Source organism: Thamnophis elegans, chromosome Z, assembly GCF_009769535.1.
Source record: "Thamnophis elegans isolate rThaEle1 chromosome Z, rThaEle1.pri, whole genome shotgun sequence".
Classification (NCBI taxonomy): Eukaryota; Metazoa; Chordata; class Lepidosauria; order Squamata; family Colubridae; genus Thamnophis; species Thamnophis elegans.
Genome location: NC_045558.1, coordinates 45869357 through 46157714, shown reverse-complemented (window position 1 = coordinate 46157714; position 288358 = coordinate 45869357). Strand labels below are relative to the sequence as shown.

Below are 288358 nucleotides of genomic sequence, written 5' to 3'. Positions count from 1 at the left end.
GTAGCTATGCTTTAATGCAGGGGTTTCCACTCCCCTGACTGTGACCTTGAGCCATTCAGAACCAGGCAATGGAAGTGGTAGATAAGCTCACATGTTTGCATCCCTACTTGCGCAAGCAGTGGGTGAGCATGAGTGTGTTCCATTTGCACAAGCAATAGGTGCACATGCCTGCAGCTCGCACAAACAGAGCTGCGTGCGTATGCACTTGCCCACACTAATGTGGAATCATCCCCTATAACCCCCCCTCTGCTGGTCTGCAAAGGTGGAAAGGTTGGGGAACTCTGTTAATGGACACATTCAATTGTCCCCTTAACTTTGACTTGAAGGTATCTGGCAAACTGTAGCCAAGGTCACTTCCTTATGGTACAGCCTTCTTTTCATCCTTGGCCCATAGCTGAAATTGCCAAAGCTTGAAATGTTGAGTTCTGAGGTAAAAATGTTTTCCATATACTGTTGGTGCAAAGTCTATAGCAGTGCTTTATTGGGGATGTAGATGATGACTTACAGAGTTTGAAGATGAATTCCCCCAGATCCCAAGCCAATGCTTGTTTTATTGGGCTTTATTTGCTATTAATTACTCAGACAGAACGACCTTGCTACCTTCTAAATGATATTGAACCATAATGTTGGGAATTGTAGCTTATCCATATCTGGAGAACCAAAGAAAGTTCCCCTTGAATTTAAATTCTATGATTTAAAGAGAAATAAACAAAATATCTCATTTTTCAAATGGCTACCTTATCAGTTATAGATCTTACAAAAAGAGCATAAGTTAAATACTGGTAGACAATTAAGAGGAAAGTCAAGAAAATTTTCATGCAGTCAAGAACAGAAGGAACAAATATAAATCAGCCATATATGGTAATGGGATTGAATAAGAAAGGAGAACAATTTGTTACAGGACATAAGCTGCCCATCCCAAATTATTATAACTCTTGGAACTCCCTAAACTCTTCCACATAGTTGCTCATCATCATCAGGGGAGTTTCTCACTATTTTATTGTCTTCAAAACTCCCAGAAAATCCACTTCTTATCCATTCATGATCACTATAAATTGTTGTCTCATTCCCTAATGATCTAAGCAATCTCATAAACAAAAAATGAAGTTTTCACCAAAAGATTGCCTATCTGTAACTGATAGAATACTTACACTAAAAGGAAATAGATACCAGTCAAAAAGCAATCCTTAGAGCAGGGGTCCTTAAACTTTTTAAACAGGGGGACAATTCATGGTCCCTCAGAGTGTTGGAGGCCAGACCAGCTGGGTGGGCATGGCTAGGTGATCGTGTGCTCCATTTTTTTACGTCCTCCACCTCCAGAACCTCCAGACCAAAAAGGGCTGGTTTTTTTTTTTTGCTTCCCAGGGTGTCTGCGTGCCTTGTTTTTCACCTCCTCTACTTCCAGAAGCACTCTGCAGGCCAAAAATATTGGTCTTACCTTCTTGTTCCAGTCCATGGGGCTCATGAAGGTAAGTCCTGCACTCGGCTGAAGGGTGGGGGCCGGCAGGTGGGTGGGTGATGTCGGCGGGACAGCCTCATAGTCCTGCACAGACTGGATTAATGGCTTTCGCAGGCCGTATGTAGCCTGAAGGCCATAGTTTGAGGACCCCTGTTTTAAGGTTTAGCATGGGATAATCATGATATTTTGTTGTATATATGATGTACAATGACAATAAAGGCTATACTATTCAAATACTATATATTTTCCTTCAAATCAAGCTCGATTCCTGGTGTTGTATGGAGTTGTCCACATTGGCAACAGTACTCAAGTTGCTTGCTAATTCTTTGATCTGGGATTTATTTTTTTATTCTCTTTTCTAATCCAAAACCCTGATGTTCCCCAATGGCCCAAAGTTAAGAAAAGAGTATTTGTTTCCTATAATTTTGCAATTTAATAAAACAAAACATTTATGTGTGGCATATTTCCTAAATAATTTACAAAACCAAAGCTTTTAAAGGAGAGAAGGCTTTATTCTTTTATTCTTTATTCCTTTCTTTTATTATTTTCAGACTCAACTTTGAAGAACATATGGCAAATAATGGACTCTGAAGATATAACAGATGCATTTTATACCTTAGTTTTCTCTATAAAAATATTCTCTTCAAATCACTAGAAATTACCATGTACTGAAATTTTTAAGGACTTCAATGGAAAATTACTTATGTTCTGAGTTTCTTGCTCCTTTATTGATATCTTCTCTTGTAATATATAGAAATGTTGAAGTCATTGTGATATAGGAAAAGATAAAGATCTGTGTTTTAATTACTTCATAATTTAGATTTTAGAAATTGTTTCTTAAATGTAAGAGGAATTCAGCATGGGAATCATAGAGTTGGAAAGGGCAATTTAGGTCATCAGATCCAATCCCTGTACAGTGCAGGAATCTAAATTGAAGCATCTCCAGCAGATGGTTGTCTAGTCTCTGCTTGAATACATCTACTGAAGAAATATTCACATCTTTTTTGATAATTGATTCCACTGTCAAACTGCTCATACTGTTAAGAAGTCTTTTTTCTAATGTTGAATATGAATCTGATTCCTAGTAATGTAAATCTATTATTCTGTGCACTCCAGAATGATAGAGATCAACTCTTGACTCTTTTTCTGTGTGATATTCTGTCAGATATTTGAAGGGAACTGTTGTTTTTTCTTCCCCAGCATCCCCCCTCCACTATATCTCTTCTTTTCAAGGCTAAAAATAGCCAGCTCCTGTAGTTCCTCTTCGTAGGATTTGGTTTCTTTTTTTTGTTTTTCATTAAACCCAGTTTTTCTGAATCTTACTTAAAATGTGGTTACTACAGTAGATCTGAACACATTTTTTCATGGTAGATTTTGCTAAAAATAAGATATAAGATGCAACTTTCCCACAATTGATTAAAAATCACTAGAATTAAAATAAGGCAATATTAGTCTAGTAAGAATTTGGGTAGATCTGTCTTCCTTATAGTTATTGCATTGTTTTTTAAGGTGTTTACAGAATTATCACTTCATGATCTGTTTTGATCATTCCTAGACTGATAGTGCTGGTTTGTAGTTTCCAAGATTCTTTCCCCCTCCCCACTTTGAAAAAAGGATACTAATCTAATTCTTCAAGATTTCTCAAATGAACTACATAATAATTCAGTTGCTCCCCTAGCATCTTCCTTTAGAATTGTAGGATGCAATTCATCTAATATTGTAAAGTAAAGTAAAGTATGTACCGTATTTTTCAGAGTATAAGGCGCTCCAAAATATAAGACACACATTAGTTTTTGGGGAGGAAAACAAGAAAAAAAATTCTGCCTCTGCCTACCAGCATCCATCAGTATTCATCTGGCTAGTGTCTTGCAGCAAACAGCAAACAGCATGGTCAGCTTCAGCATGTTATTTCAGCCTGATTCAGCATGAGCAGCTGATTGGCAATTGGATTGACTTCCCGGAATACACCAATCAACTGTTCCAGGCTGTGGGGATCGCCACAGCCATTGCTACCTCCATGCATTGTATTTTTGGCCTCCGTTTGTCACATTTTCGGCCTCTGCACACTCCATTTTAGACCCGTTCCAGGATCCTGGGATCACCACAGCACATTGCCACCGATCGCCACCTCCCCGTGTTGCATTTTTGGCTTCCGCACATCACATTTTTGCCCTCTATGTGTCTTGTTTTTGGCCCATTCCAGGCTTCACCACTGATCCCCGCTGCCTGGAACCAGCCAAAAATACGACACCTAGAGGCCAAAAACAGGGCATGAGGAGGCAGAAAATGTGATGCAGCAATGTGCTGCTGTGATACCTGCAGCCTGGAAAGAGTGGGGGCTGGCAGGTAGGTGGGGCTTCGGCAACATTTGCTGTATAAGATGCACCGACATTTCTACCCACATTTGGGGGGAGGGGGAACTGCATCGTATACTCTGAAAAATACAATAGATCTTATGTGACTATATTGCTAACATTTCAGGCTTCAGTTTTGCTCCCTTACCTTGGACATTACATAATGTCTAGTGCAACATGTAATTTCTTCTTGGATAAAACTGAACAAAAATAGGAACTGGCCAACTTTTGTTTCTTTTTTTATAAAGTTTTTATTTTTAAACAAACATAGACAAACAAGACACATAACATAAAAACATCTTCCATTGTCTTTTTGATCCTAGGCACTGAATATCATTTGGAAAAAGAAGAGATTATTTTTTTCTTATACCACTCTCTTGAGAGAAGCATGGTGTTTCTTTTTATCCATTGTCACTTTGGTAGTTTATTCATCATTTAATTGATTTCAGAAACTTATATCCACCCCTCAAATCATTTTCACAATTCCTATGAAAAAAAGTCCCAGCTTGAAGTTCTTTGCTTATGTATAGCATTCATTTTCCTGAGCATCATATCTTCATAGTACTGCAACAGATTACATTTGGCAAAACAAGGATTCCATCATTGTCTGAGATAAACAGCGAAGGAAAATGCATATTTATGAATAAAATTGCAAAGTACTCTTTATTGCCGGGGTGTCAAACTCATGGCCCGGATGCATCCTGCGCTGGCCACACCCATGTCTGATTTAGCAAAGGGGAAAAAAGTCATGATATGTCATGTGATGATGCCATGACGATATGAGTTTGACACCCCTGTTTTACTGCTTAAAGAAAAGTATGACAAGTCTCTATAATCATCAGGAATTGAACAAATTTCAAAAAAGTATTTATTTTTTAACCATTGGGTACAACTAGAACACCTGTTATATATTCCAAACTTGACACATGGTGGTATATAGTAACTATGTAAATCCACTCTGGCCAAATGTTTTTAAAACTTCGTTAGAAAACCCTATAATGCATCAGAAATTATCAAATATTTCTTAATGGACATTACAGCAACATTGAATGATTTTTCCTGAAAGGAACTCTGTGTTCACTACTTTTTTACAATATGCAGCTACTAAGCAATTTAGATTATATTTTAGAGTACTTTTCACTCAAAGCAAGGTATAAAATACCCTGCATAAGCTGAGTATGCAGATTCTCTACTGCCTAAAAAGGCTTTCCTGCAAATAGCCTGCATTTTCTCAGCTGATACTTGAAAATGATTCAGATTATACCAAAATAACTATGATAAGGTGACCAGATTTTCAGATTGGTAAAGAGGGACACCATTGACGGGGGGGGGGGGGCTTGATTAAAAAAATTATATTTTGTCAAAAGGTCACCCCAGGACACTGAAACCAGCATAAATACGAATCTGTTGCCAAACAAAATTTTGATCACATGACCATGAGGATGCTGCAACGGTCGCTAAGTGTGAAAAATGGTCGCAACGGTCGCTAAGTGTGAAAAATGGTCATTAGTCACTTTTTTCAATGCCATTGTAACTTTGGTCACTAAAGTGATGATGTTTGCTGCATATCAATAGAATAAAAAAGTTGTTACACTCCTACTTGGCAGTTTCAATATACAGCCTCAATTGTTTTAATGTAGGGTCAGTTGTTGCTACTTTTCAATAGATAGATGACAGGTAGGTAGGTAGGTAGGTAGGTAGGTAGGTAGGTAGGTAGGTAGGTAGGTAGATAGGTTTATTCTGAAGATAAAAGTTTATGTACACCAGGAACTTTTGAATGAAAGCTGGGAGAGGAAATTGGACAAATGAAGAGAATAGTATAGTACTCTAAAGGAATAAATGTGCTCTGGCTAATAAATGCACAGAGCAAAGATCTATAAAAATAGAAATGTCAGTATGAAATTACAAGCTATTACCTTATGTATTAATTAAATATATATATCCTGCTTCACCCCCCCCCCCAAACTCAAGGTGGCCTGCATGATGCCATCTCCTCCAAATTTTTATCACCTTCTGAGTTAAGCTAAGTGAAGATAGAGGAATAACCAAAGTCACTACTGTATTGAGTTTCTGTGGTTGAGAATAGAGCAGAGCCTGACTTCCCACATCTGACACCTGCTAGAGGCTGTGAGAGTTTTCTTTCTGAGCAAGAAAATTTTGTGACCAGCCATGTCACAAAATCTATTAATGAAAGGATAAATCCTTATTTGCGAAATAGCCAGAATATTCTCCCAAAATTTAAAAGATTCCTCTTCTGGAATTACAAACAATGTCTAAAAGCGCTCTACCAGAGAGGGAGTATGATCATTAAGGTGGAAGAGTAGAAATACAATAGAGAAATTCATCTTCAAGTTTTCTTTTGCTCTGCTGGGGGATTGGGGCAAGTCATTTTCTGTTAGCTCTACCTACTTCATGAAAGTATTTTGGAAAAATGGGAGAAAGGAGGTGATGCTTTGAGTTCCTAAATGGAAAAAAGGAATATATATCTAAAAAATAAATGTTAAGTCAGATTTTTCCCTGCAAAGTATTCATGAAATAGACCACGTTGAAAAAAAAATTCCAACAAAATTACCCCTAATCAGTTATGGAATAATTAAGGCTTACTCTGAAGTAGTTAAATATATAATAATTATGCTAACTAATAATATAAGATTGTAGGAATTAATATCAGTAGCTTTTCTACTGTCCATAAGCTATTTTCTTAAAATTTAGGTGTAAATGCTCTATACTATTATTTAATGTTGAGATACCAAAAAGATGCACACAAAGACAATACAAACACTTGAAACTACAGGTAGTCCTAGACTCAACAACAGTTCATTTAGTGACTATTTAAAGTTACAACAGCACTGAAAAAAATGACTTATGACAAGTTTTTACACTTCTAAATGTTGCAGCATCTCCATGGTCATGTGATCAAAATCAATGGATGGACGGACCAGGCAGACTTTCTACATTCTTAGCCTACTTTCTCAAAGTTTCTGATAAATCTTCTGTCTTGAAGCTATTATGATTGTTTCATCTAACCCTTAATGGTGAATTAGGGTATTGGTTTGTTTTTTAAAGCACTAATCTTGCTTCCCCTAGCTTCCCTGCCTTCACCCACCACCTGCACTAATCCCCCCCCCCATGCCTCCCCCTCATATCACATTCCTTACCTGGGACTCCAGCCACCTCCCTAAACACTGTCAGTGTTTAAATTCAGATTATTGTACACCAGAAAGTCTGAATTTAAGTTTATCATATGAATAAAAATGAAAATCATTCTTGCACAATAATGAAAGGGGTATATATTTCCTGGGGACAATTTATAAAGTTATTTAAATGAAATAAAGCAAGCAGACTCCTGCCATAGCGCAGCAATAATGCTAGGCATAAGATTAAAGGAAACAAGCTACCCCAGGGGGAAAAATATTCACTCTTGAGCTGCTACAATTCCTGTGGTTCAATCATGTGGCAGAGTTAAACATAAACAAGCCAATAATATTCCAATTTAGCAATGATGGTGCAGTATCCACAAAATTGAGGAAACCTTGAGGATAACACAGGTAGCTTATGTGACAGGAACAGTCAACTTAATTGTGAACGTCTTGGGATCAGCACTTTTTGAAAGCAAATTGTCTCTAGAGACAGCAACCCTCCCTGTATTTATCAGGTGAAACCAGCACTGAAAATAATACAATTGAAAACACTGCTTAGGCTGGAAAGCATCTTTAAAACCAGCAAAAAAAATAAGGCCGCCGTTTTGGCTAAAACCTGTTGATAAACTACTAAGCCATTGCAACGTATTATCCATACGATATTGTGGCTCAGACGAAGGGAACAAATCAGTCAGGAGCCGGTTAAATGTGCGGGGACAATGAAAGGAAACTTGACAAGTGCATTCCTGCGGCCGAGACCATCACTCCGCGCTTCCTTCCCTAGCGGTCCCTAGCGGTGGGTATTTGCAAGTGATGAGCCTCGTGCCGCGCGCCTGTTTCCGAAACTGCTAGAAGATGGGGAGGGTAGCCTGGGTCTTCTCGGGCCAGGATCAGACCTTCCTGGCCGCCTTTGCCGCTGCTGCCGCCGCTGCTGCTTGGCAGGTTCTCCTCAATGATGCCAGACCAAGATTCCTCCATGATCCCCAGGAAGAGGCGGAGAAGCAAAAAGCAGCCACAGCATCCGCAGGCGGAGAGAGGAAAGGAAGCTGCAGCCAAAGGGAGAGACGCTTGCTATGGTCCCCTGCTAGAAGCCGCCAAGGGCTGCATCCACCGCTCGTGGCTTCCAGGCGCCGTTTGGCAACGGGAGGCCAGCAACCACCGCAGCAGCAACATATTCCCTCGGCAAACGCAGACGGAACTCCCCAGAAGCTGGTCTGCGCACACGCACACACACACGGCCCCGCACACTCCCTTCCCTTCCACGGCTGGCTCCCTTCCCTAAATCCCTAAAGGCTCCGCTTCGCGGGAGTCAGTACTGCCCGCCCGCTTTCCTTCCTCTCTGCTGTGCTCCGAGCTCCACCTACCACACAACACTGTGACCTTTCCTCTGACAGAAATGTAGATTTTTAGGGAAGGAAGCACGGAGTGATGGTCTTGGCCGATCGGACCTTCCTGGCCGCCTTTGCCATTTCCAGCCTCGGTGCATGGAGTGCTAAGGGGTGGGGGAGGGGGGAAGAAGAAGAATGAAGCAGCAGCTTCTCGGCTCATAGAAATGCTGCATTCATGGACGGGGAGGAGGAGGAGGTGGAGGAAGAAGAAGAGGAGGAAGCAGTGGCCGAGCCGAGAGGGGACGGGCGCAACCTGGGAGACACAGGGAAACTCCGCAAAGGGGGAGAAGGAGAGGAGGGCCATCTCCTCCCCTCAGCGCCTCCCGATTCCCACCAGTACCGTTACTCACCAGTTAAGCAGCAAGCAAAAGACGAAATGAAATGGAGACTCACGCGGCGTGCTAAGCTAAGCGGACTCCAGCCAATCAGTGAGCTGGCTGGGATGGAAAACTTTAAGCACACCGCGGCGTGCTTAAAGTTTTCCATCCCAGCCAGCTCACTGATTGGCTGGAGTCCAGGCCAATCAGTGAGCGGCAGGCTGGGCTGGCTTAGATTTTTAATGTAGAACGGAGTGAGCTAGCAGCTGATGGGTGGGGGGGCGAGCGAGCTGCGAGTGCCAAAATAAAGCGGGGGTTTTGGAGAACGGCCCGGGACATGGGAAAAATTATGGAAAGGTGTGCCTGTACCACCAGATGCGGGACGTCTGGTCACCTTAAACTATGATCCATTGGATCATTATTTGAGAGAGATTCTCCTATTTAACCATAGAAACAAAATGATTATGAATCCAATCTCCTATCAGATTCCCTATTGAGTTTCCTTGTGGAAAGCTGGCAGTGAGCATTGGAAATCAACTTCCTTCCCTTTCCTTTCCTCCCCCCCTCCTTCCTTGGTGCACAAAAGGATTGAACCTTTTCTCCATTAATTTCCTCCTTGTAAAATTCTCTTGGCAGAGACAGCACAACTGTGGCGCTCAACAGAAGCTGTACAGTGGTGCTGAAATGGCAAAAAAAAATTACTTAATTTCATTCCTTTGGGAGTAATGAGTCCCAGCATTTTCTGTAAGTTAGCCCATTTGAAGGATCCTTGCTGACAAAGTTTTGCCCTATGATGCAGTGTTTCACCTGAGTTAAAGTTATAAAATATCAAGCAGACACAGGCTTTTTATTAGTATATAGATTAACTAGACATCAAGTTAATGGCTGCAGCAAATAACAAGGCAGTTGGCATCATCTTCTTTAGGGAATAACTATTAGAAAGAAAATCCAATTCACTCTAATTTATTAAACTTTCAGGGGTAGGTGGCAAAGTTCTAAAAGGAAGAGAGAAATTAAAGTTCACCCTGGATTTTGTTTATTATATCTGGGGCAGTGGTGGGTTGCCAATTTTGTTACTACCATTTTGGGCACGCTTGTGTGCATGCTCGTGCACTCACACGAAGCTTCTGCACATGCACAGAAACTTCTGTACATGCTCAGAAGTATCTGGGTGGGTGGGCAGAGCCTCCCACTGATGCTACTACCGGTTTGGCCGATCCAGGCCAAACCAGCAGCAACCCACCCCTGATCTGGGGAAGTACACATACAAATTGGCAAATAGCACCATTGCATTTTTCAGCCATAACTCTACAGACACTCCTATGTTATGTATAACAGAAAATGACGAATATAAAACAAATAACTGAATTAATTGCAGATTTTGTTTATCTGGAACCAAACAAGTTAATACTGTATTATTTTCATTTAAATCTCCCCTTACTTTATAATATGGCAGTAATAAAATCTTAAATATTAGCTAATATCCTCTATCCAATCTGAAAAAAATGCATGCTATGATCCATGATGTACCTGCAACAAAGTCTTCAGTAAATTACCACACTATTGTTTTCCAATCTTAAGTGGTTTCCTACTAATGTGTCATTGAAGTAAGTAAATATAAGCACAGACATTATGCATGTGGGGCAGGATAGCCAAATTAATCTGCTATTAAACTGAGATTCAAACCTATTTGTAGTTAATTTCCGTTAATGACCATTCAAAGTTATAATGGCATTGAAAAAATGACTTATGTCAATGGATAAACTAGTTTCACCTAATGACCAAATGTTTTACTTAACAACTGCAGTGATTCAAAACATAACAGAATAATAGAGTTGGAAGAGACCTTGGAGATTTTCTATTCCAAGCCCGTACACAACCCCCTATGCCATTCTGAACAAGTAGCTGCCCAATCTTTTCTTAAAAACTTCCAGGGATGGAGCATCCAGAACATCTGAAGGCAAGCTGTTCCACTGGTCAATTGTTCTAACTGTCAGGATATTTCTCCTTAATTCCAGGTTGATTCTCTCCTTGATTAATTTCCATCCATTGTTTCTTGTCCTGCATTCTGATGCATTGGAAAATAGGTTGATCCCCTCTTCTTTGTAGATAGCCCCTCAAATATTGGAACACTCTTTCTTGTCACCCCTGGCCTTCCTTTTTACTAGATTAGACATACAGATTTCCTGCAATCTTTCTTCATATGTTTTAGGGTCCAGCCCACTAATAATATTTGCTGCTCTCTTCTGCATTCTTTCCAGAGTCTCAACATCTTTTTTATATTGTGGTGACCAAAACTGGATGTAATATTCCAAGTGTGATCTTACCAGGACATTATAAAGATCACACTTCATGTGATCTGGATTCTATCCTTCTGTTAATGATGGCTGCAACACATAGCTGGCTCATATTTAAATTATTGTCCACTAGGGCTCCAAGATCCCTCTTGCAATTACTACTATTGAGCCAGGTATCACCTATTCTATATCTCTACATTTCATTTTTGCTTGTCTAAGTGTAAATTAACTTTACTTTTCTCACCATTGAATTTCATTTTTTGAGATAGGATCTATGTTCAAGTCTGTCAAGATCCTTCTGGCTCTTAAGCCTATCATCTGGAGTGCTGGCTACACTTTAAAAATGGTGGCAAAAAATAATAAAACAGGCAAAACTCACTTAACAATTGCCTTGCTTAACAATGAAAATTTGGGGATCATTTGTGGTCATAAGGACTACCTGTAGTGTCATTTTCCTGATTACCTAGCATAAGTGCCCTATGGAAAACAAGTGTTAAAATTTGGGTTCTGATGCAAACTCTAGTCTTTATGTACAGTATGTTAGCGTTCCAAATATCATGCAGAATTAAATCAGAGTCGAAGGCAAAACTATGCTTTAAGTTCCAATTTAATAAGGCAGGCATGTTGGCATCGTGCTGTGGGGATTCCAACTCTGGAAGTTACATCAGAATCCCACCCAGTTAAAAGTTCATGATCTTGCCCCCACACCCACAGTCCATCACATGGTCCAATCTTCTTCTTCCACGCTGGCATCTACGCCTAACTGCTTCCGGTCAGGTGTAAAGGTTTGGGAGACAAAAGATGACCTTGAGCTTCTGGGAAGGAATTTTTTATTTTGAAAACAACACATTCTACCCTTTGCTAAATCCCCCCCCCTAATAAGAATGTGGCAGGCCAAAGATTCTTAAAGGAACTGCTGCAGGCCTGACAGAGTACTTATTTGTGATTTTGCAATACAAGTAAGAAAAAGCAGTTCTTGCATCACAATATCATAGCACGTTTCATCATATTAACATTGGGTTATGGATCCATTTGGAATGGATCCCTATGTTTCCCAGTTTTTCAAAACAACTCAGTGGGAAACTCCAAATTCATATATTAACTAGAACAATTAACCCTTGTACTGTTTGGCAAACAATATTAATTTTGCAGCTTCTCAAATGTAAAAAATAAATTATATCACTTTAACAATTGATTACACATATGCATACATTTCAGGTTTATATTTAATGTAAATAATCTGGTTGGATTGCTAAATCTTTGTAATGTGGCTCTAAGTGTTCCAGCAAGCATGTATTGGGAGAGCAAATAATCTGTAGAACAGGAGGAGAAAACTAAAATATAGTTTGGTCTAGTCATATATTATCTGTTTGCAATTGTCTAACAAAAGTACATTCTACAATATTTAATATCTGATTAAGGAAAATCCTTGATGTATTACTTCCACTGCACTGTTAAAATATTTTTTTATTATTTTCATTTATTATTATTATTATTATTATTATTATTATTATTATCATCATCATCATCATCATCATTTCTAAGTACTTGTTTTTCAAGTGACTCAACGTATTGATTTCCAGAAGCACTCTATATATTTATTATTATGAGATATTTGTACATAGTTTGCTTTGTGGCTTCACAAGTCTGCTGAGAATAGTTCATTTTAAAAATACAATTCTCTTTATTGGGTCAACATAATCCAACATCAGGCTTTCATGTCTAAAGTGGGACTAAAGTTAAGGAAACAATTGGTCCATTGCTGGGAGAAAGTGGCAAGAAGGTGACAAGCAACAGGGAGAAAGCAGAACTATTTAACTCATGTTTTGCATCTGTCTTTATACAAAGGGATAAAGCAGTCCAACCTATCAAAAACAGCACCACAAAAATCAGATTAGGAACACAAGTTGAAATAGGGAAGAAAATGTAAGTGAGCACCTGTCTGCCCTAGATGAGTTCAAATAACCAGGACTAGATGGATTACACCCCAGGGTTCTGAAGGAACTGGCAGACGAAATCTCAGAACCACTGAACTATATCTTTCAGAGATCCTGGAGCACCGGGGAACTACCAGAGGACTGGAAAAGAGCTAATGTGGTTCCCATCTTCAAAAAAGGGAAAAAAACAGATCCAGGAAACTACAGACCTATCAGCCTAACCTCAATACCAGGAAAGATTCTGGAAAAGATAATCAAGCAACAAATTAGCGAACACCTAGAAGCAAACAAAGTAATAGCCAAAAGCCAACATGGGTGTCAGCACTCAGGCTGCCATCCAGGGGGAACCTGTCCATCACCATGCCCGCTTGGTCATGCTTACATGCCACTAACGCTGCCACGTTGATGCTGCCTCTCTGATGTCGATTGAGCCTGTAGCTGCATGTGGCTCTTCTACTCAGGTGCAACTGCCTATTCTGATGTAACTCTTTTGCTCGGACGCAGATAACCAGGAAATAGGCTATGATGACACTGACTGGGGATGTGGCTGAGTGTGTGGAACATGGTGATTGGTGATGGTGGGTGTGTGTGATCTGGATGGAGTTGGGGGTGGAGCTGGGGGTGGTAATGGTATATATATGGGTGATGGTGTTAACTTGGTTAGAACTGACTTGGATTTGATTAGCTTTGTATCATTGTCATTTAGTGCTGGTTATCATGTAGTATCTTAGATAGAGATAAAAGTTTTTCACCAAACAAATTGAATCTCTGTTTGTATGCAATGTGAACGCCGGAACGTGACAATGGGTTTGTCAAAAACAGATCATGCCAGACTAATCTTATTGCATTCTTTGATAATGTGACAAAATTAGTGGACCAGAGTAATGTTAGCGATATAGTTTACTTGGATTTCAGTAAGGCATTTGATAAGGTAGACCATAACCTACTACTAGATAAAGTAGAAGAATGTGGGTTAGACACCGTCATACCAGATGCATTCGTAACTGGCTGACCAACCGCACTCAACGTGTAGTCATCAATGGAACTGCATCTTTATGGAAGGAAGTATGCAGTGGAGTACCCCAAGGCTCTGTTTTGGGCCCAGTACTCTTCAACATCTTCATCAATGATTTGGATGAGGGAATAAATGGGAAACTCATCAAATTTGCAGATGACCCCAAGCTGGTAGGAATAGCCAACACTCCCGAAGATAGGCTAAAGATTCAGAAGGCTCTTGACAAACTTGAACATTGGGCACTATCTAATAAAATGAAATTCAATGGTGAAGAGAGTAAGGTTCTACATTTAGACAACAAAAACAAAATACACAGGTACAGTATAGGTGGTACCTTGCTCAACAGTAGTAACTGTGAAAGGGATCTTGGAGTCCTAGTGGACAACCATTTAAATATGAGCCAGCAGTGTGCAGCAGCTGCCAAAAAAGCCAACACAGTTCTAGTCTACATAAACAGAAGGATAGAATCAAAATCACGTGAAGTGTTAATACTACTTTATAATGCCTTGGTAAGGCCACACTTGGAATACTGCATTTAGTTTTGGTCACCACAATGTAGAAAAGATGTGGAGACCCTGGAAAGAGTGCAGAGAAGAGCAACAAAGATGATTAGGGAACTGGAGACTAAAACATATGAAGAACGGTTGTAGGAACTGGGTATGTCTAGTATAATAGAAAGAAGGACTAGGGTAGACATGATAGCAGTGTTCCAATATCTCAGAGATTGCCACAAAGAAGAGGGAGTCAAACTATTTTCCAAGGCACCTGAGGGTAGAACAAGAAGCAATGGGTGGAAACTAATCAAGGAGAGAAGCAACTTAGAACTGAGGAGAAATTTCCTGACAGTTAGAACAATTAATCAGTGGAACAGCTTGCCCCCAGAAGTTGTGAATGCCCCAACACTGTAAGTCTTTAAGAAGATGTTGGATAGCCATTTGTCTGAAACAGTATCGGGTTTCCTGCCTAGGCAGGGGGTTGGACTAGAGGACCTCCAAGGTCCCTTCCAACTCTGCTATTGTATTGTATTGTGTAATATTCAGTCTTCAGGTTTCTAGCCTGCTGCCTTAACCACTAAACCAGACTCCTTAAATACCTCCTTGTTTTATGTTGATTATGATGTTTGTTAGCTGAAAATGGGCACCCTTTGAATGTAAAGTTAATAATTCAATCTAAAGAAGAAAATTACTTAAGCCTTGACTCAAGGAAGGAGAACAGACTTAAGAAAAGACTGAATAAATAAAGTGACTTTTAAATTTTTCAATCTTTTTCTCCAGTTTTCTCAGAACCCTGCCCAGAGAAAATGAACTTTCAAAGTCTTTTTAAAAAATATCCTGCAATAGATTAACATCTTTGCTGTTAAGAGTTGGAAATGATAATGCATGGATCATCACCACTTATCCTACAGCATATTGAGTGAAATGATAAATAAGACCATTAAAGAATGGGTATGTGTTAGAAGAAATTATGCGATAGTTGAAAAGTAATTCTACAATTACTGACACCTTAGGGAGTGAAAAGCACCTAAATGAGGGGCAGCCTTGCTAGCCCCTCTCCACAGTTCTAGAGTGATATAGTCTAAAATCACTTCCTGTCTTGACAGGGTGCTGTCCAGTGTTACCCTTTTCATGCTATTCAGAAAGGCAGTTATTGGAAACAATTTGTCAGTGTTCCTGATGAAGGCCCTGGCTTATTTGTTTCAGCAATTGTTAAGTTCACATTTAGCACCCAAACAAAATTGATTATTTGGTTTAGGTTTGACATATTTTGTGAAGGCAGCCAATATGATTTATTTAGCAAGTCCCAAACTGTTTTTTTAATTGTTATTGTTTATTGAAACATGTAATGCTCTGGGCTGATTATAAATGTACACATGACAATGAAAATGGAAACTCATAATATCCCTAAATACTGAAAAACTAAAGCCTGGGCAACCAAACATGCTTTCAGCCACATTCTCAATTGTAACAAGAAGCCTGACTGAAATTTAATTAAAGAAACCAGGGCTTAGCTATTTGCAATCATCCTATCTCCCTTGCCACTATTAATGCTTTGGTATCTAATCTTATAACAATAGTTACTCTTACTGAAACAGGGAAGGGAGAAAAACAACTATATAGCTGGAATCAGAAACTTCTGCTTGCTGTGATTAGTAACATATTAACTCAAATTAGGATTGCTTTTTGGGAGATTTGGTGCTATAGCCTATGAGAAAATTTTATGAAATGTCATAGTGCTTCATAATCACTACATACAATGATTTCTGGGCATCCCACTGTGTAATAACCTCATCTTCAAATGATTGTCAGAAGGCTTTATTATAAATGAAACAGGTTCATCATACTTTTAAAGAGACTGGGTGGAGAGAGAGACAAAACAGTAAGAGAATTATCCTGTATTAGTTGATTATAAGCATGGGAAATAGGCTTCATTTTTTTAGGCCTATCACTCTCTTAAAAACGACTTCACATCATTAAGTTGACTTGTTGTATCTTACGCAGTATGTAAAACAAGGGCTTGGGCACACACAGCAGAAACATTTAATGAGTGTCTTGAAATGCCCGCAGCACAACATCTATTGTCATTCACTTTGTAATTTTTTATTTGGAAAGCACCTTAAATGACAGATAAACGCTCAGCACAACCATAATAAAAATTTAAAATATTGTTTGCAGGGTAAAATCCCATTAATTTAGTTGCCCAAAGGAAAAATGGAAAAGCAAGGAAACAGAAAGCATTGAAACAAAGGAACAGAGTAATATGAGAGAATTTTGCTTGATCTGCACTCATGCCTTTATTACTTAGGAATGAGCCTCATTGGATGGAGGCTCATTTATTCCTGAGATTTATTCCTGAGAAGACTATAGGATTCCACTGCAATTCAGCAATGATAAATTAAATTGGATATGTGCTATTGAATCTAATTATTTCTGGTAAATATGTATATATAGGTGCACTGTATATTGTCAAGCCTGCAGCGGTTCCTTTAAGAATCTTTGGCCTGCCACACTCTTATTAAGGGGGGGGGATTTAGCAAAGGGTAGAATGTGTTGTTTTCAAAATAAAAAATTCCTTCCTAGAAGCTCAAGGTCATCTTTTGTCTCCCAAACCTTTACACCTGACCGGAAGCAGTTAGGCGTAGACGCCAGCGTGGAAGAAGAAGATTGGACCATGTGATGGACTGTGGGTGTGGGGGCAAGATCATGAACTTTTAACTGGGTGGGATTCTGATGTAACTTCCAGAGTCGGAATCCCATAGCACTATGCCAACATGCCTGCTTTATTAAATTGGAACTTTAAGCATAGTTTTGGTTTCGACTCTGATTTAATTTTACATGGTATTTGGAACGCTTACATATATGATACACATAACACATTAAACAATGGGCAAGACACTTTTTCAGGAAGCACTATCATCATTGATCTTGGTAGACATGCATGCATATAAAATAATTTTCAAAAATGATTACAGTTTTATAAGAAACAGCAAGGCACATAAGATTTGCAGAAAATGTCAAGAAAGAAGAAAAATATTGTTAGATTGGCAATATTACTAGACTGCAATTAGGTCAATATAGCACATTTTTCAAGTCCAAAGTTCATTTTGATGTCACTGCTGAATAGTTGAACTGTGTTGAGTATGGATTTAATTTAGTGGGGCTTTTTGCATACATTTTTAAGTCATCCATGTATAGTAGATGGTTTATCTTGCCATGTTGGCTTGAGATTTTATATCCCTGTTTTGTGTTTTGTAGGATTATTGACAGTGGAATTAATGTGATGTATTACTTTAATTAATTTAATCTATTTAATTTATTTAAACTATTCTAATTCTCAGTACAGCTAATCTTCTTCCTCTTCTCCTTTTCCTTCTCTTTCTCCTTCTTCCTCTCCCTCTCCTCCTCTTCCTCTTCTTCTTCTTCTTATTATTATTTAAGAAAAAAGATACTTTTTATCCATCTTTTATCTATAGGCAATTTCTATATGCCTTTGAGAAAGCTGCTGAAAAAGTCTAAGCTGAAAACTCTTTGTTGCGATCTAGTGCTCATTTAATTAAAAATGCTTTAAAAAGAAAAAAAAGTTGATAGCTGATTGTGTCATAGCTGACAAGCAGGCTTTTTAAAAAACTTTTAAAAGCATTTTTAAATTACCGGTTCTCCTTAACCGGTAGTTTAAAACTGCTAATTTTTTAAAAAATTCTGAAACAGCTGTGTGACAATCAGCTATGCCACATGTGTACAGCCTTTTTTTCTTTTTAAAGCATTTTTTTTACTAGCGGTTTGGGTGAACCAGTAACATTTTTTACAATCAGTTCCAGTGAACTGGCCCAAACCGATAGCATTTCACCCCTGGATGGGCCTTCTCCAGAACCATCCTTCAGGCTTTTCATGAGTGCAGCTGTCAGTGCGCTAAATGGATGTATTATTGGATTCAGCCACCTGGGGCAGGTCATCCTCTTCTTCTCTTTCTTTTCATTTGTATCAGCATTCTTCTTCTTCAAAGTGCCCGATGTCTCCAAATGTCAGCCCCCTAAGACAGTCCAGACAAAAGCATAAACCAAGAATACTAACATTGCTTTATTGTAATGTTATAATAACAAAATCTTGAAAGTCTGAAAGACTCTGTCCCTCTTTTTACTCTCCCCAAAACTAGTGAGGGTCCCTTCTGAGATGTTTTTGCAACCCCACCCCCTGGGATTCAGGTTTTGTTTAATAGACAATTGTATAGGCTGTGATGATTTCTCCTGTCTCCCAAAATCATTGTCACATACCTTTACCACAAAAGAAATGAATCTGTTTGGTTATATGTGTTTTGAGTAAGATCTTTGTGTTCATTTGTTCAGTAATTCCGTTTTCCCTTGGGCTATCCACAGTATTTACAGGAATCTTATCCAACACCAATTTTCAAAATAAAATCACAATATATTTGGCCATCACAAGCTCTGTTTTTATTTTTCAAAGTCCAATTTTCACTTCCATAGGGTGGTCCCATCTCTTCCCCACTAAGTCCTACTGCACTGCTGCATCACAGTATTTCTCTTTGAACAAATCCCTTCTATTTACTCTCTTCAAATAATCAAAATTTAGCACCTCTAAAATAATAGTTAAACATTACCAGAAATAACTACTGTCACCAACTCCTAATCAAGAAGTTATTAAACATTCTCCCCAAATAACAGTGCATTATTTTAACTTCGTGAGAGGAATTTTGTAATCTTTCTACTTTCTCCTTAAAATCCCCAAAGAAACTTCTAGCATCTGCTTCCTCATATTGATTCTCTCAAAGTTTTCTTCTTCATCTTTATCAAATACTTCTAACATAGGAACTTCACGAACTCCACTTGTAAATTCAATAAAAAGAAGTAATCCAAAACACTCATCTGATTTCAACAGTTCCAAGAAGGCTCCACACCCATTTGCACTACTCAGTGACCTTAACAACACAGATAATCTTTAGGTGGCCTCAGTGACTCTCTAAAAGGATGCAAATGACCAGCTATCTGCAAGTACTATAAATCCTTTCATTCCACACCATTCAGTCAGAGTTGAAGAAACTTGGATGAGAAGTGAAATGTCTTCAAAGAAAAAAAAGTTGCCGCTTGAAAGAGCACTTTTGAGAAACTCATCTGATACATTATTTATATTTCATTTTCAATTTTTGAGTCATCTTTCATTTGTAAATTCATTATTTTCACCTCCTTCATATAAAGTATGATTCCTAATTTCATTTCTAAATCAGTTTCAGTTTTATGCAACGGAGCTTGCTCCTCTGCAGTTAAAGTAGCCAATTCTAATGAAGAGTTAAATAGTTCAAAAATATGTTGCCATGAAGCAAACATTTTTGGGAGTAGCCACCTGCTGCCCCTAATATCTAATCTTCAAAACATTCAAAAAATGTTTTTAATCAATACAGAGAGTAAACAGGTCTTCTAATGAGAGAGAGATTTTTTCCAACCAACATCTTAAATAAAGTCCATCTGAGCCCCTAATCCTCCCAAAACAGCAATAACCATCCTTTTGCGGTATATTAAAAATATGTATAGTTAAATTGTTTTGTTTCTTTTTGTAAGAGTTTAAATACACTAAACTAGTGATTTCAGTAAAACATGTCAATTTTTTGTCTTTAAAGAAAGGCAAAGAATAAAAGAGAACTACTCCAAAGTGATTAAGGGATGAGGCAGTCAAGCTTAAAGCCCATATCGGTGACATTAATAGCTATAAGCACCATGCAGTCCCATGAAATCCAGCCAACCATAAGCCGACTGCAGAAACATAGTTCCTGGAACCTGCTTTCAACAACAACAACAACAACAACAACACAGCAAAAAAACCATTAACTCCAATGTGATTTTAGTTACCTAGTTCCTGCAATCAGGTGCCTTCTCAGCCACAATATGTTCCTCTTTTTTAGAGGAACATTAGTTCACTGGAAATCTTATTTTTTCCCTCAAGTGTGTTCCTTGGCTTTCATTATTAGGGCTTCCAGATTATTTGTATTTTCCGCTTTGGAGTAACATCAGTACACTAATACTTCTCCCTCCAACTTTAAAATCATGCCCATCTTCTAAACTAACTACTCAATACATTTACTGTTATAGGATGAATAAATAAAGAGAAACTACATAGCCTGTATCCTACTGATAGTCTGAACTGTGATTTCTTGTTTTATTGAGGACAATGAGATATTCTCATTTTCTGTTTTCCTATATCTAGAGCTTCAAAAAGCTGAGCCAATCAACTTGGTGGTCAATGAAGCACATTTTGACCTTTTTTTTTTTTTTTTTGCTATTGGATTTCTCTATTTTTGTATCAACAAAAACAGTATACATATTCAATTTATTTTGTTACCCATTGTTTTCCCTGTTAAAATCAGTATAGTTCATTTTCATGGACTATAATGTGTTTATATATTTAAGATTCCATGCATTTTTTCCTCTAATGTGTCAGATGGCTGTATTGTTCCTTTGTTTTATGTGAGAATCTTTATTTTTCATTCTGAAGATGGTATCAGAAATGGGTCATTTGGTTGCCTGTGTCACGTCAATCACTAATTTAAGGTGGGCAGCATCCAAAATGAGCTGTAAAATTACTGTGACACCTTTAGTAGAAAATCCCATAAAGATCCTTCTCTTCTTGTAATGACAACTTTATTTAAATTGATAAGATATTGAGTATTCATAAAGAAAGATAGGCCTCCAAGAATTTTATTGGATAAACAATCTTTTTTTTAACAAAAGAGATTTTAATTTATAAGATTTTTTAAAATGTCACTGACATTTATTATATTTATGCTTCTGAGGAATGAATACTTAACTGAATATAAATTCTTATGAATTAATATTTTGTAATGATTTGGATCAAGATATAACAAAAAATGTCTTTCATTTCCTGGTCTAAGAACAGCTAGATGTATTTAGGTCCTGCTGCAATGCAGATTGAATTTTGATGCTGAGTCTCATGAATACTTAATGTAATGTAATGAAAGAGTGCTATTCTTAAAAAAATTGTAAGATGTTCTATTGCAAAGTATATTAGTAGAGTCTGAAATAATTACCTCTAAGTCAAGTACTGTACCTTGTAATGGTTATTTTAAGGGATTTCAGTGATTTTATATAAAATGTTATTTGTTAATGCTTACATTGATTACATTTAATCAGAAACCATTGCCGTTATAAAAAAGCTTATGTTGTTATAAATGTTGTTGAAATATGTTTTTGAAATTGGGTTAAATTAAAAACAGTAAGTTGAAATTACTATATTTTATGATTTATGGAATAAAGAGTTGGAATATGTTTGATATATTTCTTTGAGCATAAATTTATAAGATAGCTCAAAGGTGCAATATAAATAATAAATTGTAGATTTTCATCAGCAAATAAGAAATTTGAGGGCATATTAGCCATACTATTTTATTTTATCTATCAATGGATATGATTATTTGGAATAATGTTTGAACACACACATACAATAAGTGAATTTATGGGGAAATTATTTTATATTAAAGATAAAAATGCTATTCTGAAAAATATTCCAAAAGAATAGAATCTGATCAATTCTGAAGAACAATGCTTAAATAAGGCACAGGAATAGTTTATTTGAAAATCAAAAATTAGGCTCTGGGAATAATTAAATGAACTTAACATGGAAAACTAATACTCTAGACATCAAGCACTAGCTTTTAGAAATGTATAGTTTTTTGAATAAAATAATTTTTAAAGAAATCAAAACGTATTATGCTTGATGATATCTCACAAAATAAACAAATTTATATATTTAATTTCATATATTACTATTATATATTTAATAATAATATATATGTATCAATTTAAGTTGTTAATTCCTAGCTTCATTTATTTATTCATGGGTAATATAACAATAGTTACTTAGATTATCTGTTGGAAGATTGTATACTTTTAAGAATTTGTTTTTCTGAATTTTTTATATTTTTAAAAATTTGAATAGAAAAATGTTTCTATTTTATAAATCATTGTGACAGGAAAAAGTTCTGATCATCCTTGATGCAATAAAAATGGATTTGCACTTCTTTATTTAAACTTTCATTTATGAAATCTCTCATTAGCTTGCTTGAACAGAGTTAGGCTACTCAGAGGTGATTAACTAGAGATTCAAACATCAAAACTAGTGCTACATTGGTCTGCTTTAGATTGCCTAGTTATATTGCAGATAAAATTATTCCGTCTGTACAGAAGAGCAAGGAGAATAGATTTCATCATTTTATATTATATGAAAACAGGGTCAAGCTACATATTCCCTAGTAGTCTCTTCATCATACTATACTATGATTTATTTCTTGAGTAAAACACAATTAGATGAGTTCACACAGTGCCCTTGAACCATAAATTATGCTAAGCCAAAAGTCAACCAACCTGCTATCTGAAAAAAAAATGCAGCTTCTTTAAAGTGGTCGTGCCTGTCCCCAAGCAATTTTTCTGATTTGTTTCCAAAGAACACTCCTTATTTATAATTTCTTTTCTTTTTCAGAATTTGAAATTAAATAATCTTAAAAGGTATCTCTCTCTGTCACGTTCTTGCATATTGAATATTATCCAGGCTCATTTTAATTACCAGAGTGACCAACCTGTTTCACTTCTATGTTTAGGTCTAAACTGTGACTGGAAGCAAATCACCACTTCCCCCCCCCCCCCAGAGAGGTGATTGAAGACAGGTCTGAAGTGGCCCCAAGTGGTTCGATCAAAAGATGACTAAATTGAGAGGGTGCACCACCACCTCCTTCAAGTCAGTTGGTACCACTCTTCCCTCAAAAAGTTATCATTCAGATGTTATGCAGTTAACATACACACACTCCAGAGACAGGTGGAACATGGATCCAAATCATGGGTGTCAAAAGTTTTTGCTACTGAGATCCTTTCCATTTCACCAAGCTAAACAAACTAAAAACTTGAAATTAGCATTTCAAGATTGGTCCAAGTAATCTCATCACAATCTATACAATAAATCAGCAGTATGCTATGAAGGATTATATAGGTGATTAGTTGAATTGAATTATTATATAGGTGATAAGTTGAAATGATCTTAACCCCAGAGCCCACTGTAATAGCATTGCCAAAAAGGCATTAAGAGTTGTTAATTTTGTGAAGCTTCTTCTCAGGTAACATTGTATTGCTAACTAGGGCATACAAAACCTTTGCCAGACCAATTCTCAAATACAGCTCAGCTGCCTGGATTCCACACTTTACATTGGACATTAATTCAATTGAGTGGGTCCAGAGGTACTTCACGAGAAGAGTACTCCACTCCTCTATTTACAATAGAATTTCCTATGCCAACAGACTTGAAATTTTGGGCTTGGACAATCTGGAACTGTGTCACCTGTGGTATGATCTAAGCACAGTAAACAAAATTATCTGCTACAATATCTTACCTGTCAACAATTTCTTCAGCTTCAACCTCAATAATACATGGACAAACAATTGATATAAACTCAAGGAAAACTTCTCCAAACTAGATTGCATAAAATATGACAGCAACAGAGTGGTCAACGCCTGGAATGCTCTAACTGACTGCATTGTTACATCCTTTAACCCCCAGTTTCAACCTTAGACTGTCTACCATGGACCTTACTCCATTCCTGAGAGGTCCGTAAAGGGGGCTTGCATAAGCGCACCAGCGTGGCTGACATCCCTGTCCTACTGTCCTCATTTATTTGTATCCATTTCTTTCATTTATATCTGTGTTTATATTTATACCTGCTATCTTGTACATGTTTGACAAACTAATAAATACAAATGCATAGACAGGGAGCCAGTGTAGCTCATGAAGTGTTACTGACTGCCACAATTATTTATGCTACTGTATTCTTGATCATTTGCAGCTTTTAATTTTTGAGTGTAACTGTAGCACATATAGAACATTCTGAAATAGTTCAAATGGAGGTTACCTGAATAAGAGTGATTTTGAGCAGTCCTCTGATAGTTAAACATTCATAGATTTCAGAATCAAATTCAATCTACTATCCAGAAGATCCAGATACATGTAACTACTCTAAATCCTAGAAATAAAACACCCTTTTTACTACAGTCATGCCTCAGCATTAGACTCTTTCAAAATTCATTGAATTCAATATTCAATACATTTTGAAACTTATCCTGGTGCTCGTCTTTCTCCCAGTAGTTGACATGCAAGGAAGAACTTGCTAATGTTGGCTGCTTCATGACTTACTATTTCTTCCAGCTGAAATTGCAAGTCACATGGTAAGTCGCATGGTTTTCTTGGTACCCATCGTTTTTAGTATTTGGCACATCTTCCAGAATGAATTACCAACAAGGACCATGGTACCACTGTATAAAACAACCCAAGCCATTGCCAGTATCTTAATGGAAATATGTGATAATTGACTATGATCCACAAAAGTTGATAGTTTTCTAAATTTTCATTTGACATAAACATGGCTAATAAGATGAAAGCCCAACAATATATCTGAATATATCTGAAACTCTGTTAAACTGGAACCAATATCATAAAAACCTATAAACTGCATGGGACTTGCAACTTCCTGCCAGCTTTCAAACTAACTGGTTGTTCAAAGCTGGTAGAAAATTATGAGGTGGTCTTGTTTAACAACCCAAGCTTTTCATTAGGGTTTCTTTTATTATTCTGAACTAAAACTTTCCAATTTTCAGGGACTTGAAAAAAATATAAATTATCCCTAACATTGTGCTTGTTCAATTTTAACTCTATCTATCTTCCAGTGAAGAAAGCAAACTTTTTTCCTATTTATTTATGACTAGATAGTCTGTCTTTCAATGAGTAGCCAAAATGTACGACAGACTTTTTATTCCTGTTGTTACACTACGATAACTATATCATCACATACATACATACATACATACATACATACATACATACATACATACATACATACATCTAATGTAGTTCGATAATTTACAATGGTTTGGAAAAAGTAAATATTGATTTGGAAGATTTTTTAAAAACTTTAGCATAGGTAAAAGAACCATTTAAATCAATATCAGCTAAATTTAGGAATAGGTCATGAAAACAGCCAAAAGGAAGATATTTGACATGTAGAAAATGGAATTTAATGAAACTAGTGTTGGGACCAAAACTTGGCTCATCTAATGCAATTAAATCATTTTGAAAATTCTGTACAACATAAATTTATTAGTATGCAAACAATAAAAAAGTACAGAGTTCCTAGCATTGGAAGCTTGCTGGGCAGCCCTGAACAAAACAGAAAAAGAAAGCCAACAATAATATCATCAACATATCAAAGGAGTCAGAATTATTGAGCAGTTAATTGTGTTTGTGTGGGTGTGTATGGGGGGGAATCAGGGATTCACAAACTAATTATCATTCAATTGACCAAAAATTAAACAGAACATAGCCATGTCTGTTCTCTTGCTCAAAGGATATTACATTTTGCCACTGACATTTTACCCTTACTTGTCCTAGAAGAGTTTACTCAACATCCTTGCCATGTGCCCTTGCCCCCAATTTTCATTAGGCATTGGATCATTGTTTAGCAGTGTTAAATGGTGTGTAACATTTTGACTCTAATTTAACATTATTGATTATTTGATTTGATTTGTGAATCTAATAATGAAAACTGACTTCCTGATTTACTGTGATTTTTCTACCAAGTCATTTTGCCTTGTTCAACATAATATAGTTTTAAAAATCCCTGGCTTAATATTATGTATAATTTTTATACATAATAAAGTACTGAATGTGAAATATTCCTTAACATTGACATATCTTATATGCAGTTCTATTAGAGGAGTTAAATACTACAGATTGTTCTCGACTTAAACCACAATTGAGTCCAAAATTTCTTTTGCTAAGCGAGACGCTCACTAAGTAGGTTTTACCCCATTTTGCAACCATTCTTGCCACATTTCTTAAGTGAATTACTACAATTGTTAAATTTGTAACATGGTTGTTAAGTGAATCTAACTTCCCCATTGACTTTATTTTTCAGAGGTTTCACAAAATGTAATCACCTGGCCCTGGCACCATCATAAATATTAATCAGCTGCCAAGTGTCTGAATTGTCATCACATGGGAATTCTGCGATGGAATGAGTGTGAAAATGGTCTTTTTTCAGCGCCACTGTAATTATGAGCAGTCACTAAATGAACTGTTGTAAGTCAAGGACTTCCTGTATTTTAAAGCTTGAATTGGTAATATATCTTATTACATTGAGAAAAAAAATCCCAAATATAATTATTAAGATTATATTTGTTGCTTATTTCCATTGGAAAACACTAATTTGAAATAAGATTGCTATTACATATTCAAAACTACAAATTATTACCTAAAATATTCATATTTTCTCTATAATGTTCTTTCACTAGTCCCAGAATCAGCCAATACCAAAGGTAGCTTTGCCTAGATATCACTTAACATAGTAAAGACTAAAATATTAGGGGAAGAGGGGGGCAAGAATACAGTTTGAAATTTCAGACACTTCTGTGGGCAGCACCAAAGTGGTTGCCCGGGGAAATGTGAGCCATATGGTATAAATGATTAAGCAGCTCTACCAATTGGACTTGCTCAGCTCAGCCAATCTTATATGGGCTTGTGATTGGAGAAATCTGGAGGAAGGAGGTATAAATACAAGTTCCTTGTAAGGCAAATATCAATAGACTAATCCTTAGGTTCAAGAAAATGAGAGCAAAGTGGAGATTTAGTGTGACTTCTGGTTATCATAGCTTTTGCAGAGTTTCAATGAAAAATGTAGAAACAATATTTGTTATTTGTGTCACAAATTAATTAACAGAGGCAAGAAAAAAACTCTTAGGCATAGGCAGCAGGCAGATCTAAGGGTTAAAAATGTAGATGGAGCATCTGTCTTACGGGGACCAGTGGGAGGAATCGAAGAAGAGAAATGAAAGGTTGTTACTGCTGGATGCCAATTAGTAATCACAGTGCACAATTGGTTCCTATTTTTGGTTTGTAGAACTAATACTGGCAAATGGAAATACATTCTGACATAACCAATCAGAAGCAATAGATTATTATTCAGTTATTCACAGGAGCTCCTGAATAAGATGTAAAATTTAGAAGCTGCAATTGAGTTCAGTGATTAAGAAATCCACATCATACATCCTACAGGCAGTCAATTTGCTATTTAGTTTGTAATGCTTCAAAAACCGATCTTTCCAATTATGCACATTATGTTTAAATTGTAGGAAATAAGATTAGCTGTTAGTAAATCATTTTTTGGGGGGAGGGAATATGATGCAGTACCAACTTTGATTAAATCTGTCTCAGATACGCACATTCTGAGCTGTAGTTTTGGAGATGATCCAGGCCTAGGCCCTTGTCTAATGATGGGACAGATTTTTATCTTCACCTCTGTTCTTAACATAAGTGGCCTACTTTTCTCATTGGATAGCTTTTACAAATCATCCAGATAACAAGGGCAGCATTTTCTTCAGCCATTTTTCTTAAGGGGTTTCTGATTTCAATGTCATTTCAGAAGGTGGTAAAGAAACAAAGTTATTTATTTTAATCTGAAAAAATCAGTCTACCACCTTCAATAAGAAAACCTGTCTGATCTTCACAGATATTTTCTGAGTGCCACAATAATACATGCCAATTAGAAATCTAAATGGGAAAAAATTGGTAATAGGTGGCAAGGACAATGAATCCAACAGAATCACATGACCTGACTATTTGTTTTATTGGCTGCTATCCTTCTAGTGCTCGTGGAACTCAAGATAGTACGCATAGAAGTTCTTCTTTGCTTTAGCTTTCTCAATAAAAACCTTGCCTTTGGTTGGGCTAAGAGACAGTGATAGCATGAAATGAACTGTGGTTGTATAGTCAACATTTGGATGATTCTGAATTGTGATATTTGAGTTTAAATGCAAAACGAGATGAGGAAAACTAAAGAAAAATGACTCAGGTGGCAACCTGTAGTTTGATTGGATGGAATTGGAACAGGCTGATCATGTACAAAAGGTAAGAAATGAACAAGAACCACATGTAACACAGAATGTTGTACTGTATGGGAAAATGCTTCTTTTCAGTGAATTAGCTGAATTATTATTCAGTGAATAATACCCTTTTCCTGATATTCTATGCCATGGATTTTGATGATATTCACTGCAGTTTTGGGTTTTCTCTGATTTCCCCCCTCCTAGCTTATAACTGGCAATCCTTAACAAATGAATTGCTCACTGAGTCTTTATTGGGCTATCCTTTGGGGAAAAGGGGTAGGGGGTGGGAGTCATCCTATGATAATTTCCATTAGCACTTTGTTTTGTACTTTTTCAAGCCTTTGATGTCTCCTGAATAACTTGATCTTTTCCCCTTTCTTAGAAATGATAACATAAGCAACAAGATCTGTGGCTGAACATTGGAAATTGATGGAAATGATTGAGCTCACTGAATTATAATAAGCAAGAACATCTCTGAAAGCCATTTCCAAATAGTAGCAGGATTTATGTGTGCTGGCGTACATTTCAATACTTTCTTTTCAGTGCATTTAAAATAAACCCTTATCAATCTTGCTTCTATATACATCACTGTTTTTTAGAAGTGGTTGGGGAATTCTGCGAGTTGTAGCCCACACATCTTAGAGTTGCCAAGTTTAAAAAATACTGATATACATCCTTCAACCTTCTCCTTCAACCATGCATAAACTAAACATTAAAAAAATACTATTTTTGTCTTAATGGACCAGTATATTATGTTGCTTGGTTGCTTTTCTGAGAAGGAATATAAAGGAAAGAACAAAATGCAGAAGTAGAAGTGGAATACAAATAGGCATAAGATATCGAAGTGGTTTTAATAGAATAGTCATATGCAGACTGAAAAATAGAACCCTCCTTGTGATTTTAATATCATCTCGCTTCACTCCTCACACATTTAATTCTTTTACTTTGAAACAGAGGATAATGTAATGTGAAAAAGGCTAATCTGCGGTTTCCAGAAAGTAATATGTGTATGTACTTGATAACTGTATGTCATTATCTTACATAGCTTCATTTCTTTGGAAAAAGTATAGTCATAAACAGTACAGTACAGTAAGATCATTGTAAATAATCGGTTGTGAATGCAGAAGCATGATTAGTAGTTTCTACATTAGTTAGAGAGTTTGGAATTACCATTCCCTGTTCTTTAGAGATGAGGTCCACTTCTTTTGCTTCTTTGTGACAAGAGTACCAGTAAATCAGTGCTGAAGAGCTGGAATTACTTTTATTGGTTGCATCTTCTTTAAAGCCTTTCCCCCCATTATTGTTTTCAGTTTAATATGGTGGCAGCAGCAGCACTAATGAATACCTTCTTAATTGCACCTTAATGACTGAAGCAAAGCTAAAGTTGAGACAAAATGGTTCCATTGCACAAGAGTCATTCCCCAAGACCAATCATTTAAATAACCAATAAGCCATGAGATTTTAAAGCACAGAGAAAATGGAAATAGCTCTTATTGAACTGAATTCAAAGACCTGTTAAAACCAAATGCATAGCATGCTGTTATGTGCACTTCCTTGAAAGCAAGTCCCACTGGCAATTATATTCCATCTACCAATGGTTCAGAGCAAGATGAAAAAGTAGATCAATTAACTTATTCAAAGGCAAAATAGAAGGAAGATCAGCTTTATTTCCCCTTTTCTGTTCCTGAACTCACCTTTTATTTTTTTACACTTTTATTTTGTTTATTGGAATAGTAAAGATTTATGCATGCCAGCTCTAGGCTAGCATATTTTTCTTCCTCAATTGGGTAGGAATATGGCAAGGGGAATGGGAAGGATATGGAACATATTACTATAAAACTTGCAGTAATTTGCTTGGGCCACTAGCATAAAACCTCCCTTGCTGCTACTAAATCTCCAATTGCAAGGAAACAATGGCTAGGGAAGCAGTGGTTTCTGCAGCAATTAAGATTGCACTGGAAGGTCAAATCAGTTTTTCTGAAATTGGAATCCATTCTACAGTTATCTTTTGCATCTAACACATCTAACAACATCTAACAACAATCTAACAGCATCTAACAGCATCTAACAACAAACAGATTGCAGCTATTATTGTATAGCATATTATCAGAGTGAAGTGAGACAAACATTTAGACAGGGTAGTATTATGTTCAAGCTACTGTAAACAACATAAAATTACATAAAATTTATCATGATAATAATAATAATGCAATATGAATGTGCACCCTATTTCATATTATTTTTAAAAACCTATTTTGTATCTTTTGTAACAAAACCTACTTATGTATCTTTTGTTTCAATACACACTTCCAAATTAAGTATTAAGTATTTAAGTATTTAATACACTTATAGGCCGCCCAATCCCGAACGACTCGGGGCGGCTTACAGAAATACATTTTTTAAAAAAGAAATAAAGAATTAAAAATAGAGAAAAAAACAGATTAAAACAGATTAAAAGATCACTTCATGCACTCAATATAGGCAGGGCTGGACCTCATTCATGAAGTCAACAGCCCCAGGCCTGCTGGAATAGCCAGGTTTTGGTAGCCTTTCGGAAGGCCGTGAGAGTGGGAAGGATCTGGATCTCTGGGGGTAGATCATTCCATAGAGTCGGAGCGGCCACAGAGAAGGCCTTCCCCCGGGGAGCTGCCAGACGGCATTGTCTGGTCAACGGCACCCAGAGAAGGCCCACCCTGTGTGATCTTATCGGCCGTTGGGAGGTATGTGGCAGAAGACGGTCTCACAGATATCCGGGTCCTGGGCCATGTAGAGCTTTAAAGGTAATAACCAGCACCTTGAAACGCATTCGGAGACCGATAGGAAGCCAGTGCAGCTCGCAGAGGATAGGTGTAACATGGGTGTATCTTGGTACACCCAATATCGCTTACGCGGATGCATTCTGGACCAATTGTAGTCTCTGAACGCTTTTCAGGGGCAGCCCATGTAGAGCATGTTACTGTAGTCAAGTCTTGAGGTGACGAGGGCATGAGTGACCATTTGAAGTGCCCCCCGATCCAGGTAGGGCTGCAACTGGTGTACCAGGTGGACCTGGGCAAAGGCCCCCCTTTTTAGGTGGACGAAGGCAATGATATGCTGTATTTAAAAATAAACATCCTCTGAGAATGAAAGAAAAGCAACATGTCAAACCATTGTCCTCAATATACACAAGCAATGACAACAGATAAGTGTAAAAAAGCCAATAAATAAATAAATCAGGAATGCAATTATCTGTTTTGCACAGCCTCAAATCTCCCTGGGCTAGGCTGCACCATTATGTCTATGAGCTATTCTTGCTTCTTCTGAAAATAGTATGGATAGTATAGACTTCAGATTTTATAGACTCTAGATACACATCCAAGAAATTTGGTAAGATGCCAGAAAAATCAGGAGCCAAATAAGGCTTCCCTCTTAATTGTATGGATGTATAGCATGTTTCAATTCTTACTTACTTGGATTAAGGCCAGATTTGGTTTGGTTTGAATCATATGTGAAAATGAAACAGATTCTGATAGCATCCTAAATCATGACAACAGAAAGAGGCAACTAAACAAGTTGCTGTATTCTGCTTCAAAAGAGCTGTAAGGCAACCAACTTAAGTGAGCATGATGGCTGGCTTCAATGTGATTCTGACTCTCAACAAGTGCAGGTGACTGTTGTGCAGACTAAGAAGGAATTCCTACACATAAAGGGAGGAGAGGGAGAGGAGAGCAGAGAAGAGGAGAGTAGAGGAGAGAAGAGAAGAGAAGAGAAGACAGCTTAACCTCAAGATAAGAATCCAACTTTTCTCTGACTAACAAAAGTATTCCAATTAATTAATTGTATTATACTGTATCTGATATCCTGCAGTCTTCAGGAAACTATTTATTTCAACTTGTTTCACATCAGCCTGTTTAGACTTCTAATAGCTGCTGAATGTGTGAATTAAGGGTGACAAAGTAGGAAGCTATTATCAACATTAGTGTAGCTATTGATTAACCTTTCCCAATCTGTTCTTCTCTAGGCATGTTGTACAAAAGTAAAAATCCTGACTTTTGAACCTAATATAACAATGAATGATATAGGATGGTAATGTATTAGGAAAGGTTGACTTAAGTTGGGTTCACACATCACATTAACCCCCAATGATTGGTCAAATCATTGTGGGTTAATATGATAGTGTAAGCCAAAGTAAAACAGTATTACGGATAAAGAAATGCAACTTTGTTCAAGTTGAGTATTCCCCATGATATTTGAAGGCTATACATTTCAAAAATCATTCTTTTCAACTCCTTTCTTTTCCATATCCATGTATGAATGTGCTTCAAACAACCATTATTTGATCCCCCTCTGTATACTCTTTCTAGAGTCTCAACATCTTTTTATATATCATGGTAACAAAAACTGGATGCAATATTCCAAGTGTGGTCTTACCAATGCATTATAAAATGATATTAACACTTCATGTGGTCTTTACTCCATCCCTCTGTTAATGCAGTCTAGGATTTTATTGGCTTTTTTGGAAATTGCACCATACGGCTCACTCGTATTTAAGGGATTGTCCACCAGGAGTCTTAGATCCCTCTTTGAGTTACTTCTATTGAGCCAGGTATCATCTATTCTGTACCTGTGCATTTGTTTTTTTCTTTCCTAACCTAAGAGTAACATGCTATTTTTCTCACCATTGAATTTTATTTTGTTAGGTAGGGCCTAGTCAAGATCCTTCTGGATCCTTCTGGATCTTGAGCCTATCTTCTAAAATGTTAGTTATTCCTTTTGCATGAAGACTGTTTTATTTCATTTTCATTTTCATTTTGTACAATCACTTATATACTGTGCAATTAAGAAAACAATAAACACAACTCATCTTCTATTCCACCATAGAAAACCAACATAACACTTCAATCCTCCATACACCCTTTCTTCTCCCCCTCCAACTTTCATTTCTCCCCTCCAGCATTCCCCTCTTCTACTTCCCTTCCCCCTCAGACATTCCTTTCTCCCCTTCCCTCCATCTCACCCTCCTTACATTCCCCTCTCACTCCCTCTCTACTCCTCCCTCTTCTTTCCCTCTGCTCCTCGCTTCGGTGTATTTCTACTATTCATTAATCTATTCGGTTTGTATTTTATACTAAAATTGAAAGAAAATAAAATAAAAAGGAAAATAAAAGGAAAAGAGAAAAAAAAAGAAAAAAAAGCAGCAGTATACAAGTGCGTTCTTATTGTTTTAGAAATTGAAACTATATTTCCCCCCTCCCCCCTCCCCCCAGTAAACCCCCCTCCTTAGCCCCCTTCCGACTTCCCAGATCCCATACCCGGCATAGCTTTTTATCAAACACAGTCTAGAGTATATTAAAACCAAATAGATTAAAAATTAAAAGATAAAAGATAAAGGAAAAAAGAAAGGAATAAAAAACAAAAAAAAAACAAAAAAGGGGAAAAATCAATAAACTCTCTACATTGAGCTCAGCTTCCTATCATTATTAAAACTTAAACAATGTACATCATTCCTAATCTCATTTAATTTATTACTTGCAGGATTTCAAACTATATTGAAACCAAATAAGTTAATCAAATAGAATTCTACTCTAGCTATCTCTTATCTCTTTATCTAAATATCTGTCTATTTCCAAACCTTTAATTTGTCCCTTTTATACCTCCTTCTCTATAAAGCAATTTAAACACATCTCAAATACTTCTCTCGGTTTCCTTTTCCAACTCTTCTCATCCTGCCTCTACCCGTGTCCATATATGTATTTTATTTTCATCCGTACTCCTCTCATATTTGCTCCGCCTTCCTGCAAACTCCCTGGGTATATCCTTCCAAACATTATATTCAAATAACAGTTAATATAAAAATCAACTTACTTTCTGGCTCAAAATAAGCTCTAATTGAACCTTCACTACCCTCCCATCTACACCACACTTCCCAACTCCATTCAACCTAAACCACAATCCAGGAACATCATGATCTCCGCCCTCCTCACCCTAGAAAATAAATCATAAACAATTTATATAAAAGTTCAGAGTTATCCATCAAGTCTTTTTTTAAGTCCCATACAATATATTTTCCGAGGAAATCAGCATCACTTCTTTCAGCCTTAATGTCTCTTCATCGGTATACAACTATACCATTTTATACAAGACAGAAGTCACAAAGTATTATTCAAGTTAAGAGTTAAGCAAATGTTTTGGGAGCATAACTAAATCCTTGTTCTCTGCTCTTCTGCCCTTCCAGAGGGGGAAAGCGATACCTCCCGCCTTGTAGTTGTGTGTTTTGTTGTTTCTCTTCTACTTCTCCTTGTCTTTCTCCAAGTCCAGGTAATTCAGGATGTCCCACCTTTAGGATCTTATAATAAAAATCTCGGGCTTCCCAAACAGAGTTGAGGCGATGTTTTTGGTCATCAAATGTAACTATAATACCAAATGGCACATCCCATCTGTACTGTATCTGACAATTTCTGAGTTCTTTAGTTAGAAAAGCATAGTCTCTCCTGGCTCTTAACATTTGGGGTGGTATTTCTTTGAAAACGATCAAGTCCTGTCCATCAATTCGCAGCCTGTTATTATAAAGCTCTTGTAATATCGCATTTCTGGATTCTCTTGTAGCAAAATATATAATTATATCTCTCGGAAGCTGTCTCTGTTTTGCTGCCCACGAATTATGGCGGTAAATTTTTTGGATCTGCCAATCAAAGTTGAGTCCCGGACTTCCCACTAAACGACTGAAAGCCTCAGAAAAAGTCTGTTTCAAATTCTCCTGTTCATTTTCACGCGATCCCCTAACTCTTATTGCAAACGCGGTCTTTTTGTAATTTGTCATAACAAGTTGTTTTTCTGCGTTTTCAACTTCCTGTTGCAACACTTCAATTTTAGATGTCAGGTTAGAATTAGCTTCCTCCAAGAGCTCCAGTTTATCTTCCATTCCAGCAATATAATCTGTCATTACAGTTATGACCCCGATCATATCCTCCTTTGTTTGAGCAATCTTGGCATCAAGCTTGTCACATAAGTCCGAAATAAGTTGCTTCATTTCCTATTTAAATTCTTTAAGAGTTTCAGAAAGAAATTCTTTCGTTAACAAATCTCCAGTAGAGGGCGTAGAAGGCAAGAGCTGCGGCTTTATAGCAATTGCTTGGGATGTATTGTTAAAAAAAACGTCTAGATTGCTTTGATTTCGGAGCCATTATAAAAAGGAAACAAACAAAGTCTCTGCTCACCTTGATTTAAGATAAGATACTTTCAATAAACTTTTGGCAATTAATAAAGAGAAGTCTTCAAGGAAACAGGGCTAATTAATTTGTGAGAAGTTATTCCCTTGATTCTATTCCAGGAAGGTGGAAATATATCATATATCAAATGCGGAAGCTATAAAATCGCCATTTTGAAAAGCAATTAAACAAGGGAGTTTTTTATAAAATTGAAGCTGGTATTTTGAATAATAATAAAAAAAGGGTTCTCAGGAATGGTCGCTGCTTGGATTGATTTTAAATAACTTAGTTTCAAAAGTTTGTCCTGAGGGGGGGTGGTGACCTGCCTTGAGCTGGAAAAAAAACAGCTGAGAAGATCTGGTCGGAGTGAATGACTCAGCTTTTTGTTGAACCTCTCCTCCGTTCACAGCCAAAAAAAAAAAAAAAGGCTGTGAACTACAAAGAGGATTCTAATGACTGAGTTCCTCCCTGCTTCTCTCTTGCCTGAAAAAAGAGATATCTATAGATCTTGTAGATGTACGAACCAGAACTCTGAGGGCAGCTCCGTTGAGCCACCGGCGACGGCAGGCCCCTCCCCCCGGAAGTCTAAAATGTTAGTTATTCCCAACAGGTTGGTGTCATCTGCAGATTTGATGAATTCTCCTTCTCTCCCTCATCTAAATCATTAATGGAGATGTTGAAGGATACTGCACCTAAAGCATTGTCACATATGATTCTCTGTGAGAAAATGAGTTGAGTAGTACAACTTGCATAGTGCTAGGTGGAAAAGACCATTCTAAGGAAATGTTCTAGACCAGCCTCATTAGAAAAGCCCTCTCTTTCAAAAGGCCTCTTATTTTAGAGCAAATGATATCTGATTTAATAGTTTCTACTATAATCCTCTTTTTGTTTAGCTGAAAAGAAGGAGGACATTAAGCTCCGCTCATTAAGAAGCTAGAGACAGGTGGTGGTTGCTGGCATATGGGGACAAGTTGTTTGAAGCAGAAGTTGAATATAATGCCATCTCTCATGAACGTTCTAAACTAACATGCTGTACATATAGTTGAGGATGCTCTCTAATCACCAATATTGAAGAATGTTGTAATTGCAAGTCCTATAAGTATAAAATAGAAGAGATTTCCATCTTGTTCATTGGCTCTGGCAATAGTATCTTCAGTTAACCTTATAAAGAAAAGTATATAATTTTCCTTTGGTTTGCTTATATTTCCAATTTTAATATATTTAACTTAGTATTTGCTGGATGGGTAATAGTATGGATTGTTTTTCTATATGAACCAGTGGTGGGATTCAGCCAGTTCACACTGGTTTGGTGGAACCAGTAGCTATTTTTTTCTGGAGCTCAGTGAACTCAGTGAACTCAGTGAAGTGAGGTACAGGAAGCCCTGCCATGCCCAGCAAGGAGGAGGGAGAAGAGATAGCAAGAGGAGCCCCATCTCAATTTACACAACCCAATGAAAGGCAGCCACAGCCCGGCCTCTTCCCTTCCCCACCCTCTCTGGTGCTGGAAGTCAATTGTCAACCACACGCTCAGTCGCCCGTTCATCTTTCTCTCTCTCTCTCTTTTTCTCTTTGTCTGTGACTCTGGGCTCACCTGGTGCCAGTCTACCATGCAGGCTGGGAACCACCCTGCCGTCCTCCATGGGTTTGAGATGCTGCTGAGGAAAGGTGCCCCAAGGACCTCTACATCCTCCATCCACCACCACCCAAATGCCTTCATTTCTCCCAAGAAACGTGGTCAAAGAAAGAGGATTCCACCACGTACTGAATATCATAATTAAACCATTAAACCATTCCATCTCTATCATTGGATAAAGTGAGGATGTTGACTCAAGGCAGTGAGCACCTCCAGCCTCAACAAAGTGAAAGAAGAAAAAACACAGGAGCAGCACCCACAGCCCCCCATCTCTTTTCCACCCCTGAACAGTGTGCTTCCCCCAAAGGCCTATGGTTTGATATGCCTGCCCACTCTTCCATTGCTCATTCCCTCCCTGAATGTGGAGGGGACTAGTGACTGAAGAGGCAGAGTGGGTGGGCATGTCAAACCAGAGTGTCAGGGTTCTGACCAATTAAATCACAAGCCTCAAATCAAGCCTTGAAAAAAGCCTATGGCAACTCAAGAGCAGGTCAGGAATGCTTCACGAGTTGACACAGAGACCTTTAGGTCAGGTTGGCCCAGCGTCAGGTTGGCTGTCGCAAGAGGCTCGACTCATATGTGTGGCAGAGTTGGAGGATGGGCCACACCTCCTATAATGACTAAGCTGACCCTGGTGACCTGGTTGTTAAATTATTTGAATCCCACCACTGATATGAACTGTTATTGTCTGTTTTCTGAACTTCCTTGACTAAATATAAAATGAATTCTGCTTCAAAACTGCTTGCTGGTTTAAGATATAGAACAGTGTTTAGCTTTTGGGACTACCTGTAGTTTTTTCTGCTAATCCTCACTAAATTTACCTAGTGTGCTATCAGATATAATAAATTGGTTTGTTTCCTTTTAAAGATTTACTTCCCAGATTTTCACCATAGAAAGAGAGTGAAGCTCTGAAGCCTCCATAAAAAGTTCATACTCTATTTTGCATGAGAAGGGCAAATACTAGTAGATTTTCAAAAGAGTTTTCCTTATTGTCTTGCCACTAAGTATGCTCAACAACAATTGTTAGTATTCCTTAGCTTACACAGTAGAGCATGATGGGAACTATATAACTGAAGTAACCTAGATTTGTTTGACTGCTTGGGAAACTGATGAATGTTGAAAAAAATCATGCACATGTCTATTTTATTTACTTATTTTATGGGTGTGCTTCAGGGAAGAAAATAGGTGTGAGAATATTGTTTACCCCAACATCTACAACTTGAAGTGCTGCTATCCAATAATATAGAAGCAGGCCTGTCTATAAGTCGGATACCACTGTGTGAGAGATCTGTGTTCTTGACAGCTTTGAAAACAGAAATAATAGATTTGTCAGATCCTGTTCCTGCTACAGGTCTACAGCTGTCAGTATTTTTCTTAAAAGGGCATCCATCAAGGAATAAAGGAACCTCTGCAGGTGATATAAAAACTATAACCTTTTATCATTACTGAAAAAACTGTTCATTATTTTGTTCTTGATACCAGAATTAATATAGTGTGTGTTAAACTCTGTAAATGGCCTTAACAAAATGTCAGAAAAAGTTATCTTCAGCCATTCTTCTTCCTATGAAGCTCTACTTCAAACTTCGTAACCCCAGACACTATCATAATAAGGCTTATTTTCTAAGAATTTTCCTACATCAATGTCTTGTCTATCAAAATGATGATTGTCTTGACAATACTTCAAATGGACTTTATATCAAAAGGGGTCTTGCTGGCCATTAACTAACCATTTTGCACTCCAATACCCATCATCACCAACTAGCATATTCTTAGTGCACAGATGCAAAACTAGAGGGCATTGTAGTTTACATCAAAGTAAGTCTTAAATAAAACAATGCTGTGTATGAAAACATCTTGAAGAAGTCATAACAATTGAGCCTTAAAACAAGCTCTGGGATTACTGAGGATACAGAGAGCCAATTTGCAGCTGTATCATTTCAGATAACTGGTTATTGAATTTCTTGCACAGGAATGTTCCTATGGGATATACAGGCAATTTTTATTGGGGCTTTATGAAATCATTGCTATCATAAAGAAATCTGTGACTTGCTTAGCATGACTTGTGAAGATCGACTTGGGGGAAGCTTTTATTCTGTGAAGGGGAAGTTTTGAATTATTTAAAATCTATTTTGGCTCTTATTATCCTGTGGAAATAAAAGATTTGTTTAGAGAATAATTTTATGTGTGGCTTCCTCTTCTATTGTTTGATACATTGATTTCTCTTGCAACCTTTTTTTCTCTCTTTTTAATAAATTTTATTAAACGTTTTACAGAGATTATGGTCCCATTTTCTCCGATGCTACCTATTTTTTATTACTACAAAAGGTTAGTCAAGATTCTATGGCTTCAATCTATTTGCATAAATTTGTTTAACAATGTATATAATTTTTAACATAGTATAATATAATATCACAATAAGATTCTAATCCTTAGATTAGAACTATTTGCGGTTTTAGGTTCTATCTTTGAAAGATTATCATGAAGGATATGGGTAGCTCCAAATCTCAGAAATCCAGTATTAGTGCTAAAGCACCTTAGTTCTATCAATATCATATGGATGGTTTGGATAATGTGACTTGCCAGAATTTTGCAACCTTGCCAGAGATTGAATCCAGTCCTATTTGCAAAGCATGTGTAATATCTGCTGCTAAATCACCAGTGGGAAAATACTTTTGGTGTAAGTACCAAGCTTAGGCGGTGTTGAAAAAGTGATTTATAACATATGCCTGATATTACAGTTTCACACCACCCTCATGGTCGTATGATAATAATTCTGGTTTGCATTTAATATATTTAATACATTTAATTGCATTTAATACAGTTGGAAGCACATGATCATAAATGGAGCCATTCTGAGAGAATTTTCTATAAGACTTAACACACCCATCTTGTCCTTAAAACACCTAAATCCCTAAAACAGGTCCAAAATATTCTGCCATTCACCCATAGAAAACTCTGGGGAAATGCTCAAGACTAATAAGTGATAGTCCTAATGCAATAGTCCCTTTAACTATGCACTCTCTGAACTTTCCTACAATTTCCCATATAAGAATTAGGATTGATAAAATACTTCCCATTTTTTTCTGATTAGTAAATATAGACAGAAGATAGATATAAAGGCAGTGGTGAGATTCAGTCAGTTAGCAATGGTTTGGAGAACAAGTAGTTAATTTTTTCTGGAGTTTGGCAAATCAGCTGAAGTGAGAGACAGGAAGGTCTGCCATGCCCAGCAAGTGTGGGGGAGAAGACATGGCAAGAGGAGCCCTGTCTCATTCATGCATCCCAATGAAAGGCAGCAGCAGCTCAGCCGCTTCTCTTCCCTGCCTTCTCGAGTGCTGGAACCAACTCTCAGCCATACACCCAGTCACCCATTCATCCCACCCTCTCTCCCTCTCCCTCTCCTTCTCCTTCTCCCTCTCCCTCTCCTTCTCCCTCCCCTGCCCTCCCTCCCTCCCTCCCTCTCTCTCTCTTCTCTATCTGTTTCTGGACTCACCCAGTACCACACCGTTTAGGCTGGGAGCAACCCTGCCATCCTCCAGCATTTGAGATGCTGTTGAGGAAAGGTGCCAATGACCCCACAGGCCTCTCTCTCTCTCTCCTCCTTCCACCACTGCCCAGATGCCCTCGCTTCCCTCAAGAAAAGTGGTCAAAGAAAAAGGATTCCATCACATGTTGAATGCCATAATTAAACCATGGCTTCCTAAGATACCATGTCTGTCACTGGATAAAGCAGGAGGGCAGCTCAAGGCAGCTTGCACCTCCAGCTCCAACAAAGTGAAAGAAGAAGAAATGCAAAAGCAGCCCACTTGCACATCTCTCTCTCTGCATCTCTTTTTGCATCTGTCCCTGTCCCTCCCCCTCCCCCCTCTCTCACACACACTCCAGAAACGTGACTTATGTGTAGATGAAAATAGTGTGGACCTAATCAATGAAACTGATATCTCACTGATTTAGATGAGAAAATACCCTCTCTATTAGCTGAATTGAGGACCTGTTGTTTTCACTAATTCTATTATTCTGTCATATGTGCAATGGTAGAAAATAGCTGGAAAAAAACAGATACAACTTCAGAAGCATATTGAGATACTCAATAATCCAGGTCATGGTTGTCCCAAAGGTGCTTTTTCAATATAAATATATTGAATATATATCCTTCTATTCCCCACCATCCAGTCAAAGCTGAAGAAGCTTCTTGAATGAGAAGCAAAACATCTTCAAAGAGAAGCAAGGACAGTTGCCTCTTGAAAAAGCACCTTTGAAACTTTAGAAGCATAGTTTCTGAAATAAAATCATTTCTTCTTCCTATTCTGATTTTTTTATCTCCTTTCTACTGATCATAAAAGGTAAGAAAAAGAAAACTGTCTAGAATAATCCTAAACACATTTGTTCAGGGGATTAAGCCTTTCTGAAAGCAATAGGATTAACTTTTGACTTAATTTTAAAATTGGGTGATATTTACATATTCTAACTTTCATCAGAATTTGATATTTTATAGTTGTTAAAAACTGGAATCAATAAGGGTTTATTAAATGGCATTTCCTCACTAGCATTTTAAAATATATCTATATCAATAGCCAGCCAACATAATAGTGTATAAAACTTATTACTTTGGATTAAAAATAAAAGTAATATATTAAAGGAAAGAAAAACAAGAAAAAAGAAAGAAAAGAAAAAAGAAAAAAAGAAAAAAGGAAAAAAGGAAAAAGAAAAAGGAAAAAAAGAAAAAGAACTCTTTGTGTTAAGCTCAGCCATCTTTATCTATGCTTAAATAGTGTAAGTCATTCTATCTATATTTTATTCTCGTCTCTTACTTCTTTGTTATTTACCCCAACCTCCTGTAGACTCTCCCGTTCCTCTTCCTTAACCTTGTATTCAGATAAACATTTGTACAAATTTGTATAGACATCAATATACAATCTAGCTCAAAAATAATCCCTTCTAGTAAAATTTAAGCAGCGTGGATCATTCCACATATTCAAATATTACTTTACAAAAGAATAATCAAACTTTCCCTTCTAATAGGATTTAAACAGCGTAAATAATCTTTCTTAACCTTATTTTCAAACAGTAATTCAAAATAATCTAACCAAACTTTCCCTTCTTAGTAAAATTTAAGCAGCGTGAATCAAGTATTACTTTACACAAAAATCAGTTTACATTCTATCTTAAGATGATCCCGACCGGCTTTCCCTTCTAATAGGATTTAAACAACGTAAATCATTCCGCATGCATTTTACCCTCATCCCTTGCTTGTCTGATATTTACCACTATCAAATTTATGCAGACATTAGTTTAAGATCTAGCTCAAAATAATTTCACCAAACTTTCCCTTCTAATAAGAATTAAATAGCATGGATCATTCCACATATTCAAATAATACTTTCAACAAGAATCAGTTAACCTTCTGTTTTAAAAAATAATCTTGTCCAGCTTTCCCTTCTAACAGAATTTAAACAACATAAATCATTTTGCATCCTTTTACATATATACATTCAATATCACCCCACCAATATACGTAAATCATTCCGCATGCATTTTACCCTCATCCCTTGCTTCTCTGATATTTACCACTATCAAATTTATGCAGACATTAATTTAAAATCCAACTCAAAATAATTTCACCAAGCTTTCCCTTCTAATAAAAATTAAATAGCATGGATCATTCCACATATTCAAATAATACTTTCAACAAGAATCAGTTTACCTTCTGTTTTAAAGTAATCCCTTCTAACAGAATTTAAACAACATAAATCATTCCGCATTAATTTTACATATATACAATCAGTATCACCCCACCAATAAGTTCCGCTTTTTCTACCGGAGAGAGGTCGCAAACCCCCATTCAGTCCACAACTTTGGCAAATATTTTAAAAAGTCTAAATCCTCGATCTCCGCTTTTCTGCTTCTCCGAGGGAGGAAAGGCTACCCCCTCCATCTTGCAGCCATGTGGTCTGTTGCTTGCCTTCTCCTTCAGCTTGTCTCTCCTCTTTTCCAAGTGAATCAGGAAGTCCCGCCTTCAAAGTCTTGTAATAGAAATCTCGAGCCTCCGAAACAGAGTTAAGACGAAGTCTTTGATTCTCAAATGTGACCGTAATGCCGGCTGGGGCCTCCCATCTATATTGAATCTGTTGATTTCTAAGCTCTTTAGTTAAAAAAGCATAGTCTCTTCTTGCTCTCAACATCTGGAAAGGTATTTCTTTGAAGACAATCAAGTCCTGGTCATCAACTCGCAGACTATTATTATGAAACTTTTGCATAATCGCGTTTCTGGATTCTTTTGTGGAAAAATATATAATTATGTCCCTCGGGAGCTGTCGCTGTTCCGCTACCAACGAATTCTGGCGATAGATTTTCCGAATCTGCCAATCAAAGTTAAGTCCCGGGCTTCCCACCGCATGGCTGAAGGCTTCAACAAAGGTCTGTTTCAGATTCTCTCGCTCCTTTTCGCAGAATCCTCTGACTCTTATTGCGAATGCCTTCTTATTAAAGTTTATCATCACGAGCTGTTCTTGAGTGTCTCTAATTTTTTGTTGTAATATTTGAATATTAGTAGTCAAATTAAAATTAGCCTCCTCCAAGCTTTCCAATTTATTCTCTATTTCAGCAGAATAATCTGACAGGGCAGACACGGCTGCAAACGTATTCGCCTTCATTTGGTCAATTTTAGACTTTAAATCATCATATAGCTCCAATACAAATTCCTTAATTTCTTGTTTAAAATCATTAAGCATTTGAAAGAAAAATTCCTCTGTTAAAAATTCTCCAGTAGAGGGCGTAGGAGACAAGGGCTGCGATTCCAGTATAGATTCTTTAGATTCTTTAGGCACATTTGTAGAGAGACCCTTCGATTTTGACCTGGGTGCCATTATAAATAAACAAATAAACAGCGCTTTCGCTCCCCTCTGTTTCCAAAAAAAAAAAAAAAAATTATTTTGTTAAGGAGCGGTCTGCAGGAAGGTAAAACCGGCTAAGTACATCCCCTATCAGTCACCAACGGGGAGAAATCGCCATTTTGAAGTCTGTTTAAACAAAGAAGCCTCTAAGACAAATGGTGCTGGTGTTTAAGATAGTAATAAAAGCATAAATCTCACAGGGGTGGGACCCGCCCGTATTAATCCTAGCTTCAAACAACTTTGCTTTGTCCTGGGGGGGGGGCTCGCCTGTCTGGGGCTGCAAAAAAGGCAGCTGAGAAGAACTGGCTGGAGATAAAAGCTCTGCACCAGTTATTTAGTGATTCTCAACTTTTGCAGTACTGCAATCCCCTAAAATGATAAATGGTTTTGTGAGAACATGGAATAAAAGTTATATTGGAATTAATATTGAACAAAAAAATAAATATACCACTTTTGATAATTACATTTTAAACTACAGTAAAAATAGGGCCTTTCAATTTTTGTGTGTGATTAATTTCCAGAAGTTGCTTTTATTTTTGGCTTCATATTTTAAGCACATGCGTTTTCTGATCAATGGTACACTGAGACAGCGTCTCTACAATAACATAATCACTTTCAAACCAAAAGATATGTTAAGATTTATGCTTACTTTTAATAGAATTATCTGAAAATTACTTACCTTTAACTTTTCTGTTATTACTCAGTGAAGAATGTCTTCACTATGAGTATTTAATTGCCAAATTTCAATCATTGTTTGCAACTCTAAGTACACTTTAAAAACTCTCTGCGAATAGAGATATTGGAAACATAAAAATATTTCTGAGAGAAACTAAACCAAACTATTGGAAGTCAGTATCTATGGTCACCAATATATGAACACAATTGCTTTAGAAACCATTATCCATAAAATATCCTGCATTAAACAAAATAACTTTATCCACAATTCTGACATTACAGCTGGATATGGATAAATTTAAACATTTTGTAAAATAGGTTAGTGAATAACAAAAGTCTCATTTCCAAATTATGTTCTATAACAAATAATCTAATGCATACAACATTTTTGGCAATTCACATATGGGAGGAATTTCTTCTACAAAATAGAAGGAAATTAAAAAAAGATTTAGAATTGTGATAATATTCAAAAATTCAATCTGAAATATTATATTTGGAATATGTTTTTTAAAAATTGTGATCCTTCCCTAAATTGCTTATAACATCTGGATGCTCACAATCTGAGATCTGTTACTGCTTCTGAATATATCTTTATGTAAATATCTTTCTATACTGTAGGGAGCATTACTTATATGAAGAGATAAAATTTAATGCTATGATTTAAGATTGGCATGGGTGCAAAGAAACGTAAACAATTGGTGGGTCCTTCCCCCCATTTGTCTTGCTTTCTGATTGTCTGCATCCTCCTTTGCTTGTTCAAATATTTGGTAACCCAACTCTTTTGTGACCAAAATTTATTTATTAGAGTAGTACCCTCTAAATTAGCCCATAATCATAATGCAAGCCTACTGTATGAAGATGATGAGGTACTTCTGTCACAAATATCATTTGGACTCAAATGAGCCTTAGCTGATTTTTGTTCAGAGGAAGTATTTGATATCAAGTATTCCAAAACAAAGACCTTAATTTTCATAAAGCAGTATACTTAGCAGTTAAATGACCAGCTATAGAACAAGCAAAATATTTCATCATCATCATCATCTTTCATAATGTTACTAAAAACAGGGTATATCAAAATTATGCATTGAAATTGTATGGAAAACAGTAGTAGCTATGCAGTTTTTCCCCTTAAACAAAGGGAAATGGCATATCCCAGAAGCTCTAAAATTTTATTTTGCAAAAATACATATTCACAGATTGTTAGATGCTCAGATGACATTTATTGTTTTTTTATTGTTTTGAAAAGGACTTTATTCTCCATGTGTTACCAATATAGTATGATGGAGGAAAACAAGTTGCACTTTTGTATTATTGAATAATGTTTTCTTGAGCAACAATGTCACTTTATTTAGACTGCAAGATATTTACACCATATAACTTCCCCTAAATGCTGGAGATCACTAACCTTAGTAAGCTTCAATGCACTCTCTACAGTGGTTCTTCAGACAGTTACAAAAAAGATTTCATAGTAGCTAAAGTTATGCTCTTGTGAGGAAGGATCTACGGAATCCATAGTGCATATCCTACTATATTCTCCCTCTCTAAGATGTGGTTCTATTATTGCCCATTTGACAAAATTTCTCTGTAATTCTGACATTTTTGCATAGGTGTTTCTATCTGATGATTATGATTAATTTTCTATGAACATAGCCAAATTCTGTTACCATTATAGTTGTCTTATAGAAGACACATAGTCCTTGTTTAACACCCACTCATTCAGTGATTGATGTTATATCAGCACTAAATGATGAATTCTCATAAGCAAGTTTCTAGAAAGTGTCTCCATGGTCACATGATCATAAGTTGAGTGCTCAGCAACTTCTCTGAATTACAATGTTGCAATGTGTCACATGAGTGCCATTTGTGATGATTGTAAAATCAGGCATTACGATGAACTAATCACAATCCATTTTATTTTGTTCCATCTGCTGTTGCATGCTGGTCAATGATTGTAATAAAAGTATGGATGCATTGGATAGGTAGTTGGATTAATATTATATTTAGAAAAAACTAGTATAAGGGGTTTATCATAATATATTGCTCTAGTGTTGGTTGATAAGATAAATAATGATATGCCAAAAATTGCTGGAAATACAAGTCAGGTTGGATCATTTTTCCATATTTGGTGGCTGTGTTAAAAGGCTGAATTCTGAAAGGTGATTTATTACAGAATGAAGCATATCTTAAAATTTTATTACATGCCAGCTGGTTTTTTTTTAAACTAAATATAACTAAGCCTCGTATTCCAATAAGGTACAATATATGGAGTTGGCTTTCTATATGATACAGGTGCCAGAATATTACATACTTTTTGGAAATCATACAGGGACCTTTCTTTAGAAGAATGGCAGACTATGTTTTATAGCAGTATGTATCCATGTCAAAACTATTTTTTTTAATTTCTAGGGGATGCCGCGTATTGAAGAATGAACTTTAAAATTGTCTGACTTGGCAGAGTTGGTGAAATTACCTGTGTTGATTAGGGACAATGGATTAGATTAGTTTATAAGAGACTGGAAGCAGTTTGTGGACTTTCTGCATGTTAAATACAATAACATATGGTTAACGGAGGGCTTTGAAGATTAGTGGTTAGTACCTTAGAGGTTACCTGTTGACTGCTTTCTTTATATAGAGACATATTGATTGGATTGCTAAATAAAAATATTTGCATACCAGGGACATCTTTTTATGTAACATAGTAGTTTTATTAAATATAGATAGGAAAACATAATTTTCTTGTAGACCTGTTATGTAAGGAGAGGAGAACACAGAAGATATTTTTGAGATATTTTTCAGCCTTCAACCTGGGTGACTTTTTATATTTAATGCAGTGTGAATAACATATTTGTCATTTTTTGTTATTTTTATGTGTTTTTTTTTAATTTTTATTATTAATGTTTGATGGTTTGTTTTGTGTTTTTTCCTTTATTTTAATTTTGGAAATAATTTTTTTTAAAAAAAGCATGCAATGGAATTTAACATAACTTGGAAACCATTCATTGTTTATAATTCCATGCATAGTACTACATTTGAAATTTGTGTTTCTTTTAACATAAGATTTTAAAATAAAAGATTGGTCTGTCATAAGAATGAATCTCCTAAATCTGATATAAATTTTTATTACTTGTTTATTTTGTTACATAATTCTTACTATATTGGCAAGTTTTGTTAAATATTTACTATTCATTTGATTCCAGTAACTTTACTTTATTGCAATGTATGAAATAAACTTTCTTTCTGGTTGTCTTCCTTCATGGTTATACTGTTGGATATCATTTTTAAACATGTTTTTTTTTAGGCTAAATGTTTTTGGATCTTGCAGCTAAATTCCAGCAAATAACCTAAAATAAAATGAAGCCATGGGTTTAGAAGTAAATGATGAATGGGATATTGTAAGTAAAAATTAGATCATCTTAGACTAAAAATTGCTCATTCTTGCATTCAAGCTGCCTCTCCTCCCCCTATATTCTTTAGTTATATTTTCCTGCTCTGTACTTACCTAAGAATTCTTTCCTCTCTCTCTCATTTTCTATTCTGACTTTTTCTCATTCTTGAGTCCCCTTCTAGAGTTGCTGAGCTTGTCTCCTGTCAGTTTCCATGGCTCATTGTTCAACTAAAATACTGTGGTTTCCTCACAAAAAGCTGACCTCAGGTTTAATTGGCTTTCCTGCTTTTAGCCTTCGCTGTCTGATTTGATCCTTCTCTTTTACCACTTATCTAGCAGTGATGGATGCTGAAGGGAATTTGGTCACTTGTATTTATTTCAATTGGGTAATATTTTGGCACTTTCAAGTTTAGATGAGCTTTTGAAGGAGTAAATAACCGAACGTAATGTGATTTTCTTTAGAGTAGGCTTGTGGAGAATAGCACCATCATTTTAACCTGGTTTTTCACACGACTGCCCATATTCCACCAACTCTATCAGAGACTTTCTAGGCTTTTAATGCTTTTGTTGTTTCTTGGTTGACAGGCTGATCATTTTGATTTATTGTCTTGTGCCTTTTTCTCTTGAGTCAGCTTCTGCCTATTCATATCATTCTTATGTTTCTGATAACAACAGCAATCCTAAAAATAGTCAGTTCTAAAGAACATTATCTCGTGCATTTCAAACTATATAACTCAAGGGTAGAATATAGTACACAAAAATATCTCTCTCATAATTTCCAAAGTTTCTTTAAATCTATATATTTAAAAGGCTGAAACTTGAGTCTTAATTAATTCTAACTAACCATATCCTATAAGTACCATTTTAAACCTTATATTGAATAAACGTGTGCAAATCTCTCCATAGAATTTAGCTAGCCAGCATTTTTACTCAAAGATTATAATTTTGGGTTGCTTGACATGAAAAATGCATTTGGGTTATTAAGTTTCCTTTGTAGATCTTACTGTATGTGAAACATATATTTATGATTTTTCTGTCTGTTTCTTGATTTATTAAAATCCATGACTTATTAAAATAGTACTGGAAACCTTGATGTAAATAGTAGAAACTTTTAAATTAAGGTTGTATGTTCAGATTTGCACAGCTTCTATAATAGAATTGGTTCAAAATAACTGTGCCAGATTGGTAATTCTGAAATTGTATATATTTGTACCCCTTGATTTGTAAAATACAGTTTTGATATCTAGACAATAGTTTTGATATTTAAACTAAATAAAACACTATTCCTTCAGTTATAATTACATGGGCCTTTCTTCTTCCATTCCCTGGAATAAATAGCAGACCCATGAATACAAAATGTATTTATTTGATTTACAATATATCTCACCTTTATGTTGTATAATTCAGGACATCATGCATAATATTTTTTTCTTTCTATTTTCTCTGCAACAGCAATTCTTCCAGTTGAGTTTGGTTTAGGGTGACCAGACGTCCCGCATTTGGCGGGACAGCCACGCCTTTTCATAATTTTTCCCACGTCCCGGGGCGTTCTCAAAAGATCCCACTTTAATTTTGGCGCCTTCTTGCTTGCTCCCCCGGGTGTAGCAAGTGGGCGGGCAGATGGGCAGGGAGCGAGTGAGCCTCTCATTCGTTCCCCCGCCCATCCACTGCCGTTCGCATGGGCTGGGTACTGTAGCGAGTGAGCGAGCGGATAGGCGGGGAGCGAGTGAGCCGCTCATTCGTTCCCCCGCCCATCCGCTGCCGCTCGCATGCCATACAGTGGGGCAGCAGCATGCACTTTAAAGTGCCAGTGTGCCTCCCGGCCACAAACCAGGACATGTTTTGCTCTATGGCGGGCTGAGGTGGCATGGCTTTAAAAAATAAAATAAAAAATAATAATAATAAAAAAGTAAAAATAAATGTGCCAGCCTGCGTGCCAGCAGAGGCAGGTAAAACACACACACACACACACACACACACACACGATAAAAACAAATTACAATTACTTACATTACAAATAATTTTGAATCCCCACCTCCCTCCGTCCGATCCACATACCTTTTCCAGCTGTGGATTTCAACTCTCCTCTTGTCCGCCCGCCATGATGAAAGTGGAAAAAATTAAATAAAAAAGCAACTTACTTAGGCAAGGCTGCAAGGCATGATTTGCTGCTACCAGATCAGGAGGCGGGAGTATCACATGCCTCCTTTGCATATGGATTTTTTTACCTTTTAACCCTTGCTTAACTCTTAAAAGGCAAAAAATTCCTTATGCAAAGGAGGCCCATAGTTCTCTCGCCTCCCCCTACAGTTAACACTAAGCAGACTCAGAGTCACTGTGATCCTGGAGTCTGTCAGCAACTACCTTGGCCTTTTTAATTATTTTAAAATTTCTTTTCTTTTCCTCTGACACTGGTGAGGCCCCGCCTCCCCTGCCTCCCCTGACTGCACGTCCCTGATTGAGAGACATCTTGGAGATCCCCTACTTTTTTTTCAATTGGGGGCCTTTCCTTATAATGGGACAATTCTGAACCTTTTGCACTTTTATTACTATTATTATTATGGAGAAAAATTATGCAGGAGAGAGTATTCTGCAGATGCTGCTTCAAGCTCTTGGTGAAAAATAGCATTGACTCAAATCAGATAAATAAATATAACATAAGATGCTGATGAATGCCAGGATTAATTCTGGGACATTTGGCTTTGTTTTATAATCTCAGTTTAGTGGAGTTGGACAAAACACAACAAGCTCTAAGAGCTAAGAGTACACAGGAGTATGTAGAAGCTTTGCTAACTTTCTTTTGTTCTTAAACAGGAATCAGAGGCATCTGCAGTTGGGTAAAGAAAGCCTCATATTCATAATAGAAATTGAAAGGAATAACGTGTTGTCTTTACTGTCAGCATGTGTTTGAAATCCCTTCCCCCTCTTCCCTTGTTTTATTGCTTGCATAGCAGGTGTTTATAGCATTCAAAACCATCTTTCCGAAATGTGCAAATTGGCTGGAAAGCAATAGGAAATGTCATGGTCATTCCTAAACCTAATTGATTTAATCAGATGACAGCAGCTTTTTTGAAGTGTGTGGAACTGTGCACTCATCATGGGTGAAGATTCCTGGTTGTTCTAACAATCTGAAAAAGAGATTTAGTACTGTGGAGCCATCTGGTTCCCTAATTTCTTCGTAGATGCAAACATTATGAGGTGAAAAATTTTAAAGTTCAGTTTAATCATTTACCAAAAAAAATGTGTTATGCCAGACATTTCTTCAACATTTGTATAACCATCCACATTCAATTAGATGGAGAAAATGTCTTTTACTGCTTAACCTTCTTTTTAGCAATCTGCAGCCTCCTTGGTTTCCTGTGTTTCAGTAAAATTTTACACACATACATACACATGCACACATTCCGAGATATAAACTTGAAACAAAAATAAATCATTGATGTATATTTTTAATAAACTGATTGGAATATTATTGAATTATAGTAAATTTATTTATAGTAGCCAAGTTATATTTATTATTTAAACTCCTTGGACTTCTTTTCCTACTAGAAACAAACCCTTCCTCCAGCTAACTCCTATTTTTGTCTGAGTTTTTTTTTTTATCATATAAGCCATCAGTGTCTCCTTTTTGATGATTAGACTCACATTCCACTATCATCAAGATGTTTATTTATTGTGTAGCAGAAAGGCCAATGGCAGCTACTAAAACTATTAAGGTAAGTGCCAAAACATTGCCAAGCAAATTGTCAGAAAACATCTGGTCCTGATGGCCAGCCCAGAATGGGTCCTGTAACATTATACCGGGACACGTATATTTGCTTTCATTCATATAAAAATATATCTATGGCTTTGTAAACATCCTTTTATGGTGAAAATAAGAAGAGGTTTCCTTAATAAGAGTGACAGTGCAGCAAACTGAAATGTAATTTCATACTCAAATGTGAAAGTGACTTTGCATCCTGTAACCTTTTAATTGCCTTGAGATGTGCAAGACAAGATGCATTAAAACAATTTAATAATATTCTAAGGTTGCATAGAAGCAGCTGTGATGGCTTGGCTCTCCTGGGAAAATTACACCTGCTGACACAAGTGCTGTATCAATTGAGCCAGGAGGGTGGCATATCAAGAAACAAAAGAAAAATAAACATACAGGTCATTCTCTGAACACTTGCATTCCAAGAGCTGTCCTTTTTAAATAACTAAATAAGTAAACAGATTAAATGAAAATGATCTATGTTAGAAGCAGGATAAAAGGAGCTGCTTATATGACGACAATGTGCTAGAAAAAATCCACCTGGAAGCGTTTTTTTTAAAAAAAAGGAATAGACAGCTTGAGAACATGAGAACATATCTTCAGCAAGTTGTATGAAGATTTCTCTTGATCATGGTATATTTGTGTGTCAAAAGTGCATTAGCAATTTGTTTTTGAAAGTTCACCCATGCAAACAAGCCTACAAGGTGACTTACACTATAAACCAGGCACAAATTCAGTAACAATTTGGCTATTCAAAATGAAAACATAGAAACCTACAGGCTTTATCAGCACTAAGCATTATTGTGTGTTTTATTTTTATACATACAAAATAAACAACTACCCAGAATAATTGGCAATTTTATGCTCTAGGGGTGTTTATTTATATTGAATTAAAGGGAAAGCATATTGCATTTTATTTACTGGGCCCAGGGGAAATGAAACAGGAGCATATAGGCAATGTATAGTTTCTGTTTTCTGGCAAGCACTTCTGTGTAAAGAGAAAACAATATTGTAGTTTCACTGATTTTAGTGAGAGAATAATATTCAGTGCATGCTTTTAAATTGTTTACATTCAGAGATAGTCATAAGATGTGCTTCTACCACTTGTAGCCCTGGAGTTTTTCAGTGTTTCAGTGACCAGATGTGGCAAACCAATTGATTAATCATCCTGAGTATAGTTTAAATACCTCTGAAAGAGGACAAGTCACAGATCTGCAATAAATTATATAATTATTGTGATGAATATTAATCTTTCCCTCCCTAACCTTTTAATGTAGACAATTACCCAGGTGCCTAATAAAGCACTGTGTTTATTTATGCTATAGTTATTTTTTTTTGTAAAAAAAACAGGCCTACTGAATTGCTATTTTTGAGATAGGTAATAATCGTTCACTTGCATTGAGGTTCAGTTAGCTTCCAGAATTTTACTTACAAAATCCTTCATTTTACTTATGTAGAATATTATTTATAAAATACTTGTATTTGATTTCCATGTATGGAAGATAATATGAAATGGCTCCCCATGCACGGTGTGAGGGTATCAAAATGGCGACACCTGTGTTTTGACACCATTGCACAATTGATAACTGGCATCATGACAACTAACACAAGTAAAAAGTTATGACGTTGTTACCATGTACATTTGTTTGTTTGTTTGCTCTTCCTTTAGACATTCATGTCTGACAGCAAAATTATCTTCATTGAACCCAGTCAGATATATGGTCTTTTCCTATGAGAATCAGTCTCTATAGTTCAATTTTAAAGCAGCATAGAATGAATAACTTCCATCTTGACACCAGCATTTCTAAGCACCGGCCTTCTGGAAAGGATGCAAAACCAATCTCTGTTGTTTCCACTGAGTTCAACAATTCATTTTATTCATAGCACCACTTCTCACTTTGTCAATTAATTAAATTATGTTATTGGTTTCTCAGTAATACTTGAAAGGTAAGCCTTCATAATAAAATAAATAATACAGGAAACAGAGTTTTAAAGCTTAAATGTACAGTTAGTCCTCAACTTACAACAGTTTATTCAGGTACAACAGTTTGTTCTAAGGTACAATGGCACTGAAAAAAAAGAATGACATTTTTTCACACTTATGTCCATTGCAGCATCCCCAATCCCCATGATCACATGATCAAAGTTGGTATACTTGGCAACTGGCTAATATTTATAAGGATTGCAGTGTCTCAAAATAAATGGGGTAACAGATTCACTTAACAACTGTATTACCACCTTAACAACTGTAGTGATTCAGTTAACAATTGTGACAAGAAAGATCATAAAATCGGGCAAAACATACTTAACCAATGTCTCACTTGGCAACAGAAATTTTGAGCTCAATTGTGGTTGTAAGCCAAGGATTATCTATATACATATTTTGGCTATTTGAATATTATAGGTTCTATTTGCATTTTGGTTTTTGACAGAACTAACAAATATTACACTGGTATCAGAAGTAGAATATTTAGGATAGATAGAAAGAGAAGTTGGACTTGTATGGAACAGACATATAGTAATCCTTTGATGTGGCTTGAGAAAGGCTTCATTTACATCTTGACATAGAATGGTACCAGCAATTTGACAAACAATGAAATACTATTTGTGAAAATATTCCTTAATTGTGATACCACATGACCTAATTTATATTTGTTTATCTTTTAATCCTTGTTTGGCTATTATTGCATTAAACCCTCAGTCATTTCCCTTTACATATAGTTCCCTTTATAAGAAAAACAAATTGTGCTAACTGAAAGAAATCATCTCTGCCCAGGCATAAATAAGGTCTTGGAATACCTATAGTGGCATTGTGGCTGTGATTCTTCCTTGGAGGTCTTTCAAATGAAAGGATTTTGCACAAGCATTCTGTGTGCCTCAACATATATCTAGTTATACTGACCACACAACCATAGAAGCCTCTTCAGACAATGCTGGTCTCCTCAGCTAGGAAACTCAGATGACCCCTGCCTCCTAGAATCAGACATGACTGGACAAGGGGAAACCTTTACCTTATTTTTAGAGAATACGGTAGGTATCTGAATTCTAACATTTGATAATCTTTTACTGACTGTTCAGAATGTTACGTTTTGCCCCTGCCCCTGCTCTACCCTACTTTTGCTACTGTGAAAGTTTTGAAAATTGAGAATACTTTATAGAAAACAGAAACATTAAAGTCTATATCAGTGGTTCTCAACCTTCCTAATGCCGTGACCCTTTAATACAGTTCCTCATGTTGTGAGGAACCAACCATAAAATTATTTTCATTGCTACTCTATAACTGTAATTTTGCTACTGTTATGAATCGTAATGTAAATATCTGATACGCAGGATGTATTTTTATTGTTATAAATTTAACATAATTAAAGCATATGTAATTATATATTGTGAAATATTTCTAAATATATCTATATATTAAGAGAATATATCTTTCTCTTTCTCTCTCTTTCTGTCTCTCTGTCTCTGTGTCTGTCTCTTTCTGTCTGTCTTTCTCTCTGTATGTGGCTCTTTGTCTCTCTCCCTCTCCCTCCCCCTCTGTCTCTCTCTGTCATTCTCTCTCTGTCTCTCTCCTCCCTCCCCCATCTGTCACTCTCTCTGTGTGTGTCTCTCTGTCTGTCTTTCTCTCACTCCCTCACTCACTCACTTAATCACCCTCCGTGTGTCTCTCTGTGTCTCTCTCTGTTTCTCCCTCCCTCCCTCTCCCTCTCTGTCATTCTGTATATATGTGTTTGTGTGTCTGTGTGTGTGTCTGTCTGTCTGTATGTCTCTCACTTTCTGGATGTGTGTGTGTCTTTGTCTGTCTGTCTCTCTCTGTGCCTCTGTCTGTCTGTCTATCTGTCTCTGTGTGTGTCTCTCCCTTCCCTCCCCCATTTCTGTCACTCTGTGTGTCTGTCTGTGTGTCTGTCTGTCTATCTCTTTCACACACAAAGACACACATACTGTGGTCACCTTTAATCACAGGTTAAAAGTAACTTGCAGTGGCGTTTTTCCTTGGGGGAGTCTCCAAGGCTGTAATTTACGGGATGTGTGCATGCCACGCACCTGTTTTCAACGGCATGGAGCCACGACGAGGCTCTGTGCGGCTGGCGATGACTCCAGAGCCCATCTGGGAAGGCGAGGAATGTGAGGGGGACCCCTCTCTTGCGGATTGGCTCCAGACCCCACACATCTTTCACAGCCGTCTTGTTTCCAATTGGGGGAGGGATCCATGAAGAGGATTTCTCCCCAATTGGAAACTAGGCCATGCCCGCCCCCTGCCTGCCCTGCCCGATGAAGCGGTGGTGGCAGCACATTGCTGGGCGATGGGTAGGGCAGAGGAGGGCGCAGCGCTGCTGTCCTTGCTTCTGTGGTTCTTCTTGCAGGACATGCTGGCTGGCGCTGCTTCAAGGCGCCCTGGCCACCAGCTCCTCCACAGGCAGCCCGGCTCCCAGCACCACCGGCATCCCATCTAGTGCCCGTCCTCAGCAGCACTGATGGGCTCCAGACCCCACACACCTTTCACAGCTGCCTCGTTTCCAATTGGGGGGATCCATGCAGAGGATTTCTCCCCCCCCCAACTGGAAACAAGGTGGCTGTGAAAGACAAGGCAGCACTTTGTCAGAGTGAGAACACTTCCTGCCATTATGAAGTCTCTGAGACTGTAATTGTATGGGGTGCACGCGCGCACCTATGTTTTTTATGGCTTGGAGCTGCGGTGACGCTCTGCGTGGCTGGCGATGACTCCAGAGTCCATCCGCGGGGAGTTTCAAGGAACACAAGGTGGAGTTTAAACTTTTTCCCCTGGAAAAAAGTCATTCGACCCCCAAAGGGATCGCAACCCACAGGTTGAGAATCGCTGGTCCATATCTTTGTTATCTGCTTCACCACTGTCAGATCCCAAACCTTATGAATTAATTAGGTTGATTCAAGAGAAGGTGTAATGAAATTCTCACCCATCCCCATTTCCATTACTTGCAGTGGGAGGAAGTACTTTAATGACATATTAAAACAAGAATGGGAAAGGGAGCATCAATTATTTTTGCTTTAGCTTCAATTCTAATAGTCTTTCAATAGCATAAGACGTAAGAAATTTCAAAAGCCAGAGGTTCCCGGGCATTATTCATACAGCCCTATATAGATAAACTGCATTGTTTGGCTTTGGACTGCAGTTAATAATATTCAATGTTGTGCTTTTTCTGCCGTCTAAGCTTTTGGGATATGGTTATATTTTTTTAAAAAATTACTCAGTAGCCCTTATCTGATTTTTTCCTTTACTCAATGGTAGTTTCATAAGCCTTAAGTATCTCAACTTGTTCAAAGCTGGAGCATTCCAATTTCAAAACTTCAGGTTGTTTCTTTCCTCCCCCTCGCCCCTGCCATTGCCAAACATAATAGTTTTTTTTATAGCTTCAGTAAATATTAACACATTGGGGAAAAGGTGGATTGGGACAGGCTGGGTTTCAGCACCTGGCATAAAAACTCTCAAAATAAATGCCCTACTGTACCTATCGACCATGCAGTCAGATGAATAATGGATGAGTTAAGGTCATGTATTTCCTTCTGGATTATATGAGTAGGTGAAGACATTATAAGCTTACTTTAATTGCTATGTAAACACAGCCTGGTGAAAGCGAGTTGACAAGCTTCTGAGAAAGTGATGATGGAATATATAGGTTGCTCTCAAAAGCCTGTTTATTTCACTGTCAAGACTTCCTTATGAAATCTTCTCTAACTGATGCATATTCATTTTTGCAGCTGACATCAAGTTCTTGAAGGTGATCTAATCCAAATAAACTAATCCTATATCCTAGTGGCAACTTTCACATGTGGGATTTGAATGTAGACTTAACATGCAGCTAAATAAAACTATAGAAAACACACTATCACATGGGTGTTGGCAAGGGCTAGGTCAAAAAACTCAAGTTGATGGCTGCCATTTTGACATTTCTTTTGTTTTTATTTACCCCATGTGTACATTGGTATAATTGCAGATGGAAAAAATTCCTGATAGATCTTTATCATTTTAGTGTGTATGTCTCCATTTTATCATGTTTACCGGTAATTACATAAATGTTTTATCATTCTTTTACAGCATAAAGATTTGGTTTTACTTATTGGTTAAGCATTCTTGCAGTTCTTGTTGCCTTGCATATTTTAAATATGGTCTAGGAGTCTATTCTTACTTGGTGTTTTAGCTTTCTTGTTTTCATATTCTATGTATATAAATTTGTCAGCCATCCTACTTATTATTCCTATATTTTATTGTCCCTTAATACCTTTATGCATTTTGCTTTTTTTAATACAGATTCCCAGTCTTTTTTCCTCCCTCCTCCTTCGCCAACTCCCTATATTTCAAAAACAACAGAAGACAGAAAATAAAAGTCTTCACCAGAGTAGAGAATAAGGAAGGACATTTCTCCAGGTAAAATATTCTTTAACCATTTTCAAGTAGGAAGATGTTCCATGAAATTCATTTCCTTAGGTTACAATGATTAGATATCCCTCTACAATACTAAAAAGACTTTGACTACCTTGCAATTTAATACATAACATAGCTTCCATTTCTCAGAAATGCTTTTCTTATTTGAAAGAAAATTGAAGATACATTCTATTCCATAAAAATGAATGAGAAATTATAAAAAAAATAATGCAGAGAATTTGATTGCTTAATGGTACAAGCAGCAGTGTCCATGGGGAAGATGCTGGAAGAGACAAAATCTGCAGGATGATGGGCCTTACAGTATGAATAACCCACCTTTTTGTATGTGCAAATATTGAAAAGGGTGGGATTTGGATCCAGCAGATTTTGAACCCTCTTCTCTATCTCTTCAACCTATAGACAATTGTGAGCAAAAAGAGTTTTTTTAAATGTTTGAAATTAATAAGTTTAGCAGAATCAAATATACTAGTGTAGAAAAATATTAAATTCAAAAGATTGGGGGTTATACAGGAATTTCAGAGTTAAGAACAAAAAGTGATGATGGCTTTAGAAGTGATTGATTTGGTGATATAAAATTCAGTCTTTCAACCTTGGAGTGATTCCCACAAAAACAAAACAAAACTAACCAACTAATAAAATTTCTGGGGAGAAACTGCAACGAGAAGCAAAAAGCCAGTTTTTTTTCACCTGGTGATATCCTAACTACCAATAACCTAAGTCAATGATAATCAACATTGATAAAATATTTAGACATTGTTAGAGAAAAGAAAGAAATAATATCCTTAGGTCATTTAAATAATAGAAGGTTAATAATTTTCAAACATATAAACATCAATGTATGAAAACAACACAATAATTTGCAACAAAATAATGAAAGGGGGGGGAGGAAGAGAAAACAAAAGTGATTTGACTGTCAATGCAGAGAGCTTTGATCTAAAAATACCCCTGATGTTTGTGTCCCTGTGTATTTTATTGTAGGCAGTGATAAATAGGTACTTTTTCCGGATGCCAAGTTCCTTATCTTAATTGTTCCTTGACAAAGGATCTTTGTTTCTGTGCTTTCTGATATATCATGTGGGTGCAGGAGAGCAGCTGGGGCAAATGAGATAAATACCTTATTTGGGCAGATAGGTTTAAATTGTGAACAACTCCAGGTTTCAGAGCAGTATTATTTTGCCAAGTTAACAGTCTTTCTTTCATAATTCCTACTTATTGTGGAGGAAAACTATTGTTAGTAGTTTTTTTCAAACTAGGGTAACCTTGGAAACGTCCTAAATCCATTCCAAATTGTTTATGAAATATTATCATGTTATAACTTTCAAGTTTAGATTGTGATACATAATATTACATGTGATATAAATCATTCTAGACCAGTGTTTGAAAAGTGAGCTCTTTTACCATAGATATAATTACAACCAGTTAATTATGTATTAGATGCTTTCATTTAACATTTAACATTGACAAATTGCTCTAAGAGTTTTATGTTTCTTTCTTTCTTTTTTGTAGCTTTTGAAGTATCCATTCATATTTCTCTGGAGACTTGCTTTAAATTATCCTGTTTCCCTGAAAATAACACCTCCCCTGATAATAAACCCAAGCAGGCTTTTGAGCGCATGCACAAAAATAAGTCCTTCCCTGAAAATAAGCCCTCCCTGAAAATATTGCAACACAGGAGCAGCCATAAGGTGACCATGCTCACCGCCTCCTGCACCTCAAAAATAATAAGTCCTCCCCGAAAATAAAGCCAAGTGCTTCTTTTGGGGGTCAAAAGAAAATAAGACCCTGTCTTATTTTTGGGGAAACATGGTAATGATCCATCAGATTATTAAAAACATTCAAGAATTAGGCTCCAGTGAGGAATGTTTGACAGCTACCATCATTAGGTTGATGTAATTAATTTTCAGTAGTGAACTTTATCTAGGTATATGAGAGGAAGTTTCTCATCCAGAACTATTATTTTGTTTATCTAGTCTTCAAAGATAACATTTATTTGAATACAGATATTGTATTTTGAAGTTGTGGCTTAGTTTTGTTGCTAAATTAGAGGTTGCAATTCTGTTTATATTCCCATATTGATAAAAGTTGCAGATAACTGAAAGAAAAAAAAATACAGGTATTTGAATAATAAATGCTTTTACCTTTTTTCAGGGACATAATTTAAAATTGGAGAAATAACATAGACTTTTTTTCTCTTTGTACCACACACACACACACTGCACTATATTTTTTAGTGTAATCATATAAATCTTGTTTATATCTTATCAATCATCTTTCTCCCATAGCTTCCCTATAATTTGAAAAAGTTAGTTTTTCATCAGAGTATGGCATGGACTCATAATTTTATACTAAATAATTATCAGAATTGGTATTTACAATTTTTAATGCTTCTTCTTTTAGTTCAGTGGGCATACATACAAAAGAAGGAATTTGAAATAGAATCTTGCTTTTAAATATTTATAACTTATAGCAGATTTCTCAATGGATGGCCAACTGTGTGACTCAGCAGAGGACATTTAACCAATAAAGAAATTATTTTCTATACAGAAATATTTGATGGCCTAATTCCCATAGAATTTTATTACAGTCATAATATTTGAAATAAAAATAGTTATTTCATTATTTCAAAGTACTGGTTATATTTGAATGATGCATGTCATTCACAAAATAGTATATTTACTCCTCTTTCAAATTAGTATATTTTAGCTTTTAGCTATGACTCAAAGTTAAAATTTCTTCCTTTGCACTCATTAACGTTTCATAACAGTGGCTTGATTACTCATAAAAATAGGACATCAATTTTATTTTCATAATTATTAATACTATCCTGCATAGTCCTAAAATAATTCTTTACCACTTAGCATAGAAAAATGATATAGATGCTGCACATTCAAAATGATCATCAAAGCACTAACTTATCTGAAATATTATAGAATCCAAATACATACCTATTTTGATTATCTATACAGTTATTTTGTGTACAAATATTTCAGCGGGTTCATAAATATCCTATAATTTATTGATTATTGATTTTTATGCTGGTGAAACAATTATATTTCTTTCTGAAAAAATTGGAGAAATATTTCCTTTTTACAGTTTAACCCAACTGTCAGGTTATTATCTTGATTGAAGAATATATGCAGGGGTTTTACTATGATATAGTTACTAGATCTATATTTTTAAAAATGAAAATGATGATGTTACATAATGACATAAATAAAAGCATCATACTTGGATAAAGTATTAGAGTTCAAAGTCCATCTGAATATTATATATACCATTCTGCTTTTATTCTTTTTTGAATAAAACAGTATCACTCTTATTATTTGCATTCTATTGGCATGGATAAATTCATTATAATTTCATGCAGTAGAGAAACGATAAGTTTTGAAGTTAAGAACAGTTTGATCTAATTTATAATAGCATGTACATGGGAATGCATTAGTTTTGAAGATTGCAAGCAAGGTAACACCTCAAATCCTTTAATATCTTTATAAATATTTTAAATACATACTTCTTATCAAGTATAGAAAAATAGTATATACATATATAATTTTTTTTATGATAAAGTGGTCTGATTTATATAACAAAGAACGTGCAACAATTAACCACTTCCTATCAGATCTATTTGGTTGATTGTCAAGGAGATGACATGCAATGGTAATGTCTTTCAGCCTTTAGAGCTCTGACATAAATACCAGCAAGAGTCTCAATCACCTGAAGGAAAATGGGTATTATCTAGAAGCAACAATCAAGCACTAAGAAAGAAAAATAAAATGGACAAAACAAAAAAACCTTCACTTCACACAGCACGTCTTCCTACTCCAAAGCTCCCTAGTCCTAGCTGTCCAAATTCTTTGGTTCTAAGGAGCAGTGAAGAATGACAAAAATTTCTGGAGTAATTGCACACAAAAAAACTTTTCTGTGTGCTTTTGAAATTTAGAAATCATTTCATTTCAGCCTCTGCCTTTGGATTTTCATGATCATCTAACAAAAGGCAAATTGTCATGCAGTACTGGATGATCTTACAAATATGGGACTTACTTGTATTATCACTCAATCAGTCCCATTATGCATTTATGGCTTTGCTGTCTCTAATGTCCTCTGTGCTGGTCTTAACGTCTTCTGAAGTTTGTCCAAGTGTAGTTCCTGTTGTTCCTTCCAAGTCCCAAGATCCTGGCAGGTTTTCAAGGCTTAATGAACTAACTCCCTGACTAAAGCTGCCTTCCTCAGATCTGCTGGGTAACACAAGGTGTAAGGATGTCTCAGATGAAGAACAGATAGATGACGACAGAGTTGCTGAAATAGACTGGAGAGGAGTCAAAGTAGTATCTGAATGGGGAGAAGAGCAGCCTACAAACTGCAAATTATCTTTTTGGATAACATGGTAATGGGAAGGTGAATATTCCAAGCCTGAAGTACAATAAAATTCACCATCCGTAGAATTTTGAACATGGGATTCAGTTCTTTGTGGGCTGCTACTAACGGAGGTTGGATCCATGTTCCAAATTCCTACAATGGTGTTGGAATGGCAGAGCTGTGCTTTGGTGCAAGTAACCTTTGGTACCTGCATATGCATACAGGGTTGCTGTGTAGTCCATGTCATTCTCTTTTGTAAGCTTTCCATGTTGGGACTTGTCACTGGGCCATGAATTGCACAGAAATCTGGTGATTTTTGGGCCACCAATAGGTTTTCCAGGAGATGAGTAACACTCTTCATGTCTTTCCTTAATTGAGAGACCTCTTGGCTCAAAGCAGTGACCTAGAATGCCATAAATTTATTTAATCACTCATTCATTCATTGGTATATATATATACACACACAGAGAGATATCATAAGAAAAGAAGGAGAATTGAGTCATAAAAACATTCCTAATATGATTTCTCCTTGAATATATGGGATCCAAAATGCTATTTCAAGATCAATTACTTCTATGGTGACAGTCTTCAAGTTTATGTATTCAGGAACTTGGCAGCTTTAGTATCAAATGTGTGACAAGATCAAAAGATCAAGGCTAATCCTGGCCTCTTGAGTCTCTCGATTACGAAGTCTAGTTATGTTCCTGCCCTATAGAAGTTCCTTATAAATTAAGCCTCTTTTATGCACATAGCATTTCTCCCATTGGGTTAGTCTGGACTGAGCACAGCTACTATTCAGGTAGAGGATTTTCTTTTAGAAATAATGGAGGTTATAATAATGAGCACATGTCACCCTTTGTTTGTGAGGAGCAAAGCTAGAAAGACCCATTTTGTTGGTTTGCTCTTGCATTTCTTCATGTCTGAATATGATGTTAGTCAATGTTATGCTTGACAAATTAGAAACAAGTTTTTCTGTTTTTTTTTTTTTAAAGTGAACCTGACTGAAAGGTTGCTTTTTATTTTTTTTATTGTTTATTATGTTGATATCAAAAGTATATTTTGTGGTGCAAAATATTCCCATGTGTACTTCGAATATTTTTCTGCAAATGTTGTTACATGTATCAGCAGATAGCAGCACCTGGACATCCTTGCCTGGATGAAACTAAGTAGGGTTATCATGGTTAGTATTTTGATAAGAGATCTCCAAGGAATGTCAGAGGTGTAGACAAGGATCTCTCTCTCTAAAATCTATATTTTAAATCAATATGGTGGTTGTGATTGAATCTCCAGCTCTTTTTACATGTGTCAAAACCTGTAAAAGGGGATAACTCTTAAATTGTGCAATTGCAACTATTAGGTTGATTTTCCAGCACTCACTTCCCCCTATGAATTCCCTGATTGTAAGAAAATTGGGATATATTATATTCTAGAGAAGACAATGGCAAGCCGCTTTTATAGTGTTGTCTAGGAAACAATATGCCGATAAAGTAATTGGAGGTTGAACCAAACTCAGAAATATAATTTGTACATAAAAGACTTTATATATATAATGGTATTTAATATAGCATAAAGGAATATGATGGAAAAGCAAATTTGCCAGACTTTGTTTGAGCAATTATTTTATTATAAAATAATACCAATTATATTTGGTTCAGTAAACTTATATTTTATTTCACTTTGATCTGACTTACAATTCTTTAATTGGGTGGGGGTTGTCTTACTAGTGTGTGAAATATAGTTATATTATATGTTCCTTTTACCAAACTTTTGGGTTTCTATTGGGGGATAGAAAACTGAACCTAAGAAACCTTGTTGTGAATCTTTGAAGTTGTTGAAATGGCAGTATAGACTGATTCAAACCACACGGAACCTTTCAATTGAAAACGGATGATAATATTTCTTTTGCAAACAATTTATTATCCACTCTATTCTATTGAATGAATTGAGAGGTTTAGTGAGGTATTGTATCTCAATAGTTTTGTAATTCTTTAACTTTTAAATCTATATTTTTATATTATAACTTCATTTTTCTGTATTATAACTTCAAAGAATCTGAAGAACTGTCTTTGATTTTGTATATAGACAATGGATCATACAGTAATAAGATTTGTGTAGGCTTTAAGACAGGGATGTCAAACTTGCAGTATCAGGTCATCATGTGACGTTTGTGCCTTCTCCACCTTTGGTAAACTGGGAGTGGGGGTGGCCAATGTGTGACGTTTGTGGCCCGCGGCCTGCGAACTTGATACCTGCTTTAAGATGATTTGGGAAGATCTAGAACAACTTGATGTGGCCAACTCACCATGGCTGATTCACCATGGCCAACTGTCCCTGTGGGACAATTTACTACAGACAATTCAAATAGGATAGCTTAAGAGAGGGTCAAATGGATTGCAGCAGGCCTTGTCTTGCTTTAGGCTAAGGCCTGCTGCAATTCACTTGCCCCTCTCTTGAATTATCCTGTGTTGAATTGTTAAATTGTCCTGTGATGAGTTGACCTGCAGAGAGTTGGTTGCAGAGAGTTGCCCCATTCTGGATTTTGAAACAGTGCTTAGAAGAGTGCTTCAGAATTGTAGCATTAATTAATATTGCTCTTCCTATTTCCAAGTTCCATGAAACTGAAAGAAAGATGTGGCTAGTTTAACAGTCAATTTAAAGTAGCAGCCTCATTTTTCAGGATTGTGAGGAAGCTTGAAATCATTGCTGTTTTAATCAGCAGGAGCTTCAATTCTTTTGTATTGCATATGTATTAAAGAGGTAACTACAAAAAGTAGCAGTCTCATTTTTCAGGACGTATGTACATATGTATGTATGTATTAAATTAATTGGCTATGCACTTTAACACAGCATAACTCTGAGAAGTTTATATTAAAAAGATAAAACTATACCAAACTATATACAATATGAATAAAATACTATAAAAATATAAATTTTATATTTATGGTCCTTCTATTTTAAATATATATTTAAAATCTGAGCTGTCTGTTGTTGTTCCCTGCCTTTTTCAGTGATCTCGGGTTATTGATTGTTGACTGCTATTACTTTTGGGTTATTGATTGTTGACTGCTATTTCCCTGAAAATAAGTCAGGGTCTTATTTTCTTTTGACCCCTGAAATAAGTGCTTGGCCTTATTTTGGGTGAGATCTTATTATTTTTGAGGTGCAGGAAGTGGCGAGCATGGTCACCTCATTCAAAAATCTCCAGAATGTTCAAAAGTCCCGAAAAGATTAATTAAAATTCATCTTTTTGAGGTTGGATCATTTTGGAGATTTTCCCAGTGAATCATAGAAAATAGTTCCAATTCCAGGGTAAGAGAATATACTCTGAAGAAACATGTAATATATCTCAACTGTTTGATGTAGAAAATACTTTCATTATGATTGAATCGATTAGCATTTATGCTCTTGGGGTTTTGATACATTTTACTGTATGGGTGTATTTGAAAATAAGCCAAAAAGTTTAATGTGATAAACTCCTCCTATTATATTGTAAAATTGTAGACTTAATTCTATCATATGAAAAAAAATATCTTTTTGGCTGTTGAATACATGCTCATTCCTACTAAAGTAAGAAATGAATGCACCAGTGACATGCGGTGAGGTTGATACCTGGTGAGGCTCGGGGGGGGGGGAATTTGAATCGCGGGAGCAACCAAGCGCCCGGGTCTGCAGCAAAGGCGCTTGGTGGCTCCCGCGATGCAAAGTGCCCCGCTGCCCCCCGCTGTCCCGACCTGCGTCCGCTGCTTCTCCAAGCTCTGCCTCTGGAAGTCCCGGATCGCCTCTGGGGGAAGGCTGAGTGAAAAACGGAGCAAAGCTTCTCTGCGGCCTCCCGGCGCTGCCCAGAGGCTCTTGCAGGAGCACGTGTCAGCGGCCAGCGGCCTGGAACGGCCCCGGCTGTGAGACAGACAAGGGAGCACTTAAAGTAGCCGCTGCCGCTGCTGCCACCACCGCCACGCTGTGGCGGCGGCGGCTGCTGCTTTAAGTGCTCCCTTGTCTCACAAGCAGGCCGGCGGCAGCATCGGGGATGGTGGGGCACTTACTTTGCATTGCGGGAGCTGCCAAGCGCCCAGGTCTGCAGCAAAGAGGCAGGCAGCCTCCTCCTTCTCGCCCACTCCTCTCTCCTCTGAAGCATGCCCCGCCCAACATAAGCGTGCTCAAGAAGACACGATTGGCTGCTTCCAAATGAGGAGGCGGTAGAATTAGTGCCTCTTTTCCATCTGAACTTCTTTGCCTTTTAACTCTTTATTAACTTTTAGAAGGTGAAAAATTCCTTATGGAAAAGAGGCCCCGAGTTCTCTCGCCTCCTGCTTTGATTAACACTAAGCAGACACCAAGCCACTGTGACCTGGAATCTGGTAGCAACTATCTTGGCTTTAATTATTTAAAAAAAATATTTAAATTTCTTTCTTTTTCCTGAGGAGACTGGTGAGGCTCCGCCTCCCTTGCCTCTAATGACTGCATGTCCCTGGAATGCACATATATTCCACTTTTATCCCCAAAGCTGCTATTTATGAAACCTTAGAGTGTATCTAGTTTTTACAATGTATCAGAATCTACAGAATAATTTCAATGAAATACAAAAAGAACTTACCTGATTATTAAGCTTGTTGATCTGTTGTTTCGTTTCTTCTGCTTTGATAACTAACACAGCAGCACCAACTTCATTCTCTGTAATCACAACAATGCATAGGAAGGAAAGTCGTGTACTAATAATGTATAGGCTTAATGTTGTTTCCTGGCTTTCTTCTAATCAGAGAGACAACTGTGTACCGACTGTATCAAAACTAGCATTTAAAACTAAGTGCAATTCCAACAACTTGGAATTTCATAAAGATAGGAGAGATCATGATGAATACAGATTCAAAAATATATTAAAAAATTGAACTCGGAGCTGAAACTGATCTTTAAACAATGTGCTGTAGATGTCATATGTAAGGTGACCAGACGTCCTGATTTTGGCAGGGACAATTTGTCCCGTGTCCCGGGGCATTTTAAAAAAGTCCCAATTTTCTGGCTTCATGTTGAAAGCCCAGTGGATTTGCTTAAGAAATCTTAACTGGGGCAAGACAAAAGACACTCTGTCTAACCCTCTCTCTGTCCCAGTACTTTCATTGAAGATATTAAAACATTAAAGCAAGAAAACGGACACCCCCCCCGCCCTTTTACCTCCTTTTATAAGAAAAAATGACCCAGTACCATAGAGCTCCAGGAAATACTTGGCTAGAGAAGTCGCAAGTGTTCCTTCCTGGATTTTCCAGAGGGGTGGGGCACGGAGGTTGGAGGTCGGCTCGTGTGGAAAAAATGGTGGCAAAGTTTCTTTGAAAAATATTTCCCTGAATAATTTCATCATTTTAATTTGCTCAGTTCTTTGTATTAACATCTACATCATTCTGGATTGCCTTGGAGTTCCTGCCGGCTGGCAAGTGAGCTGGGTTTTTTTCTTTTATTTTTTTTAATGTATTTTAAAATAATATTTTATTTATTGTGCATAGGATTTTTTTAAATAGTTTTATTCTGTGTGGATTCTTTTTTTAAATTGTCTTAGACTATTTAAAAAAAGATTCTATCCAAAATAAATTGAAGTGAAACCATTTTTAAAAATTCTATGTACAATACTTTGAAATATATTGTGCATAGAATTTTTAAAAATAGTTTTACTTCAATTTATTCTGTGTGGAATAGTTTGAAATGTTTTACTTCAATTTATTCTGTGTGGATTCTTTTTTTTAAATTGTCTTAGACTATTTAAAAAAAGATTCTATCCAAAATACAAAATGCCAGCTGCAGTTATTCACTTAAGAACTGTGGCAAGAAAGGTGGTATAATGGACTTAGTGACCAAAGTTACAATGGCATTGAAAAAAGTGACTGATGACCATTTTTTCACACTTAGCAACCATTTTCACACTTAGTGACCATTGCAGCATCCTAATGGTCACGCGATCAAAATTTTGATCTGTTGATTTTGGCAACAGATTCGTATTTATGATGGTTTCAGTGTCCTGGGGTCATATAATCACCTTTTGACAAAATCAAATGGGGAAACCAGATTCACTTATGCTACTAACTTATCAACTGCAGTTATTCACTTAAGAACTGTGGCAAGAAAGGTGGTATAATGGGCTTAGTGACCAAAGTTACAATGGCATTGAAATAAGTGACATGACCATTTTTCACGCTTAGCGACCATTTTCACACTTAGCGACCATTGCAGCATCCTCATGGTCACATGATAAAAATTTGGATGTTTGGCAACAGTTACAATTTATATTTGTAAATTGTAGTTATGTTGAAATAAAAAAAGTATTACAATACAATTTTTGCGTTGTATGAACATTTTTGTTGCTGCGTATAAAATTTTTAATCAAGCCACCCCCCCCTGCCCGGTCAAAGGTGTCCCTCTTTACCAATCTGAAAATCTGGTCACCTTAGTCGTATGTTCTCTGTGTTAGATGTTATGGCATCAGATCAGAAGTCTATGTGGCTTCTAATGAGGACTCAGAGTCTTATAGTCACACAACATCCTCTGTGTGTGTGTGTGTGTGTGTTTCTTTTGATTTCTTTATAATGCACATCAAACCAGACAATTAATTTAGCAACCATATTGAGTATGTTCAACAGTACAAGGCACTTTTATAATAACTTATAATTTGTTGATTCATATATTAGGCTCAGCCAAAACCAGTTCACATTATGCCTTGCCTCAAGATGCATAAAACCACTATAAGTAAGACATGCAGTTATTCCTCATCTATTTCCTATCTTTTACACAATCATTTTATATTTTCTTGAAGGACTTGGAGAATTATTAAATATCTTCAGGTTGACTAAAACATGGTCTAGAGAGCTTTTACTCTTTTTTTTTCAGTGAGGTCTTTACAGGGCTGCTCATAAGAAAAGGAACATGATTTTTCTTTAAGCAAATAAACAAACAAAACTTAGGATATAAAACATTATTAGGCAATTAATAAAGACAAACCTTAGTGCCATTTTCAATGTCTATTTTCAAACATGTAAAATATTTGAAAAGATTTCAAATATATAAAATAACAATTCATTTTCAAAATTCACCTAATGAATATTTTTTGTTGCAGAAAGCCAAATTGTAAAAAATTAATACTTTAATTTTATTAAACAATGTTTTGTAATATATCTTCATTAGTTATTTAATAGTCAATATTACTAGATAATGTTTTAATCTAGTAAATATTTATTTTCATTTTAAAGATATTATTCTTTTATTACTGCATGTACTACACTTCAACTAAATTTAAAGCTAAATATTTAAATCTATCTATATAAGTATAAGTGACCTTATAGCATTTCATTCTGGACACTATTAATCAATTATGTCAATTACTCAAAATAGTCAATTGTTAGACAAACATGTTACTTTCCTAATTCACTATTATTGTAATGAGCACTTTTGTGCAGCTTCTAAAGCCCTTCAGAATAGCTTAGATTTTGAAACAACAATATTTATAATAATCAAAATCTGCTCATTTATTTATTAAGTGACAAGAAAATTCATCTAAGAAACAAGGACTTTGCACTTTTTTCCTGACACTTTTATTCTGGTAGGACTTGATATGCCAGTCTACTTACACGTAAGGATTTTTCTCACACTATGCAATACAAAAAAAGCTTTCCTCTCCAAAATGATGCAGTATGAATAATTTGTGAGGTACAATACAGTACTAACCCCCGATGATAGGAGATGATCTGGATTCTTGCCGCAATTGTTCAGAGCCAAACTCAAATGCCTGGTTTTCCTCATTGTTCCCATCATCCTCTGTTCCATCAACAATCCTGCCCCCCCCCCAAAAAAAAACAAAAAGGAAACAAAACAAAACATAAGCTTGAACTATTTTTACAGAAATCTCATTGATCAATCATGCTATAATATAGTATAAACAACATATATATATTTTTGGAGCAATATAATATTTACAATATGAATCTCATTATTTGCACCTAAACTCTTACAAGAACAAAGTAAAATAAGACTGATGATTAGTGATATTTCAATTTGTATGTTTTTAAAGCAATTATCATTGATGGATTATGGTCATCTTACTGAAATATTATTGGTATCATATAAGGTTTTATCAATAATGCTAATCTTGAGGCTTAGTTTTATTTGGTTTCTCTATTATTACTACTATTATTAAAATTCCAATTAAAACATTTAAAAATGTCCTCTAGGGATGAAGGAAATATACATTTTGCATTTGAATGTGACCTATAGAATTTTTCATTTTTAAGCAATACCTGACAACATTAAATTAAAATGTATGTTTTAGAATTCTGAGCCGCAATATACAAACAATAAAAATCTTTGTGCAAAACATTTGTGCAAAAATTCCTTTAATATATAAAGATATAAGGTAATTATTTTCTTATTAACATTAAGAGAACATTAAAAAAATTAATTAGGTGGATTCATGCAAAAAACAAGTAATGTTGAAGAAATAAGATTATAGTGCAGCTAAAAATCACAGTATCTGAAGAGTTCTCAAAGGATAACTATCCAGAAAGACAAGATTGAGAGCAGATCATGAGAGCATAATAAGCGCCAAGTATTTTCAGAGGTAGTTAGACAGAAGCTTTTAATGATATATCAGTCTTAGTTAAACCTTGTGTGTATAGAGATTATAAAATATGTATCCGATCCCAAATATCGGAGAACCATCCTAGCTAACCCTTCCCTGCTACTCCTTGATTCATTTAATCTGGCTCTCTATTTCCCCTGAAATTCTGGTTTAATCAGAAGCTATTAGAGACCAGATTTCTCTATCCCCCCCACCCTCTCCATCTCAGCATTATCTTCTTACAGGTTTCAGAAATATGGGTCTCAAGTTATTTTTCTAATTGATCTTAGAAAAAAAACTGCTTGGATCTTCAAAACAAAACACAGATTTTTCCTCTCTCACCAAAAGAATGAGCAGCACTCGAACTTTGGCCTATTGTACATGCTGGTGGTTTTTTTTTTTGGCCCTTCTTATGATGGTGGGTTTCTTTATTTATTAGTGAATAGGAAAAGCTTATTCTAGCTGATGTAGATATTTACTGTTTGCCTGATATCCTGGGTTAGCTAGGGTTGAACTGTGTTCAAGGTTCTTAAATGAAATGGCTCTGTGTATGTTCCAGTGGCTTCAATGTTTGCATTCCTGTGTTACGATTGTTCAGACTTTGGTACATAAACAGAGGTAAATGTGGGGCAAAAAGTTTTCTCTTAGAGGAACTAATTGCCCTAAGCACAGAAGCAGCTGTGTTACTCCTATGAGAACTTCAGCTGGAAAATTGATCACTGTGCTATGAATGCTACAAGAACGCCTGAGGCTTCACAGGTATATTTGCTTCATGCAGGAAAACAATAGCTATTTGCCATGTAATATTTTGTTTGCAAAATAGCAAACAAATGAATATTAAACTTCATTGTATAACAGACATTTATTGATTGATTTAGTAATTCACTGACGTTCTAATTTCTCAAAATATTTTCAAGCCACAATGGAAGTTTACAAATGAAGTTTCAACTGAATTTTAGAACTATCTCTAGCCTGCAAATATTAAAACTGAATATAATCTTGTACAGGTAATCCTTGACCACTGTAATTGAGCCTCAAATTACAGCTGTAAGTCGTAGCAGTTGTTAATGGATCACCATGTGATTGCCTGATTTTAAAAACTTTCTTGTAAGTTTTGCAATGAGAAATTTGAAGTAAATACCAGAAGCCAGCAAAATACAAAAGACCACATGTGATTTGCAGTATCCTGCAAATGCTATAAATGCATGAAGGGACACAAAATGTGATCACATGACTACCAATGGGGATGGGCAGCGATTGGAATTTTGGAACTGGGTTCTGGGCAGGTCTGGTATAAATTTTAACTGTCACTAAGTTACTTATTGTTAAGAGAGGACTACCTATGTGTAAAATGCAACATGGCAGAGGCAATTTTATCTCAACACAGTGCACTTATATTTATGAGTATCTACTCACATAAGACCCTTTCACCAGGGGTGGGCTTCAAAATTTTAGCAAGGGGTTCTCTGTCTGGTTGCTGGATTGGTCTGGCCCATGGTGGACGTGGCCTAGTCGGCCTGCTGCACCATCCTGTGGGGAAGATTTTGCCCTCCCCAGGCTCCAGAGGGCCTCTGGAAATATTTCTGGCCTTCTTGAACTTCCGCTAGGCGCGTTTTTCGTCCTCCTCAAGTCTCCATGCATGCTCTGCACTTACCTGCATCCAAAACAGGCCATGTGGGAACTCCTGGAAGGGGCAGGACGTGTATGTGGGGCCAGCCAGGAGTGGGATTTGGGGGGTTCTCCAAACCATACAGAATCTTAGCTAGAGGTTCTCCCAAAGCTCTGCAAACCCCCAGCAGCCCATCCCTGCCTTTCACTCATAACTATATGCATACAGCTGTACATGCAGTAAGTATAATAGAACACTGAAATTCAATGCCATTTGAATTTCAGCACTGCTACCTATATTACACTCACTGTATTCTGAATCATTACAGTTTAGCACACATGCCCCCTTCCTTCCTTTCTTATTTCCTCCCTCCTTCCCTTCTGCCTTGCCTTGCCTTTAACTTATAAGAGATACAGCAAGAAAGCTTTTCTCATCATTGTCTATCATTGAAATTGTATTATTGTGTACCAAGACCTTGGGTTGAGCCGTAATGACTAGGCGGAGACGGGAATAAAGAGGCTAACAAGTTTGTTACCTAACAGTAACAAGCTAACAGTGTGGAACCGGCTTCAGACAGGAACAACAGCTGTTCATCTGACAGCTCCCTTTTATACTAGGAGCTGTCAGACGACCAGCCAATCAGCTGTAGGAAAAACGCGCATTTTCGTTCATCTGTCAACTCGGTGAGGTCATGTACGACCAAAAAACATTCAAAACAGGCCGTATAGGACTCCCATGTCTCGGAGCCTTGGTTGAACGGCACGAAAGTTAACGTGGCCATTCCTGTCAGGCTGGCGGCGACGTCTTGTCGCAGCAATAGCAATAGTTAGACTTATATACCGCTTCATAGGGCTTTCAGCCCTCTCTAAGCGGTTTACAGAGTCAGCATATTGCCCCCAACAACAATCCGGGTCCTCATTTTACCCACCTCGGAAGGATGGAAGGCTGAGTCAACCTTGAGCTGGTGAGATTTGAACAGCTGAACTGCTGAACTGCAGTCAGCTGAAGTAGCCTGCAGTGCTGCATTTAACCACTGCGCCACCTCGGCTCTTTAGAGAAACACGGTTCCTAGTGACTCAGCTAGTGACTTCAGCGGTAGTGACAAGCTCACTCACACCTCAGTTCGGCAATCCCACCTTCGTCGCCAGTATTGTGTACCAGGACCTTGGGTTGAGCCGTAATGACTGAGGCGGAGACGGGAATAAAGAAGCTAACAAGTTTATTCCCTAACAGTAACAAGCTAACAGTGTGGAACCAGCTTCAGACAGGAACAACAGCTGTTCATCTGACAGCTCCCTTTTATACTAGGAGCTGTCAGACGACCAGCCAATCAGCTGTAGAGTAACTCCCGCTTAAACACAATTTTATTGAGTATGTTCAGAATGTGATACTCCTTTATCCTACGCTTGTGCAAGCGTAGTCCTGAAGATAGGCCGGGCGCCACCTAATGCGGCTGGAAATGCGAGGCCCTCTGTCGCCACCTGGGGAAGATGGTCGACTTGCCGAGGACTCTATTTCGCAGGATAGCAGCAGCGCGGGTCGCAGAGGCACCAAGGACTGGGCTGGCCCACCAGGTAAGTCGCCGCTTCGGGCTTCAGCGTTGGCTTCTTGACTGGTCACGGCCTCTGCATTTCTGGGCCCTGTGTTGTTCTCTGTTGGTTGCGGGACAAGCTGGTCAGTCGGTGCACTTTTCCTGCTCCGTAACTGGTCACAATGGCGCTTCCAGGTCCTCCCGTCGTTCAGCTTCACCCTGTAGGAGCAGGGTCCGGTCTGGTCAGTCACAACGCCCGGTAGCCACAAGGGATGCCCTACGTAGTTTCTGGCATACACTGCCTCCCTGCGGCCAAAGGAACGGGCACCCCCATGGGAGTCTAGAGGTGTCAGGGTTGAATAATTGGGATGCAGGCGGTCTAGGGGCGTCCTGATGCGGCGAACCATTAAGAGTTACGCGGGGCTGGTGTTAGTGTCTGGGGACGGGGTGGTATGGTGTGCCAATAGGAAGGCGTCAATGTGTTCCTGCCAACCCAGGTGGCCCATTTTAGCAAGGGCTTCTTTAACGGAGCGCACCATGCGCTCCGCTAGCCCATTACTAGCCGGGTGGAACGGGGAGATAAGTGCATGGCAGACCCCCAACGAGGCCAGGTAAGCCTCGAATTTGGCGGATGTAAGCTGGAGTCCGTTATCGGACACCAGAACGTCCGGGAGGCCATGGGTGGAAAACAACCACTGGAGTGCCCCTATCAGGGCATCAGAGGTAGTAGAGAGCATGTGGATGACCTCCACCCATCTGGAGAAGGCATCCATAGCAATGAGGAGCATGCGACCCTGAATCGGACCCACGAAGTCCACATGCAAATGGGACCTTAGTGTGGAGGGCGGCTCACAAACATGGGGCTTGGCCTTTGGGGGGAATGCCTGGGCTCCCTGGCATTGAGAGCATCCTGCAACGTGGGCAGCAATGTCCTGATCTAACTTAAGCCACCATACATAACTATGGCCCAGGGCTTTCATCCGGACAATGCCGGGATGAGTGCTATGTAGCTGCCTCAAGACAGTAGTCCTCAGTGAGGCCGGAACAATAACGCGATAGCCCCATAAAAGGCAGCCGCGTTGAACTGACAGTTCCGCTAGTCGCAATTTGTAGGGAAGGAACTCAGGGCCCACGGTGTCTTTGGGCCACCCCTGCCTAACCAATCTAGGACTCGGGAAATTACCTGATCCTTTGCAGACGACCGGGCGATGTCAGCGGAGACCGGCAGGTTGGGATCGTCTACCAGGAACACCAGGGAAATGGCAGCAGGGTCATCAAGGGCGTCGGATAGGGGGCACTGGCTGAGGGCATCGGCGTGAGTGATTTGTTTGCCAGGGTGGTGCTGGAGCGAGTAGTCATAGGCGGCAAGGAAAACAGACCAGCGGGTAACGTGAGGGGACATGACCTGCGGAGCCTGACGGCCACTGGCCAGCAACCCAAGGAGCGGCTTGTGGTCGGTGATGATGAGGAAACGACGGCCATAGACATAGTGGTGGAATCGGTGCACCCCAGCCACGATGGCGAGGGCCTCTTTGTCTATCTGTACATAGTTCCATTCAGCGGCAGACAGGGTGCGGGAGAAGAATGCCATAGGAACCTCAACACCGCTGGGCAGTTGGTGGCAAAGGACGGCGCCCACCCCGTAGGGTGAGGCATCGCAGGCGAGAATGAGAGGCAAGTGCTCGCTGTATTGGGCAAGCACAGCATTAGAAACCAAGAGGTACTTGACAGCACAGAAAGCGGCAGCCTCTCGGCGGCCCCAGAGTCAGGGCGCACCAGAGTCCAAGAGGCGGTGGAGCGGTTCGGCCACAGAGGCCTTGTGGGGCAGGAACACAGCGTAAAAGTTCAGGAGGCCTAAAAAGGCCTGTAGTTCAGCTCTATTTGTTGGAGGAGGAGCCTCCACGATGGCTTTGGTCTTGGCAGCAGTAGGGTGGATGCCTTGGGCATTGACCAGGAACCCCAGGAAATCCACCTGGAGGACGGCGACTTGACACTTGTCCCATTTGACTTTAAGCCCGACCTGCTGGAATCTGTGTAGTACAGCTTGTAGTCGTGCCATGAGCTCCTCATGGTTGGACACAGAAATGAGGACGTCGTCAAAGTATGGGATGACGCCTCGGAGTCCTTGGAGCAGCCACTCCATTAAACTTTGAAAGAGTCCTGGGGCGATGCTGACCCCAAACTGCAACCGGTGGCACCTGAAGGCGCCCCGGTGTGTGATGATGGTTTGCGCTTCAGCTGCGGCATCATTGACTACCAGCTGCTGGTAAGCTTGGGCGAGGTCCAGCTTTGCATAGATGGACCCTTCTCCCAAGGTGTGTAGGAGGTGTTGGATGGCAGGGTGCGGTTGATGGAGCAGCGGTAGTCAATGCAGATCCTCACGCTGCCATCTGGCTTAATGGGCAAAACGATGGGGGTCTCCCACTGCGCATGGTCCATTGGCTCCAGGACCCCTTGAGCCACGAGCCTGTCGAGCTCATTGTCCACTTTTGGCTTGAGGGCGATGGGCGCCCTACGTGGCTTCATTCTCACGGGTGATACAGAGGGGTCGAGGTTGAGTGACACTGGGGTGCCAGTGTATTGGCCCAGCTGGCCATCGAACACGGTAGGGAACTCGTTAACGAGGCAGTCCAGATCAGTGGTTCCGAGATGATTGATGCCGCTGATTTGCAAACCGAGGGACTTGAACCAGTCCAACCCGAGAAGGCTGGGAAGCTTGCCTTCAACAATGATGAATGGCAACCGGCCCTCAAACCCCTTGAATTTCACTCTAACTTTGCTAGCGCCGATTACTGGAATCAGGTTGCCCTGATAGTCTCTAAGAGTCAAATTGCCACTCTGTAATTGGTGCTTAGCAAGATGTGGAATGAGGCGTTTGATGGTGCTCCATGACACAATAGAGGTTGCAGAGCCGGTGTCTAACTCCATCAGGCACGGGCTTCCCTCAATGTTGACAATCAGCTGGATCTTCTTTTGGAGACTGTGGCATGACTGCCAGTTGATCAGGTCGCCGTGTGCGGCGCGCCGGAGAATGGCATGGCAATCCACTCTCGGCTTCTTAGGACCGTCCTTTCTGCCCCGGAACTGCTGCAACATGTCATTCTGGAATTCTGAGGAGGACATAGGCTGGGTGGCCCGGCACACCCTGGCGATGTGGCCTTTTCTGCCGCATCGTTGGCAGAGGGCTTGCCTAAATCTGCACTCAGCTCTCTCGTGGTTGCCTCCGCACCCACTACATGCAGATCTAGGGTTGCCCTTTCATCTTTGGGAGCTCTTTTTGTTCGCCTCGTGAAGGCGGTTAATGTCCTCCTCCCCCTTGGGGTCTGAGTCTTCACTCTCATCCCCTTGGGGCTCGGCAGCCATGCTGAAGGTGCCGGAGGGGTGAATGACGGCAGCAGGCTGGTGTTTTATGATGATGGCTAGAGAAGAGGAAGCCATCTCAGCGGCACGAACTTCATCAAAAGCAGACTGGAACGATAGGTCTGCCTTTGCCAAGAGGCATCTCTGGAGCTTGAGATCACGAATGCCACAAACTAGGCAGTCGAGAAGGGCCTTGTCAAGGTTCCTGAACTTGCAGTGAAGGGCAGCTGACCGCAGAGCAGCAACATAATTACTGACGGATTCCCCTTCACTTTGGTTACACTGATGGAAAGCGTGCCGGCGGGCGATTTTGGAAGGCGATGGAGCATAATGGCTTTTCAGCTTAGTCATCAGTGCTGGCCATGGGACAGCCTTGATAGGTTCAGGGGCTGTGAGAGTCCTTTCTGTATGGAACACATCCATTCCGCAGACTGACAGGAAAAACACGCATTTTCGTTCATCTGTCAACTCGGGGAGGAAAACATTCAAAACGGGCCGTATAGGACTCCCATGTCTCGGAGCCTTGGTTGAACGGTGCGAAAGTTAACGTGGCCATTCCTGTCAGGCTGGCGGCGACGTCTTGTCGCAGCAGAGAAACACGGTTCCTAGTGACTCAGCTAGTGACTTCAGCCGTAGTGACCAGCTCACTCACACCTCAGTTCGGCAATCCCACCTTCGTCGCCAGTATTGTGTACCAGGACCTTGGGTTGAGCCGTAATGACTGAGGCGGAGACGGGAATAAAGAAGCTAACAAGTTTATTCCCTAACAGTAACAAGCTAACAGTGTGGAACCAGCTTCAGACAGGAACAACAGCTGTTCATCTGACAGCTCCCTTTTATACTAGGAGCTGTCAGACAATCAGCCAATCAGCTGTAGAGTAACTCCCGCTTAAACACAACTTTATTGAGCATGCTCAGAACGTGACAGATATTTTTTTTAAAAACATGTTTGATTATTATACTTTCTCCAATTCATTTGAAAATATACCCTTTGCTATTAAACCTTATCAAAACTGAACATCAATTCTGTATTGAGAATAAGGAGACATTTCTTTCTCAAACACATTGAAAACATGCCTTTTTAATGCAGCAGGTAACCAACAATACCCTCTACTGTAAGGTACAACATTGGGGCCATCATCATTTGTTGAAGCAGATTCTATTGATGAATATTTATGCAAACTTTGGAAATGTGTATCTATCGATAAATATTTATTTATGGTTTCAACTATATTTAGCATAATGAAAATAGAATAGTAGCATGATGGAATAATAACTTCTTGAACTATTTTACACAGATTACAAAATATTCATTAAGGAAGATTGCTTTAATTCCTATCTGTCTAAAACTAAATACAGCAACATAGCCGTGGAGATCGCTCTAACTATTTTATGTTGTATAATTTATTTTATGCTCTATCAGTCAATTTAAAATGAAAAAGGGAGTGTCTCATCATATGCATTCATAGTTCTGATAATTTCAGTGAACTTTTCACAGATGAACTTCCTCCTCAATTGCATTTAATGTCTCAGCAAAAGCCCAGGAAAATGTATGTGTGTGTATATATATATATGTATATATATGTATATGTATGTATATATATATATATGTATGTATGTGTGTGTGTGTGTGTGTGTGTATGTGTGTGTGTGTGTGTGTGTGTGTATATACACACACATTTATATATATATAAAATCTAATAGATACCTTTCACCCTGGCTTCGCTGATAACGGATAAGAGCCTGTGGCCTAATGGCTAAGAAGTCTGCCTAGTATGTAATATAGCCCAGGTTCAAATCCCAGTAAGGGTATGGCTAGCTGATGAGAGCTAAATAGCTTGAAATAGATCTATACTAGTCTCCCTTTATTTATTTATTTATCAGCACAAATACAACAAAAATGTAACAAAAAGGCAACAGTAAAAATATTGGGTTTCTGCCTGGATGGTCTCTTGTGACGAGCCGAAGGACAGAGAATGGAAGTAGTGATCTTCCTCCCATATTTGGGCATACCAGGGGTTGTAAAAAAATAAATAAAAAATAAATAAAAAAATCTAATATATGTATGTATGTATGTATGTATGTGTGTGTGTATGTATGTATGTATGTATGTATGTATATATATATATATATATATATATATATATATATATATATATATATATGTATGTATGTATGTATGTATAAAGTTACTATATATATATATATATATGTATGTATAAAGTTTATTTTATATATATATATATATATATATATATATATATATATATATATATATATATAGTAACTTTATACATACATACATACATACATACATACATACATACATACATACATATATATATAGTAACTTTATACATACATATATACATATACATACATATATAACTATTTTTTATTTTGATAAATTTGGAATTCAATTTAATTGAAGAAAGATAGAATTTTAAACAAGAACTATGCAGATTCCAAAAAAAGAATATTTTGGCTTTTGTTCAAGATGTGGTTAATTAATTGCTACTCATATGTAAACTTTTGTTTAATACATACAATTTTGTTTTTGGACTTTAGAGAAATATGCAGTCAAGTATTCAATAAAACCTAAGGAACCTTTCCATTCTGATTGAATGCGATACTTGTATATATCATGATTTTCTTGCTTATGAATCAACCTTTCAAGTGTTTTTACAGCATCCTATTGTGCTTAAAGGCAGAGCTTTTGCACCATTGTGACCTAACAGATGCTCCAAACATCTGACCATAGACCAAAAATATAATGAGCCAGACACTTTTCAATTTTGTGCTACTTTTAGTTTGGTAGCTTTTTAAAATGACCAACTGATGTGAGTAGGGCCGCAAGGCCATCCTTGACTCATTTTAAGAGAATGGGCAAACCGGCCATAGATGCTTCTATGTACAATTTAACCCCAAATGTAGGAGAGTCAAAAGGTAAGTCAAGAGGACACATGAAGCAAGAATTACTAATGAGAAACCACTTATTTCCAGGCACTGGTATTTTAGGTACAACGTGGTGCTTGCAGCTATTTCTGCTTATGTTCTTGCTGTGCCAGAAATTAATCAGCTGAGCTGCTAGTGATAATAACAATATGCCATCCTTTAGGCATGGAGCCAATCATAGAGCAGTGCAAATGTTACATGTGGTTAGATCATGAATTAAGCTTGGAGTGAGTCCCCCAAAGTAGGCTCAGTAAGACTCATAACTGCATCTTCAAATGAGGTCATATAGGGCCGCATGAAAATGATCAAGAATTGGCTTAAGCTGTGAAATTAATTAGTTTGAGGCAGCCATATGCACTTGCTTTGCTCTGTTATGAATGGGAAAATTAATCAAGAAGCAGAGTTAATAATATATATTTGTTTAGTCTGAGATGAAAATTGCAGTGTATATCTCATAAACAAATCTGGCTGTGGAGGCGAACAGCTTTATATTCCAACTTACTTCAAAATGCTTAGCCATAGTTTTCTGATTCAGATAGAAAGGGAAACTACAATTAGCAGTGCCTTATTGGTTTGTTTTTCTGTCACAAGCAGCAAATTTAAACAGCAACTAGGCAACAGGATATTATGGATGACAAAACCAGCCGTGTGAATATACTCGTCCACTAATCCTGTTTGTGCCCTGATTATAGCAATTTATTTAAAACCTGTCATTATCATACATCATGGGATATTTTTCTCTCTGAAAACCATTCTGATAAATCTGTGGGATGCTGCATTTCAGATTGCAATGGGTTTTTTAAAGGAATACTAAAAGTAAAATGAGGCAAATCAATATTCTACTGATTTATATATAGATTTTAATTAGATTTTATCATAGCTATCAAAACCTCCATTCTTTGTAGGCATCTCTCTCTCTCTCTCTCTCTCTCTCTCTCTTCACACACATTTACACGTGAAATAACCACAGTATTTAAAAGCAAGGTTCCATAAGTGATGGCTGAAGACATACTGTTGTCTAAGGCACATGGCATTCTAACACCTCAAAAAAATGAATAAGAGCTTTAATTATTCTGATTATTAATAAAATATATCATTGGCAAATTTTGTGGTGTGGTCAAATAATAAATTTTGGGCCCACTCTTATATGTATTCCAGCCCCATTTAATGACTATAATGATACTCTGCACTGTAGTCTTGCAACCAAAATGAAATACCAATAATGCACATCATTTAGACCTGTGGAAACAGCAATGTAATTGAAATTAACACCAAGGAACAGAAATATGTCTTAGTGAAATGAAAAAAAAAAAAGAATGGCACATGAATGTGTCTATTTCAGCAAGGCTTCCCTGATGCTTACCGAGGGCTGAGGTCAGGAGGGATGATGCTGTTAAGTGATGAAAGATGCAGCTTCAGATTCTTCTCTTTTCGTTTGGAATAGTAATGGAGTTCAGTTTCATGCTTGGTTCTTGATGAGGTTGCACTGCAAACTCGGATGGGTGAGTGGAAGGGAACAGTACCTGAGGCCAACTGTTTCAAGTTTATCCCCAGATAGTTTTTATTGCTTCCCGATTTCTTTTGCTGAGAGGCTGTGCTTCTTGTGTGAATTGGGGAAAGAGTTGCTCCATCCTCGTCTGTCATGACTTCCTCTTCTTCCTCATCCTCCACAATGGATGGAAGTCTTTTATTTATGCTGCCATTTCCTTTGGAGTCTGACTAAAATAATGAATCATTTATATTAAACTTTTTTTTTTCAAAAGAAAGGAAGCTAGTTGTTCTATAGGTATATAAGTTGTTGAGCTATAACCACTTGAATCTAACCAGCCTCCCAGCCAGGAAATGTTTCTATGCATTTATCAGTTTTGGGGAATTTTTTAAAAGAATGAAGTACATATGAAACATATCTCCGAAAAGAATCAATGCATTAATTGGAAATGCTTTATAATTTTAGCTCAAACTAAACAAGTGCCTTCTAATAGATTTATATCCTCAATAATAAAAATTAAAGCTTTATATCCTGTCTTTACAGCATCATTGACTCCAATTTAAATGTGTGGACAAATTAACTTTCATTGCTCTTGTTTGTTTATCTATTCCTATGTTGTTATTCTTTCCTTTTAAACTCAATTCATAATGTATGCAAATAGAGAGGAGAGGAAGAAGACAAGATGCCCCTTCCATTAATATTCAGTTGCTTTGGGGAGGCAAGTAGACAAGTGGCAATAGCAAGATGAAAGACAATAAACAGCAGACCAGGGGAATATTGGCCTGGTGAATGGGTTTCTTCATATAGTCAATGATAATAAATCCTGGCACATGCAATCAGACCAACTTTCTATGTCTGGTCATGTTTTGTTACGATAAAAAACCCCATATGTCCTAAAACAAATCCAAGCTGTAAAAGAGATCAACATGAAAATAACAATTTATAATCAACATTTTAATTAGTCTTGCATTTCATTTGAAGTAGCATGAGGTAGCCATTATATAATTGTTAAATAAAAAAAAAAAGAATTAATATAGACGAATGCACTGGGAGGAGTTGCTTTCTAATTGGGACAGCCCCTTAAATCCTGTTCCGTATTCCAGGTCTTCATATCCTGAACAAAGGGAGCATAAGCATAAACCAGAACCTTCCATGATACTAATAGCAGGTGAATGGCCTCTTTGAGAAAAAGTACAATTGGTTGTATTTCAGGCTATATTAAGATTCTCTGCAGAAAGGTTGATAGCTTACTAAAATAATATAGTAGTGCTGAATAGCAAAATGTCTCATTACAATTTGTGAGTATTCATGAAAAATAATTCAAAACAGAGATATTGTGAAATGCAGGAATCAAAGTGGTAACATTTGTATGTTAAGATGACTAATGCTACAAATGGAATTTGGTTTAAAATTACATATAACCTTAGTTCTTTCAATGAACTCTGTGTCATTTTCTGTACCCATTTCTTATACACTCCACACTGTATTATAAACTCATTAAATGCAACAGTTAACCAAATACTATAACAATAGTTTGTGAAGACCTGTTCAATCCTTAAATAGCATATTTGTATGAGGGTGTTTTTATGGAAATGGCAAAGATTCCTCTCTTTCTTTGTATTAACAAGTAACTTACAAAATACATTAGGTTATGACAATTTCCGGTACTTCTAAAGAAAAATAAAATGGCTTCAATTCCAGTTTTCTTAATATGTAAAATAGACATTAAAAGAGCCAGTTTAGTCTAGTGGTTAAGACACCAGGTCTAGAGGTGGGAGACTGTAAGTTGTAGCACCACCTTAGGCTTGAAAACAACTGGGTGATTGGGTCAATCACTCTGTCTCAGCCCAACTAATTTCACAGGGTTTCTATTATGGTGAAAATAGGGGGAATAATAAAATTGTGCTCTTGAGTTTATTGATAAAAATAATAAAGAAGGGTAAACAAACTTTTTTGAAGTGGATTTTTGCTAAAAGTTTAAAATCTAATCCAAAACTTGCATTGTTTTTAATCTATATGTATATATTTCTAACTCTGCATACACACTATAATTCAATTACAATTCTAATTTCCATAGCATCATGACAATGGATGGACAAATGAATAGGGGTCATGTTACTCTGATTAAAAGTTATTTAGCTAGAAAAAAAAAGACTGTGAAACTTATATCGAATTATAGCCAGCAACATTCATCTTAAATTGTTAACGTATTCAAATACATTAGCATGCTAATGTAAAAATCAGTACTTGGTATCCAGGTTAAATCTAATGAAGGAGGAGGAGGAGGAGGAGGAGGAGGAGGAGGAGGAGGAGGAGGAGGAGGAGATGATGATGATGAAGAAGAAGAAGAGGAGGAGGAGGAGGAGGAGGAGGAGGAGGAGGAGGAGGAGGAGGAGGAGGAGGAAGAGAAAGCATGTGCAGAACAGAACATGGGGACCAAACATGCTTTGAAATGATTCAGGTTAGGCAGGTGGCATTTATAGCAGTGTCAAAATTGGCAATATGGTGGGTGGAGAGTGCCATGTTGCTGCACATACAAAAAGGCGGAGCCTGCATCAGACAATACTCTGTTTTGCTGACTGTGAGCATTGTGGATCCTGGTAGATTAAATGCTTTGGACTTCATGCAGGTGAGAGTGGGGGACCTTTCTGCCATTAATTAAAATGGATAAACTCTTTTCAGCTTCCTGTAGTAGACTGAAAACATGGTCCTGGTGTTTTAATAGCTGTATTAACTTTGCTGATTGGGTTCCTTAAAACGTTATCATCTCTCTCCTCCACTCCCTCCCTGAGTTACATGGAAAATTTAAAAAGCCAGGCTGGTTTAATGAGCAGCAGAAACATTTTGCATGTGGAGGGATTAAAGCAGCACTACTTCTGAATCATTTTAGAAGCATGCACAGCACTACAAAGCTTATTCTGTGCAAAAAGGAAAGCCCAGTTTAAATAACTGGTATCTCCAGATAAGACTTAAAGTCCTATCTAAAATCATGGAAAATTGTGCCAATGGTGCTGATAATTCTGGGTTAGAAGGACTGATAAGTTGATCCAAAAATAGGCAGATTTTAATATTTCTATGCATTTAATGTCTTTCTTTTTTTACTCACTAGATGGTTATAATGTACTATAATGTAGCCATTGAAAGACAGTAGAAAAAATAGGAAATTCTAGTCATTTGCTCCCATGTGGTGATTGTCTGGAATTTTACAGTCCAGATCTGATAACCCTCACTATTTAACCCTAATGCTATATTTAGGATTTAGGGCCAAGATACTTGTTTGTGTTTGTTATATGTACTGAAATATGGGGATTTGTCTATGGATGGAAAGCATCATTCCAGATTACACTTTTCTTTTTGGTTGAATCTATATAAATAGAGTTTGAAATACAGCCTATATACCGAAAATCATAACACATTATCTAGGCCTCATCTGAAATGATCTAATTTCATCTGAAAATTCCTGCATGGAAAGAAATATTTACTTATTTTGATTTATATTTGTAAGTATTAACCAGTTCATTTGTAAATATTACTCAGATCATTTGAAAACTGTCTTCAGTTCAGCCACTTTGAGGCTGTGTTGTAAATTTTAAGTACTTCCTTTTTTCTCAAAGCATTCAAGATGCTGAACTTGATATTTTGATTTAATATGACATTAAGAATACCTTGCTTAGGAACCCTGGAAAACCTAATACTTCAGATTTGACAGTCATATAGACAATGCAAAGGATAAACATTAGAACCAACAGGCAAATAACCACATAGTACCATGAAATGAGACAGACTTTCAACTAAAAGGATTTTGTACATAAAAATTGGTCCACATATATTAATAGGCAAACATGCAGAGTTTAAATTTCAAATGGGAAGGGTAGCAATGGTACATGCAAATACACAAGCTTATCCATGCTGGCTTAATTACATCAATTAAATATAAGGTCCTTTTAAAAAAAATCCAGTCCCTGGTAGATTCTGAAAACAGTATCCATTTTTTCCCCAGAAGGGATTGGGGTTAATTATATAGGTAATCTCATATTAAAAGTGGACATTCATACCTGACAGATGGAAGACTTGTTTGATAATCTGGTGATTACCTGAAAGAACAACAGATAGAGGAAATGGCGAATACCAGAATTTGTACACACGAGTGGTTTCCAGAATGAATTTTGAGCATGATGTAAAAGGGAAATCTCACGTCCAATGCCTTTCAAATTTCTTTCTGACAGTAATAAAATATTTTTGCAGAAAGTGAAAAACTAAAAAGTAATGGACTTGCAATTTATACCAAAGCTCCTTTTTTTGTTAGGAGGGTTGTATTTATGGTGAATGGAGAGATCTTACACTCATCTTGAAGTAATTTCTTAGTGAAGTGAAATAGTAAAAAACAAGATAGAACTTTATCTGGTACTTGTTAAGGGGATCTATGTTTAGCATATACATCTTCTCTGTATCCACTAAATATATGAGTTGTGTGTACTATTTAGCCTAGAAATACAATCATGCGATCATTGAACCACAATTCAAATTCTTTTTTATCTCTGCCTTTTCATGGATTAAAGACAGATATCATCATGGTCTTTATTTCAGGCAGCAAAATGTCTTGGATCTAATCCTATGAATTAACTATTGCTTATTTCTTGGGAACTGCCCAGGTGAACAGTGTGATTTTAAGACATTTTCTTGTTCATGTTGATTGACTTGCTCATAAATAAACTTTTTAAAGATGGATCTGATGGATATCAAGCAAAGCCATCTTAAATCAGTAAGGAACATAGAAAATATGTTTGGAAATAAGATAAGGCCAAAAATCTATTTATCCATTCATATACCTCCATTAGTGACATTCATGCTATATCCCTGTAAGTGCTCTGTTTATGGTTTGGAAAATCTAACTGGCACAGAATATGGCATCTGAGTATTGATATGAACACTTACAGTATGTTGTAAGTGTCTTGCATTGGCTGACTATCAATTTTTGATTTATATTTTAAATTATTCATTAACTAGCTTCTGAGGAGCAATCCACTCCCTGAGTTTGAAGAAGAAAATCTTTTTTTTTTTGTACTGGCTTCTCCCAAAGCTTCAATAAAACTGCCAAGAATCATTGACTTTTCACGACTTTCTTTCAGATTTATGCTTTATATTAAATAATTTATAGTTTTGACTGATATTGTATTGTTATTGATTCAATTATTGGAAAGCAGATGTCTTACTTTGTCCTTGATTTTTATTACTTTGGGTCTTTTTTAAAGTACAGTATATTAAGAGCATTGTACCAAATAGGCAATCATGTCACATTTTAAATAAAATGTTAAAGAAGGATTTGTGAAGTGTCATCTAAAATATATACTAAATTCTTTGCTTTGTGTTCTGCATGTTTCTATGCCATTACAAATATGCACAAATAAAAATGAGCCTTACACTTAGATTTACACTTAAACTGGGATGCTAATGTGGTTAATATTTTTTTAAAAACTGCAACCATTTTTGTTTGTGAACCTTGTTAATAGTATGTAGATCAAATGCCATACGCTTTGAACCTGAGGATAGTTTCCCCCCTGTGTGGTAATGGAAATTACAGGAGCGTATGACAAGGGATTATTGTATTACCTAAAAGCTTAATGACTCATACATGCTCATCTCTCCAATTTTTCTTCAAGTAGGAAAGAGTGATTTTTTTAATGAAATATGTAAATCCTGTACTTGCATTCTATTGAGAGATATACAATCTGAAGGACCTCTTAGGTGAGTTAGAATTATTAATGTAACTAAAGTCAATAATTGAATATAATATTCTCAAGATAATTTCCCAGTCGAGCACCTTCTGAATTTTAATTTTTACTTCATCAGCTTGCTCTGTCTGTACTGTAGCGTCTGTTCTATTCTGTTGCTTTGTTATGCTCTCCAATGGGTAAGATAACACAAAGCTGATGCCTCACTCCAGCTGCTCCTTAGTATTAGCAAATAAAAAATGGTGTAAATTTAAAAAGAACAAAATGCAGTTTCTTTTATATTTCAATCGATAATTATATTTTATAGTGAAGTTATTAAAGCATAATTGGACAATTAGATGTTTGGAGAAATTGTTATAAATCCCTTCTTAATTTTAGAACTTTTTTTCCTGTGCTTTTTTTTTGCACAGGTGTTTATCTAAAAAAGGAGATTGGTGTGCTTCCAATGTCCTCAGATAACCCTTTGTTTCTCATAAATGGATGAATTCATAGACATTTAACTCCTGGATAAGTCAGTTTTAGTATCAAGACTGAGAATGTCTTTTTCAGTATCCCCATATTTTTGTCTTACTAACTCTCTTCTTATAACATGTTTTTTCTCTGATCTCCCTAGTCTCTCAAATACATTTACTTTTAAATATTATTTTGGATTTTGAAGATGTTTACCAGGGGTATCTCCTAAGGTCACCATTTTACTAATCCTGAGATAAAGCAAGACACACTTTCTGGTCCAAACAGTATTTCTGCTGAAACATATGCAATAGTTGTAGAAAAGGAAGTTTTATATATAATAATTACTACCAAATTGCCAATGCTGATAAATGTAGACCTGAGAGAAGATGGGGATGGCCAGGAACAAGTTGGATGAATTCAGTTATAGTGGCTATGAATGCTTCATTTGAAAACCTGAAAGACTTAAGTTAGGGGCAAATTGTCATAGAGAAAATCCATCAATGTAGTTGCTAACCGTGAGCAACACCTGGATTGCACTTAATTAATCAATTAAACCACTGTATATCAGAAAGATCATTCTCTTGCTTTTGTAGGAATATCAGCATTCTATGGGCAAAAACAGAACCAGCCAAGCTCAAATCTTGGGACTGTTGTACACAGACATAAACAAGCCTCATGCAAGTTAGAGCTCAATGTTGCAGACAACACAGCTATCAAAGAGCACTTCTTTGACAAAACAGTCTCAGTGAGATGGAGACAGTTTAGACTTTATTAGGCAGCAGTCTTCCAACTCTCCCTTCAGTATAAAAGTGACAGAAACTTCATTTATATTGTTTTATCTTCTATACAGACTGGAGGTTGTTTTCTACTTCTTGACTGTAGTTTATCCTGCCATAATCTGAAAATTAAAGCTTGTAGCTCTTTAAAACAGGAAAGCAATTTAATGATTCTTTGGATATCTGAGAACATTGATTACTTGCCCTTTAGTTGTACAATCCTTTCTTTCTTTCTTCCTTCCTTCCTTCCTTCCTTCCTTCCTTCCTTCCTTCCTTCCTTCCTTCCTTCCTTCCTTCCTTCTCTCCCTCCCTCCCTCCCTCCCTCCCATCCTATATTGTGCTGCAATCCACTTAAGGCTCTTGAGATACTGCAGTTAATTTTGTAATAGCAATGCCTGTAGAACAGAATTGCATTACAATGCAAAAAAATGGAGCTAAGATAAGTTTTTCTGTGCATTACAGCCTCTCGGGTACCATGTTTTTAAAACATAGATAAGCAGCTTTGTAAGCTTGTGGATTTCCTCACACACACACAAATAACACACATACATGCACGTATACCACAACCCTCTAGTTAAGCTTTATAATCAGATGCTTCAATCATAATCCTAGAAAATGAGCTGAATCAAAGAGAAAATTCTGACTGGTTGAAAAGCTAAAACTAATATACCCAAACTTTGTTATTATTTCAATTACCAGCAGAGTTTCAGTATTAATCTAGTATGCGGATTTTAATAACATTTTTAATTTATCAGTTTGAAGCATCCCCAAAATCTGATCAGTTCAAATATCTATTTCAGTTAAATGGAACAGAAATTTCCCAAGTGCCTCCCCTCCTTCTCAGATACATTGGGCAATGTTAACTACTTTTGATAAACATTTTGATACATTTCTTGCATTCTCAGATATGTTGCACACTAAATGATTGATTCCTTAAAAGATATATTTTACTAAACATAAGAGTTTGAAACATTAATATACTGTTGCTAATCCAAAGGCCAACTTTGCATCAATGTCAGGGCCTATCTGGCATAAATTGAAGTAAATTACTTATCTAGTGATTTGGAAGCAAAACATCAAGGAAACTGATGGCGTGTATATCAGTGCAATCACCTTTTAAGGTCCCTAACAACCTTGTGGTAGTTGGCAGATTGCCATTTCTGGTTTACTTTTTAACATACAACAAACAACTGATTGCTTGAGCAGGATTGGACATTGGAGTCATTGTGGAATGAATAAGGATAGTGTTATCTCCCTTATACAATGACTGCCTGTCCTCCTGCCTCCATTCCCAGAGACCCAAAAAAGGGAATGTGTTCAAGATGAGCTTGCAGAGCTGGACTGCCAGAATTAATCCCATCATCAGCTTAGAGTCATGGCTTTACCACAAGTACTCCAAGTCCAACCTCTCCTGAACTCCATTGACCCTTATCTGGCACCAATTTTATTATTGAATTTTAGTTGACCAGATACTTATAAGCTTGAATACATTTTTTATGCTACAACCTTACAAATCCTTATTCTTTGCACTTGACAGGCTGGGAAGCAAAAAATATGGACTAAACTCAAGTGGCAGCTGTTTTAGCTTGATGTCTTTGAGTTGAAAGCAAAAAGAGTGTATGCTGGAAGTCATTTGTGCTAAGAAATGCAGAGTCAGTTGCAAACAAAGACTCCAACTTTGTATTTGAACTAGGATGATCAAGCAGGCTAACTATGTTCATGAAACAAGCTAACCCTAAATCTGGTTGACAAAAGCAATTGCTAGCTATATTGCGGTTATGTTTAAAAGCCTAATTCAAACAATGTATTAGATAATAGATAACGCCTCACAGCATGTTTACTTGCAAACTATCCACTCCTTAATCCTGTTCCCAATCAAATCTATTATATGGTGCGATCCATCTGTAATATGTAAATGTAAGCACTTGTTTATGAAACTCAGTCAATTGTTGATTATTCAATAAACCCTTTTTTATTGTTGCTGGAGGCAGAATTACAGCAAGTAAAAAAGTACTTCATCGCCCCATTTCACAGCATGCTCATAATGAACATTTATAGAGAAAGTGGTCAAAGGGTATATTAAAACTGGAGATATTAATGCAAAAGAGATGGTGTATGTATGAGTTAAGATATTTAAAGTTATGTCCTTTGTATAAATATGTCAATGAAATAAATAAAGTATTATAATTTTTTTTTAAAAAAAACATCTAATTCTTTGCAGCTCTCCAAGTACATTTACACTCCAAGGCTAAAACAGGTAACAGTGTAAGTTTAAATTTAGAGATAAGACTTGCAATTTCTTGAAACAAACCATGTCATCTTCCATTGCCTATGTTTAGTTATCCTCTTTAAAACTTTTTAAGTTTTAAGACAGGTTATTCTGTTGCTTTTCTACTGTGTTTCCCTGAAAATAAGACAGGGTCTTATTTTCTTTTTACCTACAAAATATGGCTTGGGCCTTTTTATGAGGGGAGGGTTTATTGTTTTGGGGTTGCCGGGTGTCTTCTCTTTTCCAAGCGGGCTCCCAGAGAGCTGGGCACAGCCTCATGGGTGAATGGCTGTGTTGCGCTGTTGCTCTCCCTGCAGAACCAGGGCACCTCCACTGCTGCCACCGCCACTGCCATCCCAGCATGGCTTTTTCAGTAGCTTCCAAACCGAGTCTTCCAGTAGTGGCTGCTCTGGGCATACACTCTATGGTTGAACACTCTGCTGGCAGCTGGCCCACAACCATAGAGCATACGCCCAGAGCGGCCACTGCTGGAAGACTTGGTTTGGATGCTGCCAAAAAAGCCATGCTGGGATGGCGGTGGCAGCGGCGGTGCTCTGGCTCTGTGGGGAGAGCTGGGCCAGGGCATCATGAGGCTGAGAGGTGCGTGAGTGAGACCAGAACAGCTGCTTATGCAACCCCCCTCTCCAGCCATGCAGAGAGCCTTTCACTGGCATTTTGAAGGCGCCAAGCCATGGGAGCTGGGTGCCGTTGAACATGTGTTCACACGTATTGCTGATATACTTAGGTCAGTGAATGGCACTGTGCCTGGCTGGAAAGGGGGTTTGCTGGGTGGCTACTGTGCCAGGCTCTTTCGGAGCCAGCTTGCAAGAGAGCAGCCACCCGGCAACCCCCCTCTACAGCTGGGCACAGTGCTACTCCCCACCCTGGTGGTATCCTAAAGGCACCAAGCAATGCGATCACCTTTGCATCCCTCCCAGTTTCTGTGGCTTGGCACCTTCGGGATACCACTAGGTTGGTGCGCTGTGCTCTGCCTGGTTGGAAGTAGGGAGTTGTCCAGGGGGCTTATATGTGGGGGAGGGCGTATATTTTTGCCTACCAGAAAAATGTGGCATGGCCTTATTTTCAGGACATGTCATATTTTTGGGGAAACACAGTAGTTCTTTCCAGGAAACATGTTAAGCATTTATGCAGTTACTGAATAGAAATTTGATATCAGCTATTTACCAATTTACAGCATTTTTGTCCACAATGGCTACCTAGAATATAATACATAAGATAATAATAATAATAATAATAATAATAATAATAATAATAATAATAATAATAATAATAATATAATAAGAGCCGAGATGGCGCAGTGGTTAGGGTGCAGTACTGCAGGCCACTTTAGCTGACTGTGATCTGCAGTTCAGCGGTTCAAATCTCACCGGCTCAAGGTCGACTTAGCCTTCCATCCTTCCGAGGTGGGTGAAATGAGGACCCGGACTGTGGGGGCAAGTTGCTGACTCAATTTGCTAAAAAAATTTGTAAACCGCTTAGAGAGGGCTGAAAGCCCTATGAAGCGGTATATAAGTCTAATAAATAAATAAATAAATAAATAAATAAATAAATAAATAAATAAAATAAATAAATACAATCTAGGTGAAATCATCCTTCAACCCAACAGACTTCTTACTGTCATGAGATCACACATTATATAATTTTGCATAATGTGTCTCATTTTTCCCCATTTGATAACTTTCAGATGCACTCAGATGACATCTCCTAGAATTTTTAGCCACCTGCCCATATAAACATAGCTCATATTTTTCTCCAATTTTGGTTACACACATGAACAATGGAACTTCTTTCAATGTTAGTGGTGGTGGTTATTCCCCTCCCCCCCAGCAATGTCTTCAGTGCTTTGGAGCCTCCTTTATCACCACCATCCCTTTCTGGTTTGAAAGCATTCCAGGGAAAGCATTCCAGAGAGGAATTTCTTTTAGATGTGTTTCCTCCAGAGTTAACTGAAGTGTAATAAATTGAGAAATCTCAGATTGCTGGAAAGAAGATAATAGAATGAAAGACTGAGTGTATATCAAATCCCTTGGTCATTTCATCACTTAAGTAAAGACCAGCATCCTTTCCACCGATGAGAATTTTGCTTATTTATTCATTAAATTGTTGTAATCTGGGTGTCTGACAAGATGCAATATTAAACACAAGTAACACAGAAAACACAACTGAAAAGAATGTCCTGAGAAAAGCAATAATCAATTAAACAACTGAAACATTCCATAAGGTATACCTGTTCTTTCCTTTCCAACAATTATTTTCAACATAAAAATGGAAAAAAATGAAATAAAATGCAATAAAGTTCAACCCTACACAAATACTATTTTTTCTACTTCAAATGGCTTATTTTGTTAGTGCAGAGGAAGCAGTACATGGCATGCAGTCTCATTTTTCAAATATGTGAGAAATGGATCATTCTGAATAAGCATCAAATCCATAGATGTAGCTTACTTATCCAAGTTAGCCCTCTATTCCACCACAAAATCATATATATTGATAGTATCCAACTGAACTGAAGGCAAAGGAGTAGTGTCTTTCCCCAAGGTTTTTTATCCTTTGGGACTTCATTAATACTTGTGGAGTGGCATTTGAAATCTGTGAGTCACTCAGAACGCTATGGTGCTTGGTGTTAATATATGAATTACAACTTGTAGCAATAGGAGAAAGTGTAATAATTACATTTCTTGGAGTATCTTATTAATTTCACTTGGTGTCTTCTAACTAATTAATTCAAGGTTATTGTCAGCAAAACAGCAGGTATCCAAGCAGAATTAGAAAATTTCATAACCAGGAATAGTTAATAATGACTATCTGCAAACTTATTTTAAATTTTGTCAAAGACTTAAACATAGTCAAATCGTTTATTTTGCCATCCCTGATTTTTTAATCCAGAGGTTAGAAGCTTTTATTGAAAAATAAATAAACAGCATAACATCTTAAAGATAAATTAAAAATAATTTATCCTGTATTTCCCCCCTAACGGTTCACATTCAGTTTGATGAAAAGCAATTTGCTTTAGAAATCCTTTCTTTCAAAGGAGAACATTTCAGAGAAATTCTCATGGGTGGAATATAGCCTTCCTGCACAGTGCAGACTGTAGGTGAATGTACTTTCTTTAATTGTTCAGGCATCTCTTCAATCATCTGTAGCACCTCTGGCTTCCTACTCCTAAAGAAATATAATGAAGAAACTTATTCCACTGAGCTTTTTCAGTACCATTACTAGTATCATTAATGGGAGACGTGTCCTTGAGAAAATACTGGATTATTTCTCCTTCATCTGGAATTGAAAGCGCCTGCAAACACCTTTTCAGAATAACATATGCTATTAAATGCATAATAGTAGTTATTAATCTGAGAAGTAGTACTTCCAGATTTATTTTGTCTTCCTAGACTAACATGGCTTGCTTATTCCAATGTTCTTTATTTTGAGAGGGGGGGATTCAGACAAATTCTCAGTTATGAGCAGAAAATTTAGTGGGCAATGTGGGAAGGCCACTTGTATTTAATGATTTAATCTAGATTGAATAGCCCAAAAACATTTATTAAGAATAATGTATTCAATCTTGTCCCTTTGTTTTTTTGAAAATATGTAAGAGGTACTGTGCAGGTTACAGAAGCTGCACAGAGGCAGCTTAGGCTGGAAGAGTACACAGACAGATGGTGTGAGCTGGGATGGGTGGTATTGGTTCCTTCTTCCCTATTCTTCCCTTCTCCCACTTCCTTCTTCTCTTCCATGCTTTCTTTACTTCCCTCTCTCTTCCTTTCCATTCCCTTTCCAGTACGATGGTAAGTGACTGCAGTTGGGTGGGAAGGAAGCAAGGGATTGCAAGAGTGGCTGAGAAACTGCCTCGGAAAATTGAAAATGAGGATCACGTGACTGCAGCAGCAGCTTGGTAGAACTAAAGCAGCCTGGCAGCACTGAAAGCAGAAAAGTATCTGTAATTTCAGTGTGCTACTCTACCAGCAATCAATTTAAAAATACAATCTAGATGTAATCAAAATTTGCAAAGCCATCAACACTCCCAACAACCTAGAAATGACAGAGTAGGAATAAAGGATGTTTTTAATAGACACAAACATAATTGTTGTAGCACCAATATAAATATAGGAATGACTTGTAGAAATAATATATTCTACATAGAAATAATGCATATATGTATCTCCTCATGTGCATTTCTTTAAAAAGAATGTTTCTAGTCTTCAACTGTCCCAATAATCCGCAGGAAAGTAGCACAACAAAAATGCTACATGGGTGGTATCCTGGCTTCTGCAAAGTCTGCTAACCACTAGGACTTTATTGTTTCTTTGTATCATCAGGGCCTCTTGGCTCATCTTTTTAATTTTGTATGTTTTCTCAGAGAAGTTAAAATTGGCTTGTTCTGTATACTCTGTCCTTTCAAAGAATATTGTATTGTATTTGAACAATACATCTGACACAGAATTTAATTCAACATGGAAATTATTTGGGACTCTAATTCTAGACATTGGTTTGCACTTTACTTATCCTAATGTTTTAACATTTAAGTTGTGGCTAATTTGTTAAACAAGAGTAGGATTTATATTGATTATTAGATATGACTATTTTTTCACTTTAATTTACATTTGATGTACTACACTGATTACTGTCAACAATAATGAGTACACTAACACATTTTTAATAATGATCAGTAATTCTAAATGATTTAATGTATTTAAATATATAGAACTCAGATATTATTCTGAGAATATGTACTTAATTTAATAACTTGTACATCTTATATCTATTTACTTTTGCTTATATTCTTTTTTATCTTGTAACTTCTTTTTCAAATCTGCTTCTTCTGAATCAGATTAATATGTTCAATATTTATTTTAAAAATTATGTTATGCACAAATCCTTTTAAAAATATAACTGGCAGATATGATCAGGTCATCTGGCAGTTCCATTTTTGTCATAATGCAAGAACCAATCTGTTCAAAGGGACTGAAAATCATAAAGACCAATTAAGATAATTCCATGATTTAAACTCTTCATGAGACAAATCCTGGGAAGCATAAAAATATGCACATATTGTTCATATATTGACTTGTTCTGTGTGATGCAAATTGCATCAAGTAAGTACAGGGATGTCAAAAAATATAGTAGTCAAGATGATGGCCATAACAGTGAAATTAAAATTCTGCCTATTTTTATCACGTTGCACATATGATGTACATAAAAATTAGGTGAAGCTTCGATTATACTATTTTTCTTACCTCCTTAGGTTTTTGTTCATACCAATAGATAGCCCTGTAACTGGTTCTAGAGAGTAGCCCCACCCTATTCAACCTATTCCCAGCTGCAACCTAGCTGGTTTCTCTAAATCAGCCTGCTGCTATCTGGTTGAAATATATGAAGCAATTGGATTTAGATTTAGCCAATTCATTTATGCAAATTTGTTCTGATCAACAAATACCAGAGAGAAATCTATATGGTTGGAAAACAGATATAAAAACCCAATTAAAGATCAGCAGGGAGAGTAAGACTTGATATAATTTTGTTCTTTCATATCTATATATCTGATATGATATACCTTTTTCAACTTTGATTTCACAGCAAATTAGTCTGACTAGTGATAAACATTACTTGCTATTCTGATTTACAATTAGAGTATTATTACAGTATATTTCCATCTTTCAATTACCAGAGAACAGCTCCTGAGTTCTCCAAACCCGGGAAGAACATGAATTTCCAGAACTTGCTAAACAATAATTCCCAGCATTCCTCAGCTTAGACCATGCTAGTTAAGTCTGTTCGGATTTATGATTCACCAAAATTAGGTGGTCATGGGTTCCCTATTCTTTTATAACAATGGTTTATTACTGCTTGATGTATGTTGAATCTTAAAACTGAGATTTAGTTCAAGAAGATGATGATACTATTTTTTCTTGGGATTATTGGGAATAGGATGGGATGATGAAACTGAAGGAAATCATTGCATCATATCCCCGCCTATATATTTCCATATTTTGAAGTTAGTGGAGTGACAATGACTGGAACATTTATAGCAGTTGCCAAGCATTATGGAGTAATATAAGAGCTGTTCCTGAGATGCTCAAAATATTACTGTATCCTCTAACACATTTCATCCTACTACTAGAAAAATATAACAGAGTGTAGCTGATACCTAAAATCCATGGCTTATATAGATGGACTCTAACTTACTATTAAAAACTAGTTACAATATTCCTTGAGCCTTTCAGAGAAACCCTTAAGACTCTGGGGGCACAGAGTACAGCTTAACTGGAAGAAAAGCAAAAAGCCAATTTTGATTTGAAGAAATCTCTTTACTTCCCAAAACCTACTTTTAATCTTTTCTGGCTAGTGGGTTTTATTGGAATTGCAGACCCTCTAGCTACAAAGCTAATCTCCTTCCCATTCTTGAGTGGACTATTTTCAAATAATAAATTGATTTTTAGGTTGCAAGAGTTCATTACACTTTAAAAGCCATCCTTTGTACTGTGATTCTCCCATGACAATATACTAACAGGTACATTTTACCCTGTTATATTATGGCGGTTCTACTCTAAAATCCATGAGGTTGTCAGTACAGGTCCCTTCAGCGATAATAATTGCATTATGCTTTTCAGCAGGATATGAAAAAGTTTATATTGACATTACTTTGAATTCATGTTTAATGGAGCTGGAAATAATAGCAAAATAAAAGCATATGAGCACAAAACCCACACTAGAGGGAATTATTATAAAGAATAATCTTAGATACCTTAAAAAATAAATAACTTAAGCAGCAATTGAATTATCAAACACAAGAAAATGATAGTTTGTTTATTCTGATAAATGAACTGCTAAACAAGTTCTATTTTTGAAACTAGATATAGCAGCAGTCATGTTGACACTACTTACATCACTTTCGTGGCCTTCCCGAAGATTGTAAGTGAGATCATGCTGAATGTCTTCAACAAACTTATGAGCATATTCTGGGTAAAGATCTAACACTTCAAAAAGTCCTTTGAGAATAATACATTGGAGGTCACAATAGGTTAGAGCTTTCACATCAGCATTTGTTTTAATCACTTGGTCCTTAATTGAGAGGTTTGCTCCAATTAAATCTCCTTTACCTATGCAAAAAAATAGAAAAAGCAGAATGTCAATAAGCAAAAAGAATGTGTTTATAGGCCAGCAGGCAAATAGGTGTTATAAAGAGTTCTACTATAGTAATTAATTTACTAACCTATTTTTTGGATTACAAAACTTGATTACAAATTAAATACAACAATGTCAGATCCAAATATCAAGATGAAGAAAATAACAGCATATGCATCTGCAACAGCTACCCCACCTGGTTCAGTGACACAGAAACCAGCAGATACAGGAACACAACAAGACAAAGCTATTTTGGAGCTAAATTATGTTGCAAGACATACACGTGGATATCAAGGAGCACATAAACAGAGTAGAAGAGAAAATCAGCAAAGTGGAAGACGAATTGAAACAAGTCAAGGAAATGATGGGGGGAAATGAACAAAGACTGCAGAAGGTGGAAGAAAAGGCAGAGATAACAGAGAAAAAAATGGAGGAGATGGATTATAGGCTGACAACATTTGATAAAAAACAGGAAGGAGCCAATGTATTGCGGGAGATGGAAAGATCCGAATTCTATCTAAGACTCCAGAACATAGAAGAAAAGAAAGGAGAGAATTTAGCAGAGAAGATTGCAGAAACTCTCTCAGCGGCTACAGAAATGAGTAAGGAATATATTCTAGGCAGAGGATGTCTCTAGGATGAGACTTTTAGAATATATACAAGATATGCAATGAGAAACAACTTGCCCAGAGAGGTACATGTAAGATTTGTCAAAAAAGTACCCTAAAAATGAAATATTGCAAGCAGCAAGAAATACCACAATAAAATACAAATCTAGAGAAATAGTATTGTTGAAGCAAGTTCCAAGGAAGGTAAGAGAAATAAGAAAGGAATATCACTTTTTGACTAAGAGTCTGATTAAAGAAGGTGTGAGTTTTAGATGGCTTGTTCTAGAAGGGATTTTGGTAAACTGGCACGAACAAAGGTACAGATTAGATACACTAGAGAAAGCAGAATTATTTTATGAACAAAATATAGCAGCACAGGAGGGAATGCTGGTAAAAGAAGAGAGAGGAGCTAAATGCCAGGAAGCTAAGGTGAAAGATCAAAGGGAGATGGAGAAAATACAGGAAGCGAAAGCTCTAAGAGAAGGAGCAAGGGACAAAGAGACAAAGGAGCAGAAGGAGTTAAGAATGATTAGATCAACTAAACCTATAAACCAATGATATGGAGGAAGAAATAAAAGTAATCTCCATTAATATAAATGGATTAAATTCGGCAACAAGAAGAAGAATATTCAATAAACTAAAGAAATTGAAATTGGACATTATGTGTTTACAGGAAGTACATATTAGAAAGCAACGTAGAAAATTTTTGGAACAGGCAAAACTTGGTAATTTATACACGACCCTGGCTGACCAAAGCAAAAAGGGAATAGCATTATATATTAAAAAGACAATACAATCAAATAAATTTTTTGAAGATGGGAGGGGAGAATACTAATGGTGGAAATAACGATGAACATGAGAAAGATATTATTAGTGACAATATACGCTTCAAATGCCAAACAAGAAGAATTTTTTGGGAAATTACAAAAAAAATAACAGAATATGACTATGAAGATATATGTATACTAGGAGACTTTAATGCAATTGTAAATAATGAAATAGACTATAAATCTACAAAGATGAACAAGAGGCCAAGAAAAATTCTACCTAAAACATTTTTCACAATGATGAAAAAATTAAACTTGCAAGATGCTTGGAGAAGAAGACCTGAAAGAAAATATACATTCTACTCGAATAGACATTTATAGTGGTCAAGAATTGATATGATGTGGTTGTCAACAGAGCTGATGCTCAAAACAACTAAGATAGACACAGATATAAGCACATGGGCTTATAATCCAACAACAATGACTTGGAAGGGACATAGGAAAATGAAGAAGAAGGTAATATACAACATTTAAATGAAAAAAAAAGAGAACAATAATTGAGAACTTCTACAATAAGTTGTATCAACATGAGAGGGTTCCAGAAGGGAAAATAAGATAATATTTAGAGAAAACTAGAATCCCAGAAAAATTTAAGAAGGCATTAGAATTACAATGATGCAATTACAATGATGTAATGATAACAGAAGGCATCAAAAGGTAAAAGAAGGGGAAAACACCAGGACCAGATGGATTATCAGCAAAACTGTACCAAACACTACAAGAACTATTAAGCAATGTAATGTTGGAACTATTCAATAACTTATTAAGAGAGGCAAAAATGCCAGAAACATGGACAGAGGCATATATAATGCTTGTACTAAAAGAAAAGTCAGATTCACAACTAGTAAAGAACTACAGACCTATTTCACTATTAAGTGTGGATTATAAAATTTTTGCATCAATAATGGCAGAAAGAATAAAGAGACTTTTAAATGAATTTATACACATAGACCAAAATGGATTTCTTCCCAAGAGACAGAGACAATATGCAGAATGTATTAAATATGCCCACCCAGAAAAACAAATGGGGTTGTTGTTTCTAGATGCTCAAAAAGCCTTTGATAATGTGAACTGGCAATTCATGATAATGCAACTTCAAATGATGGGATTTGGTGAGGGATGTATAAATATGATTAAAACTATATATAATAACCAATAGGCAAAGGTAATGGTAAATGGTGATATGACAGAAAAGATAGCGATTACGAAGGGAACTAGACAAGGATGTCCACTATCACAATTACAATTTATACTGACACTAGAGATTTTGAATAGAGAAATACAACAATATAAAGAGGTAAAAGGTATGAGGGTAAAGAAAAAAGAATATAAATTACAAGATGATTTGGTGTTTATTATGGAGAATCCAATAGAACAGGGCCAAAATAATAGTTAATAGTTAATAATAGTTAAAATAATAGAAGAATATGGAGAAGCAGCCGGTTTGAAGATTAACAAAAATAAAACAAAAATTCTGGTGAAAAATATGACAGAAAAACAGAAAAGAGAGCGGATGGGGAAACTGGACATACAAGTGGTGAAAAAAGTGAAACATTTGGGATTCAATTGACATCAAGGGGTGCAACACTAAAGACAGATAACTATTATAAGGTGATAAAACAAATAGAAATAGACTTGGAAAGATGGGAAAACCTACAATTATCACTGATGGGAAGAATAGCGGTAGTAAAGATGAATATATAACCAAGATTGTTATATCTGTTCCAAACAATACCACTAAAACTAGAGAAAAAATTCTTTGAAAGTATGAACAAAATAGTGGGGAAATATATGTGACAAGGGGAAAAAAGCAAGAATTAATATAAAAATGTTATAAGATGCAAGGATTCAAGGTAGATTTGGATTACCAAACTAGGAATTGTACTATCAAGCAGTGGGTCTAGCTTGGATGAAAGAATAGATTTTACTGAGAAATACAAGATTATTGACACTGGAGCGGCATGACTTGCAATTGGGTTGGCATGCTTTTTTGTGGTTTCATAAAAGTAGGGCACATGGCTATTTTCAAAGACATGTAAGGAATGGATTATTAACAATATGGGAAAGAGTAAAAGGGAAATATTATTCAGAAATACCAATGTAGCTTTCAACAATGGAAGCATTGACACATCCAAATATTAGTAGTATGAAAAATATTATTAGATATAAAGATATCTTAACAGAAAGGGGGGAACTAAAACAAAAACAAGAATTAGAAAAACAAGGGATTGATATAGGTTGTTTTTCACAATTGCAAATTGCAAATACAATCAAGATATGAAAAAGATAAAAGGGAGTATGGTTTTAACTTAGGAAGTTCAGAGTTGGATAAGATACTTATGAGAATGGGAGAAAGAATAATCAAGGAATTATATAGCTACCTATTAAGAACTATGCTAGAAGAAGTGGTAAAAGGTACAATGTTAACTTGGGCAAAGAATTTTGGCCATATGATTGAACTAGAAAAGTGGCAACAACTATGGGAAAGGAATTATAAATTAACCATGCCAACAGCTTACAAAGAAAACTTATACAAAATGTTTTACAGTTGGCACATATCACCAAGAAAACTAGCTAAGATGTTTAAAGACAAGTCAGCGAAATGTTGGAAATGTCAACAAGCAATAGGTTCATACTATGACATGTGGTGGACATGTGCAGAAGCAAAGAAATATTGGACTAAAATAAGAGTATGGTTAAAGAAAATGTTACAATTGAGACCAGATATATTTTTACTAGGTATTATCCCAAAGAAATTCAAGAAAGTGGATACTTAGTTGATTATACATGTAACTACAGCAGCAAGAATTGTGTTTACCCAAAATTGGAAATTAAATAAGCTATCAGCAGATGAAGAGATAATAAAAAAGATATTAGATTGTGCAGAGATGAATAGGTTGACAATGAACAAAGGATAAAGAGAAATCAGAGTACTTCAAGACATGGGGAAGGTTCTATGACTGGCTAGAAAAAGCAAACTAGAAAAGAAAGTAGGGAGAAGATAAAGTACCCAGATGACGCACTATTAAATGGAAAAGGGGGGGAGAAGGGGAAAACAGAAAAGAAAATATTAAACATATAAGTATATATTCAATAGTGAAATATAAAGTGGGGGAACATAACTAGGGTAGACTAGCGAAGGTAAGAGAATAAGAAATGATACTAAATTATATTTGGGTTGGCGGAAATACCATCCCAAGGAAATATAAACTGAGTTTTGAAACATACACCAACAATAATAGAAAAAGAAAGGGAGAGAGGAGGAGAGAAAGGAAGGAAAATGGGGGAAAGAAGAAAGAGGTAAGGAGAGGAGGATGGAAGGGGGAGAAAGAGAAGGAGAGAGGGTAAGAAGGGGAAAAGGAAGAGCAGAAGTAGGAGAAAGGGAAGGGAAGAAGGGAGGAGAAGGAGAGGAGGAAGGAAGAAATTAGAAAAGGGAGGGCAAAAAGAGAAAGCGTTCTACTATAGATTCTGTTACCGAAAAAAAATGGATATTTCACTACAAAAAAAAAGTACTCGACATGGATTCACTGCAGAGTTTCCAAGTAGTTCATTGATTAAAAAAGAAAGAGTCTGAAGCGAAGTTTTATTATTTTTCCATGGATGGAATACAATAGCAATTGAATTCACTTACCCACTATTATGGCGTGGCTTTGATGTCTTTTCTGTTTGTAACATTTATCATTTCTAGTGACTAAAGCAGTGCTGACACATAGAGAATCCATATGATCATTGCAGCATTGCCATGGTGTAAAACACAACGATATCAGGCCAAACATCTGTCTAGTGAATTATCCTGTTTTATATAGAGTCATAAACTAATCCAATCTAAAACCAGCAGTGCTGCAATAATCTCAGCGTGGGATTGGGGGAAGGGAAGATTAGAAAAAGTGAAGATCGTAGCCACAACTGTCTGACTGAAGTCACCATGTAGCAGGGCATAATTCTTGGTTGGAAGAGAATGATACATTTCAACTTCCAAGATTCCCCTTTCAACTCAAATAGCTAGCAACCAGTAGAAGGGAAAGGCCCTGGACTAGAATGGAATGGAAAGGGTCACCAGTAAAATGGAAAGGTCCAACAATGGTTACTATAGGTGTTGTTGCTCTGCTGATGGTAGTCAATGTGCAGACAATTAGGGGATTTCTTCTAAGTTGAGTACAAAGCTCTTCATTTCTCTCACAGGCACACTGAATCCTTTATCATTTTTCACAATAATGAGCACAGAGGAAAGCTTACCTAGAATTGCCAGCACCATGCTATCTTTTAGAACTTCCATGGAACCTGAGCACACAAGATAGATAGCTTGCAAGGCATCTCCCTGCCGGAGGAGGTACTCCCCAGGAGCACAAAAGGAGGTTTTGATATGCAAAGACAAAGACCTGAGGCAACCCCGACTGGCACACTCAAAAAGGGAGAGTTGCAGAATCTCCTTGTTCAAATGCATGGTGATGTCTGAGCGCAGCTCATCTGGAAAATCTTTAAGAAGCTGTCCAGAGGGGGAAGACATATTTTAATTCAGTAGCTGAATGGTTAATGCACGGAACAGTTAACCCTGTTACGCTAACTTGCCTATTTTTACATTTATTAAAATAAAATTTTGTTGCATTTACTGATTTATTGAAAGGGCTCTTCAATGAGAAGAGAAGCGGCCAAATTTGGGGGACAAATTTGGAATTATATATCTGTTTTATTTATTTATTATATCTGCTTATAACATTCAACCAAAATGACTAAATAGATCTTTTCCAAAATTGAAATAATAAAGCAAAAACCTTTTACCTCATGGGAATCTATTCCATTATTGACAGACCAAGTGGTTTGGAAATATTCCAGCATTCTTTGCTTTAATTGCTGAGGCAGGTGATGGACCCTTATAAAATCTTTGAGATCCTTAGTTCTTGTGTGATAAAGGGACCACCTGGAGTACATCCTCTGAATGATAGCAGTCACATTACCAAAAACCAAGGCGTGCATTAAAGCTATGAATATAGAAAGTATATTAATAGAGTAAACGACATTATTGAAACAGGCCAGACTTTAGACTAAGGCCAAGTAGGCACTGGCCTAGAGACCAAAGCTTATAAACACCAACACTTCTGAATCTTTCTAAAATTGCAAATCTTTGTGTTGCTGGAAGGCAATGCTTTAATCAAAGGGCCCTAAGGGAGGCCATGCACCCTTCAGCTGATCATAACTAAAAATTACCCAACTAAAACTCAACTGATAAGAAATGGTAGAATCTCTCTCTCTCTCTCTCTCTCTCTCTCTCTCTCTCTCTCTCTCTCTCTCTCTCTCTCTCTCTCTCTCTCTCTCTCTCTCTCTCTTTCTTTCTCTCTCTCTCTCCCTCCCTCCCTTCCTTCCCTCCCTGTCCCTTTCTCATTTTCACAGAATTTTCACAGAATTTTTTTACAGATGAGTTATACCATTTAATGATTTGCTAAGAAAGCAATCTGAAAAATAGAAATTCGTAAATATGTCTATGAATTTTATAAATAACTTATCAGAGGAGATTTAAAAATACCTAAAGTATTGGAAAGTTACATATATAGAATGTATATTCAGAACATTACTTTGCTGTGTTACTTTCTTTTGAGCTAAATATTGGTATGCAGTGGAGAAGGCAGTGAGAAATTTAAGCCAAAGAAATTACAACACATAATAAGAAAATATAATTGAATTTTACAACATTCACTAATTTTCTATTCCTTGCAAACTATCCTGCTTCATAACTTTTTATCCTTGCAAATCATTTTGCTTCCATTGGATCAATATTCCAATCAAACATTACCTTTTAGTATTAAAAATTATCTGTTTTTATTGAACTCATCATTTCAATTTTCCAGTTTTTAACCTATTTATAATTCCTTCATATATTTTTGCTTTGAAATTAGATCCTGGATCATTGTTTGTATACAATGAAATGCACTTTCATATGGATCATTCAGTTTTGTATTAATTTATGGTCATTCATCCCCCACTTGTTCCTGATCAGCGGTGGGATTCACTTAGCTTCCCTACCAGTCCGCACATGTGAGCGTGCATGCCACATCTGTACATGCACACTGCCTTCTGCACATGCACACTGCTTGCGCATTACGTTGGGGTGGGTGGGCGGAGCCTCCTGCAGCCACCGCTATCGGTTCACCCAAACCGGAGAGAATTGGCTGAATACCACCTCTGTTTCTGATACTAACCAATATGGTGCAGTGAGTTTTGTTTTATGCCATCGTATCTTTTCTCGGTATCCCCTTCCCACTGCATTCAACTTAATTTTAGTTTCTTCCTCACTTGCATATAACAAATCAGGAAGCAACATGTCCTTATTGGCAACCATTTTTACTTTTTTTTTAAACATATTAGATAATATTTTTTTCCTTATCTTCATTTTTAAGCATTCATTTTATTACATGTATTTTTTCTAGATCTGTATGTTTTTCAGTTAACTTTTATTTTTTCACTTGGATCACATATACTCTGAATGTAGCTAAAATCATATCTTGTTCCTCTGTTAACAACATTCCATAGAATATAATATGCAACTATCACCAACTCAGGCATTAAAGTTATATTCCTTTAAAAATGCATACATAACTGAAGTTCATATTTTCTAACATACATTTTATTGATAATAAGCCTATACTTTTTCTTTCTGACTAAGACCAACTGATTTTCCTTTCCTTTTCCCTTCTCCTTCCCCTTCCATTCTTCTTTGTAATGGTTGTCACCAGACAGACTTATAGATATTGTCTATCAGTACTTATTATGGCATTGGTAAATTATTTGAATAATTATTATATTATTACGCAATTATTATATAATTCTCATATAATGATTTGCCTTTAAACACTCTCATCCACCAAACTGTCTCACATAATATTTATCGGCTACCCTATCTATAAAAATTCTGGGCAAGTTACAAAACAATCCAATAGATCTCACATCTCACCCAATTAGTAGGTTTATCTTAATCATGATGAAGACAACAAGAAGATAGGACATAAGGGACAGATATTTATTTTTATTATTTATGTATAAATTTATTTGCCACCATTCTCATTTTGAAGTGACTTACAACATTAAATAATGTACATCTATTTTTAAAAATTGTAGAATATAACATATTACTAACTTAAATGGGACGAAGTATGTTATCTACAGGTGTCCTTAACCATTTGTTTAGAGACTGTTCAAAGTTACACTGAAAAAAGTGACTTATGATCAGTTCTTGCACTTGCAACCATTGTAGCATTCACATGGTCATATGATTAAAATTTGAGTGCTTGGCAATTGAGATGTATTATCAACATTCTGGAGTCATGTGACCACCGTTTGGAACCTTCCCAGCAAGCTTATGATAAGCAAAGTCAATGGGAAAGCAAGATTTGCTTATTTATAGGATAATTTAGCAATGGGAGCTCTGTTTCCAACTGTGGTCATAAGTCAAGGACTACTTGTATATGCTTGCTCTGTTGATCAATTATTTTCATATGTAGTAAAAATATATAATTGTTCAGAAAATGTTTATTTTTGCTTTGCTGCCAATATGTATGTATAAAATGATCTACGTAATATTTCAGAAAAGATAAATATTTAATTTAACACTGATTTATCCTAGCTATTCTAGCTAGAACCTAACAAAAAATATCCATCATGTTCTGCATATCAGGAACCACTGAACAATAAAGTCTAATCATGAATAATTTCACATACATATTTCTAAGCAAAGAAATGATTTATTTTACTTGTTTATAAAATTACAAGAATGTTATTTCATAATTTTCCCCCAAACCATATGTTATCTCCATTAAACTGTATCCACACAAATATGTGAGTTTTCATTTCTTCTTTTAATGTGTGCATTTGTTTGTTTGTTTGTATTAGGAATATAATCTAACGGTTGGGTTGGCAATATATAAATCATGTAACAATGCTGTACCTGTTTCTTTAAATCATACTGTAAATGTGATTGGTTGCTGTTTCCTCAATTGGCCATAAGATGGAGCCAGAATCAGTGTTAGATGCTGATCTGATCTGAGTGTTTGGAAGCTGGCTGTTGGAAGTGCTGTATAGTGATCAGCCTGAGCTATTGTAAGTTTTGCAACTGCTAGCAAACTTTGTGTACCGGACTGTTTGTATGATTATGGACTATGTTATTTGGATTATCCCTTAACTGAAAGACGTTGATGACTGACTGTCTTAACCGTGTATGACTTGGATTGTTTGATGGACTCTGATACCTCTATTTCTACGAAAGTAAAAGCCTATTTAAACTGCAATGTCTCTGTATGCTGGTTTGTGTGTTCTCCAACACCACTCTCACAATGCTTCTCTGAACACACTCGCTCTTTCAACAGGGAGCTTACCTAATAGTTTGTTCCAAGACTTTTTGGTTCTGCATATGCTCTTGGTGAAGACTTTTGGATTAACTTTAAGGCAAATGTCAAGCTAAATAATCTGTCTATAGCTACTGAGTTTATAGCTACTAAGCTACTAAGAAAGCATGATTTTTTGGGTATACTATTATCCCTTAACTGAAAGACGTTGATGACTGACTGTCTTAACCGTTAGCCAGTCATGGCTAACCATTTTGTCCTTGCATGCCAAAAGTGCACACATGCATGAATCAACACACATGCTCATGCCCATACCCATAATGCAATGCACATGGACAACCCCCCTAATGCATAGCAAGCCTCCCTGCAGCCTCCTGGGACCAAAAATGGGGTGTATGGGGGGATGCACAGTACACCCTGGACTTCACCCTGCTCCCACGCATGCACACATGATGTCTCACATTCCACACATGTGTGCATGTCTCACACATGTGTGGCAGAGACCTGAAAATCAGGTGGCTTGTAGGAGACACGTATACATGTGTAGTGGAGATGAGCTGGGGCAACGGCTTGCATGCCCACAGGGGGGGCTCTGCATGCCACCTGTAGCATGAGTGCCATAGGTTCGCCATCACGGCTATATAGAAATTAAAAGAGTAGCTAAACTAATACTTCTGTTACTGTGTTGACATCCATATCTACTTTCTGTTTATTAAAAGACTACTGGACATGCTGATTTCATACAGGAAACAAATATAGCAAATATATTTGAAATTATAACTGGCAACACATAGAATGACAGGAATTGTTTGAATTGTAACCTTCCATTTCAAATTCTCAGTAAATATAAATCCAATACATTTGGTGTCAAGATTAATTTATGAAATTTATTTCCAATTCCTGTAAATGTATAGGATTGTGTAAGCTTCTTGTGTATAGGCTATGGATTAATCAAATATATGGTGTTAGATGTATGACATGAACTAGCATTTTAGAATGCTCCTAGCTATAGTATTTTAGAAAATATATTACATATGTACCTATATCTCTTGAAAGAGTGATAAGGTAGTATTTGCCCTGCAAAAGTAATGTTACTTTCAGTGTTAATGAATGGTCCTAGTTTAGAATCAACTGTTTACCATTTGGATTTTTTTTTTAAAAAAAATAGTGTTTTGGAAAAACAAAATGACTTTTGCTCATCTACACCTTTGAATGAAAACATCATGAAATGATGTTAATATATTTTTAAACTCATTTACTTACCCCCAATCAGCATTGTGCAAATGGAAAAAATCTTTTCAGCATCCGTATTGGCTGAAACATTGCCAAACCCAACACTGGTGAGGCTGCTAAGTGTAAAATACAGGGCAGCAATATAGGCACTTCTGAGTGATGGGCCTCCTGATGTGTTATTGCCAAAATATGGAGATTCCAAACGTTTTCCTAGTTCATGAAGCCAACCTAGGGAAAAGGAAGCAAAATTGTCATAGTATATATAAAAGACAAAATATTGTTTAATCAATTACTTTAAAATGATTTAACCTCATTTGCACTTCCTGAATGATATATCAGTTAGAATGTGATTGTATCTCAGATTACACACTTCAAACTCAATTACACAAATTTCAGCTCAAAACTGCTGGCTAAAAAACTAAGTAACCTGCTCTGACATGATCTATCAAAGAAAATCGCATGCGCTACTGTATGGATTTGGAAAGACTATATAATTAAGTAATTGCAAATATGTGGTGTTTATTTTTGCAATAGTGGTGAATATCTGTAGCTCAGGTGTAGGATAAAAGTGCAGGTTCATTCTCCAAGGTTATGGTTGGTTTCTGAATGCTTCATTAGTAGGCTAGGTAACATCTTCCGCAGACTTTAGGGAATGTCATTGTCAGTGTTCTTCTGTTTATAAAGGCTTCATATGGTCAATAAGTCTTGTGATGGGTCATGTGGAAGTCATCAGTGGGAGTCTTATGATGGGTCTTGTGATGGGGATGTTACATCAGGTGAGGGTCATTGGGAGGTGAAGTGCTGGTTGGGGGGCTTGCATGGGTTGGTTGAGGGCCGCTATCTTTGATTAGCTGGGTGGTTGATTTGGATTCTGAGGGGTTTGTAGGCTGGTTGTAGGTCAATGTGTCTGTTGATGGAATTGCCTGTGGAGTGCCAGGCTTCAGTGAACTCATGAGTGTTCTGGGTGGTAGTGTAGGTGATGATTTTTGTGTTACTCCAATTGAACTGGTAATGTTTGGTACTGGTATGAGTAGAGATAGAGGACTACGGATTGTGACGCTTGACAGCCTGCCAGTGTTCGTGGATCCTATTTTTTTTAATTAACGTGATGTTTGTCCAACATAGAATTGGTTGCAATTGTTACAGTTTATTTTGTAGATTATGTTGTTTCTTTCATCCTTCTGTATCTTTTCTTTGGTTCTGGATAATTCCTGGCAGAGTGTGGCAGTGGGTTTGTGGGATATTGTTATTCCTAGAGGTTGGAGAATTCTGACTATCATTTCTGACACCCCCTTTGTGTATGGTAGGTTTAGTTTTTGCATGGTGGTTGGCTGTGTGATGGTTTGGGTGCTATGTGTTAGAAGATGAAGTTTTTTACAGAGAAAGATGTCAAGCTACCGTTTATCTTCCACTTTTCTTAGTGTTTTGGTGCTGCAGTGTGTCCTGGCCCTTCTGTAGACACAGCTTCCTTTGTATGCAGTGGGGTGGTTGTTTGCAAAGCTGAGGATGTAGTCTATGTGCATAGGTTTGCAATAGATGGGGTTTCCAGTTCTCTGTTGCCTAATCTCCATATGTTGATGTCAAGAATGGAAATCTATTGTCTGTTTCCACTTCACTTGTAAATTTGATCCCAGGGAATATGTTATTGAATAGATAATGTATTTCTTCTATTTGGGAGTGTTTGATGATGATGAAGATGTCATTGATGTAGCATGTCCAGAATTTTGGTTGGATGTGAATACAGCTATGGATTCAAGTAGTTGCATGATTGCTTCTGCTATTAGGCCTGATATGGATGAGCCCATTGGAGTACCTTGTACTTGCGTATAGATTTTCCCATTGAATCTGAAGGATATGTTGAGACATAGATCAAGAAGTTTCATGATGATTTCTGTGTACAGTGAATGCTCTGTGGTGACATTACCTTTGTGGTATGGTGTTTACTGAGAAGATAGTGTATGGTTTGTGTTATATAAGTTTGTGAGGGGAAAGACGCAGGAGCCATGGAATCAGAGAGTAGATGTTTATTGCGAGATGACAGCGATTCAAAATGTCCCTGCAACTGCCAGGGTATTTATACTCGAGCCCAAAGCAACTGTCAAATGACCAGCCAATCAGAGAGCTGGTAACAGGGAACATTTGCATATATAACAGTTTGTTTAGCCTGGTCAATGTCAATTGAGGTAATATCAAAGAAGACCATGATTTCTTCCTTGTTGATCTTATTTATATATTAGTGTGCTTTAAATTACAGAATGAGAAGTAAATTAAACAGAATGCACATGAATTTGATGTGATTTTGAAAAAAAGTATAACTCTAAAGTTAGTAAGTGATATGTTTGTATTATTTTTAAAATAGTTACTATTTTATTTTTAATAGTGATTTTATTTATATATGTATTGTTCTACTTATTGTTGTAGGCCAGGGGTTCCTAACTCTTGGATCATGGAATAGCACTGGGCTATGGCATGCCAGGAACCAGACCATGCAAACAAATGAAGCCCCATCTGTGGGATGCATGTTGTATCAGAGGTGGTATTCAGCAGGTTCTGGATAACTGGCAAATACCACCTCCGACTGCCCCACCCCCATCTATTCTCTGCCTCCTGAGTCCCACCTGATTGAGAGGAAATGGGGATTTTGCAGTAAACTTCCCCTAGGGTGGGGAGGAAATGGAGATTTTATAGTATCCTTCCCCTGCCATGCCCACCAAGCCATGCCCACCAAGCCATGCGATGCCCACCAAGCCACACCCACAGAACCAGTAATAAAAAAAATTGAATCCCACCACTGCATTGTATGCTAAACCACACCCCTTTGGTCTGCTGAAAAACCTTTCTGCATGGAACTAGTCCCTTGTGCCAAAAGGTTGGTGGCTGCTATTGTAGTCTACCTGCATAACTTTTTGTGAGATGGTCAGCCAAATAAATAATTGGCTAGATACATACATACATACATACATACATACATACATACATACATACAATTGAGCAGATAGGATTTTCAAAATACCTAACCAACCTGTTGCAGCATAACAACATTATTGAAAAAAGGGTTATGAAAAGAAATATGTCCATCCGTATCATGCTAAAAACATTGAAAAAACTGCTGTGTAGAGTACATAACCCATTAGAATTATTAATATTATATACTTCTAAGGCTTTTCTATTTTCTATCAAACTCTACCTAGATTATCTTTCAACCCTTTTATATTAGCTTGTTTTATTTTATTTACCAATGAAAAGTATTGAAAAGTAAAGTCAAATAGAAACGTGCATACTTCTACTTCATTGTTACCAAATACTTAATTCCAAATATTTCTTTACCCCAAACAGCATAATAAAATAAATATACTATTCCATATTTTCTGTTCTAGATAATATGACTCTTCTTTGGACTTCATTCTGAAAGAAAAGCAAAAAGACTTCATTTCTAAAAGAAAACATTAGAGAAATGGAATTGGAATAGATAGAAATTAAATCCGAAGTGAGAAATTTTTTGTTGTTGTACATTGGGCGGCAATCAAATTGAGTATGGTTATAACTTAACAATCATCCTGGTTATTTTCCAGTGTACAGGCAGATGGAAATGAAATGTAGTTTCATCTGAAGCATGTGACTTTCAGGGATCAGCTAAGCTACATAATGGATTGCAAATCACACAGATCAGCCCTGTGTACTTGCTCAAAAGGTTTAAAGGGCAATTAGCTCTTACATTTCAAACATATGTTGAAAAAGTATCAGAACCAGAGCAATCACAATTAGACAGAAAGCTCTTATGATGCCATCAAAAGATTCATTTTAATCATTGTTACAAAATCAGCGAGCCTGGATAAAATTTACTATTCTGTACATTTGTCACATGAAGATAGGGAAAGCTCCTCAGCTAGAGTTTGAATGCTTACGCTAACAGAGAAATCAGCATTTGAGTATAGAAGTTAGCCTTTCTATATATTTAACAAAGAAAAGGCATGAGAAAAAATATTACAAGGATTTTTGGTTCACAAAACAAATTGAATGTGAAAGTCATGAAGAACAATTTGATTTTCTGGAACAGTTCCTTTTGTGTTTTGGAGGCCTAGCTTCTGCATATCTTATATTGGAAGCATAATATTCTGACCTATTTTGAACAAATCTTTCAGAGCTTTTCCTTCCTGGGTACTCTACTTTTGACTGTATATAAAGATTGAAAATGCTAATGCTTGAACATACAGTCAGACAGAAAAACCGAAATGCTTAGAATTCAAAAATCTCTTTTAGAATTATTTGTATGGCATGGCAAAACTTAAAATTCCTACATTCTTTCTTTCACAGTAGCAGAATTCATTGATTTGAAACATCAACAATATATTTGTGGTAAATTGTTATGTGAGGCTTTTTTTAAAAACTGGATAAACAGAATTGTAAATTTATACAAGTGCGTAGTCTTAAGTCTTTTTCGTAACAAAACATAGTTATTGTACTGATAGATAATGCCACATGATATCTCTGGACTCAAGCTTGTAGAGTTAGCATTCATATCTTCTTAGAATAATTTTATCTTGCTTTCCCTCTGCAGCTCACACTTTTTGAAAGCTTATAACTAACTGCATTTGATAGTTTATGAAGTATGAAATAAAAGCACTAAGAGAGTGCATGCATCAAGTAGAGAATTCTGAATCTAAACTTGCTATAACCCAATACTGGAGCAACACAGGCATGAACAGTCTGACAATGAAAAGCATGAAGATGATTTAAAAAAATTCAATAAAGCTACATGAAGTTCCATAGAAATCAGACAAGCAAGGACCATAAAGAAATGAAGTTATCACTAGGTCACAAACACTTTCTGGATTCATGAGGTAGGATAGTTGAACAGATTCCTGCACTAATTAGTACATGACTTGATTTGCATTAGTCTTTAGCATTTTAACTTGAAAGAGTCTTAAATCAGATAATTATATAGTTCCCACAATCAGTATGAAAAAAAATACATTGAAAAAAAGTCAGAGCATATCTTTGATATACATTTGTTGTATTCTGGACCAACATAAGTCTCTTCCTCAAGGAAGAGGTAAAATACAACCTACATTAAGCCAGAGGAAAGCAATGTTGCTAGAAAATGCACTAGTATCACTGGAAATCCCTATTTTGCCACAGCTATTATGCAGTCAAATGATTCTGTCTTTATTTATAGAGCATTTTAAGGAGAAGGGATTATTGGATTCCCCAGCTCTCTTTTTCTCCCTTTGCATCAGGAGAAAAAAAATCTCTAGCAGTCATTCTTCTTAGTATGGGCTTGGGGAGGATATAAATGTTAACAATGGGATAAGTTTAAAATGGTAAGTAGGAGCTTGGCTTATCATAGTCCATAAAGCCAACTGAAGTCCATAGTCCATAGAAGCCAACTCATGTGAACTATACAGTGGTCAATGAAATGTACCAGATTATATCCAAGGCAAAAGGTGGAAATAGAAAAACAATTTTTCTAAAAGTCAAATAGTTAGGTAGTACTCAATATTGTCTCTGAAATGGCCTGGGGACCTGATGAATATGACAAGATAAGAACACATTTGAATAAATTGTATATGGTTCTGATTCTTATTCATAGCAAAACTTGCAAGTTTGAAAAATAATGAATGAATGAATGAAATAAAAAGAATGAAAAGACTACAGCTGAAAGGGACATCATACCAGCTATGACCTCATTATCATCCCTGATTAAAAGTGACATTACTGACACCATGATCTATAACATTATCCACTACCATCAAGAAAAGTGTCTCCAGAATAATTTTATTCCTTTAGACATATTTGAAGTGCAATAGGGCTCTATTTTATTGAACAGGCTTTATTATGGTTTATCATACAATCAGTTAGATATTCAGACTGGATTTTGTCTACCTATCAATTCCTTCCCAAGGATAGATAGATGTAGATGTTTGATGGTGTTAAAGATATCATCACAAAATATGAGCTGTTTTGTATACAGCTGTCTTTTGCAATGGCTTGGTGGTGATTTTGTCAGTGCCATTATTATTATTTTTCTGAAGGTGATGGTGGCAGAATACATAAAACCTATTAAGTTATGTTATTGATGGGTTTTCTTGCTCATTTTTAATCTTTTGATCATCTATAAACATGCTTAATATTTATCTCTTGTTTCCACTGGCCATAATTTACACCCACTCTTCCCACATTTTTATTGGAGGGAGTGATAATCCAAGAAAAAGAATTGCTAGAGTTCTGTCAGGCAGAAAGATATATCCACCGTGCATAATTCTAAGTCATTTAATGAAAGAGCTTAACATATGTAGGAGGATGAAGAAATTTAATAGTTTTATCACTGAAGCCAAGGAAACAAGATGATATTGAAATTTATAGAAAAATTAATGAAATAAAAATATTTCCTACTGTTTTACAGATAATAATAATGTAGGGTCAATTACTTTTCTTGATTGGAATTTGCTTTTTGTTGGTTCCAGTCATATGCTGACACTATTGAAGAGTGGAACTGAATATATTCAGCCTTTACCCTTTTATTTCTGATAAGAAGAAATTGACTAAAGATGTAAGATGTCTACTTCCAGTCCTACAGCAATTTGGCCACTGAATTAATAGAAATGATTAAAGAGTGTGCAAAATGTATCTAAGGGACTTTCTCTTGCCGGTCACATCTACCCAACCCATCAAAGTGGGGAGGCAGGGAATATTGTGGGTCCCATCCCCAAGGGAGATACACCTGATGGGACCCAGAAGAAGGGCCTTCTCCATGGTGGCTCCCTCTCTCTGGAACATCATTCTCCCAGAGATTAGAATGGCCCACACTCTAATACTCTTCTGAAAACACTGAAGACCTGGTTCTACCAGTGGGCCTGGGGAACCCACAGTGAAATGGAACCCATTAGGTTAGGTTAGATTTATTAGATTTATATGCCGCACTTCTCCCAAGGACTCAGGGCGGCATACAACATTAAAAGAAACACATAATACAAAAGTTAAAAAAAATTAAATAGAATATCCCAAACAAACCCAATTAGAATTGGCAACATTTTTTTAAAAAATTCAAATTAAAATTAACAATGATCAATAATTTATTTTGTTTTGTTCAGGCCAGGCTGGCTTGCTGGAAAAGCCAACTTTTTAGGGCGCGTCGGAAGGACCGGAGGTCGGGGATTATACAAAGCTCCGGTGGCAGCTCATTCCAGAGGGAAGGCGCTCCCACAGAGAAGGCTCTCCCCCTGGGGGTCGCTAGCCGACACTGTCTGGCCGACGGCACCCTGAGGAGGCCAACTCTGTGAGATCACACTGGACGATGGGAGGCTACCGGTGGCAGTAGGTGGTCTCGCAGGTACCCTGGGCCTAAGCCATGGAGCGCTTTAAAGGTCATAATTAGTACCTTGAATCGCACCCAGAAGACAACTGGCAACCAGTGCAGGCCGCCTAAAAGGGGTGTGACATGGGAGCACCTAGGTGCCCCCATGATAACCCACGCAGCCACATTCTGGACCAGTTGAAGCCTCCGGGTGCTCTTCAAGGGCATTCCCATGTAGAGAGCATTACAGTAGTCCAGGTGAGAAAGGAGGAGGGTATGAGTGACTGTGCACAGAGCATCCTGATCCAGGAAGGGGCGCAACTGTCGTACCAGGCAAACCTGGTAAAAGGCCCCCCTGGTCACGGCCGTGTATCCAGGAGGACACCCTGATTGTGGGCCCTCTCTGAGGGGGCTAAAATTTCTCCCCCTATCATCAAAGATGGAACAAGATGCACAAATCGGGATGAAGGAAACCACAGCCACTCCATCTTGGAGGGATTGAGCTTGAGACTGTTCCTCCCCATCCAGATCCGCACAGCCTCCAGGCATTGGGACATCACATCGAGGGCATTGTTTGGGTGGTTTGGGGTAGAGATGAAAAGTTGGGTATCATCAGCATATTGATGCTATCATACTCCAAAATCACAGATGATCTCACCCAGTGGTTTCATATATATGTTGAACAGGAGGGGTGAGAGAATTGACCCCTGGGGCACCCCACAAGTGACGTGCCTTGGGGTCGATCCCTGCCCTCCAGTCAACACAAACTGCGACCGATCCAACAGGTAGGAGGAGAACCACCGTAAAATGGTGCCCCCCACTCCCAACCCCCCAAGTTGTCGCAGTAGGATACCATAGTCGATGATATCGAAAGCCACTGAGAGGTCTAATAGGACCAGGACAGAGGAACAGCCCCTGTCCCGGGCCCGCCAGAGATCATTGGCCAACACGACAATGCCGTCTCTGTGCTGTATCCAGGCCTGAAACCTGATTGAAACGGATCCAGGTAGACAGCTTCATCCAGGGACTGGGGAAGCTGACATGCTACTGCTACCGCACTCTCAACAACCTTCACTACAAAGCGAAGGTTGGAGACTGGACGATAGTTGGCTAAAGAAGCTGGGTCCAGAGAAGGCTTCTTAAGGAGGGGCCTTACCACCGCCTCCTTCAAGGCGATGGGAAAGAACCCCTCTCTCAATGAAGCGTTGATAATTGCCTGGAGCCAGCCTCATGTCACCTCCCGGGAAGCCGAGACTAACCAAGAGGGACATGGGTCCAGCACACAAGTGGCAGCACTGAGTCTCCCCATAATCCTGTCCATGCCCTCGGGGGTCACAGGATCAAACTCATCCCAGATAGTCTCCACAAGATTCATCCCCATTGACTCGCCCGAATCTACCCAGTCAGAGCCCAAGCCTCTCCGGATCTGAGCGATTTTTTCCTGCAGATACTGAACAAATTCTTCAGCTCTACCCTGCAAGGGGTCTTTCCCAGCTCCTCATTTAAGTAAGGAGTGGGTCACCCTAAACAGGAAGGCTGAGCAGTTATCTGCGGACGTGATAAGAGCAGAAAAATGTTGCCGTTTTGCCGCTTTTATCGCCACTAAGTAGGATTTAATATAAATTCTTACTAGTGTTCGATCAGATTCAGACCGGCTGGCCCTCCAACCACTCGCTAGGTGTCTTTTCTGGCGTTTCATCTCCCGGAGCTCCTCGGTAAACCAGGGAGCTACCTGGGATCGACACCAGGTCAGAGGCCGCAAAGGCACAACACGATCCAAAGCCCCAGTGGCCGCCCTATCCCAGGATTCCACTAGGGCTTCAGTCAGTTGTGAGCAAGGGATTCAGGAAAAGTCCCAAGCTCCATCAGGAACCTTTCAGGGTCCATCAGGTGCCTGGGACGGAACCATCTAGTTGGTTCTGCCTCCCTGTGGTGAGGGGTAGCAGTATGGAAGTCAGGCCTGATGAGGAAATGATCCGACCATGACAAGGGTTGGATAGAAATATCCCCTAAATCTAGATCATTCATCCACTGCCCAGAGACAAAAATCAGGCTGAGTGTGTGTCCCCCATTATGGGTGGGGTCTTGAATTAACTGAGTTAGGTCCATAGCCGTCATGGAAGCCATGAACTTCCGAGCTGACTCGGATGTCTCACCAATGGAAGGCAGATTGAAATCCCCCAGGATCATTAGCCTGGGGAAATCAACTGCCAATTCAGCTAACAGATTCAGCAGCTCCAGCAGGGCTGATGAAACGTAGCAGGGAGACAGATACATAACAAAAAGGCCCACCTGAATTCCAAGGCCCCATTTCACAAAAAGGGACTCACACCCACCTATCTGAGGCACAGTGTCCTCCTGAGGTCTGAGACTTTCCCTAATAACCACCGCCACCCCCCCACCCCTGCCCTGGGCTCTCGGCTGGTGAAATGCCTGGAAGCCTGGTGGGCATAATTCACTAAGGGGAACACCCTCATGGCCCAACCAAGTTTCCGTAATGCACGCCAGGTTCGCTCTACCCTCATATGAGGTCATAAATGAGGGGAGCCTTATGTACCACGGACCTGGTGTTAAGCGACACCAGCCGGAGACCAGGGTCCTGTAATCCCGAGCACCCAGGGGTGTGAGAAGGGTGATGAGGGTTGGAACGCGCGATCGCTCTTAAACAGTGGACCCGTGTCCCCCGAACATAATTTGGTCCTCGTCCCCCACCATATCTGCCTCTCAAGCAGTAGAGATGGTGAACCCCCCCCAATGGAATGGCTTAATGTCTCCCTCGGAATCCCTACCCTTCCCAACACTCCTGACCCGCACCCATTAGTTATCTCTGCCCTGTGCCCTGGCAGACTCCTCCCCAAGCCTGTCTGAGCAATCCGTATCAACCCCCACCCTCCCCTTAAAATTTGATTAAAAAACCCCTGTAAAAAACCCCTAAAAATCTCTTCTTCGCATGCCACCTCTTGGGATCCCAAGATCCGTCATTAAGGAAGCTTGTCTTGATAGGCAAGAAGGCCCCCCAGGAAAGGGGGAGTTCCCGAAGGGAATAAAGTTCTGTCGCAGTATAGCATAGAAGAGAGTGTGGCATCAACCAAATGGGATGACATCACAGGGAAATGGAATGAGGAGATGATTTGTCCACGGGGAGGGGAGCCGACAGTGTTCAAGGGAGGTAGCGGGAAGCTGGTGCTGAGCCCATCCACACCGGCTGCAGAGATCCCAAGCCGGGCATCCCGCCGCCGCTGCTGACCTCACCCACATTGGCAGCCACTGATGCTCTTCATTCTCCTCTCACCGCCAGCCGCCCCCTTTCACTCACGATGTTCCGGCTACAAAGCAGTAAATCACAGCTCAAAGGTATCCCCGAGGTCCCAGGAAGTTATCATAGCTAGACCTGGAACCAACGATGGAATAGGGTACCCCTGCAAGCCCCCAAGAAGGACAATCATCTCCCTGAAGCTCTCCTCAAACACAACAGGACACCATCTTGGGCATGCGCACAGAGACTTTAAATGGCTCATGTGATTTGCTGTCACTGGGATGGGGTGGGTGGGAGTGATTTTGTTATGTTTTACTATATTAATTTATTGATTCTTTTTGTTAGTTTTTTAAATGTGGTTTGATATTCTGTAAGCTGTCTTGAGTTGCCATGGGCAAATAGGCAGCAATACAAATTAAATAAATAAATGATAGATAAATAAATAGATAAATAATAGATAAATAGATAAATAATAGATAAATAATAGATAGATAAATAATAAAATAGACATCTGTGATGTAACTGATTCCATCATGCACTCCACTTTCGTTTCTATTTATATGGAAATAACTGTTTTCAATGAAACTTACTCTTCAGTAAGTATGTTACAACTTTATTATTCTCCAACTACATTTCTTTGAATTATATCAAATAATCATTGTTTACATTTTAATGATTTGAAAGCTAAGATTTAAAATAACTTGATTTTATATATATACAAAAATAAACACACACACACACACACACACACACACATATATTAGAAACTAATATCAAATCATATAGTAATCCTATACCAATTGCTTAGAAACCATTTGAAGTTATGATGGACTCCAAAACACACAGTTCTGTTCCAAAGTGCCAGCAGCTGCTTCTGTTCATAGTCACGTGACTATGTTTGCTCAGTAACTGGTGCCATTTATGGCTATTTGTAGCATTCCATGGTCATGTGACTGCAATTTATGATATTTTTTTTTGCTGAAAACTGATATTTTCCAGTTTTTGCTAAAAATGTGCTACAGAGAACAAGTTTACTTAGTGACTGCTGTGATAACTTTACAACTGTGATGTTTACCTTATGACCATCATGGTTGCTAAACTATAAATAAAAGTTTAATATTGGATCAGACACGGGATGAATGTCTTTATGATTGTCATGACCAACAACCATAATTGGCAGGCTCCATTTTGGTTGTAAGTAGAGGACTACCTATATTGAACAAACAATCAATATAGTGCTATGGTGCTGTACATTCAATATAGTACTATGGTGCAACAAGTTTACAAAAGCAAGAAAACTGGTGAAGCTGAAAGAACTTTAAACATTCAAGAACATGAGAACAAGGCAGGATTCTCTTCACATAATATGAATTGTTACTCTCGTATCCCAGCAGATTGCCCAATTCTACAGAAGATGAGCCTGTTAATTTTTTTCATAATCTCAAAATAAATTATTCTAAATTTATTTTTATCTTTCAAATAAATATGAGGTTTACAATAGCAATAGTACTTAGACTTATATACTCCTTCACAGTGCTTTACAGCCCTCTCTAAGCAGGTTACACAGTCATCATATTCCTCCAACAATCTGGGTCCTCATTTTACTGATCTTGGTAGCATGGAAGGCTGAGTCAACCTTGAGCCAGTGAGGATCAAACCCCTGGCAGTCAGCAGAATTAGCATGCAATACTGCATTCTAACCACTACATCATTACATCACAATTACATTATTTTTATCCAGATTTATATATGTTATTAGTAATGTGTGAAAAGCTGGCATTACATAGAATGCCTAGCAAATCTATAGGATGTGTGAAGTTTTTAGACAAAGTATGAAATGTCTGTGTTATTTTAATATGCATTCCTTAGGCATTGTATATAGGCATTATGCACAATGATAAGAACTATTTAGATAAAGTATGAGAAAATATTAATGGAAAGGGTTAGGGCTAAGGTTAGGGTTAGAGGCAAACCCGAACCCTTTATTGAAAAGACAAATATGAAAATGAACAGAAGAAAAGCAAAATAAATGTACACGACATTCTTACTGGAAAAAAAAGAAGAAAAACAAGACAAAATACCAGTATTGACCTACTTATTGTAACAAGGAAGGCTAGAATGGCATTTTAGCTGGAGTATTTTATACTTTGCCTGTTTATATTTTGTCATTGTATAGAATGCCTCAAAAATGTGAGAGATTTCTTATTTTGACATCCCATTTTTGGCATTCTATAGATTTCCTAGGCATTTCCATAAAATACCTAATTTTACACATTGACAACAACATACACATAGTCAAATTCTGCCCCAATAAGTTCTGTTATAATTTATTTATTTCCAGTCTGGTTATCCTGCAGGTAATTTCTTTCTCCATCAACCAACTCATCTTCCTATTACTGATTCTATACCTTCAGCTTTTCTGTTTTTCCTTGCTTTCTAGTTTTCCTGTCAGTTTCTTTTCTCTACAGCTAAACAAGTGCTTGTTGAAAAAGGCTTCTTTAAAAACATAATTATTTTTTCTACCGAGTACCTTGGTATACTATAAAGGTGTGCCTCAAGGAAAGGCCTCAACTGTGTCAGAGCCAGGAGTCTCTGTGGTCACTGCTTGAGGTAACAGATCAAAGGAAAAGCTCTTGGTTCAGGCTTTCTTTTCATAAACTTGTTTCTTTGCGCTTATTTTTTTGAACCTCAAAGGAACATCTAAACACTTGAATCCTGATATTTTACAACCTGGAGTAGTAAAATACTATATATTCAAGATGAATTCATGCTTCTGCTTTGTATCTATACTCAGAGTAATTGAAAACCAAGAAAAGATTTAATTATAATAATAAAACATGTAACATTTTTCTTTATTTAAATGCATGGAGTTTATTTATAACAAGAGAAATTAGAAAAGCAAGCATCAGTTTTTAATGTCAGATGCAAAAAATCAAGAATCAAGGTTTTACCCCTTCAGTAAATTGTTTGTGGGTGTGGCCAGCGTGTGACGCATCCAGTTTGCGGGCCACAAGTTTGACAGCCCTGTTGAGAAGATATAGCATGGAGTAAACTTGCACTCATTTGAATAACCTTGATTCCTGATTTTTTGCACCTGACATTAATTAAACTTTAACAGCTCTTCAACTAGTAGAAACAATATTTTTAAATTGTATTTAAAATGGCCTTGAAACAAAGCAGAATATTATCCAGCCTGTATATTCAGCCTTTATATTTATTTTCTGTAGATCAATCTAGTAAATGTGGAAGTTTATTCAAAATATATTTTGTTTCAATGTCTATGGTATACAAATTAATGAAAACATTTACATTTTTCTATGTATTCTTCTTCTTAAATATACAGCCTAATCTTTTACATTCAATATATAAATGGCAGCTGGACAGATTTTCCCCTCACTACTAACAATTTAATAAGATGAAGCTCATCAATGTCCTGCTAAATACGAATTTGTCACTTTGCAGAGTGTTTCATAACTAATGTTTTGGAATTAAAAGAATGTCAGGTAATCAAAAAATGTGATGAATTATATAAGGTATTGCTAAGATTGGAAATGCAATTAATATTGCCATTCCAGTTTTATTGGATCATTAGCTCTCCATAAATACCATCCAATGCAAAAGCTATCAAGAAAGGTGAAGTAAGCACTTGAAACAAATCATTTGAAGGTTTATGCAAAGCAGAAAATTGCATAATAGAAATTACTTGTTTATTTATAGTTTAGATTGTTGTTGCTGGCCAAACTAGATTATTATGCCAAGATTTTGGTGATATTTAAATGCTAAGATACATCATCTTATGACATAATTGTAATGATATAGGTGGAACATGAAAAAAGAAAGGTCCTGCCTTCTCAAGTGACTTTATCAGAAGTGGAATTGGAAGCCAACTAAGGAAAAATTGGGAAAGAATTGGAGTTGGAGTTAGCAAAAATATGAAAGAGATAGCCATGGAACTGTTTTTTCTCTAATAGCAATGGCACTTAGACTTACATACACTTTGAATAAGATCTACTGATTATATTATTGAGACATAATTGTTCTGAAAATAGTTATTAAATATCCAATCATCATAGAGAACATTTTCTTGAATCCATGTATGCTTTTTGTCTTATTGAGAAAGTAAAATTATTTCATTTTTGTTTCTTAAAATTGCCAGAGTGGTGCCTAACAGTGACTGTCTTGGTGCATTGATATGTGGGAATAACCTTGGGAAATGAGAACAGGGTTAAAATTCTGCCTAGGGAGAAATCAGTTAAGGGGTTGGGAACCCGTAGCTGAATAACAGGCAGAAAAAGAAACTTTGAAGAGAATCACCCTAACTAATTAGGCTGTAAAATAAGACATTGAGAGATTTGTATTTTCACACTTGCATGATTCTGTTCAACAAAGAAGATTAGCTCAGTGACTATGTTTCTTTTCTGGTCTATCTGGGAAGTCTGACATCCAAAGTCGCCCATCAGTCTGCATCTCTTTAAATGGTTCAGCATTCCAGGAATTATTGGGCATTTTGGAACCAGCTTATGACCTTCCCACAATAATGTGCATATTTAAGAACACTTGAAGAGAAGCTCAAGCTTATAGCAGTGGTGAAATTCAGCCGGTTCTGTCTAGTTCAGACGAACCAGTTGCACTGGTGATGGGAGGCTCCACTCACCTACCTGGACATCATAACAATCCATTTTTGATGCTCTGCGTATACATGGAAGGTCCTGCGCATGCACAGAGGTGGTGTGTGAGCTCACATTTGCAAACCAGTAGCAAAGGTAAGTTGATTTCACCCCTAGCTTATAGGTCACGTCTTCATAATCAGTGAGTTTGGGTGTGAATGAATATTAAATCTTGCAGTTCAATGATAATACAGGAATTAGAAACAGATATACCATGCATTTTATGAACCTGAAAATCAGCTCTAAATATAGGGTGCATGTGCTATTATATTCTTATATGTTACATTGGAAGAGACAAGCTTTTCTTTATCTAAGCAAACACACATTGCTGAATTCCAACGTTTGTATGCATTGGTAACCTGAAAAGATAACAGTTGAACTAGACTAAATTACTGGTTCCTATGAGTCTGATTTGTGGATGTTATATTTGAAATCCACATTTAAAAACAATATAATGATATAATGTCTCTTGCTTTGCTGGATATGCTTAATCGGGTTATAATTTTGAGGACAAGGGGTTAGTTGTGGGTGGGATGATTGAATTTTAATGGTGATAGAAAGACAAGTGCATGCCCTCAAGGATATATTCAAAATGCCTCCTCAGAATTGCTGACAAGAATATCTGGTGACTGCAAAACTACTAATGAAGGGAATGATGAATGCTTCACATTCTACTAGCATTCACCTGGGACAACTTTCTAGCCATTAAAATCTTTCTGTCAGTATTTTTAGGATATGATGTATGTGATGATAATGCTTATGGAAAGGAATTTAGCCTAGCTGAGGTCCTGAGTATCTTGACAGAACAGATGTAAGAAGCATTACAAATTTACAACCTCTGTGTGTGTGTATTCACATACTGGCTGAGGAATTCTGGAAATTGAAGTTCACAAGTCGTAAAGTTGTCAAGGTTGGAGACCCCTGATTTAAAGCTCAAAAAGAAACCATCAAGAAAATACAATGTATTAGTAATAAGTATCAAAAACTATAATATTTCAGAAAAAGTGTAGATATATGTGCAATCCTTCTGAAATGTATCTTTCTGTAATCGCTACATATCCAATGTTATTCAGGGTGAACTTCTAAAAAACTTTCTTAAAAAAAAGAAAGAAGGAAAAGCTGGTGGTGAAATTATAAGACGTTATACAAATTATTTCTGGCAGCTTTGCTGATCCCAAGGAAAAGGCTTTTTGACGCTTTGACCTCATATTAACCTGCTTTCCATGGCTGTCCATTTTTAAAAAGATCATGATGTTCTAGTGCACAGAATATAGTTATTAGCAAAGAACATTTTCCAAATAATGAATTCACTGGCTGGCACAGATCTAACTGACATATAGCTATATTCCTAAGAATCCAGAGGGCTGGTTTTTTTTTTAAATTTCAAAATGTCTTTTCAAAAGTCTCAATCTATATTATGATAAAATAGAAGCTTTGCCATTAAAGTTAGTGTTGAAATCAGATCACATGTTTAAGAAAAACTAACAGCATATTTATTTTGTCTTAATTATTGTCAAAGAAAGGAGGAAGTATAAAAAGTAAATAATAGATAATTTGTTTTTGAAATTGATGGCAGCCTATAGGCATAATTTTATAGAGAGCCAGCTTAGTCTATGGATGAAGGCTAGAAAACAGAATATCATGAGTTCAAGTCCTGCCATAACCATGAAAATCAGCTGGGTAAGTTTGGGCCAATCACTCTCATAGGAATGTTGTTGTTGTGGGAAAAATAGGAGGAGGAAGATGTGTTTAATACTTTCATTGCCTTGAGTTACTAGTAAAAATAATGAAGGTGTTATATACAGTAAATAAATAATAAAACAAATAATCTTGCAATCAACAAAAATGAAATGTATAGATTCTAGTGTATTTGTCAATTATATTTATTATACAAACCAATAGCTCTGTTCATAGTTTTTTAAAAAAATAAAAGGCCCAGGAAAGTCAAAAGGTATTAGTTCCTAGCATTAAATCAAAAGCTTGTTAACAGAATTATGCTGATGAGAATGTTAGAATAACAAAACAATATTTTGAATTCCCTTCTAATCAACTATTCAGAGCGTCCTGCTTAAAATAACTTATTTTAAGTAAGTCTTAAAATTGGTGGAATGGTGCTATATTTGTATTAGTTATCAGTATTTATTCATTATATACACACAATAGCACCAGATTAATTATCAATATTTGTAAAATATATTTAACAGATTTTGAAACCCAAGTAACTTATGAATAATGGCCAAAATTTTAATTACATTTCATAATATTCAAAAATTATCTAGAAAGCCTTCATAACTACATCACACTGTAATATATTAAAGATTTGAATTTATCATTTCTGTTATACCAACATGTGTTAGTAACACAACTAAAGCATCATAATATAATTCTATTTTAAATCTCTTTCATGTAGTGCAACCCTATCATCTAGAACTAAAGTTCCATACCCAAAGTTCCCCACCAAAAGCCACTCAGTTTTATCAGGGCTCAGCCAAAACCTGTTGTCTCCCATCCAGACATCAACAGCCTTCAGGCACAAGAGGGCAATGACAGCTTCATTTATGTTACTGGGGGTGGTGGAGGAAATTTAAATGTGACTATCATCAAATCTGATGGTACCTCATCCCATGGTGATAGATGATCTCAACCAGCAGCTTCATGTAAATGTTAAAAAAGAGTGGAAAGAATACTGAACATTGTGACATGCCTCAAGAAATGAACTGAACCTCTCATTCCTTATCAATGCTGATTGGGACTGGCCTTGGTGGAAGGAGCCAAACCAGCAGAAGACTGGACCACCCAACCACAAAGTTAGCCAAAAAGGATACCATGATTGAGGATATTGAAGGTTGTGGGCAAGGAAAGCAAAGGCAGATGCACTATCCCTATTCCACTCTTGCCAGAACTCATCAACAAGAGCAACCAATGCTATTGGCCTGAAGCCAGTTCTTCCAAACACTTTGAATGCAATCTGTGATTATCTTCATTTTTTTTTGCCAAACTCAATATCAACAGAGGATCAACAAAATATTATTCCTCTCAATAGACCTGCTTAGGAGGAAACCCTGAGATATGATGAAGCAAGATTTCCTGAAAACGAAGAAAATATTGGAGATACAATACAAAGCTGTCTTAGACTGCTGCAGAGTACATAGATGGAAATGGCTGTAATTTCTGCCTCTAAAGCTAACATAGTTTTGTACCTACTCAGACGACTGTAGGAGCACATTAGTTATATTGATCTCTGTTCTTACTGGAAAGCCTGAAATGTTGCATGATTACAGGGCTTACTCAACTGTACCACAAAATCAGTGAGTATGTCTCTAATGACATCTGCAGTGGCTTATGCAAAACTATAATTTTCCAATCTTTACAGTGCAGTTTTTTTTAAATTTCAATAAAAAGCTTATCTTTACCTATGTCCCATGTGAGTGGTTTTTTTTCCATTTCCTTCTTTCCAATGACATACCAAATGCAAGCCATCCAGTGAGCCAGCAGTGCAAACATAGACATCAGCAATGTCAGAACAATTGTACTGTGCTGGGAATAACGATCCAATTTCTGAAGTAGACGTAAAAGGCGTAGTAAACGTACAGTCTTGAGAAGGTGAACAATTGATACCTAAACATGCAAGAAAGTGAGATCATGTTATAGATGCATTTGCAAACAGAATAAAACTGGCCCACTTATTTTCATTTAGGCATGTATTATAATTTAGGATGAACATCAACTACATCAACTATATTTATAAATTGATACTGTCTTTTTATAAAATGCATCCCTTCTATTTGCTTTTTTTAAATAGTACCAAAACCAAGGTAAAATATAAATATTATTGCATTTTAAAAAAACATGAAAAATGTGTTAACATAGTCATTGAAAAAAGTGTCAAAAATTGCTACTGATAACATGCCATCTTAACAATTCTGATTCCATTTGTTCTTGCTCTGTTGTTCTGAATACATACTCAAAGCTAGAATTTGTGTACACTTAGCACAATTTGAAAAAAGACACAGACGCTGCCCTCAACATGATATCCTGAATTTTTATACATATATAAAAAATTTAAGAATCTTTTGATAGCCTACAACTACATTAGTCTCCTTTTTCTTCAGAGACTTTCTGTTTTGGAAGGTGCTGGTAAGTGACAGATTAGTGCATATAGAGCTGCATGAGATTTTTCCCTACCTGATTTGTGACTTTCTTTTAAGGCAATAATGGTAATCTTATTTCATGGATCATGGTACACTATTCAGTTTTTCTCAATTTGGTGGAAAACAGTGTTGATGATTTTTGCAAATAGTGGTGACCGGGATCTCCAGGGGGAACATCTCCCACCAATTAATATAATAAAGCAAAAATGTGCGGGATTGTGGGATATAACTATGAGGATGTAGGTTTCCCATATACTGAAACAGCCTTTCTGCTCTGCATGTTTCAATGCACAGATTATATTATATTATAATCTGAAAGTTACAATAGAAAAGGAAGAAGAGCAAATCTAAGGATAGGATGGGACTCTGTATACTTCAGTGAAGTTAATTTAATTTTTTTTTTGCAGTGGACCAAACTAAACATACCAATTTATAAAAATAATGATGGCAATTTTGTAAATGAAATGTAAATGAATAAATCAAGTCTAATTTCTTTTTATTAATTCCCAAAGCCTTTTCTCTGTTTTCATTGTTCGATCTCTTCCTGTAAGGTCTAAAACACATTTAGAAGCACATTTTCACAACCATATATTTGACAAGAAGATATAAAGAGTCAGCATTTGTCTCTTGTGCCTGGCTGGATTTGATATGCTCACAAATACAAGACCTGCTGAACTTCATTTTATGGTTCATCAAGTTTGATCAGTTAGGTTAAACTTTTCAAGCAAAAATGTCGTAAGACAAAAGCAACTAATAGCCATGCAGTTCAGCCACTATAACAGTCTACAGACAAGAAGCTATTTCATTAACCACAGGATTTTTAATTTATACAGAGGGACATGAATAAATGATTAAATAAAAGAATAAATTAAGTAACATTGCACAGCTTGTTACATGGATCTTGTAAAAATACCACAGATCAGAGATCAATTTTGATATAGAGAAGGAATGGAGCTTTTTAGATATGTATGCTTTGTCACAAGAAAGGCCACTTATGAAATAAGTGTATTATCATCCTTCAAATACTGTGCATTTGCATCAAACGTTATAATATGTTATGAGTAATTTTGTGAGATAATGTCTCTGTATGCTTATTCTTTCTTTTCATGTCATTATGGTTTGGATGCTGCTTGTTGCGTATGGAAGATTTATTTCATGGGAAACATTTGGCCTTCAATGCAATATGCATTGTCGGAAATGTACTACAATAGCCTATTATGATGTAAATTAATTCTAGTACAGTAGACCTTGCTTACTGACAGTTTCATTCAACAACCATTTGATATTAGAATGATCCTGAAAAAATAAATTTATGATTAGTGTCTGCATTTATAACTTTCACAGCATCCCTCGGTTATTTGTTCAACATATTTAGGACACATTGACCTATGTCTGACCTGCTTTTTCCTCCCTTCTCACAGAATGGAGAGATCAGTGGCAGAGATTACAAGAGAGTAAACAAGCACACAATGAGGAATACACATTAAAATTACAGTGGCACTGGTAGTCTTTATTCTGCTCCCCCCACCACCTCTTGCAGAATGGTAAGGTTGCTTAAACCAGTAGAATTAGAGAGGAAGAAAACAAATCAAAACAACAACAACAATCAAACAAGCAAGCAAGCAATCTCCTTCAAAAATCTTTCTTGTGTCTGACCCATTTTTTCCTTCCACCTCATAGAGTGGAGAGATTGGTGAAGAAGGGATTACAAGAGAGTAAGAAGACACATTGTGGAATAAACTGGTTGTTTGAATCATGTGTTCACTGTTGCCAGCCCTGAACATTGTTTCTAAAATGTATTTCCCACTATGTTCTTGCTTATGCTCTTGGAATGCCTTCCTCTCTTATGAATGTAACTACAGATATTAATTTACTTCTTCCTAATTATCCCAGTACCCAATTTAGCATTCGAAAGGGTGGGGCAATGGTTGGGTGGCAAACAAAAGCAGAAATTATGAAATTGATTAGTCCTGAGGGTTTTGAGATGGCTACCTCAGTGCCAGTTAAGCATTCCTATGGATGGGGGAATGGAATAAAGGAAAGTACAATCTCATGCTTTTCCATTTAGTGACTGCCTTGCTTAAAAAGAGAATTACCAGTCCCTATTATGGTCAATAAACCAGAACTTCCTGTAATCAGAACTTGGGTGCATTTTACCTCAACTGGGAATTCTAATAAATCAAAGAAGCATTGTAGTTTTAAGGATAGGAAAAGGAAAAAGGACATCACAGCTGAAACTAAAATAACCAGATGGGGGAATAAACATCACAGCTTATAACTGAGTACCTTTCAGGATTTATAGGAAACCCTGGTCTATTAACAGGGTGAAGTTACAAACTAAATTATTTTAACTTAACTTATTGTAATCTGATTCTTTAAAAAAGATCAGAGCAGATTTAGGCTTTTAAAAATAGTTTTCATGGGACATAATAATTCTGATTTTATTTTTATTAGAATAAATCAGTTTCTATTTTCAAAGGCAAAAATAATTTCTGAATAAAGCTGTTGTATTTCCATCTCTTTTGGAATCACTTTAGTGCCATGATTTCCTTTATTTTCTGCTGCTTATTGTTAGAACTTCTCTTTCCTTTATAGAATGAACATGAACACAGCATGAATCATGTCTTAAATTTGATGAATAGGAAACTGATTTAGAGTGAGGGGGTGATTTCTAGATGAGCTAGATAGGTAATCTTCTCCAATCAAGGATTGCATTCCAAATAATGTCTCATACTTTTATATCAGCAAAATCAGATAGAACTAAAATCTGACCCCAGAAAGGGCAAAAAACAAAACAACAACAACATCAGCAGCATAGTCTACAAAGCCAACCACTTTAATTCCATTCCTAATAAGTTGAACATAGATTGGAAGGTGAGGATTCTTTTCAGTTCTGATATAACTATCAGAGAAATGTACCTCCCCTTCAATTCAGTCTTTATCTCAGGAGTTTCTAAACTTTTGCCATGGAATCATTTAGTATATAAACTTAGTATATAAACTATAAACTTAGTCTGAGAGACAGCTTGGGGTAGTGGTTAAAGTTAAGCTAGAAATCAAGAGATTGTGAGTTCTAGGCCAGCTGAGTGATTTTGGTCCAGTCACTCCCTCTGAAAATCTTGCCAAAAAAACTGCAGGGACTTGTGTAGGCAATTTCCAAGAACCAGGCATAACTGAGTAGAAAAGAAAAAAAGTCTTAATGTACATACTTAACCTAAAATCCTCACACCAATGAACAATGAAAATAATGCAATGAATAGCATAGTGTAGCGTAGCCTAGCATAGAATAAAAACTTTATTGTCACTTAAAATGGACATTAATCAGCATACATTAAAATGAACTTTTGTTGCATTCAGCTCTCAAAAGATAACCATTATGCGTATACCCACAAACACTCACATATATGATACAGAGAAATATCACAGTCTAGTTCAAATGTATACATATATATGGGGGGAAAAGAATCCTGTGAATTTATAAGACGGATAGCATAAGGAACAAAGATGCTACAGAATCTATAGTCCTGCTATAAATGCTTAAAAACTTTCTCCCAGAAGGGAGTTACAGAAACAGACCGTGAAGTGGATGTGGAGGGTATCTAACAATGCTTCAAGTACATAGAACTTATAAGCAGTATCCTGAATAACTGGAAGGGAACTTCCTATAATCTTCTTAGTCGTCCTCATGCCAGATATGGACCTTTTATCTGAGGCACTGCTCCCACCAAACCAAACAGTGATGCAGTTTTTAAAAACGCTCCTCATTCATGCCTCTGTAAAAAGTGGCTATGACAGAAGGAAAAAGATGTGTCTGCTCATCTGATGCAGGAAATTGCATGCTTCATTAAAGATAATGTATGAAGAACAAAATCAGATTGTTAGTTATCTGCACCCACAGATACTTAATACTATTGATCACCTCAACAGATGCAGCCTTGATACAAAGTGGAATATGACTATGCTGACTTTAAAATCAACAATGATCTCCTTTGTTTTGTTCAAAACCAGATTATTTTTATTGCATCAGTCCACCAAACCTTCACCTCCTGCCTATAAGAAACTCCCTTTTTCTCTTGGATAAGACCAGGGGTGGGTTTCACCCGATATGCATCAGTATGGGCATACCGGATGGTGAAATTTACCATGCCTTTCCATACCCATTGGTCCGGTGGCACTGTACCGGAACATTCCCTCCTCTGGCCTGCCCCCCTAGTCACTCTCCCCCCCAGTCTCTGCTTGATTCTCTCTCTCTCCCCCTTGCAAAGCATGGCATGAGGGGCAGAAGCCCCCGAGCCCAGTGGGGAGCCTAACCAAAGGAGGAGGTGGAGAGCTGGGCAGAGGAAGGGAGAAACCCTAGTGAGGGCTGCCTGTCCCCAACATAACTCCACGCAGAACAGGCTGCAAAGGGTGCCATAAGGCAGGTTGATCAGGGCTGCGTGCTGCTGCAAGAAGCTGCCCTGCTACTGCTGGAGTTGCATTGCCCTGTTGGGTTTAGAGACTTCTGCCCCTCATGCCATGCTTTGCATCCACCAGAGCCCTGCACAGATGGGGTGCTGGGCAATCTGATTTTGGGAATCCCTCCCCCCAGATCAACCTGCCTTATGGCACCCTCTGCAGTCCATTCTGCAGGGAGTTGAGTTGGTAGCAGGCAGTCCTCGCTAGGGTTTCCCCCTTCCTCTCCCCAGCTCTCTGCCTCCTCCTTTGCTTAGGCTCTCCTATTCAGATGATCTTGAAAACCTGCAAGGTTGATTTGGGAGGGGGTAGATGGGCAGCATTCCCCCCCATCCCTGGGCACCTGCAGCCTCAAAGCCTGTAGCCTTAAAGCAAGCCTCTGCACAGTAAAGAAAATCTTCTTGTGAGTGTGAGAAGTTCTTAATTGCCTTTACTGTCCAAGTTTCTGCAGGCTCCAAGGCTGCAGGTGCCTGGGGGGAAATGTTGCCCATCCGTCCCCCCCCCAAAGCAGCCTCGCAGGTTTTCAAGATTGTCTGGAGAGGTGTTTTTTAAAAGAACCCCCCCCCCCAAAAGCTGCAAGAACCACAGTGACAGGTGGTCGGTCTTTTTTGAGGGGGATCCCAGAACTAGGTTGCCCAACACCCCATAGAGGTCCACGTGCGGCTCCTGTGGTTGCAAAGTGTGGCATGAGGGGCAGAAGTCTTCAGAACCCAGTGGAGCAACACAGCTCCAGCAGTAGCATCGTGGCTTCTTGCAGCACCATGCCACCTGATCAACCTGGCTTATAGTTGGCAGCAGGCAGCCCTCTCTAGGGTTTCCACCTTCCTCTGCCTGGCTCTCCACCTCTTTGCTTAGGCTCCTTTCCCGCTTGGCACAGGAAATGGGCTCAACTTTAAAATAGGGCACCTTGGCCCTGGGCCACTGTGAGGTTTTCTCTGCTAGCTGCATCTCACTTTGGGTAAAGGAGGAGGAGAGGAGGTCGTATGGCAGAAGAGAAACTTCTCCCCCCTGCCCTCTGGATCGCCAGCATGAGCATGACTCTTCAGGAGCTCAGCAACAATGTGAGTAGCAATGGTGGCTGCCCACCCACCCATTTTTTGTTTGAGGGCAGGTTTGTTTTGCAAAAGCACAGCACAGCCAAGGGTTCCCAATGCAAAGGCGGGAACACTTTTTTGGGGGGGAGGGGAGATGCCATCCCACAACTTTTATCCCTCAGTGCCACCCACCCACTCAGTGCCACCCACCGACCTCCCATGTACGGCACTATGTTGGGGGAACTTGGGCGTGATTGGTCTTCAATGCAGGACATGTGCATCCCCCCCATGCCACCCTCTGTGCTTTTGCGGATTGGCTGGCTGTGGGGCATGAGCCCTTTTTCAAGCCGGGTTCAGTCCTTCCTTGGGATGGATGCCTGGACATGAGGGGCACAGACCAGGACCGGGTGCCCTTATCCGTTTTTCCCAAAGGTGCTTTTTTTCTTCCAAGAAGCAACTGGACTTTCTGGTTTTTCTTTGAAGATGTTTCACTTTGCCTCCAGGAAGCTTCTTCAGCTCTGAGGAAGCTTCTGGATGAGTGAAGAAGCTTCTTGGAGGAGAAGCAAAAGGTCTTCAAAGAAAATGCAGAAAGTCCAGCTGCCTCTTGGGGACATCCTGGATGACTGATAATCCTCATAGACATCCTTCAATCTAGCCTTCCTTTCTGATGCCTCCTAGCCTTCCTTGCCTTCTATCCTTGTGGTGGCCACTCTCCCAAAGCACATCATAGTTGAGCATCAATAAGTTTTCTTGTAGTATCAAGGGTGGCTGAGGGTTCAGAGGTGGCACACACCCATGGTTTCCTGATTGCAAGGGCTATTTGGGAAATCTAAACTGGAGAGACCTGGTCTGTAACGAACTCTTGAAGCTGGTGGGCTCTGGATAAAAGTCAAAACCTTAATTTGATGCTAGCCTAGAGATTTTTGTTGGAATCCTGGTTTAAGTTTTGGAGAAAGACTTAATTCACCCTAAACCTGTGACTGCTTTCATCAAACATTAGAGTGATTTAGAAAGAAAGAAAGAGACAGAGAAAGAGACAGAGAAAGAGAGACAGAAAGAAGGAAGGAAGGTAGAAAGAAAGTGGGAGAGATACACACAAGAAAGAAAGGAAGGAAGGAATGGAGGGAGAGGGAGAGAAAAAAAGCGAGACAAAGATAGAAAGAGAAAGAGAGAGAAAGAGAAAGAAGGAAAGAAAGAAAGAGAACTTATGTCCACAATTGAGCCCAAAATTTTGGTTGCTAAGCAAGAGTGTTGTTAAGTGAGTTTGACCACATTTTCCAAGATGGCCATGCCCACCAGGTCACATGACCACCAAGCCACTCCCACTCAGTCACATGACTGCTGAGCCACTCCCACAAAACAGGCTACACCCACAGAATAGATTCTAAAAAAATTTGAAACCTAACACTGGATAAGACCCACCATTTCTATGTCGTCCACATACTTCACAATATGATTCGTAGCAGACTTGGCACAACAGTCATGGGTCATCAAGGTGAACAGCAGCAGACTCAAGACAAAGTCCTGTGAGGAACCCGTACTCACAGAGATGGAATTGGAAACTTTTCTTCCAACTTACAGAAACTGGGGCCACTAAAAATTTGGTACAGGTTTGTTTACAATAATTTTTAATTGTACATGTAACCATGTACAATTAAAAGATTCTTCCCTGGCTTTTCCTTAGATTCTGCCTGTACCCCACTACAAGAGGCAGACCTATACTCTAGGAAAGCTTGCTTTAACTCTAATAAAGAGACCACTGAATCAAGATGGGTAAAAGCAATGAATAGTTTCTCTGTCCCCCACTGCCTCCCAATATAAATTCTTTTAAAAGACCCACAAATTTCCTTGCAAGGCATATAATATAATAATATACAATAAAAATAATGTGTTAAATTTGTATGCCACTAACTCTCAATGATTCTGGGCAGCTCACAACATGAAAAATTTACAATAAAATGAAAGAATAGACTAGAATTTTTTTGAAGTCATTAAATGAAGACATGTTCTAAAAAGCTGCTTCCTACACCGTGTGACTTTTCTAACTCTCAAAATCCATAAAATGCAACAGTGTTCTTCAAATAAAAACAGCAGGCGAGAATAATAATGTTGATAACATGACCTCATGGAGCAAGAATCATCTTTAGCTTTCTTTCCACACAGGGGGCTGTTACCCTTTATGCCTGATCCAAACTCTGCAGATTTTGAAAGGGAAATTCTATATTACAATTGTTGCAGGAAAATGCATCATTGATTAAGGAGTTTTTCAAGGTTTGTAGTGAACAATTCTGTCACTTCTGAAAATATCTGATTTGATACAGACATTGCAAAGTGGTAAAACTGAAGAACTGTACAAAGCGTTTGAAAATTTTGAAGATATATAATTAATCCTTGAAGAGTGGTAAAGGGCTCCATCATTTTGTAACACTTACATAAAGCTGCTTTTTAAAATCAAGCAAAGAACCTAAATCTTATCCTAGTTGTAGGTCTATTTAATTAATTAATGTGGATACTATGGTAAGATTCTAACTATATTATTGGCTTGGTAGTGGCAGACATTTTCTTATGTATAATCCACCCTCTCAAGTCTGGGTTTGGACTCTGTTGTACTTGAATCTCATCACATAGAAAAGGCATTTGATTTGGTTTGGAATATATTTTCAAAGGAAGTAATAATTATATTTGGTTCGCCAATAAATTAGGGTACTGTAAGTTCTAGTCCTAATATAGGAATGAAAGTTTTTTGAGTGACTTTAGCCAATATTCAATCAAATTAAATAAATATTATTTTTAACTGAGCTTAACTACTGGTGATTACATGGAAACATTCATAGAATTTTCTTGGCATTTATACAGAAATATTTCTTTTTTCAGGATCTCTCTTTTCCCTCCTCCCACTTTGTCAGTATCTCTAGTTAAATCATGGAATTACTCTCTTATCCAAATATTAAGCAAGTGGTTAACTTTTTCTTACAAGTAATATCAAACACTACTTAACATTTTCAGATTTCTTGAGGTTGGCTATGTTTTGCCACCTCTCTGAGCCATAAGGGAAAAAAAGGCAAAAATTCACACAGTGAGAGAGAGGGAGGGAGAGAGAGGGGGGGGGATTAAAATATGAGTGAATACTTAAAGTGCAGCCGCTTGAGTTAATTTCAAATAGTTTTCCTAGCAACAATAAGGAAATAGTTTTCTGTTGCTTCCTTTGTTTTTTAACTTTTCAGACCAATAAAGGGCTCTGGGATTTTCTGGTGGCTACAATCAAACTACTAAATAAATCTGACACTGCTTAACTTTTTTGAGGTCAGTTGAGGTAATTAAGTGCTGTCACTGTTCTGACTGAAGTTATTAAGCAATTAAAAGCCTGACAAAATACATGTATCTTATTGATTTTCTGAACATTGGTGAGTGGGAACCAGTTTAAAGATGGAGTTAAATCTCCTGCATGCCAGAAAATGACAGTGTGGGCATCTTCAAAAGACAGTAAACTGCTTTGAAATTTCTTGCCACAGTAGCTGCCTGTTGTAATGGAAGTGGGAATGATATGGGAGACAAGGAAAAGAGTCACAATAAGGTAAGTTTGGCTGCGAAAGGAATATGGAGTAGCAAATGTCTCAGAAGGAATTCTCTAATTTCCTGAGCTAGACAGGTAACAGGGTAATAATGTTATTTCATATTTGCAGGCACAGATGTACTAATCTACTTTTTTGCAAGATTACCTTAAGAGAATCTTGCCCGTATGAATGTATATTTCTCCCTGAGGTCTGTGCAGCCGAAGCCACACCTAAGTTTCTTATTTAGTCATTATTTACTCATTCCTCCCAGGAACACCTCCGACTGCCCTATTATGATGAGGTAGTGAGACCATTGTGGGCAGGGACAATTATTAAGGAAAATAAATGTCTCTAATTCACAGAAAATTAAATATCACAACATTCATGTTATTTGTTTATTTTAACGTAAGAAAATAAATTATTTCCACTAACTAAGTTTAGTTCAATCCATCAAAAGTATTTTAGGTTTGGATGATAGCAATAGCAATATCACTTATATACCACTTTACAGTGCTTTCCAGTCCACTCTAAGTGGTTTACAGAGTCAGCATATTTCCCCAACAATCTGGCTCCTCATTTTACCACCTTGGAAAGATGAAAGGCTGAGTCAACCTTGAGCCTGGTGACATTTGAACTGCCAAATTGCAGCCAGCCAGCAGTCATCAAAAGTAGCCTGCAGTACTGCACTCTAACCACTGCACCACCATGGCATGATGATTAAAAATGTAATGTACCCATTAGATATAGGCAGTCCTTGACTTATGATCTGCTGCTTAGGCAAAGTTATGCAGATCTCCCAAAAAGGTCTGACCCAGATTTAAAGTTTTTATGGCTGTACTCCATGCAGTCATGTGATTTTGGTTAAATGACAACTGATCTACATTTACAAAATTTGCAGTCATAGGCCCACAATTATGAATATTTTTTGCCAGAAATGGACATTATTATTTGCTTGCTTCCAGTAAAAAAAAAAAAAACAACCTCCTATTATGGACAACGGGCTTGATTAACAGCCCGTGTTCATTTAAGAAGTGAACAATCAGAAAAAAAATTGTAAAATTATACATGAGCACAATTTATGATCACATACTGTATATGGGCTGAATTACATTCATAAGTTAAGGGCTCTTGGTATATCTTATTCAAAGGTTCTAATGTTTTCAGCTTTCTATTTGCATGCCTTTAACTTTACTTTCACTATGCCCCCCCCCTTAATTGTTTATTGAGTATTTTATAGGAAACGGATAAGACTAGTATTTCATCTGAAATAGAAAAATACCAGCATTCAACAAACAATATGCATATGCACACACAGTTCAGTCTGTACACTTTTTATTTGCCTGCATAGAGCAATACATTCATTCACAAAAAGGATTTCTTGAGGTAAATACTATCATTGTTATTTTAGTGGTTTCAAAAATCTATACTTACCACATTTACATTAAAAGCATAAAGAAGATCAAAAGGAAGTGCAGCTATTAAATCAATGATAAACCAGGTAGTCACATAGTGGATACAAATAGATCTTGCTTCAAATATTACTTGGCCAGACTTGCTGACATATGTAGTTCGGAAATTTAAAATAATATCTGCTTGACAAAGAGAAAAAGTAAGTATTAGAAATTCCAAATGATTCCAAGAGGTAAAAAAAGAATATTGTGTACTTTTTAATTTTCATTTAAATCAGTCATCTATAATTAAGAGAGGATAGTTTAATGGAAACAAATTCATGTTTTTTGTCAGAACTATAACTTTGCACCAAATACCACTATTGGTATTTCCTAGTTTTTTCCTATTTTAGCATTCACTTTCTTTTTTTTAGCAGATTTTTTTTAATTTTTTCCCTTCTACAATACCTTACATCATACCTGTACATGTATATAATATTTTGCTTCTATATTTACACATCTTTATACACTTTATACTTTCTTTTGTAGTTTTCCCAGTATGAAGCTGAGTTTCAAAACTTTAGGCTGTACGCTTAATTTCCCATGTTGCTAAACATAGAATAGAAACAGTTGAAAATATACTGCAAAATTGAAACCACGTGTAAATCTAAAAATGCTCTGTTTATTACTTGAAAATGCAGGCTCTATGCACTAAACCAACTTTATCTTCTTTTTCCTTTATTCTTTATTTTAACTTAATTCATAAGGACAGTTTCAACTTGCACCGTGCCATGATGACTGTCTTGTTGAAGAGAAACAGGAAGATGTAAAAAATCAAGTGCCCAATAAGAATATTAAAGAAAACCAAAACCAAAACTTGTGTCTAGCAGTAAAGACAAAATGTAGATAAGAGAGAGACAATAAATATTACTGGGAAGGACAAGATCTCTGGAGTACAGGTAACAATTACTCAAAGTTATAATGGCCAGAGAAAGGATAATTTATGGCTTGTAAAGCATTTCTGGCCCTCTATATATTTTTCTTTATATGAACTTCCAATTTGAGTTCCATCTCTAAAACAAACCTTATAGATTAAGACAAAAATGAAAACCAATTGTTACATTTCACAGCTTCGTTACTGAAATTTAGAACATTCTATATTTAGAACCTCTTGCTTTTTCAAGAGGCAACTGGACTTTCTGGTTTTTCTTTGAAGAAGTTTCACTTCTCATCCAAGAAGCTTTTTTAGCTCTGACTGGATGGTGAGGAATGGAAGGATTTATACTCCTTGCAGGCAGCTTGCCATCTGCATTCTTTTAACAAGTTGTTAAGGTCATCTGGAGATTTATCTGTGTCATCAGGGTCACCTGAGTGATGCAAATTGGTGTGGAGCCTTCTTGGAACTGTTGAAAGGGCTATGTTGTATACTGGAGGTAGATGATGTCATATTCTTCCCATTCTGTTGAGAGAGGGCTGTTCAATTTTGATATAGATGGCCTCTTTGACCTCTTTTTCCAACCAGCAGTCCTCTCTGTTCAAAATGCGCACTTTGCTGTCTTCAAAAGAGTGGCCTTTGTCTTTTAAATGCAGATAGATTGATAAATCTAGTTCTGATGCAATTGCTCTCCTATTTTGTGCCATACATTTATGAAGTGGTTGATTTTCCAATGTACACATCTGCACATGCTCACTGCATTGTGCTGTATTGTACTGCATATGCCATATTGCTCTGTTTGTGACTGGGTGTTTTATCCTTGGGGTGGACGAGCTTCTGCCTTAGTGTATTCTTGTGTTTAAAGTGTGCATGTATGTTGTGTTGGATGAAGATTTTCCTGAGCTTTCTGATATTTCTGCGATGGATGGAATGACAATATTGCTTCGATTATTGTTTTCTTTAATGTCTGTTATGGAAGAACTTCTGTAGGATCTTTGTTGAGATTTTATGAAGGCCACTTGGGATAGCCACATCTTCTATGGGCTTCCTTGATGTGTTTTAGTTCTTTGTCTTTCCCATCTTTGCTGGTAGGCGGTCCTTCAGCTCAGTGGTGTAGAGTTCTGATGACTTCCATTTTGTGCTCCAGTGCTTGGTAAGAATCAGAATCTAAATATTAATCTGTGTGGGGGGAGTTTCTATAAACTTCAGTGTTAAGGTTTCTGTCTTCCTTCATGTGTCCAGGAGGACTAGATTATTTTTCTTAACATCTTCCCATGTAAATTTGATGTATCAGCCCACAGAGTTGGTATGTTTGGTGAATGCTTCCAATTCCTGTTTTGATCTTGACTCAAATATCGTCCACATAACTATACCAGTCAGGGGTAAAATGCCTGTGAAGGAGTCTAGGGCTTTGGTTTCTACCTCTTCCATACAGAGATTGGCACAATGGGGACACAGGTGGAGACATTTTTGCCTGTAGAAATCTTAATTATATTTAAAATAGGTAATGGTCAGACAGAGGTCTAGCATGTAAATCACTGGCCTAAATGATTCACTAAAAATGCAAATAACCAGCTGTCTGCAAGGAATATAAATCCTTTGATACCCCACCATACAATCAGAGCTTCTTGGATGAGAAGCGAAACATCTTCAAAGAAAAACCAGAAAAACCAAGCATCTTTGGGACAACTATGACTTGGATGGTTAGATCGTGTAATGGAAAGGCACACTCAGGCTAAAGGAAACAACAGCTCTTTAACAGAACAAGTATGTACAATCCAGCGAAGGCTGAGTCTGACAGCAGCCCTTTTATAGGGAGCTATCAGACCCTTCAACCAATGGAATTAAACCTCTGTTCCCGCCAGAACAGAGGACCTTGGTGGAAACCATTATAACTGTAGTTAGTATCTAACACCCCTCCACTCTTAGATGGAATAATCTTATTGGTAACCTAGTCATGCAGGTAGGCGGGCTTTCTGGTAGCTCTGCCAGACCTGCACAGTTCAGTTGGAGAGTGTTCTTCAGACATTTCAGACAGACCTGTTTGTTCTGCAGCTTCGCTTGGTGGAAGCTCCTGGAACCTTTCACAGGCCACGGCTGGAGCTTCTAGAGCTGGTTCACTTGGAGCTTGCTGCGGGCCTGCAACACAAATAGCTAAGTATCCCTGTCTTCGGGTTTGAGTTGGCTGTGGAAGGAGTGACTTTGTGCTCCTTTTGGGTAGGGCTTTGACTAACTTGTGCAGGAGTTACCTCTGGCTGGCTAAGAGTGGGGTTGGAGAGGTAGCCATGGAGTTGGTCAACATGCCATCTCCAATTCCGACCGTCCTCGAGTTCTATGAGATAAGAGCAAGGCCCGGTGATACCTATCACTGTGGCAGGAATCCACAGAGTTCTCCTGGTGTAGTTGTAGGAGTAAATTGAATCCCCTATGCTAAAATTCCAAATTTTGCTTGTGGAGTCTGGGGCAATGCAGCAGAATAGTTTTGGTGTAGCCGGTCTAAGTGGGACCTTAGCCGGCGACCCATGAGAAGCTCGGAAGGGCTTCTCCATGTAGTGGCACTTGGCATGATGTGTTGAATTAGAAGATAATGGTCAGCCCTTGTTTGCCAATCTCCCGGGCCCATCCTAGATAGGGCCTCTTTTGCAGATCTCACCATTCTCTCCACCTGACCATTAGAGGCCAGATGGAATGGCATGACTAGGACATGTCTGATTCCCTGTGCTGCTAAGTAGGTCTCGAATTGCATGGCCTTGAATTGGGTCCCGTTGTCAGAGACCAGGACATCGGGCAGGCCATGTGTGGAGAAAAGTCTTCATAGTACCTTGATGATCGCTTCTGCCATAGTGGAGGTCATCAGGACTACCTCTAGCCATTTCAAGTAGGCATCCACAACTACTAGGAATGTCTGGCCATGAACTGGGCCAGCAAAAGCAATGTGCACCCTAGACCACAGGGCTTGAAGTCGCTCCCACTCCTTAGCGGGTGCCTCTGGGGAGCTGGTCTGGACTCCTGGCACGGTGTGCAGGTAACCACCCATTCTTTGATCTCCCTGTCCATGTTAGGCCACCACACGTAACTCTTGGCCAAAGACTTCATCCTGACAATTCCAGGATGCCTATGTGTAAAGCCTCTAATACTGCAATGCGCAATTTGAGTGGAACAATGACCCGGTCGCCCCACAGCAAACAATCATTAATAATAGACAGTTCATCTCTCTTACAATAGTATATTTTGAAATCAGACCCAATAGGCCCCTTGGCCCACCCCCTTCACACCCAGTTCAAAATTTGTTTGAGGGTGGAGTCTTTGCAGTGTGGTGGGCAACATCACTAGACAAGACAGGATCAGTCCCTAGGCAGTCAATAAGAAGGACTGGCATTTCGGGGGTAGGGTCTGCAAGATGTTCTGGCAGCAGGCAGCGAATCAAGTGTCGGCATGCCCCAAAAGTGGAGCCTGGTCAGTGGATGAGATGATAGATGTAGGCCGCTAGGAAAATAGTCCATCTGGTCGTCCGTGGCGATAATGACACAAGAGTAGGTCAGTCCCCAGCCAACAAGCCTAGCAGTAGTTTGTGGTCCATAATTAGTTCAAAATCACAGCTTTAAAGGTACTCATGGAACCTTTTTACACCGGCCACTGCAGCCAAAGCCTCACGGTCCAGCTGGCTGTAGTTCCACTCAGCAGTGGACAACGTCCTTGAGTAATAGACTATGGGAGCCTCGGTTCCATTGGGCATGCCGTAGCTGAGGATGGCTCCGACACCAAACGGGGAAGCGTCACAAGTCAATACCAGTGGCAGGGTCTGGCTATACTGCATCAGGAACGTGTCTGCTGACAGAAGTCTTTTTACTATGGCAAATGCAGCTGCCTCAGCTCTGCCCCAGGACCACTTCACATTCTTTGCCAGGAGACGATGTAAGGGCTCTGCAACAGTGGCTTTCTGTTTAAGAAAGAAAGTATAAATAAAGCTGTAGAAATTAAGGAGCCCAAGGAATGCCTGCAGCTTGGTTTGATTGGGAAGTGAAGGGGCATCCTGGATTGCTTTAATTTTTTTAGTGTTGGGTGAATCCCAGAGCCATCGATTAGGTACCCTAAGAATTCAACCTTTGGCACGTTAATTTGGTATTTTTCTTTCTTTGAGGCGGATGCCTTTGTCTCTAATTCTGGTCAAAACAGTTCGTAAACATTTGAAAAGTTGCACCTCATTTGCAGCCGATACCAAGATGTCAACAAAATAGGAATCCTGGAATCCATTGCAAAAGCCGTTCCATGACGCTTTGGAACAGTCCAGGAGCGATAGTAACTCCAAATTGCAGGCGGTTACATTTGAATGCACCCCTGTGTGCCATAATGTTTTGGGCCTCCACCATAGCGCCTTCTATAGGCAATTGTTGGTATGACTGGTGTCGCCCTCTGAGCACTGTGGTGGCTGCTGCCATGGCCCTTGGTTGGGCCTCTGCTGGTGGTTAGGTCAGCTTCTGGGCTTCCAGGTCATCTTGGGGTGCTCGCTTCTACAAACCTTGGCGATGTTTCCCTTTCGCTTGCAGCACTGGCAGATAGTGTCATGGAAACGTCAAGATGATCTGGCATGGTCTCCCCCACAGCTTGCGCAAAGCGGGAAACATGGTTCGAATTTGCACACTGGCTTGGCGTGGCTACTGCGCATGTGGCAGCTGTCATCTTCGTCTTCTGAGCTCTCAGCCTCTGCAGCATCGTGATGTATGCCTGCACTCTTTTGCACATTTTGTGGAGTGCTTTGGTGCTGCAGGGTTTCTGTAGACTTAATGGCTGATTCGGATGCCCTGGCTTCATCCAAGGCAATTTGTAGAATGAAGTTAGATTTGGCAAGTAATCTCCTCTGTAAATTAATGTCCTGAACACCGCATATGATGCGGTCTAGTATAAGTTCATCTATGTCTTGGAACTCGCAGCCTTCTGTAGCACCGCAACATACTCATTGATTGATTCGCCTTCCTTCTGATTACGAATATTAAATTTGTGCCGAGGGACATGCTTAGATGGCTTGGGAGAGTAGTGTGTCCTCAGCGTCTGTTGGAGCACTGACCAAGCGACCGATTGTAGCGGCGTTGGCTCAGATAGGTCTTTGGCTGTTTTTGAACACTTTCCGTCCACAGAAACCCAGGAACATGTTCTTCTTGTGGCCTTCAGAAAGGCCCATGAGGTCGTTGGCTTCAAGGAAGCAGTCGAACCTCAACATATACGATTCCCAGTGTTCGATGACTGGGTCATACGGAGTCGGTGGGGTGTGCATGGTCATTTTGTTCTGAGGGCGTTTTGAGTTTGCCGCTCAAAAATGGCTCCTTGAAGTCTCACTAAGCTCTGGGCTGGATTTACTTGCTGGATTGCTACACTCTTTTTGGTTCGCCGAGTTGCTTTCCAAACCCATCCTCGTCTCCAGTGTTAGATCGGGTAATGAAAAGGCACACGCAGGCTAAAGGCAACAACAGTTTTTTATTGTAGCAAAACAAGTATATACAATCCAGCAAAGGTTGAGTCTGACAGCAGCCCTTTTATAGGGAGCTGTCAGACCCTTTGACCAATGACATTAAACCTCTGTTCCACCTTGGTGGAAACCATTATAACTGTAGCTAGTATCTAACATGGATGATGAGAATTTCAATAGACATTCAGATCAGTGTTGAATAATTAATCATTATCAAGAAACTATTTTTGTTTCAAAATAAAGCAAATGTGACTTATACTTATTTGGTAACAGTGGTTTTAGTAGTGTAGAGGTACAGTAGTAGTATTTATTTATTTAGATCGGCAAATAGAGTAAAACAAATTGATACAGCATATACTAAAAAAGACCATATATAGGTATTAAATTTATAGTTCTATTACCGTATTAATACATTAATTACCTAAATAATGATATATTTAACAATTAAAAATAATATAAATATACCTAGCAATGTATAATTGATGCAATAACTATCTAAAGTGATATTCAGGGTAAAAGTAAGAACTTTCTAAAATAATACTTCTTTAATGTTTTTTTGTCTTGTTTTCATTGCAACAATACAAAATTTGCCAAAGTAATAGGTTTTTAATCCTGGAGAATATAATTCATATAAAATTTGCTTAACCTGCCTGGTATTTATCTGCTAGGGGTAAAATATAAATATAAATTATGTCTCTACAAAATTTGCAATATAATATGTGCAAGTTGGTTTCAACTTTCTTATTGCCACACAGATGTACTCCACTATGCAGATTTTACTATACATGCCTTGGATGGAAGAACACTGCATCTGACTTTTAAAAAATGCTATTTTAAACTTAGATAATATTAGGTTTTGAAGATAATAAACTGGTTCTCATATATTCCTATCTATCTGCATTCTGTCATGTTGGAACAGCCTGTTGACTTACATCTGAAATTCTACATTTATTATTCTTTGGATAATTAATTGTTGTCTTGATAATAGCCTACTGATATTAAAAATAATATAGAAACAGTCCATATGAAGTTAACCTATGCTCCTTGTCTGTTTCCAAGAAAAAATTATTAAAACTTGGGGGGTTAGTCCAATCGGAAAGAATTGTTATGAAGTCAGTATACAGTACTATTGCTATAGCCCAGTCTCTGACCTGTGGGCATTTGGAATTCCATTGGGAGCAGCTAAAAATGACTGCAAAAAAAATTGTTTGCACAGTTTCTAGCAATTTCTTCTTCATATAAATTCTTGGGGATTTTGTTTTGCCTCATAATGAATTTGAATCAATGTTTTAAAGCTACTAAGTGTTCTTCGCCAATATAAAAAAATAGCGTTTAACCACCAAAAGGCTAATTGCACCACCTGATTCTGACCAGCATTCCATATACTTCTTGAGTGAACTGACCCCAATTATTTAAATGTGTGAACCTGTGGTAGAATTTCCATATACCCATCTTAGCACATCAGAAACACCCAATGCTTCTTTATATGACAATGCAATTATAAACACCTGTTGGATTATAAAGCATAGTTGCATCAAAATTAAGGTAGACAAAACCATTGGCTCTCAGGTTTTGATAAACTGAAAAATCTGATTTTTGCTAAGAAAGATATTCAATATTCTGGAGACTGGAGGAGCTATTTTATAAAAATTTAATATACAGTATATAGAATAACCATCTTCAAAATAATGTTCTAACGTTATGGTGAAATTATATTCAGAATAGGAAAGCTGAAAAAATTAAAATAGTTAAAATATTGTAAAATAGGAAACTATTGATCAGTATCTACAGTTTGCAATTTCTATTATTTATGCATCCCATAGTTAGGTTTATAATCACATTGCTTTTTGCTACAGGACTGATAAATCCAAGGTACAACATATTAACTATCAAATAAAAGTTTAAATCATGACAGGTAGTATAATATTTTCATATCCTACAAGATAAGAAACATATATTGCCCTTAAGCTAATAATACAATTCTAGTGGATGTCAAATTCCAAAGATCAAAGGGATTTTGCAATTGGAATTGCTGGTATTATTTTTCCTAAATCCAAACACTGCTTCTTATTTTTTGCTTTAATATTATTTCTTGCTTCAATTGAAGCCAGGTATTCTCAGTCAAAAACAGGTTTCTGTCATTTTCAAATTTTCAGGTAGATCATTGGAGTCCAGTTTAACATTTTCAATTTGTCCAGTTTTACATCAGCTATATTTTTCATACTCAAAACAAATGCACATATGATCATTTATCTTTATATCCTTATGAGCGTATGTATGCCTAATATGGATATTTTCCAAGTAATTTCACTGATCCATAATTTTTATCAATCTACATTTTTCCAAGTAAGAGTCAGGTTTGGACTAATTGTTAAAGTTAGAGGTTAGAAAACAGGAAAGTGAGAGTTCTAGTCTCATTTCAGCATGAAAGGACCAATCATAAATTCTCAACCTACAATGTCAGGCCAGTGGGTCAATTCCTGTCACAACAATGGATCTACACTTAGCTGATTTTTTTAAAAAAGCCTGCAATTGCAGGAAAAATTCACATTTTTTATTGTTTTCCTCAGTTATCAGCATTCATTCAATTTATTATTTGGAAATTACACATCACAAAGTGAACAAAGTATAAATTAGTTTTGGTTCACCTATGGCTGTCCTTGGAAACAATTCAGTTATGTATCATCACTAAAATGTATCTGTTCACATACTGACTGGTTTGTCTAGAATGGACTCTTGTCATAACAGTTCTTATAGAACCTCACTCTCAGTTGCTCACCAACTTCAGGTTGTTAGTTTTCATTATTATTAAAGGCCTAAATGGTTTGAGTGATATAATTAGGTATTTATTTATTTACTACATTTTCTTACCATAGCACTAGGAAACCTATGATGATTTCCAACAATCATATAACCAAGAAATCCCAAATATATTAAGATATGTGGCTGCAATTAGTAGTGGTGAAAGATAAGAACCATGGATTTTTTTTTGTATCTATATGAAAAGCTAATAAAACAATTAAAGGTGATAATTGATATTCAGCTAAATATTTGTAACCATAGACTTGGCCAGGAGCTGGAGTGGAAGATCATTGCTTAGTATTTGAATGCTGTGGGGACCTGGGATAAAATAGGCAGATGCAGAATCCTAGCAAGATAGAGTGGCTAATTGTTCTGGCTTCATGTTATTTTGGATTGGAGTTGTTCTCCCCCTGAAGGAATAAAATGGAGGACTTAAAGCTTCTGAACTACAGACAGATGACATGACCAAAGCACCTTTTCTCCAGCTTTGGTTGGTGCACCAGGTATGGATGTTTGGGGGAGGCCGGGGGGTGGGCAATAGGATACTCCAATTCATGCTCTTATTATCTCACAGCATCTATTTCTTGGTACGTGAAAACTATTTTATCCGAGTAACACTTATACTGAGGTCCTTGATTGGCTGACAATGTATTTCCAGGTAAATTTAAAGGCATTTGGAGTTGAGTTCTTGCAGGACCATCTTTTAAAAGTGGAGTCTATCCCTCTATGCATGTTCAGATTCCTCTCACAAAGCATGTCAGTATGGTGGGAATTCAGAGGTGGAAATTTTTGATGGTCTTCTTGGGTCTCTGAAAATTATGCCACAAAATATTCTTCTTATGGCTCCCCTTATGTTAATCCTTAGTAAGGCAGCTAAGACTAGATTTTTTAGTTACATTGTGCATGAAAAAGTGCTATTCTATGTAATAAGGATGTTTTTAATGTTATCCCGGCTTTTAAGGGGTTTTTAAATGGTTATTTCACTATTACATTTTATTATTATTATTGAGATTCATTGATTGAGTGGAATAAACTGTAACTCTCAAAAATAAACAAATACTTGCAAATCACAATTTAATTAATGAATTGACAGGTCCTGGTAATCACATTTGCAATTAAGCATAATTAGGGGCACTGACATTTCCAACTCTTCACTAAGGTTTCAATTTGACTGGCCACCAACATGCTTTGATAAAATAATGGTAATTATTTTCACATTACCTTTTTTAATCGATTTACTTTATTTTTAGTCAGTTTGGAATTGAGGGTGAGACAGCAGCGTTCTAAATTAAGATTAATGCAGGAGGAAGGGAGGGGGAGGAAGAAAGGAAGGAAGGAAGAAAGGAAGGAAGGAAGGAAGGAAGGAAATTTGACAGAATACAAATCAGTTTGCAGAAAATTACTACACCTTCATGGATGTGGTTAAATTGATTGCATAGGCAGCTAAGCAGAAAAGAGATGGGCAAATTCAGCTTCTATGCCCAGAGGTGTGCAAATATCATCCTTGAATGTGCACACACAGCATCTGAGGCTAATATGGTTTTTGACAAGCATGTCAGGTTTTATAATTGCTTTTTCTCAGTCCTACTGCCTGATTTGCTTATAAATATACATAAGATAGAAGTTCCTTTTTGTGACCATCTATTATGTCAGAAGAATATTGCCACTGAAGGGCTTCTGATGCAAAACAGTCAAAGATTGGAACATTTCTCTTGGGCTTATTGTTCTTTACCACTTTTCCTATCACCACCACCGCTTGCATCCCATCAGTAATAAAAAAATGTTTAAAAACTTTTTTCAACTTTATTATCAGTAATAAAAGAATGTATAAAAGCTTTCTTCTCTACATTTTTTTTTACTATAAATGAATAGCCATTATCACATTTACAAATGATTAATTAGACTTGAGCTTCTGAATATCTCAAAACTGACACATATATTTAATTGGTCTCATTGCCATTCTAATATTTGGAGAGAGGGGAAGGGTATTCTTTTAGACACTGAGGCATGGTAATATTTTGATATATTTTCCATAGATATTTTCTACATTTTTCTACATTTTTCCAGTTTACTTTGAAATAAAATCAGGACAATATTAAAACTTGCTTTATTAATTGGATTTGTATTTTATTTATATGATGTTATATAAATTCATTTCACTATATTAATTTCATTTCAATTATTTAACCATCCTCTAAGCAAAGGAAGAAGAAGAAAGGTTTTAAACACATACCCATTTTCAAGCATGTTTCTCAAGACCAGCAAATTGAATTTAGTATTTCCATAACATAATCTGTAAGCTTTTTATGATTCTCATACACTGTTATGGACTTAGAAATACAGACCTTCCTTGATCTATACTGACACAGTGCCCTTTGTATTTGGTGTTATAGGGCTATCATTGTATTTGAACAAAGACAAATTGAGCTGGGCCACATTTTATTCACAGTTTCTTCCAGAAAATATATGCATGGGATCCTCAGTGATGCATACCAGCATAATTCACAGTACTCTAAACAGTTCCTGCTATTTAGTAACCTTGGAGGTGAACCCGAACCATTCAAGCCTAATGTAACAATTGGATTCTACAAATAATTCCACTGATGCGGAATAAATACCGAAGCCTTTTTAATGTGCTTTATCACTAATAATTTTTCTGTTCCTTTAAAAGCACCTTGTGTGTGTTTTAGCCATGGACTTATTCATAGTTGTAGCATTAACATCATATCAAACAATGATTGATCTCTTGCATTTAGTTGATGAGATCCCAGGTATGCTGTACAGGCTGGCTGACTGCTATTCTTGCAGTTAGTCCTCCCATCTCCCAAACTCAACAAATATCTTTGCAAGAGTCTTTCCTGTAGCTGCTGCTGCTGCTGCTGTTGAAAATTAGAAGAACAAATTCTGGCACTGAGCAGCTACCCTTGCAAAAATATTTTTCTTCCTGTGATCGTTGGCAGGAGGGATAACAAACAGGGCCAATGTTAGCATCTCAACACAAGCACATTGGAGCTCATTAGATTGGCAATTACATCCTCTCTTTTCATTTGTTTATTTACTTAGTTAAAACAAAAGAGGCTAATTATATTATGTTTGCTTTAAACAATATGCTATACTTCCTACAAGAGAATGATGCTTCTTCCCTAATATATTTCTTACGAGGCCAGAACAAATTTATTATATTCCTTTAGTCATGATAATGAACTGATTTAGATGAATTTAAAACTAAATTCATCAGGTCACTTATAATGAGTTTGAAAGACGGGTATGTCCAGGCCCTAAAATTACACCACACCATTGCTGCTGTCACAGTCTTCTTCAACCTAGTGTTCTCCAGATATGTTAGACTACAATTCCCATGCTGAGTAGCAATTATGAAAGTTGTGATTAACAGTTTTGGATTTTTGAAAGTGTTACTAGATCAATTCACTCATTGCTGTACTGGTTCGTTACCATTCTAGAATGGAATATTTGCAAATGGCTCCATCCTCTGTAAAGTTCTGCAATACACTGTTCAAATTGATAACAAAACCTTTTCTTTATTACAATTTCATGCAAGCCTAAACTGCTTACTCATTAATCAGATAGTTGACTTGTGAAAGTTATTTATATTTGTTCAGGACATGATCCTGTTGAGAAAGCTATCCCAATCCTGAAGTGTTTCCATCTCCAAGAAAGGAACCTCTTTAACTTCTTTAAGTTCAACTTACTAATAGCTCTGACTAGCAACAAATTCATTAGGTCTTCATGTTAGAGCATATTTATATGAGGGCAAAGATTCAGTCTCCTAGCTGTGGGTTGGTTTCTGAATATTTCATTACAAGGCTAGGTAAAATCTTCAGCAGATTTTAGGAGATGTCAGTGTGTGTTCTTCTGTTTATGTTCTGTTCTTCTGTTTTATGTGTAGGTATGTCAAATGAAGTTCTTCTGATGGATTTTGTGATGGGTCAAGTGTGAGTCATCAGTGAGTCTTATGATAGGTCTTGTAATAAGGATATTATATCAGATTAGGGTCATTAAGAGGTGAACTCCCAATGTGGGCTGCATGGATTGATTGAGGGTTGGTGCTGTCTCTTGTTGGCTGTGTAGTTGGTTTGGATTCTGAGGGCTTTGTGAGCTGGGATTGGTCAATGTGTCTGTTGATGGAATTGCTTGTACAGTGCCAGGCTTTGATGAACTCACAAGTGTAGCAGGTGGTAGCATGGCCAATTATTTTTGTGTTGTTTCAATTGAACTGGTGCTGTTTGGTGTCAGTGCGGATGGTATAAAGGATTTGGGATTGTGGTGCTTGACTGGCTGTGTGTGTTGTGGTTTGGGCGATATAGGCTTTCCAGCTTGAGCAGAGTATTGGATTAGAAGACCTTTAAGGTACTTCCAACTGCTAAATATTTCTTGAATTTTTTAAAGAAAATGTTAGCATGTTAAAAACCTTTTGCTCTTTCCTATTCTAGGAACTTGTCAGATTGAACATCTTTAAAATATTATTTCCCACCTGCAAACTGAAACTACACAACTATCAATATTCTATACTCTTTTTGCAGCATCTGTATGCCAAGTATAACATAAGTAATATTCCCATAAATGTTGTTAAATAGTCAATTGCATAACATCTATTACATCTCTTTTAGAATAGTAATAGCAATGACAATGGCAATAACAATAGCAATAGCACTTAACTTATATATTGCTTCACAGCCCTGTCTAAGCAGTTTACAGAAGCAGCATATTTCCCCTAACAATCTAGGTCCTTATTTTACTGACCTTGGGAGGATGGAAGGCTGAGTCAATCTTGAATCAGTGATAATCAAACTGCCAAACTACAGGCAGGCTGCAGTCATTAGAATTAGCCTGCAATAATTCATTTTAACCACTGGCCCACCACAAATCATAAATACAATGTTCCATACTTTTGTAACAATGGAAAATTATAGTATGAGACAACTATTGATTGTGCTGTAGGTTTATATTATTTATACAATGAATTTTATTCTGAAAAAAACTGTGAAAACAGTTCTGTGAAAACTAATATTAGTTTTCTTAGTTTATTTATTTATCTTTTATGCTTTTATGCTTATTTATCTTTTATGCTTGCTGTTTCGCTAAGTTTCACTAAGTTTTTGAAAAGAGATTTAAATCTCTTCAACAAATATAAATATGCAGCTACTATTAATTGGAAGTTTATCTATCTAAACCAAGCTTTTCTACCCAATTCTTGAGAAACTTACTGCTATCACTACTATAATGATACAAGTACAGTTCTTTCAGGTTATATAAACACATAGAGAAAAGGGACAAGATTGGTCTCATTCAACTTTCAATGTATATTCACCATGAGATTTGACTCTAGTCTCTTCCATCCAAGATTTCTATATGGTTACAATCTCAGTCTTTGTCAAGGATAACTCACTACAGTGAACTTGCCAGCAATTTGCTGCATACCTCTTGTATTTCTGGATTGACTTCCTTTATTTTATTATTATTGGATGTGGTTCCATTGAAATTAATTTAACTTTTGTATTTGTTGAATTGTCATGCAGCTAGCTGTTCTGCGGCATTTTGGTCACAGTGAATTAGCCATGGCGAGTTGTCCCATTCTGGTGCAGGTAGTAAATGGTGCCAAATATATGCACCTGCGACATCACTTCTGCATGAGTTGCATTGATTACCAGTGTGTTTCTTGGTGCCATTCAAGGTTATGACCTTTAAAGCCCTACAAGATTTGGGACCAGTTTTTAAAAGGAATACCTTTTTATAAGAGTCTCGACTCATTCAATCAATCTAGTGAAAGGGGTATGCTGCAGATCTAGGTGCAGAGTCATTGCTAAAGATTTATATCAACTTTCAGACACTATCATGAAATTCTCACTTCATCATAATTAAACTCCCCCCCCCCCGATCTGTATATGAATTGATATGAAGAGCTATCCCAAACATGGTACACTTTTTGATAGTTTAATGGGAAATAGGGATAGCAATTGTGTAAGTGAAAAAGAGCATAATATATTTTTAAAAGTAGATTTTTAGAAAAATATTTTGATCTATTTGGGATCTGATACCAGATTTTGCAAAAGAAAACAAAGAATCAAAGAAAAAATGTAATTAGGCAGAAAGCAAAACTCAGCTATTTCCTTTCTAGAACTGGCATGTATAGCTACCTCATAAGTATTGCAAAAATAAAATATTTGTGGCCACCAAGCAGTGACCTATACGGATTCTGCTTCTCTTACTCTGCTCCAGTAAGGAAATTTGACAATACTTGCATTAAATTGTACTTCTGCAGGTTCTCTTTTGGTCTACCTGGTTAGTTCACTTTTGCTCATCCCAAGAATCCCTTTTGATAACTTTCCCCTAGCCTAAAGGGAAAGCATGACATTATACACATACAAGGGTTGAAAAAATAATCTCACCAATTGTATGTTTTAATAGCAAAAATGGCTCAGTATATAAATAAATGTGAGGTAATGGAGGGGTATGTGTGAAAATGAAAAATAAAATTTTCTGAAATATTAATGAGCAGGCTATTTTTATTTTCTGAAGAGCAGGAATTACAAGTTATTAAATTGATTCTTACTGAAGCCAAAATGGCATCTCTGGTGTTAAAAGTGAAAAGAAAAACTCAAAAATCTCATTATATTTGATAGATTTTTCTTCTAACAATTAAGGTCCTTTGGGAATAGAGACAAAATTATTTGTCAATATACAATGCACATTATATCCACATCTGATCTGTTTTATTTTGCATAATAGTATGGGTAGGCATACTAAAAAATAATCTTCACCCACAATCAAAATCAAGTAATTGTAGAGAACCTATGCTTAAACGCAGACAGAAAATAGATACACAATTTTTGATCACATTGCAACGCTTACCCTTATAGAATTATGTTAGAAAATCTAATTATTTGCAGAACTAATAATGGTAATGTCAGAAAAAATGAAATACCTTACCTATGATAAACAGTATCTCCACTGCAATGTCACTGACAGTTGTGCTTCGAGTTGTAGACAGATCATCATTGCCAATAAAACAAACATTATAAGGTACAGTTACAGCAACATAAAACGTTGCTAGTAATATAAGCCAGTCCCAGCCAGCTTTAAAAGTGCTAAAATGCAAAAGTATGAATTTGGACTTTTTTGCATCTGAAACTTTATATTCCGGAAATGCTGGTTTATCTACAAAAACATTCTGAAAAAAGAAAGAGAAAAAGGTAATTCAGATTAATTTGAGGTGCTTTATCTGACTATTTATAAGAATCATTTTAGCAATCTTCAGTTGTTTTAAAAGCTTTTATATTCATTGTCTACATTTTGGGTATGTTTGTTCTGATATTCATTCAATCCTCCTTTCATGGTTTCTTTTGCAAGTAACATAAATTCTGAGATGAATTTGTGCAGGTTTCCTTTAAATTAAGGATTTATTTGGGTTTAGAATTGAATAAGAAATACTTTTCATAGTTAAAATACAATTGTATATGATTTTATTAAATAAATACATAGTGAAAATCGGGTGGGAGGGGGGAGACAATAATTTTTAGTAGTAAAGATAAGTTGCTTATATTTGCATGGTTCCTGAAACCTGTATTTCATTTGGAAAACAGCTATTCTTATTCAACAAAGAAGCTTGTTAAAATGTTATAACTGGCAAAACACTAGCAGGCTACTGTATGTATTACTTTTGGAACCCTGTCTCAACACAGCTTCAATGAGATAATAGATTTAACCTCTGCTCTTGCCTTCCATATTATTACTGCAAATTCCTGTAATTTCAATTCCAATTTCTTCTTTCACTTTGCTCATACTGTATATACTCGAGTATAAGCCTAGTTTTTCAGCCCACTTTTTGGGCTGAAAAAAGCCGCCTCGGCTTATACTCGAGTCAGTGAAAAATTTGCCCGAAATGGAGGAGAAAAAGGGGCGGGGCCATGCCGCTGGGTGACACTCGTGAATGGCCCAGTGCCCCTGTGAGTTTCCCCTCCCTCTGTGTCAGTTTGCCGCGCAGCGCGCACCGCACCATCCCCCCTCCTCACGTTCTAATGTAATGCAGGGCTGTCTTACGATTCCCCTTCCTCCCCCTCCTGCCGCTCTGCAACGATGTCCCACCTCCTCCTTGTTATGGCAAGCAGCCACATAGCGATGTCCCACCTCCTCTGGTACAGTGATCCAATGATAGGAATCACTGTGCTGTGTGTCATAGGAGGCGGGACATTGCTCCCGCGGCTGCACGGGACATCATCATCACAGCGGGACATCAGCATCATGAGGTGAGTGAAGTATTTCATTGAATACACCGCTAGTTTACTGTTTTTCTTTGAAATAAATATTCAAAAACATTATTGGTATCTATTTTTATTTTTGAAATTTACCGGTAGCTGCTGCATTTCCCACCCTAGGCTTATACTCGAGTCAATAACTTTTCCAGTTTTTTTGTGGTAAAATTGGGTGCTTCGGCTTATATTCGGGTCGGCCTATACTCGAGTATATACGGTAATTTTCCCTGGGCAAGAGTCACCACCTTTCTAGAAATGTGCTAACTATGGACCCCATCTTTGCTTCCCCCAACTTTGGAACACTGTTGCATGAACTTGCTAATTCTGCTAATTCTGCTTGAAGAGAAGGAAAGGACACTCTCTAGCATTCATTTATTGTCTGATGGCTTCCTAGAATTATAATCTACATGCTGTATTAATATATTTATACCAAAATTTGTACTCTCAAGAAAATGAAAGAAAATATGAAAAGAACCAATTTTCATACAATGGTAGAGAAACTCAAAAGAACAATCATTACAATGAAAGTCCTAAATTGAATGATATATTAGTATTTCAAGTCTGGATACATCCATCTGTGAAAATCTATTACAAACAGTCCTTTTAAACCAGTCATTTCATGTTGCACCCAGATGTATACAATGGAGCTCTTGAAACCAGATTTCATTGACTTCATTCAATATTCTCTTAGAATGACTAAATCTGTCTTTGTTTTTAGAAGTAGCATTTTAGAACTCTGTTAGAGTATGTATTAGTTTTAAACATAATCTCACTAGGATAACACTTTCAATCTCATTAAATTTCAATGCAAAATTTAAGTAAATACTTACATTTTTATTCCTCATATGATTATTTTAATTAATGTCTGGTTTTTATTACTTAATATACTATTCATATTTGCATAATTAAATTACAATTCAGAAATCAGTAAAACATTATTTAAAACTCATTCCTAATATAAGGAATGAGTTTTCCTAATGTTTCACTTAACAACAGAAATTTTGAGATCAATTAAGATCATAAGTTGAGAACTACCTTTATAACTAAAGAATTGTCAGTTACCATAATGTATAGAGAATCTATTCTCTGGGAAATAAAATCATTTAACTGAACATAAATAAGGATTCCATAGAGTATTCCACAGAGAATTCTATAGATTATAGAAGTTGTTTTCAGGTATCATTCATGAAGATAACTGAAAATAGACATTAAAAAGTGGAAATGCAACAACAACGAATTTATTTACCAGAAGATACATGCAGCCAATTTCCTACATATAGGAGTTCCTTTCCAAAAGGTGTCAGGGTTAATTAGCTCATGATGAACTAAGCTAAAACAAAGAATGTATTTTTTGCTCAAATTGTCAGCTGTAGTAACTTAGCGATGAGGGTCATGGACATTTTAGAGCTGAGACTACTTGTATTACACTAAATAGATGCAAATCAGTTTTTGTATTCTATTTACCTACACATCTATTTTAGTTCTGCAGGGAAATTGTGTCTAGGTTTTATTTACAAATTATTTGACCTATCAGTTAAGGCATGACTGCAGGTAATAAACAGCTATAAATACTTATTTTATCTTTGTAAGGGAATTGTATAGTGCAACACTGGAAAAAATATTTTAATACTATTGCTTTGGTTCATTCAAAATATTCATACATTTTTGTCAAATCAGAATTTAGTAATTTGCACTACCTACAAAAAACTATAAAACTTACAACAGCAACATTGCCAAAAAAGGCCAATTTTATCATTAATAAATAAAAATAGAAATGTTATGCCTAACAAACTTTGTAGAATGATATTATCAAAGACATATGAATTTAAGGATAATGCAAGAGGCCAAAACATATAATTTCCACCTCTCCCATCTCATTGGGGCAGAAATTTTGGCTAATAGGGCATTGTGATATTTGTTCATCAAAGTCATTGTTCCCTTCTAGTTTACATTGATTGGAATATTGCATTCAGTTTTGGGGACCACATTTTAGAAAAGACATTAACAAACTAGAGTGTTTCCATAGGATTGCAATCAAGCTAATAATAGGGATGAAAAAAGTAAAGAAAAACTGATGAGGAATTTATAATGGTATTGTTAGGTATATTTATCCTGAAGAAAAGAATATTGCAGACCCATGATAGCTGTCTTCAAGGATCTGAAGGGAAGTCATGCAAAAGACAGACTAGACTTGTTCATTGTGGTTCTGGAAGTCAAACAAGAAATTGTGGGCTTAAATGATCAGGCAGCAGATTTCAGATGAATATCATAAAAATATGCATTAATGCTGGGAGTTTTCAATGTGGAATACACTGCCTTGGGAGATGGTAGACTTTAAGCATGGCCACCTGTTTGGGAGGCTCATAGTAACAGATATCAGCACAAAAATTTCCTAAATCTCCAGCCACTTTCCAAATACTATGATTCTGTGAACTAAATACTGCCCCTTTTGCATAAACTTATATTTTTTTGGAAGTTCTCTATCAAATTAATCCCAATATTTTCTAATAGAGACAGGCCTTAGGTAATAAACTGATAAAATTTAGAAAATTAGTCAATAACTTATTAATAAAGCTTTTTCTGCCCCTTTAACAACAATAAAATACCAATACATTCCAACTCTTTTAAGAATATTGCCTTGCATGACCTATATATTTTATATCCCAACGTATAAGGTGACTGGGCATATAAGATGACCCCCTACTTTCAGGTGCACCTTCCTCCTCCAGACCGCCACACAGACCTTACTAAGCCCTCCCAGTGCTCATCTATCCATGTGCCCACACGCAAAGCACCAAGGTTATCAATTGAAACGCCGGTGTCTGTGCTGGTGGCAATACACCTTTTTGCTTGGTGGCATTGCTTTTTTTTTCTTTTCATTTTTTGGTATACCTGGTATATAAATGACCCCCGATTTTTAAAATAATTTTTGGAGGTTAAAAAGTCATCTTATACGCCAGAAAATATGGTACCTAAAAAAAGATTGCAGTGATGGGAATCCATCATACAATCCCTATTTTTAGTTTCCAGGTCATACAATATATCTACTTGATACTTTTTTGTGCTATGAATAAAGTTTACTCACTAGCACAGTAAGATCAAAGTGCTACAGTAAATTGGAGAGGAGACAATGTAATGCCACTTTCATTGCTTTATAGATTGATGTAGAACATGCCATTAATCCTAAGGTATTTTCTTTAAATAAATAAATAAACAAACAAACACTAGTTTGTTCATGCAGTTTTCCTGCTGGGTTCATGATGAAAATAGCACTTCCCTCTATAATTAGCTTGAGAGGAAAGACCTTTCACTAGGGTTTTGCTTCTAAAAAGTGTTTGTATGGCAGAAAATCTGAATCATGGCTCAGGGAAAGGAAAGAATTAAAGTTCTTTTTGCCAACATTTTCTATGAAGTTTTATAAAAGAACAAACATGACTTAGCATAATGTTTGGGTTGAGCCTTAGGCATTTATGCTAAACCATATGAACATCAATGTCAGATATAGGTATCCTAGACTCTGTCCATTGCATATTCTCTTTGAAATTGTACAGTATTCACTTACAAGAAACATTGTATTGGCCAAGGTTTTATTTTCTATATTTATAGTTCAGTACATATCTTCAAAATAGAAAGGGGCAATTATAAGCAATAAGTTTTCTCCCTTTAATCTAAATCTTCTGAGCAGTACACAACCCCCCACTTCAGATAGAATAGCATGAAAATAGTTTGATTCTCTATACCTACATTATTAATTTTTAATTTGTTCTTTTCTCTTCTTTGTAGGTGTCCGGAGATGTGATAAAGGACAGCTCTACTCCGTCTGCGGGCTGAATCAAAATGTGATCCTGCTCTTCCTCTTCCTTTGAATTTTTCTGAAGAATACAGATGACACATTATATTTGCTTAAATGCAGCCTCTGGAAAGTGAACTAATAGTCCAGAATTGCATACCCTGTTTCAGATAGCTTTTCTTTCATTCTTTTTCTGCTTTTTTTTCTTCTACAAAATTAATCCCATCAACCAGGGATATCTCTAAAAATTGATTATTTTTGCTGCCATCAGTAAACTCTTTTCTCTTTGGGAAATTCTTCTGGTTTTTTTCTATTTTATCTATCTCTTTATCTATCTCTACCTATCTATCTTATCTATCTTCTCTATCTTATCTATCTATCTATCCATTCATCCATCCATCCATCCATCAACTTATCTATCTATCTATCTATCTATCTATCTATCTATCTATCTATCTATCTATCTATCTATCTATCTATCTATCTATCTATCTATCACCCATCCATCTTCTCTCATCTATCATCACTGTAAAATGTTGGGAACAATGGAACTATTCTTGTTATTGAAGATTTGGAAGATATAGAACCATTCAAAACGGGGGAAGCATGTTACTTTTCCAAAATTTGCATATTGCATGGATTTTCAAACCTTTTCATGGAAGAGAATGTTAATCTTTCAGGTGGAGTGGGCACATTTACAACTTTGATAGCATGTACTAGATCAGTAATCAACTGGTTACTGTGCATGTAAGGATATTGATTATTCACGAAGAAGCCACACTGATCATGGTCACTAAAAATTGTATCACTTTCCACTGCAGAATAGAATTTTCTTTTAGCAGAATTCTGTCTAAGTGCAAATTGTCAATATGCACAAAAGCTCTGAAAAAGACATGTCATAACATGTGATAACAGTTTTTAAAAAATTCTTAGATACTCACCATTGTAAAACAAATGTAGAAATCTGAAGGGTTTTCCCCATCATTGCATATCACATAAAATTTTCAACTTTCCTTATATTATGTATACTTTTTCTTCCATTCAGTTCTCAATAATATCTTTATTTAATAATATCTGCCTTAGGGTTATTTATCATTATTCAACATTTTTCTATATAAATAATGGCCTCTTGGAACATTCTTTTTTCTCATTCGTGCATTCACAAACTGTTTAAACAGCAGTGACAGGGGAATCATAGGCTGTTAGCTTGGTGCTAAAATGAACTTTATGTAAGCAAAGCATGATATTGGAAACATAAATTAAGGATATTCTTTAAAGATATAATCATGTTCCTGCTTCCAAAGTGGTTTGCCAGCAACAAAGTAACAAGGCTGCCTGCAGGGGGGAGGGGGTTCAGAAGAATCAAGATGGCAGCTATGATTGTGCGGTTAAAGCAGTGACTTTTTTTAACCTTTGTTGGAGCTTCAATATCTTTGTCAACATCCCCAGTTGGTATTATGGTATTAATTCCCATTATAGAATTAATACCATAGATCCTAGGAACTCAGACTAGACTAATGAGAAATTTGAGTTTTTCTTTTGTGTTAAAACAAATACCTTTTAAGAATATAAGTTTGAATTTAAAGATGCATAAATCCATATTTCATATTTCATAATTTATATTTTACACTTCATATTGATAGTTTATATTACAGTTACTCTTGTAACTGTTATTAAGTATTTATATGTTTGTAATGCTTCACAATTAGAAGAGAATGCTGAGAACAGATTTATCAGAAAGAAAGCTTAGTACTACAAAAAAAATAGGTCAATACATCTGTCTCACGGGAGGCAGGGGGAGGCTGAAGAAGAAAGTAGGTCTAGTATTTCTTCTAAAAACCAAGCAAGGAAAAGTATAGGCATGTTTCTTTTGGGAAGCAATTCCAAGTCTTGTATAATACTCTACAATCTGTGGCTGAAAAACTACAAGTCATACATAATTGTGCTCTGTTACCAATGCAGATTGGGAAATGTTCAGATTGTGCAAATTTTAGACTTTATTTTCAGTTCTGTTCCCTGGGCTCTCTCCTAGCATCCAGAATTATCTGGGATTTAATTATGACAATTCTGAAATGTCAGCCTTCAACCTAAATGTTAGATGTTCAAAACCTTTAAGAAGTATAATCCCAGAGCTGATTAGGATATGAATTTTGGATTTAGTTCTATTTTCTGCATGTAAGCTCCTTCATGATACCAGAGGACTTCTTTACAGAGAGTCTACATTTAGCAACCACATTTGGGAGTACCAACTCAATTGCTAAGTGGAAAATCACATGAGTTTATTGGGATTTAGGTTTAGGTTTATTGGGATTTATATGCCGCCCTTTTCCCTGAGGGGACTCAGGGCGGCTTACAACCACAGGGGAGGGGGGTGCAAGGTCAGAAACAGAACAATATGTGCACAAAGAAAAAATAATAAAACACAACTTTCATTCAGCAATCAAACACTCGGGCGGGTAATTGGAAACCTATCCCCAGGCCTGCTGGGAGAGCCAGATCTTGAGGGCTGCGCGGAAGGTCTGGATAGTGGTGAGGGTACGAATCTCCATGGGGAGCTCGTTCCACAGGGTCGGGGCAGCAACAGAAAAGGCTCTCCTCCGTGTGGTCGCCAGTCGACATTGACTGGCAGATGGGATTCGGAGGAGGCCCAGTCTGTGCGATCTAATTGGTCGATTTAGGGAGGTAATCGGCAGAAGGCGGTCTCTCAAGTACCCAGATCCACTACCATGGAGTGCTTTAAAGATGGTCATCAGTATCCTGAAGCGCACCCGGAGACCAACAGGTAGCCAGTGCAGCTCGCGGAGGACAGGTGTAACGTGGGCGAACCGCGGTGCGCCCACTATCACTCGCGCGGCTGCATTTTGGACTAGCTGTAGTCGCCGGATGCACCTCAAGGGCAACCCCATGTAGAGCCCATTGCAGTATTCCAGTCTAGAGATCACAAGGGCTCGAGTGACTGTTGTGAGAGCCCCCCGGTCTAGGTAGGGCCGCAACTGGCGGACCAGGCGAACCTGGGCAAATGCCCCCCTGGTCACAGCCGACAGCTGGTGATCAAAAGTCAGCTGTGGATCCAGGAGGACTCCTAAGTTGCGGACCCTATCTGAGGGGTATAAAATTTGACCCCCCAGCCTAAGCGTTGGTGTATTAGCCAAATTATTGGGGGGGAAACACAACAGCCACTCGGTTTTATCCGGGTTGAGTACCAGTTTGTTAGCACTCATCCAGTTCTTAACGGCCTCCAAACCCTGGTTCATGAGTGCAACTATGCTTATGATTTGACAGCAGCTTCTTTTTTCTCCACTTCCTCAAATTTTGACCCAGCACTGGATAATTAGTAAGAAGGAAATTAACAATTATATTTACATTTACTGAAGAGGAAAGGATTAAAAGAGAATAAGAAAGCATATAATGGAAAATGCAAATTGAATGGAATGAGCTAATGCATGCGTCACTAGCATGCTCTCAGCGCCCCCCCCCCAATGCCCTAGTACTAGCACATTTTTCAATATGTATTTCCCATTGGGTGCCTTCTTATTCTTATATAATTTCATTGTCTCCTATCTCTTTGCTATTTGAGATGCAGAAAAAAAAAAGAAAACAGGAGAATGTGTAGTAACTATAATGATGAACATGTGATTGAGAGACAATATGAAGGTCATAAATGCACAATTTGATTGCATAGTTATTTTTCAGGACCAATGCAACTTTGAACAGTTGCTACATAGGGCAGTCTGTAAGCAAGGTCTACTTATATTACTAGTGCCTGCTTCAGAGTAAATGCCTTAAAACAGTTTTGTAGTTTTTAACGGGAGTGGACGGGAAAAGGCAGATTCATGCTGGCAGGAATTCACACATTCTCTTCTTTCTGTAATTTAGGTAAAGTAGCATGGTGAATTACTTTCGTTCATCACCTGTACTCATAGAGGCAGCTTTGCCACTATTTCTACCTAGGATATTTTATTTTGGGGGATGGATAGGTGCAGAAAACCTATGCTTCAATAGAAAATCCAAAGCAGAAACACAAAGTTGACCTTCTTCCTTTCTCCTCCCAATTTATCCACTCAAGTTCCAGGAAGCAACTGTTGCAGCATTTGGGTAGCAACAAAACACAAAAGAACAATTGTATATATGGTATATATCTCTTTTATCTCATTATTCCGTATCATTTTATCTTGGTTACAATATTTATTATTTATTTTCTTTATATGGTATTTTTAACATGATTTAATCTTCTGCTAGCTCTCAAAATTTATGTGTTTGAGATGCCCATCTATATAAATTGAAACTGAAAATTAATTTCTATCAATGAGTTAATTTTTAATTTATTTATAAAATTTATATGCCAGTCATCTCAAAGAAATAAGTACTGGTGAATATGAGTGGAAATCAATATGCAGCCTTCAGTGATACCATTTATATGCATATACCCTATTCTATTTTATTCTCTCTGGTCTCCATTTATATATATTTTTTTAAAAATATGAAGCTTCAAACTCCAAGAAGAAACTCCAAGAAGTGTGCCAATGTACAAAGAAATAGTTATGAATTCTAAATGTAGAAACTGTTTTCATTGGCATAATATTTATTTTAAGGATTGTGGAAAACAAATAATATAAGTTCTGAAGGTAACCATATCATTAAAGCAGTTATTGCTAATCAGCTGCCAAAACCAGAAAAAAAATTACCATTAGTTTCATCAATTCTGAGACAAAGAACTTGATTTCATTTCTTCCATAATGCATTTGAAGATTCTCCTTTTTATGACATGCTTCTGAAATATATCCCTTGATATACAGTTAGTTTAGCATCAGAATCTAGTTCTCTGTTTATTACCTGACCTTTCTTATTTGAGAAACTGTTTATCTCCTGCAGTGAAGCTTTAGTCCCTGGAAGATGATAGACCAATATGCTTATACATAATTCAGGAGCAAACCTAGTTATTTGTTCATAGCTTTTCTAAAAAAATATCACTTTTTAAAACAGTGCTTGCTGCATCTCAAAGTATTGAAGCAATGTGGCTGAGTTTATAGAGATGAAATTGTTGCAGGGAGAAATCTTATGTAAGACTTTGAGAAGAAATAATACATCCCCATGAAAGCATGCTGCAGAATGGTACAGCATAAATGGCTAGGCATGTCTCTTCAATAACTTTATTAATAATAATGCCAATAAATCTTTTACTGCAATATGCAATTACAGGCACAAGCAAAAATTATTTTAAAGTAAATATAGCTTTTATAACCTTAAAGTATGCTTCAGTTTTTCTATTCCATATCAAGGGTCATACTTTGAAAGCAGATGGAGTTAGCAATATTCAGAGTATAAGAGTGAAATGAGTTCTATCAATGTGTGTAAGTCTTAAGGTAAATGCACACCAAAACAACACAAGTTTGAGTCTAGTATGACCAGTCTTTGGAACGAGCTCCCCGTGGAGATTCGGACTCTCACCACCCTCCAGGCCTTCTGCAAAGCCCTTAAAACCTGGCTGTTCCGACAGGCCTAGGACTAATGAGTTTTTTGTCCCCCCTCGAATGGTATGGTTGTTGAGTGTTTTAAATTGTGGTATTGTTTTGTTCGTGTTCTTTTTTCTTATTTGTATCCCCCCCCCCCGACTTGGTTGTGAGCCGCCCTGAGTCCCCTCTGGGGAATAGGGCAGCATAGAAATATAATAAACTCAACTCAACTCAACTCAACTCACACTTCTGGATGAAGCAGAAGGAATGCTGGCAACCATACATTTAAGGGGTGTGCTGAAAATTGACTCCTATTTTTATTTTTTATCTATTTTTTGTTTTATTTTTAAATTGCTGAAAGGCAGGTTGAAGTAAGATGTAAATACATGCCATGTCTGTCTCTCATTTACCAGGTAATAGATTTACAATGGGACACCCAGTATGGCTGGATATTTCTCCTCCTTCCCATTATTCTTTTCAATTTATAATTTGGTTAAATACAAAGTTTTATTGATGAAGAAAATACTTTTTATTTAGCCGTATTTTACTTTCTGTGGGAATGATTATATGATTGCCATGGTGTTACCTCATTAACATGCCATGTCATAATAATAGTCTCACTTTTTTTAAAAAAAAGCCTCCATTGAATAATGAGCATAGGATAGCACTATGTTCATGCAGAATGTTAACAGAATAACATATTTGCAAACTACACTGCTCAATCATAGAACATCCTTTGTAAAAGAACTTTTGAAGAGATTTTCCATCAGGTTTGGTTTATATTTAATTTTGCTCTTAGAGAGGAACTTTACAGAACAAGTTCCCAGAGTATATTATGTCCTTTTAAGATTTGAGATATTGTTTTAAAGCTCCCGTCCTGAATTACAAATGTAATTAATAATTTTAATTATTGATTTTTAGTAATTGGACTACAGTTTTTGCTCAAAACAATAAAGATTTGTAAAGTTCCCTACCCCATTTAAAGAACATTTCTGAGAAAAGAAAGAGGGAGGTGGCTATTTTCGGAAACCTGATCTAGCAACAGTCTTTATTCCCAAAATGAGGCTGGCACCTCTCCTTTTAACTTTCTGGAAATCTCTCAAAACCCAGTTTTGTCATCAGGTCTGGGGATCCCAGAAGACTGGTGAAATTACCAAAGGTGGACTAAAAAGCAAAGAGAATGGAATTCTTCCCTTTTCTTCCTTCCCTCCCCTCCTCAGAAGATGGTAAATGCTTCTGCTGGATAGGGAAATGAACAAGGAACTAAAAAACTGTCATGGAATGTTGAAAATAAAGATCAATGACCACAGTAGCGGCAGCACATCCGCAGCCAGTATATGACTTTCCCAAATTTCATTCCCTCATAGATCCAGGAGTTTGGATATATTTTATAATTTAATTGAGATACCTTGGTTAAAAAATGCTGCACCATTTTAAACAGTTAAAGATCATGACATTAAGAGTTTGTGTTATTGGCTATATAGATGAAACTAATTTAATTAATTAACTAAAATAGAGTAAGCTATAATTCAAGTATCCACCAGATTCTGTGTAATGTCTGTTCACAACCAGACAAAAATTCAGGAGTTGATTTTGACTACCAAAACCTCTTGCGCATTGGGAAGAAAGCAATCTGCTAGTTAGAAAGAAATGGAAGTTTTCATTAATAAGTAACGTATGTAAAGTCTTTTTGTGAGAATCTCAAAGTTGCTTTTTCAAAAGACAACTGGACTTTCTTTTTTTTGTTTTGCTTGAAGAAGTTTTGCTTCTCATCAAAGAAGCTTCTTCGGTTTTGATTGAATGGTGGAGAATGGAAGGATTTAAATTTCTTGCATTCATCTGGTTATTAGCACTCTTTCTGAGAGTTGTGAGGCCACCTGGAGGTTTAACGGTGCCCTCAGGGTTGCCTGAATAATGCAAATAGATATGGAACCTTCTTGGAATTGCTCAAAGGACTGTATTGTAGACAGGAAATAGGTATTGTTGTATCCCTCTGTTGAAAATTCAGTCTTAATGTAGATGGCCTCTTTGACCCTTTCTTTCAAATCAGTTGGTTTGAAAGAGGGTCATACAGGCCATCTACATTAAGACCATGTACATATAAATCCTTCCATTCCCCACCATTCAGTCAAAACTGAAGAATCTGTTTGGATGAGAAGTGTTCAAGGAAAACAAACAAAATCTAGTTGCTGTTTGAAAAGGCACCTTTGGGACAACCATGACCTGTATGATTAACAATCTCCAGAGACTTTTTGTTAGAGTCTTGTTGTCTGAGTGGGTAACTGATTCTTTCAACTTCTTACTGTTTTATAGCCAATTGGACAACTAATCATAACAAGACTGCTCAGGTTCACTACTGATCAGCAAAGATTCATGTATGCAGAAAAGTTAAGCGTTAACAAAATAAAATGGCAAAAGTGAATTTGTCTGGTATAATTGTATGTATGTATGTATGTATGTATGTATGTATGTATGTATGTATGTATGTATTTTAAAAAAGTTATGAAAGTATCTCTTATTTCATCATAAAATTAATAGCTATACAAGAGCATCTGCTTCTACTCAATTAAATATGCAATAAGAAGTACCGTATTAGCTTGTTTTATTATCTTCTCTGTGTTTTAGACAAAATCTGTAAAAGATTGTAATTGGGAATAGGCCAATACTACGCTACTGACAGCATCTCTTGTCCTGCCCCAGCAGTGATGAAGCACATGAGAAAAACAAATTTAGACAATTTGTGAAAGTAACATCAAAAGCACATTCCTCAGTGCAGATTGTTTTATTTTGATCACATTCATGATCATAACTCAAATTATTAATTTGAACTGATTAAGAAATAGATCATATTGTTACACACAGTTGGAAGGCACCGTAGTCTAATCCAAGTTTAGTGTATTAGAAATAAAATCATTCCATTTCCTCCTCCATCTGATCCCATAGTTCCTTAAACTGAATAAAGGACTGTGAGCAATGCTGTTTCTTTGACTTGCCTACATTATATTTATACAAAGAGAATAAAAGTACCAAACAATTTCTTCTAGCATTCCTCAATACTGTATATGATTTTTTTTTAGCATTGATTCAGTGCTCATTTACTTTTGGTAAAACAGGAAAGTGTGTAATTCTGTATCTCGGCAATAATGTTTTAATTCAATCAGAATATAAATAAAAGATCCTTGTGACGTTACAAATGATATGAATTCATGGCCCTTTTGCATATAGCCATACAAACAACAAACAGCCATACAACAACAACCTCAACAATAACAACACACACACACACACATCACATATTGCGCTCTGAAAATCTTTGTTTTTGTCCTAAAAATCATACCTACCATCTTTTTTTTCTTCCAGAGAAATCTTTATTTTTGTATCTGTTATGTCTTTGAAAGAAGATAGAAACAGAACAACATCACCTTTCTCATTCTTAATTGGGACAACATCCAATAGGCACCAAAATGAAGACCCTGAAAGAAAAATAAATCCATTACATATATCATATAATTCTGTATGTATATATAGTTAATTATATGATATAATTGAAAAGATAAAAACTAAAAAAAAACATTTTCCTTTATTTGTTGTCATGCAATAATACTGTTTTCTCTGAAAGTAAAGTATTCATTTAAATGCAGTACATATCTACTGTGATAATAATCTGATAAATATTCTTGTATCATTTTGTTTTGAACTTTATCTTTTAAAAAAGACTATGAAGTGATCTTATGTTTGGGTTACCTTATTATCTCTGTATAGACTCATCTCTACTTGTAGCCTTTTATATGAGTCTAGATGTATAATAGTTTTAAATACTTTCAAATTAATAATGTTTTTCCTTAAAATGGAAGGCAAAATATAGTGTTTTGTAGCTGATTTATTAAATGCAGGAAAGCTAAAAATAAATAAATTTAACAGAGGAATATATCTAATGTCCTTCAATATCCTGAAAAAACTGCTACAATGTCTTTTGCACTTTGTGTTAATTGCACTAAGGCACCATGATAAGATTGTTTAAAGATATTTCTTTAAAATCCTATTATTGCATTTGTTTAACTCAGTATTTTTTATTTATAGGCAAACATTTACGTAGAATGGGTTTTTATACTTTCAATAATATTATTTAACAGGATTATAACAAATATCATTTACATAGATATTTCCAGGGAGAGAAAGAAATGCTTTTAACTATTTTTTCATTATCAAGTATTTAATGGGGTGAAATTTTATTTCCATATCAATAAACAACATTCAAAAATACATAAAATGCATATAAAACTCTTTAGGAGGTTTGGCTAAGATTCAATATGCCATTATATACCGAATGTACTATATTCACTATCAGTACTAAGCAATGCATTATTACTATTGATTACTGTCCTTACTAGGATAAGAAAACAAACTAGTGCACAAGAGCCAGCCATTGAAACCTTTGAACCCGGAGCCAGGCCTATCAATATCAGCCATTTTCTCCTTAGCATATTTCCCTGAAAAATGAGCCCCATACCTCATATACACAATATTTGGGAACTGATCACATGTGTACTTTGCTGTGAAATCCTGTTGTCTAGGAAGGGTGTGGAACCAAAATGGTTCAACAAGGATGACGCTTCACTGAGTTTCATGGACTTTATTAGAGCAACTTGTTTCCTTAGTAATTTAAGATTATTGTGGTTTTTTAAAAAAAGGTTCACAGCACTTGGGCTATTGAGCTGGTTAGCTAGTAAACTAATACTGTTTATTTCTGAACAAGCAATTGAAAATAACTAAACATTTCTAAGTATGAGTTTGGTATACTCTACTTTTTAGAGCAGGTGTTCCCAACTTCGAAAACTTTATGCCTGGCATAAACAAATAGAGCCATTCTATTGACTTCTTTGTTGACTTTATTGGGTTTATATTACAAGAATCTTCTAGATTGCCTTCCTTCCCCTGAGAAGAGGCAAATAAGTTTTCATAGATTTTGAGGTGAGGTTTGGGTCAGATTTATGTCTCTTGCAGCTGAGCAAGCTCTCAGGACTAATTTCCTGCTTGATCTCTCCTTCTGTCCTGGCTGTTACTTCACAACACTTTAAGATGTGTAAACTTCAACTCCCAGAATTTTTCATGCTAGTTGAGGATTCTCGGAATTTAAGACTATATACTGTATTTTTTTGCACTATAAGACACACACTCCACCCCTGCGATAATGTGCTGAAGCTGATCAGGCTGTTTGCTGTTTGCTGTAAGGATGCTAGCCAGATGAATACCGGATGGATGCTGGGAGGCAGAGACAGATTTTTTTTCTTGTTTTCCTCCTCAAAAGCTAATGTGTATCTTATGGTCCGATGCATCTTAGAGTGTGAAAAATATGGTATCTTAAAATTGCCAAAGTTGAGAAACAGTCTTCTAAAGCAGTGTTTTTCAACCTTTTTTGTGCAAAGGCACACTTTTTTCATGAAAAAAATCACGAGGCACACCACCATTAGAAAATGTTAAAAAAATTTAACTCTGTGCCTATATTGACTATATATAAAGTAATTTTCCCACGGCACACCTTACACTATGTCACGGCACACTAGTGTGCCGTGGCACAGTGGTTGAAAAACACTGTTCTAAAGTAATCTAATAATATAACAGTGCTTGCTGCCATTACACAGATACATTATCATAGTATTTTGGAATCAAGTTATATCTAATTCTCTGTAGTCTAAAATTTACTAACAAGGGCTATTGGGTTTAGATAAATATTCATTTCCAATTGTCTATTCCTATTTTTTCTACTCTAGAATTAGAGTTCTTTCAAGGTTTTTCCTAAGAATATTTCTTCAGCATTCACATTAAATTCATTCCTGAGGACCTCTCCCTAACATTGTCTCAATATGATGGCCACTAATTAGAAAAGATTTACACAAAATAATGGAAACCGGGGAGAGATTCACCCTAGAAACAAAGAGGAACTTTCTGATCGTGAGAACAATCAACCAATGTAACGGCTTGCCTTTGGAAGTTGTGGGAGCTTCATCACTTGAGACTTTCAAGAAGAGATTGGACTGCCAATCCAAGATATTATTTACATAAACTCCTTTTACATTTCACTGCTTATTCTTTATTGCAAAACCTGCAGTTTGGAAAGATTATATTTATGGCAACAATTGAATTTGTATATGAATCTTTACTTTGAAAATATCTATGCTTGCTTAGATACATTTATTAGACTGTTTTTTAAAATCTAGGTGTCTTTGAAAATTACAAATACTATGGATATGTAGGCATATGAAACATTGTTTCAAATAGTTTATCTCTCTTTAAAAGGCTAAAGTTAAAAGATTTCCTTTTTGGCTACAATTGTGTGCAAAAAGGGAACTGCCACTGTAAACAATCATTGTCTTGCAACTTCAGTTTAGATTTGTATTTAAGAATTATTTTCTTCCTTCTAGCTGTTTTCCCAAGAATACATTTTTTCCACACCTCAACACAATAAAATCTTCAGATTCAAAATATGCTTAAATATTGATGAATAAGTATATTCAAAAAGTAAAATATAATAAATTATAAAAAATTAATACCATACAAAATCATAGTATCATTGCATTAGAATTGAACCAGCATTGAACTGAATTCTTTTCAACCAAGAGACCACTAGATATGATTAGGTCATATATGATCAATCTGTGTTTTTAAAATCTGTACAATCTTTAAAATTAAAGAGACACTCTCAGTTAATGTGCAAGGCAAGGCCATTCAAATTAGGTCAGTTCCTACCAGTGGACTGGATTTGAGGGATCAGTGTTGTAGTGAATAAGAGGTCAAAGAGACAAACAATATAACAGTGAGGATTTGTGAAAACTGAAACAGAGATGTGATCTATAGAATCTTCCATATCTGTGAATTGGTTACACCCAAAGCATCCACAGGAGTCTAGCACCTTTATTAAAATGATGAAAGCAACTTTGCCTCATTGTGACCCAAATTCTGTTTGTTTCATAAGAGAATGTGGTGGTGTTAACATGCAAGTATAAAACAGGAAGAATTATAAACATTCTGGGACTCTGCAACCATAATAAATACATGCTATTTGCCAAGCATCCAAATCACATGGTCATGCGATCACAGGGATACCATGATGGTCAAAAGTGTAAAGACTAGTTGTTAAGTCATTTTTTCCAGTACTCTTTCCTAAATACAGTGACTACTGACAAAAGAATGAGAAGACAGTTCAACGAAATGAAATCTTATTATGGGAAACTGCAAGTAGAGGGCAAGTACTTTAAAATGGACCCATTGCTTCATGTTCCTGATATTGATGGATGACTGAAGAATGTATACTGCCTGGTAATGGGATATTATTAGAATGGGTAGGATCACGTTTCTGAATTCTTTTCTGTGTTTGTTGGTCTTAAGTAGCAAAACTGGTGCTTTAAGCTTTAGAAAGCTTTAATGTATCTTCCTTCTTAACTCTCAAAAAGATGCCATTTTGCTCCTGAAAAGCCAAAGCCCAAACCCTCCAGTGAAAGAAAAAAGTCCAAAATTTTCAATTCCACCATACAAAGATTCCCTTTTATTTTGTTGTATTAAATAAAGTAATAATGTAATTTTCAGTGTTACAGAAATATCAGCAACCATATAGTCCCATTTAAGTATTAGCAATCTAATAGCAATCTAAACTAGCAATATTGTTATAAACAAACCATACATAATATGAAAGTAGATTAAAAAGAAAAAGGTGAAATAGACAAAACAATTTGAGTAGACAACTATAGATATTGACAAGCAGAATTATACTTCCAATATCGCATGATAATTATCATGGTCATATTCTTACCCAATGTCTAATTTAATCCTTCTCAAACATTACTAGCTAGTTTTATTTCACATTATGTTATTTTAGTATAATTTTATTCATGGGTAAAGCACACAAAGTTATGTATGACATAATTTCAAAATACAGTATATCTTGCAACATGGGATACAATACTGTCAAAATATAGTATTACTGAATAATAATTTTTAAGTTAGGCCAAACAAGAATTCTACTGGGTAAATTCTTATTTCAGCCTATAACTGAAGCTAAAATAAGTCTGAAGGTATCAAACATTAAATCCAATTTTCCAAGCAAACAATTTATGTATCTTTTCAGGGCATTATATAAGTAGATTTAATATAAATAGTGTATTTAGGCAATGAATAGGAAAAAAATTAAAAGTTAAAAATGCACTATATACCAAAGCTTTGGAATATAAACACTGTTTATTTGACATATGAGTATAAACTAAAAGAATCATATGGAGAAATTAGATATGTGATGTTATTCCAGATGGTAGAAAATGGCTGTTGGAAACGTGTAATCTACATTTCTTGGAAAAGGAAGCATTTTCTACTAATTAAAAGATGCAGCAATGTGTGCTACTATCTCAGGTTTTATGATATTTTACAATAATATTTTGAATAGTGACTATGATTTAAATATAACACATAATGTAATCTTTTCTTTTCTTTCTTAGATATATTTTGACCTTGATTCGGGTTAATTTTTTAAATTTCCTTTTTCTTTGGGGAAGGAAATTTAAATTTTTGAATGGTTTTATTTTATTAATTTTCTGTTAGGAATGTTTTAAAAATTAAAAAATAATGTAAGCTGCATATACATAAACTTTGTTCTCTAATTCATCAAAGTAAATAAATTAAGTGAGAAGAAGGATTCTTTTTTTCTTTAACTAGGCAGAGAAAAGGAATATTGGAGATAAACAGATATTGCATTATATTATATTGAAAGTTTTCCAGTACAAAATTTGGGTGAGGATGGAGTAGAGTCAGTGAACCTACACTTCTATTTTTAAACTACAAGACTGCCACTAAACCCACAAGTTTGCCACTGAAAATCAGTGGCAAATTGCTGAATTCCAAAACTGTAATTAAAAAAAAATATGTTCAATAGTAAAAATAAGATCCAAATTTTGTTTAATGTAGCACAAAGTTTAATTCACTTAAAAAAAATTCACCAGGTGCTAAATATTTCAAAAATAAAGTAATATTTTTTAAAAGTGAGAATAGGAATTCTTGTAAGCCACTAGGGAATTATCTAGGACACATTGCTGTCTACAAATGCCATGTTTCATATAGTTTGGCAGAAATAGATACGAGATATTGGAAGTGAACTGTCCTAGTGGTGTCTATATGTACATGCATAATACACAATAATTTAAGAAATTGGACTGGAGTTTCTGTATCTGCCCTTGGAAGGTTCAAGCTTATCAAAGGAGTCAGAAAGTCAGAAGTACAGTATAGACAATCTCCGTTGTAGAAAAATGTCAGTATCACAGAACATTTCTGAGAAAAAAAAATACCAGTTCTTTGCTAGAGAATCTGACAAAGGAGGCATGAAGAAATATCTGATTATAAATGGGTCAGTTTGGGCTGTTAAATAAACATATGGATGGAGATTCTACTAGTAGATGAAAGTCATATCTGTAAGACATGGTTACCTATATACTGCAAAAACTTATTTTTATTTGTATATTTGTATTGTCACATTAACTCAAACAACAAATTTTGAATAAAGGTACCTAAAATCTGCTAGCTTAAAGAATGCATTAAAAATCTGAGGTGAAGGGAGCTGATGTCGCAACGATATGGACATGCGATCTTGGAGCTCTGAGATCGCAGCCAATACTTTTACTACTGGGTGGTCCATCTGGACCTAAACTGTCTCGAAGAGATGGTGACAGGGAAGAGTACGTCTTGCTGATCTCAGAGACACCGCAAAGTCCCTGATTGATCCAAAAGAAAATGTTTCCATCTGGTGAGCAAATTTTATTTTTACAAAAAGGACTGCCCAAAAAAGATTAAAAACAAATCAAACTTGTAAAGAAAAGAAAAGAAAATAAGTGGTGAATTTAAGCTATTTTGGACAGTGTGTTATCCTTTTTAAAAAATTGTCTTCTATGGATGGAAGTTTTGCAAACACTTCCTACTTTTTAAAATGAAAGTATTGGCTTTTCTTCTACTACTATTTTTTAACCTATGGATTATATCTTTTTTTAAAATTTTCACAATACTGGCTTGGATGGGTTTTTTCTTTTTATTTTGTTCTACTTAAGAGCTTGGAATATAAAGGGGATATAAAAGGAATATAAAGAGAGCAGTAACATCAGAGGGAAAATAAGTTATACTGCCACTTGGAGGTTGGAGGCTGAGTTCTGGAAATATTTTTCTCTCTCTTTTCTTTGATCATTTTGACCTTGCACTTCAAAGGTTTTAGCTTGCAAAGAGATAAGATGAGTTGTTTATGCAAGTGCCCTTTGGATGTCTCTTTGGCAGCGAGAGAGAAGTGAAAAACAAAGTTTTGTTTTCCAACTAGAGTGGCAGTGTTTATAAATTGGACAATGATATAATACCAAGAAGAAACCATAACATTACAACAGATTATGTTTGAAATTCAAAAATTATTAGAAATGTCAGAGAGAATTGAGAAGAAATTGGAAAATATAGATGTTAATATAGCAAAATTTGATGAAATTGAAGATAGCCAGATAATGGAAAAAGTGGAGGTAGTCTCAAAAACCCAATGGAGAAATGAACAAAGAGGCAAGATAACTGTGGATGTCGACAGTGATCTGTGCATGGTTGGAAATGGAAAGAATGGAACATGGAAAGGGAAGAGAGATGAAAAGGATCTCTACTCCAGATTTCAAAGTATAGAAGGAGAAAAAAGAGAAGAATTGATGGATTTAAGGAGAGGAACTTTGACAAAAGCATTACTGATAACCAAAGATAAGCTGATTAAAGAAGCTGATGAAGGGTTTCGAGAATTTATAAGACAAGCAACAAAGTGCGAAGAGAAGTCCACACAAAGTAGATTAAGGAAATAACCAGAAGATTAAGCCCACATAAGGCAAAAGAAATAAGACTATACTGCTACTGGAAAGACACAGAATGAAAACTATTAACAAATACTAGCTAAATAGTTAAAATTAGAACATTATGTTAAAAATGAAGTGATAATGGATATAGCTAGATAGATAATTGATAATGATATAATTTATACATATGTATTGGTTTGACAAAATAATTTTTGGTATAAATTTTTAAATGGTGACCATGAAAGGAAGTTTAGAAATTTTGTTATGTATGAAAGCCTATAATATTGAAATTGGATATAAGTTGTAAACAGTGATTAAGAAAGGAGGTTTAGAAACTTTGTTATCAAACATAATTAATTTTTATTTAGAACGTTTCACAAAGATAGAATGTTGTTGGATGATATTGAAAATAGACAATGGAATGCCATTATGTGGTTTTGCTTTGAATTTTGGAATATTTGTTATAAAGGGATGTTAAAACAACTATAGTCATATGAAGGATGAGGTATGATAAGAGTAATATATATATGTAAAATATGTAAAATATATAATTTTATATGGATTATGGGTGATGACTGTGGAAGGGATGCACGAAAGTTCTTTGTAACCAATTGACACACTTTTTATAATTTGTAATGGAATATTTTATGGTGTTTTTTTTGTCTTGTTTGTTTGTGTCTATTCAAAAAATAAAAAAAATAATAAAAAAGAATGCATTAAAAATCTGGGACCCATTTTTCCTGTGAAATTGAAATTTTCATGATGTCTAGATCAGTTTTATTCACAACATTGTGACATTCAAATGTTCCCACTGTGATATAAACATGGTTTCTAATACTGCCAGCTTCCCACAAGCAAAGTCTATAAGAAATCTGGCAGAAAGTCATAAATCACTTCTGCTCCTACTGTTTTGTTTTGTTTTTGATCACCTGTGGTTGTTTTGTTTAGGTAAGTAAATATTGATTTATTATTGAAATTTATTTCCCATTAAATTGCTTTTTTATATTTATGAAATACTGATATAGGATTATCCAGCATTGGGATAAAGAAAATTCTAAAGGTTATTGTTAATTTAGCCACATCAGACAGTACTATCTCTCTTTCAAAGGATGACCCAATGGATCATAGAGTTGTCTAATTACTTCTAAATTAAAAAGTTGTTCAAATAAAATTATGTAAAATAGGGAAGGATGGTTATATGATAAAGATACTTCAATATTTTAGTGTAGAGACACTTATTTCTCTTGCTTTTTGTTTAAAAACTGGGCCAAAGTAGTCATATATTTAATTTGATCCAATCTTGTTCCAAACTGGCTTTATTTCTTGCACAAGTTTTAGGAAATGCTCCCTAAAAACAAGCACTCATAATTCATTTTACAATCTCCAGTTTTGTGTAGGAGATTCTTTAAGAGCAACATTATTTTTATAAATCATTTTGAGCATTTTTAAACACAGACTGGTTAGTCACATATTTGTTGGTTCTAAAATCTTACATTAAGTGATATTACAGCTAAGAGATCATCATATAAATATTAAATATGTTAATAAATGGTATAATTAAATAGATTTTATTTGTAGTCTAGAGTCTGCGGAGTTAAATTGATGTAGTTCTTTATATCACTTTGGTATAGTAATTCTACTTTTGCGGCCAAAAATAATCAGAATTCTGGATATGGACATTTATTGAAAAACATCAGCGGAGACAAAGGTGACATGCACATCTAAGAAACAATATTCAAACCACATTCCCCATTGTCAGGTTGTCCAGATGTATTTCTTCATAAAGTTTGAATATGACACAATTAATTATTTTCAGTATGATCCCTTGATTTTGATTTCAAAAGTCAGAATTTACTGAAACACAGAAATATTATTTCAAAGTCCAGATTTTTAAGCAATGTTCTCCCCAATCTAGTGTTCTGACTCTTGCAACTCTACTAACTTCCAGAATGTTTTTAAAAGTCACTCCAACATTACTATTTTTTCCTTATTATCCATTCTCTACCACTCTTTCTTAGCAACTTATAAAAGTACATCTTTACCTTAATTCAACCTACATCTTCATATTTTTAAGTACATATAACTGATGTCCTCATACATAAACGTTATGCATATTAACAATATGTAGGCTTATTAGCACCTATTTAAAGGCAGCCTACTATATTCAGGATCAATTGGCCATATATAAGGCCACAGAAGCATGTGCTTCAATAGCATTATTGCTATTACTTTCTGTTTCAGAAGAGAAGCAAATATAGTGCCAACACAGGGGATATTGTATGAACATAATTGTGCATGCCTTACACATACATAGAAACAGGGGTGAAATTCAGCAGATTCTGGAGAACCTGTAGCAGAAATTTTGAGCAGTTCGTAGAACTGGCAAATACCACCTTTGACTAGCCCCAGAGTGGGGTGGGAATGGAGATTTTACAGTATCCTTCCTCTGCCACGCCCACCAAGCCACACCCACAGAACCGGTAATAAAAAATGAATTTCTGCATGGAAATCTGCATAGAAAGTATATAGTAATAGCATTTATGCTTATATATACTGTTCCATTGTGCTTTACAGAACTCTCTGAGTGTTTTGCAATGTAAGTATTATTTGCATATTGCCCTGAACAATCTAGGCCCTCATCTGAATTTATGTGAATTTTTATTATATTGAATCTAAAAAATGCTCTACCTGGCTCACTAGTCTCTATATTCTGCCCTCCCCAACCTATGTGTTCCAAATGTGTTGCTTACCAACAAAACCAAGGTTATGATGGTTTTGTTGGTTATGATTTGGGGCAATTGAATCTAATGCATATTGAATTGGCATCCTTTATTCTCAAGGACAGTGCTTGAAGCCATACAGCATCAAAGGTTTCTTATCAAATAATGTAATAATTAATTTAAAATGGTAAATGACCTAGTACCAAATTTTTGTGATTGGCCACAGTGTGAAAATATTTGTCATTATTTTCATATTCTTCACATTTTTCTGCCTGACCTCACTTTTATTATTATCCTGCTTGACCAACCATGAGTCTATGTGTGCTGTATTTCAGAATAATACACCAGAATAATAAATTATTGAAGTTATTGAAGTTTATGCTATACCAGGTATATTAAAGATAAGGCTAGAATTATTCTTATGAAATTTGTGTGAATGCATTTTATTATGAATTGGTATGATTTATATATTTGAAATTGTCAATATGTAAGTTCAACTCCTATTAATTTAGTTTTAACAAAAGTTTCATTTTAAATTATTTTAAAATTAATTTTGATATACCTTAAATTATACCTTAACCAGCATATTATATATATTTAAACTGTTTATTGATGAAAACTACTTATATGGAATTACAGATCATATTCTCAAAGACTCAGGAAGATAAAAAATATATGAATCTGAAGCATACTAAGTATGCTTAGTATACTAAGTATGCTTAGTATACTAAGTATGCTTAGCATACTAAGTATGCTTAGTATGGCATACTTGCTAAGTATTTAACCACTGCGCCACTAAGGTGGCGCAGTGGTTAAATGCAGCACTGCAGGCTACTGCTAGATCAGCAGGTTAGCGGTTCAAATCTCACCGGCTCAGGGTTGACTCAGCCTTCCATCCTTCCGAGGTGGGTAAAATGAGGACCCAGATTGTTGGGGGCAATATGCTGACTCTCTGTAAACCGCTTAGAGAGGCCTGAAAGGCCTATGAAGCGGTATATAAGTCTACTGCTATTGCTATTATACAATCATCCCTAATCTGATAGACTTCAGATAGACTGAAATATAACTTCCACACTAGCATTATTTTCTCAGAAAAGTTAGTTGGTTTAAAGCAACTGGCAAAAGATTAAAGTCAAACCAAGATTCTATCCTACTAGGTTAAAAAAGTCATAAAAACATGCTGAATTATATTTTTGAATATGTTATAAACAAATGCATACTATAATATACATTTATTTCTATTTTATATACTATTTAGGCTTATTACATTTCCTAATTATAGGAGGTCAACCTTACACCAGTTCAAGATTTAAAATTAAAAGAAAAAAAGTTTTACATTATTTATTACTATGTTCCAACATTTTGAACTCATCTACAATAATCAATTAAATACATTTAAGTCTCTTTGGTAAATGATATATAGTACTATATGTAAAGAATCATCACTAGAGACAAGAATAGTGATGCTATACATTTTCTTATCTATCTTATATTTTCATGGCCAGGTAAGAACATTGGTAGTAAAATGAATTTATAACTTTAATTTTAATGTTATTTATTTCTCAAATAAGCTACATATGAATAATGTATATAAAGTATACCAGTGTATTTATACGATGATATCTTGACTTTATCTTAGCTATAACCTAATGGAGTAGCTAATTATTATCAAAACATGCCAGCACCATCTTTCTCCTAAATTTCTATCCATGTAAACAATATTTAAGAAAATAATACTCACTGTTCTTTTTATAAAACATGATCTCTCCTTTGAATTCCATTTTTTCTTCCAATGACTTTTCAATTTGGAGAATCATTTGCTCATTTGTTTCAGCACCATATAAAAATTTACAGCTGCAGCTCTTCTGCATGACTTCGGTTCGTGCAAATCCAGAAAGCTCACAGAAGCCATCAGAACAGTAAACTATGGGGAATCCTTTAGCCACTTGAGCATTGGCAAGAATGAAATTGCTATCTGTAAAAAAAGACAAAAGTACAATATTTATAAATATAACCTGCTTATTCCATGCCCAGCATACTTTCCCCAGAGGATGTCCTCCAGATACTGTAAACCACAAAACCCAATAGTACCAGGAGTAATATTTCATGATTAGGAATGAGAAGTTCAGGTCAAAACATCTTAAAGGTGGCTGGTTGAAGAAAGTACAGTGTTATAGTACTTCAAACACTTGTTAGAGCCATGGTGGTGCAGGGGTTAGAATACAGCACTGCAGTATTCTATCACCAACTGCTATCACCAACTGCCAGCAATTTGGCAGTTTGGGTCTCACTAGCTCAAGACTGACTCAGTCTTCCATCCTTCCAAGGTTGGTAAAATGAGGACACAGATTGTTGGGGGCAATAGGCTGACTCTGTAAACCTCTTAGAGAGAGAGCTGTAAAGCACTTTCAAGCGGTATATAAGCCTAAGTGCTATTGCTATTGTTATTGTTCACAACTGAAAAATATAGAAATTCCAAAGTAGCTACTAAGATATTAATGTTTTGAATGATCTTTATGGATATTTGAAAAAGGATCACAAATATACAGAAAGCAAAGTTTTGTCATTTTATAGGATACAATAAATTTCTTACGAAGTTACTTTTCATCAAATTAAAAATAAAAGGAAACTATCACTGAGACACCTTGGCAGAGGAAGAGGCAATTCCATTTTAAGTCATGAAAAGGATATGGCTTATTACTATTAATCCAGTTAATAAGAAAAGTGGGAATATGATTTAGGCAAGAATTCTTTCAGATGCCTCTGCTGAACCAATTACATATTTTTTCCTGCATCCAAGAACACTATCCATACTACTGATTTTAATTTTTATGAATGTATATTTATACTACTGAATCTTATTACAGGCTTACTGTAATAATAAGGCATTAAAACCAGAAAATGCAATTAAAAACTATAATAAATAGGAAAAAATAAAATACAAATAACCAACCGAAAGTTAAAGGAACACTAACTTCCAAAAACCATTTGGAAAATCCTTTCTTAACGTGTTTATGGTATTATCAAATGGACTCTTGGGGAAGGCTCATCCATTAAATGGGAAATGCTGTTAAGAAACACCTGCTCTGAGCACCGTCCTGTTTCTGAAGAGCATCTAACATTTTCAGGTTATGTATTGAAGAATGTAGTCCTGATTTAGGGAATATAAAAATCAATTTGAATTTTACTTGGAAACTTATCAAAACTTCTCTACTGTCCCTTGATATAGCTGTCACAAGATTGAGTTGGTTCTTACTCACCAGTTGGACTCTACAGCAATTAGCACCTCCAGTTCCTAAGTAGCATTCAAAGCCAGCCCCCATACAAAGTGTGTTACTTTACCAAATAAAATAATAATCTATCCCAGTGATGTCAGTAATTTAAAGTTGCCTGCTAGTTAGTAAGATTTTACAAAACCAAGTTGGGTGGGCAGGAAAAATAACTGAAGGCAATACTGCTTGTTGTCTACGTGCCATGATCGTGTACATGCCTACTGCACAGTCAGTAGGATTTTAACTAGTTTTTGAATTGAATAATCATCACAAAAGAAAGTTGTATATTGTCTTGCAATAATACTCAAAAGTTTTTAATCTCTCCAAAATGTTCCGAATAAACAAACATAGCTATAGAAAAGGAAAAATTGATCCCTTTCTGTCATGAAAATTGATCTTATTAGTGAAATAGATATTTATAATGTATGAATTGTTTATTTGACAAAAACCATGTGAACAAGTAATTTCATCCTAAAGATGTTTTCTGGCTTTTAAAAGATTTTTCATATCTGTTCAAAGTTTTTTTTAAAATAAACTTTAATGTTGTGTCATTCTTGTTTTGTAGGATTAATCATAAGACTTTTCAGCTGCCTTTCTTTTCTCAAATTGAAAGTATAAGATCTTTGATTCAAATCTTCAAGATTCTGGTTCAAATAATCCCCAAAGCTTTTCTTTGCTTCAGTCATTCTAAAAGGTGTATGTAATCAGAAAAAGTAAATTCCCCAGAAATCAGCTGACCTGCTATCAGATCAGTGGAATCGTATTTTGTAAAAATGGTAGAAGACTTTCATTTTCTCTGCTGTCTTTATTTTTGATCCATGGACATTCAAATATACGCTGCTGCTATTCAATAATTTAGGCAGTAAAATATCTCTGTACCAATTTTCCATTTCTATATACCAGTTTATAATAAAGCAATCAAAGGATGACAATATTCCTATTTTTCATGGATATCTACCTCACACATATCTACTGACACAGGACATACTTCACTGTGTATGCACATACAGCACATACTTCACTGTGTATGGACATACAGCACATACAGCACATACCTTACTGTGTGACACAGGACATACATATAGCAAACATACATTGATTCTAGTTGAAGAGTGATCATGCTGAAAAATTATTTCCCCATTGCAAAATTTCAAATAGCTTCAGTTTATTTTTAAGCCTGTTTTATTTTAACATTTTAAATTTGTTTGTTTGTTTGTTTGTTTATTTATTTAGGAATCTTTCTATTCTAAAATCCAGTATGTAATTTATGATGCAAACTCTTCTACTATAGGCTGTATAAACTCAGATTATTTTTACATTGTGCTATAGGGTTCTTACACATTTATTAGCCCTTTAAAACCAAACCTACTGCTCCTCTTCTTGATTCTGACAATACATATACAAAAGCTCTTTCTGGAATTATTCACAATGTTTAAACAGGTTTCATTTGCTGAATATGCATCCACAAGCTATGTAATTCAAGTCATTGTTTGACTCCACTAACCATTTCTTTGCTTTCCTAAATGGAAAATGGCTATTATTATCCGTTAGATGGCTTTTTATATGCTGCTACTGCTGTCAAAACAAAATCAGATTCCATACTAGTACAAGAATTAAAATCATATGCTTGCTCTATAAATGGATGACTGAGACTCTGTATTATAGTGAATGATAATGTTATCTAAAAATCATCTGTAACATTCAAATTAATTTATTCCTGGATTTCTTCTTATTCTCTCAGTTAATTCAGTATGAATTACATGAAGCACAAAGGAACACTGAATAGATTAAAAGGAATTTTAGGCCATGCTAATTAATTATAAAAGGATTTCAACATCTTTTATAGCATAGAAATGCCAAAAGAATGCAGGAATGGGATAAAAACTTGGCAAGTTTTATTAATGTAGATCTAGTCTGCATAAATCCTCTAGGATATGAACACCTCGTTGATCTATAAAATTGTGAAATTTACATACTATTGAAATAGTTTTCTGGCCATTATGATGTACTCTGAAATTGTAGGCAAAGACTTTTATGCTACATGGAAACCTATACATCATTATTTGATATGTAGCATGGACATATTTTACAAAGAGGAGATCTTTTAATATGAAGAATAATTAACATTCAATAATTAATAGCAATAGCACTTAGACTTATATACCATTCATAGACTTTAAAGCCCTTTCTAAGCAATTTAGAGAATCAGCATATTGCCCCCAACAAACTGGGTCTACATTTTATCAACCTCGGAAGGAGGGAAGGCTGAGTCAAACTTGACTGCTTAGAATCAAATTGGAGTTAGCAGTGCATTAGCCTGCAGTTCTGTATTCTGACCACTGTCCCAGAGGGGCTCTTTTAAGCACAAAGGTCAATATTTTGTTAATATCATACAAAGGCATATAAAGAGAAAATAGCTTGATTAATGTATATATTTTCTAGCTCAAAATAAAGAAATTATTATATCTTATTCTAACATTCTGATACATAATTTCCACTTCAAGAAAAGTAGACAAGTTTGCTAGATTCTTATCAAAGAAATTAAGAGAATCAAATCTTCATTCTTCTGCAGTGGTCACATTCAATCAATTTAGCTATTTTCACATAGAGAAAATCATGTTACACCTCCTGCAATGTAGCTGATGAAAAAAAGGTGAAGGTTGTCGAAAGAAAAGATGGCATACTAATTCAATATCTCTAAATATATGAGGTCTGAATCTTTTCAGAACTGAGCACTGAGTCCACATTTCATTTTAACCTGCATCTGATTTTAATGATTATTCCAATTTATTAATGGATGGTTGGTAGGTTATTATAGAAAATGAACCAAAATGAAGCAAATATATTCTTTCCAACTACGCAGTAATCATGATTGGCACAAGTTTTCTTTTTCATTTTTGTTATATGGTTGCATTAACATTTGTCTGACAACTAGTGATTTACACAACAAGTCATGCAAGCGAGCTGTCATGGCCTTTTAAGGGCTGAAAGAGCATGTCTGACTAAGTCACTAACTTGGTTTGCCTAAACCTGATCTACTAGACCAAACTGACTGGGTTGACTTTAATGAGCATGTACAAATTTGGAATTTTCAAGATAAATCAATTGGTCAGAATCTTATCTTAAACATTCGGCTATCTTGTAAGTTTCTGATTTGGAATATTTTTCCTGATAAAACTTTATATTGGACAATGATGACACAATAATAAGAAAGATAATTGGTGGCATCAAAAGTATGGAAATATGCAAACAACCTATTTGCCTAAATGTAGCTAATGCTCCCTTAATATCACAAGGCTCCATAACTGTGCTTCCTTAGTTCAATTACAGCTTCATTCATTATGCATAGATATGGCACACTGTGGATATTAAATAAATGATAATGTTGATAGCAATATAATTAAAACACCACTACCTAGAAGTCTTGGGACAGAGCAAGAAAATATAAATACCAGGTCAGGTTTATTAAAGTCCTGACCTTGTTTACCCTGATGCTAGCTCTCTTTTTAAATATGTAATATGCATACAAAGTATTAACATACTGAAAAACATTAAATAATCACATATTTTACATGAAAAGCATTAAGCTGTACTTATGGAACTATGAAATATGTAGACAGATATATATTTTTGAGATATAATTTAAGTGTACAGAACATTTGTGCCATTTACCGAGTAAATGGAAGGTAGAGGGTAAAATTATGGAATAATTTATATAATGCAAACTTGCTATTGTCTATGTACTATGTACTTGCTATTGTCTATAATATTCCATCTACTTACAAAAGGGGTGATACTTTCATTATAATGGCTGGAGGCAAATGCAACAAGGGTGAAGGGTACCAAAAAAGCTGATTCAATTGTGCATCACATGCCCTTGTCTATATATATAAAAATTCTATTATCATAGAAAAGAACATATTTCCCTAATATGTTAGGAACCATGAAAAAAATAAAATTTAAATCTCTTGTACTTTCTGTCTACTGTCATTTGTCATTTTTTGTCATTTTATTAAGATTTATAGGCCGCCCTTTTCCCCGAGGGGACTCAGGGTGGCTTACAATCACAGGGAAGGGGGTGCAATATCAAAAGACAAACAAAGTGTGAACAAAAGAAAAATAATAAAACACAACTTTCATTCAACAGTCCACACTCGGGCGGGTAAATTGGGAACCTATCCCCAGGCCTGATGGGAGAGCCAGGTCTTGAGGGCTGCGCAGAAGGTCTGGATGGTGGTGAGGGTGCAGATCTCGACGGGGAGGTCGTTCCACAGGGTCGGGGCAGCAACAGAAAAGGCCCTCCTCCGTGTAGTCGCCAGTCGACATTGACTGGCGGATGGGATTCGGAAGAGGCCCAGTCAGTGCGATCTAATCGGTCGGAGGGAGGTAATCGGCAGAAGGCGGTCTCTCAAGTACCCAGATCCACTACCATGGAGTGCTTTAAAGGTGGTCATCAGTACCCTGAAGCGCACCCGGAGACCGACAGGTAGCCAGTGCAGCTCGCGGAGGATGGGTGTAACATGGGCGAACCGCGGTGCGCCCACTATCACTCGCGCGGCTGCATTCTGGACTAACTGCAGTCGCCGGATGCACTTCAAGGGCAACCCCATGTAGAGCCCATTGCAGTATTCCAGCTTGACATCATGAAGTTAATTCTCAAATTAGCTGCAATACTTTGCCACTGAGAATCAAAGAGTGAACAAAGAGAAGTTACAATGTTGCAGTCAACCCTAATCCTATTTATGAAAAAAAATGTATAGCACTTTCACACACCAATCCAGAATCAGCACTACCTGTCCAATTTTATAAAGTCAGCTGCTTTTGGGAACTGAATCAATGTATTGGTTGCTTTAATTAGCTTTAGCTATTTTAATTAGTAATAGGGTTGCATTTTTAAGTGTACACAGCCCTAGCCACAATATTCTTAGGAATGTAAAAAATGGAGAGAAATGTAGGTTGGCTTCAAACTGCTTTTCAGAGATTTGGGAATAGAACTTGTGATAGAATGAATATCCTTTAAAATATTAAAGGATATTTTAAGAAAGACAAGCTTCTAGTGCAGAATAATGGTTGCTGATGCTCCCTAAGGGATTGAAGAGACACTGCAGTTGACAATGCTATCTGGAAGGCAGATTCTGGCCAACACAACCTGAATCAAAGTGGGATTGTGAGATTAAACTGCAGAAACAGAAAGGTTTTTGCAATTGCTTTGAGATGAGTTGTAAAGAGTCCAGGGATTCTATCTATGCTCCTATCTGTGATTGCACCAATATGAACATTATGTCTGCTTTCCCCATTTCTTAATCACTTTGTGAAGCAAATACTTTACAGATCAAGAGAAATTTCCTCTGTAGCAAAAAATAAGACTCCTTGCAGTGAGTTAAGTCTTCTTTTGAGATTACAGGAAAAACGAGGAAAAAAAAGACTTTGATTTAAAGATATGAGAATTATTTACAAAAAGATTAATTAAGAGAAAATGTAAGAAGGTTTTAAAATGGACAAGAGGGTAATCTTTTTTTCTATTTTTATTTTTATCAATTTTACTTTGGATGAAAGTGCTTTGATATAAATTCATATTAAGCCAGTTAAAGAGACTGGTCCTGCATGGGAATGCTTGTTATTTATTTTTAAATACTAGTAGATCTTACATAACAAAACATAAAATAAAGAATCAGACTATAATGTTTAGTTGCCATGGAGTGAAATGTGTTATGACTGAAGCTATCTAGAACTATTAAAATAAAACTGTCAAAATCACAAAAGTATAATAAGGGGGGGGGGGACAGCTTCTTTTTTCTCTATTTGAGACATCTTTGCTTTTAGATTACTATTATGAAAATGGCCACTAGAAAATTGGTAAGACAAGAGGGTGGCCAAAAGGGCATAGAGTGATGGAGTTATAGGTGGATGAGAAGAGTTGAAGTCAGAGGTAGGTTGCTGTCGGTTCGGCCCAGTTTGGCCGAACCAGTAGTGGAATTTTGGACTGGGTTGCAGAACCAACCCAGGCCTGACACACCCCCGAACCAGTTCCTTCATTGCCATCACTAAAATCTAACACTGGCATGTTGGATTTTAGTGACTCGGCATGCGCAGTTCACTGCAAATTGTTCTGCACATGCACACAGAACAATTTCCAGAGCATGTGCATGTTTATGACCCAATAAAGATTTGATTGACTGTTCAGTAACTACGTTGTTTGGTTGCATAATTTTTAATGGTAATTGTAACATTATTTTACAAATTGTTAATTATTTATAATTTCCCCTTCTGTTGCTATAGTCCAATGATACATTTTTTTAAAATATAGCTGTTAAATGTATCTCTCACAATTGTAGATGCATGTGTACTGTAACATTTGTTTCATGACTATTGTGGCTATTTCCTTTAATTTTTCTTTATGGATAATAATTCTACCACTGCTAAAAAATGTAGCATATTTGACCATTCATATCTGATATTGTTTAAAACTTTTTGAAATTTATTTAATATCAGTTTCCAAAGTCTGACACATGGATTCATTGCAAATTTATTTAAAACTTTGTAATGCCCTTTTCTCAGTTATGTGTACCTGCACCTTTGTTTCTGATACAAATCAAGTCTTTAGAGAACAACTGTCTTCAGGTTCATCTAAATTCTGATCATACTTATAGGATAAGGATGGTATTAAACTATAAAAAAAGGAAAGATTTGCTTCTAAAATGTGCAGGATATTTATTGCATAAAGTAAAAGGCAACAGACAATATAAAACATAAGCATGCATGTGAAAATGCACTTGATTGCTTTAGCAAAATATGCTTAATACTTGTTTCTGCAAAATATAACCAATAATAATAATAAAGTCTTTTCTTTCGCCCATATCTTCCAATGTTATTACAGGCATCAGTAGGATAAGGGAAATGAATGACAACACGTGTACCGTATTTTCACCCATATAACCCGCCCACGCAAATAACCCGCCCACGCGAATAACCTGCAGATTTTCAAGATCGTGTAAAATGTTTCCCGTATACCCCACCCACTTATATAACCCGCAATGAGTAAGCCATCGGCAAACATTACATTAGCGCTATTCCATCGGACCTACCCATTAAAACCAATCGGAGGAGAAAGCCTGGGCGAGCTGGGGAGGGGTTGGAGGAACTCAACTCAAGGGAGAGATCTTGAAATTCAATAGGAAAAAAAATGCTTGGGTTTCGGGACGCCTTCGTGAAAACCCCACCCCTGGCTATGGGCGAAGCGACCAGGAAGAAGCAGGAGGTGAGAGGAAGCCCGGATTCTGCAGCCCCTCGCCTTCTCTGGGCTTGGAAGTCTGGCAGGAAGGGAAGGGGAGGAGGCGGCGGCGCGGCTGTGGCTCCGTTTTCACACACACACACACCCCTCCCTTCTTCTGCTTTGTTCTGTGAAAGGGCTTCACTGCCGAAGCATTTTGGTTTTAAAAAAAAAAACACCGTCCCTTTCTCTCTCCAGTTAACAGGGCCAACCCAAGTGGTGCATTTTATCTGGGAGACGCCACGCAACGAGGGAATCTCTTTTTGGGGAGGTGTGAGACGCTGACAGAAAAAGGGCAAGCAGTGGCCATGTGAGGCGGCCTTGAGAGCTCCAAACGACCTACCGTACTGGCTGGCGAGGTTAGTTCTCTAAAGGCCGTTGAAAGCTCCGGGGAAACCCCTTTTTCCGCCCTCGGAGCCCCCGGTGCTTCCTCAACCCCCCCCCACTTTTTCCTCTTTGGTTCACCCCACCCCCGCCCTCAAGGGCCCGGGACTCTGGGAAAGTGTGCAGCTGGGGGGCTGGGGAGGAGAGAGCATCTACCGTTCCTCACGGGAGGCATTTCGAGCCCCGCCGTATCTGAGAGGCTCTTAGTCGTCAGTGTGGGAGAGGAGAGAAAGGTTAAAATGTTTTTGAAACATAAAAAGAATCCTTTGTGGGCAAACTTAAAGCTGCTGGGCTGCACGGGCTTGCTGTAAATTGAGGGCATGTTTTGCCTTTATTTATTTTGCCGCCTCCCCTTCCCTTCCTCGGAGGGGAACGCTCGGAGCAAAAGGGACCCCCGCCTCGTTAAAGCCGCATCCGACGCTTCACCTACAAACGATCCCGATTCTCCCGCGTCCTTCCTTCCTTCCCTCCCTTCAATGTACCGTACTCTTCCTATAAAGAGAAGGGAAGCGTGACAAACTCCGGGCAGGAGATGGGCTCGCGTAGAGGTACCAGAAGTTTAACCGTTTCACCTAAGCCACAGCTCGTCCTCTCTTGGGACAGCCTTCCGCCGACATTAAAACGATGCGTGAACTTGCGAAAAACTGTGGCAGGCACGGAGGGGAGGGAGGGAGCGAAAAAAGAAGCGAGAAACGGATATTTTCTCCCTCTCGTGAAGGGGGGAGGATCTGGTGCTTTCCGGCTCGGGCTCCTTTTCTCCCTTTTCCTGCTTGGGTTTCGGGACGCCTTCGTGAAAACCCCACCCCTGGCTATGGGCGAAGCGACCAGGAAGAAGCAGGAGGTGAGAGGAAGCCCGGATTCTGCAGCCCCTCGCCTTCTCTGGGCTTGGAAGTCCGGCAGGAAGGGAAGGGGAGGAGGCGGCGGCGCGGCTGTGGCTCCGTTTTCACACACACACACACCCCTCCCTTCTTCTGCTTTGTTCTGTGAAAGGGCTTCACTGCCGAAGCATTTTGGTTTAAAAAAAAAAAAACACCGTCCCTTTCTCTCTCCAGTTAACAGGGCCAACCCAAGTGGTGCATTTTATCTGGGAGACGACACACACAGACACACACATGACACGTGCGGCAGGAGGAGCGGCGTCCTCCGCGCTCTCGGCTGCCACAAACGCCACGCAACGAGGGAATCTCCTTTTGCGGGGGGGTGAGGCGCTGACAGAAAAAGGGCAAGCAGTGGCCGTGTGAGGAGGCCTTGAGAGCTCCAAACGACCTACCATACTCCGTTTTCACACACACACACACCCCTGCCTTCTTCTGCTTTGCTCTGTGAAAGGGCTTTACTGCCGAAGCATTTTGGTTTAAAAAAAAAAAACACCGTCACTTTCTCTCTCCAGTTAACAGGGCCAACCCAAGTGGTGCATTTTATCTGGGAGACGCCACGCAACGAGGGAATCTCCTTTTGGGGGGGGTGTGAGACGCTGACAGAAAAAGGGCAAGCAGTGGCCGTGTGAGGCGGCCTTGAGAGCTCCAAACGACCTACCGTACTGGCCTCTCAGATACGGCGGGGCTTGAAGTGCCTCCCGTGAGGAACGGTAGATGCTCTCTCCTCCCCAGCCCCCCAGCTGCACACTTTCCTGTGTGTGTGTCGTCTCCCAGATAAAATGCACCACTTGGGTTGGCCCTGTTAACTGGAGAAAGGGACGGTGTATTTTTTTTTTAAACCAAAATGCTTCGGCAGTGAAGCCCTTTCACAGAGCAAAGCAGAAGAAGGGAGGTGTGTGTGTGTGTTCCCCTCCGAGGAAGGGAAGGGGAGGCGGCAAAATAAATAAAGGCAAAACATGCCCTCAATTTACAGCAAGCCCGTGCAGCCCAGCAGCTTTAAGTTTGCCCACAAAGGATTCTTTTTATGTTTCAAAAACATTTTAACCTTTCCCTCCTCTCCCACACCGACGACTAAGAGCCTCTCAGATACGGCGGGGCTCGAAGTGCCTCCCGTGAGGAACGGTAGACGCTCTCTCCTCCCCAGCCCCCCAGCTGCACACTTTCCCAGAGTCCCGGGCCCTTGAGGGCGGGGGTGGGGTGAACCAAAGAGGAAAAAGTGTGGGGGGGGGGTTGAGGAAGCACTGGGGGCTCCGAGGGCGGAAAAAGGGGTTTCCCCGGAGCTTTCAACGGCCTTTAGAGAACTAACCTCGCCAGCCAGTACGGTAGGTCGTTTGGAGCTCTCAAGGCCACCTCACACGGCCACTGCTTGCCCTTTTTCTGTCAGCATCTCACCCCCCCCAAAAAAGAGATTCCCTCGTTGCGTGGCGTCTCCCAGATAAAATGCACCACTTGGGTTGGCCCTGTTAACTGGAGAGAGAAAGGGACGGTGTTTTTTTTTTTAAAACCAAAATGCTTCGGCAGTGAAGCCCTTTCACAGAGCAAAGCAGAAGAAGGGAGGGGTGTGTGTGTGTGTGAAAACGGAGCCACAGCCGCGCCGCCGCCTCCTCCCCTTCCCTTCCTGCCGGACTTCCAAGCCCAGAGAAGGCGAGGGGCTGCAGAATCCGGGCTTCCTCTCACCTCCTGCTTCTTCCTGGTCACTTCGCCCATAGCCAGGGGTGGGGTTTTCACGAAGGCGTCCCGAAACCCAAGCAGGAAAAGGGAGAAAAGGAGCCCGAGCCGCCGAGCCAGCCCACTGCCTCGAGGAAAGTGGTGGTCCCAAGCTCTCCCTTTAGTTAATCTGTGTAAAATATTTTACGTATACCCCGCCCACTTTTATACCCCGCAGGGGGCGCTGTGCATGTAAAAAACGCATATAACCCGCGGGTTATATGGGTGAAAATACGGTATTATGATATAATGCAAATTCCATTAATTGAATACAAAATATCTTGATGCAACTTTGTAATTGTGATATTTGCCTGATTATATCATCATTTTGGTGTCAAATCACTACTTATAACTTGACTTTCTCAATGATGATATCCATCAATTATGATCTTCAACTACCATGCTGGCTAGAAATCTTTGCATTAGGTCAACTGTACAGAGGAGTCGTCCCCAACCTTTCCAGCTTGGAGGACTTGTGAAGTGGGGAGAGGAAGGTTCTGGTGGGTACCCACCACTCACATAAATAGAGCTTTGTACACAAGCACAAGCACCTGGCACTCACACAAATTGAGCTTTGCCCACAAGCCTGAGCACCCATCACTCACGCAAGTGGAGCTACATGTGTATGCATGCTTGTCCACCACTTATGCAGCCAGGTTCTGAATGAGCCATGGTCCAGTAGTGGGCCACGGCCCAGAGGTTAGGGACCCTTGGTATAGCATATTTGGGACATACCAAAGATTCAGGTGAAAATAGATTTTTTTCCACAATCACAGCTACACACACACAATCATAATCACATATGGAAAGGATTTCCATTCCCAGTTTGACATTGTTTCTACCTTCTTGGATTTTCTATTTCTAAGCCATATTTCTAATTATCTTAAGATTCATATACATAAACTTAAGCTCTAAACAAGGATCACACACACAGAAAAAGATCTGCTCCTAGATACTAATGCATACAATATCTCACTCATACCACTCTAATAACACAAGAGTCAAATCAATCTGAAAAAGGTATACTTGTTTGCCACATATGCATGTACATTTCTCAATAGAATATACTTTTGATTGCTATGAGTTGAGCACTATACATATTTACATATTTTTATTACTTATTTAGGGTCCCAAGCCAATACAATATAAAAACAAAGTTTAAAAAAGCATAACAATTCAGGTCTAAAACAATTACTATTGAAAATTGGACACAATTCAGCTTCCACAAGCAATGTCTGTTACTAAAAGATGGCAATTGTTTTTTTTTAAGCAATCAGACTTGACATCTTTTATTACATTTTCATTTTCCTTTATACAATCACTTAAATACTGTGCAGTTAAAAAAAAGAAGCAATAAACAACTCATAACACTTCTATCCTACATACACCCTTCCTTCTACCCCTCCAACTTTCATTTCTCCCTTCCAACAATCCCCTCTTCTACTTCCCCTCCCCCTCAGCCATTCCTTTCTCCCCTTCCCACCATCTCACCCTCCTTACATTCCCTTCTCACTCCCTCTTAATTCCCCCCTCTTCTTTCCCTCTACACCTCGCTTCAGTGTATTTCTAGAATTCATTGGTCTATTTGTTTTGTACTAAAACAAAAGAAAAATAAAAGGAGAAGAAAGAAGAAAAGAAAAAAAAGAAAAAAAAGCAACAGTATCCAAGTGCATTCATTGTTCTGAAAATTGAGTCTATATTTCCACCCTCCCCCCCACCCCCTGAACCCCACTCCCTGACCCCCTTCCGACTTCCCAGATCCCATTCCCGGCATCGTTCTTTATCAAGCAAAGTCTGGAGTATATTGAAACCAAATAGATTAGAAGTTACAAAATAATAAAAAATAAAAAAAAATAAAGAACAAAAAAGAAAAGAATAATAAAAAGAAAAAAAGGGGGGAAACCCCCCCCCAAGAAAGAGAAGTCAATAAACTCTCTAACATTAAACTCAGCTTCTCATTATTTTTAAAATCTTAAACAATGTCTTTACCCGCTTCCGCATATAAATTTTATACCTCCCATCCTGCCTTTACCCGTGTCCACATATATATTTTATCCTCATCCATTGCTCCTCTCATATTTACTCCACCCTCGTGTAGACTCTCCAGATAATCTTTCTTAACCTTGTATTCAAATAACAATTTATACAAAAATCAGCTTACATTCTGGATCAAGGTAATCTAATTGAACTTTCACTACCCTTCCATCTACCCCACGCCACCCGACTCCATTCATCCCAAACCACAATCCAAGAAAACTACTTTCTCCGCTCTCCTCGCCCCAAAGAATAGATCATGCGCAGTTTAAATTAAGATTCAAACAAGTCTTACATAAGTCCCATACAATATATGTCCAAATTCAGCACCGCTTCTTTCAGTCTCAATATCTCTTCATCGGTATACAGCTTTGTCATTTTATACCAGACAGGAGTCCTGAAATTTTATTCAGATTAAAAATTTAAGAAGTATTTTAAAGGCATAGCTGGATCTTTATTCTTTACTCTTCTGCCCTTCCGGAAGGGGAAAGCAACACCCTCCGCCTTGTAGCCACGTGTCCCGCTGCTTATCTTCTCCTTCTCCTTGTCTTTCTCCAAGTCCGGGTGAATCAGGAAGTCCCGCCTTCAGAGTTTTGTAGTAAAAATCTCGGGCTTCGCAAACAGAATTGAGACGATATTTTTGGTTCTCAAATGTGACTGTGATACCAGATGGCACTTCCCATTTATATTGTATCTGAGAATCTCTGAGTTTTTCAGTTAAGAAAGTGTAGTCTCTCCTTGCTCTTAATATTTGAGATGGTATTTCTTTAAAAACAATCAAGTCCTGTCCATCGATTCGCAGCCTGTTATTGTAGAACTTCTGTATTATCGCATTTCTGGATTCTCTTGTGGTGAAATATATAATTATGTCCCTCGGAAGCTGTCGTTGTTTTGCTACACACGCGTTCTGGTGATAAATTTTTTGAATCTGCCAATCAAAGTTAAATCCCGGACTTCCCACCGAACGTCTGAAAGCCTCAAAAAAGGTCTGTTTCAAATTCTCCTGTTCCTTTTCACGCAATCCTCTGACTCTTATTGCAAACGCAGTCTTATTGTAATTTATCATAACGAGTTGTTTTTGAGCATTTTCAACTTTCTGTTGTAACGTTTGAATTTTAGATGTCAAATTAGAATTAGCTTTTTCCAAAAGTTCCAATTTGTCCTCCATTTCAGCAACATAGTCTGTCATAACAGTCATAACTCCTATCATATCTTCCCTTGTTTGAGCAATCTTGGCATCCAGTTTATCATATAAGTCCGATAAAAGTTGTTTAATTTCCTGTCTGAACTCTTTAAGGGTTTCAAAAAGAAATTCTTGCGTTAAGAGATCTCCAGTAGAGGGCGTGGGAGGCAAGGGCAGCGATTTTGTAACAATTTCTTGAGATGTATTATTAAGGAAACGCTTAGACTGCTTCGATTTGGGAGCCATTATAAAAAACGCACAAACAAACAAGCAAACAAACAAAGTCTCTGCTCCCCTCGGTTTTAAATGAGATACTATTTATAGACTTTTAACAGTTAATAAGGAGAAGTCTTCAGGAGAATAGAGCTGATTGAGTGTGTCATATATCAAACGCAGAAGCTATAAAATCGCCATCTTGTAACGCAGCTGGATAAGAAAGCCTTTTACAAAATTGAAGCTGGTATTTTGAATAGTAATAAAAAAAATTTACGACTTCAAGTTAATATTTGGTTTTGAAGCCATTTCAAAATTTATCTGCCTGCAGTTAATAAAACTCTATTGCCTGAATATGCAGCTTTAAGTAAAGAGGCTGAGTTCCCCTTTTATTTTGAAGTTTAAGGCTTGGCAAAACTTTCAGTGAGTAAACATTGTAACAAGACCGTTCAGCAGATTCATCACCATTTAACTTCCAGATAAGCAAAGTTAATGAAGGAGTAAAATTCTTGTAGAAATGAAACTAATTAAAAAGCTTCTGCTGGCCTATTGTGAAACCAAAACATATGATAAGCAATCTCTTTTGTTTTGAATTCTTGTGAGAATTAACAAAAAGTGTTCATTATTACCGGAGAAACCAGCCTGCTCGGCGCCATTTTAAAAGCCTCTAAGTAAATAATTTTTCGGAAGAGAAAAAGAAAAGAAGCTAAAATGTTGATAAACAATTATTGTCCACGGAAACGGATTCAGCTCGTGATAAGATTAAATCAAACAAAACTTTGAACTGAGTGGGGGAGACCTACTTTGTCCTGCACAAGGCAGTTTGAAATTCCCAGCACGGACAGCCGTTCTGCCTTGGGCTAGCCCCCCTTTCCCTGCAAGCACAAAAGCTGCAAAAATCGAAGAGCATTTGCCAGCAAAACAATTTCTTCTTTCCTTCTTGCCTGAAGGATAAGAAAACCTGATAAGACGTCAGATGGAAGATCCTCTAAACAGGTACGTAGCCAGGAATTCGGAGGCAGCTGATTTTTTTGCTGCCACCACCAGCAGGCTCCTCCCAGGAAGTCCCAAGATGGCAATTGTTTTAAAGGTTGTCTATGTTTGGTGTTGAAGAAGGAAGTCTGAATCCTCTTTGTCAGAGAAACAACTAGAATCTTTGATAAATAGACAAATTAAATTCTAGGTGCCTTTGTCATACTTCTGGATGGTTTGACAATGCAAAGATATTTTGTCAGTCTCTGTTATATTTATTTATTTATTTATTTATTTACACACACACACACACACACACACTTACTTATCATATTAAATATGAGTATGTCTTTGCAATGGTAGCATAATGAGTAGTACATGAACTTGAAGCAAGCTAAAAAAAAATCCAGAACAATGTTTTAAAAGTATCTAGAGGTTGTTGGGGGGGATGGGAAAATGAATATTTTTTTAGCCTGCCATTTTAAAATCTAAATCCCAAATTCTCTCTTGAAGTTCAGCCAAGGATTTAAGTAGGTCAGAAACTATATAGCTAGGAATAAGAAGGCACAATAAGCCCAGTGAGAATTAACTTGCCTACTCAGAGATGAGGAAAATATAAGGAATAGATGAAGATGAAGCAGAGATACAAATTAGCAAATTTGTTTCAACCAAAATCTGAGATAACAAAGGCCTAGATGGGCCCAAGAGTGATGTGGTCAAACTCTAATTGAGTAAGGGCATTTGAGGTTAATCAAGGAATATGAAATATAGCTTTTAGAAACTTAAAGTGAATTTTGTGTAATTCCTTGAAGACAAATAGCAAGGTATTGGATAATAGCAAGTCCAAAACCCTATCTTTTTATATTTTAGTTGTTGCAATAATATAGTTATTGCCAAAATGGCTCACATATATAAGGATCATGTTGAAAGCATTGACAGCTTTTAATGGATAATTAATTATTCCAATCGATAGACATCTAGATGCTTAAGATTCTTTATCTACTTAACTGCCATTTTATTGATTTCCCCATATAACAGATGGATTTAAAAGTGTTATAGTTAAATTAAATTGATTCATAGAGTAACAGATTAATTCAGTGAGGCATCTACAATGTGAGTTATAGATAACCCCAACATTGCATAAAGAATAATAGAAATAAGTCAATGGACAATGGCTGGAGAGCAACCCTCTAACTTAGAATGGGCCAAACAATGTCATTATTAAATAAATTAAACTGAAAGGAGGAAAACATTCTTGTTTTCTTAAGAACAGCAAAAAGACTCTTAGGCCATTGTTGGAGTTACATCTAATTTATTTGTCAGTATTTTGTTGTAGCAAGATGATCAGATAGAGAATCTATGATCAATAGATGTTGCAGTTAATTTCCTCCCAAATGTCTTATGACAAATAGAATCAAGGGCAGCTTTAAATTAATAAAGGCAACATAAAGGAGAACTTCAGGATAGTTAGAATACTTCTCAGTTAAATGATACAGAATTGCATATTGATTCCTAGTGGAATATCCTACCCAGATGTTCCTGGGTTCATTCGATCTGAAAGTTCTTCTATCTTTTTTGTATGTTGGAAAAGTCATGGTATAAGTAACTTTTTAGGGAATTGTTAATAGCAATAAAGCAAGGGGCTAGCAGGAAAGCCCATCAATCAGGTTTTTTTTTAACAATTCTGGAAAAAAATATTTTACCTGAGGTTTAATCATTTTTCAACTAAGAAATTAGTTTTTGATTTCTGTGTGGAAAGATCAGATAATAGGAGTTAAGAGATAAGTCCTGAATAAATTATGAAAATTTGTGTTCCAGAACTCAATTGAAATTGAATTACTAGTGCTGGAATTATGTTTAACTGAGGCTGCCAATGATGTATTTTTCCAAAAAGCAACTGAACTTTCTTTGGATTTTTTCTTTGAAAAGTCAGGTAGAACTGAAGAAGTTTCTTAAATAAAAATGAAATGTTTTCAAAGAAAAAAAGCCAAGAAATCCTATTGCCTTTTGGAAAAATCACTTTTGGACAACCATCACTTGGATGATGGAGACTCTCCACAGATTTTAACTTAGACTCAAAGTAGAAATAATCGTTATTTATCACAGCTTGTTGGAGCCTTGATCAATTCACAAGTGAATAACTTTGCTTTTTATTTCTGAATATTTTTAATGAATTGAAAATTGTTATAAAGTTGGACATTTCTGTTGGCAGAAATTATTAGGGCCATGACTAGGATATGATAAACCAATTGGAATTCTTATTAGGGTTTTATGCTAAAAAAGAAACGTGGTTAGATTTTAAACAGAAACCTAATATTTTTTTGGAAAATGATAAAAAAGTTAATGAATATTGTAAGTTATGCCAATAACTGGTTTTAAATTGCTAGCCTGTGATGATCCAAAAAATTGAAAAACAACAACTCACACATTTTTGGGACAGTATTGGTTTATAGTATCTCTTAGTTGAATTTGTGGGTGTTCTGGGTATTGTTTTTACTCAATAGTATCACCCACCCCTTCAAAGAGAGCTGCTTTGTGGTAAAATGAGAATCAAGATGAAAAAGGATACTAGAATCTATACAATGAAGCTAAATAATTAGATATTAAAAGATAATCTGAAAAAAGGCCATTCTAATGCTCCAAAAGTATATTCGCCATCTGAAATAGAACTATTTAAAACCTGTAAACCAAATTTCACCACCAATGTCCATCTTTTCAATCCCTATATTTTATCTTTATATTTTTAAGAATTATAGTTAAAGAGACACATGGGATATTATAATGCTGGAAACATCACACTGAGTCCCATACTAGCATTAAAATTATCTGCAACTTCAGGGTTTGATCATTAAATCAACAACTGGTTTTCACATAAAGAGATTTGATTATACATATATACATCTATATCTATGTTTTCATAGATTTTCACGGGTGTAGGTATGCTGGTCTTGTTGTATTCGGGTCTTTTCCCGTGTAAGATTGAGATTGTCTTGGCAACATTTCGGCGAGGTCTCACTCACCATCTTCAGGTTGGTGTTTTTGGCTTAAAGCATGGCCAGAGCTGGTGGGGTGTATGTGGAGTGCTGGCTTTGTTTCATCTATATCTATACATATACGTAGGTCTAGCTCCCATTCAGAAAGATAAAAGTGGATACAAAGAATAGATTCTGGAGATTCCTTCAAATGTGAAGTTCATATCAGTGGGGGACTAAGCAACAAAAGTGATACATATACCTTGAGAAAGTCAGGTTCAAGTCTCCATGGAATATTAAAAACTGCTTGTTAATTTAAGGCAATCACTACTTCTCAGATTAATTAAACGATTTCAGGAAGTTGAATGGAGGATAAATGAAAGGAGGAAGAAATATCTATACTGCTTTGCACTTTTCAAGGACAGATAAATATATCTACAGTCATTAAAATATTTCTTAAGAATGTCTATTTGAATGCAAATGCCAGTAGATTTAATAGGATTTGTTCAAAGTACACACTTATTTCAAAGACAGGAATTAACTGCAATTATTTTTGTTATGTTTAAATGTGTGTTTGTGGTATGTATCTTTGTATTTTCATCTATCTGTCAAATCATTTCTTTAATTGTTTGGAATAGAGCTTGCAATTTTTAAAGCCAAAGTTATCAAATCATATTTTTGTTGAATGTATATCAACTCCTGAGATTTTATATGAAAAGATAAATGAGTCAAAAATGTAGCTGTCTAACTCTTACCTATCACTATACTTGGGAATTATTAAAATAATCTCTATTATTGGTCCTAAAATACACTTGAATTTATGCAAAATAGAGTAGAAACATATAAAACTGTAAGCCTATCCTTTTCCCTTTTTAATGAACATAGAAGCCATCACTGTAATTTCTAAAATTGATTTAATTTAGCCATCTAACCTCAATTAAATATCAACTGTTTAATTTAAATGCATACAATATTTTAGTGTGATTATTTTAAGATGGAAATGTTTATCTGCAAATCTAATTAGGAGCCACTTAAGAAACTTCGCTACATTATGTATGCTTCCTCCTTTCAGTTCCTAATCTTGTGACAGAAAAAGGATAGAACAGAAAAGTCATATTTACATGTTGCAAATTATAATAGTATCATAGTCTCAGTATAAATATCTCTGCAAGAGGCACAACAGAATACAAAAACGCCCTTGATAATTCACTTTTTAAAACAAGAAGAATAGAAAGAATTGGAAGAAAGAAAATTTTATAGAATTAAATCTTATATTACTATTAAATATACTGTTTGCCAAATAACTTTGCAGTGACTTAATTTACAATTCTTGCTGCTTTCCCCACTAACTTAGCTTGTGGAAAAGTTGCAAAGAAGGTTGTGCTAATTTCCTCCCAAATGTCATATGGGGACTAGAATCAAAGACAGCTTTAAATCAATAAATTGTGTTCACATGAACATAGACTGCTTTAATACTTAGAAATGTGTGCAGCGGCCAAGTTCCTGGATTGTAATCATGTGACCCAGAGGTGGTATTTTACCAATTTGGACCAGTTCGGCCAAACTGGTAGTGGAAATTGCAGGTGGCCTCACCCACCTGCCCTCACTCTATGTCAGTGGTTCCCAAACTTGGCAACTTTAAGACTTGTGGACTTCAACTCCCAGAATTCTGGGAGTTGAAGTCCACAAGTCTTAAAGTTGCCAAGTTTGGGAACAACTGCTCTATGGCATTCCATTTAGGCTCTTTTTTAGCCTAAAGAGCATGCACGAAAGGCTGAGCACATGCATGCAGGTGGTGTGTGTGTGCGCTCGCATTTGCAAACCGGTAGGGAAGGTAAGTGAATACTACCTAATGTGATCATATGTGTCCTGCAACATATGGAACTTTAAAGACCAGTCATAACTACCACTTATTCAATGTTGTCATGAGTTTGAATGGTAACTGAACTTGTAATTATCAATGAATACAAGATATGTCCTTTTTTAAAATTAACAGCCAGCTTTTTCATTGTAAAGTAATGGAAAATCAAAGTATGCATGTCTGTATATCAACTGTATTTTCAATTGTGTTAAAAAATCTCCACAAAGCAGAATAAATTCAGCTATTATAATAAATACTGCACATAAATTATTGAACATGATCATTGAAACATAAGTATTTATCCTTAGGATCACACTTGAGTGTATTTCCAATTAATTAATTAATTAATTATACTTCTATTGTTGTTGATGTTATTATTCATTGCACAGTCAGTCAGAAGTTCAGTCTGGGTTTGGTATTTTTGTCTACCTAGTGAGTCCTTATTAAGGACTTGGGATAGACAAATCTGGATGTTTGACAGTGTTACAGATAATTTCGCAGGATAGAAACAGTTCCAAGTAAAGCTGCCTTCTGCAATTGATTGATGGCAAATTAAGTCAATGCCTATGGTGTTCAAGTAGTGCTTCAGTTGTTTTGGGACTGCACCCAAAGGTAACTATTACTATTGGTACTACCCTTGCTTGCCTTTGCCATAGTATTTTAATTTTGTGTATGTGGCTTCAAGTCAGTGTTGGTAGTTTTCTTGGCAACATTTCATAAGTAATTTGTCATTGCTTGCTTGTTAGGGCTGAGAGAGTGACTGGCCCAAGGTCATCAACTGGCTTTAGGCCTGATTCTAGACTAGAAGTTACTGTTTCCCAGATTCTAGTCTGGTGCCTTAACCATTAAATAAAACTGGCTCTTTTAATCTTAATTATCACCAAAATTGCAGTGATTGTTTATACAGCATGCTGAACAAATTATATGAATCCAACAATAATATAGGCTTCCTAACCAGATTAATTTGAAGATTTAATACAGCTACAGATAGGAAAAGACAGGAAATCACTTTTAGAAAAGAGGACAACCAAAGATTTTTGTTCAAACTTTTACCTACATTAAAGGAAGCAATGGGGACTTGAAGATTTTCAAGTCTTTCATGAGTTATATGCTGACTCATAATGAGACATCATCCTTAATGTTCAAAGAAGCCCATGACAATTTTATGTCTTTGGACTCCAATCAACAACAAAATGACATTTCTTGCTGTCTCTATTGTTCCGCAGTCGGTGCATAAAGCTTGGCATTTAATGGGGCTAAAAACTGCTGTTTCCGCTGTGTTGTTTTTCAGGGAAACAAGTCAACGTGTATGGGAGTCCTGTTGGGAGGAGACTGAGTGACCTCAGCAGGAGGCAGAAATAAAGCATTCTTCTGGATGAGGCAGGAAAGCACTGTTTTTAATCAAAACAACTATTCAAGGAATCAATCATAGGTCAACAAACTGACCCAGGAATAATCTAGGACTTGTTCAAAGAAAACTGAAAATCTTTCTTCTCTAAATCAAGTTTCTGTCATGCAACATATTCAAGCTGGTCCCCTGTATCTCTCATGAAATAATTATTAAGAATTTCCTCTCATATTTCTTTTCTTGCATATATTCACTGTTCTTCACCTGGGATCACTTCTCCAATTATATTTCTGATATGCTGTAGTTATATATAATGTGTTCATTCCAAGCTACTATTCTTCCTATTAGAGAATGAACTACTAAACACAAAATCTATCTTTTAACATTGACTTCTGCCTTGGAATCTTACTAAAATTAAAGTAAGTCCTTGTTCTTTGTCTCCCATTTGCAGTACAAAGATAACAAACAAAAACCAAGAAAGTCCAGCTGCCTTTTGGAAAAGCACCTTTTAGGCAATATGACCTGGATAATTAAGGATCTCCATAGACCTTTAGCTTTTGTGACCAAGTCAATCAGATTCAGAAGACAACAATATATTCTACCACTACTTAGAAGTGTTTCCTGACAGCATAGGCCATAGAGTATTCTTGGAATATTCTCACAGCATTTTTTAATTTTTAAAAAAAGTCTTACCTTATTTTTATAACAGGATGAAGAACATACATAACACGTCTCTGTTCTCCATTGCCCACAAAATAATTGTTATGAGGAGGGGTTGGGCTTGAGCAAATGAGTGGCATAAGGTTATCTAGCTGGCTTTCATGACTTAAATATGACTAGAACGCATTGTGTTCTGCTTTCTAGACCAACACATTAACCATAAACTGGATCTTAAATTGTTTCATGTGAGAACTTTACTACCGAATCTAATGAATTGGGTTGCTATTTGTCTCATTATGGGAATAATATTCATAGGACAAAGTTTATGTGAAAGTAGGTGTCATTTACGTCTTCATAGAAACTGTAACAGAAAGACAGAGAAATATTACAAATGTTGAGATAAGGATTGCTGTAAAAAGTCTTTAATATAACCTTAAGCTTTACATTTTCAGTCTAATGTTACACCAGTTTGCCTATGCATATGAGTAGATAAGTCTTTTTAAAATGAGCACCAACATGTAGCTTGGAGGGAAAATGTATCACATTTGTCCATGTGTGCTTTTCTCCTTTTGTATGTCTCCAAGAGACAGTCCTCAATTATTTTTATATGTAAATTTGACCAACATATATTATTAGCAAAATCTGCAGCAGAAAAAACAAGGAAAGAATGCCTTCTGGTAGGGCATTTATCCCTACTGATTTCAGAGGTGTATTTCCCTCTCATCTTAAGAGTTGTAAAAATGCTTGGTAAAGAAGCTTGTGCAGGAACATAATTTCTTCTAAGAAACCAGACATCTCAGCTATAACCCACATAGCTAATGAGCTGTCCATTAAGTGTGCATCCTCTTTGGTTCAACCAAATTGGCTTATTCATTGTCTTTTTCTAGTGTGAATCCCGATGAAAATCACTTGGACTGAATCAGGCTGGAACTGGCATGCAATAACGTTTGGAAGGTAGAAAGTACCCCATTGCTGGTTTACACAAATAGGAAATCATTAGCACTATCTAAAAGAAGCATTTTTCCTTTTATTACAAAAAGGAGAAATGTGTCTTCTAAGGCAGGACTCTACAACACCTTGGCTGTGGCCCACTAGGGGCCATGCCATATTTGGAACCAAGCCACACAAGTAGCTTGCTGGTATTATTATAGTTTGACTCCTCAGTGGGGGGGGGGTGTGCATGCACATACATGCTGGCCAACTCTTGCACAAGTCAAGGTGGGCACATGTGCCAGTCCCCCTTTCTCCCCAGCATGGATGCCAAGCTGAACAAGTTGTAGACTGCTGTTTTAAAAGATTAATATGTATCATTCAAAACCAATTTTACATCTTGTTTCAAAAAAGTTTAGTGATATTAAGATGTAATGAATAGATTAATCAAAAAATATTAATCGATTTATCAACGTATCATCTAAAATTCATATGTTACTAGATCTGGAGGGTTAAGACCTTAGGTTAATTGTGATTAATTTTTTTTTCCACGTTAGCTGCTGTTTTATGTGTGTTGTTTTGTTTTCTGCTTTTATATTTTTTTAACAATGTTAGCTATCCAGAATTTATAAAGTGACAGCTTGCAGTTGCATGTACTTTGCTTGAACATGTACTTAATAAGTATCCAGATGTCATTTGGAAGATCTTCTCATCTATTATCCCAAATCCAAAAAGTGGTTGAGATACAGAACTACAGCAGTTCTACAGAAGAATTGACTGTAAAATATAAGCAGGCTCACTATCCTTTGAATTACATATGCAAATGCCACCAGCTCCCACTCCCCATATAGGAATTTATGATAGCAATAGCAATAGCAGTTAGACTTATATACTGCTTCATAGGGCTTTCAGCCCTCTCTAAGCGGTTTACAGAGTCAGCATATTGCCCCCACAGTCTGGGTCCTCATTTCACTCACCTCGGAAGGATGGAAGGCTGAGTCAACCTTGAGCCGGTGAGATTAGAACCGCTGAACTGCAGATAACAGTCAGCTGAAGTGGCCTGCAGTACTGCACCCTAACCACTGCGCCACCTCGGCTCTGGGAGCATACACTGCAGATGGAGGTTTAAAATGAATAACTGTGTAACTCATTTAAGATGTAGCATCCATGATTAAGTCTGAGGAGGATAGTTACAACAATAAATTATTTGTTTGTTTTGCATCAATAAAATAATAGGAAAGATATTGAAAATACTTACTTTTAATAAAAAAACATCTTTTTCATAAAGATTAGTTGTATAAATCCAATTTTAAATAAATATATTGAATATATTTTTGAAATGTCAGATGTTTTGTTACATAGCTTTGAAAACAATGGATTTGTACTAAAATAAATGTTTTACTTTTTAATAAAATAATCATTACTTTGATTATCAATAAAAAATCCTGATAATGATTTCGAATCTTCTATTCTTTGTTTTCCTGTAAAGGGAGGTTTCCCCCCTCAAGTTTCGGTTAAAAAATAAGTGACTCAAGCAGAGTCAAGAAAGAAAAATTAGTTTGCATAGCATGTTAATAGTAGAAAACTGCCCTCTACAGTCTACTTCCATCAAGGCACATATTGTTACATTTGCAATATATTTATTTTTAAACAATCCAATTTTATATCTTTACCCAGATATAAGTCTCACCTAAAGTCAATAGACTTGCTGCCAAGCAAGGATACATAAAAATGAAGTTTTAAACACTCCGAATGAGTTGCATTTTTAATGTAGTGGAAACCCTAAAGTAAGCTTTAGTTTATTTTAGCCATGTTAACTCTTCATTTTAATATTCTTCTCATTTTGTGTATGTATGCTGAAAGTTCTTTGTAAGGTAGAGTTATGTAAACACATCTTTTTAAGGTAACTGAAAGAGAAATTGGACTATGTGAATATTCTGCAGCCATCAAAAACAGATTTCTTCATGAAGTATGCATATAGTTCCAGGAACACTAATTTGCTAAATTATTCTATGACTCATCCTTATGTATATGCATACATTCACACACACATACACCTTTTGATTGACTAAACTATTATAGCTGTAAGAGGCTAATATTTATGGGTCCATTTGTGGATGACCATAACATAAAAAAGTTTGGAACTTGATCAATTGGATGTGTAATTCATAAAAAGTATGAATTAATGAATAAAACCAAATTCAAGAATAAATAGATTATATGTTTAGGTCGGAAAACCAAGAATAATGGAGGAATGTATTGATCTAAATGAAGATGATCTGAGTTTGAAATGATTAGATAAAACATATGGGAAAGTGAAACTTATGAATGAAATAATTAAAAGTATGTCATAAAATATGAATTAGAATAGTATGAATGCTCTGGAAGGCAACCTTGGAGAATAATTTGATCCCTTCTTCTTTGTGACAGCCCCTCAAATACTGGAATACTGCTATCATGGTACCTCTAATTCTTCTTTTCTTTAAATTAGCCAAACTCAAATCATGCAGCTGTTCTTCATATGTTTTAGTCTCCAGGCCTTTGATCATCTTAGTTGCTCTTCCCTGAACTTTTTTCAAAATCTCAACATCTTTTTTGTAGTATGGTGACCAATATTCATCGCAATATTATAGGTGCAGTCTTACTAGGGTTTTATAAAGCATACTAATACTTCATGTGCTCTTGATTCTATGCCTCTGTTTATACAACCCAGGATTGTGTTAACTTTTTTGGCTGTTGCTGCTGTAATAAAACAAGAAAACATAAAAAAGACATTGGAGCATTGTTACATAAAAAGATTAATAACGATGCAATTGATAAGTATTGTTTCAGAAAAGATTATGTAGTTTAAGAATAAATGAATATATGGAGGTGGAGCTGATATTATGACGATACGATGTGCGATCTTGGAGCTCCAGGATTGCCATCGATATCTCTGTCACTGGATGGTCCCCTTGGACCTAAACTGTCCTGCAGAGACGGTGATAGAGAAGGACACATCCTGCTGATCCTGGGGACTTCACAAAGTCCCTGATAGATCCAGGAGAAGTCCTTTCTTCCAGCGACAAAGAAGCAGCCACTGAAGTTTCTGAAAGTTGGGACAGCTCCTGAAATGGAAGATAAGCAGGAGAGAAAGTGTGCTGAATTGACAAGATAATTTTTTATTATTAATTGAGAGAACACCCCAAAGATTAAAAGTAAAGTTAAAATTGAAGACAGAAGAGGTCAAGCAGTGAGATTAAGCCTGAGTCAAACTTTGTGTGTTATTTTTCTTTAATCCTTTTACTACTGGAATGTCTACAAATGCATATTTTTTTAATTGGACTGATTTTATCTTTCTCTCTTTTTTTAAGACTTTCATTCTTTTTTTTCAATGCCCTATAATATTTTCTTATTAATATTTTTTTCTTTCCTGGAAAATAAAGAATATAAAGAGAGAAGTGAAAATAGAGAGAAATAACACTGCCACTTAGAGGCTTGGAGGCTTGAAAATATTGTTTTTCTCCTCTAAGTTTGAGCATTTGATAATTTTGTGCAAAATAAGAGATGTTGTTACACTTCAAGGACTTTGAGTTTGTTTACTGAAAATGATAGTGGGAAGAGCATCTCTAGGTACTATCAGAGTGAAAAGCTTGGAGTGGGAGGAAAATTGCAAAAATTGGGGAAAGAGAACAGTTAAATTGGTTTGGAAAAGAGCCTTGGATTTTATAGTGGCAGTGTGCACTATTGGAAGAAAAAGATCAATATGTCACAACAGGGAAAAGAAAAGGAAGTGATATTGCAGATGATTATGCAAAAAATTCAAAAAAATACAAACAAGAACAGAGAGCATTGAAAAGAGATGGGAGATTATTGGACAAAGAACAGATAAAATAGATGAAATGATGAAAAATATGAGATATATTTCAAAAAAACTGAAGAAAAAGATGAACAAAGAGATAAGAAAATTGGAGATATTGACAGCAGAATGTGTGCTGTTGAAAAAGATAAGAGTGGAATATTGGAATGGGAGATCAATAGACTTGATTTCAGAAGATTGAAGAAGAAAAGGGAGAAAAATTGGCAGAAGTAATGATAGTAGTAATGATAAATAAAGGGAAGATGGTGGAAGGAACAGATGAGGGGCTTCGAGCCTTCACAAGATACACAGTGAAATATAAGTTGCCAAGAGATGTCCATACAAGATTTATTAAAAAACCGATTAGAATAGAAATACCACAAATGGCAAGAAATTAAAGATTTTACTACTATTGGATGGATACAGGATGATGTAATGAAATGTTATAATAAAAATTAATTTGAATTTATTTAAAGTTAGAATATTTTATATAAAATGAAGTAATAATAGTAATAGTCAAATAAATGATTAATAATGATAATACTGTATACATATATATTAGATTGATAATATGAGATTTTATATAATTTATAAGTGAGGACTATGGAAAGGATGCATAAAAGTTTGGTAACCAATGATAAACAATTTTATAAAACATGGGAGTTATCTTATTAATGGTTAGACAAAGAATTTTATAAAGATGTACTATTATTGGATGGATTTTGGATAATATAATGAAATGTAATATAAATTTACCTAAAATCTAGAATATCTCACATAAAATGTAGTAATGAAAATTATAGTCAAATAAATGTATAATAATGATAATAATAATTGTGTATATATATATATATATATATATATATATATATGTATGTATGTATGTATGTATGTATGTATATGATTGATAATACGAGATTTTATATAAAGTGTGATTACTATGGGTAGAATGTACAAAAACTTTTGTAACCAATCAACACACTGTATGGAACTAGAATTACTAGAAGATGTTTTTATGTTTTATGTGTGTCTATAGTTGTTTAAAAATTTTTTTTTACAAAAAAGAATAAATGAATATAGTATAAATACACCAAAATGGATGAATGTCAGTCTAAAATTATGATTGATAAGATTATAATTAAATATTAAGATAATTAGAGAACTCAACAGTGAAAGGAGGCCGAGCCCTGCCGGCACTCTAAAGTGCCGGCATGGCTTCCAGGCCGGCCGGCCATTCAGCGCTCGCACCCAGTGCTCGCACGCCCACCGGACAGTGCCGGGGAGGACAGAAACTGCGCGGGTCCCGCCACTGATGGTACAGGCGAGGGTTGGCCAGCTGGAGGTGGGGGTGGCTGCTGCCGAGGCCTCCAGCTTTGCAATCCTGGGCGGGGAAGATGAAGGTTCACTCCGGGGCTGCAGAAGACAGTTGCACCGGGAGGCCTCTGCCCCGGGGATCCCCCACTCCCCACATTCGTATTACCCCCCAAATCCAAACGAGCCTGGGCGGGTTGTGTTGCATTGCATTGCATCACTTGCATTGCACGGCATAGCATCGAGTTGAGCGTTTTGCTCACCTTTCCAGCGCAGGGGTGCAGGCCAGGGAAGATGGGGTTTGGGGCCACAGAGGAGGAAGGGGCGACCTCCCCTTCGGTTTGTCTGTCCCGCTGCAGAGCTCCTCCTGGGGGAGTGATTCCGTTTGCAAGACCAGCCCTTCGCCTTCTTGTCCCGTTGGGAAGGGGTGGGTGGGAGACAAGAAGGGGGCAGGCTGGCCTCACCGCTTGTATTTCTCCTATTCCCCCCTCCCAATATAGGTGCAGAAAAAGAGCCAGGCTTTCGAAAGGAAAGGATATTTTTAATAATTTTCTTTGTCTGAATATGATTTCCCATTGAGGAAAAGGGGAGTTTTAATTCCCCACCAGTAAAAAAAAAGTTTAGTCTTTGAAGGGCCCTTGTGTGATGTGTGTGTGTGTGTGTGTGTGTGTGTGTGACATAAGTGCCTCACCAGCCATAAACCTCACCGCACGTCACTGCCTACAGTCATCAATCTCAGAAGGTGCTATACAGAGATTTCTATGAAGGTTGTTAGCCATGATCTATATAAATATGGCACTGCTGCTGCATTTGAAACAAGTCATTAGATGTGGAAGGTCTGAGTATTATCTATCTCTTATTACAACAGTGTAAATTTTAATTCATTAGGCAAATGATTATAATAATGTTTCATTACTCTGACTTGTAACAACTAACGTATAGGCCACACATTGTATTTTTATTACTTGAATTTATGCAACAAGGTGCAACTTGAAAATAATTTTAAAGCAATTTACTTCTTAAGAAAAAAACCTCATATAATGAAATAGCATACAGATGATGTTAATTTTTCACCAGGAGGGAATAAACGCGCAGAAATGAAACACATTGCACAGAGAGTTAATGTTAAAAATGTGAAATAATAATTATTAGTAAACCTAATCCTGTTAGGTTTATTAGTAAACTTTTACACAAATACTGTACACATAGCTTGAAAATGAGGAATACATGGAATTTCTGCAAGGAACAAACCAGAGTGTATTTAAATATTTTATTTTATGTTTATTTATGGTGATATTTTTAGTCAGAAGTGTCCAGCTTTCTGTTTGTATAGCATAATGAGACCTGTAAAATCAGCCACACTTAGATAACATTGATTGATCTCAAAAAATCTGTTAAACCAATGGGAACTCCCAGAGCTAGAGCTTCAGCTGTGGAAAAAATTCAATCCCAAAGAATGCAATAGCAAATGACTTCCAGATCATTTTGTCAAAACAAACAAAAGGCTTGGGAATATACATTTGATTATCAGATTCATCAATTCAAGATTTACCTTCTAGGCCAACCAAAAATGTCAGTTTTCCAATTGTGTGGGTCATGAAGAAAAAAGAATGAGCAAACTTCTAAATATGACCAGAAAGTAACTAAATTCAGGAATTTTGCACATGTACTACAAATTAAATTACATTATAGTATTTCAAGAAAGCTCACTGGTATTCCAAGAATTTAATTTGCAGTACTGAATTAATATGCTTCTAAGAAGATGATACTTTATAGAATTATGATTTTATTCCTACTATAACAACATACCTTATTTTTCCTTTAATTGTTTCTGAACTATTTTTGTGTTGTATATGTGATTTATTATTCTTTAGTCTAGACTCGTACACTGAATAATGATCAGGTCCTGAACTACAATTTTCTCTAACATGCAACTTCAGGTATCTATTTTCCAGATGGTATTACATATATAATATGCTAGAGATGTACATAAAATTGGAAATTCTTGGAAATTCCCTGTTTATCTTCAGCTTTGTTTATTTTATTGAGAGTTATATCAGGTATCTTTTAAAATACAATCTAAAATTTTGTGCCTGTTTTGGTTAGTTAGATGAAGCTTTCATATGACCTCAACGTTCAATTGTATATTCTTAAAAGAAAGTAGTTTTGAACTGAGGCTTTTATTTACAGAAATAGAATTTAGCAATTTTATATTTTTCACTATTAACAGTTGCTCTTAAAATTGTAATCCTTCTTATATAATGGAAATGTGCTGCTAAATTATTCTTAAATAACATTTGAGACGAGGATCATAGAGGATGGTATTAATAAATGCTAGTATTGAGTATTCAGTGTTAGATGCTACTTTTATTCCATCAAATTATGAAAGGTTGAAATGTTCAAAGTTTCATTTCAATTTAAAATAATGAAGAAATTAATATGATTTTTTACATTCTCACATATTTATTGTTGATTCTTTAATTATGTTACAAGGTTAACACAAACACTGTTTAAGAGCGTTTTTGTTATTTATATCTCCTCTTTGAAGTGACCCAAATTCATCATTTTCCTGGAGTTTACCAAGTTTTGGATAGGGAAAAATAGGCTCAGCTACACCATAAGCAAGATGTAGTAGCTGCTAATTTGAAACCTGATGGCACAATAATTCTAAGTTTGACTCTCATTGAAGTTGGTATTTTACAGGAAATTATCTGATTCTTCTGAACTCACAGCTCCTGCTTCAAAAGGGCCTTTGCTCATCTTCAGCTGGCGTGCCACTATAATTAAGGTGACCAGATTTTCAGATTGGTAAAGTGGGACACCTTTGACCGTGGTGTGTGTGTGTGTGTTTGATTAAAAATTTTATACGGAGCAACAAAATTTTTCATACAATGCAAAAATAGTATTGTAATTTTTTTTTAATTTCAACATAACTACAATTTACAAATATAAATTGTAACTGTTGCCAAACATCAAAATTTTGATCACGTGACCATGAGGATGCTGCAATGGTCGCTAAGTGTGAAAATGGTTGCTAAGTGTGAAAAATGGTCATCAGTCACTTTTTTCAATGCCATTGTAACTTTGGTCACTATACCACCTTTCTTGCCACAGTTCTTAAGTGAATAACTGCAGCTGATAAGTTAGTAACATAAGTGAATCTGGTTTCCCCATTTGACTTTGTCAAAAGGTGATTATATGACCCCAGGACACTGAAACCATCATAAATACGAATCTGTTGCCAAACATCAAAATTTTGATTGCGTGACCATGAGGATGCTGCAATGGTCGCTAAGTGTGAAAATGGTCACTAAGTGTGAAAAATTGTCATCAGTTACTTTTTTCAATGCCATTGTAACTTTGGTCACTAAGCCCATTATACCACCTTTCTTGCCACAGTTCTTAAGTGAATAACTGCAGCTGGTATTTTGTATTTTGGATAGAATATTTTTTTAAATAGTCTAAGACAATTTTAAAAAAGAATCCACACAGAATAAATTGAAGTAAAACATTTCAAACTATTCTTCCTATGCACAATATATTTCAAAGTATTGTACATAGAATTTTTAAACATGGTTTCACTTCAATTTATTTTGGATAGAATCTTTTTTTAAATAGTCTAAGATAATTTAAAAAAAGAATCCACACAGAATTTTAAAAAATCCTATGCACAATAGGATAAATAAAATATTATTTTAAAATACATTAAAAAAAATAAAAGAAAAAACCCAGCTCACTTACCAGCAGGCTTGCACTCCAAGTAAACCCAGAATGATGTAGATGTTAATACAAAGAACTGAGCAAATTGAAATGGTGAAATTAGTCAGGGAAATATTTTTCAAAGAAATTTTGCCACCATTTTTCGCATATGAGCAGACCTCCAACCTCCATGCCCCTCCCCTCCAGAAAATCCAGGAAGTAACACTCGCGACCTCTCTAGCCAAGTGTTTCCTGGAGCTCTATGGTACTTGGTCATTTTTTCTTATAAAATGAGGTAAAAGGGGCACGGGGTTGGGTCCGTTTTCTTGCTTTAAAGTTTTAATATCTTCAATGAAAGTACTGAGACAGAGAGAGGGATTAGACAGAGTGTCTTTTGTCTTGCCCCGGTTAGGATTTCTTAAGCAAATCCACTGGGCTTTCAACATGAAGCCAGAAAATCGGGACTTTTTAAAAATGGCCCAGGACACGGGATAAATTGTTATAAAGCATGATTGTCCCACTGAAATCGGGACGTCTGGTCACCTTAACTATAATCTTATCTAGCACTGAGGAAGATAAATTTTAGTTGGAACTCTATGCATATAGAGCTGTACATAGGGCTGTACAACCATCCAAAAACATACAAAAGAATATTCTTATTGGACAGTTACAGTATGGTCGTGTTATACTGCTAATGCAGGTATAACATTGGTTGTCAGTAGTTTTTGGATCCAGTTCAAAGTGATGCTTACTAGCTTTACAATCTTGGATAACTAACATACCCATCCAGCCTAAGAATAAATATTAATCCCAAATCACATCATTAATAGCAGATTTATCTAGCCATCTAGTCCAAAATCTTGGGGGAATTAATCACATTTTGTGAAAGTCTAAAATGTTAGCTCTGCTTTGTTAACTTTGTGATCCAGTAGGCGGGGGCTTGGTTCTGTCCTTATATGAAGAAATGTAGCACCACGTCAGGTGTCCTATACTAGAAATATTTTTCCTCATAATAGTTACCCCTCCTTTTCCTTCTTTAAGACAAGATAAGCTGCTATAATAATAATAATAAATATTTGCAATGGAAGCTAATACTAATTCCAAATTTAACATAATTTGTAATTTGTTATAATGTTATGATTTTTAAGATATTTACCCTGCCTTTTTTTCTATATTCAGTAGTCTGCTTACGGACTTTCAAGTTACAAACTTTGTCTGGTACAAGCCAACCTCTCCTTAAGCTGAACTCTTTACTCCTATTTTTCCCACAATACCAAACATGTGAGGTTAGTTGGATTGAAAGAGAGTAAGTGGAACAAAGATACTCAGCTGGTTTTCATGCCTAAGGCAGGACTAGATAGAACTCACAGTCTCCTGGTTTCAAGGCCAGTACTTTAGCCACTACATCAAAGAGATGTAGTGATAATTATACAGCATGTAAAGTCTGTTTGGCTTGAGAGGGTAGACAAATAAGATTGATCAATCAATCTTAGTATTAATATTTGTAATTATCTGTGGAACAAATCCTTTCTTACCATTATTATTTCATAGATTTTATCTATTTTAAATCCATTATAATTTCAAACATACATATTAGTATAAATTATTTTTCATTGTATAAAATACAATGATTATTTTGCAAACATGCTGTGAACAGCTAAATAGATTTGTATTGGGAGGCTTCTTTGAGAAGGGAAGCCTAAATTCCCAGCTCTGTGGTGCTTCCTCTGCGGCATGTTTCCATTAGTAGTTGTAGATGGGGAAAAATTATATGGGGACTAAGAATTTACTCTTACTTTTTGCAACAAGCAACCTGAAGAAAATTATTGGTTAAGTTTAGCTGAAATCCCAGTTGAAATTGACAACTTTGAAGCAACATAATTGAGCTGAGTTTGTGTGTGTGGGGGAATCTTTTGGCATTGCTATTTAGAATACAAAATCATTTGACAACATTGTAAAACATTTTGAATCACAGTGTGTTAATAAACAGACAGAAATGTGCTTTGGAAAAAAGAAAAGATTTATTAGATCATTTCAAAGATTTTCTGGGTATAAATTCTCTGGATATTATTTTTCCTTCAGCAAACATTCTGTTTTGAAGAGGAGAAAAACAACACGTTTGTTTAAAGCAGAAAAAACACTTCTCTGTGTTTAAAGCACACATCTACACATGCATCCCTGCACATGTACACAATTTACATATCTGGGCTGGGCTATATAAACAAACAAACCTCATAGCAAAATCAGAGTTTTCTCTTTGGTGCCATCTAGTTGTATGTGTTTTCCGCTTAGATCTAAAGTTTTAAGGTAGATGAACACGCAAACACATTTTCTTAATTCTGTATCATTAAATGAGAATCCTGAAATCACATTTCTTTCTTAGCCACTTTGCAATTAAGAATGGGCTTTGGAAGTTCCTGAATTATGTGGTCCCAAAGTTATCCTTTGGTAAGATCTCTGATCCTCTGACCATAATTGCTGTAAATATACAACATTGGGCAAGTCCTAAAACTGCTGTCTCATTTTAAAAAAAACAAAGAAAGCCCTAAAATATACTCCTGTCCACATTTGCAATGTTCTTTCCTTTTGTAGACCTTCATATTTCCTACTTCTGATATAGAAAGAAGTGCCTGGTTTTCCTCCTTCAACTCTCAGCTGATAGTTTGAGCCTGATATGAGCTATGAGTCAGTTGTCCACTGAGTCCACACAAGCCTCAATTGTGGTCAGATATTATTACTGACATTCCCCCAAATTCTGTCACCAAATTTTGCTGGTACCAATGCTGCCACTTTTCATACTAGTTCCTCATTTGTAATTGTTCTGTATAGTTATCTTCAACATCAATGTGCATATTTTTAACATTGATTTATTTATTTGCTTACCTAAAGTGCAATAAAATCTGGCATTACTTCCTTCAAACTTCACCCAAGCAGGATTTCTGCGTAAAATTCTTTTCATTAATATTTAATTTCTGTAACTGAATTTTGTACTGTGTTCCATCTTTATCTTTTTGATGTGGACTTTCTTTTTTGTTATGTGGTCCTTGGCATACTATAGGAAGGCTAATGCAGTCCTTAGCCCAAGGAATATCATGTATCCATGATCTGGCCTTTTGACTTTTCTAACTAACAGCAGTTCTCCAGATCATAAAAGCAAAATGTTCCTGTCTGTTCAAGAAACATGTTTTTTTCCCCAAAGCAATCAGTATCTGATGAAAGCAGGGGACAATCAATACCTACACTCTACACAATATCAATTACTGACATAATGCATCTGCTCAGGAAATTTCTATATGGAACAGTTGGTTTTCTGCTAATAATCTACAAATGTCTAGGTTGATTGAGCCAGAATTTAGGCACTATATTAGTTTAATTATTCCATAACTGGGGTTCCCAGCATGATGTCCCAGCCATCACTTTGCCTCCAAACACTTCCTTTGAAATTTCATTCTTGTCCTTATAGGGAGAAATAATTGTTTTGTGTAAAAATAAAGAAATTGGAAGCTTTTAAAAAAAACACCAGTATTTGGATTTTTTTAAAAGGACCAAGTCTATTATTTTATAGCTGTGACTCTGGAACTCAAAATATTAAATTGACTAGCATTTTGATAGTAGGCCATAATATATTATCAAAGTTCTAAAGAAATGTACTGATCCAAAAGCATGAATCTCTTTTTTTCTTCTAACTGCTAGGGTCTATATCTATTGCTCAATTAGTAAATCTATTTCAGTAAATTTATTGGATTTCATTTGGGAAATTTATGTGAAATGAACCAAATATAAACTCATACTTCAGCCTCATTTGATGAACAAGTTTGCAAAGTCTGTTTTGCTTTGTTCAAAATTTAGTAGACTTTTCTGTCAAATGGTGTGAAATCCAGAAACACATTTTGTAAATTTGATGTAGTGGGCATACTTTCCTGCAAAACAATGCATTAAATATAGACATTACTACATTATCGAATGTTGATGGATGCTAACAGCCATTGTATTTCTTTACTGTATCATTTGATTAATTCATTGTTCATGAATGAGTCAGTTTCTGAATGCAGTTTGAAAATTATTATTTTAAAGCCTTAAATCAAGATTGTGCAAAAATAGGCATTGAAAACATAACAGAACAACCAATGTTGATTTTAAAAAATGGATGTGACCAGGATCATTGAAATAAGGATTCATTATGACTGTAATAATATTTTTCATCACATTAAAATTACACTATTTGAAGAGCTCTGGGATCACACCTAAGATTTTAGGAATCATATATAGTCTTGAGACTACAAGTTGAGCATTTCCTAAAAACGTGTACTTTGAAAAAGGAAAAACAGCTCTTCTCTCCCTTCTGTACTATTGGCTAATTGCTGATGAAAAGACAAAGATATTTATTGGATATGGCATCTTTTTATGGAATTAATTCACATAATAAATTATATATTTGTTTTAAATCTTCAATCACAACTGGGGACTGAACAAAGTTTGAACAAACTTTTCATTTGCGTGTTACAAAATGTATTTATTTTATAGATCTATGTGACTTAGTAATTGCTGTTTTAACAAATAATTATACTTTTTCAAAATTATTTGTTAATGTTTTTGTATTTTTAATATATTGCAGGTCACTTGTACAATTATTCTCAAGACAGGAAAAATGTGCTTTTATTAAATAAAATTTCAAAGAAATATTTTCTGTTTAAAACCCAAATATTCATTATATTACTTAAGGTTTTCTTGGAAATGTTAGAGAAGGAAGGACAAGATTAGATACACATTTATTATTCAATCCTGAAGTGTAATCATAATACAGACTGCACTTTTTAAAATGTGTATGCATATCAAATTTTTATTTACAGGTTACCCTTTTCACCCATGTTTAATAATAAAACTCTTCCTAGTGATGATATCTGTACCTTTCATAACATGCTTGCAATAATAGCAATCATTTCAACAAAGTAATAGAAGGTTAAGGATCTTATAAAAGGAAAATAACTACTTGGTGCCTATAATTTTTGAAGTACTGTTTAGAAGCTAAAGACAGATGGTGACAGCAGATGTTTTCCCTGCTCCTTTTAGCATTAGTGTAGCCTTCCTTCCAGTTTGAGATATCTTCTTTTAACACAGATTCTAAAGTTGTTGTCGAGATTGTCCAGAATATATTTTGTCTCTCATTATGAACAGTTAATATGCCATACAGAAATAATCTCTTTATCAAAATGAAGATAATGCAGGAATGTAACCCAATGTGGTGTAGTGCTTAAGATACTGGATTGGAACCAGAGTGGTCCATGCTCAGATTGATACCCAGTTGTGGAAACTTTGGATGAGTTGCTTTTCCCTCCCAGCCCAATGTATTTATACAAGGTTGTTATAAGCAAATAAATGTGAGAATAGAGTGCTTGATAGCCAAAGTCCTGGAGGACAGGGAGGAAATAAATGAAGCAAATAAAATAATACACAATAAAACATTTCCAAAAGAATAACCTCAATTATGTTTGTGTTAGAACACGCTACATTGTAGAAGGATTTAGAAAGCAATTATTATGACTGCATTGATGTTTTGGTTTAATGCTACAGTAGTTCAAATAAATGCTGCCAATGATTAGCAAACAAATATATGCAATGTGAATACCTTCAGTTCAGTTTTACGCCATACCATATAATGCCTTTGTGTTATTAGTACTCATTGCCTCTGAACCTCTAATTCTAGTTTCATACCTGCTTAGCTAGAAATTGAAGATTAAACTATAATTTCTTAGTTCATATAAGATATGAATGTAATTTAAATATCCATTCACAAATGGAAGTTAATGAAGGTAATGCAATTAGGTTTATCCTCCTAGAAATATTTTACTATGTACTATTATATTTGTTATATTGTATCTGCCTTTCTTCCAGCAGCTGATAATCTATGTAAATAGATTATCTAAGCGTTTTACAGAGTCAGCATATTGCCCCAACCATCTGGGTCATTACCGACCTCGGAAAGATGGAAGCTTAGTCAACCTTGAGCTGGTCAGGATCAAATTCCAACTTATGACAGAATTAGTCTGCAATACTGCCTTCTAACCATCAGGGCTCCAAAGGGGCCAAAGTGCCAGGTGCAAGAATCCAGAAGCCAGGAGTTCAGCAAGCACTGCACGCTTATTGTATGCAACCTCAACACAAAATCTGATCTACTAACAGTCAAGGCAAATTGGTTCCAAATAAGAATCAACTGGTTTCAAGGGAGGGTAGATTTGGACTTGGGTGTCTTTTGAGGATGTAAGTACTCCAGACTGATGATGTGTGTTTGACCCTGTCCTCAGGCTCAGCCTGGTCATTTCCTACACAAAGAGGAAATTAACATTTAAAATTAATTTATGAGTACCTCAAACTTTCATTATATGGTTTTGGAAAGTATAGCATAGAAGAATTCCAGGCAAATGAGTCTTTTGCTTGCCACTTCTCATGGCATTATGTAACAAATTCCTTTTCTGCATATACTGATATATACAAACAGAGGATACATCCATTATTTAGTAGTCATTCAGTTACAACAGTGCTGAAGAATGTGATTTATGACCAGTCTTCACACTTATGTCATAACAGCATCCCTGCAGTCACATGATTGCATTCCAGTTGTTTGATATCTGGCTTTCATTTATGATAATACTGTGTCCTGCAGTCACATTATTATGATTTGCAACCTTTCCATTTGGCTTCTGACAACTAGGTCAATGGGGAAGCCAGCAGTGAAAGCTGCAAGTCACAGTCAAGTGATGTCCTCTAAATCTGCCATTCTAGAAAAGCAGCTACAAATTGCTTTCCATCTTGAAGGTGAGTCTTATTGGTCAGACTTAGTATTATATATAAAAATATAGGATGGGTTGATAGAAAGATAAATTGATATGTAGATACAATTACCAATATTCATGTATACAGATAAATTTAAATGGAAGTGATAAGTATATAAAAATGTAAAGCATCAAAATGTGCACCTATGTAAGCACACAAGAACTTTTAAAATAAAAAATTCTTTTTCTACTGCGCTGTTGGTCTAATAATTCTAGAGCTACTCTTACAACCAATGTTCCACCTGCCTTGTGAATAGAAGTTATTGGTCTGAAATGTATTAATCTTCGTTCTCTGACTGAACTCTTTTTTTATGATCTTTTTTAAAAAATAATCCAGGGATATACCACTTCATTTCTTCATTAATTTGAAATCCTTCTATTCATTTTTTTTCCAAAATGGTTGAAATGATACACTCCTAAATTTATTTTAAACAACAAAAGAGTCTACAGAAAAATAGAGAGAATATAGAAAGAAAAAAAGTAAAACATTTCAATGTATTTCAAACCAATATATTTTCAAGGCAAGGGTTATAATTATTGTGCTATTAAAATATGACTCACAAAGGAAGCTGGCAAAGAGGAATTATAGATTATGGTATCCATCAGGCAAAACGGACGGGAGTACTTAAGGCAAAATAAGCAGGAAAGGGGTATTATAAAAATGTAACCAGAACTTTCCTGGAGGTTATATTTATGATGGGACAGGTATATACTGGTATACAAAGTGATATTGTTTGTTCCTGTATTCCAAAACTAATTGCTGACCCATTCTGGCAGCAGAGGAACTAAACAATGCTCACTATATGCTTTTATAGAAAAAAAAGTGGTGAACCTGGAAACAAGCAGTCTATAAAATTAGCCTCCCTTAGGCATGAACACAGACTGTTGACTTTGGGCCTGTCACTCTCTCTTAGCTGAACCCATCTCATAGGGTAATTATTGGTGAAAACAGGATGCAGGAATATCAGGAATGTTCTTTTATCTTGAGTTACATATATAAATATTTAGTATAATAATATCCCCCACTGGAGCACTATCTTGATGTTGTTGTGGAACATAAAATTATGCAAAAGATTCAACCACATTGCACAGCCATATTTCATCAGAGAAGCCAAGTGAAAAGTGTATTTCAATATCGTGAGATGTAATTTACAGAAACCATACTGGGTTACTTGTTCCTTGGTCAGCAAGACCCAAGTTAGATATCTATTGATAATGAGCTGAAGGACTCAGGACTGTTAGCTGAGCAACCAGGGCCAGCAGCTGCAAGGGTATTGGAAGAAAAAATGTTTTTACATTGCAAATATAAGAGAAAGGAATAATGGTATGTTATTACAAATCAGGTCCAAAAAGAAAAGAATATCTGAAAAGATGCACTAGTTCTGGGAAGAACAAAATCCTAAATCAGAAAACACAGAACAGAAGTTAACAAATTGATTTATAGTACAAAATAAAGTATTTACAAAAGCAGAATTGAAGAATTGCAAAAGTTTACTCTGGACAAAGAAATTGATTTTTTTTCCAGAAGTAGGTCAGACTGTAGAGGGAAATCAAGGAGAGTAAGAGAACCCAACATAGTTCCTGAGTTATTTACTTCCAAAGTAGGCACCCTCTCCTCTGCTTTCTACTCAGAAAGAACAAAGCCCTCTAGTTAAAAAACTGGAAGAATTGAAACAAAGAATAACTGACATTTAGAACAGCACAAAAGAAACAAAAAGTGAATGCAGAATTACAAACTAAATAGACTGACATCATCTGGAAGATCCTGGAAAAGATAATCAAGCCACAGATCTGTGAACACTTAAAAGCAAGTAAAGTTATCATCAGAAACCACATGGGTTTGTCAAAAACAGATCATGCCAAACAAATTTATTTCATTATTTGACAAGGTGAATAAATAGTGGAGCACTAAATGTTGTGGATATACAGTAGTATACTTGGATTTAAGAAAAGCATTTGACAAAGTAGACTGCAACCTACCAATTGCTAAACTAGAAAAATGTGGAATAGACAGCATTACCACCAGATGGATTTGTAACTGGTTGACAAATTGAACAGAATCAAATTTGCAGATGATGCTAAGCTGGCAGGATAGCCAACATCCCAGACAGTAGGCTCACAATCCAGATGAATCTTGACAGCCTTGAATACTGGGCCATATTTAACAAAATGAATACAATCTTAGGTTGTATAGCAGAGGTATAGAACCAAGATCACATGCAGTATTAGTAGCTCTTCATAAAGCCTTAGTAATACTGCATCCAGGATATTGGATCCAGTATTGGGCACCACAGTACAAAAAAGTACAGAGAGTCTCTAGAAAGAGTGCAGAGAATAGCAACAAAGATGATTAGTGGCAATGGGGTCAACCCATTTTCCAAAGCACCAGAAGGCAAGGCAAGAAACAATGGCTGGAAACTAATCAAGGAGAGAAAAACCTTAGAACTAAGGAGAAATTTCCTGAAAGTGGGAACAATTAACAAGTCTCTTCCAATTTTGTTATTCTCAATAAAGTTGCATGCATTGAAACTTGTTCCAAAGAAACAGCTAGCATAAGTATTAATAGATAACAGTATCATAACATCAAATATAAGCACCAGCTCAGTGCAAGAAATGAAAACAACTAATGTATCATATAGCTGAAATTATAACTGAATACCTGGAATGCAAATCAACAAAGAAGAAGAAAAAGCCCAAGAACACCCCTCCCCCCCCATGAAGATCAGGCTAGAAAATAAGATACGCAAGCTAAGATTACATGCAAGCAAGCTAGAATAGATAAAAGTAGAACTTAGCCAAACTTGATTACAAGTTCATGTAAAAATAAAAAAAATAGACATTGCAAGGCAAAGTATAACATAACCAGTACATTAAAAAATAGTACACCAGGAAGCTAGTAATACCACTTTGCACTGGCTAAGAGCAGGAAAGTAGAAGTGAGAGATTGAGGGGCTAATTCAGGATGGCACAAGATTGAGTCTACAGAACAATACATATGAAGCCAGAATTGAGACAGCATCAGACAGCAGATGCCACCTGTACAAAGAAGCTGAAGAAAGAGTGGACCACCCATTTATCTGCTGCAAGATCTCTCAAACTGACTACAACAATGGCATGACAAAATAGCAACAATGGTGGCATTGGAAGATCTGCAAGAAATACTATTTGCCTGCAACAAGATTGATGGAATCACAAAACAGAAAATGAAGAAGCTAAAGTGCTCTGAGATTTAAAAATTCAAACAGACCTTCACATACACCCAAAACTTAACAGTTGTTAATAAGAATGACAAAAAACCCTGGATAGTGGATATGGCAGTACCTGGAGACAGCAAGATATAAGAAAAAGAATAGGGAAGGGGATGTTTCGCAAAATAGTAGATTTAGTTTTTTCAGATCAGGCAAAGTCAGACAGATAAATCTACAGAAACAAATCTGGCAATATACCTGAATTATAATGCATAATTTATATTTTAATTTTGCAAGATTAACTATCATTGTTTTGCCCTATAGGCCTTAAGACAGAAGGTCTAAAGATTTTTATTTATTTGGTATGTATCAATTCACTTTGAACTCATGTAGTTTTTAAAGTCAAAAGCAAAATGTACAATAAAGAAATTGATTGCATGAAAGAGTAACACATGCAGCATTCAGAGAATGAGCACTGGGTAAAATTTAATCAATAAATGGTATACATTATGTATGTAGTTGCTTTGCATTTGGGGTCTCGGGTTGAGGCATACCAAATGTTTGTATAAAAATAAGTCTATCCAAGTTCTAGACCCTTGCTTAGCAGTGCTTCTCCTGAGGTGCTTTTCTTTTGGTTATTGGACAATAAGAGTTACAGTGGCAGGTTGGCATTTAAACACTTTTCATACATCTGTCACTTCAATCCTTCCCTCTCACCAGAAGATAACAACAAGCCAAGATATGATTAGATTTTAGATTGGGACTAAATCTTCACACAGATCTTTCTTTTCAGAAATAATGCTTTGTTATTTTTTTGTGTTGTTTGTGTTGAATGACAAGAAGACAGAAAAGGAGAAGTTGAGTTTGAGTTTATTGACCATCATTAATTCATCTGCTGTTTTGCACTGTGATAATTTTGGGCATGACTCAAAGCAAGCTTGTTATGACACAGAGAGTAATAGTACTCCTTTTATGGTGAGCTAAAAAAGCTTACTGTACACAGCATTATTGTGTTGCTACTTGTACGTACTATTGCTCTGTAGAGAATAGTCTTAACACATTTCCTTCTTCTAACATGACAATAGTATTGATTATCCAGGTGCTTGGTGTTATGCCTTCGTCCTGCAAAGCAACATTCATAATATTAATTTATCCCAGAGGCTTATAGCCAGATAGATTTTATGTTATGTAAGGCTATTTAGGAGATATGTCCTTTGTCTTTCCTGATATTCTCATGGTTTTGAACAAGAAATAAAGAATACAGCAATGATGGTAATAAAGCACAAGGGAATGCAACATTCAATTAATTTTATGTCTGACTGAATTATTGATTCCAAAATTTTTTATTGCATTGTTTTATTCCCCTTTTCTTCATTTTTTTTCTTATGAAAATGTTCTATTACTTATGGCCAACCTTTTGTCCACAAACCACATCCAGGCTCTGAACCTCCTTTTTGCAGTTCTAAATCCTCCAAGCTGTGAATTGTAAAGGTGCAATTTTCACTGATACTTAATGGAAAATGGGGAAGAAAAAGCAAATTAATAGACTGAAAGCCGTCATATTTTCATCAACATTAATAGTAAAATCCCTAAACTTCCAAATTGCCAAAAGAATAAAAGAGTCTAACTAATGCTGTCTTTGATTTGTCACCCAAAAGACCCAGGGTGACTATTTTTTACATGCTAAATAATAGAGATCCACGATTCTTTCACATTAGGTTTTTTTTTAAAAATTAAATGAAAAAAATAATAAATCCAATAAATTGTCCATGCAGCTTTCCTACTGCATATTGCCTTCACTGCAGCTGAATAAATAATAGGGTGTACCAAAATCAACTCCCAAAGGCCAATTACAATATTCTTTATTTTAAAAAAAAAATCAGAGGAAAATGTTACTGTACTTAGAAATGTTCAGAGGTCATGTGGCAAATAAAATAAGGAAGCTTTCAGAACACAACATTTATATAAGTTATAGGGCCTGACTTTAGATGCAGCCTGTATTTATCCTTCAAACCACATACTAGGGAAAGCAAGATGCAGGTATTCATTTTTTTTCAGGTATTGAACCATTCACCAGTGATTTGTTTGTATTTAAACATGTTATCTGAAATCAGGAAAAAGGGCATTTCCTGGTAAACTAAATATTATAAGATAAGAATAAAAATATGCATTAGTAAAGGGCAACTTGTAATGATCACAGTACAAGCATCCAATTTTCCAGTTATTTTGTTTATTCAGATTTTATTTGTTTTACTTTCCAATCCATTTTATAGCCCTAGGATTATACGAATCCTATACTAAAAATATCAGTCCAGACTCTATTAACGTTTGAGCTACCACCTACTAAAATGCAATACCAAATAACAGAGTCATAGCTTTTTGAAGGTTTTCTTACTGTTTTCTCTGGTTAGTCCAAACCAGAACTACCAATGATGACTTTCTGAAAGCAAACAAACAGTTTTGGTCCAGGAGGCAGGAGAAATCAAATGGCTGATGTTCATCTTAACCAACTTCTGTGGTTAACCATAACTTAGAAAATGCTTTCTTTACCTTAGTTAAGATAAATACTAATTTTACTACTTTAGTTAAGTCCATATTTTAGTCCCTTATATTCCATAGTTAAATAAGTAGAATTGTCATTCATTCAGAGTCCAGAAGAATAACACCAGAGGTGGTATCTAGCAGGTTCTGACCAGTTCTGGAGAGCCAGTAGCGGAAAATGTGAATAGTTCAGAGAACCAGTAAATCCCACCTCTGCCTGGCCCCACCCTATTCTCTTCCTCCGAAGTCCCAGCTGATCTGGTAACCTTCCCCTGGAGTGGGGTGGAATTGGAGATTTTACAGTATCCTTCCCCTGCCATGCTTACCAAGTCATGCCACGCCCACCAAGCCACACCTACAGAACTAGTAGTAAAAAACAAAAATGAATACCACCATGAATATACCCTGGTTATTAGTGTCAAATTGTCGAGCTATAATACAGTAATTAAATAATATATTGTTGTATCAAATATTTAGCACTCATAACTGCAAAACAAAGGGGGAACTTTCACCTAAATTTTGACACATCAGGACGTCTTTTTACATTAAAAAAGGAATGTCCCCTATCTCAAAAAGCTACTTCCTTCACTCAACCATGAATTCCCTTAATCCAGATGTATCACTACATTTGGCTGGTAAGCACGAAAACTACTTCTAAGACAGGTATTAGTCTAATTTCTGTCTGTTCTCCAGTTATGGCAAAAATTATATTGCATTCTTCATATATCCACAGATTTCTGAGCTATACAAATCACTTTTCATTGATCATATATTTTCCATTCATTTATGCCTGCTAACTTAATTATCCATCTTCCTGGTACTCAGATAAAGGAAGCATAATCTATAACTGCCTATAACTGTAACTTCCCAGCATATGAATCTATCATTTTAGGATATGTGTGATAGTTGATAAAAAAGGTAGCACATTTATGCTTGGTTTTCATCTTTGGTGTATGTAGCCTTTGTTTGGTTACTTGCTTATGCTACTTTGCTATGCTTGCTTACTATCAGCTGCCATCGGAACGGGGGGGGCATGGTGATTGGGGAAGGGAAATAATATGTACTGGAGGAATCTTGTTCTCACCATCTTCTGCGCAAGCTGGTGGCTGATGTTTGGACTGGTCAAGGCAACTGTCTCTCATACCAACTTGATGAGGCTGTTTGAAGATGCACCCTACATGCCACCTTAGGGAGTTGCAGATTGGACACTGGATGGGGGAATTGGGGGAGGGTGCTGGGGTAAACGTTTGATATGTACACTATATTGCCAAAACGTATTCGCTCACCTGCCTTTACTTGCATATGAACTACTGCAAGTGACATCCCATTCTAATCCATAGGGTTCAATATGATGTCGGTCCACTCTATGCAGCTATAACAACTTCAACTCTTCTCGAAGGCTGTCCACAAGGTTTAGGAGTGTGTTTATGGGAATTTGTGACCATTCTTCCACAAGTGGCATTTGTGAGGTCACACACTGAGGCTGGACGAGAAGGCCTGGTTTCTCAGTCTCGCTCTAATTCATCCCACAGGTGTTCTATCGGGTTGAGGTCAGGACTCTGTGCAGGCCGTCAAGTTCATCCACACCAAACTCTGTCATCCATGTCTTTATGGACCTTGCTTTGTGCACTGGTGCAGAGTCATGTTGGAAGAGGAAAGGGGCCAGCTCCAAATTTTTCCACAAAGTTAGGAGCATAGAGTTGTCCAAATGTCTTGGTATGCTGAAGCCATCAGAGTTCCTTTCACTGGAACTAGGGGCCAAGCCCAGCTCCTGAAAAACAACCCTACACCATAATCCCCCCTCCACTGAACTTTACACTTGGCACATGCAGTCAGACAAGTACCATTCTCCTGGCAACCACCAAACCTATACTCGCCATCAGATTGCCAGATGGAGAAGTGTGATTCGTCACTCCAGAGAACGTGTCTCCACTGCTCTAGAGTCCAGTGATGACGTGCTTTACACTACTGCATCCGATGCTTTGCATTGCAACTTGGTGATGTATGGCTTGGATGCAGGTGCTTGGCCATGGAAACCCATTCCATTGAGCTCTCTGTGCACTGTTCTTGAGCTAATCGTTTGGAGGTCTGTAGCGATTGATTCTGCAGAAAGTTGGCGATCTCTTTGCACTATGCACCTCAGCATCCGCTGACCATGTTCCATCAGTTTACGTGGCCTACCACTCCGTGGCTGAGGTGCTGTTATTCCCAAACACTTCCACATTCTATAATAGGGTGACAGTTGACCGTGAATATTTAGGAGTGAGGAAATTTCACAACTGATTTGTTGCACAGGTGGCATCCTATCACAGTTCCATGCTGGAATTCACTGAGCTTCTGAGAGCGACCCATTCTTTCACACATGTTTGTAAAAACAGTCTGCATGCCTAGGTACTTCATTTTATACCACTGTGTCCATGGAAGTGATTGAAAACCTGATTCTGATTATTTGGAGGGATGAGCGAATATTTTGGCAATATAGTGTATATTTTCCCAGCCTTTCTGGCTCAGATCTTGCTTTCCTTTTAGCTGCTTTCACTTCATATCTAGTAACAAATACTTTATCTCCATTAACATGGAGTTGAGGTTTTCTTTCTTGGATATTGAAGGAGGCATGCCTGACATTAGGCAAGATCAACTTTGCACACAACCCAGAGTTAAAAGCTTCCATGGGGGGGGGGGGACCACCAAAATGTCTAACCCTGCAACAAGCAGGAGAAGAGAATGGCAAGGGTCACAATTCATTCATTCATTTATTAGGTTTGTATGCCGCCCTATTCCCGAGAGACTCAGGGCGGCTTACAATAAAAGGGAGGGGGATATAAAATAAAACAAACAATTTAAACAAACAGTTTAAAATACTACAACAGCCGTAACCTCGAATGGGGCTGGATAGTTCAACAGCCCCAGGCCTGCCAGAACAGCCAGGTCTTAACTGCTTGCAGAAGGCCGGAAGGGTAGTAGGATACCGGATCTCCATGGGGAGATCATTCCAGAGGGCCGAAGCAGCCACAGAGAAGGCCCTCCCCCGAGGAGTCGCCAGCTGACATTGGCCGGCAGATGGAATTCGAAGGAGCCTAGTCTGTGGGATCTAATAGGTCTTGGGAGGTGACTGGGCAGGAGGCGGTCTCTCAAGTACCCATGGTCCGATACCATGTAGGGCTTTAAAAGTAACGACTAGCACCTTGAAGAGTGTCCGGAGACCAATGGGCAGCCAGTGCAGCTCGTGGAGGATAGGTGGTAACGTGGGTGTACCGAGGTGCACCCACAATCACTCGCGCGGCTGCGTTCTGGACAAGCTGAAGTCTTCGAACGCTCTTCAAAGGCAGCCCCAGGTAGAGCGCATTACAGTAGTCCAGTCTTGAGGTGACGAGGGGCGTGAGTGACTATCCGAAGGGCCTCCTGGTCCAGGTAGGGCCACAATTGGTGAACCAGGCGAACCCGGGCAAAGGTCCCCCTGGTCACAGCCGACAGATGGTGTTCTAAAGTCAGCTGCAGATCCAGGAGGACTCCCAGATTGCGAGCCCTCTCTGGAGGGGCGTATAATTTCACCCCCCAGGCTGAGAGATGGAATAGCTGGACCATCTTGGGAGGAGCATCAATAGCCACTCGGTCTTGTCGGGATTGAGCACAACTTGTCATTCCCATCCAGACCCTGACAGCCTCCAGGCACTGGCACATTACTTCTACCGCTTCACTGAAGTTGGCACGGGGCGGACAGATACAACTGTGTCTCATCTGCATATTGATGATATTTAATCCCGTGCCGGTGTAGTTATCTCACCCAGCGGCTTCATGTAGATGTTGAATAGGAGGGGGGACCGGACCGAACCCTGCGGTACCCCATAATTGAGGGGCCTAGGGGGCAATCTTTGCCCTCCGACAAACACCACTACTGCGACCTGTCCGAGAGGTAGGAGGAGAACCACCGAAGAACGGTTGCCTCCCACTCCCACCTCCTGCAACTGTCGCAGAAGGATACCATGGTCGATGGTATCGAAGGCTGCTGAGAGGTCAAGAAGCACAAGGATAGAGGAGTGACCCCAATCCCTGGCTCGCCAGAGATCATCGATCAGCTCGACCAAATGCAGTTTTCCATGCTGTAACCAGGCCTGAAACCGGACTGAAATGGATCAAGATAATCGGTTTCATCCAAGGACCATCGGAGTTGAGAGGCCACCACTTTCTCGACAACCTTTCCAACAAAGGGGAGGTTGGAGACTGGACAATAGTTACTCAAGATGGCTGGATCCAGAGAAGATTTCTTCAGAGGGGTCTCACCACCGCAATCTTTAGGAGGTGCGGGGAGGACCCCTCCCGGAGAGAGGTGTTAACTATCGTCTGGATCCAGCATGGTCACCTCCCCTGCTGGTCGAAAACCAGCGAAGGGGGGCACGGGTCCAGTATACAGGTGGAGGCACTCACCGCTCCATTGCCTTGTCCACTTCCTCAGTGAGCAACAAGTTGAAACTCACTCCATAAATTCGCTCAAGACCTTCCCCCGGTACCTCGGCTGGTACCGTGCAATTGGAGTCCAGATCTGTCCAAATCCGAGCGACTTTATCCATTAGAAACTGAACAAATTCCTCAGCTCTACCTTGTAAAGGGTCGTGCGCATCCCTCCCTTTCAAGAGGGAGCGGGCTATTCTAAACAAGGCGGCTGGGCACGATTCAGCGGATGCATAAGAGCGGCAAAATGCGCACATTTCGCCGCCGTATTGCCACGAGATAGGTCCTGATAAAGGCTCTCATCAGTGCTCGGTCTGACTCGGAGTTACTGGCCCTCCAGCGGCACTCTAGGCATCTCTTTTGGGCGCTTCATCTCCCGGAGTTCCTCAGTAAACCAAGGAGCTCTCCTGGATCCACTACCTCAGAGAGGCCGTAAAGGCGCAATCCGTTTAGAGTCCCTGCCACCGCTGTATTCCAAGCAGCAACTAATGGACTCTACCGGATTGTGGACGAGAGTGTCAGGTATTTCTCCAAGCGCCGTCTGAAATCCCATAGTGGTCCATCAGGCATCTGGGGGCAGAACCACCTAATCGGTTCCTCCTCCCTACAGTGGGGGAATTGGTCTTCGAAAGTCAAGCCTCAGTAGGAAGTGATCAGACCATGACAAGGGCAAGATCTTAATGCCCCTCAAATCTAGATCACGTCTCCACTGCTCTGAGAGGAATACTAGGTCGAGTGTGTGCCCCGCTGAGTGAGTCAGACCCTGGATTACTTGGGTCAAGTCCATAGCCATCATGGAAGCCATGAACTCCTGCGCCCCATCAGAGTGTGCACCGGAGCGAAGGCAGGTTGAAGTCCCCCAGGACCATAAGCCTAGGGAATTCTACTGCCAGCTCGGCTACTGACTCGAGGAGCGAGGGGAGGGCTGTTGTAATGCTGTTGGGAGGAAGGACGTTAGCAACAAGCCCACTTGACCATCAAGGTCCAACTTCACCAATAGGGACTCACACCCGACAAGCTCCGGAGCAGGGATCCTATGAGGAACTAATGACCCTCGGATGATGACAGCCACTCCCCCACCGCTTCTCTGGGGTCGCGCTGATGAAGCACCTGAAATCCTTCTGGGCACATTTCAGTGAGGGGGACTCCTCCCTCCGGGCCCAGCCAGGTTTCAGTAATACATGCCAGGTCTGCCCCTCATCTAATATTAGGTCCCAGAGGAGGGGAGCCTTGTGAACCACAGACCTGGCATTTAGCAACAACAGCCTGAGACAGGGCCCTGGACCATTCTTGCCATCTGGCCTTGGAGTGGAACTAACAGGCCAGAAGGAGGGAGCGCTGTGACGTAGCGAACTCTCCTTCCCCCGGTAATGGCTAGTCCTGAAGTTCCTGCCATACCTGTACCTCCCCGTCATGACCATAATGACCACAACCAGAAGATGATTGGCAGGCAGCGGAAAGAGAGGATCTCATGATGACCCATGCTTTACATCTTCTCAGGAGGCTGGACATGATGGCGCATCCGCGTAAGTCTCACTGAAAGGGAGAGTGGATTAGCCAGCAGGAAGAGGGGGGAGCATAAGACCTGTTAGCCCTGAAACATTCCTGGGAAAAGCTCCAGCGCTGGACAAGAGAGAGGGGCCACAGCCACAGCAGCAGCAGTTCGAGCTCCCCGAAGGAGGGGAAAAAAAAACCAAGGCACCAAATGCCTCAGATATCCTCCTCTTGGAGTGAACTACAGAGAGATCCCAAGAACTGGAGGTTTTTTACTGCAAGTTGGATTACCTGCAAGAGTATGGGGAAGTTTTCTCATCGAAGTTGCAAAATAGAAGTGTTACTATGGCTTTGGAGGCAAAGCCGCTGCCTGGATGTTAGCCTTGCATAATAATGATTCCCCCCTGCTGAGGGATTACAAGGAGTTTATGACTGCCCTGAGTTTTGATGACCCCCCTCCTAAATCAAAAGGTGAAAAAGCAGGATGAAACGCTTAACCCAGGAGGGGAGGCCTGAGGTTGAGTACACACAGGAGTTTTGTGAGCTGTTGTGTATATGATTTGTACATATGACCCTGGCTGGTGGAGAGGAACCTGGCTGGCAGCTAGGTAGATGCTGTGAAACTGCCCTGGAAGGTGTGGAAGGTGCTGATGTCCTTCCTCCAGGCCATGAGGAGAAGAAACCCTCCTCTTCCACAGGAGAAAGTGAAAATTATTCAGATGATGACCACCTCAATGAGTCCCCGATCGGGGCCCCATGACCATCCCAGTAGAATTAAAAGTGCCATCAACTGGAGCCCAGGGGAAGATGCTGGCACTTTTAGACTCTGGATGCACGGGATGTGTAATCAGCCCAGAGGTGGTGGAGAAAATTGGTTTAAGACTGATGACTTTGAAATGCCCCTTGCCTTTTGCTAGTTGATGGGTCAATCGCTAGGGGATGCCCTGCCCATTTTGTAACTGAACCCATAGAAATGTGGATGGGGGATCACCAAGAAACCTAGAGTTTCATTGTGGCACCTGGGATGGATTGGCCTCATACTGGGATTACCATGGCTACGGAAATGGAACCCTTACATGAACTGGAGGAAAGGGTGATTGCGCATTCGTTCTGCAAAACCCCTGAGGGGAAGGGGGGGACATCCCACATAGCCAATGCTGAAATGAACCTAACTGCACAATGCAGGAAAAGATTAAAGGAGAAGAGAAAATCCCCAAAGAATATTGGGACCTCAGGAGATTTTCAGTGAAAAGTCCTCTGACAAACTATTCCCCCCCACCATGCCATGATTGCAGCATTGAAATAATCCCAGGGAGAAACTCTCTAAGCCCCAGAATATACTCAATGACCCCACATGAAATTGAGGATTTCGAAAGTTCATTGACAAAAACTTTTAAAGGGGTTTCATACAACCAGCTAGACCATGAGTGGCAGCACCTGTATTGTTCAGAGAAAAGAAAGATAGCTCCTTTTGTTTATATGTGAATTACAAAAATCTAATGGAATTTTTGTGGAAAATGTAAACCCCTTGTCACTCATGAAGGATATGTTAGTCCACTTGTGGAAGGGGAAGATTTTTACCAAATTGGACCTAAGGGAGGACTACTACAAAGTCAGAATCAAAGAAGGGGATGAGTGGGAAAACTGCTTTCAACTTCCCTTTGGGAAGCTTCCAGTTCAGGGTACTGCCGTTTGGTCTGCAGGGGGCGGCCAACAGTTTTCATGCAATTAATAAATGAAGTTTTGCATGAGCACCTGTACAAGGGCGTGTTGGTCTATCTTGACAACATCCTTATCTATATGGAAACACATGAGGAACACGTGACTTTGGTCCGATCAGTGCTCAAGAAACTCCGAGCCCTGAACTTTATGCGAAGTTGTCTAAATGTGAATTTTATCAGGAGAATATCGATTACCTGGGATACCGCATCTCCCACAAAGGCATCGAGATGGACCCGGCAAAAGTCCAGGCTGTTACTGATTGGGCACCTCCTTGCACACCGCAAGCAATTGCGAAGTTTTCTGGGATTTGCAAATCTTTATCGTCAATTTATTCCCTAGTTTGATAATATTGCTCTGTCCATTACAAATCTTCTAAAATCTAAAGCAGAAGCAAAACTTAGGCCGGGGAAGCCTTTGAACTGGACTATGGAGTGTCAAGGCGCTTTTGAGAAATTAAAGTGAGTCTTTGCAGCAGAGCCAGTTTTGAGACACCCTGATATGGATGCTGTACAGGCTGATGCCAGTGACATGGCAGTGGGCGCGGTATACTTAAAACAAACGCTGATGGTAAATTGCAACCATGTGCTTACACATCACGTAAGCTTACAGAGACAGGAAGGAGATGGCCATATGGGAGAAGGAAGTTGTTGCTGTTAGATGGGTTTTGATGATATGGCAACATTTCCTGGAGGGGGCAAAAACACCCTTTGAAGTATGGACTGATCATAAAAATTTAGAAGCATTGAAGACCCCATGAAAACTTTCACCTAAACAAGTGCTTTGGGCACAACACTTCAACTGGTTCAATTTTATCCTGAAATACATCCGGGGGGAGAACTTTATGGCTGATGCCTTGTCCAGGCTTCTCCAGTACAACAACTCTAAACTGAGCATGATTCATCTGGTCATCCCAGCTAGAAATATTGCTGCCCCAATGATAACTAGGAGCCAAGGCCCAGTAGACTTGGATGTAACTATGGACCTAATGAACAAACACAAAGACAGCCTTGAATCCGATGACTGATTCAAGGAACATTCTGATGAATGCACTATGAAAGATGGACTGGCGTGGGTAGGAGCTAAACAGTATGTTCTGGCTGACCTGAAACCTGTCATACTTCAATGGGCCCACAATTCGAGAATGGCAGGCCATTTTGGATTTGTAAAGACTTTGCATCTGATTAAGAGGCAATTTTGGGTGGCCTTCATTGAAAAAAGACATTGAGTCCTACATAGCCAGTGTGTCCTGTTTGGTGTGGGCCACAAAAAGACCACCAGGGAAGCCCCAGGGTCTCCTCCAAAGAGTTGCATGTCCTAGGGCCCCATGGAAAGAGATATCAATGGACTTTATTGTCGAGTTACCAGAACGTCTGGGAATACTGTTATTTGGGTTATCACCGATCTGTTTTCCAAACAGGTTCATTTTGTGCCATGTTCCAAGATCCCATCAGTGAAGTTGTTGGCTAATTGTTTATTTCACATATACAATAGGTTGCATGGAGTGCCTGAATGCATTATATCGGACAGGGGGGTCCAATTCACCTCCCTCTTTTGGAAAGAGTTCCTGAAATTGATTGGCTCAGCCCAGGGTCCAAACTCTGCCCACCATCCTCAGACTAATGGGGCTTGTGAATGGACTAAACTCGGTTTTGGAGCAGTACATCCAATGTTTCATCAATTATCAACAGGATAATTGGGCTGAACTGTTACCACATGCAGAGGTGGTGTACAATAATTTGGTACACAGCAGTACCGGCATGACCCCTTTTAAAGTTGTGTTTGGTCAGGACTTTGTGCCAATTTCTGAATTTCCTCAGGAGAAACCACAAATTTTTGTCCTTGTCTGAAAGGAGTGATCAACTTTGGCAGTTTTGACCCATAACCCACAAAGCATTAGATGTGGCGCACCAGGCTCACAAACGACAAGTGGATAAGAGAAGGGTTAAACTGAAAGAGTACCAAGTTGGGAATAGAGTGTTTTTGTCCACCAAGTCTGCAAACCATCCAAAAATCAAAGAAGGTGGGGCCGAAGTACTAGGTCATTGTAAAAATCATAAATCCGGTATCGGTGAAGTTGGACCTGCTGAAAAATCTTAGCAGAATTTATCCTGCATTTCATGTGAACCTGTTGAAACCAGAGCATACTTCTTCCTTTCGTCCATCTCAACCTTCACCTCTGGTGCCTCTTCTTATTGAGGGAGAGCAACATTTTGAAGTTAAAGAAATCTTGGACTCCAGAAAACGTAGGGAATGCATTCAGTATTTGGTCTCCTGGAAATGTTTCCCCCCTTCCCAGGTTGAATGGGTTGACAAATCTCATGTTAGAGCTCTCAGACTTTTGCAGAAGTTCTACACCAGTTACCTGATAAGCCTTAATTTTATAATAGATGTATATGCTATACTGTTATTTTATATTGTTTTTCTCTCTCTTTTCTTCAGGATGATATATCTTTCTGAAGGAGGGCCAGATGTCAGCCTCTGTTTTGGTTACTTGCTTATGGCTGCTTTGTTACGCTTGCTTACTATCAGTTGCCATAGGAATGGGGGGGCATGGTATTGGGGAAGGGAATAATATTGTACTGGATGAGTCTTGTTCTCACCATCTTCTGTGCATGCTGGTGGCTGATGTTTGGACTTGTTCAAGGCCAACCATCTCACATACCAACTTGATGAAGCTGTTTGAAGATGCACCCCACATGACACCTTAGGGAGTTGCAGATTGGACACTGGGGTGGGGAATTGTGGGGAGGGGTGCTGGGTAAATGTTTGATATGTATATGTTCCCGCCTTCCTGGCTCAGATCTTGCTTTCCTTTTAGCTGCTTTCACTTCATATCTAGTAAAAGTACTTTATCTCTATTAACATAGAGTTGGGGTTTTTCTTTCTTGGATATTGAAGGAGGCATGCCTGACATTGTATTTTCAGTCTCTCATTTCCTTTTCTTTTCATTCAGTATATCATAATAGAAGTGAAACTAACAAATGGTTATCATAGGCATTCAAAGGAAGAAAGTGACCAGAAAAGGAGAAAAATGACCGGAGAAACTCTTCATAAGGATTATTGTTAAGTTGTGAAGATTGAAAAGGTTTTAAATAACTGCTGAATATAAGAGATGTGTCTTGAGATCTGTTGTTTGGGCATTGTGGTTGACTGCATGGCTCAGCTACCTGCTGGGTAAGGAGTGACTGTGTGAAGGTTATTGTCAGATTTCATACAGGTTCAGTGGCATATTTTAGTTCTCTAAACAATAATTCTCTTATTCAAGAAGTGATTACTCACAGAAGGTCACAAATATGACCCAAGCAAAAAAAAATGAGGCCATGCACTCAAAGAATATCTGTAACTTCTGTACACAATGGCAAAGCCCATATACAACTGCGCTCCAGTTTAATTTCTTTTTTATTTTCTGTCTTTCTGAACCAATCAATAATTGACTTAGAGAGATACCTTTTCTGGAGTTCTCTTCATCACAGGAAGCTTAATCCTTGTAATTGTAAAGTAGCCTGGTTCCCAGAAGTGAGTTCACTCAGAAAGGGAATTTAACAGTAATATGTCTAGGGAAATCAGCTTGGTGTTTCTATGAATTTTTCTGTCAAAGTCAAAATGTTTGTTTTGTTATATGTTTAGCAAATGTGAAAGCTTGGGGAAGAATCTTTTTGAGGAGCCTTAGAAAGCAAAAGTAAGCTGAAACAGAATCTGTCCGCAATTGTGATCTTCATTACTTAAGGCTTATTTGTTTACCTACTTGAAAACAATCTGGAGCATATTTGCAGCAATACAAACTCATATTGATCCTTAGGGAAATATTTGAATAGTGAGGAGCCATAGCTTAGTAGGAAAGGTTTGCATTTTAGAAAAAAGAGATCAGCTACATATAAGACAGAAGCAACCCTATTAAGAAAGATAAACAAAGGAAACAAACCCAATAAGTGACGGGAACAACCAAGAGCAAGAAACCTTTCTCAGATGACTGGAAAAAAAGTAAAACCATGCACATGCGGACTTATTCAAAAAAATAAAAAGTATGAAACTAGCTATTCAAGAAAAGAAAAATAATTAAAAATTGTCTGCTGGGTATTACATTGCCACTTTCCTTATACTAAGCAAGTATAATCATCATCATCATCAACAAAGCTTATAACAAAAGATGTAAAACTTATATAAGTACATTGGGGGCAAAGGGCAGAGATTTGTTTTTTTTTATTTCACAAGAGGTAGTTATGTTTGCATATATATGCAATTTGATTTATGTATGCATACATTTAACTTTATGCTTGTTATGTATATGCATGTGATTGTATGTGTAGGTATTGCATGCATGATAGAAAGAACCAGAATCAGATTGGTATAGTAGTTAAAGTGCTGGATTAGTAATATGGAGATCTGGGTTCTGATCTTTAGGCATGGATATCTTTGAGAAGTCATTCTCTCTATCCCTACCTCCCTAAAACTAGACAATTGTGGTGGTTATAGCATCAATGAGGAGTCTTCCATCTTGCAGTGCTTTAAATTGGAGTAGTAATCATTATATGTGCATGAAAATGGAAAGTGAATGAAAGCAATCAATAATTATTTTCCTGGAATAGAAAGATGGGAGGTCACAGCAATACATGGAGTTGTTTATTGGGAATGGAGAGTGGTCTGACTAAATACTATTGCTATTACTGAAGTGTCTTAGTCTGGACAGGATTTTCTTGAAGAAGCTTAGAGACAAGTCAACATCAGTACAGAATAGGACAATTTGAAATCAGAAGGATGGGTATACTTTTAGCTGAGAAAATGGGAGGTGCAGATAAAGTGGGGAAGGTCACTATGTAATTTTGATTTTACAGGAAACTAACACTAGCATAGTTGAATATATTTGGGGCTTCAAAAAGCAAGTATAATATATCCTAAACAATGATAGCTATGATCTACAGTATGTCAGAAAATGTTAACAAAACAGGACCCTACAAATTAGAAGGTAAACTGTCAGGAAACTGAAATTCAGAATGAGTTAAGGTTAGCTATATTTGCCAAAAATAATAATGATGTTTTTAGATATGGTCAAAGAAAAGAATACAAAACCAGAAGTGGGTTGCTCCTGGTGCGGCACAGATCAGATGAACTGGTAGTAGTGGTGGCAGGAGGCTCCGCCCACCCTCCTAGACACTTCTGTGCATGCACATAAGCATCGCATGCAAGTGCAAGTACGCTCAAACCGGTAGTAAAAAATTTGGCAACCCAGTACTGTATAAAACAGTATACCAATTGCTTGTAAAGAAGATAAAAGATAAAAAATAAAATAAAGAACAACTCAACTCCTATTTTGTTTCATCTACACCTACCCAAAACTAAATGTTTTCCCAAGAGATTGTAAAACATGAACAAACAGTTGAAATCTAACAGTTTAAGACTAGCAAAAACAGAGTTAAAAAATCCAGGACCAGATGATTAAATCGTAGCTGAAGAAAAATAATTATGTACATACTATCTCTGAAATATTCTATTCCAAAAATTGGAAAAATTGCAAACAATTGGAAGGGAGAAATGTTATCAGTGTCTTCAAAAAGGGAGAAAAAAAATCTGCAACTACAAACCATTTGGTCTGATTTGGACAGCTGGGAAGATTTATTACTCCAGAAATTGATTAATAAAGAATAAACCTTGAGATATTAATTTTATCTCATTTTTATCACATAAAGTCCCTAATACATTTTTGTAGTGCCATAGTCATAATAGTCCTTCACTTTCACACAGCATTTGACAAAGTACCATATATATGTTGTTTATCAAGATAGGTATGAGTGAGTCAAATGATACAATATTAAATTGATACATAGCTGGCTTCTCTTAGGAGGGGAAAAAGTCAAGTCATAGATATAAAAGGAAGGGTACCTGGCTTGGTAACAATACTTGTAAGAATGATCTCAGAACCGTAGTTGATTGCAAACTAAATATGAGCCAACAGTCAATTGAAGCTATTTTCCAAATAAAAGGAACTAATCATTCTGCTCTATTCTGTCATAAGATCCTGTTTAATTCTAGGTCCTATAAATGTGTTTAGCTTGTGTTAGTTCTAGGTCCTATAAATTCAAATTGAAACTGAAAACAGTTCCAGGAACGGAAAATGAAGATAATCAAAAGACTAAAAAGTAACAATATGAAAATAGATGAAATGAGCTTTATATGTTTATTCTTAAGAATGGATGATTGAAGGGTAATATGATAGCCTTCTTCATATATTCTTAAGAATTTACACACATCACGGCTTTGTTCTCTTTTGTTCAGATGTCAGAATAGAATGGATTTAAGTTAAAAGAAGCAGATTGTAACTGAATGTTAGAAAAACTTATTAAAAGTATTGATGTTCAGTAGCTGAACCAATTATCCCAAAATGTGATAGGCTGCATTTCATCAAATGTGTGCAAATAGAGGCTAGATACACTATAGCTATTCGTGTGGGATTTTTTTTTAATTCCTTCACTGAGCAATGGATTAGATTGAATTGGCTAAATAGCCTCTTCCAACTTATGATTTTGTGATATTGTATTCTGATGCAGTATTTCTCAATCTCAGTAGTTTTAAGATGTGTGGATTTCATTCCTGGAACTGGAGTTAAAGTCCACACATTTTAAAGTTGCTAAGATTGAGAAACTCTGGTCTGGGATCCATATTTAGACATATTCAATGGTATGTATGTATGTATGTATGTATGTATGTATGTATGTATGTATGCATGCATGCATGCATGCATGCATGCATGTATACCTGTGAAAATCTATGATATGTGTGTGTGTGTGTTTTCATAGATTTTCACGGGTATAGGTATGTAGGTCTTGGTGTATGCGGGTTCTTTTCCCGTGTAAGATTGACAGTATCTTGGCAACGTTTTGACAAGGTCACACTCGTCATCTTCAGGCTGGTGCCTTTGGCTTCGTGCTTGTGCGAACAAAGCGTGATTGGAGCTGCCATTTTTCTATAAATATAGGTGTGTGTGTATGGAAAGTTGGCTTTGTTGCTTTAAATGGATTGGTTGGCTGTGTTGTCACATCTTGATTGGTTGATGGAATTGATGTTTGGTGATGGTGTCCTGTGTGACATCAAGATGTGACAACACAGCCTAACAATCCGTTTAAGTAACAAAGCCAACATTCCACACACACACCATCTATATTTAAGAAAAACTGCAGCTCCAATCATGCTTTGCTCACATAAGCATGAGCCAAAAACACCAGCCTGAGGATGGTGATGAGACCTCGCCGAAACGTTGCCAAGACAATCTCAATCTTACATGGGAAAAGACCTGAATGCAACAAGATCAGCATATATATTCACGGGTGTAGGTATGCTGGTCGTGTTGTATTCGGGTCTTTTCCTGTGTAAGATTGAGATTGTCTTGCAACGTTTCGGTGAGGTCTCACTCGCCATCTTCCGGCTGGTGTATATCAGGGGTGGGTTTCAAAAATTGTTCGAACCTACTCTGTGGGCATGGCCTCCTTTGTGGGAGTGGCTTGCTGCCCATGTGACCAGATGGGAGTGGCTTGCCACCCATGTGACTGGTGGGAGTGGCCAAGACGATGTTATTACTAGATATTACTAATTACTAGATATTATTAATATTACTAGATCATTATTAATGCATAGATAACTGCGGGACATTACACAACCCACCCACACCCACAAACTATGACAGTGCTAGGAAAACACCAAAAAATAAAAATCCCCCCCCCCCAAAAAGACTGCCAATGAAACCAGTTTTTTTTTCCTAAGCCTAAGAACAGGGAAGACAAAGTCCCTGGAATAAAACCATCAAGGCAACGTGGAAAATTATAAAGAACAGGCACTCACAGAACCATCAACCACCTCAGAATTACCTAAACAAGGAGTGGTCAGCCTCTGCTTCACTGTTGCTTCGGCTGCCATGAAACGGGAGGGAGGGCATGGAAGAGTTCTGGAATTCAAGCTTCTGCAGAGGGTTTTTAAAAAGAAACAGTCTTCTTGGAGGGGGAATGGGCTGTGCTCCTGGTTTTGGGGATTCCACCCCACCAAAGACCAGTTGCAAATCTCTCCAAATCCTTTTCAGGATTTTCTTTTTAAAAATGCCTCTCTGCAGACGATCTTGAAAACCCCCACCCCGTCTCTGCTTGCCTATAGCCTTGGAAGCTTCCGCAACTTCACAGTAAAAGCAAGTAAGAATTTCTCTCGCTCGTGAGATTTTCTTACTGTGCAAAGGCTTGCTTTAAAACTGCAGGCTCCCGGGGAGGGGGGCAGGGGAAATGCTGCCCATATGTCCCCTTCCAAAGCAACCTTGCAGGTTTTCAAAATCATCCGGAGAGGCGCTTTTAAAAAGAAAAACCCTGCAGGCACCCAGCGACAGGGGCTAGGAGCTAGGAACCCGGAAGTTAATTACTTCCGGGTTCACTGACGAAACCGGATCGCAAGAACCGGTGCGAACCGGCAGGAACCCACCCCTGGTGTATATATATATATATATATATATATATATAGTTTCATTTTAGTGACAATAAGAGAGCAATCAGACTTTCTTCTGAGCCGGAGAAGTAAGAGTAATTAAAATTAAATTTGACAGTTCCATCCATGACTTCATCTCTTTTCTCCTTGTCGCTATAATGTCTCTGACAGAGAGGTCTCTTGATTTTCACAGTTAACACATTATAACAAGTGTGTGTGTGTGTGTGTGTTTGTGTGTGTTTGTGTGTGTCTGTGTGTGTCTGTGTGTATGTATGTATGTATGTGTGTGTGTGTGTGTGTGTTTGTAGATTTTCACGGGTGTAGGTATGCTGGTCTTGTTGTATTCAGGTATTTTCCCATGTAAGATTGAGATTGTCTTGGCTATGGCTACATACATACATACATACATACATACATACATACATACATACATACATGGGACAAGTGATTAATCTCAGATTAAAGTAGCAGATGCTGGCTATGAGCTAAAGGGCCATAAACAGGATTAGTTTCTACTTATATGGAAGACCACTAGGCCAAGAATACTACAGGTAGGTTGATGAAGTCATCACAGTGTAAGCATAATCAAAGTACCTATTCAGGATTTCTTCTATCCAATTGCAAGGAATTACAATAAGATTATGGAACACAATGGGAACAGTTGTAAGGGATGTTCATCTCACCATATATAAAGGTTTGTATCACCGATGAAGTGAGACTCTGATTTACATGCAGAAGTAGCCATTTTATGGAACAGATGGCAAAGAGTTTTGGGGCCAAAGAATAAACAGTCAAAAATCCATTGGCTCAATAAGATGAAAGGATGAAATCCTAGATCTAGACCTTATATTATATATACAGTTGGCTATCTGTTGCTGCTAGATAAAGAACTTTTTAAAATGTATATGGCTTCCTAATTCTCTCCAACTAATATGTTTATTTAGCTTTCACAACACCCTTTAGGAATATGGAGCTGACAGAATGAACAATTTTTAAAAAAATCATGCTTAGAACAAAGTGTTGATACAATCAGGGACGTGCACTCACTAGAGACAGGGGAGGCGGGGCCTCACCAGTCTCCTCAGGAAAGGAAGGAATTTTAAAGATTTTTTTTATATAATTAAGGCCAAACTAGTTGCTACCAGACTTCAACTCACAGTGATTTGGAGTGTATATAGTGTTTAAGTATAGGAGGAGGCCAGAGAACTCGGGGCCTCCTTTGCATAAGGATTTTTTTTGCCTTTTAAGGGTTAACCAAGGGTTAAAAGCAAAAAAATTAGTATGCAAATGAGGCCCATAGTTCTTGGGCCTCTTCCTGCAGAGGGCACGTGGTGGCTCTAGGAGCCATTATCCTAGCCTGCCTGGCCCTGGAGCCTAGCTAGACCGAATCTGGAATTTTGGTGTAGCTGGAAGGTATGTGGGTCGGAGGGAGGGGGGAGGAATTCAATTTATTTGTAATTTAAGTAAATGTAATTTGTTTTTATTATGTGTGTGTGTGTGTGTGTGTGTGTTTCTTTCTTTCTTAACTTCACTCAAACAACTCTCTCTCAATTTGAGAGAGAGTTTGCTTGAGAAGAGAGGGAAGGAGCAGACGCAGGGAGGGGAGCCTTGTTTGTTTGAGAAGAGAGGGGCAACCCTCTCCCCCCATCCTGCTCCCCTCTTCCTTTCCTCCTCCTCCTCTCCCCTTTCTTCGCCGGCTGCCACCTCACCCCCTCCGCCTCCTCCGTCCCCCCCGCTGTGTCTGCCAGGTGTCTCGCGTTTATGGTGGGCATAAACGTGAGATGCCTGGCGGACACAGAGGTGGGGATGGAGGAGGTGGGGGCGAGGAGGAACCGTGAGGCAAAAGGTGAAGAGAGTGTTTGCAGCCCTGGTTCCATCTCCCAGCAGCCCCAGGAGGAAACGGCGAAGAGGGGTGGGTGGGTGTTCCAAAAGGCCCCCTCCCCTTTTGGAACTCCACAAGCCAGGCCCGCAGCGGCAAGAGGATCCACTCCGCTTCTATCGCCCCCTCCTCTCCAGAGAAGCCGGCCAGGCAGTCTCTGCAGCCCCGGTTCCGTCTCATAGCAGCCCCAGGAGGAAATGGGCCAGCCCCGCTTCCCTCCCCAGACTTTCTGGCAGTGGAGGACAGCATTCCGCTCCCTCTTCCAAGCCCCGAGTGGCCAGCCTTTTGCCTCCATGGCTCTCGCTCCAGCCTTGTCCGGGCTCCTCCTCGGCAGGCCTGCCAGAGCTCTGGGAGAAAGCGGCAGGAGCGGAATGCTGTCCTCCACTTCCAGAAAGTCCAGGGAGGGAAGCGGGGCTGGCCCGTTTCCTCCTGGAGCTGCTGTGAGACTGAACCGGGGCTGCAGAGACTTGCCCGGCTGGCTTCTCTGGAACGGAGGGGGGGGGCGATAGAAGCGGAGCGGATCCTCTTGCTGCTGCAGGCCTGGCTTGCAGAGTGCCAAAAGGGGAGAGGGCATCTTGGAACACCCCCACCCCACCCCTCTTCGCCTTTCGCCTCCGCGGCTCTCGCTCCAGCCTGCTGCCTCACCAGCCAGAAGCTTCACCGCACGTCACTGGATACAATATACTAAAGCAATCTCATCTTGGTACCCAGAGAAAGATAAGTCCATTTATCCAGTCATTATAAAGATAGGAAAAACCTTGAAAAGGTTTTATATTGCAAGAAACAGGAAAATCAGGGTTGGTAAAAGGTGCATCAGACATTTGTGAGGCAACAATGCAGCACATACACACCGTCCATAATATGGACAATGATATGCTGTACTCTTCTGAATTAAACAGTAGGCTATGGAGTCCTGGTCTACAAATGCCTGAAGTGAAGTCTATAAGTATGACATTGTTGAATGTGAATGAGGACAAATTGGGCAATCATTGGGGAGAAAGGGAGAGAAGGAGGGAGGAAAAAGGGAGGAAAGAAGGTTCAAATGTTTCAATTACCAATCAAACTGTAAAAAAATAAAGTTCTAGCTTTACCTGTGTTACTAATTATCACATCATCATCTCATCAAACCAGCCCTCACAAGTTTTTTGCAGGTGTGGCAGAACAGCTTTTGCAGCTGTTCTGCAAAAGCTGTTTTTATATTATATTAAATTATACTGATTTATTTTGCTCTTTTACATACTATGCTTCTGCTTAGAACCATATATACTAATAAATCTATACATTTGTAAATTCATCTTTCTTACTTTTGACCTAATTCAAATACTTAGGTACTTTACACAGAAGTCATGTTTGTACAGAATGACACTATTGAGATAATCATAAACCCTTTGCTTTAATTAGTAGCCTTAAAGACATTTGACCTTGTGAGCTACTAAAACGTTATTGACTTCATATAAAGGACGAAAAGGGTCCATGGTTTTAAATTAAAATATGTCTAATTAGGTAGATTAGCATAGACATACTCATGAAGCTTCATTTAAAAAAACACTGTACTCCTGTAATTAAATAGAACCAAGAAGAAGTCACAGAGATGAGTAATTCTGTAAAGAGCTGGATATTAAATTCATAAAAGGATCAAAGCAATAGGAAAGACAAATATATTAAAAAGAGCATATGTCTTTTAATAAGAGAATTTATTATTACAATACATTTAATTGCAATGAAATTACATGCACTTCTCTTCAATATAGAAGATTCTCAAATCCAGGTAACATAACGCTGTAAATACTGCAGGTTTAAATAGTTATTTTTATTATTTTGCTATCAAAGTGCAGAATAGAGGATGAATCCCTTGTTATCTTTCTCCATCTCTCTTCTGCTGTTGTTACATACCTAAAAGGGTTAAAATTGTAATAATCAAGAGCTCTTGGATGGAACAGTCCATTGTTTTGTTTCCAATAGTTCTTTGCTTTCTATAGATATAGAAGTATATAGATATAAATTATTGCCTGTTGCATATATCTTTCTCTCTTTCTCCCTTGGTTTTCTTTTGTCCATTTTCTTAATTTTCTATGTTTGCTAGAAGTCTTAAAGCAGTGGTCCCCAACCCCCGGTCCGCGGACCGGTGCCGGGCCGTGGAGTACCTGGCACCGGGCCGCGCAGCAGCCGGGGGCCATGATAGCTGATCTCCCCCCCGCCCTCTTGCTCTGCTCGCCCCGGGAGGGAGGGGGCGGCGGTGGCGGCCTCGGCCCGAACTTGGGATGCTGCTGGCGGAGGCTGCCTGGGAGGCGAAACTTTGTCCGCGGACTCGCCCGGCCCGCCTGCCCCGTGGAATGACGAGGGGGGGGAAGGAGGGGGCGGCGGCGCTGCATTTTCCTCCCAAGGAGAAACTAAGGTTGCAGGGGGGAGGGGCGCAGCCGTTTCGGGGGAACTTGGGGAGCTTCGCCGTTCCGAGAGGCCGAGGGAGGCTCCGCTGCGGGAGGGAGGGGAGGGCGCCCGCCCGCCGCCGGCGGCTCCCTTCGCCCAGCCTGGCACCACAGTAGCTCTCCAGGGCTGTCATTTTGTCGCCGAAGCGAAGGCGCGCACTTGGCCTGGCGGCCGCTCGGGCTGAAACGACGCGGAGCCTCGTGCTTCCCATGGAGGGGAGGGGGCAGGCGGCCGACCTCCCGTGTCGCCAGGCGGTTCTCTGACCCTTCCGAGAGGCGAAGGCTTCGGTGCGCCAGGCCTCCCGCCCAGCCCCGAATGCCAAGCCGACTGCGGCTCCTTCGACCCGCCTGGTGAAGCGCCCGTTGCCGCCCCCCGACCGAGTCTGCTTCTTCCCGTTTTATAGCTGTGTATTCTACTCCTTGTGAAGAGTCAAATATGGTGTCAAGATGCGTATTCTGTAAACTCTGGAATGCTCCATACTTCATGGAGGGATATGAGTTCCTTGAATGTGTTGCATGGAGTCTTGCGGATACAGGCTCAAAAGGAAATAGAGAAATTCGGCTATTTAGAACTTACTCAGAATGTTCACCTAAGAATAACGCAGGTTTATGCCAAATTTTCATGTACTACTCTTGAGAATGTTGTCAAATCAGATTTTACTTTTTAAAACATTAAAATAGCTTAAAAGAAGCAACCTAGTTAATATTCAATAAAATTTTACATTTTACAGCGCGCGCGAACAACGCCCCCCCACTCCTGCGCGCCCTCAGCGGGCCACGGTAAAATTATCAAAGGCTGACTGGTCCGCGGCGATAAAAAGGTTGGGGACCACTGTCTTAAAGTATATAGAGATATTTGGGAGAAAGCAGTCCATTAAATAGTTTTCATCAGCAATATAAGACTTTATACACTATTGTGAGCTTATTAAATTGGCAACATGGAACTTACGAACCTGCTTAACTATTGAGACAATGTAAGATGTCCAAGGTCTCCCCACTTTAGTGCTGCATTCTAAACCAAGTGTAATTTTTAGATTACTTTCAAAGATTTTCCAATGAATATATTATAATAATGTCAATTTGCTATATGCTTAAAAAGAATGTCTTAATAGCTACTTCTCTTTTTGTATTGTAGAAATAGAGGAACAATCAACTCATATGCTGTTTAGTCATATACTGTATAATTGGTGGCAAGATGGGCTCCCTTTGGCTAAGGAAACAGATGTGTCTCTATTTGAAAAAGTCATCTGAATTCAATAACTTATGCATTGACAAGTTTCAATGCAAGTTGGCATTATTGTAATGTGCTCTTTACAGGACAACCATTTTTGAGTCATTCATTGGAGATTTCTTAGAATATGACATAAGCTTACATTGATGCTTCTTAATTCCAGAAACTGTGTAGTTTCTTCTTTTGAATTGTAGAAATAAAGGATTCATTGAATGCAGTTTTATGTAAATAGGCTGTTTTGAGTTTTGCATAATGCAAATAGCATTAAAGAAAATTATATTTAGTACTGAGATGAAATCACTAAATCAGTTAATAATAAATCTCTACAGGTCTATAGCCATGTGCCTGGCTACTGAAAAGGGATATATTATATCCTACAATAAACACTGCTATGGTCTCTGACAAATTAAACATGGGAAAAATAAATTATTTATTTAAACTCTAAACATTTGGACAAAGTATATTTTATGATAACACTATTTTCTGGGAAGCTGGCCATTTCTGCAAATTTTGTTGTAAACACGGAGAAAACCACAGGTTTTCAATGAATATATTATGTAAAAAAGTACATTTATTGCCATTTGTATTCAAAAGTTCTCTAGATATTGTGATTTATTATTAGATTGTCCTTAAAATTAAGCAGGTACCTTTGGTACCTTAAAAATAGTTTTTAACATTTTGCAAAATGAAAGCAGTTTTGAATGAAAGAGCTTCTTTCTTCTTTAGGTTCAGAAACCATAGCTACTGCTGATTTGTAGTTTTGTACTTGTAACTGCAGAAGATACCAAATAGTTATGGAGCGTGACAAGTAATGATCCACCGTGTTTTGCATCCCTCTTCCTATCGCTATTTTGCATCGGGTTGATGAATTTCTGGCCCTAGCAAACAACAACAATTACAAAGTAAATATCACAAATGAAATGTTTGCCCACACACCTTTGTTAGTTGATCATTTTCATATGAAATAAAAGCCTCTCAAGTCAAACTCAAGCCTGGTTACTATATGGATATCTCAGTGTTGTTTCCTAGCAACAATACAGAAGTGGTTTGTTTATTATTGTCTTTGAGATATATATTTTTTTTCAATTTCCTAAGCTAATCCTGAAATTTTCAGGTGGTTTGCCGAACAAGAACTAATCTACATGTAAGAGTTTGGAGCAGAACTAGTAAAGAACTTAATGCTGGTACAAAAAAAAAACCTTCATACATTAACTTAGTGTTTGCAGCAAATTTCTGGAAATAGTTTAATAACTCTACACAATAGCTTCTACAGAAAACAATTTCTCAGTTATTGTTTCATGCCCTATCATTATTTAAAAGATTAACCAATGTATCCTTTTGGATGAGGAATATTAATCCTGGAGAGACCTAACAACATACATAGAAAATGGCAGCTCTTTTGGGTCATGCTTGGCCTTTTAGTGAAATGCCAGGGATCTAATTTCCAAAGCAGATCAGAAGTACAAGAATTATTTTAATATATTTCATATAATAAAATATACATGGAAACATTTGGAGGCACTCAAGGATTTCTGATGTCACATACAATCCTGGATATTCAAGTTGTACACTTTAATCTAGGTACTGCAACCATAATCTAAGCTACTTTTTCAACCATTGTACAAAGACAGCATCCTTTTTGAAAAAAAAATGTATTGACTTATGGTTGCAACTGTGCTAGCAGGGCTGAACTATTTGTGACAGAGATGGGTCCATTCTAAATTTTATAAATATTTAGATTTTTCATTATTTGTGTTTTATACATTTCTATGTAGGCCTTTAGCAAAGAAAATGGATTGCAATGTTTAGAATCTTCAAATTGACCATAAGTGAAAAATGGTACTGCGGAAATAGAGCAAGAAGATTGCAATATCGAAGATATATTTAAAATTACCTCATAAAGCTAGTGCCTTAGGGTGCCCCCTTTTTTCCCTTCATCCTCCACTCATTCACTTTACCTAAGCTTCTAATTATGGCGCAAGCAACTATACTTGCAAAATTTTGTTGTGGCTAACTATTTAAAAAGCTGTTTTGCAGGACATTCCATGCTGACGTTACATTATGATTCATGCTTTTTTTATGAGGTGGTTGTATAATGGTAGATTATTTATGCTCTGATATTTATAGCACATTTGTCCTAAAAGCCTTAGGGGAAAAATTGTAGGAATTGACATACTTGCTAGGTAATCATATCATTAAAAATAGATGGCAATATGTTTCACAGCATTATAGGTTTTCAACTGCACTAACAGCATTTTATCCTTTGTGAGAATCAGAGGTTGGCATGTAGAGCTTTTGGGAAGCAAATTGTCTGAGGTTGTAAGCGCATTTATATAGCTGTAAATCCCTCTGAAAATCAATTTATTTTAAAATCATGTGCAATATTGTAAATGGATAATGTGGAAGATAAAACAATTGGGATTTTGCATCATTTTCTATATTTCTATTTCATGGAGATCAAATAAATATTCAATTTAATTTGCGAAAAGTTCATTGTATATTGCATAAGTTTAACAACTTCAAGAACCACATTTGCCTGAATGGCTAATCTTCCACATATTAATAGTAATTTCAGCACCTTTAAATAAGATTTTGAATCACTGGGCTTACCAAAAAACATATTGATCAGCTTTCCTTTTTAGTAAAATTAAAGTTTGCATTTCTAGGTAAATATTGATTTTTAATTATTTCATGAATAGCAATAGAACACATTTACAGAATAACCATAGCATCCAGTCACTGAGTTTTCAAGATAAAAAGTTGAATAATATGGAATTTATAAAACTAACTAGTATATATTGTGTGAAAGCATGTCATTTTCCTTAGTCATCTTAGTAATTTTTTTGTTTAGGTACAACATGTTATATTAGCATAAAAAGAGGTATATTAACGTAAAAACAGGTGCTCACACTTTTTTAAAAAAAGGATTGTGTGTGTTGTGCAATTGCAGTCAATTGGTAATAAACAAAGCATTCCTAGCAAATTGAGAACTCTGGCTTTCTTTATTCCTTGCAAGTTTTATGTGGTTTATACAGCCTTTGTAAAAAAAAAAAAAAAAAGTGGGAAAATACAATGTGTATTATGTAACAATTACTTGCAATCTTAATATTGGAATTAAGTTATTTCTCCTCTCACTAACTCACATTGTAAGTGATTACTGCAAAACATTTTAAATTGTTTCTGAAATTTAGTTTAATATTTGATAAACTTTTTCATTGTATATGCTAAAATGTTATATTTTATAACATTTTTTTCCAGGATAAATTTTTTATTTTAAACACATAAACACATCAACAAAAACAAACACATAACATTAAAAACAACATAGGAACAATAAGTTCCATCGTATATCATACAGCAGTTTCGAATCGGTTTCTTTGCAGTTAGTGTTTTCCCTACTATACATTTCTATCTTTCATTCATAATCTCCTTATTTGTTATCCATTTGTATGTACATTTCTTTATTTATTTAAACTTAGCTACTTATGACCAGATATTATTTACCTATATTATGCTAAATATTTTTACTATCATTTGTTCTCTTATATACAGATTATAGATATACATTCACATAATTATTCTTTTTCTTTGCCATTCTTATATTATTATTATCCCATTTGGAAGGTTATAAGGTATAGTTTAGAATGCTTTGTTTACCATCCTTCGCACCTGCTAAGACACCACCTTGTTTTCTCTTTCTTTTCCTTTCTCCCTCCCTTCCTTCTCTACTTCCTTCCTTCTTGGTCTCCATCCCCTTCTTCTTTCCCTTATCTCTTCCTCACTCCTACCCTTTTTCTTCTCCTTCCTACCTTCTCTTCTTCTCTTTCTTTCTCTTCCTCCCTCCACTTTTTCTTTTTCTCTCCCCTCTATCCACCTTCCCTTACCTCATTCTTCTTCCCTTACCTTTCCACCACACTTCTTCTTCTTCTCCTACTTTCTCTCCTTCCCTTCCTCTCTCTTCTACCCTTCACTCCTTTCCTTTGCTTCGTCCCTCCATTCTTTACTTCCTTCCTCCCTTCCTTTCCTTCCTTCTTCCCTTCCTTTCTTTTTCTATTGTTATAGGTGTCTCTTTCAGATCCCAGTTCCTGTTTTCTTGGAGGTGGTGTTTCCACACCCAACTTTGTTTCATATCCTTTCCTTTTTTTTTCTTTAAGATTCTACAGTCTATTTTCCAACTATCGTCCTGATTTGAATTCACAAATCTTGGCCCGCTTGTTTTACTCATAATTATTATTTTTGAGTGTTATTCTATTTTTTCATTTTATTCCTTTGCTCCATCCAACTATACCAATTATCCCAAATCCGATAAAATTCTGATTCTTCTTTTCCCTGTATTTCTTTTGTTAATCTATCCATTTCGGCACAGTTCATAATTTTTTTTATTATTTCATCTTCATTTGGGGTTAGTTTATAACATTTTATATAGCTAAAATTATCTTTTTGTGCTACGTGGTAAGATTCTTTCTTATTCAAAAGCAATTTCTTTTGGAAATTGTGTTTTGGAAACACAAGATACTAACAATGTGATTGAACTTGCAACTTCATATTGCTGGATTCTATCAGTAGGAATGAGCAACATAACTGAAAGTAGAATTCGAAAAGATTTGGAAGTACATAAAGTTTAAGGGTGTTTGTGTGTACCTTTGCATCAATTTTGAAAACTGGCCACTGCCTGCAAATGATTTTGAAGGGAGCCATAGAAATCATTGAAATATAAATGAAATAACTAAATCATACATAATAAAGTTAGAGATTCTATTCTCAGTGTTATGCTCTTCAAAAACTCAAGACTGTATTTGCTTGGGACTCCCAGAGAAACATGTGGGGTTGATTATTGCCCTAAAGGCCCTGCCCCAACCTTTTAATTCAGGTTTAATGCTGGATTTGAATAATCTTTTCCTCTTTTAAATTTTATATACACTATTTTATGTTTTAAGATTTTATTTTTCCAAAGTCCCTCTGGGAGGGAAATGAGCAGTTTCTAAATTTGATAAATAAATAATGAAAACTTCTAAATATCTTAGTCAGTAACCTCAATGCATCTAGAGGGCAAGGAAAAGCTGATTGAGCAAGTCAGTTCATTAAACACTGCAGCTCTGATGTACATATATGTTAGGGAAATCAAAGTTTGGCTTTTTAATTTTAAAAAGCACATGAGCATTGCCTAAAACCAAACAAACAACAGAACAGGTTCCTGCCAAGCAGTGGAATCAGGACATAGCTCCAAATAAAACAACATCTGCTGGGGACTGTGATAGTCTCATTAGTAGAAGTCGCTCCAATAAATGGTATCATCATGCCTCCACTATGTCGGTGTAAAAAGAAGGCAGCCTGGTCTAGAGAGATAATGGATTCATCATTGAAAGCCTGCATTATTCTTACAGGTGCTCTTATCAATCAGCCACTCACATGTGGAATAGAAGGTTTCACCTGAGAACAATGCATGTCACAGTCACAAAGCCTACACTGTGAAAAACTTACAGTAAAATAACCAGGGAAATTGAAGCAAGGTGATTGGGCTCAGGAAGGCTAAAAGTAATAAGCAGACATTTTAGCCTAGTGCTCAACTGTCCGAGAAGCTCAGTTACCTGTGTATGTTTGTGTGTGTACATACACACACACACACACACACTATCTATCTATCTATCTATCTATCTATCTATCTATCTATCTATCTATCTATCTATCTATCTATCTATCTATCTATCTATCTATCTATCTATCTATCTGCTGGTCTTATTGTATTCGAGTCTTTTCCTGTGTAGGGTTGATGTAGCAATCCTACATGGGAAAAGACCCGAATACAAAACCAACATACCTACACCCGTGAAAATGTATGAAAACACACACACACACACACACACACACACACACACACACACACAAACACACACTCACGTGTATACACACATACTAAATAAGCAACAATGCCACACACACACTAACACACACACACACACAAACACACAAACACGGTGGTGGTGTTGCTTATTTAATGTAATATGCTTTCCAAAGCAGGGGGAATGAAAATGATTAATTATTAAATGATATAAGGAAACTCCCTGAATTTCCCAGACATCACGATATTGATATAGCATATAAAATCAGGATTTAGGAGATATGGCTATGATTTGAACATATGAGATATACCTGAAAAAACTGTACGCTTTTGCTATTAGAAAATATTGACTACAGTTCATTAAGCCTCCTACCTAACTTTTCTCAAGCCAAACCTTGAAAGGAAATGTCCTTCTGAATGTTTGCTCCCTTTTTACCAATCATTAATCAGTGAAATTATTTAGTTGTAAATATTTCCATTCTCCTATTCCCTTTAAAGGGTTTATAGAATAGATGATATAAAATCAAGAGAAACAAGAAAAATGCATACTGTAGATATGTAGCCCTGAAATAAAGTACAAAAAAAAAGTTAATTAGAAAACATGCATGCATCCCCAAACACACAAACATGCACATACAGCAAACTGGCATTTCACTGCTTGGCACTAACATATTCTAAAATGTAGAAACATTTTTAGTGTGAACATTGGGAAGAAAAATGTATCCCAGAAGATGGCATCCTATAATTAACCAGACAATCTCTGTTTTTGGAAGATAAATAAGATAGAGCCTGGTTAGTACTGAAAGTCTCCAGTGAAATACCAAGGCCCTCAAACTACTCTGATAAATACATGCAGTATGTTGAATTTAGTTTTATAGACATTGAATAAGGAAAAAATATATAGTAATTGCAACAATATATTCATACATATGGAAGAATAATGAAATTCAGTGGAAGATTGTGTTACAAAATTTCAGAAATGGCAAAGTTGACCAGTTTAGTTAGGATAGAAAAGACTGAAATCTTATATGGACTTTTTACTGAAAAAAGAAAAGCCTGAATTGAAGATTTATTCATTTGAGAATTAAAAAGGAAATTCATTTGGAAATTAAAAAGAACAAAAGGGAAAGAATAAAACGATATTACTTGGCAGAAAGAAGGCTGGAAATCATAATTCTACATCTTTATTTTCTTAACTTTTCTTTGATTCTTTGTACTTTTATTACATTTATTAATTCTAATATTATTTTTTTAAATCAGAAGAAAAGTTGACATGTAATCACCTTGTGTTTCCTCCTCCTATCCCACACCAATTTAAATCTTTTATCAGTTTAGCAACTCCACCAAATACAAGGAAGTGCGATATATCTCACACAAGCATGTATCTTAATAAAATGTGTTAATCCAAAAAGTTTGCCAGCAAACCTCCTCAGGTTTTTGGATTGTACTATTTGAATTTTTAACTACTGCACTGCATGTTTCTAAAGTTTATATTAACATATATACAATAATGATTTGAAATTAAATGAGATTCATAATGGAATATGGTTAGATCAGTGTTTCTCAACCTTGACAACTTGAAGTCCTGTGGACTTCAACTCCCAGAATCCCCCCACAGGACTTCAAGTTGCCAAGGTTGAGAAACACTGGGTTAGATTATAAGATGGGTTGGGTTGCTGCCAGTTTCACTACTAGTTTGCAACCTGTGTGCAAAGTGTGCTTGTGCTCGCTTCACTCATGCGCACATGCACTGTTCAATGTAAATTGTTCTTTGCGCATGCACAGAACAATTTACAGTGAACTGTGTATGTGCAGTCACTAAAAACCAAAATGGTGGCAGCCTAGCGTCAGCGAGGGAACTGGTTTGGGGGTGTGGCAGGCCTGGGGTCTCTGCTCATTCTGTGACCAAGGCCTAAATTCCACTACCTGTTCTGCCAAACCAGGAGCAGCCCACCTCTGTTATAAGAGTTAAAGAGTTCTCAAATTTCTTGCAGGCAAATTACAAGTGCAAAAAATGTGGAATAAAAAATCAGTGGCAGTACCCAAACATCCACTTTTTTCAGCAATAAGTTAAGTCTTAAAACATAACGAAACCAAAATTGTAAAACAGAACTTCTCTCATAGGGAAGAAAAAAACTTTGGGGAAGTTAAAAGTTAGATTTCTGTGTGTCAATAAAATCCATCAGATTAAATGTTCAATTACTTTCTGATTTCCTTTATTGAAGGAAAAATAATCCATAGCCATTGAGTCAGATATAAATCATCACTTGCTCTCCTGGATTTTTTTTTTGGGGGGGGGAAGGGGGCATTCTAAAACTCATATATAGCGATATATTGTGAATATAGTGATTTAAGTCACTATAGTGATTTATAGTCATTTTTTTAAAAAAATCTTAATAGTCTTCTGCAAAGTTGTATTTAAATGAGACAATGTGATTCAGGAAAATGTATAATAGAAAAACAAGACATGAATTGAAAGAACCACAAAAACATTTAAATATGTCCAATATACAGGTAGTTCTTAACTTACAGCCACAATTGAGCCCAAAATTTCTGTTGCTAAGTGGAACATTTGTTAAGTGAGTTTTGCCTCATTTTGCAATCTTTTTTGCAACAGTTGTTAAGTAAATCACTGCAGTTGTTAAATTAGTAACAGGGTGGTTAACTGAATCTGGCTTTCCCATTGACTTTGCTTGTCAGAAGGTTGCAAAAGGGGATCACGTCACCCTGAGACATTGCAACTGGGCATAAATATGAGTCAGTTGCCAAGCATCTGAATTCTGATCATATAACCATGACAGTGGTGGGATCCAGATCCTGTCACAACCGGTACACTGCAATGGGGACAGGCGTCCACCATGTGCATGCGCACCCACCACCCATGATGCTCCAGATGCTCAGCGGAGCATCATGCAGGCGCCGTATACTACATGCTCATGAGCAAATGCCCAGTTGGGTCAAATACATGTAAGGAACATAGGTGGGAAAGTGGGCCCTCCGAAGCACCGTACCAGAATGGTGCCTGCTGGGAGCAGCAGGCACTGATACGCCCGTACCAGGGCATGCCAGCCTGAACCCACCACTGAACTATGGGGATGCTGCAAGTGTGAAAAATGGTCATAAGTCACTTTTTTCAGTACTGATTTAACTTTGAACAATCACACTGTTGTAAGTTGAGGACTACCTGTACAAGATATAAAATGTATTCATTTATATTTCATGTTTCTAAACCACTCATCTCTCTCAAAGATGATAATGACCAAACACATAAATGAAACACACAAAAGAGTATCCACTTAATTGACCCCAAATACCTGGGGGGAAAGCCAGGTTTAAATAGCTTTCCTAAAAGCAAGCAGTAACACTTTTCCTACAGGGAGATTGGGGACTATCATACTGTATATTGAAGATAAATTGTTTCAGAGAACAAGAGCAGCTACTGAGTAGGAACATTTCGTAGCTCCAATAAAGTGGCAACATTTAAGAAAAGAAAAACTGGAACATGCATTCCCTATGGGACCTTGTCAGGTGGGCAGATATACTTGAACAGGAGTCCCCAAGCCCTGGTCCGCAGCATGCCAGAAAACAGGCCACGGAAATAAGCAAAGCCCATCTGCAGAATGTAGGCAACACATGAAATAATGTCCCCTCCAGGCCATGGAAAAACCTCTGTCTATGGAACCAATCCCTGCTGCCCAAAGGTTGAGGGGGCGCTGCTCTTGAGAGTAGCATGAGTTGCTAAAAAACATGAACAATTTTTTTCCAGCAGCTAGCGCCATTGGCAGCTACATTGTTTAGATTTAGAGAAAGAAGACACTATATGCCTATGGATGAGTTGGAGGGTTTTAAATGGTATGTGTTTTCAAGTGTTTGTAATGAGCTCCCAAAAGCATCTTGTTAATCTTGATAGAGAATAAAATACCAAATGACCTGGATCATTATTATTTTACTGGGATTCTTCTTGTGTCACCTGGATGACTAATATACTATAAAGCATTGTACATTCTTATTCCAGGATGAATTTGTCTGGAAGCTTAAGCATGCAAAGCCTGTTTCCTGTTATGAGTCTTCTAACTTTTGTGGATCAGCTTGACAGATATGATCAAAAAGTTTACATCTCCCCTTTATTCTTTACCTTTGGATTGGAAACAAAACTAGGGATGCATAATAAAAAAAATAATTAAACAAACTGTCTTGTTCACTTATCTCAGATCAATGATAGAATATGGTTATATAATCTATTTCTTTACATAGGCAAAAACATGAAACATAAATAAAGAAGTTTTTATTTTATTATTTATTAAATAGATTTATGTGATCAACTTACACACAATAAGTGGGCAATATACAGCATTAAAAATTAACAGTATAAAAATCCTAGAAACCCTCATCCCATCCTCCATGGCAACAACAAACATGATCATGTAAGTCATTTGATCAACTCCAAATTCAGCTGGGGTCCCAAGACCCATTGACCAAACTATGTCTTCAAGGAGTTTAGGAAAAGTAGTGGGAGGCAACCTTATTTCTGAGGAAGGGTTGTTCTGGAGACAGGGAGCCACTATGGAGGCCCTTTTTCTAAATTCTATTATGTGCAATTCTTTACAGACAGGACCAGGTGTGGGTTGCTGCCGGCATTACGGTTTGGTGTACATGAAATTGTTGAAAAACAAAATACTTACTGCCTGATTTTCCAACATTCTGAAATTAAGCTAGAAATAAGCACTGCCAATGTGGTGGAATCTGGGATCTGGAGCTGGTTTTAAAGAAGTGCAGCATCTTTAGGCAGACATAACATAGACCTTCTTGAAATAATAATCAATACTGGCTTGGAAAAAAGACTGTTCCTCTGTCCCAAGTTTGCATATTTTATGCAATCAGCTAAACAGATTTTTCTTCAATGTTTTCCTAATTCCACTGAAATTCTCATTAATGGAATATGGTGTTGTGCTTATTTCATTATAACGTAGCCAAGAAGTCTGTATGAATATCTTGTTTTGCATTATACAATTATCTCTCAATGGTCTGCAGCCTTCCTGACTCACTATTCATCAGTTCAGTCCCAAGGGAAGACAGCCTGAGATAACTTTTCTCATAAGGGTTTTTTAAATAATAGAGGCACTGTGGCAATCCTGTCTTTGAGAAATTCCTAGAAGTGTTTTCTTTCCCCTGTAGAAATTCAGAGAAATCAGCCAGTTTCTATACCCATATATCTGGTAGAGAATTTCAAAAGACTAATTGCTCCTATTCAAGTGATTTAAAAAAATCATTTCTAATATTTTAAACAGACTACCTATCCCTTATTGTTTCAGAGATACTACCTTATCTCACGGTTCTCCAACTGTAATTTTGTTTTTTCCTTCCTTCCTTGCCTCCTCCCTTCTTATTTCAACCATGTTCTATATTTATTTTATTTGTGGAAAAGTTTACAGGGAGTAAGTCAATGGAGAAGTCAGCAGGAAGATATGTCTAAGGTCAGCAGCAGGTGAGTGGCTGCTGTGGGTGGGAGAAGAAGTGAGGGGCTGCAGGTTGGGAAAGAAGCATGGTGTAAGGGATGCAGGTTTGATACAGCCTATAGGGGGACGATGTCAATGTATAAGAATGTGGGGTGCAATCAGAAATAAATATCTGAAGAAAGAGAAAGGTGGTATTACATACATACATACATACATACATACATACATACATACATACATACTCTGGCTATACTTTTTTCTAATGGCATCAAGACCTGAAAATTTTCCTTCTCAGCAAGATATTGATTCAGTTTTGGAGTGAAAGAATATCCAGTTAACCAGCAATAGAATGTGAGCTGATATGAGCTTAACACAAACTAGAGCTTACTTTCTCCATCTCTGTTTTTCAAATAAATATCACATCGCATCATATAATTGTTTTTAGTTACAATGTAAAAAATAATTAATATGTGTTTGATCAGGAATATTAGTGGACACAATAAACAACTGTGTTCATGTATTGGTATGTAGCAGTGGCAAGAGACAATTCATGCACATCCAATAAAATATCATTTATTCCCAATGAAAATTTCAAAAAATATTATTTTTATTATTATCACAGATAGATGATGTGTTGATGCATTTTTATTTTTGTGTTGACAATTTAAAAAATCATTTAAAGATTCAAAAGCTAGGCAAGTTTCTTTCTTCTCCTTTTTCTACTTACGCTTTTTTTTCCCAAAACATGTTGGTAGAAAGAAGAAAAAATATGTAGTTTTTGATACCACAAATATTGCAAATGAAATAAATAATATATTGTATGTTAAAAACAAAAGGAGGAAATATTAAAATAAAAATACAGGTGAACAACGATAACACAGTAATTCAAAATAAAGGGAAATGTATAGATATATCATACGGCACATAGGATGCTCTTCAAGTTTTCTTAAGATAATATATATTACTTTAAAAGTATTATAAACTAGAGAGAAGACAGGCAATAAGAAATAAAGGGGTAATTTTAGCATATAAGGTTTAAAATATTTTGGTTGCAGCTTCCCTCCCCCCTCCATTTTTTTATATCTGGTCCCTTGCAACTTGTATCTTAATAAATATGTCCTTCACACTATGTATGTATGTATGTATGTATGTATGTGTATGTATGTATGTATACATACATACATACATACATACATACATACACACACACACTTTAAAAATGGGAAGTTATGTATATTTAAATTTCTCTTCAGTAAACATGCGATTAGATCTGTAGCAGATTTTGTTTAATGTAATTTTTGGAAATCCCCACCCCCACCCCAATCACCATGGTTGAATTTGTTTTCCTGACAGTGTTATTATAGTTATTTTACTAAAAAGTGTGACATATTCACAGTCCATGAAGAATAATATTAGATTATATTAGGCAAGTTGTCTGACTTGGTTTATTAAAACTATCAATATGTGACATTAAAATATGGCAGTTTTTCCTTTATAGCTGTTTGTCTATGTAAGAATTGGAAGCAAAGTTAAAAACTGAAAATAACAAATTTAGAAACTTTAAATTCTGAAGTCAGTGCAGCTTATACATAACAAAGCTGTTATAAAATTACATTTGAAGAAATATCAAATTAGATATGTTGGATTGAATATCGATGAAAGGAATGAGATTTTTTTGCAGAAATATATATTCTGAGATCATTTAAATTACAATTCCATATTTTAGAAAGGTAAAAGCTGTTTCAAAAGCCTTATGACCTTTAATGCTTTAAAAAAAAACCTTTGATATATATTTTCCATTGAATTAGATTCTCAACCACTAGTATCAGCAGGCAACTAATCTCTGTGGCAATCTGTCCTCTTATTGCTTTTTCTTAATTGTGCCATTTACAAACTAATGCTGTAAGCCACAAATTAAGGATAGTAAATGAACTGGAAAAAATTGAACTACCATTCAAACTGTTACAATAATTTCAACATTAAAAATAATCATTTTGCTGGGACCAGCAATAACATGTTAAATTTTAATGGCTGGGAATCTAGTAGAAATGCAATAAAATCAGCCATTGCATGAATTCTTTATTGTTAACTGAATTTTGAGAAGAAAAAAGTATGATTAGAGTAATTGTTATGATTATATTGCTTTTAATTACATACAACAAAGTAACTTGAGGAAATAATGTAGCCTTTTCAAGACATACAAAGGACTTACTGAGTTCCTGGCTGTGATAATACTAGTGAGCTGAGAGAAGCTCAAGTTCTATATTTCCTTTAAGTAACTCAACAGTGATTTTATTTAAATATCTCAAATTCATTAGAAATGTCTCTTTAAAAGGAACTCTATAAATTATACTTCTAATATACTTCTTTATTAGCTTATAATTCCAGGTTTTGTTTGCAGGTGAGTAACTGTGACAGTCATTTATTTATATTTGTATAGATAAATAGCATTCCTTAATGACTTAATTTTCTTGAGATTGATTTTTAACTTATTTTCATTTAATATATTCTTTACTTTTTCTACCAAAATGATCAGATAAATACTCCCAAATGGATTTAAATATTATTATGCTTATTTCATTTAAAAAGATATGAATTGTCATTTGAAATATATGCATGGTCAGGGTGGAAAAAGTTTTTTTTTCTTTTGTGTTTCATGACATGAAAAAAAATGCAAAAGAAGAGGAAGTTTTCAGTGATGAAAAACTAAAACTAACATTCATTTAAGTGAGAACAAGTATATTACTCTTTAACCAAAAGATGCTCCTGAAGATAATGTTGAAATTACTGATTCTAAGCATACAGGACATCATTTATTTTTATTAGACAGTAAACTAATGCTATTCATTTGTCACTGTAGGAACTTGTGCAGTGATCTCATTGTTCTTTCCCTACCAGGACTATTATATTTGGTTTTTTTTTAAATCACACTCATTTCTTTTCTTTGTTTTGCCATGCCATTTAAAATTATCATCTTTTGGCATCTGTTTCCATTCCATGCTTTATTATCAGAATAGATACTGATATAAATTTATTTGTAATCATAGATGAAGGTTCTGTATGATGCATAATACAGCAACAGCTTTAAACAGATGATAGTTTAAAACAATTGTGTTAAAATTATAAAAGAGAAAACTAATACAAAACTGATCTAACAAATCCTATTTAAACCCCAAGTTTTTCTCGTGACTGAGAAAAATTTTGCAACATTTTTAGAGATTTCTGGAGAAATTCCATTAGCAGGAGCAATATATTAACTTCTATGCAGCAGTCTTGTAGAGCTGGCAGCTTGTATGGGAGAAGGTGGCTATATTATTTCAAAGGACCATCTATGATATAATGAAGTTCAACAAAATGTGAAACGGCTTTTGCACAAGGGCAAATGTGACCTTGTTAGTCTTCCATTACTTGACAAATATGGCTACATAGTAATATAATAAAGGGAGGGAAGTAAAAGAATAGAATAGAAAAAAATCCTGTCAAAGTATCAGCACTCTTCTGTGTGAAATGGAAATAATGTTATATAAGTAATTAAGAATAAAAAAAGGTATATTCATAATAGTGTTTTTACATTAGTGAGAAACTCCATCCTAGTCGAGTTTGATTATAAATTCAGATTTCTGTAAATCTAAATCTAGCATATGCTCCTTCAATTCTCATATAGCTTTCCATGCCCCATTATTACTATAAATTGAGCCAAGGATTCACGATAGGAAAAATGTTTGGCTAAGGTGTCCAGCTTACAGAGGATAATTAAAAGAGTTAGATATTTCTCCATCACCCCCTCCCCCTCCAAAGAAAATTATTTTTACCAATATTTCAAGGGACTGACCCTTGCAAATATCTTTACTGATATACAGCCAGATTTCATTTTCAGGGCAGGGGTGGGTTTCAAAAATTTTAGCAAGGATTTTTTTTTCCTGATTGCTAGGTGGGTATGGCTATGATGGGTGTGGCCTAATCAGCCTCCTGCACCATGGCAGGAGGAAGTTTTTGCCTTCCCCAGACTCCAGAGGCTTTCCTGAAGTCCCCAAGAGGGCGAATAGAGCCCCCCCCGAATTTCTGGTAGGACCATTTTTCACCCTCCCCGAGCCTCTGCATGCACCCTGCACTTACCTGCATCCATGGGCTATGTGGGAACTCCTGGGAGGGGTCGGCAGGGCCACCCAGGAGTGGAATTTGGGGGGGTTCTCTTACCTGCACAGAATTCTAGCTAGAGGTTCTCCTGAACCCCTGCGAACTCCCAGCAGCCCACCCCTGTTTCAGGGTGGTATTTGATAAGCAATGAGAGAGTGAAATATTTTTCTTAAAAACCTGGATTGTATTGCCTGCCAGTTTTCTACTATTTTAGAAGTGTGCATTGTAAAGCACAATACTTAAACTTTGCCCAAATAGCATAATTGCAATAGAGATATAGCTATTTCCATGATAATTAGCAAAGCTAAGTATAACCCTGAAGTTTTTTATACATGAGGAAAATGGATCACTCTCTTGTCAATTTAACTGTGTTGCTCCGTAAAGATGCATATGTGTTAATCAGATTACAGCAAGTGTAACTGAGGTCCCTGCTGACCATGTAATGAGAAAATAGGGAAGTACTTTGCCTCTCCACTATTTCATTATGGTATTATGACTTTAATAAAAGGCTTTCTTATATGGGTTGGTCTTTGATGAAGTGATTATTAGAAATTAAGTGATTATTAGAAATTAATTATAGCAAAACTAAGATTGTTTTATTTACAGACACTTGTTTGTAGCTTCAGTAAAGAGAAAATTAATGATAATCACATTGAATAAATTATGACCTTTATTTAAGAATTTTCTTTCAATGATTGAGAGGAGCAAATAGTTTTATCTTAATATTAATTAAACTATTCAATTTTGTAAGCATTACAGGAAGTCGTGATTTTCTCTTGCTATCTGCACTAAAGAAAGCACTAATCTTCGTGTTTAAATGGAAAGTAACTATCAATTGTAATTTAAAATATAATTCCCATCTAAGTTTAGAAATTTAGAAGCAGTGTTGTGCTTATTCAAGAATTTAAGAACTAAATATACCCACTCACTAAAAGGAAGATATGAAAATAAGACTAGGACTGAAGAATTACTATTTTATTTATGTTATTTATTCAGTAACTGCAGATGTGCAATGAAAAAAAACACATGGAACAATTATTCTCTGAAGGTCTCTGGGTAAAGATCAGCTAGTCATTTCCATCTTGTTTAGGCAGCCAACCAAATGCTAATATGATCTATAATTCTCATTCAGGAGTCTCTGATCACCTATCTGAATTTGCCAAGATTTGCTGAGGCAAAGCTTTCCAAAGTTTATGGATCCCTTTGAGTCGTCCATAAATGAAGAGTGGGCACTGCACATAGATCACTCATTTCTCTCAACATAATTTATTTCTCCAGGTTATTGTAAGGTGAAATAAATATATTGCTTCCTTGGAGAAATTTGGAGGAATTTAATGTCAAAAAGTAAAAAAAGGCAAACTTTAAATACTCAGAGAAAACAATCTAAACATGTTTTGAGATGATTCAGATTTTGTTTTACTGCTTTAATTGATTTTAATCTTTTACCCTATTATTATATTGTTCTTTCAAATAAGGGTACAAGATATTTGGTTTTTTTGCACAATTTGTATAACCACTCAACTTGCAAAATGTGACTCTTATAGATCTATAAACAAATCAAGGTAACCAAAATATTCACAACCACTTACTATAAAATAGCATAAGGGCTAAAAACATCTATTCAAAATCCTAAACCAATTTTCTAGATGGGATCACCTAAAATCCCACTGTTTAGGGGAAAATACAATTTTTGAAGGTTTACTAAAGGTCAAAAGAGTTTGACATCTAAATCACAGGGTTATGCAATCCCAAAAGGTGGGCACAATGACAAGGAAGGCAGACCTTCTGGTTTCCATAGATAACTTTGTTTCATGGAGGGGAGGGAAGAACAGAACAGAACTGACATAGGTGATCTCAGAAGCCCTGTGCCATGAATAACTGTATAAATGATTAACAACACTTTGAATTGCATCCTAGAAAATAAATGTGTTATATAATTAGTGGAAGATTACTTAAACATGAACCAGCAGTGTGCAGCAGCTGCCAAAAAAGCTAATTCAAACCTTGATTGCATAAACAGAGGCATAGAATCAAAAACACATGAAATATTAGAACCACTTTATAAAATAAGACCTGGAATACTGCATCCAGTTTTGGTCATCACATTACAAAGAAATGCTGAAACCTTGTAAAAAGTACAGAGAAGAACAACTAAAATATTAAGGGCCTGGAAACTAAAACATATGGAGAACAGTGCAAGATTTGGGTTTGGCTAGTCTAGAGAAAAGAAGGACTGGTGTGACATGATAGCAGTATTCCAGTATTTGAGAAGTGCCTCAAAGAAAAGCTTATTTCTAAAGCACCATAAGGCAAGACAAGAAACAATGGATGGAAACTAATCAAGAAGACAAGCAATTAAGGAAAAACTTTAGTGAGAACAATTAACTAGTGGAACAGCTTGCCTTGAGAATTTGTGAGTGCTTCATCACTGGAGATCTATAAGAAGAAACTAGACAGCCACTTGTCTGAAATTGTATGGGGTCTCCTGCTGGAGCAGGAGATCTCTTCCAGCTCTATTCCGATGGATTCTGATTAAACTAGCTGTACTATGTATTCTGAACCAATTGTAGCTTCTTTTTCCAGGACTGCCATGTACAATGCATTACAGTAATGCAAGAGAGAGGCATGAGTGCTAACTTCACAATTTTTTTAAGTAGGAACACAAGCCAAATTATCCATCAGTTCTGTCTATGGCAAAATAGCCTTGTCCAGAATTAGAAATAGAAAGTCTTCAGATCCCGAGGTGCTTAAAACCCAATTGCTCTGTATTGCTTGCTTAAACTGAAGTCTTTTCCCATTTTCATGGTGATAAATTCTTCAGGGCCAACCCTATCTTAGAGATCTAGCTTATTTTCTGCAGTGCTGCTGTCCACTATCTACAGACATGAAAAGAGTAGGAAAATAATCATGTTTTGTGGCACTGATCACTGCAATTTAATTCTAAATAAAAGCTCTTACCCATGCTTGTTTAGTTTTTTACTTTCTTTACTATTTCAGCAATCTTTATGTCAACAATCTTTATGTCATATACCAAACCAGTTTAATATTAAAATTAGTTTAAAAATCAGTTGGCCCTATAGATTCCTGTTCACACAAAAAATGGCTCTGGCATCTGGTAGCTCTATTTTTTGAGGGTTCTACAGTGTTAATGGAGAGGAAGAGGTATTATTAGAAAAATGGTTGGCATATTATTATCCCTATATATTAAAGCAGCAAATATACAATACATACAATGGTATCCAAAGAAGCCATTTATTAATGTCCTGAAAAGTAGAGAAATTAAGGGGCCAGAAATATAACCAGACAAGGCTTCTACAATTATTGAATCTCCTACCTAAAAATCAGCCTTGCCCTTATGTCCTTTTTATCATGATGAGATCTGAGTTTGTGACCCCCTTACATAAGAACTGGTTATCAGGATTTTGTAGAGGAGACAAAATGAAATAAATAGAATAAAGTATTGCCATGCCAAGAGATCAGAAGCTTCTGTTGTTATTATGATGCGAAAGAATTTGTGTTTTTAGTGTGAAAGAGAAGAGTGTGAGGTAATCAATTACTTGCAGTAGCTGAGCCCATGTTGGCTACGAAACCTCTGCTTGCATATTGGTAATAGTTTCAATTGACTGTTAATTCTGATTGGCTGCTATACAATATAATATATAATATTATAATATAATCATAGCAGACTATGCTGACCTAGTTCAAATTAAAATGTGTAATGAGAACTGTAATTTTTAATGTATCTACCTGCATTCTTGAAAAGGTTCTGATTGTTGATATCTATGATGCAAATAAATAAATTGGACCTCCACAAATATTTGTTTCTTTGCTTGTTTTATATAAAAACAGGTATCTAAGATTTAGAAAAAAAAGCTTAAAATGTAAAACAATTAAAACATTATTTTTAATTCCCTCATTTAACAGTTTCAAAACTCTTAGAAAGTTCTTCTTACTATTTGACTTGCTTGATCACAACAGCCACTTGGTGTTGCTATATGCATGAAGCTACAAGGATTTTTTTTCTTTAAAGCTGGTTTGTCTATGCTAACTTGATTTGGCCAAGTTATTGGATGTCTTTATTCCTAGTCTAGATCGTAAGCACAACATGTTGCTGGCTTCCTGAAAGTTAAAGCAAGTCACGTCAAAGTCACATAGGCTCATTTTATTAATGAATGTACTAAGAATGTTATTTTCAACATCTGTTTTTAAAAACTCTATTACAATTTCATTGAAGAAATGTTTACTGAAAATAGTGAGCACTAATTCTGAGTAAACTGGTGTGAGTTTAATAAAAGCTGCATTTATTACTTTCTCCCAATCTCTTAAGAGTAGAAGATTTCTAAAATGCCAGAATAGAAAAAATAGGATTTTAGGATGAAATAAACCACCTGAAAATGCTAAGCAATATTTATTAGCAGTAGATCCTTATAACATTTCTGGTATTAATATTCCTATGCAATTTATTTCAGCTTACTGGTAATTGCTTACTCAGAAAATTAATTAAGATTTCTCAAAGTTAGCACATTTTTAGTTAGCACAATTTCAGAATTGTGTTAATGCTTGTCTGTTGTCAAAGAGACCTTTAAATGTTTCAATATAATTCTATCCAGTCTAAATTTCTAATATTTCACAAGAAAAAAAGACAGATAACATGAACTTCAGTTTAATTCTCACACATACCAGAAAAGAGAAAAGTGACTAAAATGAAGTTTTAATTAGAGGATTCTAGAGATACAAGATACAAGGATAATCAATTTAAACTCCACACAGAACTGGGCCATCTTTGTTTTGAACAGACACCTATGGGAAGACAAAGTAAAATTATGCCTATATCAAATGTTCAGCCTTAAACAAACTTATTCCATATTAAACCTCTACCTATATTAGTTCTGATTGTGGCATATTGAGCAAAATGTGCCCAAAATGATCAGTATTGTATTTTTTTATAATTAGCAGAGAATTCTGCCTATCATATGGCTGTAACTAAGGCTGATAACCTAGTCTATTATTTATTAGTCTTACCAAAAAGTATTACTTTGAAAGTCTTGATTGACAAAACCGTGATGCCTAGTAAATGCAATATAACAGCCAGTTTGGTGTAGTGGTTAAGATACTGGCCTTAGAAATCAAGAAACTCAGTACTAGTGATCTCTCTGCCCTCCTCTGTTTGTGTATATAAATTTTTATTACTTTTTTAAAAATGAAGATAAAAAGTAATACAAACTAAGGAAAGAAAGTTGAAAGTGCAAGAAAGAGACAAGTATAAAAACAGAAAAGAAAAAAAGATAAAAAAGTAGCTTCTGGTCTTCTTTATAGTAATTATAAGTACAATTATAGATTTTCCTCTTACTCTATGGTTACAACTTAACTCTCATTTTTCTATAATTACCCTATCTAATCATCAAAACTATAAATTATACATTCTTTTTTTTCTGTTTCAGGCAAAAAAAAGTCTATAAGAGGTTTCCATTCAGCACTAAATGTAGGTAATATCTTTTCTTGGATCAAATAAATCAATTTAGCCATCTCTCCAAGTTCTAAGAGTTTGTTAGAACTCCATTAATAATTATTTGTGTTTCCAATGAAGTGTACATTAATCCTATCCACTTTATAATGTTATCTCCAAAATTCTATTTTTTCAAAACTTTAAATAAGAAAGTCTAGTTCAAATTGTCAAAGCTTTCTCTGGATCTAAGATTATTAATATGGCTTCAGTATGTTTCTCCAAATATTCCAGAATTTCCAACACATTTCTAATGCTGTTTTAGGTAAAACCCAACAATTATCCTCATGAATAAATCCTTGTAAAATTATTTTCAGTTATCAGCTACAATCATTGTGAACAACTTGCAGTCATTTTTCCTTGGAACACTGGGCAAAGAGATGCTGTCATGGGAACAATCAGATTAGAGATAGCATAGACCACAACTAAATAATGGGCTGGGTAAAAGCTCAGAAGAGACCCTGCTTAATTTTTTTGACTGCAAAGGAGATAATAGGATAGTAGGACTGTACTTTCAGACTTGCAAGATTCTGTCAATATAGCTTTACAATAAACTAGTGTTAGCTTATCTGATTATCTCATTCGAATCTAGTTTACCCAGGGAGGTCAACATCATCTATTTTCTCTAGAGAAATGTCACTTCCTTTGTGCAAATTAGAATAATGTTGATGAATGCTTCTTCTATGGCCACATTGTCCACTTAGACAGTATATCCCTCTTGTAATTCCAATATCATTTTCTTCTATAATTTATATATAGACACTTCCCTGATTTATATTCAAACTTAATTTTTTATACTTTAGATAATTTATGCTTATTTCCATTTATCTTACTGTTAATATAATTAATTGTTATTGTAAACAATTTTAAAATATAAAATTGTAATTGTAATTTATTAAGAAATATTTATCTTATCTAGAAATGCCTTTAATTCTTCTTTCCTATATTTCATCCAAAGTAGCTTGGGTTTTATCTTTTGACTTTTTACAGAATTCATTATTGTGTTATATAAAATGATGTCTAATAAAAGCTTTACTTGCAATCACAAAACATGTTTAAATCAGTGTCTTTATCTAAATTGTTTTTACCTTATTTTTTATTTCTTTTTTCAATTATCCACAATTGCTTCTTTTTGTAGCAACATTTTGTTTAATCTCCATCTAAAAGAACTATATTTTCTTTTATAAACCAAATACATTTGAAAAAGACTTTCTGAAGTCTTACTTCAAGCTAAATCCCAAGATGCTAGTGAATTCCTGAAGCATTCAGACAAATTTCTCATCGATATACACAATGTAAGCATATTTACAGATCATTCAAAAGAAACGTAAGAGCTAACTAAGAAAGAAACAAAAAGATCAAAACATATGGTCTCCAACAGCCAACACCCAGATAAACAGGTATTATTAACAGGCAAACAACCAAGCAGAAACCAATCAAGGAACTACCAAGAAGAAAATACATGGCGAATACTGTATATAAACAGAAAATAAAATTCACACTTTCAGTTAGTGATTATGTTACCTAGTTGGATAATGAGCATCAAGGACTCTACAATCCAACACTGAACTTCATATTTTTTCTATTGGAAACAATAACAATTCTAGACCAAAAAACCTATAACACAGAGGCAAAAAGCATGGAATAGAAACTATATACGGTCCAACAACATCCTTGTTAAGACCTGGATGAGAATAACTTTTATAATTAAATGCCTTAAGCCTTAAAGAACCTATATTATTCATTTTATCTCCAGAATGAGGCTGACATGGCCTATTTTTGGAATGTAGACTTTGATATGATGCACAAAGTCTGACTTGGCACTCAAGCTAATATAAAGAAATTAATTTTATGAGATCTGACTAGGGATTCATTTGGAACTGATTTTCTACAAAAATCTACCATGCTGCGTATTTATATTGTATTACATTGTGATACATTAAACAACTCAAGAAGCTTGGTAAATTCTGAAAAATTTGATTATAAAAGCCCAGTCTAGCTCAATACTACTGAAAAAGAAAAATGAGATGCCCAAGAAGAAACAAGCATGGTTACACAAAGAACTCTCTGATAAACTGAAGGATAAATACAAAAATTTGAAAGGGGGGTACATAACTAAGGCAGAATACCTACAAATAGTCCAAGCTTGCAAAGATGAAATCAGAAAAGCTAAAGCTCAGAATGAAGTAAGACTTGCAACAAATGTAAAAAATAAGTTTAAATATTTCTTTAACATATAAAAACAAGAAAAAATAAATAAGTAAGTCATTCCACTAATGAGAGAAGATTACAGGGAAGTAATGAACATTAGAGAAAAGGCAAAGCGCCTTAGTTCATTCTTTGCATCTGTCTTAGTGCAAAAATAATAATACAGTCCAACTACCAAAAACATAATAGTAAAAGACACACTAGGAATACAGATTAAAATAAGATAGAAAATGGTAAGAGAATACCTTTCCCCTCTACATGAATTCAAATTACTGGACCTGAGGGATTACATTCTGAAGGAGATAGCAGATGTGATCTCCGAACATTGAAATATATCTTTCATAGATCCTGGAGTACCAGGGAACTATTAGAAGACTAGAAATGACCTGATGTGATTCCCATCTTCAAAAAAAGGGAGAGGAGAAACCAGATCCAGAAAACTACAGACCAATCAGTCTGACATCAATACCTGGAAAGATTCTGGAAAAAATAATCTGAGAACTAGAAGCAAGCAAAGTAATAACCAGAACCCAATATGAGTTTGTCAAAAACAGGTAATGCCAAACTAATCTTTTTCATTCTTTGACAAAGTAACTAAATTAGTGGACCAGCAAAACACAGTGGACAAATCAACTTGGATTTCATTAAGGCATTTGACAAAGTAGACTATAACGTACCACCTGGTAAGCTAAAAAACATGTGGAATAGATAGCTTTATCACCAGATAACTGGCTGACAACGCACACTCAATGTACAGTCCTTAGTGGAACTACTTCTACATGGAGTTTAAGCAGTGCAGTACCTTAATGCTTTGTTTTAGCCCCAGTACTCTTCAAGATCTTCATAAGCAACTTAGATGAGGAAATAGAAGGGGAACTCATCAAATTTGCAGATGAAGCTGGCAGGAGTAACCAACACTCCAGAAGATAGGCTCAAGATGAATCTTGACAGAGTTGAATACTTGGCCCTATCTAATAAAAATGAAATTCAGTGTAGAGAAAAGTAAGATTTTACACATAGGCAATAAAAAATAAATGTACAGGTACAGGATAGGTGAAACCTGTTTTAATAGCAGTAATTATAAGACGGATCTTGAAATCCTAGTGGACAACCACTTAAATATGAGCCAGCAATGTTCGGCAGCAGTCAAAAAAAGCCAATACAATCTTAGGTTGCATTAACAGAGGGATAGAATCAACATCACCTGAAGTACTAGTATCACTTTATAAAGATTTTGTAAGATCCCGCTTAGAATACTGCATTCAGTTTTGGATGTCATATTATTAAAAAGATGCTGAGACTCTGGAAAGAGTACAGAACAGAGCAACAAAGATGATTAGAAGGCTTGAGGCTAAAACATATGAAGAATGGTTGCAGAAATAGGGTATGTCTAGCCTGGTGAAAAGAAGGATTAAGGGGTGATATGATAGTAGTGTTCTAACATTTGAGAGGCTGCCATAAAGAAGAGAGGGGTGTTAATCTACTCTCCAAAGTACCAGAATGCAAGAAAAGAAACAATGTAGAAACTAATCTGTTTAGGTTTCTTAGATTTTAGTAATTACTTTCAATCTCTTTCACTCAATTTTCTTAGCACAATCTGAAATTTACTTTGAAACTCATTTGCTTTCTTTTTTCTTCTTTGTTTATTTATTAATTCTCATCATATTGATTCTATTAGAGATGATGAAGAGAAAGATTTGCCATGCACTATGCTAGTGTTCCAAATAATGCACCGATTGAAAGCAGAATTCCAAGGCAGGTAGTTTCCTCAAAGAAAATCTTTATTGGATACATTGTGTTGGCACAGCTGGTGAAAATCGACTATAGCATTTCCCACAATTTTCACTTAATTAAATGAGTAAAATCCCCATTCTCAGGTGTCACTGGTCACATTGTCCAATTAGGATGGCTGGCAGGCTTGTCTCTTCCTTCAATAGCAACATGTTAAAATGACCTTGGTTCCCACAGGAAAAGCTTTTGTTTTGCTAGCCAGGCTACCTACTTCCCGCTCTCTTCCCCCTTTCAGGCTTTGTGGCAACTATGAAGCAACACAAGATGGCTTCAGCCAGGTTCCCTTCAGAGTTCACACACTGCTAATGATGTGTTTGTGCAATGCTGATGAATACACCCAAATGTGCTTGAAATGTGACATCTCACAGACTCAATATATGATGGTAACCACTGGGCCATCATCTTGTAATGTGATCTGGGATAAAGTTCACTCTGTGAATTAGCATTAGCCTGTGATTTAAATTCATGCTCTTCTAGCTTCTTCATAAGCTGGATGTGTGAGAAGATAGATCCAGGAAACAAGTCTATTTGGGTAATGGGTTTATACTGGATTGATATTTAATGTCTTTATGGAGTAGGACATGCATATGAAGAGGCCTTTCCTCAATATAGATATATTGGACAACTGCCCTGTCTCCAAACTTCTATCCATGTTTCCCCAAAAATAAGACCAGGTCTTATTTTCTTTTTGTCCCAAAATAAGCACTAAGGCTTATTTTTAAGGCATGTCTTATTTTATTTTCCATGTACGGAAGTCACACTTCTACTGCTTGCTTGGGGCAGGGCAGGAGACCATGTGGTGTGTCAGTGCCACTGTCACAAGGCAGAGAGATGCAACTGCCCCATGCACCCCCACTGGCTCACCTCAGGACCCCTGCAACCATGCCATCCACACCCCAATACCTTCCTTGCCTCATGGAGTGGCACCAGCATGCACTTGGGGTAGCTCCCCCACCACCCATGGCACCACAAGCAGGGTGGTGCAGGGTTTATTTTGGGGGTAGGGCTTATAATAAGCACACAAGTAAAAATATAGTGGTTTATTTTAGGGAAACAGGGTACTTTTAGGAAGAGTTCTTTAGAAAACAGGGCTATTTCACTCACAAAATACTCTAGAAGTAGATTGCCTGGATATTTTTTATAAGAAATCTAGAAATGAAATAGAACACCATTAAGCTTTCATAAATAACTTTAAATAGGACCAGATAATAGGACATCTCCAGATCTCTTACTTAGCAATGTTCAATATTGTGGACCCTGATATCCTAGTAGATTGCCTGAGGATTATGAATGGAAGCAGTATTCCTTCCTAATTTAATAGTATCAGCCAATATTGATATGGAAAGAGAGACTACTAGGATAAGAAAGATTCACCTATACTTTTAAAACATCTCTATGAAACTTATTTTCATCATTTTAAGTTGAAGTTTCTTTATGTGATGAATATAATTAGTTTTACATCTCCATCTGCCCTTCCAGACACTGGAAATAGGTTTGACCCAATATCTGGAAGCTGCAACATGGATAGAACAAAACAGACTGAACTCAAACAGATAGGAGGTACTGTTTTCAAGGAACTATATGGCTCTTTGGCATCAATCCATATGAAGAAGTGGGTTCATAACATGGGAATCAAACTACTTTTTATTTATACAATTAATACTAGTGTTCCTTAGCATTTTTCAGCCATACCACTCAAAATGGATCAGGATAGCAAACAATTAAACAACATAATTTAAATGAACAATTAGTACAATAAAATTCTATTATGGCATTATGTGTAACATGTTATTGCAAATGAAACCATATTGAAAATTTGAGATCATAACTATCACCAAAGTTTTTATATGAATCTCAAATTTCTGCACACCATGGTATTCCCACTGGGAATATTAGATATCAATAAAATCTTCAAACTGTAGTTGGGGGCTATCATCAGTATGGCTTGTCTCTCAAATGGCCTTTGGGAAAGAAGATCTTTCATCTCATCTAATAAATTACCATATTTTTATGGATGAGTGTTACATTTCACTTATTAGACTCTGCTGCTGTCTATACCATTTCAATTAAATTCAAGAGATTTCACTCAAGTTATGATGTGAGAAATTCATGCTGGTTAAAAAAGGTGAAATTGATTTTTATATCATTGATTTTTATCCCCTCCTAGATATTTATACTTTAATGACAGTACTATATAAATCCCAACATACTTTTCAACATGAGCAAGAATTGTTTCCTTTACCATTGCCCAGAATTGGAATTAATTCTCCATTGGATTAAAGATGTATTGCTGGATTAGAGTCTTACTGATGACAACGTAATATATCCTCCCAAAGGTTTAAATTAAAAGAAATTCCATTAATTATAGCCAATGTTGCTACTATATAATCTAAATTTAGTATCTACAGTTTCACAATAGTATTATCAATGAAGAACTGAAATTTGTCCTGAACCAAATTTTTGAATTTAAAAATATATATCTCACACTGATGTTCATTTTAGAGTTGTTTGTGTCTTTCTCCATTGAAATATGTAAAAAGTGTTTTTGAGTGAATCATGTTCCACCCTCAATACTAATATTTAGGAGTCACATTAGAAACAGAAGTAAGTCAAGTAACTTAAGTTATATTTAGCTGCATTGTAGATATATTGTCCTTTAAATTAACTGTGATGCAACATTCAATTCTTCAGAATCAAGTTTCTTTGAATAGTTCTACACAACTAAATGTGGATATATTAATTTAATATACATATGTAAGTAAATCTAACTTGGTGTGTAGCATTCATTTTTTCCCTTTTGTGATAAACAAAATGCATAATATTAACTATATAGAGATGCTTCACTAGTTTGTTGAATCCTGCAAGATTTTGTCTGTATGGATTATCTTCCAGTTAGAAATACTTGGGTATAGTCTGTAATTAAATTAAAATGATGAAAATGGAGTAAGACTGAAACAAATTGAACAAAGTGATTATTTTATGCCAAAATAAAAGCTTAAGGTTTTAAATAAATTTTACTGTTCCAAAATTAGTAGAAAATACAATTCATTTTTACAACTGATTTCTGTCTCTTAGGACAGCAATTAACATCTTAAAACTCACAAAAGAACCATTATCGGTATCACTTATTGATTAGGAATGGTAACTTCCACACAATATTCATTGGCAACCGCCCTCTAAGAAATATAGCCTTTTTAATAGTGGAACTCATTAATAATGATTGTTCTCAGAAGCAAACAGGAAATTACCAATATTATGTATGCACTGTTATTTATTATTTAAATAGCTACACCCAAAATATTAAGGTTGATAACAACAAAATATGTATACATTGAAAATGTGCATGGATGTGCATGTCAGCTTATGTATGTGTCCAATTATTCAGACATACACAAACAAGCATATCTTTTCTATATGAATAGAATTTATCAAAAGGAAGCAGTTGAATAGAGGTTAACTGAAGCAGCATGTGTGTGTCCAGAATGGAAGGAAAAATGTCTTTGTAACTCATTAACAAAAACTCTAAGAACAGCTAGAATATTAAACAAAGATACAAAGAAGCTTGACAAAAATAGGTTTACATATAGAATGTGGGTGTGGGGACTGGAACTCTCCAGGGTCCTGAATGTTTGCCTCTCTCTCTCTCTCTCTCTCTCTCTCTCTCTCTCTCTCTCTCTCTCTCTCCCTCCCTCCCTCCCTCCCTCCCTCCCTCCCTCCCCCTCCCTCTCTCTCTCTCTCTCTCTCCACTGCCGTAATAAACCCATTCATTAAGCGGACGGATATGGACTTCATTCAGATCTCCGACAACAGCTGTCTAGCCAATATAAAACCTAGTTTCTAAGAATTAATCTTTTAAGAGATTTTGATTTTTTTTTTAAACAATCAAATCCGCAATTCAAATGTGCTTTTTTGTCCCTCTCCCATACCAAATATACCATACTTAGATGCAGATTAAACACGCTATATCTAAAACCGGTGCTCAGGTGGGCGACGGGAGGTTAGGAGAAACGGGGAGGGGACGTAGCTTGGATTATAGTTTCTTTTGTGTATGCCAACGTTTCTAAGAGCTCAACGAGAATGAAGATAATAAAAGACCCCTTACAAATAAATAGTAAAGTTTGATCCAAGCTATTCCCCGACTATTTCATGGATCTCTTTTTCCAAACCACAACTGGACCCTGGGCTAGAAGCAGCAGGATACTTCTTTCCTGTACCACGAGAATCTCCCCGCCTCTGATAAGGAGATAAGACTTCCCTGAGCGAGACTTACGTGTGCCGTCAAACCTAGTTGCGATCGTGTCCAAGAAGGTATTTTGAGGTGCCAGTAATCCTTTCATAACAGGCATTTTTACAGCACGGTGTGAAATTCTCCATCAAAGTTTGCCAGGAAAGAATGGCTTGTCGGAGGAGGGCAGAGGAGGAGGAGGAGCACCGCGGACTTTCCTGCATCGGGAATGGATGCTACTTTCGCTGCCGCCGCTCCTGCCGACTTTAGCCAAGCCGACAAAAACGCCCGGCTTACCAACGGCGAGAACACGCTTGCGCGCGCGCTCAAACTAGCCACCGCCCCCTACCTCGCCCCCGCTTTGCCCTGAGTACCCCTAGGTCTTGGGATCAGACGCTCTGGGCGGAATCTGGAGAAGCCACACTCTCTGCATTGCCGGGATACTTATTGCCTGTAACCAGAGAAAGAAATCCGTTTTGGCGGGAGGGAGAAATGGCCGGCGTTTAAAGCCTCTTTGGTGAAGGAGTGAGAGCTCTTGAAGCGAGAGCCTGTAGAAGAAACATTCCCTCACCTGACTAGCCATTATTTTATTTACATTTACAAAGTTAACAATTCACAATACAGTGGAGAATCTATTGTAGGTCCATAGTTATAACTGTAATTAAATTATATAGGAAGCTGGAGTAGAATAGTAGACAGTCATTATGCCTTTCTTGATAGTTCCTTTATTGTTGCTCCATGACACATAGTATGAGACCCTGGCAAACAGGAAATGATTTGAATTTTTTCAGATGTTGCCAAATATTTTTTTGGGAAAAATTACACTAATAAAAAATTGTCATTCTCCCCCCTCCCAAAAAAAGGACTATTTTATAGTCACATATTTTTCCTTCATTTTTAATTGTGGGAGAATCATCTTCGATGAAAATCATAGAAAACATTTTTCTATCTGACGCTGTCAATACATTTAAGCACCAGAAGGCAACACAAGAAACAATGGATGGAAACTAATCAAGGCGAGAAACAACCTGGAATTAAGGAGAAACTTCATAACACCGAGGACAATTAACCAATGAAACAGAGGTTGTAGGTGCTTTATCACTAGAGGTTTTTAAGAAAAGATTGGACAGCGACCTATCTGAAATGGTACAGTCTCCTGTTTGAGCAGGGGGTTGGATTAGAAGATCTCCATGTTCCTGTCCAGCTCTATTTGGAGTCTTGATATTGTACACCACCCCTCCCAAATTTGAATGTTTAGAAACTAAAGACCAATTATCTTATTTTGAAAGCAATGGCATAAAGGCGCTCCTCTTTCCTCTGCCATAGCAATTCAGTAATAAATATTTCATTGCATTTTGGATAACCAAGTATCCAAAACTCAGATTCTAACTCATACATAATAGAGCTACTGAGCATATACAGAGTACATTTTAATTGTTACAAATTATCACCATTCCTACTTTTCTCATCTAGTTCATTTGCAGTGCCAGGATTCAGACTTCATTCATGCAAATTTATCTCTATCTATTTCCCTCAAATTTCATAACTGCACATCTTCTAGGGACTCTGGGCTGTGTACAGGTAAAATCATGCCTAAATAAGAAAGCATGCCAGAATGTAATTGAAGTTTGAGACCCTTCTCACAATTTCTTAGTTTAATGTATAATTGCACCTTGATTTAATAGTAAAATAGTTTGTTAAAACCAAATGGCAAATAGGATTTTTGGAGCCCCAAAACACATTTGAATATGAAAAAATACTGATAATGAATTCCATTTCAAGAAGAAACATGACCTTGTTCAGACTAATTTTGTGTATTCAGATTTGCTAAACTGTCTGCTACTTGAAGCTTTACTAAATTTTAAATTTTATCTATGAAAAGTCTCATACTCTCTTTGGGAGGTCAGGAGGGCAATATTATTTATTTATTAAATTTATATCTAAGATTATATATCCCAACCAAATATCAAAATAGGCCCAATAAATGTCAACCAGTAACATACTAATACAAATAAATGATAAATAAGAATACATCATGTGTTTTTTGAGTATCAATCCATTATCTCTTAGATTATGTAGCAAAACTTTTCTTTTTATACCTTTCTTGGATTCTTCACATTCATGTAGATTCATAAGATAGCTTTATAGTGGCTTTTATGAATGTTTACTTGGCAATATGTCCCAGTGAGTTCAGTGAGATTTATTCTCCAAAACATTAGCAAAGAGTTACAGTTTTATGGATCAATCATATGTATACACAACAATATCTAGATTTAGTCTCATATTCTGCAAGACTGTGAAGTATATTTGCAGTCCTACTCCTATTTCTTTCTATCCTATATCTGTGCTAAAGAGTCTGTGAGACATAAGAGTATACTTAGCAATTATACTGTAAGTGCATTGGAGAAATAAATAAAAACATTACATATGCTGCAACAATTAGAGAATGATATAGCGGAATAAAAGTTTTAAAAAAACTCTGTTCAAATCACAATTTAACCATGAAAGTTATCTTGGGCTGATCAATTTCATTTAGCCTAGCCAATCTAACACAGTTGTCATAACTGAGATAAATTGAGCCTGAACAATGTCATCTCCTTGAGTACATAAAAAGGAATAATGTTACTTATGTAGAAAGAAATGGCAGAATGTGGATGAAGGAAGAATTCCAGCTATGATGGGAGATTGGCAATTAGAGCTCCAGAGAGTTGCTGCTTTTGAGGAAACTATGAGATAGCAGTCCCTAAAAAGTTTTGAGTATTGGGAGAAGAGGGAATAGCCATCTTGTTCAAACTACAGTCTTAAAAAAGACACTGTTCACTTTGTTTTCCAATCATATTCATACATTGCTTATTAATTACTTTTCAGCAGATGGAAAACTTTGGATTGACAAATTTGAAAACACCAGGTGAGTCTGTCTTCAGTTTTTTAATGAAAGAAAAATAAACTACAAACTTAAGAACTTACACATTATAATAAATAACAAGAAGCTAATAAAAATTGCTTTTAGAAATTTACAAACAGATTAAGAATCAAAATAAATTTGAAATAAGATTTTGGAATTAATTATAAATATTCCTTTCCTTGGCAAAATCAATTTGTTCTGAACATAAAAGATTTAACCAATTTCAAAATTGGACACTAGAAAGAACTGTTTTAATTAAAGAAAAGAATAAATAAACCTAATTAATAGCAATAGAATGATGCAAAATCAATCAATTATAACATTGTAAATATCAAAGAATATTTTTGAAAGTTGGAATTACATCAACAATGTTAGTAGCAATGTTTGCTCTATGGATAGACTGGGTCCTAAAAATGTTTTGGAAGAAATGACAGAAGAGGAACAAGTTTTATCTGACAAGATGGAAATGGCATCAAAAGCCAATTTACAATACTTTTATGCTAAAAGTATGACATAAACAATTAATTACATATACAAAAGAAATTGGTTGATGCTTAATGATAAAAAAGGAATTAAATGTAATAAACCAAAGAGTGACTTAGATAATTTTTCATGTTGGATTTACAAATGGGGTTAAAGCTCAGATAAATCTTATGTGGAAGGATAAAAAAGAAATGAAAAGAAAAACAAGTTCTCTCACATTACTTGAATAAATTTTACATTTGTTAGAAGTAGAAAGAACAAATGCAAACTTGGTTTATTTGATCAAGGTTAAAATGTTATTTTTGACAACCCTTAACGGATTCCTATCAACCTAGCAGTTTGGAAGCATACAAATGTAAATAGGCTTACAAATCGAATAAATACCAATACCAATACCAATAGGTAACTAGCATACCATAGATACGCTGGAAAGGTTACTGAATTCTGTATTTTCATACCAGCCACAAATATCTGTCAGCTAACAAAAGACTCCCTGAACTGAGTATTGAAGATGAGCACCATCTCCTTGAGTTGGTCACAACTGGACAGGGAAAATCTTTAATAAACTTTTGCTGAGACCAGGCTTTAAATGACAAAAATTTATGGACTTTTTTATTGATAAGAGATGGGCACATGGAATGAAGAGGTCGTTGATTGTAAATTAAAAGGAGAAGAAAAAGAAATTGAATTGTAACATTCAATTACAATTACAAACAATTTTTGCACTAAAATAAGCTTCTCTCTATATTAGGATTATTAATTTACATCCAGACTATATAGACAACATAAACTACAATGAAAAATTATTATTTTTTAAAAAATCACAGTATTTCACATATTACACAAGGTATAAAAGCACAGAAAGAAGTCTTGAATTATGAAAAATTAAAATTAAAAAAGCAAATGAAAGCGAGCTGACCTTATAATTCTCTTCATCTCTACTTAAACATAAATATAATTGGAATTAATTTATAGGTAAGTAATTGTGGGATTGCTCACAAAAAATAAACAATTTCTAAAAACTCTTACTTTAACATGATTTTTCAATGGAAGGTCTGGCTGGGGATAATTACTATTTTAATTAAGAAACATAAAGATCAAAATCAGTTTATTACAGGAGAATGTAAAGAAACCACAGCACAGGTTTCTTTACAGGTTGCTGCAGTGTGTTTGGTCTCATTTAAATAAAGTCCTTACATGTTTTCTCTTGTGAGACATTGGGTTATTGCTTTGGTAGTAGAGCACCTGGTTAATATAGGTGGTTTTTTTGTAGACTTGTGTTTCTAGCTTGCCATCGTGCTCTCTCCTGATCAGGAAGTTTAAGCTATTGCTATTGTTGATTCTGTGAGTGTTGTCTAATTGGTTTTTTTATATTATGGTGATATCTGATTCATATTTTTGGTTGTATAAGCACTATGGTTTCTTGATATTGTTTGATAATCTCCACTATAAGTCCTGAAGATGATGTCCCATAAGTGTCCCTTTAATTTGTTGATAAATTTGTCCATCAACCAGAAGAATTCAAGCAGATATTTATGAGATCCATAATCCTGGATGCTTTGATCTTCATTAAGATCAAAATTAAGTCAAGTCTACTATGAAGCAATGCAGTCATGGATTATTTGGCTAATTCTGGATCCGTAGATGTGACATCAAATGAGATTATAATTTCATCCTCATCTATAGTCACATCCATGATTGTTTGAAGACAATTTAATTGTCATTTAATATTCATATATTTTCCCTTTTCGAACATCAGAAATGTAGATTGAAGAGAAAGCTGTAAAGCAGATCACATCCCACTACTCACTTTTTTTTTCTTTCAATTTTTTGTATTCTGCCTGTAACTGGGATTTCCTGTAGATTCTTAGGATTTAATAAACAATTCAATACAAAGGATTTTTTATTGTATTAAGCAACATACTGTTATAATGTAGATATAGAAAAAACAGTTTTGTTTTCTTAGGGCCACTTGGCCAGAATGACTAACTTTGCTGCACTCTACTCAAGCTGCCTTTTTTCAAACTTCAACAATACAGCTCTTAAAAGCTCTTTACTTTTCAAAATGCTAAGTGAGAACAATTTTCCTTCTGAATTCAGGTCTTCAATCTAAAGTGCTTCTAAGCATACACATTTGTGGATTATGATATGATCTTTAGACTATTCTATTCCTAATGCTATCTATTTTCTAATTTAGAATAAGAAGGGTTTTTATAGAAATTGTCAATAAATTTAAGTAGAGAAAGTTTTTTTTTTCTTGTAAAACCTTTAACCTTTCAACATCTTCAGCTGCACTGAAAGCCTTTTGAGTAGAAATTTTGTGTCTCCTATAACTGGTCATTTTATAACTTTAATTTTTGATAGAAAGCCAATTTAGTGACAGAATCAGTTTGGTGCAGGGGTAAGGCATCAGTGTAGAAAACATGAGACATGAGTTCTGATCTTGTCTTAGACACAAAGTCAGCTGGGTGGCTTTTGGAGCTAGTATTTTTCTCAGCCCTAGGAAGCAGGAAAATCCAAATCAATTCTGAAAAATCTTGCCAAGGAAACTTCAGTTAGTATCTGTCAACTAGGCTTTGTCAACTAATTTGTCCAATTAGCAAACCCAAAAGAAGAAAACACTATCGGGAGAATTGAAGTCTCAAAGTAAAACTTTATTGGATACACCAGGGGTAGTCAACCTTTTTATACCTACCGCCCACTTTTGTATCTCTGTTAGTAGTAAAATTTTCTAACCGCCTACTGGTTCCACAGAAATGGTGATTTATAAAGTAGGGAAGTAACTTTACTTTATAAAATTTATAAAACAGAGTTACATCAAACCCCTACCACCCACCATGAAAGCTGGAATGCCTACTAGTGGGCGGTAGGGACCAGGTTGACTACCACTGGGATACACCATGTTGATACTGAAGTAACAAAACCAATTCTGGTTTCCCATGTACTGTAAATGCTTGCCTGGTTAATCCATACTTTTCATTCTCCCCACCCCTGGTTGATCAAATTGTCCAATTATGAGATGGTCTTTTGTTATGAGAATGATCCATCTCTTTCTTGAGCAACTGCAGCAATGAACTTGCTGACTCCATGCTTTCCCGATCTCTGAATACATTTTCCACATTCCATTTTCCTCCTTGGCAAGTTGGAAAGCATTAGGTTTAAAAGAAACAAAGTGGTTCAATCTTAACAAAATCCCAGACTAGAAGGCTTGTACACCCATAAAAATGAGGCATCATTCTCTCAGAACTGGCATGCAATTTGAAAGTCCTCCTCAACTCACAGCTTCTGTGGCCATGGACCTTTGCATAAATTTGTCTTATGCACCAATTGTCTCACATCTCAGTCACTTCTTGACTGGATTGCTGCAATGTACTGCGTTGAAAAACACTTAGAAGCTTCAACTAATACAGAATGCAGCATTGCATGAAGTTTGTAGCACTCGACAGTTTGTCTGCTGAGCTGCAGTGGTTTCCAATATGTTCCAAGCTGCAATTAAAATTGCTCGTTATTACTTTTAAAGTCCTGTATCGCATGGACTCAAGTTACTTGCAGAACCACTTATTTCCAAAGGCTTCTGCCCATCTCACTAAATCTTATATGACAGACATGTTCCCCTCTATTAAGCATTATCATCTTGCAGGACTGAGCACTTGTGGTTTTTTTTTTTTTTTTTGCTGTAGCTTTTCTTAACTGTTCTAGGGAAAGCATCCCCCTTCAGGCAATTGAGTCCCAGGTTTTCCCCAGGCTTTGGGACTTCAATGTTAGAAGAACCCAAAATATGTTTTCTGGTGTGACTTTATTAAATGACAACTTGTTCTGGATTATCTTTCTTCAGTTATAGTGTGCTTTCTTAATTTAGTTCTTTGTGAACTGGTTGTTAGCCACTTAGTAAATCAGTCAGATGGTGGTCACATACATTTTCTGAATAAATTAAAAAAAAACACTTTGTTTCCTCAACAGGTGGTATATATACTCACAAAAATGTCAGGGGAGGTTGTAGGGAGAAGAGGGCTCTTGTTTTTCACTAACATTGCCTCGTATTCCAAGATACTTCTGTCCATTTTATTTCTCCCATGTCTTTCCTTCTCTGCTGCAACTGGGAAGAGAGAAAGTTACTTCTCTATAACTGTCAAAATCTGTCCCTAGAATTCCAGACTCAACTGGACTAAATTTTCTTTAAATATGAACATCCACACTTTTCAAAAATATTGTTCTAGGTTATTTATTGTTTTTGTATTGTTGCCACTTACATTTGAACATTAGGCCCAAGATTGTTTACATTATTTCAATAATATTTCCGTTGTTCAGACTGTCTATCATTACATTTTTCATTCAGTTTAATTCCATATTTATCTGCCGATATATGGTCATGCGTTCCAATGTGTGTGTGTGTGTGTGTGTGTTTTCATGCCTACACACAGACACACAGACACAGATACACAGACATAGACACAGACACACAGACACACAGACACACAGACACACAGACACACAGACACACAGACACACAGACACACACACACACACACACACACACACACACACACACACACACACTATTCAGGCATATATAACATTTATCCATTGAGTTTTGCAACCTAATATTCTTTTTACCAATATAAGCTTATCCTAAGAGATTCAGTCCAAGGGCATTCACTCTGCAGACTTTTTTTTCAATCATCCAAGTTTCCTTCTCAACCAGAAACGTCATCCATTAATAGTTGAAGAATGAAGATAATCAATCTGCCTCCTATTCTCCCCAGCAGCTAGGAAATTTTTAATAAGTATTATTATTCCCCTTTCAGTAGTTAGCTACCTGTAAGGTACTCCTCTGTGTATCTGGTGTGGAATGTACCTTCCAATTAAAGCTGAAATGAAAAAAAGTGCTTGACTGTTTCATTTTCTTGTCCTTCAAACAAAAACTGGTATAGCACTCTCCAAAGAAACAGTTCCCGATATGGAGTATAGCTCAGGTTGTTGCTATTAGCAGTATTAAAAATGCATGCTTCTTTTCCAGTATATCTATAACATCTATGTATTTCTGTAAGTGGAGCCTAACTTGACAAGAGATATTAATAGCCCAAAATATCCAGGTGATATGCCCCTGTGGGAGATAAGATCACCCAAGAAGACTTAACAATGGTCGAAGGAATGGATTCATAGCTACTCCCACCCTTGCAGTAAAAAGGAAGAAGCAAACTTCATCTCTATATATAAAACACATGCTGTAGCTTGACACAATCGACCAAAAAGATACATAAAATTGATGATCTCCTAGAACAAGAAAGCACAATTTTCATGGTTGTTGCTCTGTTGGTCAAGAATGTCATGAGTGAGGTAATGCTATAATGATGTGCTAGATAGTGCAGGAAAGGATTTTCAAACAAATGTTTTCTTTAAGAGAGATTTGGGAATTTAATCTTTCTTGATATGTTAAGCCAAAGGTGCAATTTTCTCTAAATGCATTTTGCATCCATTCTTTTGTAATATAATTTATGTTACTACAAATCTTTGCCTCACCTCTGCTATTTGTGTGTATCTTAACAGTCTGAGAAGACTATTCTTACTCAGGCAAAATATGATTTTGTCCTGTATGAAAAGCAACTGTAGCCACTTGAAGTCTCAGTGAGGCTACTTTGAGGTCCTCATGGAATTGACTGGACAAGCTTCTTGTAGCCTAACCCAACAGAACTGTCTCCTGGGCATACAGGCAGCTACCTAAAATTTTTCAATGAGGCTTTGCAATGCCTTTAGTAGCAGTAACTGCTTTGTGTTGAGAGGATCAACAAGCATGCTGGAATCTGTCCCTTTTTTTACTGACCCTCTGATTATTATTATTATTTTTTTGCATCTTCTACACATCTTTAAATTCAGCTAAATGCTGGAGTCTTAGAAGGGCTGGGTAGGGATAGAATGCATTGAGAAAAAAATATAATAAGTATTCATAAGCATCTGCAGATGGATATCATGTTTTTAAAAACCTGACATATTAATATATCATGTCTATTTATACTACCTATAAACATGGACCATATCTGAAAGATTTAGTCTACTGGAGCAAACTAAAGTGATAGTTCTGCATCCATAAAATTTACAGTGTAAAAATGGAGATTTTTTCCTGTAAAACTAAAGTAGGCACCAATGTTAATTCAGTATTAACTAACTGGGATAGCCTTGCTTCCTTAGAAAATAATTAAAACATATCATTACTTATTAAAATGCTCAAATACATTAATCAAAGATGACAAATCCAATTTTGTTATTAAATCATCTTGATCTATTTGCTCTGGTGGTTGTGAAACTGAATTTTTATTTGCAAAACTGATAATATCTGAGAAGCATAATTCTAAGCTATAAGGAACAGAAGATAATATCCTAAATAATTGCTTGTTGTAAGGAGTATTTTCTTAGAGCTGTTGATTGCTTAGTCTGGCTGATTGAATGCTTCCTGAGTAAGCAGAGTCTGTAAAAAGAATATGTAGCAGCCACATTTTAAGCAGTACACTTGCTAATGAATAATCAGAGAAAGCTAATGGTACTTTGCCAGCGGAATTTAAGGGAGATATGTGTATCCATTCTCCCTTAAGTCAAGAATTTGTACTTAGCCAACATGAAAACCTGAAAAACAAGTAAGAAGAAATAAAAAGTGTACTGAGAAACAAAAGTGAAAATGAATGGACCATTTGCAATTACCAATAGCAGTGTTTGTAATATGCTTCTATTCCTGCCTGAAAGATATATATGTATTAAATGCAAGCTTCTCGATGTGCTTAAAAAATAAGTCAAAGTACTGGACCAATGAGTGGCCATCATAGAGCTGATTAAGAGGAAGCATTTATATCAATTCAGTGAAAGTAAGAAGGTCCCAACTGACGTCCTGTGGGGATAATTTTTCTTACTTCAGCCAACATCAGTTCCTGAACACATGATTTACTAACAGAGAAGATGACACATTGCATTGGAGGAAGGGTAGTGGCTGAAATGAGCATCCTCCCATTTCGTTCCACGTATGGCATATCAGTACATCCTGGAGGGCATCTTAGAGGAGAGAATATGATCACAATCAAGTCCTAACTTTTAAAATCCCATGTACAAGATACATTAATGAGACACTCCAGTCCCTGATTTACAGAGTTAGGAAAATCTCCATCAGAATTCCACGTGGATTACGCATTTCAGATGATCTAAAGTGTGATGGAGATTCTTGGTACTGAAGGAGTAGAAATCATCCATCCATCTTGAAGATCGGGTTTTCAATGGCTAAATCCACTGTTCTAGTCATAAGTCAAAAATCACTTCTCCTCCAGCCCCAGCATCACCCTTGTTAGAATGATTCAAAGTATTTTTTCCTGTTGCCGGAAAAACTGATTTGATTACTGATCACTTCACCTTAACTTGCTGTGTAGTAAACTGTTAATCCAGCAAACAACCAGCATTGT

The 288358-nt window shown here is 36.8% G+C and overlaps 1 protein-coding gene across 1 annotated transcript; it reads right to left on the bottom strand.

Moving 5' to 3' along the window:
• Window positions 1–61675: 61675 nt before the first annotated feature.
• Window positions 61676–277652, bottom strand: KCNH8 (potassium voltage-gated channel subfamily H member 8). Its single transcript, XM_032237738.1, has 16 exons — window positions 277577–277652; window positions 181368–181601; window positions 169404–169535; window positions 160564–160691; window positions 155498–155738; window positions 139393–139550; window positions 128184–128388; window positions 109584–109781; window positions 104767–104966; window positions 104224–104473; window positions 98313–98527; window positions 86238–86276; window positions 82057–82412; window positions 70350–70456; window positions 67240–67316; window positions 61676–63051 (listed from the first exon to the last, which is right to left on the bottom strand). The coding sequence occupies exons 1-16, from the start codon at window positions 277650–277652 to the stop codon at window positions 62359–62361; spliced, it is 3309 nt and encodes a 1102-aa protein (XP_032093629.1). The 3' UTR covers window positions 61676–62358.
• Between the last annotated feature and the right edge of the window lie 10706 nt (window positions 277653–288358).

What these genes read in the sequence shown, in the direction of transcription:
- KCNH8 (XM_032237738.1), bottom strand. Translation starts at nt 277,652, where the DNA reads ATGCCTGTTATGAAAGGATTACTGGCACCTCAAAATACCTTCTTGGAC. An exon ending in ACAAATTAAAAATTAATAAT is followed by an intron (nt 155,739 to 160,563) that starts GTAGGTATAGAG and finishes TTCTTTTTTCAG; the next exon opens with AATGTTTTTGTAGATAAACC. An exon ending in GGGAAGGCCACGAAAGTGAT is followed by an intron (nt 86,277 to 98,312) that starts GTAAGTAGTGTC and finishes TTGTTCTTTCAG; the next exon opens with GTAATCACCAGATTATCAAA.